Genomic DNA, 232,965 nt, shown 5'->3' with positions numbered 1-232,965 from the left:
AAAAAAATAGCATTCAAAAGACATTTGCTAGTAATAGCGCAATAAAGCCACTGACAGAGTGTAGAGCTGTGAACATCGACCAGAACCCCATGCCACCAGGCTCCAGGAAACACAGAACCTCTGCACTGCTGAACGTGACCAGTATGTTTACAGCCACAGTTCATAGTGGACCCATGTGAGCCCAAGTGTTCTCAGGCATAGAAATAATTTCCATTAATTTACACAGATCCCAAAATACATTTGAGAAGAGTTATCAATGACTTACCTGGTTCTAGAAAGAGACTACTCCTTTTGACAACAGTATAAACTGCAAATGCTCACACAAGCTGATCGTAACCAACAAAGTTGTGACACCAATGAAATTCCCATTCACCTAGTTGTTAAACTGGACCTGAGGTTAAGCATTAGCCATATCCTTATCACTGAATTTTTAGTAAGGATACCACTGCCACAGCAAGCACAAAGGCCAACACTGATAACCTACTTTCAGATGATTTCCCTGGATGGAGTATCAAGTCGCTTACATCTCTAGATAAAATCTGTGCTAAGCCTATACACAGAAGGAACATCTGCAGCAGGGCAAAGATAGGCGTACGTTGCAGTAGAAGAAAGTAATTGAAGAGACTGTATCCACCCTCACAAATGCTGTGCTGTTCGGAGGCTTGCTACAGCCTGCAGGTCATTTCTATGTAGCTGGTAAATCATTTATCTTCTGAGCCTCTTTTAATAAAAGAAATGGGATCTAAGGACGTTACTATTGTTTGCATTTCACTACTTACTTGAAGTCAACTGAATTGAAATTGCTGACAATGGTTCTGATTAGATTTTTAGTGGATAGATGACATTTAAGCAAAGCTTGACATCTGTTGCTCGGGCTATTTCTCTGATGGTGAGGCAGGACACATCAGGCCTTTTCATTTGTCTGCTGCCACAGTACACCAAACTAAAATGATCACTGCTGCCACACCGCACAGAGCAGGTGGTACCTGCCTGGTGTGTTAGGTTTGGCTGCATCTGTACGAATTTTGCAAGACCTTGCATCACACCAACCACGAAGATTAAAAGCCTACATGTTTTGACATTTCACAGTGTGGAAATACAAGAAGAAGTTTCCTTTGGGTAAGGCACAAACCCCAACAATAAGGGCCTTGGATCCAGAGGACCCATTGCTCAAATGACACCATAAAACCAGAAAAGGTAATTTGTTTCAGAAGTCCTAGAAATGGTAACCAGCCACAACTTCAAGGAACAGTGTGCAAGTCTGTTAAGAGTTAGACAGAATTCAGGTAGCCACTCCTAGTCTCTCCCTCCATCACGAAAATAGCTTATACAAGTGTGTCCCATCTATTGCATGTTATAAAGATTTAGAGCAACGTCCCTGACTTTGCTTCTTTTTGGATGAATTTTGTTCTTCTCTTCCCTGCCCCTGCCCCCGGGCCTCAATATTTGTATTCTTATTTTGCCAAGTCAATTCCATACATTCTAAAAATGTATATTAAGCAAAAGGCATTGGACTTCAATTTGCAGATTAAGACATGCTTCCTAAATCAGTCACGGTGGTGTTTTGTGGAGAAAACTATAGGTTTGAGGTATTGAATTGCACTAGCTTGCTCTCAGTATTTTTTAAATACTAAAATCCTGGGCTTTCTCCTCTGTCTAAGCAAGCACAAGACACCATTACCCATGTTTATCTGCACAATAAAATAAGCCAGCTTTCACTACTTCTGTTTAAGGATGTGTTGCACCTAGAAAAGATAAATTCTCACCTCCCTTTACAAAAGTTTAATTGTTGTGACAAACCCCCTTTGTACTACTCCCTGCAAAGCAACAGCTTCTGAACAGTTCAGGGTCACTAAAATGATGATGAGGAGAGCTCCAACAGTTGTACTAAGCAGCAGCCACAGCAGTCTGAGGAACACCAACGACCTGTCAGAAAGAAGCAGAGCACGTTCGTTAGCCAGAGACTTCAACAACAGTTGACAGTAGGTATGGGATTACCTCCTGGGGATGTGCCCTTCACATATTAGCTTATTCATTTAAGGGCAGCCACTGGCAGTGTGATAATGTGTTTTGCAACTTAATTAGAACACAATATTCTACACTGTATATAAGAGACTTGGGAATTTATTTCCTCTATTAGTTTCTGGGAGGGCAGGCATAGGGTATTCTCCTAGGGAATTTTGCATGAATGTACCTTTGTCCTGTTAATTTTACATACTACATCAAGAGTACACATTCACAACATAATATTTCACACAATTTTATTTATAAAATTGTAATTATCTAACAAATTGCATATAAAATGATTTACTTCAAGTAAATACAGAATACTGCACAACTATTAAAACTATTGTATTGTCCATAAGTGTATTAAAACATTCCTAAAAAATGCCTCTATTAAAAAAACAAAACCCAAGAACACAAGTAGCATGATCAAGACCACTTTCAATAGCTTAAAAAGAACTACCAGGAAGTTGCATTAACTTCCTAAGTAGACTCCAGTTACATCCATTGAGATCAGCATGTGATACAATACCACAGTCTAATGCTAAAGATGACAAGTAATACATTATGCACCTGATCTATGCTTTTCTCCTAGACTGAAGGTAACCAGTCCAAAACCAGAAAGCTAAAGCTCAAGTCAAACTCTATTGGGCATGCAGTTCTGTTATAGCAATACTTTCCATCAGTAAGTGTAGTTGGCTTTTACAATCAATTTTACATCTGATAAAAAAAAAAAGGAACACCAGAGAATACATTCGTATAAAAAAGGAATGATACACAAAGGGTAAATATTGACATCTTGCTGTACACCTCAGGATGAACCAGAGAGATTCAGTTGGAACTGATCTGGAATATACATGTCCGAGACAGGTCTGAGTCAAAAAACCCAAATCCCAATCTCCCTAGAGCTCAAGGTAGTATCAGGTCCATCTCTACTATGTACACAGCATGAACATGAACACACATATGGATGGAGCTTTTTATTAGCACATATATTGCCAAAACACAAAAGACAGCTAGCAGCGCTGCCTGGTGCACACTAGTAGTCACCACACTTATTTCTATGCTGCATGTTAAGTGAGACAGATCTTTTTTTTGTGGGGTGTGTCATGTCCCCCCCACCATGTGGTACATTTTGGTAGCAAATAGATCCAACAGGGCAGGTTTAGTCTGTTTGCTTTAGACAGTTTCATGACCAGTTGCAGATATCTGAAAAAAATCCAAAGAGAAAACAAAAATGGGAGGGAGGAACTGGAACCTTCAGCGGTGCCTGACACCTATTGAGAACTAATCTCCCTGCCAGGGATTTGCAGAACTGCCATTCCAATGCATCCAAAAGTCACACACAGCAAGGCAAACAGAATGAAAAATTCACGAGAGTTTCTCTTGTAACCAACGTTGTTAATCAGAATCAATTTTACCAAGGGCATCTCTAAAGTAGTAAAAACAGATTAACGTCCAGGACTGTTCTCATAGCACCATATTTAGTCCCGCCACAAGTGACGGCAACCTCTCGTAACTGCCAGGGGTGCTGACACCGACCCTCCGTCTGACTGGCTGGCACTGTTCTAAAGCCCAGTGGCAAGGGGGGAAGGCAAGGGATGCCCTACTCCTGGCCAGGGCCCGAATGGCCACTCAGGCCTCCCCCCGGGCCGCGGCTGGCCAGCACCACTCCCACTGGGGTGGCCTTGCAGGGCGGTAACAGACACTTCCAAGGTGAACAGCAGTCATGTGCAAGAATCATTTAATCTGCATGCTGCTATTTACATTGCAAACACTATTTACACACTAGAGCTACAATTAGCGTCTCAAAGGGGAGAGAAGGCGGCTTTCAGGACAGACACGGTACACACTTGAGCAAGCATCTCCACAGCTCCAGACTCTAAGGGGCACAATCAAAATTACGGATTTTGAAGCAAAGAGATCCTACTGCTGCTGAAGTAATCACACAGAGACAAAGCAAACGTTTGTCTATTAGGCTATTAAAAAAAAAAAAAAAAAAAGGAAGGATATCAGACAGCAGAAAGGCCTGTGAATATAGAGAGTGTTTAGAAAGCAGAGGAGCAAGGACTGCGCTGGCCTTTGGCAAGGGCTCAGTGGGGAATCTGGAAACTGCTCTAAACCCCAGGCGACTGCTGAAGTTACCAAAGTTATCGTTAGCAATGCCACCATCCCATAAGGGCAATAAGCCTGACAACAAATTTCTGAACACCTACTGCACATTAAAGATAATTATGAGCGACCTCTGAACTCACACCTAGGCTAGCTAGAAACTGCCAAGAAGTCAGACCACCTACCACATCTTATTGCTTTAGAAAATGAGCCCATGTAGCCGGCGGTTGTGCTTTAGTTGCGGCTCACCTGAAGTTTTCACAAAGTTTTCTGGAAGAAAGCTTGCTTGCCTTTGGCAGGCTCGGACAATAATAGATTGATTTCCAAGGCCTCCCACAAGCTTTCCAAACTGGATACCTAAGCTGCTGAGTAGCTGCTGATGGGGTATTTCTAGGACACCTTACCCAATCTGTAGACAAAATATATGGGATTTAAATGTGCAATATAGACAACTATCCTAAACATTCAGTATGCATCCATCAAACAACTGCAAAAATGAGCAAAATAAGAGCATCTCTTGGGAGCAGGGAAGCAGGGAGCATCCGCATCTGTAATAATAAAGACAAGCTCTAGAAAAATAAGTTATTTAGTGGTTTTTGTAAGAACAGTCAGTCATTCTGGGACTCAGCAGAAGTGTTGCACATTTGCGTGTACATGTGCTAGTGAGAACAAGAATTGCTCACCTCAGAGCATTTACCTTCCTATCACTCTGACACTGTCAACACCACATCCAGCAGACTGGAACTCAGACCACAGCATGACAAGACAGAAGGCAAATACAGTACAACTGCAGAAATTGAAGTAGAAGAATGAAGTTGTCTTCAGAAGCCCACAGCAGCAACAGCAGTATTCAAGATCAGTGGCAACATGGAATGCTTCTGTAATGTAGCCTTTTCTTTCTTTTTCTCCAAACCAAAGCACTGGGTCACAATCAAGGCCCTGGGGTGAAGTGTTTACTTGCTCAACCATGGTTTCCTGATTTCTCCCCACACCATTTTGTCTCAGTGCAGCAACACTGGTCCTGATGATCTGTCTGTCCTGTTGCTATCAGGCAAAACAGTGTGTCCTTTTGGGGGGAAACAAACACCAGTAGCTCCTCAAGTTAAGGAGTGGCTAAGAAAAACATAACACTGTGGTGAGGTGGAACCAACTTTATTAAGGACAGTGAATTATAATTGCTTTCAAAGGCTTTAAAAAAAATAAATTACTCTGAGTTGTGGCTGGCCTTTAACAGCAGATACCAAAGGATATGGAGGCTGCCTGATTCAGAGCCAGTCAGTGGGAGTTAACCAGAAGAGCATGAGGCAATGCTCAAAGACAGGAGGACAACAGGACTGAGGCAACTGCAGAGCACCAGTGTGTGCCTACCGCCAGCCTTCAGATGAGGGGAAAAAAAAACCCATAGCCAACTAAAGCACAGAAAGGCAAAATGTGCAAGGGTACATATACTCCACATGTTTAAGAGTCATAGGACTAGAAGGACCTTAGTAAGTCATCAGACCAGCCTTCTACCAATCCCCTGGAGCAGGGAAGCTTTGAAAGCAATGCATTCATCTCTCCTACTCCACATACTTCATTTTAGGAAATTCATCTCAGAAAGATGCTATGCTGCTACAAAGAGGTGCTACGCACCCTTTGCCACTGTCTGACCAAAGCAGGAGCCAAGACCTCACAGCTTTCAGGACTGGTACTGCAGATACTGAGAAGGGTCATAGAACAAGCTAAATTTACACAAAGTGCAATAAAATTACCCAAGCCACGGTCAGGTTTGTAAGTTCACTATTATTAGTGAAGAAGAATGAATCAAAAACTCTAAGTTGGATGGAGTCTGATCTAATTCTTCTTCCACTATTTGTGCTTTATTCCAAATTCTACTCTTTTGTACAATTCAAAAGAGTCTGTCTTGGCTGATTCTAATAAGCGCTTCTATTTTAAAACTTGTATTCCATTGCTTCAAGAAAGCTTTTTGTTGCATTTAGAGCAACAAAGAGAGACATATCTCCATAGCAAGGATTTGTTCACTGGAGGTAAGCATTTAATCTGGCAAAAGCTGTTCTCTCCAACTTCCAAGGGAATGGGATATGATCTTTCCATAATCACATGCATTTACCAATAAATAAGTTTGGATTAGACTGTATTAAAACATATGCACAGATTCGAAGCACTGGAGTGTCACAGATTCTTAACTCCACAGTTCATGCAAGTAAAAAGAAGAAAAAAAATAAAAAAAAAGACCGACCAAAGCCTCAGCTAGGAACAGACCAAGGAATTATCTTAAAAGAAGTTTTGCACAAGAATATCAAAGCACTAATATTAGTGAGATCCCTAAATACATTAGGTTACACCAAATTCCAGAGAAAAACGATTTAGCCGTATCACATATATATGTTTTGATTTTTAAGTTAATATATATTTCATTCTTTGAATAATATTATTCACTTGGACCCAACATCCACACTGCTTTCATACATTTATACAGTTATATCCCATCCTTGCCTTAAGAGACTGATGTTCTAAGGTATGGCAGCAACCAAATGCTCAATAACCCTTGTTTGTCAAATACAAAACTCCTTTCCCTTCATACAAGGGTGGAGAATGAAGAAAGATGTTGATAAAATTAGGCAGTTTTCCCTGTTGAGCTTGCTGATTCCAACCTCAAAGTACCACAGGGAGACAGTTGGAAGCTTGCGTAAAAAATATTTTCCCTTGTTTTAAAAACAATTTCTTTTACTGTACAATAGATGCATAGAAAGTTGCTTCCTGCTTGATGGGTTTAGGTCTGTAGCTATGTTTAGCTGTGAAAACAAGAAGATTGTTCCTTTAGGGAGTGGTGAGGAGAGAGACCATCTCAGGAATATTTGGCAGCTATCACAGAGCTCATGACACGAAGAATAAACAGCATATCCACAGACTACAATGATGCAACTCTGTCCCACTGAATACACCAATTTAAAAAAAGTGTCCACTTGTAACTCAGGATCAAGAATACAGTAGAGATTCACAGCTCAACAGCTTTCAAACTTGTGGTTTTAAAGAAAAAAAATGTCAGTGAGCAGCAGATTTTAAATAGCCCACTCTTCTCTCCCCCACCCCAAAGAAACACCAGTTCACTGCAATGTCAGGAACTTAGACTTGAGACTACTTGGGAGAGAAGGCTTCCCTGTCACCCATGTCCATACAGCTTGGTGTCGGAGTGACACACTGGAGGTTTCAGAGGGTTTCGGTTGTCCAGTGTCTTGCTGTGGTTACTTCAGCAGTTTTACCAGCTGGCTCTGACAGCCTCAATGTCACTAACCAAATTCTGGGCTAAGCATATCCCAAATATCTGGAAGAGACAACAGTTTATTCATTTGGAGCATCAGACAACTCTTTCCACACAGGCAAACTCCTTAGGTTATATAGAACTTTGATATGAAAACAAGCATCAGAAAGTTAGAAATCAAATTAACAGTAAGTGTTGGAAGAAGGAAGAATATCGAAAATCTCATGTAACCCCAGTATTTTTATAGTGCACTGGATTCTGGGAAATCGAGCAGTTCTAGACTTTCTTCACAAAAGCAACTGTAAAAGCTTTTTGCTGTCCATTTAAGTGCCATCAGAAACAGTAGGTCTGTACAGGCTTAAAAATCTCTACCTAATCTGTTTAACAGAGTGTTAATTCTGACCTGCAGATAGTTGAAAAGAAAAAATGCATCCCTCCAGATAGAAATTAAATACTCAACACAGAGAAAGCCTCATGCATTTAGCTCCCATCACTAAAACCTATGGGTGTTATACTTCTAAGTGCAGCTGACAGTGTATTTCAATTTCTCATATACAGTTCCCGCCCTTGTATTTATGGATTCTTCTGTATAACTCATTGCAGTGAACGTGATGTTTACCTGCAGTAATGCTATCCCAATGAATATACCGGCAACTATGGTAAGATTGTCCTGCAACCATTTCTCAAACTGAGGGACGCAGCCTTTAGTGTAGATAACAATCTGCTGATCAACTTCCTGCCAAGGAGAAGAGGGAAGAAAACAGACAATTATATTCAACTATCCCATCAGCAGAAGAACCTGCTCTTGCAAGAAGGATTCAGATCCTTAATATACCACATTAAAAAAAACAAAAAACACACGCTTACTGGTTTTTGCCTTGCATCGTAGCCACACTGAGTATTAATAACATCTTCCTAGGAGAGAGACAGAAGAGAGGCAATCAGTGCAATGTCTCCCAAACACCCTCTCTCAGCTCCACAGAGTTAGTCTGGAAAGTAGTAAGACAATCACCCTAACTTTGATTACCATATTGCTTTTTAAAAACCCCTTCCTCTTCCATTCAGTGCTATGAGTTACCTGCATCAAACTAAAGCACATCAAAAAATATTTCCTGCTCTCAGGTCAGTAAGCTGAGGAAACTGGCCCTCCACCTGGGTGAAGTCCATGTTTCAGATGAATCATAGAATCATTTAGGTTGGAAAAGACCTTTCAGATCAAGTCCGATCATTAACCAAGGACTGCCAAGTCCATTACTAAAGCATGTCCCTCAGCACATCTAAGTGTTTTTAAAGACTTCCAAGGACAGTGATTTCACCATCTCCCTGGGCAGCCTGTTCCAATGCTTGACCACCCAATGCGTGAAGTTTTTCCTAATATCCAATCTAAACCTCCTCTGGCACAACCTGAGGCTGTTTCCTCTTGTTCTGTTGCTTCTTATTTGGGAGAAGAGACCTACCCCCACCTTGCTACACCCTCCTTTCAGGCAGCTGTAAAGAGCAATAAGGTCCCCCCTGAGCCTCCTCCCTACAGACTAAACCACCCCAGTTCCCTCAGCTGCTCCTCGTAAGACTTGTGCTCCAGACCCTTCACCAGCTTCGTTGCCCTTCTCAAGCATTCAGAAATCAAAGTAAGGGGATTAAGGAACACCTATTTTAACTAAAAGAACCTTCTGCTAAAAAAGTTTTGCCCATACAGAAAAATATGCCAACACTACTCTTTTCAGGGTCAGTCTGTGCAGCATGAAGAAGTGAGAAGGGGCAGTTCTGTTGCCGAAGCAGCAAGTTCTTACTGAGGATGTCTGTAGAAATACAAACAGTACCTAGTCCCTTCCCAAGAACTAGGGAGGAAAAAAAGTAATGGGGTAACGAGTAGTTACTGCCTATTCTTTCTTACAGGAGCTTGATACCAATGGGAAAGGACATGGTTTTTCTTCCTCCTACTGCCTCTGTTTTAGTACTCCCAAAGCACAGCTAATAAAACGGTCTATGGCAGACTCTTCCCAGCGAACAAGTGCTCCCACTGGAAGCTGAAGCTACATTTACTCTGTATACAGAGTTATTGCAGGACAATAAAATGAAGCAACTACTTTTGGTGTCAGCCACACTGGCAGCAAAATACTAAGTTACTGGCTCATATAACATTGAGCAGAAGGAGGAACTACTCAAGGAAGTGAGAAAACCAGCCAATTTTAGCTAGGTGTACTGAATACCACAATTTAATCAAGTTATGGGAAGTGAGAAAGGCAGCCAGCAGAGAAATAAATTTTTAAAAGCAGCCATATGGAAAAAGGTATCTCCTATCAGCAGTTAAAGCTCCTCTAAGTGTTTCCTCACTTTGCAGGAAGTACATCAACAGGCTGCATCCTATCAGTTGCCCAAGTTGGATTCCCTCAATGGACCTTTAAGTTCTGAGCAATTTGTATTATTTAATGAGATTAATATTTCTGTTACAGGATCTAAAATATAAGTGCTACACACTTCCAAGGTTGTAAAAGCAGGTAAGATTCCAACAGAGGTATTTTTAGCTTTCTTCTTTGTACTGAATGCCTAATCAGTGTCTTCTGCCTTTAGCCTTGGAATTTGTTAACCTAAAGAAACTGTGAAGAATGAAATGGAAATAAATCAACTTTTGTAGGCCTTGCCTGTACAGGAACTTGGAACACTTCAACCTGCTAAACTACAGCAAGGTGAACCACAGAAGTCCAAATCCATTTTAAAGGAGACCTATTTTGGCCTATCTTAAACTTACCACTTCCTGATTCAAGCTAAACAAGAAGCCCTGTTCAATAAAGCAGACACATAACTTTTTGCATCCTAATTGCAAAAAATGCAGTCTAACACTGCATCCTAATTCCAAAAGGAATAAATTTGCTTTCCCACAGAATAAACTTGTTTATCACTGCAACTGAATCAGTCACAGCTTGGTTACAATTATATCCATGACTTCTAATATTTTTAGAAATACTATTTTTAATCTTTATTTTAAAGGCAATTAAGCATGTTGCTTACCTAAAATTAGTAAGAATGAGACTTATCTTTACATTTCTGGTTGCTGCATCACCCCCTAAGAAACTACATAACCATATACACACAAAGAGAGAGAGAGAACTTTAGCATGGATTATGTATTTATAGGATTACCTTGTACTGCTGTCACTAGTTTGGTTTTATAACAACTACATTTTTAAAACTGGGTTGTGATGACCTCTCTGTGTGGGTGGGTGGACAGATAAGCAAACAGTAGGGGGAATCCTAAGCATAATGTAATGCTTGAGCCTAACCTATATTTTGTTTTAATATTTCATTAAAATTTTTTCAGTGATGTTTGTGAGAAATTCAAACTACTGTGAATACACATTCATTGCAGAGGAACCAGAATGCAGCTTGTGCAAGTGGCAGTGCAGTGACTGAACACTGGGAGTAGCAACTGCATTGCATTAGCAAGGCAGGAAGCACCTGAGGTGCCTGTTGGCAACTTAGTTAACTTTAGTCAGTGCTACAGGCTCATACATTCAAGGAACTGTAAGTCACTCCAGATGCAGAAAAAAGCCACAGCTGAACTAATAGAAGCATTCACAGGCTACTTTTGACTTTCATGTAACTTAAATGTGTACAGTGTTAGCCACGTAACAGTTTCCATGCACACACCCATCCCTATTCCAAGTCTTTCACTGTGAGTGAACTGCTTCCCTACACTTCACCCTTCATTCTTTACCATGTCTGTGCTAGTAATGCATGGCTCCAGCATCTTCTGCTTGATGATCCAGGAACTACAACTATTTCAGAAGACATAAAAAATTTACCAAAATGCTGTTCCCTCAAACAATTTCTGACCTTGCAAGTCTGATCTTGGGCGACTGTAGAACAAGCAGAAATTTTAAAGGGGAGGAAAAGAAAGCATGTAAAGATGTCCATACCTGGCTCAAGATTCTAATGCAAACATATGTCAGTTCTTCAGGGCACAGACTGTCATTCATTACCATACCTAGCACAGACTGGGTCAAACTGGCTGCAGCCTCAGGACACTGAATTAAGTAATGAGTAATACCTGCTCTAGAGTGTCTAATCTTAGAGTTGCTGTTCTTTAAAGCAGTGAATGAAATACCCTGATGATAATCAATTGAAAGCTTACATCCTTCAACTCATTAAGGGCTTCTGCTTTCTATACTTGCTAACATTAATATGTACGTTCAGCTAAGTCCATGGTTCTCTAATTCTAATGAAAAGCAACAAACGGCATACAAGATTTAAGTTAGCTCAGGTTTTTTGCTGACTGCAGAGAACTTAGTAGTTAAAGTGAGCTGCAAGTACAAAAAAATACAGGTTGGTGGGAACGTAATGATCATTCATGACTTGCAGAAAAGAAAAAAATCTCAGAGTGATTTAAAATTGGAACAGCAGACCCATCCCACCCTCTCGGTTGTCACTTACAGCAGGGTCTTTAGTGCAGCAAGAGAATGGCACTCCACAGCGCTCCCGACTTGCATTGGAATCTGTGCAATTGAAGTAAATATTAAGGTTCCAGTCATCAGCTCCAAAAGCCCCACAGCACTGCCACTAGAACAAAGAAAGGAGAGCTTCTTGACTTTCAGAACAAAAATCTCAGCATTAGTTACATGCATCATCATTGCCAGTTTCCCCTCTGGCTTTCAAAACAAAATCCGAGATTCCCTCCAGTTTCATTGAAGCTGCCTTACCTTTTTTATTTTTTAAAAAAAGCTCATTCCAAACCTGTAAGTTTTAAATTATCATGTGATTAAAGTTATGTTCACACCCTGCAACTCTGCTCAGTGGACAGAAATCCATGGAGTGAGCTGATATGCCTACACAACACCACACTGCTGCACAGGCCTACAAGCTCAGGCCCCAGGGACAGTAGAGCCGAGAGTATGATGTTCTGTCCAGTCTAATGTTCCCTGGCTTCTCAATAAAACTAATCATCTCTGAGTGCTACACCAGTACAGCTACTCCTTTTGCCAGTTTTGGGGGAATCTTTGCCTGGCTGTCCATCAGACAGTATGAATGCTGTTTCCTGAGCATCACTCTACAAATAACTTCTTTACTGAATCACAGAATCACATAATGGTCAGGGCTGGAAGGGACCTGTGCAGGCCATGTCGTGCAACCCCCTGCTAAAGCCGGTTTGCCTCGAGCGGGTTGCACAGGGTCGTGTCCAGGTGGGGTTTGAGTATCTCCAGGGAAGGAGGCTGCACAGCCTCTCTGGGCAGCCTGTGCCAGGGCTCCGACAGCCTCCAAGTGAAGGCGTTTTCCCTCACACTCGGATGGAATTTCCTGTGTTTCAGTTGGCGCCCGTCGCCCCTTGTCCTGTCGCTGGGCACCACTGAAAAGAGCCTGGCCCCATCCTCTTGGCACTTGCCCTAAAGATATTTATACGCACTGAGGAGATCCCCCCTCAGTCTTCTCTTCTCCAGGCTACACAGGCCCAGCCCTCTCAGCCTGTCCTCATAAGGGAGATGCTCCAGTCCCCTGATCATCTTCATAGCCCTCTGCTGAGCCCTCTCCAGTAGCCATCCCCATCTCTCTTGAACTGGGGAGCCCAGAACTGGACCCAGCACTCCAGGTGCAGCCTCACCAGGGCATAGTAGAAGGGGAGGACAACCTCCCTCGGCCTGCTGGCCACACTCTTCCCAATGCACACCAGGATGGTACCATTAACCTTCTTGGCCACCAGGGCACACTGCTGGCTCATGGGTAACTTGCTGTTCACCAGAACTCCCAGGTCCTTCTCTGCAGAGCTGCCCTCCAGCAGGTCAACCCCCAGCCTGTACTGGTGCAGGAGGTTGTTCCTCCCCAGGTGCAGGACCCTACATTTCCCCTTATTGAACTTCATGAGGTTCCCCTCCACCCAGCTGTCTGGCCTGTCCAGGTCACACTGAGTGGCAGTGCAGCCCTCTGGTGTGTCAGCCACTGCTCCCAGTTTTGTATCGTCAGCAAACCTGCTGAGGGTGCACTCAGTCCCCTCATCCAGGTCATTGATGACCAAGTTGAACAAGACTGGACCCAGCACTGACCCCAGGGGCACACCGGTAGCTACAGGTCTCCAGCCAGACTCTGCACCGCTGATCACAACCTCTGAGCTCTGCCAGTCAGCCCGTTCTCAATCCACCTCACTGTCCGCTCCTCTAACCCACACTTCCTGAGCTTACCTATGAGGATGTTATGGCAGACAGTGCCAAAAGCCTTGCTGAGGTCAAGTTAGACAACATCCACTGCTCTCCCCTCATCTACCCAGCCAGTTGTTCCATCATAGAAGGCTATTAGATTGGTATGGGATGATTTCCCCTTGGGAATCCATGTTGACTGCTCCTGATGACCTTTTCCTCCACATGCTTTGAGATGACCTTCAGGATGAGTTGTTCCATCACCTTCCCAGGGACGGAGGTGAGGCTGACTGGCCTGTAGTTTCCTGGGGCCTCCTTCCCGCCCTTTTTGAACACTGGAGTGACACCGGCTTTCCTCCAGTCCTCAGGCTCCTCTCCTGTTCTCCACAACCTTTCAAAGATGAAGAGTGGCTTGGCAATAACATCTTCCAGCTCCCTCAGCACACGGGGGTGGATTCCATTGGGGCCCACAAATTTGTGGGTGGCAAATTTGCTTCAGGGATCTCTAACATGATCCTCCTCAACCAAGGGAAAGTCTTCCTTTCCCCAGACTTCCTCTCTTGCCTCCAGGGTCTGGGAAACCCGAGGGCTGGCCTTGGCAGTAAAAATTGAAGCAAAGGTGGCATTCACCACCCCCACCTTATCTGTATCCTTCATCATCTGGGCACCCACCTCGTTCAGCAGCAGGCCCACATGTTCCCTAGTCATCCTTTTCCTGCAGATGTACTTGAAGAAGCCCTTCTTGTTATCCTTGACCTCCCTCACGAGATTTAATTCCAAATAGACCTTTGCCTTCCTTGTCACCTTCCTGCACACTCTGACCACATCGCTATATTCCTCCCAACCAAAGGGCTGTCCCTTTTTCCACATCCTGTAAATGTCCTCCTTCTGTCTGAGGTTTACCAGAAGCTCCTTGCTCATCCGCGCAGGCCTCCTGCCACTTTTACTCCATTTCCTGCTCATGGGGATGCACCGACCTTGAGCACGGAGGAAGAGGTGCTGTAATATTAGCCAGCTCTCTTGGACTCCCCCTAGCTTCTAGAGCCCTAACCCATGGGATTCCTCCAAGTAAGTCCTTGAAGAGGCCAAAGTGAGATCTCTTGAAGTCCAGGGTTGCAATCCTACCTGTCACCCTGCTTCCTCCATGCAGGATCCTGAACTCCCACTATCTCACAGCCACTGCAGCCAAGTCTGCCCCCAGTCTTCACATCCCCAAACAGTCCTCCTTTGTTTATGAAGGTCCAGGAGCACACCTTGCCTTGTTGGCTCCTCCAGCACCTGCATCCATAAGTTATCATCAACGCTCTGCAGGAACCTCCTAGGCTGTGTGTGCCTCGCTGTGTTGTCTTTCCAGCAGATGTCAGGGTGGCTGAAGTCCCCCGTGAGAACCAGGGCCTGTGATCATGAGGCTCCCTCCAGCTGTCTGTACAAGGCCTCATCGACTTCCTCTTCCTGATCAGGTGGCCTGTAGCAAACACCCACAAAAGTGTCACCCATGTTGGCCTGCCCCTTAATCTCTACATTCCAGTTGCTCCTTCACACAAAGAGCAACTCCACCACCTCTCCTTGCTGGCCTGTCCTTCCTAAAAAGCACACAGCCATCCATGACAGCATTCCTGTTGTGCGAGATATCCCACTGTGTACCTGTAACTGCAATGAGGTCATGGCCCTGTGACTGCACACAGATCTCTAATTGTTCCTGTGTATTCCCCATGCTGCGTGCGTTGGTGGACAGGCATTTCAGAGCGGGAAACCTGCGTGCTCGATTACCAGGAGGCGTGCAAGAGGATCCACCATAGGCAGGCAGGCAAAAGGCAAGCAGAATCCTTCAAAAAGTAAATATGCCAAATGGCAGGCTTAGATTCTGGCAAAACATGCTGAACAAACAAATTGGTAAAACTTGTTGAACATACAAAGAATGGACTAGAAATCAGTGGAGCACTTACAGTTTACAGCATTTAAGGAGCTAGCCCAATGAACCCATCTATGTCAATTGAAAAAAATTAATTTGAAAAACCCTAAACAAACCACATTTTTAAGTGTTGGAATTGCAGTTCTCTTTCTAGATGCAGCAAAGCTCCCTCTGCAATACCTGAACACGCTGTGTTCAAGCATTATCTCTACTAGCTGAAGAAGTAGCTTGCTCTCCAGACTCATGCTGTCCCTGACTTACCTGCTAAGATTGCTAATCCAGTTAGGAGAGCAAGTTATATGTAGTGCCTGCAAAAGTGGACTATAGCCTTTTTGTTGCATACAAGTCGATCACTGTTTTCAGACTGTGGTGCCCTCTGACCTTCTCCCAAGTGGACAAGGTTCAAACCAGTCTGCAAGGATCTACATCCTGTTACTTACTCATTTTTTCCCCCAACACATATAAAAGCAAAACAAACACTGAATTAAGTTATTTTAATTGCAGAATGTACAAAAATTAGTAAACATGATTTCAACCAACACTCAACCATGTTAGCTACACAAAGCCAAATTTAAAGAGGAGTGTTGTGACCCAAAATGAGTCATTCAGGATGACCTACCTTTCCCTTGGGACCAATGACCAAGTTTATGATACCCTTGGACTGAATTGAGGTGAAACACCAACAACCAACCAGTTTTATGATTTATTAATACAAAATACAATATGTGGTTAGATAGAATAGCTCAACGGCAGTTACTTTAACTGGATAAGCAAGTCCTGTGCCAAACGTTATTACTTAGATCTGGCCACTATTCAATAAAATGAATGGCGAGGAGGAGAGAAAGAAGAAAAAACAGAGGTACCACTACTCATGGATACAGCGGCATCCTGTTGGTCCTCTTCACCCTGGGTGTCTTGGTGGTGGGGGTGCCACCCAAGATTTTGTCAATTCGGGTTTTATGCTCTCAAGAGGACACCTCCTCATTCACATACAAAGTCAAGGGGTGCGTGGTCAGTGTCTGAGCAAGATCAGCATCTGAGTGGTGGTTGCAGGGTGTCCTCATCAGTGGTTGTGAGGGGTTTAGGCAACCCCTGCTGTGCACATGAGCAGTTGCCTTATGTTACCACAGAAGTTTCTGCCAGGAAGTGCTAGCTAGACTTCGCCTTCACAAGATTCTAAAGCCATTCCATCCTGTACCACCTTGTGGCTACCAAGTCAGGCAACGCTGGCTCACTTTGCAGCTACAGCTCGTTTCAGTTCCTCTCCAATCTGAGTAGAAAAGCTTTGCACCAGCTTTGCTTGAATTTGTGCATTAAGCAATGTTTAAGGCAATTATCAATATATTGGTTCCTTACAAGGAGTTCGTCAACACAGGCCAGAATTGAGTACTGGGCAAGAAGATACTGGTAAAATACCTTGTATACAAAAGTAAGTGCAAGACTCCTTTACACACACTGATAAATTACAAGCTTAACCCGTAGTGTCTGGCTTCACCCTTCCCTCCCAAGGGAACGATGCTGTAGCGTCATTTGGGGATTTCATATGAGAACTGCGAGGTGCCCACTTCATTAGGCTAACCGCATTAAGTCTCCTTAAAGAAATAACATTGTAGTTTCACTGCTAAAACATCTCTGCCACTCTGCAGTGTGGTGTAGCACCTCTAATGTTGCTAAAACTACAGCAACATTCATCTCAGAACCAAATTAAGCTTAGAAAAGAATATTATCCTACGATAAAATATCTTGAACATCCCCCTCCTCCCAGGAATGCTAAAATATCTTCATACGCATATGGAATGTGCTCCAAAAAACTGAACACAAGACAGTGATGATTAACTTGTAGACTTGACACACTATCTCTTCTTCAAGAAGAGTTCAAGAGCAAGTCACCCCAACTCTCCACCTTGTTTTACTCACTTGTACTTCTCACAGGTGTTGTGTACTTGTAGAAATTCCATAAAAAATATTAAAAATATATAGGTATCTATTAAAAAATATTATATGCTAGAATACTTGTTGTTCCTTGAAGAAACCAAACAGATGGAAAGTAAGAAATAGAGCAGATATTTCTTTAAAGTAAGCTTTACCAAAAAAACAAACATAGTCCAACTTACATATTCTTGTGTGAAGTCTATGAGGTTTTGCAAATCAATGTCATCTCGGTATGCTCTGATGTTGTTGTTTATAAAGAAATACAGCTGGTCCTTTATCCAATCTTTGAAAACAAATGCTAGAACACCAGCAGTGAGCTCCAAGAAGAAAATAATTCCAAGAAACACAGAAAACTATGAAGGAAAAGAAAAAGGTTAAAATTAGCTTGCTTTATGGCCAGAAACTTATTTTTCAAGGCTCACAATGATGTCGTGTCAAGGCTTTATCTGTTTCAGTGCAAGTTCAAGCTATTCTAGCACACAGGAAATTTTAAATTAAAAATGCATCAGTTTTAATTAGGGCTATAGTACAAGAGTCTTAGTTTTATTCTAACAAATAATAAAAATGGCAACAAATGCAACCCTTGGACATTTCACTGGGATTTTCAAAGAGGTCCCAGAGAATACACTGTAAATTTCAACAGACATGGCTACTCAACACCTGTAGGGCCCTCTGAAAATTCATCTTGAATTTCTATGGAGGACTTACATTTGCAAATGCATAAACAACCAATAGTGCCAGTGAAATGTTTTTAAGTGACTTCTTCTTTAGACATCATCACTGGCAAAGCTTTGCTTAAGCAGACAAAGGAAAAATTGGTAACAGCAGAAATTAATTAATGACTAAGTCAGAGCAGAATGTCTATGGAATGACTCACATATACATTAAAACCAAATGAGGCTGCTATGATTAATGCAAATTCAATGGATGCCAAAGGCATTACTAATGATCTGCCACTTTCTCTAAGCATCTCCACTGAGTCTACACCATTTTAAAACACACAGGGGTCTTCGTATACTGGAAGTACATCCCTTTTGCAACTGTGCCTTTGAGTTTCATTTTAATATGCTCTCTGTGTTTTCTCTGATGCATTGTTAATTTCTCCTCCGGCTGCCGTATAGGAAGCTATTTCTGGTACAGCAGATGGGCTCATTTTAGGCATGCTAAGAGAAGCAAGGGAGAAAAAAGCATTACATTAGCTTCCCCCTCCCCATTTTTTTTTTTTTTTTTTTTTTTTTTTTGGCAAGACAAAAGCAAGCTAGAACTATCCCAAGCTGCTTTATAAATGCCTCAAACTGTAACCCTCAACTGCCTCCTCCCCTTATACAACCCGTCTGTGGGATCCAAATATGTCATCTGAAGGCAGTTATTTCACTGGAAGCCTTTTCATGTCTGTATTAACAGTTAATGGTTATGAAGACACAACTGCTACCCAGGCTATGCCCACCTCTGGAAGTCAAAGTGGTGGAGGAAAGAATCTTGGATTTTTATTATAAATCTGAGATTTATCTACAATGGAACATGATACTGCTTTCCTCATCTTCAAAGCTCACAGGAGGAAAGCTTTCAAAAAACAGAACCAGGCTACATAGTTAAAGGAGTTTTGAACACTGAGGTATGTTTGTGTATCAGCAGCTCCTTCCCCAACTAACAGTCCAGCCTAGAGACAGACAGTTTCCATTTTCTTTACCTATCCTGGGCACATTCTCCTCCCTTTCTCCCTCTCAGGCTCCAGCACTGCCAGTAAGCAATAAAGCCTTTTCAGATTAGCTGAACAGAACAGAACCGAGAACAGCAGCAAGCAATCCCTTATAACAGTCCTATCTACTCTGTACCATGAGGGGCACTTGCACAGCAGAAATCACACAGGTCGCATTCAGTGGTCTGTCTACATTCCTCATATTTCACAGGGTGCTAGTTATGGAGTCTTAAGTTCAAGATGCAGATTCTTAGCAGAAATTTCTCTCTTTTTGTGACAGGAAAGCAAAACGTTAGGCTATATCCATATGAGAAGCACTAGTTCCATGTTATGATTCTTACCATCAATAACTTCAAATCTTAAAAAACCAACAGTAAGCACCAGAGACTGAAGAGCTGTAAAGTGTTAACAGTTCGGCAAAAGCTATTCATGGAACAGCAGTCTCCCATTAGGTAACACCTTCCACTCCCAAAAAGACATTTTAAAATCTTCACACAGTTAAGCAGGAACAGAGAACATGACTTATGCTATGCAACTGATGAATGCCACAGTTGCAAAGGCTACTTACAAATTTGAGAAGAAAGGTATTTTCTCGCAAAGCTCCAATGCATCCTGCAAATCCCAAAATGAACATAACTCCTCCTACCACTAAGAAGAGCCAAACTGGATCAAAGCCTCCCAGGTCAGTGATGGAGGAGATATTGGACAGCACTCCCTGAGAAAGAAACAATGCCAAGGGATAACAGGTATGTTCAGCTTTCAGTTGTAAAATTCTGCTTGCATTTTTCTTTTTAAAAAGGTAGAAGACTACAGCAAATAAACAATCTGTAGTACATCAAGAAAACACAATTAAGAAAATCTTTGCATTACAAAAAAAAAAAAGAGATAAAAAGGGTGATTATGTACAGTATTTCTGAATCAACATGCGGAATGAACAACAAAATGTGCTTCTAGAGTCCTCTGCGAGAAACCCACACAGCATTTTGCTGCTTCTGTAGCTATAAGAATTACTCTTGCCAGAAAGTCAGAACAGATATTTGAACAAAACTTAACTCAATCTTATTACCCATACTGAGATGAATTTTAAATATCACATACATTATTTATGCAAGCACACTGTTACACATTATGACAGAAAAAAACACAGTCAATAGCAAGAACACCACATTGAATTTAGCATTTATACTCTGTATTTACAACAACTGACAGAAATGAGAAGCAAGCTCATAGGTTGCAGCATCTTGTGACAATGAATTTTACACCAAATTTTGACAAACTAGATACCTGGCCAATTCAACTTCAGGCATCTACGGTGCCAAAATCTCATTACATAAAGTACAGCTACTGACTAATCAGCAGGAAAAGACTGAAAATAATGTTAAATCTTTTAGTAGGACATAAGGCAGTTTAAGTACTTGCCTTGGGAGCTGCTTTGCACTAACTTAGGTTAGACCTATCATACAGTAAACCACATACACTGTGTTTTAGATATGACAGTCAGCACAGTCTCCTTGCAATGCCACTGCCCCCTTAGAAGCAGAGCTTGGAATGTGATGCCAGTAATCCTGAAGAACTTTTTTTTTTTTTTTTTTAAACACATTTTAACCTGAGTTTGGCTGATGTTTAACAGATGGGTCATACCAAGAAGTGAGTACAAAGTCTTCGTTATTATGGCGAGCTTTTGCACAGGAACAGTTACAGTTTCCTAAAGCCTTCTGGCAGCAAAAAAGCTAAAGTATCACTGCTTCTTTATTCACCTCCCCAGTGCTTAGGTCAACACAAAGCATGCTGCCGTAGCAGACATTTGTCCATGTGCTTCCTCAAAGAAGCCTGAACACAGGCTGAATGCTTTGGGCTACTGCTTTCCCTACTAACTCCTGAATAAAGCTGTGGCTTGAAAAGCAGCAATGTAGGCTTCAGCCTCTACGGTTCCTTATTTGCAGAATTAACAAGTTCTTCATCATTTTCCTTTTTCCCTGTTCATATCCCCTTTGCTTCTTTGAAATAGTCCCAAACTAGAAATAATTTTGCAGTTATAACCTCATTTCCAAGAGTTGTTAGTAACATTATTTACAGTCACAACTGTGACTTCAGACCTGTGGTGGTTTTGTGTTTGTTTTATTTAATGTACTCAGTCTGGACCACTCAGAACATATAAATATTCATGTAATCACTATCTTTAATTCAGTATTCCACATGGTTTGCAACCACTCCCATAGTTCCTAAGTAAAACTGATGCTGAGCAAGTAGTAAAGAGACACACAAAACTTTTTAATTCTGTAGACAATAATAGACTAGATAAAACATACACATTAATTTCTCCAATGCACGCAGCAAGGAGCCTTGGAAAAGGGCAGCATGCTAAAAGCAAAAGAAAAACTTGATTACAATCCAATCCTAAAGTACGAGCAATAAACCAACAGCATGAATGACATTCTCAAACCAGATTCCTCTCCCTCGTACTACAGGAGGCTACTGCCTGACAGAAACGAATAAAAAAAAAAAAACCAAAATAAAAATAAAAATCACATTCACCACTTTCCTCCTACATTATATATAGTACTAGTCATCTTATCATTCATTAAAAAGACAAAAATAGATGTAAGGCATGATGTAACACAGTGCTGCTCAGAGCCAGTTTTGCTATCAAAGCAGACCAGTTGGCACATCCCTTTTTCTAACTAACTAGTGATGAGAAGATATATGCCAGGCTGAAATGAACACTTAGCCATTATTAACACTTAAATCAACTCGTGTAGAAGTTTTCCACTACTTTTGTTTCATCACATTTATCATAGAAAAGAAATCAAAGACATAATTTTCTTGCTAAGAAAAACAAGCAAAAAATAAACAGTATAATCCAATAACACACAAACCTGAACAAGTCATGGCCATGGCTATACACAAGTCAGGAAACACGCCCAAGGGAAGGACTGCTAAGATGACTTCTTCACAAAGTTTTGAAGCCTTTCCTATGTTTCCCCTCTGTGCTTATGTAGTTACCTCAAGATAAAACCAATGCTACCTTAAAACAAACACTGTTACCCATTTCTTTTAACATTAGCTGATTTTGGAATTAATGGATGATAGCGTAGTAGAGTGAGAAAATAGTCACTGGAGAAAGGATGTTGCCTTTGTACTATAATTCTTTTACTAAAAAAAAAATAATAATCCAAGAAGGATGAACAGTCATTTAAGTCTCCCTTCATAAAAGACTTAATCTTTCTTTAAAAACAAACCAAAAAACCACCAACCCAAAAAAAGAAACAAGAAAGCCCAGAAAAAATTACTATGTTTAATGAAGTTCCTACCATATGGAAGTAGTAAAATTCAGATGAATGAAGAAATCCAAGTAAAATTCAGCTGACATTTGTGGACAGTGCTCTTAGAGAAGCAAGTCATAATATAAAGGTTAGTGAGAAAAAATATATCACTTTGCATTTTGTCACATCCCCATCGAAGCTGATGACAATAAAATTTAGTGAACCAGTTGTACGTTGCAGTTCCGATTGTGTCCTTTCACACCTTACTTGCTTTCCTAGCACTGCCAGGCTCTTAGCACACTGGTATGCCACTCAGTGGTCAGTCACGCAGCAAAAGTCACTCATCTAATCTCTGGTCTCCTCCAGGCTCAAACTCCTCAGAGTAGCTATGACTGACACGTACTGAAACAGAACACCACAAGCTTTATCTGCCATTGTTTGCTGTCCTTGAAAAGCACCTTTATGTGCTGCTTCTGCTAGTCCGCATATGGAAATCATAAGCCTAGCCTGGATAAGCCCCAAATAATGCATTATGACAGCGCAAAGCACATGCTGCCTAATTCTCATTTGCACTCTATATAGTCTCTGCATATGAATCCCAAGTTACCAGTATTCTGGAGAGACATCTCAGGATATACAATCAGGGAGACTTTGGCAATAAAAGAACAGCTAGCAGCAGGAATGACAGACAATGCTCTGTGGTTACAGCTAGAGATGCACAGAGGTAGTCTGATAGAAAATTGCTGCATACTGCTGAAATACGGTTTTGCAGCCTTTGTTTTTTTCTGGACACTTACAAATAAGCTCTCTGATGAGACAGTAGTGAAATACTTTAAAGAAAAGCATATTTTGCTTCAAGCAGCAGGGCAGTGACCGGGAGTATTACCTCACTTTATACTGTTAAGAAGAACTAAACATACAGGCCTACAGGCACATACTTCTATCCACCACAAGTTTTTATAAAGGCTACTACCAGTACTTGGTATTTTTTGGCTGTAATGGCTGCTTCTGGGAAAAGTTTGGCAGAGAGGTATAAATGCCTGGTAGTGACAAATTCTATCTCCATCCTGTCTTTAACCAAAAGCAGAAGGGAGTCGTTCCAGAGGTGCTCGAGCAGAGGATCAGAAATGTCATATTCTACCACCATACCCTTCAGTGACATGCTCTGAATCCTCAGGCTGACCAGTCAGTCACAGAATGTATAGCGACTGTTTGTCAACTGATCTCTTCTGTCAATGCAAGACCTAAATAAACCAGTTGTAAATCCTTTAATGTTAGGCTTTCTACAAATACAAAGTATTTTTCTCAGCAACACTACTACAGTAGTCCAACCTTTACTGCTGAAGAGTTGCAAGTACTACTGATGCTTTAGTATCTGTAAGGAGGAAATAATATTTTTTTTCCTAAACCCTAAATTTCCACAAAATTTTGTTTTGGAAGTATGGTTATTTTTCTGTGGTACAAGCACATCAGTTTCTTGGTAGTTTAAGCATGTCATCTTTATTTGGCAGTAAAGATTTTGTTTGTACAAAGCTACATACTCTTAATACTTTCAACCCAGGGCTCTGCTGTAGTCCCACAAGGACAGCCAGCAGGACATGTTCCCTGGATGATCTCAAGTTCATTTGTTTGCTCTGTTCCCCCACCCTCAATTGCCTGCTATACATTATAGCACCTGGGATGTTATTTAACCTTTTAAACAACCACAAGTCAAAATTTGTTTGAAGTAGTGAAGCGACAAAAGCATCACCCATAACTGAAAAATCAATAATGGCGAAGTTATGAAAACCGTTCCTTTATTTGTGAAATTTAAATCACTATGATACAATGATGTAGGCATGAAACAGTAAAGACTGACCTTATATTACCACCCCACCCCAAATTCAGGGGAGGAAGTCAAGCAAAACAGTAGGACCTGCTCTTTCATGCAAAAGGGTAGGGAGAAGAGGCATTGGTGGCACCTTAAGTCACACCAAAAAACATGAGATAACCAAGCCAGGCCTGCCAGAAGCTCCTGCAGAACTGGAGTCCTCTCCTTAAAGCATGTGAGCACAGGCAGAAAAGCAGTCTGTAAGAGATGCCCAAATCCAGTGACAGATCCTCTGTTGTCATGCCCTATTTCCCCCCCCCAAGGCTACAGCCCCCCACCCTGCAACCTGGATCTCATGCATAGCTCTCAAGGGAGAACAAGGCAAAAGAAAATGTTGGTCTTGAAGACAGTAGCTCAAGAAGGCCCCTCTGGATATTATAGCTGCCCAATTGTTTGCCTTTATCCCCATCAATAAAGATTAAGGAAGCAACAGTCTTAGAAAAGCAATAAGGGTGCACCCTTCACCCCTTCTCCACCTTATACTCCAAGATCATCAGGACAATTTGAACTACTTTTCAGAGACAGATCTCTGACTCCACCTTTGGTGCACATCTGTATTTGCATTTCAGGTCAGATCCTGAAATTTAAAGGGATTGCACACAAGCTATGCTTCAGTTCGCACTAGGGAAAAGTCTCAGAGCACACCAACTAGATTACTTAGAAATGAAGATGTGCTCCTGGAACATAACTCACAACCACTAGCAGGCATTCAGTCCCTAAAGTCACACTAGGACTAGGTTGAAAAAAACTCAAACCTTTTAAAACCTGTAGACTGTGCAAGTTGGGTCTTCAACACCATTTCCTCTCCTATTGGTCCACACTATTTGCATTTAACAGACGTAGCATTTGCATGCTGAACCCAGGAAGTTAATTTAGTTTCCCCAGAATATATGGATGCCAACATAGACATCTTGGTTGGTGCAGTGCCTCAGAGTTGGCACAACTATACAATCTGATTGTGTTTCTGATGAGGCCAAATAGAAGGGAGTCACAAGTGCATTAAACTAGCAAGTTTTCCAGACCATCTGTGGTTGTGGTTAGCGTAGAGAATCCACTGCCACGTTGAGGTCTCAGAAATGTCCCCAAGAGTTTGCTAGACTGTTGCTTCTCTCTGGAACAGTTGATTTCACAGGCAGGGTAGCATACTGCAGGGCAAAAGAGAACAGCTCTGAGTGAAAACATTTGAGGCAGCAGCACTTTTGAAAACCTGACCTAGTAATGAAAATTCAAGGCATCTTGAGTCAGAGACAACTTAGGAGAATCATCATCCTAGGGAACAAAGAGTTGATACGCTGTGAAACTACAAAGAATTTGGCCCACAGGAGTGCATGTTAAAGAACAGGACTCAACACAACAGTTATAACAAACATCATCCCACTAAAAGGCCACTAAAAGGAAAAAGAAGAAAGCAACACCAGTAGGATAGGAGAAATCTGCCTGCTTTTTTTTTTCTCCCCTCTCCAAGATGGGGAAAAAACCTTCTCTGCTGCAGAATCCCATTACTGGGGGGACAAAAAACATAGATGGTCAGAAAAAGATTCAGCAATACAAGATCTTCTGAAATATTTCTTCTTTGCAAACAGATTAGCCTTTCCACAGGCCCATCTGCAGGACTTTGAATCACTGGCAAACAGAAACACATGGGGGTGATGAGAAATACAAGTATTTCCAATGTATGATTTTAAAATGGAAAACTGTCTCCCTACTTTGTTAGTCATAAAATCCATGCAGTTTCTCCATGCTGTGCATCTGAATAAGCATGGGAAACAGAACAATAGTCATTGAAACATGCCAAATTAATTCCACTCCAGAATATTGTCTCTGCAAGCAAGAAACTAGGTGGGGGATGTTTACAGATCTTATTTACGTGGGTTTTGTTAGTTTTTCATTTCTCACAGCAAACAACAATAGCAGCAAAACTTTATTTTTCAGTTTCTAGTGAAGGAGAAGAATGAGTCTAGCTTTCTTGTCATGACAAAGCAGAGTTCAATAGGTAAATAACTGGTATGAATACACGCAAAATACATATTTTTGCATTTTTCAGGATTAATGGTTGCAAGGTCTTGGAGCGTTAATATAACGATTTAAGAACCTGTTTAGATAGTGCAACTTTATGTACTGAAATTTAAATTAAATGTAATAGCAAATATTAGTATCCCTCTCTTTCCTCCCGAGTCCTATAAAATACACACACAGTCCTGGCTTCCAAAGCACGATACATATGCTTTGGGTATCCTTCAGCCCATAAGAACCAGCAGGATATGTGTACGGGTTCCTTGTTGAGAATTGTTTTTACAAGAACTGTGGGATAGACATGTATGCACAACAATTATGAGTGACTAGTGTATCACTCACTCTTGATGTCTGCCACTCACTAGGACAGTAAAGGAAGTGAGAACTTTTTCCTGAAAACAACTGTAATTTTCATCTGTGGGCAAGCAGAGACAGACTTGTCTGACAAATTGTGACTGTTTCTATGTAGGGAGCTTAGCCTGTCCCACAACACCAAAGCAAGTCTAAATCACCTTGTACCAACGTGTAAAAGTCTAGCTTAAAATTTGAGATCCAGATTTAGAACTACTGCTTGCCAAGAATACTATGCTGGTACACAGAGGTATTATACTGCTACTCCAAACTGTGTACAACTTGACTTCTGAGCAGGAGCAGCTTCTACTTACGCTGATTTAACAAGAAGAGCCTAGAAACCAAACTTACGCACATGATCAACCTCTTCCACTTCTCCCTCTTCATTTCAGCCAACCTTATACAGGAGCTAAGTCTAACTGAGAAATCTGCAAGGATCTGCAGATTTCCTCCCCCCCACCTCCTTTCAGTAACTCTCTGCCTTTGCTACCTGCTACTTAAAGCATACCCTAAATCCACAGTGCTTTCCTTTTAAAAGCTCCCTTTCCATGGACAGTCTTAATAAGGTCTCAGAAGACATAACAGAAATTCATCAGAGTCTCACTACTCTTGAATATAAATCTCTTGCAGGCAATGAAAACCAGGAAGCTTATTTTCCCCCAAGTACTTACTGACATCACACCATGAACACTCCCAACCAGCCTTAAGACCACATTATCTAATACATACAACCAAGGAGGGAAACACACATTTTATACAAAACTAGTTTATTTTTAAAAAGCCAACAGAATGAATGACTTGAAGTGGTTAAAAAAGCCAGTGAAATATAAACATTTCTCCTCTGCTGCTGAGAAAAGGCAGTGAAAGTTGCTTGGGTTTAGTACAGACTCTGCACATTAACATTGTTCATGTCATTGCTGGGAGGGGTGAGGGGGTAGAATTCTGCTGCCATGGATGGACTTTTATGGTGCAAGCCCAAGCCCAGCATGCCTGAAAACAGTGCGAGATTGTAAGCTATATAGTGCATCCATGTATAGACAGCTTTATTCACCTCTGAGTTTATTGCCCCCACCCCACCCCCCAGCTCGCTTTCAGGTTCATGACTCAGAATGCTAATTGCCCAGTTTTTGTTTAGGGCTGGCTGACTGGCTGTCAAGCCAATTCTATTGCCTATTTGACAAATGAGCTCTTTCACCTCCCTGCAAAGGCTGTAAGGAAGGTCACGAGACTGTATAGTGTGCATTTTTTTCTTCTTTACAACAAAGTTTAAAGGGGAGAATTCAAGCCAACTCAGCAAAACAGAGAAACTAACCAAACCCAGAAATCTCCCCCAAACTCTTTTTAGCCCACAACAAACAGGACTCCTGTAAAATGTGGATTATTTCTTTACATCCTGCATTTTTAATGTGTCCTGGCACACTGTCTTTTTATCTGAAAACAATTCTGTGAAGCAGCAAAAGTATATACAAGTTGATGGCCAGGTTACAAAACAACACAGCTGGATATAAAGCCACACCATTCAAAAACAGAAGTAAATCAAAATCCTCCCCACCTCCAAGTCAGTTTACAGTAGAGGATTCCTTCTGAAGACCCCATCCTGTCAGGAAAAAAAAACACCCAAACAAAGAAACCCAAGCCCCTTACAAATCTATGTTTACATATCATACAACAGCAGCATCAATTTCAACTTTGATAAAAACTTAGTTCATTAGGACAGCAGCAGTCTTCGCAGAATGGTTGAAGTTGGAAGGAACGTCTGGAAGTCATCGGATCACCTAGACCTGGCTGCCTAGCACCACATCCAGACTGCTTTTGAGTGTCTCCAAAGAGAAAGACTCCACATCATCTCTGGGCAAACTGTGCCAATGCTCAGTCACCCTCACAGTAAAGGGAGAGAAAAAAAAAAGGTGTTTCCAGATGTTCAGTCAGAAGGTCCTGTGTTTCATTTTGTGCCCATTGCCTCTGTCACTGGGCACCACTGAAAACAGCCTAGCTCCATCCTCTTTGCACTCTCGCTTCAGGTATTTATACACATTAAGGTTCCCTTAATGTGAACAGTCCTAGCTCTCTCAGCCACTCCTTGTAGGAGAGATGCTCTGGTCCCTTAGTCATCTAGGCAGCCCATTGCTGGACTCTCCAGTACGTCAGCATCTCTCTTGTACTGGGGAGCCCAGAACTGGTCCAGATGTGGTCTCACTAGTGTTGAGTAGAGGGGAAGAATCCCCTCCCTCAACCTACTAACAACACTGGTAATACAGCCCAGGAGACAATTAGTCATCTTTGTCACAAGGGCACAGTGCTGGCTCACGTTCTATTTGGTGTACACCAGGACCCGCAGGTCCTTCTCTGCAAAGCTGCTTTTCTGTCTTACAGTATACCATTACAACAACCCATAATGCTCAAGGGATACCCAGGCTAGCCTTAGGTCTTAGAAGTCTAGCTAGAGAAAGGGTTTTCAGTTAAGTTACAAATCTCTCAAGTCTTAGACTTCACCTACTTGGCTTTTGCCTCCAACTCCACAGTTGCAGCAAGAACAGCTCTGTCTGGGATGTAACTGATCTGCCCTCCACTAAGTTGCACAGGCCCTATGAGTAGCTGGAACTTGAGCTTGCTGACCGCAGCTTCTGGCCATTCCGTGTCCTTTGGAGAGCCAAATGAAAGAAAGGTCTCAAACCAGCTTGACACAAGTCTATTTTTCCATAATTCTTGCTACAAAAATCAAGTCTGTCTGTGCTCCAGAGCTCTGCAGTTCAGCTACACCTATACTACACATTTTGGTTGACACAACCATGAAATGAAACAGTCCACACTAAGCACCACAGTACACAACAGTTAAGAGAAGCTGGGGAGAGATGTTCATTTTCAAGGAAAGGCCTGTGCTTTAAAAAGACAAGCATTATTTTATTTATTAATTTTTACAGAAAAACCCAGTACATATGGAGCCTGAGCTAGTGCATATTAAACTGTTCTAGGTGGTTTTATTTACTTGTCTGAAAAACAACGTAGCATTTTCTTCCAGTTTCAGGAACTGATTAAAAATGGTTTTAAGATGACTTGATAACAGATGTCCAAATCTCAAGTAAAATCATGAGCTTTGGCTTCTTGCTATTAACAATTATTAATTAAATACATTTTTCCTAGGAAGGGGTGGTGGTGCTTTCCATATAGAAAATATGTAAAACCTAACAAATCATTATTCTGCCAGAACACCCTCTAGCTGTACAATTGTCATATTTTAGACTTCAAACACTAGACTACAGCTGTTTTCCCTACTCATTCATTCTAAAGAGGAATCATTTGTGTTATCTACTGAATTTATACAAAAAAATATGTACAATCTCTTCTAGAAAGCCACTTCAAAACAAAATTCTTCTCTGGGACTTAGACATAGATATAAGCTCTGTGAGTATGCTCAGAATGTTAAATAAAACATGTTATTGCATCTTTGCTGAATGAAAAAAAAAATCACCTCTTTCCAACATGAGTATCATGTGGTATGTAAGTACAAGTATATATAGGAGTATACAGTACGAGTTAATTACTACCCATTACTATTTGTAAATATTTACATCCAAGGCACATACACAGAGTAATCAGAATCTAAGTTAACAACTCACTTCTGAACGAGCAAAATTTGTCCTAAATTTTTAAGTGGCAAAACTCCAGTGCTTCCAGCATGTTATTTGTTCTGCTGCAAATGCCAGCTATTATGCCTTAAGCGAACACCAATTTGTAACTTTGTCAGTGTTTTCCATTAAAAAAAAGAAAAAAAAACATTATGTAATTGAGTATCACAGCACCATTGTTACCAGCTAGGTTTTGTTATTTTCAGTCTTTTAAAGTAAAGGAAACTCTGGCTTTCATTCTAGCTGTTGCCTTTTAGCAAGCCAAACTCTTCATCCAGTAATCCAACACATACTGACTTGTTTTGTGTATTATGTCTTGATATTTCATCTTCTTTCCATCCTCTGCAGCAAGCAAATTAAGAATCAGGCTCTAGTTCACAAATGTTTTCTCCTTCCCCCGCCCCCTTTCTTCCCATTTCCAATCTTATTTTACAGTCTTGCAACACAGAGCATTCCAATGGACAGTTTTATTTGCACATCTGTCTCGCATTTGGCTTGGTTTTGGGGGTTAATTTTGTTTTGGGTTTTGTTAGGGATTTTTGTGTGTGAGTTGTGGTTTATTTGGTTGGTTGGTTTGTTTTGTTTTTTTAGTTTTGGGGGTTTTGCTAATCTGGGGTTTTTTTTTTGGTTTTGGGGGGGTTTGTTTGGTTTTTTTGTTGTTGTCATTTTGGTTTGTTTGTTTGTTTTTTTTTAAAGAGGAACAGAAATTAGCATACCATGTTAAGGCAAAGCCAAAGAGGCTTATTTTTCAGACAGTGCCCTGTGATCCATGTAGGCTTCCCTCTCCATTCCTGGGGACACATGCAGCAGAGACACAATGCCAATATCACCTGTAGCAGAGTGTTCTAGTACCTGAAATGCAGTTTGAGCATGCATGGATTCAAATGGTTATTTTATGTGCAAGTGTCTGCCATGATTCCTTGCTAAGGCATTCTTGAGAAAGATGAGCCAAGCGAAGGTTTTATCTGACAAAGAAGCTTGATTGCGTTTTGGTAGAAACTGTGTGTGGACACACAAAATGTGTGGCATGTTACTATTCAATATTTCATCAGAGTAAGAAAAAGAAAGAGGAAAAACACAAAGTTTGGTGCTAGATTCAACTTACCTTTTCATTCCATGCCCACAATCCAATCCCAAGAAATGCTATGCCAAGGAACTAAGGGGAAAAAAAAAAATAATGTCAGAGCAGGCACTATAAATTTATGGATTTTTTTAATATATATACATATTGACTCATCCTTTCTGTTGGATAATCAATTTTTTCAGGATGGGGGGTGGGGGGGGGTGGGGCTTACCAAGAGTTTTAAAATATGCACGTAGCTGTTTACTTTAAAACTTAACCATTGTAACTGGAAGAATTTAAAATTTGCACAACTCATTCAGGGACGTTCCACATAGGAACAGTAGGTGCAATAAGCGTCACTTTCTCAGCATCAATCAAGTAAGGTTCTTTTTGAGTTTGTCAGACTCAAAGCAAACTCCACAGTCAAGCAACACATTATTTTATTGTTATATTACCACCACCTGCACAAAACAACTGTTCTCACAGCTCTCTCCCAGTGAAAATGATTAGAAGTCCTAAATATTATCAGTTTTAGCAATGTTTTCCACAGACACACAGCTGTTTAAATACAATATAACCCATGATTTGGGCGGGGGTGGTGGGGTGGGTGGTGGGGTGGGGGGTGGGTGGGTGGGTGGTGGTGAGAGGAATATATATTACACACTGGTCTAAAAGAGTAAAAAAATTTTAAATCCCTGAAGCCAACATTTTATAACCTTTTTGATATTGAATGCTCCTGTATTTCAAAAAGGAAGTTACAGTCTTTTTCTCCTCCAACAGACTCAAAAGCACCAAGCTTGAAAGACAGCGTCTTTCCCCCATGATGGAAAAGGGAACAGCATCTATAATTTTCTTAAATCCCTCTATTCTGCACTCCACTGAATGCTTTGGAGTACATCGTTTCCCTCCACATACTACAGGGTTTCCATGAAAAGCCCACGCTAAGGATCAGTGAAACAAGCAGAACAGGCACAAGTAGCACCGTGTCTCCCAATACCACCACTGCCTGTTTGGCATGACACAGTACCAATCATGCAGAATTGTTTAAAAAACATTGTAGGTGTCCAAGCACATTTCTAAATGTCCATCTGTCCAACTTTCATCTCCAGTTTTTAAAACCCAAGCACTGTCTAAAACAGAAAACTAGATTCGCTTTAGCTTCAGGGCATGTAATGGAACGCTGCTCCAGCATCAAACTGGTTTTCTTTGTGGTTTCTCCACACTGCAGTGTACAGATATATTTTGGCACACAGTACACTTTATCTTGCGTAAACAGTTAAATATCCTAATGATTTTTCTTTTGCAAAACAGGACAAAAGTGTTTTTCTGCCAAGTAGTGGGAAGACACAGGGATACCAGCTTAAAAAGCTTTCCCAGAAGTGATTTCAACAGCTTCAAAGCAAGATTCCTTCTTCCTTATACGCACTTCTAAGTGGCAATTTTAGTTTTATACTACAAGACCACCTGTAAAGCATACCATATCAAGTGGAATATGCTCACTGCAAATATACTGAGGTTCCCTAGCACCCCTCGCATCTCTGTGACTTTCTCCTCCAAGTGTGCTCTGCCAGCTGACCGAAGGACCATGCACACTACACCCAACCAGCTCACCCAGAAGCCCATCTATACTAGCTGGGAATGAAACTCTCCTTTTTGGACTTGAGGAGTCATGACTGTAAATTTAAACAATACTACAAGCCAGTATTCTTCAAAAGGAGCTGTCACAGGCTTGGCTGTACTTTAATACAAGATAAATGGAAAATTTTCCTAGATGGAAAAACAGAACTGCTGGTCAAGAGAGTCTGTTATTTCAGCAGTCTTAATTGTCTAGTAAGTACAGGACATGGATTTGAGAATGTCAGTACAGCCTCCTGTAATACACCACATGAGCCAAAAAAGGTTAATCTTACCTGTACCAAGACTGCTCTTTTTCTGTAGTTGTAAAGCTTGCCACAACAGTGTGTGTTATCCTCCTGACTGCAGTGATTATTCAAAACTTGAAGTAAAGCTGTACAAGTTTCCAAATCACTTTCAGGCAGATGTAGGGGGGTTTAGGGGTTGGTTTTGGGTTTTTCTCCCAGTAACAAGCTTCTTTCCTTCTTTCTTACATAACCAAAAGGCATCAAGATTGAAGGAACAGGAGCGAGGGGGGCAAAAAAGCTACATTATTGTAAAAATCCATAAGATGCATTTGGACATGGCAAATTGTTATTTGTAGATATGTATAAAACATTATGTTTTGTTAAGAGCTTAATACAGTTTTGTACAGAATAAGCATGGAAAAATAGAATGAAAGAATTTGATCAGTGCATACAAATGTGTCTTAACAGTCATACACACTAGCTGCAAGTCTCAGTCAGATCCATTAGCTTTGTTAAATTTAATCCAGTTAAGTGTCCTGATCCTACACCAGAAGCTGAGACTTAAGGGTTAGATTATTTCATGGGTTGCAAAAGGTGACTTACAGCAGACTACACAGGTGTCAGGCCAGGCCAAGCTCATCTCAATTTAGGGACTGGGTAATGAGACTGTACTATACTAATCTGAAGCACCTAAACACCTGAGATTGTCAAGCTTCTGGCAAGCCTGTCAAGAAAAATCAAGCAACTGAGTTCTCAGCATTTTCAGGAGGCTCAAAAAATGACATGCTGCTGAGTCCCCTCCATATCCCAAACCAGAAATTTTTGCCCAGTTGGCTTTTGAACAGCTGATGGAACAGGAACAATGGCAGAGAGCCATTAGGAGAAAAAGGTTAAGGATGGAATCACGAACTCTTTATCACAGGATGCTGTGCAAATCAAAAGCTTAATGGCATTCAGAAAAAAAAAAGATTAGATACATTAACGGAGGATCCATAGATATTGAAAGGTTAATACAGCTTCTGGCTCACGATGTTTTTACACTGTTGCTCATTGGGAGATTATAATCAGGAAAAAAAAAATAATCACTGTATGCATGCTTTGTTGCTTAAACGCCTCTTGCCTTGGACAAACTCTACTTGCATTACTCGAGACAAGATACTGAGCTAGGCAAACCACTGACCTAAGCCCCTACAATCACGCCCTAGAAAAGCGCACCCTTGCACAAACACAGCCTGCTATCAGAATGAAGCACACCGGAATGCTCTCAGTAATCCCAACTGGCAGAAAACAGATGTTCACGAGGAGACTTACACCTCTCACCATGATTAACTTTGGATTTTCTTGACAACTATGAAAAACTTCTGCATGGTGTAAAAAAAAAAAAAAGTTGGAAGTGCTTAGCAAAATCCTTCTGGTTTTGCTGTTAGAATCAGAAGTAAAACAGGACACATATGCTGCTTATCTTGCAGGCCCTTCTGCAGATGTCTCCAAGATAGTCTTGTCCTGCTTGCTTGTAACCAGAAAAAAAATCATCTCTTCACATCTGAAGCACGTGGGAATGTGGCGAGATGGCACACACATCTCAGTTAATTCTGGAAAATTTCATTTACGTCCATTAAATTATTCCAATGAGTAATAAAAAAATGGAAGTTTGCCTCATTATCTACAAAACACTCTACTGAGAGAAATAATCTCAATTCTCCACATATATCTAGTAATACCATTTAGCCTGACTATAAATGGTCACCAGATCTGGGGCAAAGCTTGTAAAATCTTGATACTTTTCCATTTTTAAACAATAATTTGCAGAATATTACAACATTCCTCTGGAGCATTACAGACTCACAAAAAAACTTGCATAGTAGTACTTTCTCAGGCATAGGTTTTCTATTCACAAACATTAAATGCATTCAAATTTCTCTTCTATAAGGATTATATGTATTTAAGAGTGAAATGTGTAGCAGTACTCGTACTGTTGCCCTACCTCTAAAGTTCACAGGCAGTTTTCAGAAGTCAATTGATCAATAAGCATTTCAAGCTGCACATATCTGTTCCCAATCTATACTGCATGGAGGAAAATGATTTTTAGTTGCTAGGGATACAGCATCATATAGCACAGCACTTCATTTAAAGGGTGCTGGGGTAAATACTAACACAAATACTAGAAAATCTGAGAGAAAGCGACTTAATTGTAGAGTGATCAGATTTACTTCACGTACTGAATTTTTCATCTCACCTGAAATTCTTAAATAACTTGGCACCAGTTTTCAACTAAAAGGACAACAGCCACGGCCAAGCAGTAAAAGGTTGGTTAATGTGCCATGTGCATAAACCAGTATCCATGTGTGGTTTTAAAGACTTGTGTGAGATGGAACTATAGTGCAGCCACTTAAATTTCACCTCCACCAGAAAAATACATACACACACCTGAGAAGCGTGTCAAAATCAGAGTTCAGAACCAGAGCTTCCTCGCAAGAGTTTTGTGGGGGTTCTTTTGGTTTGGGTTTTGGAGTTTTCTTCAGCCCTCAATTTAGGCAGTTTGAAGACCTCCCACCTGCCCTTCTGCCCTTGCTTTGAGTTGCCACAAGAACTCTGTGCACTGTGCCAGCAAGGAGACTGTCAGGATTCCTATGGGCACTTTGGCGTTTCTTCCATGGCTATATACTGTCAGTTATTCAGAAAGTGAGATTTCCTTCTGCATGATACAAGTCAGCACAGCACAGGAGTGCAAGGGACTTATTTAGTGAGAAGCACAGCAGTGACTAGGACAACATGAAGTGTAACATTTCACATCCTGAAATACAATCAGGAAGACACAGGACTTCTGAGCTTTGTACATACACAAAACCAGCGCTGAGAAGTTCCCAACTGATTCTGAAACTCCAGATGAACAATTTTTTCCAAAGCACTTCCTCTGCAGGACTCTGTGCTCAAACTCACTCAGAGATATTCCAGTCAGAACACTCACTGCTTTCTTCAAATATTTTATGCCAAATCAGTCTTTTTGCTTTTTAAGCTAGGGCAAAAAGGAGTTTGATGCCTGTGTGAGAGCATAAAAGGGTTTTGTTGCATGTTTAAGTAGCCCTGACAGAGAAAGGGCACCAAAACAGAAATTAAAGTGAAGTTTCAGTTTTCTTCTTCCCTTCACACCACTGATGTGAACTCTGCTTTAAATATGCCAGTTAGCATTCTTTCAAACAAAACAAAGAGGACATCCTCTCAAGTCTCCAGCTTTCTCCTGGGCCAGTATCACAGGGAAGGAAGGTGCCAGAAGTCTGCCCTGTTCCTTCTTCTATTCACCCCAGTTCCAGTGACTTTCCCTTTCTCAACACAAACTGTTAAGAGCATTTCACTTTCATGTGGCTAGACATACATGGTGAAGAAAGGCAAACTGCTCAAAGTGTCCATACACATTTACGTATTTATGCCAATGTTTACAAAGAATGCATTCCCCTAAAGACCATTTCTTGTTTGCTTTAAGACATTACCACCAGGAAAACTCCATGTACTTATAGTCAGTGAATGAAGATGCAGCATAGGTGACTAATTACCATTTTAGTTCACAGCAACATTCAGATATAGACTAAAAGACATCAAATCTATTTCCATTTTACATGCAGCTTTTAAAAACCATTAAGCTATATTTCACACACAATCATCTCTGTAATACCTTTTCCCTCCCAATACAAAATGCACACATGTGGAAGAAAAAAGAACCATTTCCATACATTGCTCATCTGAATCAGAGACACAAATGATTTTATAGAATCCTTCAAAGTAGAAAAACAGGCCCAAGAACACAATGAGAAAAGCTGTCTGCTCCGTCTTGCAGGACTCTTAGTGTGATGCCTTCTAATGAAAAATTAAGCACATATGACCCAATTCCAAAGCAAAGTACTGTGGCTGGTAATGTATCTTTCATTTTCACCAGTATGGGGGTTTCCATTTTGTCTGACAAGTAAGCAAGGCATATATACTTCCCACCACCACCAATGCAGTCTGTTGCCATTATTTTCTTACTGCTTTCTCCAGTTCTTTGATTGCAAAAGCAAGACATCTGCTTTCTGTTACTGTTGCTCTATATATTTGTTTTATTGCTTTCTGGTGGTGCAATTTTAAGCACTGCCAATCAGCTTGGAGCAAGAGTCTCTAAAGGCTGAAGTCCCTCTCCTCTTGTCCACAGAAATTGATATACTAGAAAACAGAGGGAAAAGGATGAATTAGACCCTACTTCCCCTGGTCCAACTTTTGAACAACTACTCCCCTCAAGCCTAAATAAAATAAATTTAACTCTTTCCAAGTTCACAATGAGACTCTCTAAATTCGGGTCCTGCTGAGCAGATTTGGAGCAGATTTTTTTTTAAAGCACACAAAACTTACATATAGCGATCACTTGGTAAAATTCCTCCATAAAAAAGTTTTTGGGAATTTAAAGTTTTTCTTTCAGAGAGATCTAGCTGATTTCCTAAAACCAGTAGCTTTTTCTCCATACAAAAATAAGAGACCTTTAAGGTAAATACCCTACCACTATGCCACAGAAACATTTAAAAAGCCTACAGAGTTTAAGTAACAAGACATCTCCATTCACTGTCACTTTGATACATTCACCTCACATAGATCCTATCCCTTCTCTTCTACTCTTCTTTACACTCTATTGGTGTTTGTTTCACTGTCCTCTCTTTCTCTGCTCTCCCTGAGTGAGCCCAGAAGACAATGAGGGAAGACTGAGAAATTCTGCTGCGTGCATCTCTCTATGGGCCTCTTCCCTGCCTTCAGTTCTGAACTACATGAAGTGCTCCATGTCTGTGTTTCCTATCCAGGCTTGTTCTCTTCATCAGTACCGTTCTACCTCTGGCTCACTCCCCACCACTGCAGCTTCTCTGCCTGAAGTCTGTTTCTATTTTTAAAACTATCAAAAAATTATGTAAAGTGGTGCTGTAGCAGTGTATGAAAACAGCATGGGCTTAAAATACAGCTACAAGCAGCAACAAAGTGCAAAAAGAAAATAAGAGAACTGAGAAAACCCCTGAACCTGAATTCCACACCCTGTATCAGTACACCAATAATTTCTCTTAGCCAATTTGACAATGCAAAGATGTAAGTCTTCTCATTCTGGCTTGTAAGAAAGAAAAAGTATGAAGGCAAAAGAAAGCATGTACTGCTTCAAAAGCTGGGGTGAAGCAAAATGTCTGGAAGCAATATTGCAAATGGGTCAATTTTCCAGGTCTGTCTTGCTGCCTAGTGCTAGCAACTTCCTATCCCAGGGGACATGACTGTTCTCTTCCTGCTGCTGTGCACATCTCATTCATCCCAAACCACCCCACCTGAGCTTCAGGCTATTAGGTGCAGCCCTACCATATCTCTTCTTCATATTCCTTTTCTGAAGCTACTGTCCATTAAAAGCAGAAGTTAAAAAAAAAAAACCACAATAAAACAACAACAAACACACACAACACACAGAAACGCCACCATAAAACAAGGCATACATGAAATTCTCATTATGAAACTGCTACTCAAATGCTTACTTTTTACAGTCACAAGCAGTGAAGTTGTAACATCTAATTCAGGCATTTGATACACCAAACAGAAAGGACCTGAGCTAGTCTTTCACCTTAGTAACAAATGGGAAATTACATTGCCTACACAATTGATTTAAGTAGCTGAGAATGAAAAGTGCAGAGCCAGGAAACACAAACAGGTAGGCTTGTCAACATCGCACTGTACTATGAATGCTCAGCATTTCCTTTGGGGAAAGCAGTCTCAGCCTCTAGCTGTGCTCGTAGCTTACAGACAGGGAGTCCCAAAATATCCTATGCTAGCTAGCTACATAAGCTGCCACATCCCAGGCTGTTTCAACAGACTATACTCAAAGACCCATTCTCTTTGCTTCACAGAGAAGCAAACCCACATGCAGGATGAGGGAGGTACAAAAAGAGTGAACCAGTCTGGATATAGGCACACTATGTGAACACCCACCAGCTTTACAGAGAAACTTGGGCCAAACAGTTCAATCTGGCTCTCCTAGTTAAAAAAAAAAACAAAACAAAAACACACCACACACAAACAAAATAAAAAAAAAAATCCACAATGAACAAAACAACAAAACCAGCAACCAGCACAAGAAGAAGAAAAAAAAAAAGAAAAAGTGAACAACAAGGAAGTGGTGAACACAAACCCAACCTGCAAGTGTACATAGAACTTTTCCCAGCAAATTCTACAATAGCTTTAATGCCTCTTACCTTGTTCATTCCTGGTTCTTTTTTGAGAGGTCCCCCGCAGTAAGATTAATATAAATAATATAATTAATAATAAAGAAATTTTAGCTTAAGAAGGTAGGAAATTATTCACTGCAATTTAATAACGTGTCAGAAACCAGCCTTGGGTATCCAAAATCCTGACACTGATGTGATTGTATAGCCTATCACACCTCTCCCCAGACCAAATCTTGCTCAGAACTATAAACTCTGTAACAGCAAATACATATATGTGTATGGCCTATGTTAATATATAAAACATATCAACTTCTAATAGTCACAGCACCGAGTGTGTGTGGGGTGGAGGTCAGAAGGGGACACAAGGGGGGTAATTCTTCACTTTACAAAGATGCAGAGATCAATACTACCTCATCAACAGCAACAAACATGTAATCTCAAAAGTCATACCAGCTGTGTGTATGTATGCCTGTGCGTACCTCAGTTTTTCAGAGGGACATGGGAAAAGAAATAAAGGCAAACCACTAATTGAACAGGTATCAAAATCAGTTTCCAATGTCCACGCAAATTTACTATCAGCAATCCAGATGCACAAAGCCAAGTTACAAAACACACATTCTGTAAATACTGAACAAAATTCTTTATTATTTTGCACCTTGCAAACATTGCAATAGAGGGAAACATCTCTAAAGAATAGTGTTTTTAGCCACTGTCAATGCTCAACACTTCCTGTGTACTACTCTAACTGCCCAGAACTAAAATTTCTTATTATGTATTCAAAATGGTTTCTGTGTACCTCACAGTACAGCTTCCAGAGGCAGCAGCAGGCCTGTCAACCAGAGCTTTGAAAAATTCTGTTCCAGACAATACTGTCATTCAGCCCTGCATTTTGTCTTGCAGTGCATTGTTACTTACTAACTCTAGAAGTTACCATATATGTGCCTGATGTAGACTACACAAGATTATTCACAAAATTAAGCCATTTTTTTTTTACTTATATTAACACTAACCAATGCTTTATTAGCTATTTTTATACTACAAGATATCTTTCTAATTTCTGAAAGTAGTAAAATTTGCAGGATTTGACATCAGCAAAGTGTAGGTATTAAAGGAAAACGTGTGCAGCATTGAACTGCTAAACTGGGTTCAACACTTCCCTGCCTGCACTGCAATTTGAATCCAAGCTACCAGAGAAAATAGGTATTTTGCAGCTCGAAAGTGCAAGCATAACACTACATAGAAAAAACAACTGATCTGAGAAAACATTCCTGAAGGTTTTCCCTTAACTGAAAAACATTGCTTAAGTTTTACCTCAAGGCAAGTGTCAGTTTCACTTTCCAGCCACTAACCATAACAAACACACAGGCAACAGGAGAGAAGACAACTTCAGAGGCAGTGGCATACTTTCCCAGAGAAGGATTTGGAAAGGAAACCATTCAACATAGCTTCTCCAGCTTTCAGCCCCATTTTTTATTTAAAAGCAGGTACATTTGGAAGCCACTTCCAAATTTTCTAGAAGTAAATGCAAACAAAACCACAAAAAAAAAACAAACCAAAACTGAGCAAGGAAAAGCAATATCAAACATCTTTTTCCTGTTTCTCAATAATTTCATCTACTGACCTCTTTTTGAAACAACTGAAGATATTTGCATCTTGACTAACATGCCCAAGAAAATCCAGAATGCTCTGCTTGCCTTCTTTTCCATTTCAAAACAATTCAGTCTGGGAAATTTCCCCATTAATGTGTGCTGTAGTTCATCCACTACCAGAACATAAGAAATCTTTCAGAGCGTGAATTATTTGTCTTCAATTGTAGTTGCATCATTTTAGGTATTTCTTCATTTGAGCTGCAGCATCAGGACACAGGAAGAGACCTTTAAATCTGATCCTCTCCTGATGCACAAACATTGCAATTAATGCTGCACTGGGCTACCCAGAGGAAGAGTGAGAGAAAAGGTCCTCAGCAGCAGACAGCTGTACAAACTGTCACCATGACTGTGGAGCTATCGGCAAAGATTCTTTGCTAATACCTTGTGTTCCTTCCTTCACATAGTGAAGAAAGGTGACCACAAACAAGCGGGAACAGCAGGAGGGCTGAACATACAGGACATACAGATGGAATGGAATTTAACAATCCAAACACAGCATCATATATTTAAGGACCAAGAAAGTATCTGCTATAAGCTGAAAATTTATTCACTGGAAACACAACAGAAGACAGCCTTGGAATTGCATGCATCAGTCTGCAAGCTAGTGAGTTGATGGAATATGTAGAAAGGCAAAATAAGATTTTGTGACATTTAGTAAAACGTCATCAGAAAGAAAATAATTGCTTTCTATGAGTTTCCCTCAACTCCATTATCTTTACAAAGGTCTAAACCAGCCAGCACGGCTAGTATGGCTGTAGCCACCTAAATGATTGCAGGCTGTTCTTTCAAATGTCACATCAACACTGGCAGTGTCATTACAACTCCTCTATGAGACCGTGCTGTGCCCCATCAATACCCAGCAATGAAACTGGGTTCTCGGGATTTTCGTACATGGACCCAAAAGCATAAAACTGCAGGCTCATTAACTAGACTGCAAGGTCATTAACTATACTTCAGTCCAAATAGTGCTAGGGAGATAAAGCATCCCGTGAATATACACTTAAATGTCAACACAAACAGAACCACGTAAAATGACACCCCTAACTCTTCAGGGTGTCCTGTTTTTTTATTAGGGAACATGTCTTCAGCAGCTCCTTAGGTTTCCCTGTTAGATCACTCAACTTGCGTCATACAAAAAGCAGGTACAGGGTTTTTCTAGGATCAGGCCCGTAACTGCTTTGCCCCAAAGTCACTCTCACCAATACTCTTTCATCCAAAACTTTGTTCAACCATCTGTAGGTCAGCCCTTCCCACCTGCCCTGAAAGGCTTTCCAGCTTCAGGTGGAGTTCCTCACTGTGTGCCATTTAGATACATCTCCATAAAAATCACAAATTAATTCCATGAGATTTGGTACGGCGCTGACCCCTATTCACACAGAAGGCATGAAAGGAGCCCAGTGTAATGTGACCACATTCCCAGCACTGTCGTGCTCCTCTGGCTGCACTCACATGACCTCTGCTTGGTTCCTGTCACTGCCAAACGGGCAGGGAACAAACAAGTGCAGGGCGGCACATCAGATCCTCTCTCTGATGCACCAAATCAAGTAATTATACTCTACAGCAGCCACCCTCAGGGCATTAGAGAGGGAGAGAGGGGGAGAGAGAGAGAGAAAGGGGAACAGTATGCATGAAGACTGAGAGACATCACCGATCACTTTTCGTCTCTCCTTCAGTTCATACAGTAATTAGCACTACCAGCTCTCGCCTCAGGCAGAGCAGAAGGAAAAAACATATGTTGAAGTGATACACCCCAAATTAAGGAAAGGGGTTGCTTCCCTGCCCTGCCATAACAGTCAATATATATGATGTTTATGTAACAATGCAGGACAACAAATCTATCCCATAACTTTCTACATTGTCAGTATAGTCTATCACCGACTTGTTCAGTGCTCCTACTCTTGCTTCTCCTACACAACTCCTGACAAGACGCAGATGTCTGAGGATGTGCTACAGGAACTTACAAGCCCAATTTTGTAAAATGAGCCCCTGCACTCTCAATCAACGTAATCACATATATGCACAAACAAAGAGCTTCTGATCAGCTGTGAGGCCGTGTGGAGGCTGGAGTTGTGAAAGAAGCAGCAGAAGGAGAAAGCCCACACTCCACAATGTTTCCAGTGACTAAGAGAGATTGGTTTTGGCTGCTGGCTGAGCCGACTGACTGTCCCCATAAAACGCTGCATCTATTATCAATATAAAGGTATAAAATAGAACTGAAATAATGTTCAAAAAATATTTTTTTTAATGTTGGAAAAAATTAGGAATCATTAGTTCTCCAGGCAAAGGATGCACAGCAATCTAAATAGACATACTAAACTGTGGCGCAATTCTTTCAGATTTCCCTTATGACTTTAACAGTAGCTGAAACTACTCAAAGCTTTTGGAGGTTCTCCCCAAAATTATTGCTAACGTCCATAGTACCCGACTTAAAAGAACTAATTAATTACCATATATGTAGTTAAACTGAGAAGTGGAAAAAAAAAACCCACAAACATAATGGTAAATGGTTAAGTGTTCCTTAATTCAGATGCCATCCATTAGGATCACAGAATCAGTAGGCTAAAAATAGTACAAATGTATTTGAAGCCACCTGCTGCATCTCCTCTTCAAAAATAGTTATTATTTTAGAAAGGCAAATTTTAATGAGAATATCTACCAGCCCTACCTACCCTTCTCTGCTTTGTCACCTTAAAACATAAGCAATCTGTTTTGCAGCTGAAATTGTTTCACCTCTCCATCTGAGAATACCTACCTGTATTTTTGTATTTTCTCATGGAGTTAATCAGTCCAGTTTACTACTTTAAAATGGTTATCCCCCTTGCAAAATTAAGGCATCAGATCACAATTTTCCTGGAGAAAAAAGGATGTATCATGTACACAGATTCCCTTTTTTTCATAGTTCAAGGATTCCCTCAGTTCTTGGCTCCCAGTAAATATGCAATAATTTGATCCAATTTGATTCAAAAGAAAATACTTACATATGCTTATTAAATACATCGATTTCTTTCTCAACAGCTTCACTGATCAATGTAACACGTGCTTAGACACCCTGCTGCTCTTCCTACTTCTGCCATACGAATCAGCAATAACTGTAGGGGCAAAACCAAAGACCCTAAGCTCCCCGACAGCATATCCTATACACTGGAGCAAACAAAGAGAAAGGGTCTTTTTTGCTACTTCACTGTATTGCTATGCAGCCTTTCCATAAGACAGGGTTGAAAACACTGGCAGTTTGCACCAAAGTAAGAGGACAACTACTCTGTGGGTCCATCTCAACTGACAGAAGCAATACAATTAAGAGCTCAGCTTAAGCCCTGACATATACTTTCTACTTCATTCACTCTTCCAAATCCTGTCACCAAGGGCTTTCCGAGTAATCCAGACATCCCATTACTCCAGATATATACAAGAAAGGCAATAATACAGAGGATAAAATCATTACACCTATATATATGTATACTGACCACATGCATGCACTTAGAATTTGTACAAAATTTCTCTTCCCTGATACACAGCCTTCTAAGTTAATGAAAGATATTAGTAAATGTAAAATCAGAACTTTGGTATGTTTTTTTTTAGGAATAAGAATTTTCATATTGATCAGATTATTTCTCTGGCTCTAAAATTTAAAATATAATCAGACACTAATAAAAAAAATACTTCCTGGACCTCAGACTCTTCTACCTCTCCTTTTTTCCTTGCTTTTTTTTAGAGTGCTTCCTAAATATTTACATTGTAGTTGAATTCAAATTGGGGCTTTCTTCGTGTGCTCAGTGACCTTGAAAATTGCCCATCAGAAGTTGTCCCCTTGGAATTACACTAAACTACTGCTATTTTTAGCACATACAACACGTGGCACGGTAAGCTGCCATGGTAAGCACCCAGGTAAGTTCTCGTTAGCAAGACTCCTCATTTCGTAATGAAAGTTAATGTACCAGCCTATCATAACTTGTAAAATCACCAATGTTTTTATGCAAGTTAACCCCAATCTACTTTTCAGTGACTACTCTTTGAATAAGGTATGTGTCACGCAGCAGATAAACTCATTTCCATTGACACATCTAAGCAAGTGCTCAATTCCATTCCACAAAAGGAAGACTGCAACTTGGACAATAATTAATAAGAATCAAAAAGTATTTTTTCAATTAGCAAGGGGAATTCTTCACTGAATTATTACTGAGTGAGTAGAGCACATCCTTACATCAAATTACAAAAAACAGGACACACTTCAGTGAAATTGTGTAGTCTGATTTTTTTCATCCTATAGATTCTCCACAAAGAGGGATTAGGAGCAACAGATTGGTGCCAGGGGAGCAGGGCAGGGCACACAGTGATCAGATCTTTTACTGTATTTTACAAGTCACAGAAAAACACCTAACAAGCATATTTCTCCTGAACAGTTACAGTGTAATGCCTAACACTTAATATATTATGTCATTACATATCATTGCTTTATTCTATCACTGAAATTAATAACTGACAAGTCCTCTTATAAGTTACAGCTAAGGTTCTTGTAAAACTGATGTGAAAAACAAAACCACTATAAGACAACGAATAAAGTATCTAATCAATTTATGTTTGGCTGAATGAAGAACAGAACTAAAAATAAGCCTATTTTGTATTCCCATATTCCATTTAACATTTAGAATGCTTTATGCAATATTCTACAGCATTATCTATTGGTATTCATTTGCAGTCCTCTCCATTATTAAAAATTTATCTACCAAATACAGCTGAGGACTAGGCCAATAAATTGTAAACATATTTCACTTCAAAATAAGAGTAGTACAGGTAACTCAGCAATTGCAACAAGTTTAAACAACATGAGAAAAAAGAAACTTCCAGCTATTACTGATTTCTTCTTCTGTAAATCCTAAGTAAGGAATTTATTTGACAAAAAAAAGCATTATCAGTTCTGTTGGGTTTGTTTTATCTTCGTGGTCAGCTACAGACATCTAGGACCAAGGCTGTAGCTTCTTTTTGGGAGTTGTTGTTTCCAAACATTCATTTTAATTTTCACTGTAGTATGAAACACAGAAAACTGCAACCATGTAAGGACAAGAGATGCTGCTGAAATTCCAGGGAAGCTATAGTATAGCAACGATACTACACTTCACAAACAATCCAGGAGCTCCTTCCAGTTCTGGGTTCTGAATCATGACATACCTTGGTCACAAAGCACTGAGCTTGCAGAGGAATGGCTGTTTTTAGAGAAGGGCTCTGAAGTTTCTCCAATTTAGATGCTGTCACACCTTTAATTGGGAGAGGGGCCAATGAGCAAAATGCATTTTGTTTTGGTGTATAGATAAGGATTCTCTATTTTTTTAGGACTACTCAGTTTTACATGTGCAAAGATGCATGCAGGTGAACTGCAATTTCTGTACCACGCTTATGCTATACATGAAGTGTAAGAGTTCACTACCATTAAACAAACAAATGCTTAAAACTACACTCATACTGTTTAAATCCTCATTATGTCAGAGGAACTTGAAACAACTTTGGAAGATGAAAGCAACAAAAAGAGGATTACAACATATGGAAACTGTTGCATACTTAGCAAAATTGAATTAGTGGCAGCAGTGCAATGCTACAGTTGCTGACAAAAAGCCTTGGGCCTGAATTACAAGGTTCTGTTTTCTTCACCTTTCACTGACCTTACAATAAAAACAACTGCAAAAACATATATAAACTTTTTTCTTTTTTAGCAGTAGTAACCTGAATCAGGAACTTTTATTAGCATTTTCTAAGGCCATGACCTTTTATTTACATAGTAGAATTTTTGCCCCAGTGTCAATAATCTGCTGATTAAATGTCTCTCAAGTCCCACAGACACAACAGACCATGACAGCTTAATGACCTGCTTATTATAATCCTGTGTAAAATACTTCTACACATTAATGTTTCCTCATTCCAGATTAGCCTTGAAATTTATGAAGTTCAGAAACAAGACCAAAAGACCTGAAACTATATATTAGATGATGAACTGAAAGTATAGAGATGACAGCGTCGCCACCACGAAGTTGACAAGCAGCACTGACCTTCAGTACACACGTCACAAGTCGATTATGAAAGAGTGCCTGGGAAGTAGCAGCCCAAGTGCTGTCTGATCCGGCAATGAGACAACAGCTATGACACCGGAGTTCTCACCATGGCTTTGTCACTGACCTGCAACAAGACCCCACCCAGGTCACATCCCTTCTGCGCCTCAGGTTTTCCTACCATCTTTTGTCTTGCCTAAATACACCGAATTCTGCAGGACAAGGCCTGATGGTCGAAGACAATACAATCTGTATTGTATAGGCAAAGAAAAGAATAGTTTCTCAGGCTCAGCAAGGCTAAAAGTGTTGATGAAACACTGGTTTCTTATTGTTTAATTAAACAAGACTGCATTTGGGGTTTTATGACAGACTATTGCTGGTCCACTTCCACTTTAACATACTCCACATATAAGAAAACAGCTTATGAAAAAGCATTTAGCAAAGGTTTCATTTGACCAATACCGCTAACACTCATTCGGTTTTAGCCATACACTATTACAATGGGTTATTAAAATCTACCATTTGGTAGATTTTAATAAGTTTAAGAGATAATACTGAAGGAGGGAGAAGGGATATAAATGCAGTTGTAATGGAGTGACACTGTGGCCATGTGATAGAAAATACCTATAGGAGATGCAAGAGAAATGCAGAGGCCCACCGTTTCTAGTAGCCTGTCTTACATGTCACTAGAAAATAAACCTAACAGCAGCTTTATCAACCATTCACAGATGACAAACTTTCATCAGCATCAGGACATTAAAGGCTGTTTTGATACATTTAGTCACAGCAAGACAGCTGTACTTTAAAAGATGCAATTACCTTGTCTGACAAAGCCAGACATGGGTTTTTTTTCTTAATAAAAGCCTGAGAGTCAAAGGATGGAGAAAAGAAAAATAAGGCAAAGAACATAAAAAGCAGAACAGAGGGGATTCATGTGACTCATACCATCTAGTTCCTTTTCTCCTTGTCTGTCCTAATTAAAGTGCATTTGGGATCAACACAATTAAGTCTAATAATGCCACAGAGGATCCTAAGAAAGCAAGGACACTAAGCTTGTTTGCTTAAAACTGCATGTCCCTGCCCTTGCTCGAGTAATCTGAAGTGCTGACTAGACCAGCCACTACCCCTTGTGATATTTCTGCCACCCTCAGACCTCACAAATAAAAATTGGGGAACTCCAGGCTGGTACGAGCTGAGATTACAGATGGAATCCAGACAAGTCAATGAAAAGATACTAGCAGCAACGTGAAAACAAGAACCACCCCAAAACTGTGCAGAAGCTCCTGTTAACATTTCTCTCTGTGGCAGTATTAGCTACCCATTACCCTCCCTGTTCCAGACTTCCTCACCTGTTTTGCATGTCCACCCAGTTCTCAGAAGAGGAGAAATTCCAATATGAACTGAGGCTTGGAACAAAATCCCTGTCCTGGGACAGCAGTTTTATTCCATTTATTCTCCACTGCAGATTTTTTTTTTTTAATGATCTGATGCCATGAATACAAATAAACAGAAACTGCAACAAACAAGAACAGAAACTTGTTCCAATGTGTCTTTACACAGCAACTAGCTTTAATTGGCTCCTCCAGAGAAACAAACCAAGAATGGTTTAATGACCATTCCATGCTCTGCAACATGATATCCTACCAATTTACTGTTCAGTGACAAATGTTCATTCTTTAATGTTCTCTGACAATGTTATTAGCAATGAAGACTGCAAAACAGATCTAGAGTTTTCCATATGAATTATCAACATTAAGCAGCTACTACCAATTTCATATAATTTTAACTGAATATTTGCTGTGCAGTCCCAATGGTTACTGTTTTTAACTAGTTACCGTTTTTAAAGGATAATTTCACAAATTAGTATGTTCTAGGTCTCTTTATGTGGAGTGCTGTGGGTTTTTTTGTTTGGGTAGGGTTTTTGTCTTATTTATTAAGAAAAAATATAAGTTACACTTACAAACAGAAGGATTTTTTTAAGTTTCACTTTTTCTTCTAAAACACTGACTCTGCTCATTCCAACACTTCTAATGCTTCCCATGGGTTGTCAGCAATCACAAGACATCACAGTAAATTTTACATCAAAACTGTCAGGGTAGTTGAAGCATATCAGATACATGAAATGACAATTGATTTTGAAAAACTTAAACTTCAAAAGGTAGTGTCTCTGTAAATATTCTTAGGTTTTTTCTTTACAGTCCTTTAAAGCATTTTTGGTAATCAGTAGGAAAAAAAGAAAGGGATTTGAAGTTGCTGCTGCTGTTTTTCTGCTTACAGAGTAGATCAGAATTAAAACATAGGCTCCTGATGCCCAAGCTCTATCATGTTTGCCATGTACCAAGGCAAACCTCTGTCAAGTCTTGCTTTACTTAATGGTTACTCTGTTGCTTTTTCAACTGAGATTATTTATTATATTTCTAAAATCAATAATGGCTCTGAAGCAAATAATGAGTAGCTTCTTTCCCTCCTTTCAGAGATCAAAAAATGTAACTAGAAAAAAAAAAGTAAATCTGACAGCTGTCTTTGTATTCTTTATGAAATAAACCCTGGAAGATGTTAGGAAGATTCTTCTTATTTTTTCATACCCCAAGACTGCACTTCATTGTGCACTTTAGGTGTTCCTAGAAGACACCCACTGCATTTTTATCAAAAAAAGTTTCCCTGAGGACACAGACACTGCAGCTTGGAATGTGCAGTTGAAACTACTTTGATTAATGTCAACATACAAGGTAAAAATCCTATTCTTACAGCAATATCCTCCCATAAATTCTCTTGTACCTGTTTTGGACCCCATTACCTCCAACAAGACTAACTAACATTTCGCAGGAATTGGAATTGAGACACTTATAATCACGTTTGGAGAAAGCAGTTTTAGTCAATCTACTAGGACAACAGTGGGAATGAAGAGAAAAAGCTAATATAGCAAGTAATTACCAGTACCTCACTGCCAAAAAGAACAGACATGACAAGTTTCCAGGTGCTTTTCCTATGTCTATTATTGTTCAATATTTTTATTTACAACCAGGATAAATGAAAACAGCACATTTATCAAATTTTCCCATAGTAATTAGAATGAGACTTTCAGTTTATTTTTACAGAGATCTGGACAGAATGAAATCATCCATTCATCAAAGACAACGTACAAGGAGCTGCTTGGAGCTGACAGTCAAATGCGTAAGTGCAGTGCAGAGAACAACTGAGCATGTAGCAACTCCTCACAGAAAAGGATCTAATAGAGGATTACTCAAATGGCCAACACTTGTTAAGACTCTTAATACAAGTAAACTCTGCCCAGACTTCAAGGTCCCAGATATACACACATAGAACACTTAAACATTTCTCAGGAGGATCCCCTACTTCCCCATAGTTTTCCTCACTCCAGGACAGCAACAGCGAAGCACTGCTGCAATTCCAGCCACGGTAACACAAATCCAGAGTCACACACTACTTCCTTACTGAGCAGGCATAATTAAAAAAATTAAAGATTAAAAATAGTAAGTATTTTAAAGACCTGTGGTAAATTCTAAGTTGAATGAGTCAACAATAAAAAGCTACTACACAAAAACCACAAGCATCATACAGGAGCTTTAAAATTAAACAATATAGCCTGCAAAATACAGAGAGTAATCCTTTCACTGTATTTAATCCCTGTAAGGCTCAGCTGGTTGTTAAATCTAGTTTTAGGCATTTAACTTCTACAAAGACATGTATCGTTTAGAGTATCTAAGAAAGCAAAGAAATGATTGCTGGCCTAAAAAGAATGAACAGTCTTTGGATCTCTATTTACAAACACAAAGGGCAGCAAACTGGTAATAGCCTTTAACCATTGCATAAAGAAAAAGGAATAACCTCTAGTCTGTGTTCACAATGCAAACAGCAATAGGTTCATATTTCATCAAGGAGGACTCAGACATGTTATCAAGTAAAGCTTTCTAATAAGAGCACAGTAAAGCACTTCAGCTTCTCTGATGAGTCCTATTGCTTTCCTGAGGCCGAAACCATAGACAGTACTTGAGCCTTCCCTGTATAATTCATTACTAACTTGCCTCCCTATTCAACAACACACCCATGTTTCCCCTGAACTTTTTTTACTACTGGCATACTTGTAAAGGCCCTTCTTGTTAACCTTTATGTCCCTAGCTAGTCTTACACTAGACTCTGACCTTCTTGATATCACCCAAGTGCCCAAAGGATGCTTCTATGCATCTTCTGTCTTGCCTGTCCTTGCTTCTATTTCTTCTATGTTCCTTTTTTACATTTGAGTTCATTAAAACTCCTTGCTTAGCTAAACTCCCTTCGCCTGAAAATCAGTCCTCCTGCACAGTGTGATTTGTTCCTGACCTCTCAATACCTTTCTTTAAAGACCTCAGTCAAATCAAACTACTAGCAGTTTTATCAAGTATCAACAAAAGAGCAAGAGAAGTTGATATAGCTTCAAAATCATTTTTGCATCTTTCTGAGATCCAAATGACAAGTTACATGAGAGAGTTAAAAATTCTAGAAAGGTAAACACTGCAAAAAACCCTTGTAAAAATAATTTTTAACTGAAGCTACTATAGACGAACTTCAAGCTGTCGTGATTATTTTGCCATTTCTCACCCCATCTCCCACACCTTCAATGAATATGCATTCTTTGCTTTTGAGCTGAAAGGTTTTTTTATTGTGGCAAGAAAAACTTGAATTTATGAAAAAGGTTTTGTGAGCAAGAAAAAACAGTGCAAACTGAAGAGACTCAAGTAAGAGCCCAAATTTAGCAGTATACACTAAGGATAATAATCCTTTACACATCAACACTCTCAGTATTATTGTTGAAGGTTGCATATTTTTTCCTCACTATAAAAGACTTAATTTTTACCATGCTGCAAATGATCTCTGCAAGAAATGTGACAATCCTACTTTTGTCCCCAGATCGGAAAGGGAGCTAATTCACTCCTCCAAACTAGCAAACAAGTCAAGAAGTGTTTATTTATGTAGTCTCACAAATATAAACTAGGTGCCTTATATACAAACAGTACTTAAGCAAGAATGGGCAACTGATAAAATAGAGAACAAAATACATCTTATTCCTAAATAGGTTTCATGTAAAATGCACACCAAAAAAAAGGACTATGAGATTTTAATGCAAGATTTGTGTACTCATTTGTCCAAGTATCAGCCAGATATCCATATAAAAGAAGGACAGGACTGAGAACACTGGAGTCATTTTAACAGGCTGAAATGAAGTAGGACATGGAAAAACAATCAGGAGCAGCCCTCCATTATAAAGGGAATGTAGCTATGTATACCATTGGTCTAGAAATATTGATTTTTATCATTTTGGAATATCACTGAACAGATGTTCAATAAAAACCCATCAGTCCTAACAACAAATTGGAGAAGAAGAAAAAAAAAAACCAACCAGAAAACCTGGAAGAAATGGCATACAAAAATAATTTAGGCCCAAGACTGAGATCTCACAGCCTTTCCACAGAATAGTTTTTAATTCTTGAATATGTATATTAAACCCGCTACCGGTCACATTGTTTTTAGCAGACACAAATAAAGACAAACAAGACAACAAACCACATTGAGTACTGGGGGCGAGGAAAGTCAGGGAGTTGATCAACAGAGAAGCTGAGACCCTCACCAGAAACTGCAATTTTATGGCCAGGAGCTCTGAAACGTAAAAGGAACTCCATGCCAACTAGCATTTGGATGGCTTCAAGGGTAATCCACTGGTCAACTGCATTGAAAGCAGCTATACCGTCTTATACAGGTGAGCAAAGACAGCACCCTGCTACTGTCTTATGAGTAGCTGACATTGCTGATTCAAAATGATTCTACACTTAACACTCAGGTTATATACATTGTCAGAGAAAGGCTGTTTGAAAATAAGTCAAAAATTCAAATGGATAACATGAAAGAGCATTTTAAAGTTTTAAAACAAAAAACACACTAGACATGGAAAATAAGACATTTTACTATCCTGCAAGGACCCTAGCAACTTACCAAAAGATTTCCCATCCAGATCAAGAGATCACCAGATTTCTTTGGTGAATAATCATGAACGTTATCATCACAAAATAATCAAGAGTCTATTTGCTTGGAAACTTGCTTAAAATGCTAGAGATCCCATTCTGTTTAAGTTCTCAATTTGTCTGAGCCAGGGGCTGAATCCGATTTGAATCTCTTCAGCAGACAGAACAAGGAAATTAACCACATTATCAGCCAACCAAACACTTCCATATTGGAACAACAAGGAATACAGGGAAATGTTTTCCCCTAAAAAATAAATAAAAAAGTAAGAATCGGGCACTTGCCTGGTAAGCATTAACAAACTGGCATTTCTTAATAGATTCTCAGTAAGCTGGTTGACCTTAGAAAGGGAAATTTTCCTTTATCTATTATCATTGAAATGGTTTAATTTGGTAACCTACAAAGGTTACAAAAGAGCCTCTTCCCCCTACTCCCTCCAAATCCCGGAATAATTTCCCCATCTATGCTTTCACAGATGGATGCACAGTTTCTAGGATCTTTGCCTGGACAGATACAACGCCAGCAAGCAGAAGCCTTTGATCAACTGCCAGCTGACTGCTGGAGAGGATTTGTTTAGGGCTCAGGCTGTTGTAAAACAACATGAAAGAAAGTTACTCTGCACATGGGTCACATGAGAGATATGCATTTTCCAAAAGTAATGACGTGGGCTAACAAAAGCTCCCCGTACTACTTTACAGTCCAGAGCTGCTCTTGCTATGAGGAACTTCCTTGCTATTTACTCAAGTAAAATTGTCAAGGGCTAGACTGACTCATCTACCACTGAGAATAAAGTGTGGTGTCCCAAAGGAACTCAATATTAGTACTTCTCCAGCTAAGAAACTGTAGTGGCATTTACTGAAGTACTTTTGCTGCTCTATTTCCTATAATTACTTCTTCAAACTCTAATCTGTTTTGATTGGTATAGGTCCATGACTAGCAAGGAAGCTATCAATGGTTCCTTTGGGGAAAGCAGGGATACAGCTTTACACAGAGAAACCTTTAAATAAGCAACACACTTTGCAGGCCAGTTGGCCAGTGCTCAATATATGCTTCTATTTTTGGTTAGCATCACTTAAAATATTGTGTTCGCAGAATTCTGTCCCTCCTCACTTAAACATCTCCTTTATCTTGGCCAGCCTACTTAACCTCACCTCCATCTGAATCCCTGCCCTGCATATTACCTTCACTAGAAAAAGCAGAAATCAGCATGAACACTATACAAGTAACAAGCTGGAAAAAAAAGCATCTTTCTGTTCCTTCCCCCTGAAATGATGCCAGTCAAGGAGTAACCTGTGGCTTGTATGTGGCAAACTGCCTTTTGGACACAGAAAGCAGATGGGTTATGAGCTACTGGATAGTTAAAGTCTTAGAGAGAGAGAAGAAAGGACATTGTTTGTTAAATCCATCCCTGAAAATCCTCAACAAAAGGCAACTGTCCTTGCTAGCAGGCAGTTCATCTTGATGCCAGCTCAATCGAGGCCACTGGCAGTTCAAAGGCTGCTACACTGATGCCTTGTAAGTAGTTGTCCAGCACATTCCCAGTCCTAAAAACTCTCTTCCAGCAATCCTCAGAACTTCCCAGTCCACTCAAGAGTCATGCAAAAAACAGCCAAGATGACAGTTGTAGAAATGTGGATAAAATATTGGATGAAAGCCAGCAGTTCCCAGAAAACATATCTTAATTCTGTACTGCATTCCCCCAAGGCAGACTACAGGGAGATGTGCAGTAACTAATTTCTTAGGGGAATGTTAATCCCTTTGGACAGAGATTGGGAGGAGTAAAACACAGGGAGTCCATGGAAGCTAGGAAAATAACCCTGAAAGAGGCAGATGTAAGATAAAGGTGACATTTTCAGCTTTATTTCACTTGATTGGACAGAAGTGCCCATCAGTTGGGCCTTTTGACAAGAACTATGGAAGACTAGAGATGACAAGGCAAGTGAAAAAGAATAACCTAGACTAAAGAACAAATTCACTCAAAAGTTTATGTAAGGTTAAACTAGATCCCTGTCTATTTATGAAACAGAAAGAGACTTAAATGACTGTCTACTTATGAGTAATTATCACAGCTATTATAAAAAGATTTGTTAAGAGAATTTTGGTGTTATATAATTATCCGATGGGTCACCATCTGTCTTTAAGTCTTCATAAAATTAAACATATGTTGTTTTCACCAACTGCTGTAGTAGACTCACATTCTCATCCTGCTTACGTGCTGCAACATAAGAAGTCTATTCATATCATTGGGAATATGTCAGAGCCAAATATCAAGTAGTGCTCTGCTTGCGGTTTCTTTTGAAAGCCAGGCCACTTCCTCCCATGTTCAAGTAATACCTCAAGGACATAGACTCATTACACATAGCTCTGCCTGCTGCTTTGCTGCAGCTTTCATTTGGCAACAGAGTTATGGTCTGAAGTATTAAGGATGTTTCAGTTATTCTTAGCTTTTTTTTCTCTTTTCCCCCCTCTTTCTCTCAAGTTCTGGAAGAGGACGACTCAATACTTTAACTGCTCAAAGAGTTCCTGTCTATAAACCAAGATCCTCTGTGGAAGGTTCCTACTCCATCCCTTTGGGCAAAGTGTTACTAGTGAGAACTCCCAACAGTGCTCCTAGTCAAAGATACATATTCTTCTTCCTCCCAATAAAAATTGCAGATGTGGGCCAAAGGGTTTCCAGGATTATTAGAGGAAGGAGGAGGGGATAACATTTAGGACCTTACTTACTCTATATTCTTGCCAGCAAGTCAGCAAAAGTTTGAAGACTGCTGTTTGAGTGGTGGTACAAGAACTATCACACAGAAATGCCATCATTCAGCCCACTGGTGGGGGAAGGCACAGGACCAAGATTTAGTACAATATATGCCTCCTCTTTCCAAAGAAAACCTAGGTTTTAGTAGTCACAAATTGTGCTGGATGTTTATACATGCCTTGCTATTTTGGGATACCAGTGTTAAAAAACAACAACCACCCAACAAAAAAAAAAAAAAAAAGCCAAAACAAAATCAGGAGTTGAACTGAGGAACTGCATGGAAGAGCTGGCTGAACTTTCTAAAAGTAAGATCACATACAATATAAAATATTAAATAGAATCCTTTACCCATACCTGCATGTGGATTTAAACTCAAGAGCCCCCAGAGACAGACTATGCATCAAAACACTGAGCTAAGAGTGCTGCTGACAAGTAGAAGTTCAAACCATTTTTATCAAATAAAGCCAGATGTTTGCATCAAGTCTACATTTATATTTCATTTCCCCCCCCCCCCCCCCCCCATAAGTGCAGGAGAGTTAATACAATTTGTCACAGTCACTAGGACAGTTACAATCAGCTGAAGTGGGTTGTCCCTCTTCCCAAGTGTTTACAGAAGGAACAATAACCTCAGAAGTTGTACAACCAAAGTAATCAGATTTAATTTTTAAAAAATTGCAGAATGACCATTTTTTAACGTGATGACTAGTAATTAAAAAAAACCTGCCAGGTATAAAGTAACTTTAAATAAAAATTGAATAAACTGTTGATTAGGCACTATAGATTGACTACAAGCCTTTAAACAAAAATGTGCAATGCAATGCACTACAATTATGTAAGTGAGAAGAAACAACAGTAACTTGATTCCAACACCAGACCTTTCAGGCAAAGGGTTACAAAATGCATCTTATACAGACATGCTAACCAGCACTGTGGAAAATTATCTTCATGAGCCACCAGCTTCAGGTCCGAGAATTACACAGTGCTTACTTTGTGTAGCCACAAACATCATTAAGTATTAACAGTAGCATTCCACTCAATCAAGAGGAAAGGAGACAGTATGCGTGGCAAGAGCACTCAGCCTGGTTTTGTTCTGCAGGAACAAAAGGAAATTACAAGTGCATAACCCAAAGATGGTGCAGGAGCTGTCTGGGCACTGATCCTGCAGCAGGTGGGTGAGCAAGGCACGCTCAGGCTACCTGCATTGCTTTCCGTCCAACACTGACCAACTCAAACCACTATAGCTTCTGTTACTGGCCCAGGTGGCATAAGATCACCCAGTGCTCACCTCACTTTTCCTACTGCAGTTCAGCAAGTTTTGCTGTGCCAAACGCAGAGGTGGTGGCAAAGATAAAAGTGGCTCATTTATCCTCTTCCCAACCACCTCCAAGTTGTGGAGGTGTGTTTCTTTCATGGCAAGCCCGAGGCATCAGCCTAGCTAAATCAGTCTGGGATCAGCATTAGGACACCTGGACCCAAGAAACCCTTTATTTTATGGCACTGGGCAGCATGGAAGGGACCAACTAACAGATCAATCTGCTATTAGGAAGTCTATCTATTAAGAGATAACCTCTGGCAAATCTCCATCAATTGTTTCTTTCTTCCCGGATCCAAACAAGCTTGTAATTCTTTTGCGTTTCACCACTCCAACAGTGAGTAAAGAGGAAGGCAGGAGGTGTGGAAGAAGTTTTACAAACTCTCCAACCTCCAGCATCCCCTGGTTAGCGCTCTCCAATATCTAACAGCAGAGTAACCAGGTAGGGTTTCATCATCCAAACTGACTGTATGTAAAATGTTTATGGTACTATCAATAGCGTTGTGGCTTGGGGGGGGGCAGTGGGAATAGCTGTACATCCAGTGCACCCAAACTGTTTCAGTGTTACATCTTAAGAACTCAGATACAAAATAGACACTTACAGTGCTTTACAGTACTGCAACCTAAAGGGCTAAAATAATTCCACTTGCCAGTGAGTTGCCTACTTACAAGGTAAAAAGAAAAAAGTTCACACTCAAAACCCTAGAGACAAAATCATCTGCAAACTGACACTTTTTTCAAAAACCTTTGCTATTAATGCTAAGTTTCTACACATTAATGCCTTTCTGAAAATGCATCATTTCTAAGATATTTTAAGTTAACCTCCCTGTTGTGAAATTGCTTGGACGGGGGTTACTTGCTGAGTTAAGAAACACAGTAGTAGAGACACCACCCAGAGCAACAGCCATCTCTACTTAGGATATAACGTGCAGCATAAAACCATTTGAAAAAGTTTTTCAATTACTGATCATCATAAACTTGCCAAACTTGTTTCTAAAACCACATTGCTTGTAGTTTGCATTCTGAGTTACAATCACAATAAATTCCCATAAAGCAAAGCCTCTGGAACAGAAACTGTTGTGTGAGGAGGCGAATTCAGGAGAGCCTATTCATTCCCCTGCCTGCTGCTGCTGCCTCTCCCCAGCCAGAGACACGAAGGTATAGCAAAGCAGCAGCAGATCAGTCCAGGGACTGCCAGCTCCCCTCACAGCGATAAGGAAACGGATGCTACATGGCCTTTGTATTAAATATATTTTTAATATATGTTCTTATATATAATTATTATATTAATATTTAATTGTATATATAATTTAAAAATAAGTATAAAAATAAATGTTGAATCTTCAGTGCTGATACATACACTCCAACTTGCAATACTGACAGCACTGGAGCACAGCAATATTTCCCGTGTATGTATAAAGTAATCTCATGTAAATGAATACCAGGGTACAGTACTTGGATTCAGCAACAAATCCATTGTTAGAAAAAGATTATTTCTTTATCACTAGCTGCTATAAATGTATTTTGATTGGCAACTGTTTGTCAATCCTCAAATTTCTTTGCTTCCCTACAGAATATTCAAAGGTGGAAAACAATTTGAAACACAACGCAAGAAAAATTACAGCACTAGCACTGAATCTCAGCTCTTGTAAAAGGTTTTAAAAGCATTCACCTGAATTTATTGTTATGCTGTCATGTAAAATAGGCTTTCAATAGCCTCAATGCCAGTACGTCTTCCACAATAAAGCAACTTCTAGCACACTCAAAAGTACAGCTTCTTGGAGAAAATATTAAGATAAGGTCTCAACTCCAGCTGATTAGTACAACCCATTCATGATAAAAGCAAGAGTACTAGGTTTTTCACATGCAGGTAGCTCTGATGCTCTTGTATATGAAAAACAAGTTCCAGCACATCACTATTTCCAGCAGAGCTGCTTCTTTCCCTGAGGTCTGCCGAAAGCATAAGCAGCTAATAGTGGTTAGTGAGGATGGGAAAGTTTTGCAGGTAAAGAGAATGACACCTAACCATATGTGAAGTAGAACTCAAGATCACGGACGACCTAGCAACAAAAGAGAGAACCTTTGCAACAAGAACTTTTCCAACTGCTGCTTAAAGAGCATGGATTTGTATTTCATTCAAAGTCCTTGCAGGAAGAGCATGTCCCAAAGAACAGGGCAGGAATACAGTGTTTGAAGTTAATCAAGAAAGTGCTGGAAGGGAATGACTCATGAGTGAGCACAAACATCAACTACCCTATGCTCAAAGTACAGGCAGAACACAGATCCTCATCAGTAGCCTTGGGTGCCCCTGTCCTATTCAAAAACCTAACAGAAGTGAAGGGACTGTGCACCAGCTGTATGAAGTTTCTCTTGGCAATGTTCATGCACTTAATTCATGCACTACATACTTTATTGGAACAGGTAATGAGGTAAACATTGGTACTGCCTAAGAACCAGCATTAACATTCCAAGTTACTAGCAGACTACCACATTGGCACACTTCGCTGTCAAAAACTATGCCAGCTAAACACCATATGGGTGCATCTAGATCTTCCAAGCCCATCTCCTATTTGCTTCTGTCAGGACGTGTGATCCCACATTTTGCATGAGAATGCAGGACAAGTTATTCTTGACTACTACATCAATCTCTTTCTTACTATTACAAAGCTATCATTCATCATTAAGGGTAGTGAGACACTGGAAAAGGTTGCCCAGAGAAGCTGTGGATGCCCCATCATCAGAAGATGTCCCTGCTCATGGCAGGGGGTTGGACTAGATGATCTTTAAAAGTTTCTTCCAACCCAAACCATTCTATCATTCTATGATCATGACTACATCAACAACATCAGCTACACTGCAGTAAATCCAAAACACCAGTTCTCTCTTCCCTGCAATGTTGCCAAGGATAATCCAGTATAGAGGTAGGAGGACCTTCCTGCCCTATCCCATTCAGTAAACATGCAATAGTCACTTTTCAAGCAAAAGAAAAATCAAGCAGTAATGCAATCCTCAAAAAAATTCCCCAGAAATTTCAGGTCTGGTTTGGGTAATTTTGACATGTGACTCTGCACGTCTATCACAACTATTTCTTACGTATAAAGTAAAAATGCAGATCACATTTGAAAAAAGCTCAAAGCAGGTTGCAAAACAATGCTGAAATACAGATGTTTACATGGTATGGAGAACTGCTGACCTACTGAAATGAAGCAATAAAATGAAAGCTCGTTGTATAATTATACTAATATACAGCAATTTAATTGAGAAAACAAAGGATTATGTAGTCCTGCAGCAAGTAATTTGAATTAAAAAGAGAGGAAAAAAAAAACATCTGAGGACAAGCAGGAATTACAGGTAGCTAAAAAGCAAGTAAAGCTTAACAGATTTGGTACTCCCATTTAAAAACATAATCTTCAATAAACTTGTCAAACACACCAGTTATCACATCTGCATGGAAAATAAGCCTTTTTAAGCTTCTACCATTTCAAATTCAATGCACCATTGCATTGAGCTAGCAAGCACAAAACTATGACAACACCACAGAGCAGCTCCACTACATTCTCTTGCAGTTGATCCTGATTTTGCTTTTAAAGACCGTATGTGTGCACATACTGACATCGATGTCCTCTCTGGGCAGGAGTCTGAGGTTACACAAATAATTTGTCATCATCAAAAGATGTTAGGCTTCATATCTTCCCTCCATTGCTCATTTCTGTTCCACCCTGGGACAGAGGCTGCTTCTTCCTCAAAGCACCAGTACTAGCCTTTCTTTAGCTGTTCTCTAAACTGGAACTATGAACTATGTAGTTTTTAGAGGAAACAAGACATTAAAACAAAAAAGCTTTCCATATCCTTGCAACCTATATCATTTCACCATTTCAGTTTAGAGAGCTGTCAAACCAACATTTATGCCAGTACAATTAACAGTGTCACCTACCAGCAGATGGAGAATCTGCTGCCAAGACAGTCAGTCACTTCATATTACACCTAGCTGAAACTCACCGAAATATGAAAGGACACTCTTCAAAACAAAGCATCATTAAAGGGGACAGGATTTTGTGTTTTGCTCTGCAAGGAGTTACTGAATGTAACTGGAAGCACCGGGAAGGGGGCGAAGTATTACTATAGGAAGATTTGCAACTTAAGAATTCTAATGACCAAGTACTTCAAATTAAAGCAGCAGACATGTCATTCACACCTCAATGCCGTCTCACGGATCTATTCTGCAGGGACTAGAACATACTTGACAATGATCGAGATGTAACACTTCAGCATTTATTTTGCACACACAGCACGTAGCACAACTGAAGTTTTGATCAACAGACCAGCATCATCAGTGCTGAAGAAAACAAACTGAACCAGCACACTTGAGAAGGAGTCCTTACTTTCTGCTTCTTATACACCACCATGTCTCATATCCCTTCAAAACCCTGGTGGGAACCCCAGTGAGGAAAGTAATCTTCTCCAGTACACACTGCCACATGCAACTGACTCCATGCCATGGAACCCCGCTAACACTACAGTTACTGTAAGAATACATTCCCTCATCATCAGTGCCAGTTTACATCAACCTAGGACATCAGCAGCCACTGTTTGACTGCTCTTTTAGCTGGCCACCAGTTTCATTCCCTCAGAGCAGCTGGTTTCCAAAACCTTAGAGAAAAGCTAATTTTAGCAGTGGTGAGAAATCTTAACAGGTTTCAGAAATTCCCTGTGATTATGCTACAATACCATTTTCTGCAATTTTTAAGTGTCCAGTTGGCTTCTCCATAGTCCCTATGGACATAGGCTAGGAATACAACTCATGGAAATAGCCTGCAGAAGTCAGTTTTGGTTCCCTTTATCAAGCTACAGTAGACAACAAACAGAAGGGAAAGCAAAGAGAAATCATCTTGCAATATAGCCAAGGTAGAATGACATTTGGTGTGACTGTTTCTTTATGCACACATCCAGCACTTCCCAATCAGAGATGGAACCCAGATCTTCAAAGCTGAACTTCTTTACAAAATGAAAAAAAAAAAAAAAAAAAAAAAAAGGATAAAATTTCCTATGCTTATGTCATTAAATATTTAGAATAGAATCACAGGATCATTTTGGTTAGAAAAGACCTTTGAGATCATCGAGTCCAACCATTACTCCAGGACTGCCAAGTCCAGCACTAAAGCAAATCCCCAAGCACCACATCTACATGTTTTTTAAACACTTCCACTGATGGTGAATCTACCACCTCCCTGGGCAGCCTCTTCCAATACTCGACCACCCTTCCAGTGAAGATTTTTTTCCTAACATCTAATCTAAACCTCCCTGGTGTAATTTGAGGCTGGTTCCTCTTGTCCTGTCACTTGTTACTTGGGAGAAGAGACCTACCCCCACCTGCCTACATCCTCCTTTCAGGTACTTGTAGAGACCTATTGTAGAGAGTTGTAAAGATATCCCCTGGGCCATCTCCTCTCCAGACTAAACAACCTCAGTTCCCCCCACTGCTCCTCATATGACTTGTGCTCTGGACTCTTCACCAGCTTTATTGCCCTTCTCTGGACACGCTCCAGCATCTCTATGTCCCTCTTGCAGTAAGGGGACAAAAACTGAACACAGGATTCAAGGTGCAGCCTCACCAGTGCTGAGTACAGGGAGATAATCACTTCCCTTGTCCTGCTGGCCACACTGTTTCTGATCCAAGTCAGGATGCTATCAGACTCCTTGGCCACCTGGGCACACTGCTGGCTCACATTCAGCTGGCCAGCACCCCCAGGTCCTTTTCAGCCAGGCAGCTTTCCAGCCACTCTCCCCAAGCTTGTAGCATTGTGTGGGGTTGTTGTGACCCAAGTGCAGGACCTGGCACCATTTCTTGAACCTCATACAATTGGCCTCGCTGCATCGGTCCAGCCTGTCCAGATGCCTGTGCGGAGCCTTCTTACCCTCAAGCAGATCAACACACACACCCAACTTGGTGTCATCTGCAAGCTTACTGAGGGTGCACTCAGTCTCCTTGTCCAGATTGTCAATAAAGACATCAAACAGGACTGGCCCCAATACTGAGCCCTGGGCCCAGTATTGTGACCAGCCCCCAACCAGATGTAACTCCATTTACTACTACTCTTTGGGCTCAGCTATCCAGACAGCTTTTAATCCAGTGTACAGTACACCCATCCAGGCCATGAGCAGCCAGTTTCTCCAGGAGAATGCTATGGGAGACTGTGTCAAAGGCTTTCCTAAGGTCCAGGTAGACAACATCCACAGCCTTTCCCTCATCCACTAGGCAGGTCATCCTGTCACAGAAGGAGATCAGGTTCATCAAGCAGAACCTGCCTTTCACAAACCCATGCTGGCTGGGCCTGATCCCCAAGTTGTCCCGCACGTGCCACATGATGGCACTCAGGATGATCTGCTCCACAACCTTCCCCAGCACCGAGATCAGGCTGACAGGCCTGTAGTTTCCTGGATCCTCCTTCCTGCTCTTCTTGTAGATGGGCATCACACTGGCTAACCTCCAGTCTTTTGGGACCTCTCCAGTTTGCCAGGACTGTTAATAAACAATGGAGAGTGGATTAGCAAGCTCTTCTGCCAGCTCCCTCAGTACCCTCAGGTGGATTCCATCCAGCCCCATAGACTTGTGCATTTAAGTGGAGCAGCAGGTCACTGACCATTTCCTCCTGGACTGTGGGGATTTCATTCTGCTCCTCCACATCCTGGCCTTCCAGCTCAGGGGCTGAGTGAATAATAACCAGATGCTCTAGTTATGTAATGAACTCTTAAAATGTTTCCACGTCTATTTTCTACAACAGCTGAGATCTTGCCCTAAGTGACATATTTGGTTGTTCCACAGCAGAGAGCGCCTTTACTTTGCATTCATGTGCACATTCAAATATTGCTTTACACAAGCACCTCAAACACACTACAAAATTTTTATACTTGCATATAAATGCTCCAAGAGCACTAATGGATGTGCGTGGCACATACTATTAAGAAAAGCCATACTAAAGTGAAAACAAAAGAAAAAAAATATCAAAGATCCAACAGATTGATATGCTTAATGCAGAGACAGAAGTTACAGCCCCAATTGCAACTGTCACTTTGCTCATCACAACCTCCTTCTACCTTCTCTCAAAAAATAACCAGGAGAAAGGCAACAGAGGCAAGCACTGGGTTTTGGAAGGGGAGGGTGTTGAGCATTTTAAAAGAAAGCAGCTTGTGACAGTGTTAACTAATGTACCTATGGAACAGGGACCCATTGTTGGCATGGCATGCTGCAAAATTTGCCACAGTCACTGCTCACAGGCTTTAACTTAATCTCAGCTGGAATAGCAAGAATGATCCTCCCTGCCAGATGCTTGGCCCCTCTGGTTTTGCAGTTTTACTTGATGCATCCATGGGTCTTAAAAACTGAACACTCAAAGCACAGATTCTCCCCAGTACTCTTCCATGGTCAGTGGGGGAACGGCAAGCTATGACAGAGATCTACTTTTTCTCTCCCTCTCTCCAGTCCTTAGAGCTGAAAAACTACTTTTGATGTCCTAACTGTGTGAGAACTGGAGGGTTTTTTTATGTATTGTGTTGAAACCTTAGGTTTTTGCCTGCTATTGAGTCTAGCCGTTAAGAAGGCCTTCATTTGATGTGCACAAAGTCAGCCAACAAGATCAACAGTTCTACTGGCACACAGCTCTTGCAAGAGCTCAAGATCACTTCACATACAGCTGCTTTTACAAGAACTTGAATCAGTTGCTTGGAGGGATTCTAAAAATAATGCTGGCATCTTCCAATTTGGTTTCAATTTGACCACACTGATTGGTAACCAGTGAAAAGGTACAGTGGTATAATGTACTCTCAATTTGGAAAAGTTGGCGTGGGAAGAGCTCAAAGACTTGTAAAATCTTTCATTATTAGGATTCAGCCATCTTTTTGACCAAGTACAAGTAGGTACAAGTACTCATGAACAGCAGTTGATGGTGGTATTGAAAATCCAGAACAATGTCAGTTACCTATTTTCTTTCCACTAGATAAAACCACTTCATAAGTCACATGACCACCTGGGGAGACCACCATCCGATTCATTTGCAGAACTCACCACACAGAATCTGATACACATACACCTTAGCCCCAAAACCAGAGTTTTCTTAAGAAAAATCAAAATTTTCTTTCCTTCACAAAATATGCTCTGTCTTTGGAATCCACCAGAAAGAATACTATAGATGTGGCACCTAGGAACATGGTTTAGTGGTGGACTTGGCAGCTTATGGTTATACTGTATGATCTTAAAGGTCTTTTCCAACCTAACTGATTCTATGATAACCCTGGATACCTTGGCTTTGTAAGGCAGGATGAAGATTATTATACTGCCACTTCCCCAACACTAATAAGGCAACATTTGGGAATAAAACTCAGGAATGTGTAGAGGTATCCCAAATGACATATAGTAGCTGTCTGAACTTCACCAGGTCACACATGAACATTGATACATGTCACATGTCTTTGCCAACAGTGAACTTCCACAGAGCTATGACTGTACTTGCTCAGAGCTAGACCAAAAGCTCTGTGGTTCACCATCTTCATGCTCTGCACAACTGTAATAACAAGTAATAGCTGAGACAGCAGCCACAAAAGAGCAACTCCCTCTCTTGGCAGAGCTCAAAAGAGCTCTCTCCAGCCTCCAGCAGCAGCCCAGCATCACAGATTCATGGCTGTATGATCTAGACGCCCTTTCCACTGCCAGATGGATGCCTTCTGGACTGTTGGATATGTGCTTGGTTTGGTCTTCGCTCTGCTTCACTCTCCCTTTACCCCCAGCTCTTACACTGAAAGCACAGTCTTACTTTCAAAACTTCACATTTAAAAAAAAGAAAAAAAAAGAGCAAACAACACCCCACACCTGAGCAAGAGCCTTCACTGCGGTTTATTATCAAAAGGCATTTAGCCCTTTGAAAGTTATAACCCTTAGGGAAGAGAGTAAGCATGCATTATATCCATATTACTGGCAAATATGGACAAAGATTAGCTCTGCTGGATTCCAAACTCAAAAGCAGTAACAAACCAACCAAGCTCCATTCCCTAGCATATACTCTTATTTTGCCCACCTTTCTAGGAAACTCATGATCATACACTGGCTACTGTTAGCTACCTGTCCTTCCCTCAGGAAGGGGCTGAATATAGTCATGCAAAATAAAGCTCTGGCAGGGAATCATGCAGCTACATGGATTTATCTCATCCTGCCCACTATTCTCTTCTCAATGCACTGTGGACTAAAAGAAAACAAAATGATCGGAACAGCTATCACGACTTGAAACAGCAAGAAAGAAACGAACTATCAAACTGAAGATGCAGACAAGCTATTCCTTTCCTTTAAGCACCTGCATGCAGAAGGGGGCAGAATCACCCACCCACAGCAAGCCACAGGCCCACACAGCCTGCAGCACATAGCTCAGGCATCAGTGATATATATACTCAAGAGAGCAACACCACATGCTATATGCTCAGTTCAAGCAGTTAGAAACAACAGAATAAGTCACAAATTACAAGAGAAAAAACAACCCCAAAACATAAAAAACTAGCAGCATGACAATGTTTAAATTTTAAAAAGGTTTTCCAGCCTCTTGACTTACTTCATTAACAAATACCATTTCCTGAAGTTCGCTCTGTTCCTAAAAATCTGCATTATTGTTTCCATCCCAGATAATTCAAAATGAAACAATTTTAGAAAATGCATCTGCACGGTGCTCAGCAAGGATGACAGAAACAACCATTTATTAGTTAGTTACTCAGTTTCTTTTAGTGTGCCTTGAATAGGAACATATACAGTAGTTTTACTAGATAAGCCATTACAACATAGATATTCCTATTGAGGAAAATATAAATACATTGAGAAGTTACACAGCAGTGTGAAACATACCCTTGTGCTATTTTGGTTAATAAAATTGTTTTCAAAAGCAGCCCTTTCCCCTTAAAAATCTTCCACCTACAAAAGAATAATGCTTCAGACAGGCAGCAGTGTCCATGCAATAGGTGTTTTCTACTATACCAGGGCATTTGTTTCCTAAAGAACTAGAAAAAAAAAAAAGACAAGAAGTATCCAGTACATTAAATACATAAATAAACTAGGTCACACCAGTCATATTTCACTGAATGGAGCTAAAAATCCACAGCTCGTTATATTTTGGAGTACAGGATTAGTTTTTCAGTTACTGCTTAAAACTAAATGATATCTATTTTTCCACAGGCACCTCTGAAGTACACTACTTTTTGGGAACAAATGCAAGGTCAGCAAGGAAGGACTGTACTTACAGCATGAAAATACATGCTGTTTTCATGTCAAAAAGAATTCTTAATGCAAGTGTATTCTAACTAGCCAGCTATCTGCTTAGCCTACATTCTGAGCAAAGCATTGCCTACAGCAAGTGACACTAAAGCCTATTATTCCAGTCCAAAACTTTACCAAATTCTAGGCAAGTTTCCACTGTGCTTGTCTATAGCTAATAAGAGACCTCCAGTCTTAAAGAGTAGTTGGCTTCTTAACACACAGACCAGGCCAAGCCTCAATGCAGCAGGAAGCAGAGGAAACAGAATAGAGCAAACTACCCTATTGAACAATACCTTTTCAATGTCCTGAAGGTAATATAACAGCAGTTGTTTCTCAAGCTCCCATGAAAAAATGGAGAGTGTCCAGGGAAGGGTGAGCAGGTCAGTTTCCAAAAAGAACCCAAACCAATCACAACCGAAAAACCACCCAAACAAAACAAAAAAACCACACCACACCATCCAATACCCTAAAAAAAACCCACCAAACAAACAAAAAACCCAGCAGTTGCACAACCCCTTCTTTCTTAAAAAGTCCCCCAGTTCCCACTGGCTTCCAGGGAATTCTTAATTTGGAGAAGAAAACCAAGCTGCACAAGCACAACAGAACATTGTTAGTAACTTGCTCTTTGTTATTACGCTTGGAATAATACTTCAAGAATATGCTTGGTCAGAAGGAGAAGCACAATTATTTATATTATTACAGCACCTCCTCTAGTATCCACAGGAAGCATACGCTAGTGCAGTCAACTCAAACTAAGCATCACAAAGCTCAAAATCTCATCATTAGCATGTTTGAAAGCATGGCAATTACCTAGCAGAATTTTAATTGAACAAAGCAACTTATGTTGTGAAAGGGCCACACCAGTAAGCTGAAAAACTGTCAGCTTCTACACTATAGTTATGCAATGCCTCTCTGACACTGAGCCACCGTTCAAAGAACCTCTTCAGCTCATACTAGACAAGGAGCTGTAACAAAAGCACGCTGGTCATAACTGAGGGTGAAAAAAGTATTGCCCGAAATAAAACAAAACAAAACACCATTGCTATTTATAGTGCTTCTACAGTCTTTACAAATCACAGGGTGACAGTAGGCAATTACAGTCTAACTACTTCACTCAGGTACTGTTCCTGTTTGCTTATCTTCCAGCCTGCAGAAGAGACCAGCATAAATAAACATCAAAGGTGCTCTCATGAACTCTTGACATGTTTTCTTAGTTATGGTATTAAATAGGAAAAGGATGCAGATCTACTGGTCAGTCCCTCTCACCTTTAAAGGACAACACAAACAAAGGCATGCCAAAAGTTCAGGGAAATGTTATTTATTTAATCAGTCAGGGAAGGGCAGGGTGGAGCTTTACACAAAAGCCCATCTTGTGAACCCACAAGAAAGTCAACAAACAGCAGTTCACAAAAACACTTTCAAGCGTGATACAGTTTCAGAACCAAGAGGAGTGAGCACCACCAGCTGAAATGAATGGCACAGCTGCAATTAACTTCACAAGACCTCAGCAACCTTTTTGTGGATCTCACCACACCTTGGACTCTTTCTATCAAAATATTCTTGGACTGATCAGAATTAAGCAGGAATTTATATTCCTTCAACATCACCACAAACAGCAAATCAATGCACAGAATACTTCTTGCACTAATTGGCAAGTTCACATCACAGACCTGCTATGGTTTGTATCAGTCGGGATGGGATTACCAGGAAAGAGCTACCAATGGCTACAGAAGTACCCTGCCACCACTCCTCAGCAAGGATGCTGCACGGAAACTTGTATGCGACACAGAAATACAGGATGTCAGCTTACAGGACTATTCATCTGTCACCTGTTAATAGCAGTAAATTTACTGAAGAAAACCATACACATTTTTCACCATGTGTGCATTTGTTTGCTTTCATGTAATAGTTTACTTGCACAACATTACCATCTTGCCCCACCACCAAGGTAGCTTTCAGTTGCCTAATCAACATGATAAAAGGAGCAGCAGGAGCAAGTCCTGCTACTTCCCTATCTCCAAATCTATAAAGTCAATCATATAAATCAAGACATTTTAATGTAACACAACTGTGGATAAAAAGGTTCTAAGCTTAGGTATATTTTGGTTTTAGGTTTTCACAAGGCAGGACATTAAGTATGCCAAAATAGGATAGTCTATGTATTCATTCAGGAGAGTTATGTGAATTACCACTGGCATTTGTTCATTACTTCCAGATTTGGGGAATTAGACAAAGAAACACAGTTAACAGCTTGATCCTGAACACCATCCCTTTCACAGAATCATCCTGCTCTCCCTGTGAGCAAGGAGTAGCCAGTCCCATTATAGTCCTCCTCACCTAACCTAACAGGAGGATAATTCTATTCTGATCAACGGTTATTGATTACCAGTTTTGATTACCAGTTTCAATTACCATAATGATTGAAATTAACTTAACAAATGAATTACAGTGTAAGGCTAAAGAAAGTACTGCAAAAGAACACTTCCCCCCACCCACCACCCACCCCCAGGGTGGGCTTTTTTTAAATTAGTAAAAGAGTTCACCCAAGGTGTTAGGGGGGGAAAGGAACATTTTCCCCATTGGTCTTGGAAGAACATTCACCCGAGTGTCAAGTTTAAAAGGAGGACATTTTGATCCTGCCTGTCTGTCATTATAAGCACCACACATGAAAACTGATTGATTAAGGATACAGGGACATTCATCCTGCTCCTCTTGCATCTCAATACTGCGTGCATCTGCTTTAGGCATTACTGAAGATGTTCCAGATATCCAATATATAGGCAGGAGAAAAAGAAGCCCCAAGAAGCAGCTACCCCATTATCAGGCAGTCTGGCAAGGCCACTGTTTCATTAAGCAGCAGGGAGGCAGCTAAAGCTCTCAGTAGTTGATTCCAGAGGTATTTCATTCAAAGACATTAAAATAGATCTAATTATGAAAGTAGTAATAGCATTTCGTTCTTGTTAAGTCCAACTGGTAGACAAAACAGCAATTCCATGGTTGGTCCCATGATTATTTCTAAACATTACTATATGCTTATACAATTTCCATAATTACTCTGAATACTTTTCAGGAAAAATTTAAAGACAGGGCAAGTTTTCAAAGAGCCCTTACATGATTTAGAAACTTCTGATTAACATTCAACATGGACCTCAGGGCGCTGTATTAGCAATGGGAAATTCTTACCAGCCTCCATCAGTCTGAAGCCACTTTTGATAACAGCCAGTTTACACTACTTTATAAAGTTTTACTGAATTCTTTTTCCTTAAACTAAGCCTTTGCAAATTAGGACCCTTTTTCACATACATAAAGGCAGTGCCGCTGATTTCAGGTAAGACTAAGTGCTTGAAGCCTACCCTTGTCCAGCTAAGGCCTAAATAACTCTTTACAAAAAAACAATTTGATGGCCACACTTAGCTTCATTAAAGAGCTCTAGAAAAATATTGTCAAGACACTTCGTCCAGAACCCACTCAGAAGATTCAAGTTAATCAGACCAATACTTTAAATACCCTAACACTGTAGTCAGAACTTCAAGCTCACAATTACGTGCCGGAAGAGGGCTGAGGGGAAAATAGTCCACTGAACTTGAAAATACTTCAGTTTTGAACAAAGAAAACGAAATGGCTGGAAAAGCCTTCATGGCTTAACCTGGTCTCCTGAAAATTAAAAGAGGATGTGAAATTCACATACAGATGTATCAATATATTCACACTCCAATTAAGATTTTTAAACTATTTTCCAAGAGGCAGTCTGATTAACTCAGAAAGATGGGTGCATTTCTGCAGAGGCTTGCATTTAAAGCCAAAACATATCTACATTAGAGCATAGATTTAGATTAGATATTAGGAAGAAATTCTTTACTATGAGGGTGGTGAGATAGTTGAACAGATGGCCCAGAGCAGCTGTGGCTGCCCCATTCCTGGCAGTGTTCAGGGCCAGGTTGGATGGGGCTTTGAGCAACCTGGTCTAGTGGAAGGTGTCCCTGTCTATGGCAAGGGGGTTGAAACTCAATGATCTTTAAGGTCCTGTCCAACCCCAACCATCCTTTAATTAAAGTGAAACCATTGAGTCATTACATCAATCATGGAGAACCACCATATCCATCATCTAGAAAACAGTGGATCAGATTAGTAGAGGATGCGACTAACCCTGCATTGAGGACTAGCTGACAAGTACTAAAATGGAATACAAAGGAACAGTTTCTCATGTCTTACATGGTTTTCAGGGACTAAAGATGAACTGTTCACTGAAATGCTTTTCCTTAGGCTTGCCTTCCAATTTTGACAATGCCCTGAAGAGAAATTTATCAGGACAGAGCTACAACAAAAGGGGATACAAGTTTAACAAAGATTTTTCCATTCCATGGAGGGAAAAAAGAAGAAAAGAACCCAAACAAGACATTTAAAGGACTGTTTAAAAAAAAAAAAAAAACAAACCCACCAAAAACCCAAAACCACTCAAATAAAATACTAGTCAGGGTTTTTTTCCCCCCCCCCCATAAAGTTGTTGAAATTCAGGCTCTGGCTGAAATAGATAAGACTGGTAACAGGACTAGCAAAAATGAGAGCAGTCGCCCTTACAGAAGATCATCCAACACCACTGGCATGAGCCAAATGCTGGTGCCCAATATAAGCCACATCAGCCTGTGGGGCCTAGAGCAGGAAAAAGCAGAGGAGAGTGGCATAATTATTTTATTTAAAAATTAATAATAATCATCACCACCACACATCACCTACAAGGAAGCGGCCTCACATATAAGCACACTGAGCCAAATAATATTTGCTATGTCAGACACACACAGGGTAAAACCAAAACAAATCCCCACAGAAAACACATACACAGTTGGGCCAGGAAAACTACACAGCCAATTTTGTGGCGTTCCATCTCACCAGCAAGTAGCTGCCCCTCCACCCTCTGGGAGTTAAAACCCCCCCATATGAACATTGTAAGATACCAGGCTTCAAGAAAAGAAAAACTCATCAGAGAAAACACTCCACTGCTGTGCCCTCAGTCTCACACGCACACACAATGGGAACACAATGGTTCTGCTGTAACACTCTACCAGCCTGCACAAGGAGACGAGAACAGGAATTAGCCCTGCGTCCTCAGCAGCCGTAAAAAGCACAAAATAGTCCCTCTTCTCCAGGCAGCATAAAAAGGAAAAAGACTTGAGCTTCTGATGAAACCAACACTGCTAATTCTTTTCTCAGCAAACTGCTCCAGTCACTCAAGTACATAAAACATTTGGAGTGACTGATTGCTGCTCCTATTCAGCCCAGCAGTAAAAGACTGTGACTGACACAAATGCAGGGGAAATTCTTGAGAAAAAGAAGAAAGTCAAGTGAAGATGATGTAGGAAGGTCTGATCTGCCATTGCACTGTCAGCCAAGAGTGGCCACAGGAGACCTTTGTATTTTAATTTATGCTCTCTCAGTCAGGCTGAGGAGCAGCAGCTGCTGCAGTAAGAGCTGAGAATGCATGGCTGTCAGCAAAGCAGACAGAAGGGCAGTCCTTGTGCCTGCTACCCTGTAGAGAGAAGAAAGATAGCAGGAAAAGATTTCCCCAGCAGGGACCCCTCACTGCAAAAACAGATTCTGGCTGGGAAGAGCAAAAGCTGTCCTCTTCAACGAGCCTCAGCAGTATTGGTATGGAGCAGAAATGGAAAAACAGAGCCGGGAAGGGGGTGGGAAGGGAAACACATACACACACACAAACATACCTGTATATATATATATAGAAATAAACATCGTAATGTACACTTTTCACACTGGATTTTATTAATGCTAGTAGGATCCACATATTCAAGCAATTATGCCTTTAAGATTATAGCTAGCCTAAAGCATTAAATCCAGTTTGCAGGATGGGGTTTTTTCTCATTAAGACAACTTATCATATTGAAGACCAGGGCATGATGCAGAACACAGTTACACAGCAAACACCAAGGGGAGAGGCAGAGGGAACAACTCTGCTGCTGCCAAGAAAACATGAATCCAATTATTTCAATTATAAAAATAAAACAACAAAAAAACCACAACAAAACCCACAAAACCAAACATCCCAAACCTTAAGAAAACTAAAGCTATCAACCAAACAAAATAACTCGCCTTTAAATGCTAAGCCTTGAAGTATTTTGTTCCATTGTCCAAGTTTTCATTGAAGTACTTCTAAAATAGACCTCCATGCAGCAAATAAAATAGATTTCAGGATGAACACCTACCAAACTGTTTTCTCGTGCCTTTTTTTTTTTTTTTGTTAAGATTTCCTATCGCAACAGGAATTTGGACTAAGAAGTTGTTTACCTGGGAATCCAGTTCCCAATGGGATCAGACCATGAACCTGGGCACTGCAACAAGGACTTCAAGGCATTCAGAAGCACTCGTTTATTATTTTTGAGTAAAACAAGAAGTCTTAGATCTCTCAGCTTCCCCACCCCCCAAGCCCTGTAAACCAGCTTAAAGATGAAGTCAGCCTCTGCACAGTCAGCTAGCTTTAAAGGGTCTTGTACTTTTTGGCCAGAATCATAACATCAGATTATGTTGCTATCTTGCCTATCTCTTGTCGTCTCTTTGTCAGCCGGTAAGTACTAGTAGTCACCCATGCCACTTATGTTCTTCTTCCCTTCACATGACTATTATGCAAGTAATCAAGAAAAATCTCACATTTTATCAGATGTCAAACACTGTGGTATAATGCAAGATGATTTCTATAAATTTGCCTTGATTAAAGAATTTGCTTGGGCTACAATACAACCTTAGGGACTTGGGAACATCATGATGATACCAATGACTCCACTGTACTGTCTGGCCACCACTTTACCTCATGCAACCCCTCAAGATCATACTCTTAACACAACACTTAGCACTGTCTGCTTCAGAGACAGCCTAGGCAAGAGGAAGCACTCCCCAAAAGCCACAGCTTTGTGTATGGTGCTTCTCAGGGTCCAGACCAGCAAGGAACTTTTCACCTTTCCTTCCAAAATAATGGTTAAGTGCCACATTTCAGCTTTTATGTTAAAGCCAACTCCTACTCTTCCAAAACAGAAATCAAAGGAAGGAGTAGTCTGGTGTCTGCCTGAAAACACCCTTCAGATTCATCTGCCCATCACAGAATTCTCATCCCTCATATACTGTTTAATTACTGGATAACCATCCATGGTAACTAATAGCAGAATTAAATAAGAATTTTGGGAGTGCAGGCTTGCTTTTTTCTTCCTTAGGGGAAGCAAGGGGGAGAGGATGAAAAAGGACAGAACTGAAGGCAAGTGCAATCCTATGTAAAAACTGCCAACTACATACCTTGCTGTTAAACATGGCCTGAGTTGAAAATGCTTAATTCATTATATTTGGAGGAGAAGTATAAAGATCCAACTAGGTCACCATCTGGAAACTTACAGCTCTGCTTCCCAACAGCAAGCTTTTTCACCTGTGACATCCAGCTGTAGATAACTTGGACTGGTACACATACTTGACTTGACACACCTGCAACATTTTAATTCAACCATCTGAACTACTGAAAAGGAAGGTATCCAGAATTTGTTTCTTAATGGTATTATGTGGAAAAGGCAGGGGCAGAGTACATCAGGGAGCAGATAAAAGGTATTTCAAACTGCATTCTTCAGATGCAGGATTTTCATTGTGGTTTCACAGTAACTAAGTAGATGAACATGAAAGTTAATTGACTCCAAGCTGCAGAAAGCTTTATTACATGCCTGTTGGAACTCCACCTCTCCCAAAAGTAAGCCAAAACTAAAAGGGAAAAGGTACAGCTAACAATGGATGTCATGTACTTCAGAAAGTTAGATTCAAGGCCCAAGCAGACAAATTCACAAAGAAAAATCCATCTAGGGATACCAAGTACAAAGATCCTAATTCTGCCTCTGTTAAGTCTGAGAATTGAGAGGATTTTCCCTAAGAATTATCACTGTCTACCTGCCTTGTTCTTACACTTCTCACCATCTGCATCCCATTGCCCACCATTCTAAGGATGCTTACCTTAAACGGACCTTTTGTCTGGTCCAGTATGATCACTGGTATGTTCTCTTTGTTGGATTTCTAGAAAGGTTCCTTGAGGACTGCCTTGACAGTGACACCTTATTTTAGTTCCCTTCTGTACTGGGAAATGCTTTAATCCAAATGTAATGTTAGATGTCAGGGAGAGAAGAAGGGGAGCTTGACTAGAACACCTAAGAGCACATCACCCATAAAAGACTTCAATCAACTTTCTGTCCAGCCCTGTGCAAGTTTTCATTCTTGTGTTGTATCCAAACCCACGAATGTTCCCTTTCATTTTAAATGCAAAATGCCCCTTAAAGGAAAACAAATGTTTTAATTCTTCTATACACTTAATAAATAACAATTTTTTGTAAATTTCAGTGCCACTTCCAATAAAGCTCACAAAATTACTTCCAATACTCACTTTGAAACTTAGAGTATTACCCCTTTTGCTCATTTTTTTTACTGATGATTATAGTTTGTTATGAACATTTCACAGTGATTTCATAACCTCACCCTATTCTCATTCTGAACGCTAAGAACTCATTTTGAAATTTCAGAACAGTTTCCAGAGACCATGAAGTCCAAACTGCTGGCATTATCTCAGGTTAGGTCAGAAAGAAGAATTTTCATTAGACACACATTCACCCCAAAGCTCAAGGGAGAAAGAAAAGAGCATACCTTTACCACCCTTCAGTAAAGTACAGTAGAAATATAATTCCAGGCTAACTCATACTGGTCATACCACACATCTTTATCTGTATTAATGGTTTAGTTTCTATAACTTCTGTACTAATTGTAGCTCTGCAGATTTCAACATACCTTTTACTGTTTAGGCATTCCTAACTCAGCCTGGGGATCACCAAAGGTATTAGACCTTGAAAACAACAGGGAAATGACAACACATCTTCAGACTTAAGAGCTAATTAACATGAAATATTTCCAAGGGACATTGTTCAGTCTGCAGGGTTTTTTTGCAGATTTGGTCTGTCCATAGAAATGGCTAATTATGCCAAATACTAACTGCAGGGTTGATGTTAGACATGGACAGCACTCACAGAAAAGCCACACAGCTTTAAATCAAGGCAGTTAAACGAGTTAGGTGTTTCAGTAGCAAGAAGGTCCACTGAGTTCCCCAGTCACATCCTCAGCTGAGTGGAGTCGTTTTCCTCCCATGTCCCTCTTCACCAGCCCCTCAGTTGGTTTATGAAGCCGTATCTTACACCACACACTGGCACACAAACTGTTTTAAGCTAGTTTTGCTTGAAATCGTCTTGAAATGTCCTCTTAGACAAGATCATTAAACCTCAAAACTACCTTTAAATCACACAGGACCCCAGCCAGAAATTAAGAAATATTCAAAACCATGCCTTTTTATCACATCTCTCATACCATACAAAACACAGCCCATTAATATATTAAGAAAGTGTTGTAGGCATTTAAAAGTTGTCAACATGCACAAAGGTAACAGAAATCGAGACTACATAATCTTCAAAGAAACATTTTTTTCAGTGCCTTACATTAAAACTTATTTTCAACTTGTTTAATAGAGTGGTAGGTACATTGATACAGTGTTTCTTCACAGACCAGAGAAAAAAAGAGAGCAGGATTCTTTGCCTTAGGGAACTGCCTTGAACTGAATCTAGTCCAAAGGCAAGGCTCAGCCCCTCTCCTCCAAAACCTTGGAACAATTTGTAGCTCTGTAGGTTAATGTTTCATTTGAAGGGACATGACAATCTAGCAGATTAAGGATTCAGTGCAATAGCTCAAAGTTCTTCATCTCCCTCGGTGGTATGATGAGTCTAAAAGCAGGGAATGTTAATCTTGCTTTTTTTTATTTTTTTAAAAGCCATCAATAAGAATCAGTTTTACATTTCTTTAAAGCTTTCCTTAAAGGCAAAGGGAAAGGTGGGTTTCACTGTTTACTTTTCATAGTATTGAAACCATTGGTATTAGGCATATACCTACCTAGACTGTAACTACCCATATTGCATTACAACAAACTGCTGAAACAACCTAACAGTAGAAAATAAATCCAATATTCATCAAGTTTGCATTTAGACAGACTGTTTTTACCTTTTCTCTATCAATCATGAAAGCATAAACAAAACTAGTCCAAGATGTTAAGTTTCCATTCAACTATAAACTGATTTTCAGGCTTGATGTATATACATAGCTTCTTTTATGCTTTGTTTACAGAAATTCATTTATCTGCCACACTAGCTTATTTGGTAAAACATCATTAGCAGTAATGGAACATATTTCACACAAAAGCCATTATCTTTAGCCTAAGCTGCTGTTAAAGTTCAGAAGCCATTAATAAAATGTGGTGATTTCTTATGTGACTAATGGTAGACCACATAAGTAGCGGTACTTAAAAGATAAGTATTAGTAGCTCCATTGGACATAGATTTATCATTAAGCTGCTGCTATTATGTACATGCCTGGCAAAAGCAGGACTCGGTATTCAACACAGTATTAGTTATAAAAAACATTAGTGGTGACCAGCTTGCTGCCCAGACCACTGGCAAGGTACAGAGCCTGCAAAAACCACCGTTAAGTGATATTACAGCACATGTAGAGTCATCTCATATAAGCACACCACTACTCTACAGCTAGAGACAGCACAGTCACAACTGTCTGCTGTGGATGAACGGCTGAGCTCTCTCAATGCTACAAGTATTAGTCATATACAGCTCCTATTATTGAGGGGAAGATCTCATTTAAATGGTCAGACAGAGACACAAAGTATCAGGAACACTGCCTGATAGGCTCCAGTGTTCTCTGCCAGAATTTTTTTGGTTAGACTAGTGTCATCACCCTTTTCATCAGTTCTGAGCTACTTAGGCAACTGAAGTAATTCCTCTAGCTCTTTTGAAAGTCTTGTCAGTGTTTTGTTTAGGGGACCTCTTTGGGCTTTCCTTCCCCCCTCCCCCCCACCTCCACCCCATCCCCTTTTTTCTTGGGGAAAAAAAAAAAGACATTGCTTGAAAACCAATTATGCAGCTGCCACCAAATGATACCCATTGAAGTCAGCAGGAGCTGCTCTTATGCAGAGGCCTTTAACAAGGGCCCAAGCATTTACAGTGCTGAAAGCCTTTGTGCTCTATACCCTAAGTGGATGAAGGCAAGCTATGCAGGGTGCTCATTCAAAATTAATACTACATCAGGAAGTGGATGAGGGAGAGGGAAAGCACTTAATAATTGATCCATGGTTTGTTTTCTGTGAATTCTGAAACATCTTTATGTGTATGTTTGTTTTGGTTTGCCTTTTTGTGTTTGATTTTTCAAGCTAGAGAGTTTTTAAAGAAAAGTTCTGTTAATAGAACAGAGTGAAACAATTACAAGAGAGCTCCCAAAGCAGCACTTTGATAACAGTAACTGCAGAAAAATACTTACCCAGAAGCAACACAGAGATGGAAGAGAAAACAAGGCAGGTTTTATCCAGACAAAATATGACTACCTTCTCACTTTTAGAAGATGACATTCTCAAAGGTATATACCTTCTGCTTTTTGAAAAAGTGGTGTATTCCACGCCTGTGAAAAGTTACAGGTTTCTCTTCTCACCACCATTTATACAGAAGTCCAATCCCACCCCACAATGCAGTCAAAACCCATCCTTCCAACTTCAAACTCCTCAAGCTAGGACTGTAATCCTGCTTCCATGCACAATTCTGACAGCACAGCTACACCAAAATTGTTCTACCTTGTTCTGTAAATATCACCTGCAGTCATTTTAAAGACATATTACAATGGCAGATTGCAACAAGGTAACATTTTAGAATAAACAAAAATCCAACCCTAGTATGCTAAGGAGATTTAAACAAATAGCAGTACTCACTTAAGTTCTGATAGGTCTCAAAGATACAAAAAAAAAAAAAAAAAAGTCCCACAAACTCTCAGCTTAAAATACTTAGGACTTTACAGTATGCTTCTAACTAGTACAGCAGCAGCAACCACCAGCCTCTTTAAATTTAATTTCAGTCCTATTCTCCAGCCTCAAGCAACATCACTGAGACCTTATGCTTCAAGAGCAACAAACCTTCCACGCCTTCCACATGGTTCAAACAGGAGACAGAACATGCCTCAAATCTTTGCCAACCATGCCAGTCTCCACTATAACCCCATCCATTCCACCTCACCTAATTCTACATAGCTCAGTCCTGTAGCAATTGTTTATGAAGCTAAAATGTGAAATTCTGTGTACCAGAGCTAGAGTTGCGTATTCAGTTTTGATATTCACCCGCCTTACAGCTTGACATATCAACTAAAAAGGGATTATGTCTGCAGGTGTTACTTGGTAGCTCTTGCACCAACACCAAGGCTTGCTGTTTCAACAGGAGATGCTTGTGCACTACACTGAAAAAAGGCACACATCTATGGAAAAAAAAATTGTTTGGCAAGTAGGAAAAAGTGCCTTTTATAATGGAACAAATAATAATTTTATAATGGAACAAAAAAGCCAGTGCTGATTTTCATACTTCCTTCCCACTCTCCTATGGACTGGTGGCTGGACTCCAGTAACAAAGCCAGCCAACTGCCCCTGTATAAAGCCCTCTCAGAGCATGGTAGTGATCATGCAGGGGCTCCTTTGGGCTAGCAGCACAGAACCCAGCTGAGCTTTCAATTCCAGGTGACAGGAGTAAGAATAGGCATAGACATATAGCGAGACAAAAAAAGGGCTACCTTGGGGAATGGAGCAGAGAGAACCACCTCTACAAGCTGGAGCACAGCACAAACTGAAAGGAGGGCAAATTCAACAAGAATCAGGTATTTACAAGAGGCATGGTCATTTCAGGCAGTACTCCGCTGCTATTGACAAGAAAACCACAACTAACAGTGGAGTCAAGTATATCAACACTGTCATTTATTAGGCATTACATTTAAAATACATGAAATACTGGATGATAATGGGTTCACTGGAAATCCCACCCATGCACAAAGTTCTGGGATGAGGAAAGCTGAACGCAAAAGCTACTGTTACCCACAGCTGTCCTTTTGCCTCCTCTGCGAGAGGGTAGCACCTCTGCAGAGCAGCTAACAGAGCCATGAATCTATGGGGCATAGCAGTACCTCCAACAGAAAACAAGAACAGCCAGATGGAAGTCACAACTCATTCACCTGCTACATCAGAATCCTTCAGTATCAGCCTCATCAGGATTGGTATTTATGGGTTTCTTTAATATGCAAAGCTATTAGCTGCATCTGTTCAGGAGCTACTTCCTTTCCCACATGTATGAGAGTGCTTTAGGAAAAAATAAAGGAGAGCAGAGGCCAGCAAGGATGTAAACCATGTAAAAACATAACTGGCTTGTGTTCCTGACAAACACACCAGTTACTCGCACAGAAAAGATCCTGTAGAATAAAACATTGATTCAGATGTCACCACAAACCTTTTGACTACCCAGGTAGTGGGTTTACCTACCTTCAAAATAACAGGACACTTTGTAAGAGGAAGGAGATTGATTACATACAGAAGAAAGCAACATTTTTAAACCACACACAGCCCCATATGGCTGAAGTGGTAACACTACTGGTGACCATGCCAGTGCTCCCAGCAGCAGAAGAATAGTAAAATACAGCCAGAGGAAGATCAGTGCAAAAAGTCCTTCTGTGCATGCAACAGCAGTAAGATGGGTTTCCAGTCCCTTCAACTCCTGCTTTTAGGCACATAAGTCAAGGAACTTCTGCTCTAGCAAGTCAGGAATTAACTATTTTTAAATACAGTGATATTCATATGCATATAAATACACATGAATATATATGAAATAGTGTTAAGCATGCATGTGTTATTTATATAAATGTATTCCCAATATTAAATGCATACTAACCTTTTGTTTGCAACAAAGCCATCAAAAAAGGTACTACTTAGGAATGGATGATCATGATAGACTCTCTTCAGAGAGGTCATTTGCTAACCCTTCCAGCAGGCAGCTCCAGTGAAGTACCTTATTACAGGGAGTGGCATGGTGTTAAGAGTTATGGGAAGGAAAAGAAATCTGAGAGATAGACGGAGCTGTCAACCTAAGCTCAAATTAAGTGCACCTTACAATAAACTTTGTAGACTATCACCATTCTTTCTTTCTCCAACATCACTGAGCAATTAAGAGAAAACAGATAATAACCACAAGTCTTACTAAAATAGAGAAGATCCAAGTGCACTGGAGGCACATCCCAAGTAGCACATATGCCTACATAATCAGACTGAGCTAATTACCAACACACATCATGTCTGGTACCTCTGTGTACTCTGCAGTCTGAAACCACCTTACCTGGAGTTGAAACAGGCTCTGCTTGCCCAAACACTTCAAGTTGATCTATACAGGCGAAGGAGGAGACTGTCCTACCATCTTCCCACAAGCCATTCTTGCAGCCAAACAGTTAAGTCAGTAGACACTGACCCAGATGAGAGTTCTCAGTCAGCTCTGGTAACTGACTGCTGGCAGTCCACTGAAGCTGTACTAACACATTTAGTTCTGCAGCCTTGTGCCAGCCTCAGCCGTTTGCAGCCCCCCCGCTGTCATTCTGACAGCAGAACTGGCGAGGCAGCACACCAAAACCAGCCATGAAATCACTGCCATAACCAGGGCAGAAGTGGCCCTGCTACAGAAACAGGTCCTCCCAGCTGTGCAAAGAAAAAAAATAGAATTACACTATTATGAAATCAGTGAGACTTCACATGCCCCTGGATGCCCACAGAAAGGGAAGGAAACAAGAGGAAACAAGCAATATTGATTAAAAACTAGGCCTTATTTATTTTTAAACTGCGGTCATACATATTTTATATTCACATATACATGTTTTTACAGCCTTCACATAAATCAGATGGCTTAACTTTCATCTAGAAATGGATTATGTAACTCCTTGGAAAACAGGGCTTCTAATTTTAAAAGTTTTCCTCTTTTTTATATTATATATTTAATTATTTAATTGTTGTTGGGGACTGACTGAATTCACACTTATTCCTTTAGACACACACCCACGTAAACTGACAGTCAGGAAGACAACTTTTCCAAAATGCTATCTTTTACCCACAAGGAAAAAGGAACCCTTCTGTTTTCGTATTTCAGTGGCAAAAATTAAAATTAAAAATCTGAAACCCTTGCTTTGCATACGGTAGAATACCCCAGCATACGCCCAGTTTTCTAGCCTGAAACACTCATACCACACTGAATTGCAAAGACAGACTTGACAGTTCTTCCACAAGGTGACACGGCTAATTGCAGCATGGCATGAAACAATAAAACCTTTGCCATACATTATCTGTGAATTTTTTTCCTCAGTGTTTCTGCCTTCATATATAAACCCCTTACAGCACATAGAGGGAACCCCCTTCTAGTTCTTTTTAATCACACCTGGTGGGAAAACAGAATGCAGCAGGAGAGATGCAATTCAGGGAGAGAGAAGCACTGAGAACCTAGCCTCACAAAGGCAAATATATACTCAGTGCATGGGTACATAAAGCAAAGGTGTCTAACAAGGAGAACCTGTGATACAAGCTCTGACAAAATGACAGATACCAGGCGGGTCTGCCAGGGGTGACACCCCACAGACAGTGCTGCTGCGTCTTTGCTTGGGGCACCAGAGGTCAGTTGAGAGAGTCTTCTCTCTTGACACACAGAAAGTCCTGACATAAAATAATGTTCTGCATCATGGAAGATCTGCCCCTAGATCAAAGTAAATTAAGCTGGACTCTCATTAAATATAAGCTACGGACACTAGGAAACACCCAGTAGGCTGATTTATTGCAAGCATCCTTGCAGTCTCATTTATATCATATCCATCACCCAATAACAGTAGCTTACTGGAGCTAGGACAGCAGGCATACTCAGGTTTTGACTCATTAACACTATACTCGGGAAAACAAAACAGAAGCCTCTATGAACCTGAAATATATCTAAAAGCCTCTAGTCTCCTATTAACTCTTTCTTTGAATAAAATACTACAAAGAAGTATCAAACACTTTTAGAAATAATTTTACTTGCCTATTAAGGAGAAAGAGTACGTATTTAAGCACAGGTTCTGACAGTTCTTTGATTTTTCCATAAAAGGTTTTGCTGTTGAGAAAACCAGATGGCAATAGGTATGGAATAGGTATTCAAACTGTTTCCATAGCATGCATTTGTCTCGTTGCAAAAAGAAAAGAAAAAAAAAATCTCCCATCACCACAGATCAGGAACTCTGCTTGAAATGATTTTCAGTATTATTTGATGTAATGGAGCCTTCACTAGGAGCAGAGGGATTTTCAAGGCCTGGAAGACGCATATTGATTTTTCCAAGTTCTGTGGGAAATTGACAGTCCATTCATAAGATCCTTTGTGTGTGCTGAAATACTTATTCTAAATGCTGTCCAGAGGAAAGTGACTGGAAAACTGAAATATTAGCCAAAGAATGTGATGTAGAGATTGATATGTATTAAAATACATACAGCCACTGCCATTTGCCTCATTTATTTTATACAGCTAAAGGAGTAGGACCTGACTGGTTTTAGCATCTCTGCAAGTCAGGCCATCTGGAGGTTATAGGAGATCACACTGAGTCACAGTTTGATACCAAATCAAGAGCCCCTGACTGCAAGTCTCAGTGTGTTGGTGACATTTTTAAATGCCAGCATAAGGGGAAGCCTGGACTGCTCTAGATCTCTGTGCATGTAACAGAAGCAGCTACAAAGAACAGTGCCAGTAGTGACATCCATCCATACCAACCCTTATATCTGTAGAAAGTCCTGCTGAAATCAGTGGAAATCTATATCCACAGTGATCCACAACAGGGGACATTTTTTGGCAGAATCAGCAGCACACTCACAAAAAATGGGATGTTTTCCAAACTCGCACAATAGTACCATAGAAAAGAAACAAATCAGGCCTCAAATCAGTAAATAATAATCTATGTTTTCCTGGATTTTGCACTGTACAACTGTAGTGCAAGGCAATTCAGTACATTGGTAAAAATGAATAAATTTTTTTGGTTTAATTCATTCTTTATTGCATTGTGACAATATTTGCTGATTGTTAATGAGAAAAGAAGATGGAAACTGGTACAAGAGTAAAAAGTCACTATTAAATGCTAGATAATGAAAAAGTCAGATATGTAGAAGAGTTTAAAAAAATTACTGTACTGGAAAGCACTTTAATGGTTAATGCTGACAGTGACTTCTGGGTCATCTCTAACAGAGCTGGGTTACTTTATGAGCTGTTCAGATCCTTGCTCCTGCCTACATCAATAAAACAATTACAGTCCTGTTGACAGGCTACCAGCCATACATTTGAGAAATATGCTACATGTTTTGGGCAAAGCAAACTATGAAGGCTGATTCCATCCTACTGCACTACAGTTTAAACCGAGAATTCCCTAACCAGCAGAATTAAGTCAGGAGATATCTTTGGGTCAACAATATTCTCTCACCTCCAGTTTTAATTGGAAGACATTATATTCTAAATGCTTATAGCAAATCTTCACAGGTTACTGCCCTTGGTTAATGGAGTATAAACTGTTCAAGTACATAGACTGAGCATTTAACAACACATCAGCTTCTTGCTCCAAGTTTTTAACTTCTAGTAGCTGTGGTGCCAAAAATAATTTATAATGCTTTTTCAACAACAGTCTATTTGCAGGAATAGGGCTCAAAAGAAAAGGAAGTGTTGTTTCACTAACAGTAAGCCCAAGTTTCTTATGCTCTACTAATCATTAACTATCGCATCTTACAGTGTAAGGAATAAATTAAAGTTTGCTAAGAAGTACTTCAGGATTATCATAATCTATGGAACTAGGTCTTAGACAGCGTTCTTTAAGAACAGATTATATACATTCAAAATCCTGTCCACTTCAAAGGACAAAGTTCCTTATATTTTTCTTCTTTCTACTCCCCACACACAGAAAAAAAGAGCCACCCAAACCCCACAGCAAACCACCTTCTCCACCACATTTTCTATTTGAAAATTACCCTACATCTATTGTACTGTCTGAGAAAAATTGGGTGGGTTGGTTGGTTTTTTTCCCCAAAAATTTATTTTCTGGGTTCCCATTTGGAAAAAAAAGCCTTACTTCCCCAGTACAGCTCATGCTTGCTTTCCCTGTGTACCTATTATATCATACACTATATAGTTGAAGATGTACATACAATAAATTTATTACCAAATAGATAAATTTACCTAAAAGTTTGTCATGAAAACACTATCTTAACTGAATAAAGGTAGCATGTGCACCTTTAAATTGAACGTTACAGAACATGGATCTGTTGCTTTTATTAAGAAAGCATTATCAATATGCAATAAGGGGGACGGAACTAAGACCAACGATAACTTGTTTTGCACATACAAATATTCATTAAATGCTTCACTTGCAGAAGTATTATGTTGGGGCTGCCTGTACTCTGGGTGCCATTCACATGCATCAGCTTTTCTCTGACTGGGACACTAAAGATCCAAAATTAACTCTTCATACTTTGAGATAGACGTGCCACCATGTAAAACTTGCTATGTCAATTCAATCAAGGTGGGAGACCGGTTAATGTATTTACCAAATTCATCTTAACACAGAAGAAAAGCACGTAAGCTGCATTTGATAGTTCCAGTAATATTCGCTTGAAGTATGCTGACCTCAAACATGAGAAGTTGCACAATTAATTACAATTTGTTTTTTCTAGCTCTTGTGCCCTTATACTTCTTCAATCTTTTATCAACTAGAAACATCAAACAGCTTAAAACAATAACATATCTACAAACATCTATTTTTGGCAAAACACACACTTTGGAAAAAGGAAACTGCTTCACCCATGCTCCTCATCTATTGCTTTTTGTATAATCAGTGTTACAGCCTGCTACAAAATTACAAAGGAAAGCAGGGCAAGGAAAATTTTTATTCCAAGAATGACCTCTACAAATCTGAAGCAAGTCCTCTGGAGCCAGCAGAATTACTGTATTTTTATATGTATTTAAAAGACTGGGGCTACATCTGCCAACAGAGACACTGAGGAATTCAGGAAACCCAAGCTCACAACAACGATCTATTACAAAATAGTCATGTATTTTCCCCAAGACAAGCATTGTTCTGTTTCTGGCAAGATCACTTGTGAAATGCTCTCAAAGTCATCCATGCTAGTAAGAAATAAAAAAAAAACCAAACACTAAACAAATAAATAAAATCACTTGATCATAACAGGGGAGGGAGAGTGAACAGAGTGCTTCCACTTCCACTGCAAGGGCATCTTCCCAATGCAATTGTTTATAGATCAAATGCTACAGAATGCATCTGAAAATGGCATGGACAAGCTTCACATTGATTTCCCCCCCCCCCCCCCCTTTTTTTTTTAAACCGCTGTGGCAAAGGAAAAATTACATAACCAAAACTTCCTTGTGAATATCTGAAAACCAGCTAACATCAGAAAATGATCTTCTGCCCCTTTGAAAACAAGCAATCAACAATGCACAAATGTAATAAACAATCTGTTTGTTGTTCCTTAAAGGTCAGTGCACTTTTCCAACACTTTTCCCATAACACACATATAACCTTATTTGGTTTTCTCTCCACTATCTTCCTGTAATTCAGAAGACTATTTAGACTCTCATATGGTTGCCATCAAAACCAGCAGATGCCAAGCAAATTAAAACACAAATTATGACTTGTAATATGCTGATATATCATAATTGCAGCATATCTCACAACTTACAGTGAATCAGATAAAGCAAAGGTTTCTGAGGTGTCAAGTACTTTTTATACATCTTTCTGATTAGTCTAGGGTCAGTGGAATCAAGTACAGATTGAAATTCAGAGTTAAACAACAGTATATATCCACAGGTTTGCATCCCATATCATACAGCACAGAGAGCAATTGAAAACAGTTCTTGGAACTAAAAGTAGCTTAAAACTGTCTTGTAGAAGTAGAAGGGGAAAGAAGGGAAAATGATTCTTGCCTTTTGGGAAGCAGGGCGGCCTAATTCTACTTCTTGCATTGTACCTTTGACATCATTCTAAATGGAAGTCTAAGGGGCAAGGGGGGAGGAAGCATTGTTTGCTTTCTTTAACTACAGAAAAATGTTTTCTGTTACCATATACTACAGCTGGTTTACCTAGACAAAGACATAAAGGCTCATAAAAAAGCACTATTTCAGCAGCCTAGAGAGGTAGCAAATATGATAAGGTGCTTTCACACAGGCATTATGCTACTCAAGTTAAAGCACAGGTGTGTGCCCTAATGAACAACCAGCAGAAGAATGGCAGCTGTGCAATGGAAAGGGAGGAACAATACTGAGTTCTAACTTTTTATTTAGATGTATTTGTGCCTACTTGGTCTCAGTTCCTAAATCATACTTTGGCAACTGCAAAAAAAGCTTTCCTTTTCCACAAGAGCATAGTAATCTCATAAAATAAGGTTTTCCAAACAAACACTTCCATAATACTTTAATACTGAATTTCCAAAAAATTAACCTTGCAAATATACCCAGAACATTAATTACGCATCACCTCCACAGATAATACTGTCTTCTATAATAGTATGAAACACAATTAGACAAGAATACATTACCTGGGGTGGTGCAAGACTGAGAACTATCTCACAAAGAGCATACTGTCACCTCCAGTTACAACTACGTATAGAGCATTAGACTGCAACTTTCCCATATTCATTACTCTAATAATTCAGCTGTGTTTTTTAAGTAAAGAAACAGCAGATTTGCACAAAACCAAAAAACTGGCAAAAAGGTTTGATAAATTATTTTGCCCGTATTCTGTGGCATACAAAGCCTCCAAGTTTTTGTAATATCTTCAGTTAAAGCAGCATGTACAATCATTCCACACATAATTTGAGCAGATCCATAATATTCCTCTGTTCAAGGCACTGACAATTTTCTTGTCAAAACCATTACTCTTCCAACTCAGTTCTCTGTATTTTTAGTCCATTGTTTTACGATGTAGAATAGAGGTAGCTTCCTGTTTGCTTACAAAAAAAATTTACAAGGTTGTGTTAAAACCACTATATAATAACGCTCAGGTAGGAGTTTTAACAAAGGTGTTCAGGAATCTTGCAAACATGGAAATATGCAGGAGAGTTTCATGGGGTTAATACAACGACCTCTTCACCATTTCAATCTGTTTACAATGACTACGTTAGTGGCTATTTTTGATTTGAACCGAATTTACAGTTTTCATCTACAGCTTTTCTGGCCCATTTTCATGACAGGCTATTGAATGGTTTGCTATTAATTCAGTGAAAACAACATTAAGATGTATTCTGCAAGAGTAACTGGCTACGTTTTCACTCCAAATCATGCGAGACATGGTAATAAACGCAGGCTTCCTCATAAAGAGATTACAATATTCTGAAGAAATTACTAAACTCAAATTGCTTTGTCTCTGTGGATTTCAAGAAGTTTAGCCAAATACACAAATGACATAATTAGCATTCTGCAAAAGCGAAATCTGTAAGCAAGGGCCACACATCAACCAAATGGCAGAGTGGGTGATATACTCAGGTCTTCAGATAGCATTCCAGCAGTATAAAGCCAGGTGGCCTGGTGAGATATCCTTTAACCCTTTCAGTTACAAAAGGAACATCTGCCCTCATGCAAAAGCTATGCCGCATCAGCCTCAACAGCACAGGAATAAGAAAATGACTAGCCACAAAACACCTAAAACATACTGCTTCCTCACTTGCATCATCCACACGTTAACCTTCAGAAAATAACATGAAGGAAATTACAGTGTATATAGCTTCTTATAGACTGACGGCGCCTGAAGGATCAAGACAACATGTTTATGTATATTCCACCATAATCTCCCTTTTTTAGTCCAAGGACACAGCATGCAAATGTTCCTCACGCTATTCTGTTCCCTGCTGAAAAACATCTGTGTTCACAGCCCATGGGAATCAAAATGAAAAAAAAAAACGACAAGTGAAAAGAACCATGGCAAACTCAGCCACTAAAAATGGAGTAAACAGTACAATAAAAACAGCTATTACAGGGTCAGAATACTACAAAGCTTGCAACCACTCATCTCCACAGGTTGGTCTTGGGCCAAGTAAACATTGACACAAAACCTCAATCAACTTCACTTACTTAAGTAAGCAGCTTACTCTCTTCATCAAGAAAAGGTATTTCAGTACCAAAGTGCAATTAATCAAAACTCCCATCTTCCAAAACATCCTTTTCAGGCATCTTTACTTTCCAGAAATAGTGACATGAAGTTAGCCATGAGTACCTGCTAGCCATATAACCACTCTCCTCTGTTCTCCCCAAGGTGACAATCACAAGCTCAGTACTGGTTAGATGGTTTCTCTCCGCTAGGCTTCCCTACCTTCATCTGTAAAACTTCAAAGGTGGGGGGTTTTTTTGTTTGTTTTTTCCAGTTCACCTTTCTGGTCCAAAGAAGCCACTGTATCAGATATGTACTCAACTTGCCCTCAAAGACCTTCAAAAACACATTCACCATACTTGAGTTTCTGTATGTTTCTCATAGCTAAATGGAGTATCTCATGAAAAGGAGGACTGTACATCTAAGAGCTTTCACCCAACTTTCACATTCTGTGCAGTGATAAAACCTCAACATTTATGTTTGTGTGCGATAATGCTCACCCCCTCCCTCTGCGATTACCAAATTTGGCATACACATCCAACACCAGCTGCCTCTCTTTCAAATCCAACATTGAGAAGATGCTAGAAATACTATTACAAGCAGGTTACATTTCACTGTACAGTTCTGCCTACTCTACAGCCAGTGCTAGAATGGTGCAACAAGATACTGTGCCGTCAGGGTATCGAGCACCACAGCCAGGAACCCCAGCAAATGCCCTGCCAAGACTCCCACGGGCTTGCACTTTAGGGACGGGTGGGAATACTGTTTCCTCCATCCTATTATTGCTGCTACTACTACTATGTGTTAATAGCTAATGGTAATAAGCCCGTGCCGTACACAACCTCGTCATTGTGCAATCATTGCCTTACACAGCGCTGTTCGGAGAACTCGAGCTGCAATCTTTTTTTAAATTTTTCATATTTAACAGGGATATCAGCACGAAAACATGCAGATCAATTCGTTCTCTAGGCCTGGGTGTCTAGCTGCTCCCGCCCCCACCACAAGGCAGACGAGGGGGAAGGAAGGAGGGAGGATGAAAAAAGGAAAAGGGGGGGGAAAAGAAGGCAAGAAATCCTCTTCGCACCTACAACAAAAGCAGTTGGGGGGGCCGGAAGGGAAGCGGGATCAGAGCCTCCGCAGGTGCAGGAATGCAGCTCTCCAACTTGCCCGGCTGAGGCGGCGGCGCTCCCGGGCTCGCGCCCCCGGCCGCCCCGCTCAGACCCACCGGCGGGGCGCGCGCCCAGCTGTCACGCACGACTCCGTCCCTCCCTGCGCGCTTCTGGCCGTACCCGGCCCGGAGCGGCGGCGGGGGAGGAGGAGGAGGCGGCAGAGGAAGACACGAAGCGCCGTGCAACCGGCCCACTTACCCAGAAAATGACATTGAAGCCGAAGATGAAATATTTGATGCAACAACTGACTTCAGGCCCCTTGTAGTGCTTCCCGGACATCCTCTGCGCTCATGAAGACACTTTGCTCGCAGCCAGGGTGAGAATCGGAGAGTGGGGGGTGGGGAAAAAAAAAAAGGTGGGGGGACGGGGACGACACAGACTAGAAGGAGGGGGGCTGGTGGCGGCGCGGCGGGCAGGGTTCAGCGCCGGCAGCGCGCCGTGGGGAGATGCGGCAAGAGCGGAGCGGCGACGGGGCGACTCCGACTTGCCGGGCGCCGGGGATGGCCGGCGAGCAGCTCCCACCTCCTCTTCTCCCGCATGGAGGAGGCCTCGGCTGCTCGCAGCGGGCGGAGGGGAAGAGAGAAGGAGAAGGGCGGCCGCCGGGGAAGGAGCCGCCGGGAGGCGCCCGGGCAGAGGCGCGGGGCTGGCGGCCGCCACAGCCCAGCACTGCCCTGCCCTGCCGGAGCCGCGAGGCGCCCCGCACAACGCTCCCGCCCGCCCCCGCAGCACGGCAGCCACCGCGCACGCCCCGCGGAGGGGGCGGGGAAAGGCGCGCCACCGAGCGCCCGGCGGCGTGATTGGCGTCCGCCACGCCAATCCAACTGCGCCGCCGCCGGCCCGCGCCGCTGTGGGGGCGGGGAGGGGGCGGCTCTGCAGCACCCCCACCTCTCCCTCCCCCGCCGGCCTCATCCTCAGTGGCGTGCAGGGAGCGCGGTGCGGGTCGGGGGCTGCCGGAGGGGGCGCCCGTGAGGTGGCTCCCGGGGGGCTGGTGGTAGGGGGAGCGGTGGCCGCCGGCCTTTGTCTGCGGCGGTGAGGCGGGGGGCGGCCCGGCTGCTGCCGCCGCCTCGGTTATGTAACGGGGCCGGCGGGCACCGAGGCGGCCGTTGGCGCGGCCCCGGGGGACGGCCCGCGGAGCGCGTGCGGGGGGCCGCGCCTGTAAGCGCTGAGGTAAACCAGCGCGTTGGGTGTTAGGAGACCGTGAGGAATAACGGGCTCGAGGAGGCCGTTCTTCGTTACGGGTTTGTGAGTCAGAGTCGAGGTTTCTTCCACCCTGTGACACCTTCCTCGGCCGGGCCCCCGGCGGGCTGCCTGAGCCGGGGCGTTGCAGAAACGCGGAGGCGCCGGGCCGAGGGGCTCCGTCCTCCCGACAGCTGGGGCACGGCGCGGGCCGGCCGGTGCCGCGCAGCCGGGCTGCCGTGAGAGATCGGGGCCGCGCAGCGCGGGCAGCAAGCCAGGAGAGCGGCACGGCTCCGGGCGGGCTGCGGGCACGGGGAACAGCAAGACCGTAATTGTACTGGGGAGGTTGCTCTGAATGGGTGCCTTCAGATCACCTCCCACGTGAACTCGTGTGCATACACGTGTGGGAAGACAGGAAGAACTGTTTTACAATGTTTTAAAGAGTTTGTATTTTTACATACTCTGAATTTATATTGAAGCTGCTGGCTGTAAAGTTAGGTGGCTTAGTTGTATTCCTATGTTCTTGGGGATTCAGAGCCCGCCTGGTCCAGCATTAACAATATAATTAATAACATTTCTTTGCTGAAGAATATTATCATTTCAGTGTTTCAAGTCTAGCTGGACCAGGAAATTCTGAAGTGCAATACTCTGAATTCAAAAGATTGAATTCTTCGTAATAAATTACATTTCCCATCTCTACAAGGTAGCAAGATAGCACACTTTAAAAGTATGATAGTGTTAGAACTACAAAAGAAAGTCTTTGGTTCAAATAACTTCATATTGGTTATATGCCTTTTTGAGAGAGAAGGGAAATACTTATCTGTCAGGTGTGGTAGATATTGAGAAGACGATCCATGAAAATAAGCAATGTTACTGGTAAATGAGAAATTAATGCAACATGCCTATACAATTTAACTGTGACTATATAGCTTATTACATGAATGTTATCCCTGTGTCTATTGTTACCACTTTCTTTGCAAGACCATCCATGAAAAGGGTGAATGATTAGTAATACGTAGGTTCTGTACCAGTGAGTAAAAGCACATCACCATTTACAGTAGGGTATGGTAATAATATATTATATTAAGGTGCTGTTTTTACAAGTGGCTTCAAATATTGGTGACAACCTGTACAAACATTTATAATATTCCTGTCATAACACCCTACCAACACCACGTGTTGGCACCCTTTAGCATTTTAATGCTTCACAGGCAAGAGGAAAATACTGTAGAGTAATATTTATTACAATAAATTCGGTAACAATCTCAGATGGTTTGCCCGTTAATCCACTCATTCCCCATCAAAAACTTTAAAAAGATATGCAACCTACATCAATTACAGCATCATATCACATGACTTCACTTGCTTTCTCAATCAGAATAGTAGTATTATTGCCAAGCATCATTTTAAGGCATTTCATGTTGTTCCATTGTCTGATCAGCTTAAGGACAACTTAGGACGTCTGGTGTAAGCAGTTAGACTGCTCACTTGAAGATGGTGTAGAACACAGAACCCTGTTATTTTAAATTCACTTTGGGTGTACGGTTTCTGTGCAGCCTCAGAAATGAGCAACCAGACAGCAAAGGCAGCAGAACAGCTTTGATGTAGGTAATTGATCTCCAGAATGCCAGCTGGAACAGAGTCTTCTGCACCTGCAGCAGCCTCTCTGGTTTACAAACACATTTTGTCTCCTGTCCTAAACAAACAGGGATTTAAAAAAAATAATAATTGGCTTTGTGTCATCTCTTGTGGATTGCTTCTTACATTCTTTGGCCACCTAGGTCTGGAAGCTGAGCGAGATGACTGTGACAGCACTTAAAATTCATTGTTAGTTACCAGTCAATGCTGAGTTCCAGTGTGATGTTTTGGTACAAAAGCCTGAGGCAATACTAAGCAGGAATGATAACTATCTTTCCTTGCAGTATGGCACGACAGTTATTCAAATTCTGTTAGTTTATAGTTCATCTGACTAGTCACAGAGTACTAATGAACAGTATTTCAATGACAAAGCAAGGTGTCTAGTAACAGAGTGCTTTATAACACTAGGCAATGCTTTGATTTACTACTGACATTGGAGAAAAAGTCCCATCCAAATGATTAAATCTACTTCCTACCTCTAAGATGTAGATATCAACAGACTTCTGACCAAAAACTGGCCAAGTCTAATGCTAGTAAGTGCAGGAAGTTTGAGAAGTTCATCTCTTAAAAAGGGTATAGTGCAGACTCTGAAAATCTTCCCACCAAGTAAAGAGCTCTCATCCCAATTCCTCAATTCAATAATTTCTTAGATCCAGCACCTTTGTCTTTGTGTCAGCTCCTGCTGTTTGATCTATGAATAATTTGACATTTTCCAAGGAAAAAGAAATGCAAATCTGAGTGACTTGAGAAAAAGCTAAGCAGCACATTGAAGACAGGATGTGCCACATTTAGTGAGATAAAGAATTGTGGTCTAAAAAAGTTTGGTATCTGTGTCCCTAAGTCTCTGGTTATTTCCTAGAGAGTTCATTTTAGTTGAAATTCATAGGATAGCAATATTTTTCCATGAGGAAGCCATATAGCTTTCTGACATACAACAAGATTTGTAGTCAGAGGTAATATCTACCTCAGAATATTTTTCAATGTATCTATCATAATGGCTTGTAATGCCATTTGTGTTCATTTGATAGTTTTTCAACCACGAAAACACTTGTTTTCTGCTTAGCAAATGAATGACCGCTGATGAGGGGGCATTTTTTAGGTTTAAAAAGAATTCTGAGATAAGAATTTCATAGGACCAAATGCAAGTGGTGATACCGTTTGGATTAGCCTTGGTAGAATTACATGCCATGTCCCATCTGGCAACATGACTTTACCTTCCCACAAGAACAGCACAAAAATCTCTTCAATTAATTCATAAGTGCAAGTACTGAGTAATTGCTGTTGTGGCTAACACTGGTTAGTGGCTTTCTGGTGAGTATTAAGCTGCTTTTTCATATGAAACTTAGCTCTCAATACTGGATAATAATATCCTCTTGCAGGACCAACCCAACATCATTGTAATCTGATAACAGCAACGTTAGGATGACTCACAAAGCATTAAGCGTGTCTATACATCTACAGTTAGAGGCTGAAATCTGAAGCTAAGGCATACCAAATAATAACCAATAACTAACTGCATTGTGTGATTTTACTTTCTCACAGGAATGTGTATCTGAGCCTTAATTTTCTTTTCCTAAATGCTGTACTTCTGGTGTAAGTATCCGTAATTCATGTGTTCTTAAAGTACGGATAACTATATAAAGACACTGCAAGTGGCATTCACTTTAGTTCCTACCAGCCTTGGGCAGGTTTTGGAACACGGGTGATGCGAGCTACTAATTGGGATGCAAATTTCTTGGAGAGAACTACCAGGTATTAGCAATAATGGTCACAAAGTCTACTCAGCCAAACTCTACTGCTTGCAGTCTGCAAGCTGGTTTGTTCAAGATGAGCCCAGACAAGTCTTGCAGCAGTCTAAGCAGATAGACATGAAGACACAGCCTCAGAAGTCCCTTTGGAGCAAACATATGCAAAATGAGATATGCAGACCGTTAGTGCCAGAAACGCTACTTTGAAACGGTAGGGAAGAAATGCACCCTGCTGTTTCTTTCCTGTGAGAGAAATAAGAGGTTATTTATTGTGCCCGGCACCTCGAGCCAGGAGCTGCTGCCTCTGCTTCTTGTGAGAGGAAGGGGTGGGAGTGGTGGCATGCTTCCTCCCTCATGCTGTGCGGTCAAAGGCAAACGAGCAGCTGGGGCTGCAGCTGCACCATGGTGCTGCTTGGGGCAAACATCCAGAAACACAGCTCTGTTTCTGAAGTGCAGTGCCTCAGGAAGCCCCTGTTCTGGAGCTTTTTACAGAGCTTTCTTATTAATTCCCCAACAAGTCTATACAACAATGAAGCAAGAAGAGTATGAAGTACCTGGTCCGTAGCTCACTGTCACACAGTGACTGCAGGTGTGGTTCCAAATGCTCTTGCATCCAAAATGGCTCCAAAGTGCATTAACTATAAGCTACTTACAACCATTTTATACACAGGACAGTGATGGGGCTTAATGAGATAAAGCATATGCATTATTCTACAGAAGACACACAGATTTACTGTCCTGAATTAAGGGTGGCTACAATCAGAATATGGGCAGTCGCTTCCCCTTTCATTACTGGTGCTACAGGACCGTGGTCATTAACACGGTATGGCACTGGACAAACTGCAAATTTTGGAACTATTCGCTCCCCAGACACAGTTTGTTGCTTGTGTATACCTGAACGTTCTTGTGTAATTCTTGACAATTCTCTGTCCAAAAGGGCAACCGATGTTTATCCTGTGGCGGAGCACTATATGATTTTCATAAGTTAAGGTCCATTAGGTTTCTCAAGGCACTCTGAGTTGCTCTCAACTATTCTTCATCAAATAACACAGGACACCCTTGCTTCGCAGCTGGGAGGTTTAACATATGGTGTTTACTGTGTAATAGCACTCAGGAGAGTGAGGATTTCCTACGAGTGTGTTTTTAATGGTGACAAGATTTTCTGCAAATCCACCGTTTTAAGTAACCTTTGAGTATATTTCCCTTCAAGGGTTTTCTTTACTGAGCCTGAAGTCACCTGAGCTTCCCCTATCCCTCCTCCTGTGCAGATTTTTTTTTCCTGGGAGCTTGGATCAGAGTTGTCCACATAAACAATCCCTCAGGAATCAGCCTGGCATCTCTTTCCAGGCAGGACTGTAAATCTGTCAGAAGGTCAAGGAGCAGAAGCAAGAGGCAGGATGAGAGCGCACAAGACTGCGAATCTGGTTGTTGTAGACTTTAAACACAAGTTGCAGTCACAGTGGTGGGAGGGGCAGCTAGTGCACCAATTAATCTCAGAGCTCAGCTTTTAGAAAAGCTTTCAGCCATGTCCTGGCCAAGAGTTGAGCTAAAAGCTGTTGCAGTAGGTGTTTGGGCAGCCTGGTCAAGAGTTCAGCCCCTAGACCTCTGTGCAGGCAGGGCCTTAAATCCTTTTGCTGAGAACAGAGTGGCAAAAGCTGACTGTGCAGCAAGCTCCACTTTTAAATCTAAGCAATGTTTTTTCCATTGGTTTTTAATTCAAATGGCTGTAGGGATGCTGTGATTTGAAGGAACTCTGTATCATTGCATTCACAGCAGAGAGCTGATCCAAAACCCTCTGAGGAGAGGGATGAGGTGCTCAAGGGAGCCAGCACCTGCTGGAGGAGGCCCCAGATCTGCAGTGCAGTTGGGCTGCAGGCAGCCACCTCCTAACCTCTGGCGGGTACATGCATGCTCATCTGAGCTATGGTAATAGCAGTGGCAAAAGGGCTGCCATCTTTGCTGTGACAATTAATGTCTCCTCTCTGTCAGACCAGATGACAGAGTGTATCCAGGGCCTCTAACAGTTTTTAGGACTATAACAGGAGCTCTGCAAGTGAGCCTTCCCAAAGGAAGGGGTCTGATAATGTTTAACCTGACTTCCTCACAATTTTGTGTCTGGTTCTTCATACACACCTTCTCTACTCACATCTGACAACAGTTACCACATAGCAGGATCAAAAATACCAGTTTCTTTTACCTTTGGTATTGACACTTGATTTCTCGGACAGCTGCCACAGCAAACATAACACTTTTAATAGCACCAGTGAACAGGTATTTTACAGCAATATTCTGTGTAGTTTATATTGATGGACCTGCTTAGGACAAGGTAAACAAAAGGTAAACACATTTTTTTAGACATTCCCAAAAGCCATAAAATAGCAGTACTAGAGTCATTACAAAACCATGCTGTGTTGTTAGAACATTTTACTTCCCGTAGTGTCATGGGAGGAATACACGATGCCTGTTGTAAGGCTACATCTTTAGCAGATAGTCCTCTGTGCTCAGTGATAGCATGCCATTTGTGACAGGATCAAGTAGCAGAAGATAAGACTCAAGCTAGCCACACGATTTCTCTACTTACTTGGGAATTCCTGTATTTTGAAGAGTTCAAAGAGGAGGTAAACTGGGTCCAGACTTTGTTTCTGGACTACTTCCAAGTGCAAGGTTACACTTCATAAATAACCTGTACATATTACCTTTCAATCACCTTTAAAATAAAGGCACTTCAGAAAAACATAGCATTTACTTGTTTGCAAGTCCAGGACTTAAAAGTTTCCAAGCCCTTCTTCTCTTTGTTATGTTAACAAAACCAGACATCCTCCTGCAGATGAGAATGGGGCAGCCACTGGTATTCTTGTTGGGTTGAACAATTACTTTCGAAATCTTCTTTTTCAGAGGCTTGTCATTGCTCTATGCTTCACTACTGATGTTTCTCTGTGAGTTTGGATGGGTGGAGTTCATTTTGATTTCTTGCTTTTCCTCTACCACCCTAATTATACCATCAGCTTTTTTTGCTGTCATAGTGCTTTAAGAAAAGTGTGAGTGACTGATACCTGAGACAATATTTGGAAAAGAAATCCCACCCCAGGCTGATTTCTATATTCATCTCCATCTTACCGTTTCATGTACCACCATCTTTAGGAACATCTTCAGCATATCTTCAGCCTCTCACAAAGCTGTTTAAGTGCCCTGATATTTCCAGGTTTGATATTTTAGATTATACTACCTTGGAGGCAGGGACTATGTCTTCCCCTTGTTCCTGCAAGTGGCAAGCACAAAAAGCTAGTGTTGCAACAGCAAAACAACTACAGTAATTTTAATTTAAAAATGTATCTCTGTTGTTTTGAACTCAAGGATACAAATGCATCTATTAACATGCAGTGTGGACCCAGTAAATATAAATAATGTATCTGAAAATGTGAAGAAGAGACTGATAAGGGAAAAAAGTGATATCTTCAAGAAACAGATGCATACTTTGTCTACTCCTCTTGTCTGCTTTTGAAGTAAGCCACCTTGCTCTGTATAATGTGTCGGTCTGCAGTCATCAGGAAAGTTGACATTTTTCACTCTGTGAGCAAAATAATTTTACTTAAAGGAAAGCTAATTTTGCTCAGGACAGACATTTCTGCCCCCAATCACAGTGACATAAATGTCAGTGTGTAAGAGTTTTACAAATTTTATGTCACCAAATTCACCAGACCAAAATATGTGGCTGCTGTGTCATGACATCTCAGGACTTCATTATACTATATCCCAGTCTGAGTGATGAACTGTTAAATGTGTCACACTTATGCACATACCTATGAAATAGAAGACTCAACGAAAGTTGTATTACGTGTGTAACGTAATGGAGAAAAGAACAGGATGGGGAATTGTTTTCTTTTTGTCTTGCAAAACATCTCATTTTCTTAGATATTTGCACAGCTCTTTCAGTGTGTTTGAAAAGTTTGAACTATTCATCATAAAGGTAAATCTGCGAAAAGCATCAGTTATTTAAAAATATTAAGCTATAAAGGGGGTGGGCAGAGAGCTTACAACGAGTCCATTGTTCTGTTCTAAACACCGTCACTCCGGACTGGGAACAAAACTGAAAGCTGGACAAAAAGGAGGCCCAGCCATCTAGTGGTAAATAACGCTGACGTGCAGCCGCTGATGTCTGCCTTCCATGGGGATGCTCACAGGGCCCCCATGTGCTCCACAGAGAGAGAGAGCAAGGGACATGGCTCCGGTTTTGATAGGTGCAGGACTCAGCAGCAGTCGGACACCTAGGGAGCAAGCTAAAGTGCATAGGACCCTGCAGCCAAATTGGGAGAAAGGCTGGCAGGAGAAGTAACCATATCAAACACAAGGTTAGCTTTTGCTAGGATGACAAGGAAGAGCTGCAGTCAGTGTTCTACACTATAGAAGTACACCTATTTACAGTTGCTTGCTTACAATGTTTATTCAGACAGTCTTTTTTACAAAATGTATCTGTGTCCTTGCAAGCTTTTACTTGCCACCCTGCCTGCATCTGTACAGCAGTATTCAGGGGAAATTTTGGGCAGTTTTCCATAATTCCATAGCAGCATGTCCAGAAGATACACACAACAGAATGGCACAATGTGCTCAGGTCCCACAACACACAAGGAAAAGTTGTAAGCCAGACTGTCACAATTGAAACAAGAATGGTGCAATCAAACAGCTACACAAAGCCATATGTTTAGTCCGAGCTAGGGTAAAACACTTACCTACCAAATTTATTGAGACTGAACTGTTTTGTATTGTTACAAACTAATAGTTTAACCTTGGCAAGGCCTGAAGAGACACCAAAATAGTAAACCATTAAATACTTCAAAGAAAGAATAAAAAACATACAATGCATATGCCTGAATACCTCTTGGTATTCAGCCCAGTATGCTAGAGCTCCCATTCCAAAAGTGATGTCAGTGCTTAGAATCTCATATCTCCTTGAAAACCAGTCCGATGCAAGTCCTGCATGGCCTAGTGTGCAATTTATTTAGGCATAGAGAAGAGGTATCCAGTGGAATAGCCTAAGCAGCCTGGACATTAAATGACCATTAGTTTAAATGTGAGTTGAACCTCAGTAAAAACATAAAGCCAGTTATCTGTTTACCCAGCTATAGATGTAAGTGCTTCACTTAACCAAGTTTAAAGATACCACCTCTCTTACATTGTGATAAGCAATTGATTTCAGTCTGCATTTGTTAACCTATGGAGTAGCAGCATGATATTGAATTCCCTGTTGCTACATTTTGCTCCAAGCTATTTTGACTGCTATTGAACTCTTTTGAAATATCAAATTTTGTCCAAAGCACATCTCATTCTTGCCTTACACACTCATGAAACCGCATTGCAGGTTGTACTCAGCTTCAAAACACTAGGCTCAGTACAGTCATGGTTTTACCAGGTAAATATGGAATAATTCTGCAAAACTCCAAATAGTTACTTCATGCTGTTAGTGAGAATTTTTGTAACTGAAAACAAAGTTTTGTTCCAAGTAGTTGCTGCAGCATGAACTGATTTTAGCAGACATGGTTGTTCTTATCAGAAAACACAGTACTGGAGGGAGTACAGAGAATAATATTTCCCTTGAGGCAGGGGATATCCGAAGTCAGCTCAGTCACTCTTACTTGCTGACAGCCACTAGCATAGAAAAGAAACATACAGCTGTTTCCTACTAGAATGGTATCAGCTACTATATCTCAAACTCTCACTTCTATTTATATAATGTTTCGATTACCTACAGTGGCTAGCTAAAAATACAGCGTCAGGAAGTGGGGGGGTGGACATCTGGTTGCTGCTGTGAGGTGGTATTTGCCACTGATTCTCCTAGCAAAAACTGGAAAGTAGCTAGGGATACAAATTCATCATGAATGTTTTGTCTGGCTTCTGTTCTAAGGAGCATTGGGCCATGGAGTTGTTGAATCTCCCAACGAGCATTTATGCTCATTTTCCATCTGGTCTTTACCAAACATGGTCTCTCACCTGGCTAACAGGAGGAACTAACTGCCCAGTGCCTGCAACACTGTGTTCCCTGGCAGGATGTCTGCCTCACACCATCTGGCTTAGCCCCTCTGCTTTCACTGATAGATCACACCTGATATTTACTGTGAATCCTACATTCCCAAACTTTGAGAGCTGTCTGAAACCACAGACATTAGAAGGAAAATGAGCAGAAAAGCTGTGCTTTTTACTTCTCTGTTTTACCCACTGGGAAGCTGAGGCAACGCATAAGCTGTATTGGACTTTCTTACAGCCATCTCTGTAAATCAGTGCCCAGGTTTGCTGCCTGTTCCTGTACTCAGAAGTCAGTAAGAGGCTAGGACAGAGAGCTAGACATGAGCAGTCTGCTTCAAAATCTCTCAGTCTGCTTTTCCTTTTTTCCAGGTGAAAAGGAACAGTGTCCAAATCTGCATTCCTCTGCCATACGTTTTGGATATTCATTAGAACAGGGTTACTTTTTAACTACTTGAAACTGGAATTTAAAAGCTGCTGACTTAAGAAAAAGGAGTCAGGAAGGAGCACAACAGAGAAGGGATCAATGTTCTTGGGCAGAAAAAAATGGAAACAGCACCTCCTTCAATTTGTAAAACACTCACTGGGGTCAGGGTGGGGTGGTTTGGCAATGAGTACAAATGTACACAATCCTGTAGCCATTTGCAGCTGTCTGTATTCAGAGCACCACTGCTGTCTTACTTTCTACGACTCTGCAGGTTGCCTGCTGCGCTCTGCAAACACACTCCTCTCCTGTGGTTATTTTTGAAGCAGCTCCTTAGAACAGATGAACAGATGTCCTCATATATGTCTCTTCCCTACTACATAAATAACAGTTTACCTCATGCTCCCACCATCCTTTTGAACTAAATAAATAAAAAAAAAAAAAAAAGAGGAAGAGGAAAGACAGTATCCCTTCCCACTGGTGATTTCTGTTGTAGCTTTCATGGCAGTGTCACTCCACAACATGTGTTGCCCTCATGCCCTTCTTAGGGTGAACTACTGTCCTGATTTCAGATGGGATGGAGTTAATTTTCTTCTTAGTAGCTAGTGTGCAGTGCTGTGTTTTGGCTCTGATGTGAGAACAAGGTGGATCACACACTGATGTTTTTAGTTGCTGCTGGGTAATGTTCATACTAAGTCAAAGGATTTTCAGTTTCTGAGGCCTTTCCAGCCAGAGAAGCCTGGAGGGGCGCAGGAAATTGGGAGGGGACACAGCCAGGACAGCTGACCTGAACTGGCCAAAGAGGTATTCCATACCACATGACATCATGCTTGGTATATAAACTGGGGGAAGAAGAAGGAAGAGGGGGACATGCAGCATTATGGTGTTTGGTTTTGAGTTACACGTGACGGAGCCCTGCCTTCCTGGGGATGGCTGGACACCTCACCTGCCTGCCCATAGAAAGTAGTGAATGAATTCCTTGTTTTGCTTCACTTGAGTGTACAGCTTTTGCTTTGCCTGTTAAATTGTTCTTATCTCAACCCTCAAGTTTTGCATTCCTTTCTAATTCTCCTCGCCATCCCTCTGGGGAGGAGCTGGAGGGAGCAGGTGGGCGGCTGCATGGTGCTTGGTTGCCAGCTGGGGTTAAACCACTCCGCTGGGGACTGGCTGGGCATCAGTCAGTGGGTGGTGAGCAATTACATTGTCTATCATGTGTTCTCTTTCTTCCTTTCCCTTTGGATTTTATTCTTTCCCTCAATCTTTCCATTATAACTGTTATTGTCATTATTGTTCTTTCATTTTCATTCAGTTTCAGTTATTAAGTTGTGCTTATCTCAACCCTTAAGTTTTACATTCCTTTCCAATTCTCCTTCCCACGCCTCTGGGTAAGGGGGGAGTAAGTGAGTGGCTGTGTGGTACTTAATTACCAGCGAGGGTTAAACCATGACAACTACAAAGGTTTCTTTCTGGCCTTCTTCCTTGCCCTTCCCAGGACTCTTCCCTCTTTAGTACCTTTCCAACTCTTTCCCTCTTCTCCTTCTCTAACCTCCTGGAAGCACTGCAAACACCACAAGTCTCACAGAAACTTCTTCTTGAGTAATTCTACCAAGGAAAGATCCACATAGACCAGATACAATTTGTCCTCCTTGCATAGTCTTCCTGCAGTCAGCAGTACCATTGCTTGCCACCCAGGCACACCTGGTTTGGGCATCCGAGGCTCTTCTCGGGGAAGGAATGGTTCTTAACTATTTTGTCCTTCAATTCTCTTGGCAATACTAACATTGGTACATTCCTGAAGAAGTGAATTGAATGTGTGCAAAATGGGCTAGCTTGAGATGTATGGATGCTGACGTTTCCCTGTGAACCTGACAGAACCAAACCAGTAACACTAATAAGAACCAGTCCATCACATCACTGGAAAAAGCTGAATCAAACCACCATGCTTTCTCTTGGTCTCTCTTTAGAAACCAAGCCTGGCATGTTATTGCCAGCTCTCAGAGGATCTGCTCTGCTGTCCCACAAAGCAGCAAGCCCCAGCTTGTACTTCTGGCTTCCAAAGAATGTGCAGAGAACAGCCTTAACTCCAAGATTATGTAACTTGTAAACATTTAGTTTTAGGTGTTGAATCTAGGGGAATCAGCCAAGCAATCCTTCAGCCTGTCCATTCCAATGATTAAAGTATGTGCTGAGTCATGGAAAAACATACAGAGTAAAATATCTTTTATAAAGTATTTGACCTGAATATTATTATCTGGTACCTTTTATGCAAACAGGGGCTGATTCTGCTAGCCTTGCTCAGAGTAGCCAGGAAGTATCCTTATGGGTTTAACCAGAACAGATCAATAAGGTACTTTTCATGAGCAGGCAAAGCAAGCACAAGCCTGCAGAGGCAGAGGCAGAGCAATTACACAGGCCTACAACCTTTGAGCCCTTTGAGATGTGAAATCCCAGCTCAGAGCAAATCAATAGGAGTTTAGCGATTTTGGCTGGGGGTGGAGAGCTTTAACCACACAGCTTATTGGGCAATGTTCCTACCAAAGTACAACACAAGACCAATCTGCAAAGCCAAGAGCTTGGAACAAGAGAATTTCCCCCTGTAGCCAAGGCCCTATGTATGATCACCAATGAACGCCACTGGACGCTAAAACAAGATATACTCTATAAAATGCAACATCTCAGAGACAGTCCTGGTGGCGTAATAGCATTCCCAAATGGCTGTTTTAGCACTGTTGCCAACAAGACCTCTGGAATGCCAAACAAGGGTTCAGTAATTGCTAATGCTGCTGGGTTATATTTGCTCCTTTCCAGGTGACTGAAAAATTATCAGACTGTCCATTTCTACTCCTCTTCTTTGCCTGATGTCTCTGAGACCAAGATCCTACAATCTGGGGTGTCTGCAGCAGCTTTGTTACTGGTGGCATAGGGGTTATAGACATGCCATAATGTAGGGGCAGATTTAAATTGGACTCACAAGGTTTGGAACTTCTTTTTCTGTTTGTATTTTATTTATTTTATTCTTTCTTTTTTTTTTTTTTACCATGCAGTCTCTTAACAGCTGTGCTCCCCCTAATGCTGGAAAAGGAAAATAGGTCTTCTACTAGTCGGTACTAAGAGTAGATTCAAAGATGCTTCACACACAGACAGGCCTTTGACACCCTGCGGAGGTTTTTAGCCTTATATTACATCTCCCAGCATGATTTGGCCAACAGAAGAAACAGAGAATGTGTGTTGCCCGCTAGGCACAACTCTGTGCTACACTGTAAACTATTACACAGTTGTGTTTTAACATGGAAAATGGATCTCAGTTGTGATTTCAGGAAGAAGTCGTTGGCTCAACTGCTCAACAGTGGGAAAGGGAAAGCTTTAGCTGCTGCTCTGCCAAACAAAATGAAAACCAAATCCAGTGTGACATGAGTGTGGAGATGCACACTGAAGTTACACTACAAGGTTCTAGATAGTAGATGTGCTAAAAAAAGCCCCCACACCCAAATGCAAAACTAAAATAAAAGAAATTAATTAGAGGAGACAAAGTAAGATCAAACATCCTCACCCCAAGAGCAGCTATGGTGGGGCACACACAGGCTTCAGCACCCTTTCGCTGGCACATGGAGCCCATGGGTAGCGGTACGAACATGGTTACACAGAGCTAAAAGGATGCACTGACCAAGGGTCAGGTCATGGAACAAGAACATGTTTCCTTTTCATGGGCTGCAGGGTGGGGGTGGGCTCACCGTGGAAGCCACCAGAAGGCCTGAGAAACACTCAGTCCAGCTGTGGTACAGCATCCTCCATCAGAAACACTGAGGCTCTTAGCACGTTGGTGGGGCAGTGAAGGAGACCAAAGCAGTGCAGACCTCTCTGTGTCCTTACCCGCTGCAGCAGGCAGGGGCTTAAAATCCCCCACATGCCTGTTTCCATTTCAACTGAAAATAAATAGCTCACTGTCAGCGCAGTACAGGAGAGGGGAAGGAGAGCACCAACAGGACATTCTCTTTAGGGAAATAGGCTGAAGATGGTGGACAGCAGCACATGACACTTGCTGTTGCTGGTCCTCCACCAGCTCTAGGACATGCTTCCCCATCTCCACCAGGATGACACTTCCTCCCTCCCACCACAGCCCAGACATCACCACTCCCATACAGCTATCCTGGCAGCTGGGAGGTTGGGCCAAGAAAACTCATCCAGGGTGGACATGACACCGTGCTTCTGGCAATGGAAAGAGCTTGCTGCAGGTCATGTATGCTTTCACCCTGCCACAAAAGCCCAGGCGACCTCCTCCAGACACATTCTGTGCCCTACAGCCAGCAGCTGAGAAAAACACCCCACCAAAACAACCTACTGCTGTTTTAGTTAATTTTAAACCAGTGAAAGCTGATTATTGCTTAGCAAGCCTAATCCATGCCTGCTCTCTAAATACAGAGAGAAAAGTGTGTACGTTTTCCCTTATATAGCAAAGAACACTAGGACAAGAATCTCTTTAGGAATTATGACTCAGAGGACTTGATGAAAGCTGTCCAGTTTGATCCTTTTTCTTTCAAACTACCACTGGAGCCAGAACTTGAAATTCTGCTGCTCTAAAGATCTCAGCAGCATGGTCAGCTGTGTGCTATCAGCACTCCAATACTGCAGGCTCACACACATTGAAAAAAATATTCCCACATATCAGCAGCAGTAAATTTCAGAAGCAACAGCAGCAGCCAACAAAAAATAATGGAAACCTAGGTGCCCACGACAGCAAGAACAAAGGTTTAGCAATACATGTCATGCTGACTGCATCAAACCATGGGCAACAGATGTGCTTTGACACGAAATCCTCTTTCTTCACATTTAGGTGTATTAACTGTTTGAGTGAGGGCTTCCTCCCACATACTTATTTTCTATCTCCCTTAATGCGTGGCATTCTGCCACCAGAGAGCAAATTACGTTCACCTTCTTCTTCGGGTCACAAAACAACTCCAGCCATGCTTGAAGCTAAGCAGTCTCTACACTGCCACCACCTGAGTCTTACATCAGTTGAAGCTTATTTAAAGGCAGCAGACATCAAAGCCTTGTCAAGGAAAACATTCCTCCTGCAAAAATTGCATAGTGAAAGGCAAGGGCAGGCAGTTACAGTCCACAGATCTTCTAAAAGAATTTGGAGTGAGGAGCAGAATTGTGCTGAAATGAAAGCAATGCAAGGATGCTGCTAGGTTGCCCACATCCTCTGGAGACAGGGTAAGGTAGTAGCTTCATCTTCAACCACCACTTGTCTTGGCCCTCTGGCAATAAAGCCAAGAGCAAGGAGCAATACCTACACTCTGATTCCCCTTCTCTTTCTGCAGATGGCAAATACGCCAATTTTCAGATTGCTTTTATGCCTCCCCATGCTTCATCACAGCAAATACTTGCAGAACATGCAGTGCTTCTCTGTTCAACCTGTTCTGAGCTGCCTCCTTCTTAGACCCAGATCATTCCTTCAGCCTACTCTGCATTGTAGCCTTTGCTTTTCTATTTGCATGGCTTGCTGCGGGGGGTGTGGGCGTGTGGGGTGTTGCTCTCCTTACCTCCCTACAGTGGTGAAACCTGACAGGTTTAACCTAAAGCCATAGCTTCTCTTACTGCTGTCACTGTAATGAGAAACAGATCTCTACTCAGAGTTTTCATCATAGATGCATACCAGATAAACTTGGCCCATCTGTATAAGGTTGAATGACAGTCATAAAATACTTGAGTCCCTTCAAATTTGACCTACAATACAATTTTTAAATAGTATGAGTACTAGTAAAATTGCACCAGCATGACCTCATAGGTCTGTATAATCACTAGATGAAAAAGCATATATTAATATTGCAAGGCTTAAAAACTGTTTCTGATACAGATTGAACGGAGTTAATGGACACAGCAGCTCCATGGATCCAGTTGCACTCAGTCCTGATGCCTTTTGTGGAGGGATGGGCATCTTTTCTAGTACAGGCGAGATCTATAAGAATAACCCTTTGATAAGCATCACCCAGACTGGTCTGTAAGGAGCTTTGTATCATTCAAGTTTGTTATTTCCTTGCAAACCAAAGCAGTGATTCCGATGAGAATGAAATAATGAGCATCTGGGGCTTCATGACATACAGTGATGGTGAAAAAAAATGCAGATGGGTGCCACCATCAGTAACAAGATGTTGTAAGTGTTTGTTCATAAGTGTGTAAGTGCTTTCCTTTAAGGGCAGTCATACACCAGAGCAGTGCTAATCTGCCACTGAGAGCTTTGCTCCCCTACAGACATCAGCATCTTCTTATCATCTTCAGTGCAGTTGCTTTATCATTATCAGCAGGGCCCACACCAAATTATTTGCAGAGGGGCAGGCTGGTCAGGTTATCTGGCAGCTTTAAAGCTGTCTTTCTGACAAATACCACATGTTCTGCTCTAGCAAGGAGCTAACCCTTACTTGGAACAGTAAAGCAAACCTAGTGGTAAATAAAACTAAAGTCAGATCCAATTAATATATCTGAAGGTAAGCCTGGTAACATCAAGCAGCCAGGTGAGTTTGACACTTGTATTTCCACAAAATACTGACAGTGGCTGCAGATCACATCTGTTATCTGCTGTATGGCCCTGCACCCACAGGAGCCATGTGCACTGTAAAAGCGGGCCTTGTCTGTGGTTGTGAAAAAAGGTGTGATCATAGTTGATATTGTCTAAGGCAAGATAACTAATGCAAGGTAGGTGAAAGAGCAAGTCAGCTGTATTTTTAACAAGAGCTGACAGGATGAAACAGCTGATCAGCAACATGCAGTGCTCAGTCCAGTGTGACCCATACCAAAACTACAAACAGCTCTATCCTTGATAGGATACGAACTATCACACACTAACACCACCTTTTTTCCCCAAGCAAATATGTGTCCACAAAGTCAGAGAGCAGGAAGCATGTCCTTCCCCCCTTGGGTAAACCCACCTAAAGACATGGAAAATCTGTCACTATAACTTTTTTGTGAAGCCATTTCGTATGGCAGATGTACATTTGCAGAAGGCCATCCTGTGACAGATACCACAAATAATTGCTTGGGGGACAAAACACACTAGTCTTGTGATTTCATGTCCCTTTTCCATTGCCTTTCCATGGGCACGACAGAGTTTTAACCTGACCAGCTGCAAGAAGAAAATAAGCTCATCCAGAGTACGCTCACATTTAAGTAGTGTATTATATCTGTATCCGTAGTCCCTTAGCAGCAGTGGCAGCCTCCAGCGCAAGAACGCCTAACCACATTTAGGGAAAATTATAGAGCAACAACAGGCCATGCACTTTGTGCACAATCCCTGAAGTCAGCGAAAATTTGTGTACACTCTCAGTGACACCTGGCAGCAAAGGAACTGTTCAGATTGTTTTAATAAGATGTTATGCACAGAGTCAAAAAGCCAAAGTCCTACACTTACAGTACCAGAAACCTGAGAATCAGAAGCCAAATTCTTTCCCTTATTGTCAGCCCAAAGGCTGACACAGCAGATTCAGCGACAAGCACTGCTGAGCACCAGCAGTGCCTACAGGACTTCTTCAGTCTTACCACCTTGCTCAAAAAGATGCCATTCTACTTTGAACCTTCATTAAAGAACCAGGCTGAGCTGTCAGCATGACTCAGCAGCAGTCACATCCAGTTTTCACATTTAGCTTTTGAATCTTGTGCACAGAGTTTATCACTGCATTACAGGTCTCAGGAAACTAAGATAGTAAACGCAGCCTATGCATTACATCTAGGTCCATAACACAGAGTTACTTCAATTAAACCTGACGACCGGAATAAAATGCAAACTGGATTTATCTAAAAATCTTACAGTCTTCCTCCTATTACTATTTTTTTTTCAAAGGAAATTAGATACCTGCCTGGAATTTTCTGTTATTTAAGCTTGTCTTCTATCACTTCTTGAAAGATTTGTATCCCTTTACAATTTGAATGTAAAAAAAGTATGTTAAAGAAGCTATTATGTGGAATGGCTGGTATTTTTGTAAGCTTAAGAAAAGTTTTAATAATAGATTACAGTAGAGAGGTGTGGAAGTGTATTTTATGGAGGCAAGGTGAGGAATATTCATTAAAATTCCCTTATTGGTAGAACTTGTACACAAATAAAGCATGATTGGTTTTGGAAATATTTCTATCTTCAACTAGATTTGTCTAGGAAGGATTTCAGGAGGCAACATGATACAAAGTCTGATAAGGCATTTCTTTGGCAGAGAAGAATTAACAGTTCTGCATAGGAGAGTTGTAACAATTACACCAGGGTCAGGCTTTTACTCCTTTGCAGACACAGAGTCTCTCAAACATGGAAACTATGCACCTGAGATTCAGGCTCTAGTAACAGGGCAGATTCCCTAAAAAGTAAAATGACTATCTATGAGAAAGTGAAGGGTTTGTACATATGAGTATTTATCAGCAACAGTAGTTCTTTCCTTTTTACAAGCTTCACCATGAATTCATTTATTGTAGAACAATCAAAGCAAAAAAAACCCCCACAAACATACCACCAAAAAAACCAAACAAAAACCCCTTCCCCTCAAGTGCAGTTCTTGGTCTGCAGAGCCCAGAGGGAGAAGGGAACATATGAAACTCACTCACAGTGACAAAGATGAGTTTACATGATGAATCATATCTCTTACTACTTCTGTTTGACAACAGAGTTGAACCAGCTAAGCCTGACTTCCCATGGCAAAATGCCTGATGTGAAAAATTAAGCTGGCTTTGTTTATGGCCATTTTATTTATTAGGTCACAAGTTTCCTTAGTAATCAAGAACCCATGGTGCTGTTTGCAAATAGCTAACACAACAGGCACAAGCACAGGAGAGAAGGTTCCTTTGCAAGTGTACACCATTTGAATTTGCTTATTTTTAACTGAAAGAGGACATGCAGCAGCAAAGTGAAAAGCACCGAGGAACGATGGACAGCTCTGCCAAGTGAAATCCAGTCTTAATGATCCGACTACTACCAGGGTCAAAAAATAAAGCTTGTACCTGAAACAAACCTGGTCCTCTTTATGAGGTGAGGTGGACTTGGAGAGTGGCAGCTGGTACTGTTTTGGAAAAGTGCTGCTAATTATCAGAAAGAGTTGCTTCTTTGAATTCAAAATCAGATTTTGTGCTTCTGTAATTCCGTTCTTCTTAAGGCACAGTCTGCTAAATTGCAAGACTGCTATTTACATACAGTAACTGTATGGTTTGCATTGCCCTAGGTCAAAGGAGTTGTTAACCAGATTTCCAGCACTCAGCAACTGAACAACCCAACAGAAGGGAAGACACAAACTAAGCTGTAAACAGGATGGGTAGAGAGCACAGTTTTAAAAAAAAAAAAAAAAAATCCAACGCAAGGATCAGTATCTCCACCTTCTTTTGTTAAGTGGTAGTGCTGGCATGTCTGCCACCAAACTGAATTGGAAAGGGAGGCTCAAAGACAAGCGACTACAGGGGATGATGCAGATGGAACTGCCTCCTCGCAAGGCATTGCTATGCTGGAAATCCAATTGCTGTGAGAACATCTAAGGCCAATTCTATGAATTTGTTCAGAAAGGGACTCACCAAATTAACAGAGACACATCAGTCAGTAGCTATTAAACGTGATAGTCTAGGTGCAGGGTTTTTTGCCAGAAGTTGACAAGGTGTCCCAGAAGAAAGATCACACTATACATCTTTCATTTCTTAAGCTGTTTTCTAATCATCTGTCATTAGTCACTCTTGGAAACAGGACATAAACTTAGGTCAATATTTTAACCAAGTCAGTATATAGGAGGATACCTTTTCCTGTCAGCCCCAAGTTTAAAATAACCATGGTCAAGAATACAGTATGTGCCAGAGGAAGGCAAACAGCAGCACTCCTGGCTCCCAAGCAAGCCAGAAAAGCAACTGTCTGCATGAAATGCTCCAAGCAATAAAGCATCTGTTTTGTAGCTCTACTAGCAGAAATGAAACCCCTGTGTTTGGAGGAATTTTTTGTTTTTTAAACTGTCTCCAAAGAATAAACAGGCTCTGGATTTCATCACATGAAGAAAAGTAAAGCATATTCCCTTTTTTAGTGACGGTCTATGGAACATTAGTTTAATAAGAGAAAACTCCTGTCAGCTCAGTCTACTGTTGTAGTTACACGTAGTTCATTTTTCCTACTTATACCACAACCTATAGTCATAGATAACAATTAACCATATGAATAAAAATATCATAGTTTTGTCCTCCTGAACTGAAGGGAAATAGTCTCATCAAATAATGCTGAAAACTGCTATCAACGCTTTCAAAGGCATCTACCATGGGTTGAGTTACCTTTCTAACCAGGACAGCCACAGAGAACTGCTGCAACTATGGCATTTTGTGACTTGGACTGTGACATGGCACAGGAGCCTTTTCTGTAACACTTAATTTTCCTCTTGCACATCTCATGTTGCTAGATAAAAGAAACAAGCTCTCTGAAGGGCTCAGTGCAAAAGCCACCTGCAGGGGGATGTGGCATGAGCTGAAGTCTGTTGATTTTTCCAGGTTTTTTTTTTTTTTTTAAGTCCTTGCTGGGGCAGATATGAACAGCTGTATAGGTAATCACAGTGAAGGTTTTACATGATCCTAAATGATAAACACAAAACCAACTGTTGGGAAAAGGGCAGGCATTATTGATTTCTACCTTGCTTCACCTGTGCTTTTTTAGTGGAGTTCCATTTGGGACATGCTGCCTTCTGCCATAGTGCAAAATGTTTACCTCTACATGTTTACCACTTGAGATTTTCCATGTTACTATTTTATTACTGCTTGAGGGCACATGATAGCTGGAGGCCAGCACCTGGAGAATGTGCTCTTGCAAGTACTTGAATTACCATCCCATCATTTCAGGCAGGAAGGAGATGGGAACAGGCCCGGCTGGTAAGCCTTTCCAAAGCCTTTCACACACCTGGTGAAGCTCTCAAGCACTCCCTTGTGTGATCCACAGCCTGCTGCAGGGAAATACATGGCCATGTTCCCTCAGCAGCTCAGCTCTGCTTCGTGCATGGAAGGGAGGATGCCCAAAAGCCAGGGGTGGCACTGGAGTCAGAAAGCGAGTTTGTAGTCCAGCTGGACTGGAGCTGTTCTAACCTACGCCCTTGGCATACCATCTCCCTCCTGCTAGATCTTCCTAATACCTGCCAGTTCTGTGTGACTGAGGAGTTCCTTTATCCAGGGCAAAATTCTTAAGCCACACATTCCTATCCCTGCCCCTTTTTATAGTCTTTGCAGCAAAATCTTGACCACAACAAATGGTCCCTGTGTTGTTTGATGACAAAGCACAAAAGAAACTTTGCTGAAGGGGGTAAAAAAAACCCCAAAGGCTACGTTTAAGCTGTTACCCATGCAGAAAAGTTGTTGACAATGTACTCAGAACAGAACAGACCAAATAAACTTGAAGCTACAAGGCTGAAATCACTGGAAAACAAGAACTCAGTTGTCAGTGTTCACTGATTATTTTTTTTTTTAAATAATAAAAATCACTAGGTCTCACTATTGAAACAAAAGTTTTAAGTAGCAGCTTAGCTGAATTGTTTCCCCTTCTACAAGATCTCAAACTCAACTGAATGTTCCTGCTGTAAAGTATCACAAGGACAGAGGCAGAAGACAGATAGGGAAACCCATGGGACTGCATTTTCTACCCCAGTACTCCTCACACAGACACAAAGACCTGGGTGGACTTACGCAGACTATCAGGAAGTCCCATAAACTTACTTTTCTCTGCCTTTCCTACATTCAGGTCACCCCAGAGCTAACATCTGAGAAGCACATTAGACTAATGCTAGGGCAAGCTCTGTCCTGAGAGCAGAAGCCTTTTATTTTCTGGCTGAGTACTGATGTTTACACAAGGACTTTGCCTCACAGAACTGCAAGCTTCTTTCCCCCTCCATTTAATTTTCCACAGTTAAAATGCCTTTACAGTCAATTGTTTCAAGCTCAAGGCATAGCTCAGACTACAACCTGGAGAACAAATTGCCCTGTTCAACAAAACCATTTCACAAACTCCAATTCTTCTCTGCTTTATTAAGGGATCACCATGGGAAAATCAGAAAAACTTGAAACACTGCATTAAGGTAAGCAACTGGTAGAATTGTTACATACCTCACAGAGCAGGGTTTGACACCAAGGATGAGTTGTAAAAATTATTCAATCTCCATCATGTCAGATACCAGGTTCAGCATCTGCCTAGGGCCCAGGTAAATGCTTTGGCTCAGCTGCCTTCTATTTGTCTTTATTACCATCATTAATAATCCTTTTCTCACTGGAATTAAAGTTGGGATGCTACTTGCTTGCTGTACACACTGGCATAAAAACTGCAACATGAGTCATCCATCCCCTGATGCCATGAAAAGGTATGCAGTGTTCGCACATGCTACGCCTCTGAGCTGTTTTGAAACTTCAAGTCCAGTAAAGGAGTTTTTATTGTTTATAGCCCAGCAGCTGCATTTTAACTAGGCAAAAGGCTACCTGAAGAGAAAGTGCACAGCAAAAGCAGCTGGGAGAAGCCCACTGCCTGAGGCACTCTGGCTGGCACAAAAATGCTGCACACGCAGCTCCCCTCCTGCCAGCAGACGCTGTGCTGCTGCCCGTGTCACACAGACAGCTCTCCTGCTGCTTGAGCAAAATTTTGCCAATTGTAAAAGTGCAGCTTCTCTGAAACATGCAGAGTGAGGTATGAAATGTTTTGTTCAGAGCCATTTAGGCTCAGACCTATAGAAAGGAGGAACTGTAACATTTAGGACAAAGTCTATAGATTTTAATAGTATATTGGGTTGGCCTTTTAGATTCAGCAGGAGCTGCTCCACAGCTGTTTCACAGCTCAGTCACTGCTGAGCAATAGGTTCAGTGTCCTTTGGCACACTCCTGTGAGCCTTCTCCTCTATCTGCTACTGGACATCCCCCCAAAGATGATATTCACGGGCACAACTGAAAGGTTATCCTGTTATCCTAACTACGCGCATTCTCCATTTTTATGTCACAGCTCAGTTTTGGGGGAAAAGAGAAAAAACCCCCAACTTAAATAGATGTACCAGGCAGCTAAGAATCTCTTCTCTCCTCCAGGTGAGCCAAGCCAGCTGCAGCCAGCCCAGCCTGCATGTAGGTGCCTTAAATCAACATGCTGTTCAAGAACTGTTTGAATATTTTAGTGCTCTGCCAATACAATTATCATTGAGCACAGCTCAACAATGCTTTGGAAATCCTCTGAAACCGTTATAAAATAGGCAAAAATAAAGCCTCTCAAAACGGACACAACACAGGGCAGAAACCGTGCTTTTCCAGCCAGAAGTACTCTCACACATAGCTAAGTGTCCATACAAACCTTGCTAACTCTGTCCCCAGCACTGCAAGGGACAGCCAGCAAGTGATCTCACTGCAAACAGCTCATGCTGCCAAAGCGTTTTACTCCCATCCTGACACACACCAATTCTGCTGCACATTCCAGCAACTGCTTCCTTGAGGGGCAGGAAGACAGAGCTAGGCTAGGGCTGAAACGTGTTATAATGAAAGTATACACAGGGCAGTGTTTCAGAAAAGCTAAGTCTGTTACTCAAACCTAGAAAAACTTGAAAACATGTGTAAGACTGAGTTGCCTCAATATGGTTTTACTAGAGATGACCCTAAACACCATACTCTTCAGTGCAATTAAGATGTAGCCTCAAGAGCATAAATGAGAAAAGGTTGTTAGAGCTGCATTCAATTCAGAGTTAACCGTGTTCCGGCAGAACACCTAGAATTCCACAGGAATACTCATCTTAGACTGTATCACAATATTAAAAGCCACCAGGCAACAGTTAGTGCAGTAACATCAGGTGCACCAGATCCGGGAGCACATTTCTACACTGCAATATAAATATAGCTGGTGAAGATTACCTCAGAGGGTAGAAGTGAAAACCTCATCTCTCAGTCCTGGAGCTTACTGAAGATAGCACATAAAACTATAGCAAGAACTTACAAACCACAACCAGCTTCCAGCTGCTCAGAGCTGTGTCTTGGGGCACCCCCTCAGCGATAACCACCGTGCACACTGCAGGGACAGACCTGCTGCACACACATGACTGCAGAGGGCAATGTCTGAACAGCACCCCAGCTAAAAGCAAACAGTAGCCAAGGAAAAGCATCCAAACTGTTAATTCTTCCTTCATCATTTTTACATTTCACACAAATGTAAAAGAACCATTTCCTGCTTAAGAAATCATCTATATCCAAACAGGATTTTGGGGGGGGGGTTTGCAGTACATTCTTGTAACAGTTCACTGCTGTTGCAGCTTATGACTAGTCTGCTATTACAAACCCTCAAAACACTGGTAAACCCCGAGTTTAATGAAGGTCAAGCGAGACAAATCCACATGGCCCAAAGTCACATTCACAAACTTAAGAAAACATTACATTGAGGATTTGTGTCTACTTTTGCAATAAAGGAACAGCAGTTCCTTGCAAAGGGAATTGACCCTAAAATTGCATTGCTTTTCAGCTAAACCTGTTGGTCCTTGCATCTACCTTCAGTTTTTTCTCCCCAGAATACCTCTGAACAATCCAATCTCAGTTCTGCCCTTTATGCCCACCTCACCCCCACCCCACAGTTTGTGCATACAGGGAAGAAACCTTGCTAGTGAATTAAGACTTAAGCCTTTTAAGCTTTTAATTTTTACCCAAACCAACCTGGAATGCATCTGTCCCTAGATGGCAGCCTACAGGTATTTCTCACTTGTCGTTAAAGGATGAACTCGAGGACAAATTTTCCAGGGTCAGGGAAACTTTGAAGCAGCACCTCCACCGCTGAAGTCAGTAGTCACCACTTCCTCACGACTCAGGAACACTCCCATTTCAAATGTGAAAGATGAACTGAGGCCATGCAGTGACATCAGTTTACAGCAAACATCTACTCTCGTATCCAAAAATTCTCCAGTATTAAGTGTATAGCTGTGCAATGATACACCTACAGAGATTGTTTCTGTCTGGCCTTAAAAGCCCCATAATGGATAGCACAAACTGCTCCTGCAAGTTCACAATACTGTCTCCAGCTGTTCAACATCAATAGGGTGGCACAACTGGATCACAGGAGCTCCTATTAGGAGATCACCTGCAATTTGCTGCTAGCTAGTACCACTGTACAAACGTATTCAACTACTACCTATCTATGAAACTATGGCAGACAAGGGAAGAGCAGTCAGCAGTATTTTTGCAATCATGTTACACAGGTTTTGTTTAGAACAAGGCTGACCTGTGGGTGAGCTGCAGAAGCCCTAACTGCAAACGCCAAACTGAGGGGTGAACACGTATTTCAGAGTAGTACCTTATTAATTTATCTTTGATTTGCATTTCTATACATCCCATACAGAGTCAAGAAGCTGAGACATTCAGTTCCTCAGAAGCTTTATTTTCATTCAAGCTACACAAATAAAGTAGTACCTTCCAATTTCCCATTATACTTTCTGCGTATTTGTACGGCTCAGCAGGGTGAGATGCACTAGGATAACTACCCTGTACGTATGGAGGAAGACTCAAAACTAGCTTTACTTCAAAGAATGCCAAACCTTACCTACAAGGTTGGCTCCGATTCCTTGGTAACATAATAGGCACAACATAAGGGAAAAAAAAGATTGATCTAAACTACTTATTGTAAGCAAAATCCAATAATTCATTACAGAAAGTCATCCAAAGTAACCTTTTAGAAATAATGGAAGTTTTCTACTTTGAAAAAAATAGAAAAAATAAACATGTTATTTTTGCTTTATATATGATTCACACACATACTTTCAAGTATCATTTTCACCATTATCACACTTACATGGGTAGAGATAAAAAAGTTAAAATCCCATAAGCAGACTATTATGCCAAAGTAGTCACACACCGTCTTTATCTGGGTTTAGCAACACCTGGAATTCTCCATGGGATCACAGCAACCAAAAAAAGCAGTGACTATACTCAGTGTAATTTTTCCTTTTATTAAACTTCTTTTAATAAGGCTTGAAAAGTATCAGGATTTAGAAAAACGGGTATGGGAAAAGCAGAGGCAGTCAAATCCCACAAATTCACAGCTAAGCTTGTCACACACTCAGTACTAGCAAGGAATAAAAAAAATAGATCTGAGTTATGCTGGTATCAGTTTGCCTGCTAACCAAACAGACTGACTTCAGCTAGGTTGTTTTTACATTTAAGGCATCACACAAAAGAAGTTAATGCTAGGAAGCACAACAATCATTATGTGCTCAGCCACAATTCACATTTAGCTCTGGACAACAGAACCTGCTTTATTTCCAAATAGGAAGGCTAGAAGGGCATCCCATAGTCTTTTGAGGAAGCCCAGGCAGCAGAAGTGATCACGGTTTTAATCACAGGGGAAGGAATTTAAGTGCTTATTACAGGCTTTGCTGCAGAGGTGGATGCCTGAAAACAAGTTCTGGTGGAATACAAAAATTTAAGAGCTAAAAAGCAGAAAGTCTGTTCAAGCAGCTACAGTGATGTGTGTCCTGCAAAGAGATAAAAATGGAAAGTTTTCAAGATTTAACAACTTCTGGAGCTTTGAAATGGAGAGATCCAGCAGATGCATTCCACAGCTAGGACTAGTTCTACACTGCTTGCTAATATGCTCTGCACTCCTGCTCTCCAAGTTTCATTTGGATAGACAAGCATGAAAGGACTCAAAATGAAATAGGTATAAACTGTTTCATTACTGGTGATATAATTTTCATTTATCTGTTTCTCATCCAATATGAAAAGGCACAAATTCCACATTAAAAAAATTTAAGACCTAACTTAAACCTACTCTCAAAAAAATTTGCAGAAACCATTAAATATTCTTAAGAGGGCAAAGTCATCTAAAAGTGCTAGGCAGTCTGAAAGCTCTGTCGGTTTAACTAATAAGCTCAACTATTTGGTTTAGCACTTCAGTGCAGGATGTTCGTAAAAATCTAGTTTTAAAGCCATCAGGCCCAGAGTCACAAGTAAAGCTGATTGCAAACAAGGGAGGTCATATACACCTAAAGGGAACCATGTCACTTTATAAGGCTGAAATGCAGTGTTTTTCTGCTTTTAGTAAGGGTCCTATGGAATCCAGAATATTTTTTTCCAACCACTCCTGTAGGAAAAGATTCCATTAGGTAGGATGGAGCTTTTGAGCTCAGTCCAAGCTTTGCTAAGAGCTACTACTCCAAATTCCCAGGACTGGATAGCATTAAAAAAATAAGTTTCCTGAGCTAGAGACAGCCTGAAACACAAGACAGTGACAGCGCAGCAGGACAAAAAGTGACAATGAAAAGCATTGCACAAGGCCTGACTTACAGTACACCCAAAAACTGCTAATTCACAAATACTCCTCATCTGTTACCCCTTCTTCCTAGGCTGTATTTTGGCACATTCTTACAACTCTTTGAACACTGCAAGTTTCTGCTTTCCTTCCTCTCTCTGCTGGTTTTGTACCATATAAAACTGAATAGATGCTTCAGACGTTTATTCCTTAGTCTTCTCAGGCTTGCTGAAACTACACACTGACCATGGCTACCCATTTAACTGGAATTTTCAAGACACTGAATATTTTGTACCAAAACTAGATACTCAAATTTAAACATTTACTGCTTTTTCCTCTTACGAGCCTGTGGCTGTTTTATTAATATGCAGAATGGAGAGCTCTCTGCTTTCTCCCATAGTACAAGAATACAAACACCACCATTATAATCAGGAGAACATTAGTATGCAGCACAAAGCTATTTGCAAGTAGAAGAAAACTAGGTTCACGGTCACTTGTTTCTTCTAGCAATGAATTAAAGGCATAGGTATATATTTGATAAAGCAAGCATGCGATTTAATTTTTACTCAAGTCTTCTAGAAACATTGCAATTGTTATTTAAAGCAGTGAAGAGCCTCAAGTGAACCTACTTGCAGTTTTCATATTACAGTGCAAGTCAGTTGGCTGCTTAATAGGCTCATGCTCAAATGCTTGAGACCATACCAAAAAGCTATCACTTTCTAGATGAGCAGAACACTACTACCCTGAACCATATTCCAGTCAGTCTTGTAGTGAAATTAAAAACAACACTATGTACTTCTCACAACAGCACTCAAGTTAATCTCAACACTCTGAGCCTTGCCCCAGTGCTCCCAAGTAACATACAGATAGGCAATCTAATCTTACCACTCAGGAAACTGATTCACCTTTACCTTCCCATGCATGCCATCATTACTGGTTTATTCAGAAATATCAAAGCCTTTATAAATACTACTCAGCTTGAGGCTGATGATATGGAACAGAAATAGTTGAGAGAAATTTAGTCCAAAAAGCTTACTTTAATTGCAAAGATGATTAAATAAAGCATTAAGCTGGAAAACACACAAGGCCTGCTATATTTTACTAGGAATGGTCCTATTAAACAAACCTGACTTGCTTTGCATGCCTGCAGAATCAGAGCAGGCAACCAGTTACACCAGAATCCACAGAAACCAGCACACAAACAGCCTAATAGCTCCCTCGACACCCAACATCTATCCTAGTTAATGACCAATACTGAAGGCATCATATAATTAGATATAGATGCCTACTACAAGTGTTTCTATTAAACAGATGTAATAGTGATCCAGAAGTTAATGTAATACCTTTTTGGTATAGTCTGATATGCTATTTACAACACATCTGATAAAATGTGCAAGAAATTGTTCCAAGTCTATCTGGGCACAGAGAAACACTTCAGTGCCTTAAGCAGATTTAAAAGCCTGGTTCAACTGAAGCTTCAATACCACACTGACTAAACTTGGTTTAAGGAGTTATCACAAAGATCAAAACCTGAATAAGCATCTGCTTTTAACTGAAGAAAGGCTACACAGCCCCAGTAAGGCCTTAAAATACATCACACTGAAAAAACAAAGGAAATTAGCAATAAAGCATTATTTTTGCTGCATGCTTTTAGAATGAAAACAAAAAGCCTCTCACACTGTGCTCAAAACAAGAGGTTAACTCTATGGCCTTCAAAATTTTTCCTCAGTCCTGCGAGTCAAGCAAACTACAGCTTCCACAGCAACCTTCAAGCAAGTGTAAGTTTCATTTCAATGTAAGACATACGTAATAGCAGACTCTAGATCTCATATACTTTTATTTTGTAGCCATGTCTCCAGTGCACCTTTTCATATAGGGATTATATACTTACAAGTAGAATCACTCACTTCAGCGCTTCTAGTGTAGTTCCTACCTGAAACTAAATGGCTTTCTACATACCCTTCAATTTCTTGGTTACCATAAATGTTAAGTAAAGAGAAACAATGCAAACCATGATCAGTTAGACCAACCACCAAGAAAAAAACCACTAGCCACATAAATATAATTTCACTTTGATTTTGGGTGCTATCTAATAGATTTATTAGAAGTTCCAACAGACTATAACTCCAGACTATCTTTCCTGGAAGACACTACAATAGAAGCCACAGTAGAGACTGCCTTGTCACAAGAGGTACAAATACTTGCTGTATAGATGGAGAAATAAAAGGACAAATCTAGTTGTCTAAAAGACAATTCACTGTACACATTTTATTTACAGTTTTGTACACTGTCTTAATATGAATGGGACCGCTTTTCTACTTGAGCCATTTTAACCAAAGCAAAATAACCTAAGTAATACAAAGTGTTAAAATACAGCGTAAGATACAAAAACAGACATACTATTTCTAGTAAGGAATGTAAATTATGGTGTTACATTAAAAAATCCACAATTATGTTTAGGAAATCACACAGATCACCGATTTGACTGAAATGCATAAATTTGTAGCAAAGTTTTGATGTTACAAAAAACCAAAAATTACCAAAGAATGCACAAAATTAATGTTTATTCCACCTTTGTCATATTCCCATATTCTTCACCAAATGTTACATGAGCAAAAACAACTGAAATCAAAATATCACTAATGTTATCAAATAGGGAAAACAAATAAATTAATCTAGCAGCCACCAGCATAGGTTACAGCAAAGAGGATGCTGTATAAAAAAATTGCTAGAAAACTGTATGCACCATACTCTTTTTCAAACCAGCAAAATGTTACTGCATACAATGCAAATGTAAAACAGAGTAATTTCCTGCAGGTACAGAAATGCAACTTCTTTTCTGAATACTGTGGATAAACAATTTTTTCTTTTGTAATAGTAATGTTTCTACCAAGCTATTACAGAGTGGGCCAGGAAAACATTTATGGATTCGGGGGGTGAAGTGTACTCAAATTCTGATTTGTAATGGTTACTTCAGCCAAATAGAAAAAACTGAACACAGAAGTACAAGACAAAGGCAAATGAGACTTCCCACAAATCTTAGCAACACTTAGATGGAAATCAAATTTAAATGTAGTCCACTCTGCTTTTGAAGAGGCTTTGGTTCAGCTCCCAAATCTCGATTGCTTGACGCAGTCTCCTATGAAAGAATACTCAGAAGGTGTCTTCTTAAACAACAAACCTATTTTTAGTGGTGGAGCCGCTCTTAGTAGCTGTGTCTGCATGGGACTGATAACCAATCACTATCTTTGGAGGAAGTCCTAATCTTTCCTTGTATACTCTCCTGGAGAAAAGAAATAGAACAACAGTTTAAGCAAAGCCCTTAGGAAGGAATTAGGAACAGGACACCTGCTTTTAAGAACTGCTGACACCTTCATGAAACAGTTACTTAGAAACAATTTCTCAGGTATGAATAAAGGACTCTAAACAAGATTTTTCTAGCTTATTGCATCTAAAATCAGCTTATAGTTTTGTATGAATAACTTACCATATAAAATAGGACAAGCTCTTGCCAAAAACATAACCAACAGGCCTACATTAATGTAGAACACAGGGATTCTACTATCAGCACCTGATAGCACCTGAACCAAATGAAACAGCAATTGCTTGGAACAGTTATTATCACCACACATCTCAGCTGCACAGACTTGCTCTCTTGTCTTTAACTACTTATAGACAGCACACCCCCATGGTACTACTGGTGACCATCAGCTACCCAAACAAGAGCTTTAAGAAAAATCAGCTTGGATCTTATGCTTTAAGCAGCAATACCCATGTTACACACGCTCTAAGCTGTGGAACGCAGTGTAAGATGTAAGTCACTAATGATACTAGGCTGCAAGCTCTGGCTAAACCACAGAACAAGCCTGTTCAACTGCAGATTGTTAACAAAGACGACATAAATTTGGTTTTTTAACTTACCCTAATCATCATGGAGAGTTCACAGTGCCATAGCTTACCCCAGTTTTAACTGTTATATAAAAGCTGATGTATTGTCTTTGGAGTTATGGCAATGTAACAGCAGGTAGTCAACATAACTTACCTTAAGTCATTGTGTCAGTTTACAAAATCTTACACTTTTTACAGTTCTCTAATGGAGTCACCTTAGGTCCTTAGTTAATGGTTAATACATTCTAAAAAAGGTTCTGATGCCTACTAGGTTTGATAAGGTTATTCTCTACTAGCAGAAGATGTGTACCACAGTTGTTTGCTTAGTGTTACACTTACCTTCTAAGTCTGAGCATGACTGCATAATTAAATTGTTAGTATAAAGCAGAGCCCACCAGATTCTTAAAGGCCCAAATGAGGAGTGTGTCAAGTGCCACACAGTAAGTTAAAAACTCAGCAAGCTACTATGCCTGACAGTTTAAGGTCTGGCCTAAGGCATGTTAAAGTGTCCTAAGCTGGGAAGATAAATAACCTATGCAAAACAACAGAATTAAGTGGCCTACAACAACTGAATTTAACAGCAAGTAATTATGAAGTATCAATACTATAGCATCAGGAATTCACTAACTTTAGCAGTACTTGCTAAACAGAGCACAAGCACTTTCCGTAGTACAGATTCATCATAATCAGAGATGACTACTGTTGTAGTCTTCATTCCAGTAAGCAACATGCTATTACACATGTCAAGTAATCCATGAAACTCAGCTTTATTGTTTGATGTGTACTTGAAAAGAGAAGAGGAGGAGGAAATATATCTGCAGAGTTTCACAGCATGTCACTGTCCAGACTTTTTCAAATATAAGGACATCCTTGTGACCTCAAGATTTACGCTTCCTTCCTATTACTTGTAAGCATCTCTTTCCTGAGAAAAATCTTACCAATGCTCTACCGTTACGGCCTACCCATCTTTACAAACTGGCATACTGCAACAGAATCTACATTATCTACAGGTGTTAATTACAATGCGTCATTGTGAAGTGTAAAAATTCTGCCAAGATTTGCGTTCAAATCCTCATTATTTCTAAACTATAGCAAAGTTAGTAACTTCTTTGTACTGCTGCACTAACTAAGCCCTTACAAAAAACTATACTATAACACAAAATTTGGTACTGAATTACTTAATTTGGCATACAGCTCTGCACAGGCTACATCTGCCTGAAGTGCATTCTCTATCAAGTTAGCTGGCTTTAAGTGCCTTGTTACACTTCACATTCAAGACAATCACATTACTTACCCTATATGTGTAACAGCATCCCTGTTTTCACATTCAGTTGTCCATATTGCTATTTTATCACCCTTAGTTCTAACATTAACAACAGCACCACATACATCATCACTGTAGTCATCAAACGACTCCCCAATAAGGCACAGCAGCTACAAAACAAAGATTAACCATTAAAAGTGGCAGTTCAAAGTCAGAATCTTGTTCCACAGGCAAACACAAAAGTATACACAAAGGACTGAGGAATACATACTACATTTTACTGCTTATAGTTTGACATAAAACAATCACTTTGTTTACTGCAGTATCTTCTTGAAGTTCCAAACGTTACAAGTGAATGTAAACTCAGCTGTAGTAGGGTGTCTTCCTCTTATTTCAAGTTCCCCATCTCTCCTCCTGTCCCAGCAGCTGCAAGTTGATAGTTTTGATAGTGTTGCCTCCCACTCCATCCTCCCAATCCAAAATTATGTAAGGATTAAAGGAATTTATTCTTTTTTCTGAAGTACATTTAACACAGGTAAACAAATCTGAAATTTTAAGTGTTTGCATTTACTATCTAGGAACAACCCATGAAGTACTATTTGGGCAGTGTGTCAGCCACGTAAGGTCCAACTTCAGTTCTGAAGAATATCAAATTCAGAGGCAAATCAGACTGCAACTCAGATTAGAACTGCCATCTAATGAAGTACTGCATCCTATCAACATGCACGGGAAGCTTCAGAGCTCCCACAGACTCTGAAGTGGGAATCAGTCATCCTGAACAGTGTGTATGCAACTGCAACAATACAAGCATATGAGTAACACAAGATTCTTCCCCCACAGATTTCTAGTGGTCAAGCTTGGAATCGGCAGAGGTGGTATACTTCAGGAACACCACAGTGAATTAGGTCACATCGTTGTGTAACATGCCAGCCGTGAAAGCAGTATTTGAAAATCTTCAACTTGCAACTTGTTTCACCAGATTTTCAGATATTCAAAACAGAGTTTGTAGTTAAGATGGATTCATCTAGTCCATGCTGAATTAAAAATCCTTCTGCACACTGAAGTCTCCAAATGTATGCCTGTTTGACTTTTACAGTACATTAAACACTGCCACTATATTAATTTTCCAGAATCTCTTGTAACATTTGGAAATTCAACACACTCACAACTTTTTGAACAAAGCAGATCTTTTAGTACCCATGAGAGCTGCAAGGGCTGACTTCATCAAGGAAATACAAAGATGACAGTGTGCTACTGAATAAATCAGGTATAACTACACACACTTAAAATGTTATGCCCAGCTGCAGGCTGCACACGAGTAATGAAAGCTGTAAATTTTTAAAGTTTAAACCACACACAAACATTTGAAATACTGATCAGCAGCCTTAGGATATATACAAGCCAGTATGGCTACCATGGTCAATAAACACTAGTCAAATACATTTTGTCTTCTGAAATTAAGTTTACTTTACACCTAAGAACATTAAAGATCATTAGATTAAAATAAAATTTTGTTCCAAAGAGGAGTAATAAACAGGCTTTAATTTTTATTGGAGAAAGTTGGCTACTGAAATTAGAAGTCACAGGGTTGTTTCAGAGCACATATCCCACTCACCTGGGTATTTGGGCTCTGTGCCATTGCTTGCTGCTAAACAAAAGCCAGAACTCTCTAGCTTTAAGTCTAAATACATATGGATTGGAAACACGTATATAGTCTAATGGTTACTAAGAATCTGAAGGACTCATATAGGCATTTAATTGGAGAGACCAAATGCACACAGCAAGACATTTATTTACTCATGTGCAGTCATATTGGCTAGTAGCGTAGTGCTTGCAATCCTTTCTTCAAATCACTACTACAGTGAACTGGAAAGATCATAATAGCGCTGGTACTTTGGATATCTCTGCTTTGATCCAGAAGGCAATTTCTCCCTTTCAGAGGGGTGCAATACTTAATGCCTCTCACAGAAGGGAAACACAGATCAGAGATTTGATAAAAATTGGTTTGCATTGTACCATCTGCAATCCATTCCCATAAACTCCAGATGACAGTGGACTGTTTTAGCCTATTCCGAGTTAGTTCCTGGACAGCACAGTTGTACCCTTTTCTACAACACATTTACTGCAACCCACAAAACCACTGGAAGTTTATTCACCATTCAAAAAATCTATTCCAAAGAGGTAAGAGCAATGGAAAGAAGTTTTTTTATAGTGTACTTACAGGAAGATTGTACTATTACTTGCCTATCCTAGTGTTAGGCTAAGCACAGGAGGAATATAAATAACCTGAAAATCCCTGGTTTCAGCAAGGCCAAAACATCAAAACTATTCATTTGTAACAGTATTTGTAAAAGAAATTCTTACATTTAAGCAGTTAAATTACATTCAAGAGACGTTATTTTCCCAGTAGCTTGACAGCTATTCTGTACATTCCACAGGAAAAGGTTAATATGTCCTGCAGAATTATCTCTATTACTGCCCACTGTAAGAAAGTATTCAACAGAATACAACTACATTAATCATCATTATTGAAAAATGTTTCAAATACAGACTGTCAATAAAAACTTACAGGACTGTGCTGCCAGGAAGTTAAGACATCTAGTGTGGCACACAAAGAACAAACAAGTTAAAATATCAAATACAAATGCAAGATTCTTCACTTGCAACTTTGTAAGGCCATAGTGCTTACTGTCTCTAGCCAGAAGCGATCAAGGTCACTTCGTCTCTGCTGTTTGTTTAGTGTAATTAGCCATCGCCCTCCTCGCTTGTTTTTTTCATCTTCCCACATTGGTTCAATACCATCCTGCAAAGAAAAGCCAGAAGTTAAATTAGACCTGAACTATATTTTTCCTAAAGAATAACCACAAGGCCAGTGATAACTGAAATAGCAACTTAAGTGGTACAGTTTAAGATACACACCTGTCCAGAAAGACTGCGTCATACCAATAACAAAATTTCAAAACAGCTTAACAAGTACACTGTCTCTAATGAGTTTTTATTTCTACAGAAGAATCACAGCCCAAGCAAGTCTTGGCTACACCACTTAGATAAAATCCCCTATGGGAACAGGCGAAGTCAACCATCCACTTTAGCCCGTAAGAAACCAGATAAAATTAGCAGCTACATTCTGAAGTCCTTATTTTAAGTCTTGGACTCAGTGCAACATTGGCCAAGTGCTTCGTTTATGCACAAAGATTACTTAACTGAAACAGACACCCTTGACAGTTTATCTCAGTAACTTCCTGAACACAAGTTGAGAATAAGATAATTTCAATCGTCAGGGCCACAAAAATCAACTCACCATTTAGAAGCAAGTTGCATTCCAATTCATGCTTTACCAATGGCCCTGCACTGAATTAAGTGACTCTGGATGCACCACTGCAGAAAAGCAGCCAGCTGCCACTCCCAAATTACCAGCTATGCTGCACTTCAGAAAAGTCAGTCATTAAAAAAAAATCAGGTAATTGTCTAGACAGAGAAACTCTGTTAAGAACTGTCTTAATAGACAGTTGCGCTACAAAACTTTGGCTGAAAAGGATGGAGTGGTGTCAGCTCAGTTTAAATTTAACACCCTCACTGGCAGCTGCAGAGCTCACACTTCACCTTTAAGAGGCACTCCTACCAGGTCAGAATTGAAGGACTACAGCTAGAGATTGCTCAGAAGCCTGCAACAGTTACCAATTCTGTACCTGTTTCATGTATTTAATTAAATTATTGCTGAAGCAAACACAGGATACAAAAAATTAAAATTCATGCAAAAAATACAAGCATGATCCATAGATACCCTTACCTCTGAAGGGCCTACAGCTTCTAAAAATTTTACTAGTAAGTTTTCTCAGTCACCTAAGATAGTTACCTTCCCAAACCAAAGTATTGCCATCTCTTTAGTACCCAAAGCTGCTGGGGTTTACAAACTATGTAAAGTTTACCGAGAACTCCCAGCCAGCAGCTCTGTTTTGTAAGCAGAGGAAGAACCAGGCACCAGCACTCAGGGGATTATTTAGGTATCTGAATCCAGAAAGGAAGCTGTATGTTATAAGCACTTTGGAAAGGCTACGATTTAATTTAGAGCTCTGGTTCAGATCTCCACTCCAGCTGAGGCAGGATTTCACGTACACTTTCTCATCGGCATTTCTTATTTGCTAGTCTGAACACTTCCTCAGCATGCTTTAAGTGTCAGTGTTATGTATGAAACAGAAAATTGCACCCAAGTAATACAGCATTTAACTGGTGGTGTAAAAATTAATTATAAGAGCTGCTGCATCTGGCTAGCAGTGTTCAAAGAATACTGGCAAACATTGCAGTCTCCCACAGAACTTGGACATTTTCTCATTTCACATGACACCAAATGACACAGCTGGAAAATCTCTCATTATAAACATTATTAACAGTTAATTATTAGCACAAACATCTCGAACAGAATGAAGACAAACAGTAACAGATGAAAACATACTGTCTGTGAAGTGTGTAAAGCAAGGACTTGCATTTTCAGAACTAGTGACAGCCTGATTTTTAGAAGGCATGTGTTTGGGACTTTCTAAAATATTAACATCTTTAAGATATTCCCAACCATATTACTAAACATCCAAAGTGAAATTTTTGGACAGTGTCTTGCTTAGTCAGGAAACCATCCATCAACATTCACAACTGAAGAAAAAAGGTTAGCAAGCATACCTTAAAGAGCGAGTAGTCACAACCAGGCATTAAATTACTAGAGAGCTGGATATGGTTGTATAAACTATTGAAGGGAAAAAAGCAGGATTAAAAACTAAGCATTATTTTAAGGCACACAATTCTTAAAGAATTTAAGATGTATGACCGAACAGAATACAAAAATTTTTTTAAAAAACTAACATTACTTTAGAAGCAACCCTATTTCTTACCTTTTTTTCAGCAGTATAAAAGCATTAGCTTTAAGATATTTGGGGCTTAAAGAAATAGAATGGAAACTGGTTTATGAACGCTTGCTGGGTTCCTATACCAGTGCTGCTTTTAAACGTAGTTCTAAAAGTTATTAGAAATGTAACTCACTTTAACTTTCATGTGTGTTCATGTTGCGTGCATGTGTATTCTGTACATATACATGGAATATGGTTAATTGTTTATATTTTTAAGGCTACTCTCTCTGCAGAGAGAGGTTTTAGGAGGAATACTTGACTTTGCTATTTAACACAATATTCTAGGGGCTAAGACTGTAGGCCTGGTAATTGAAATGAACTCAAAAGGCAAGAACAAACAACTTAAAGTATAAAATACATGCTCTGAATTAAATCCACAACTACGCAGTTTAGAGAAAAAAACCCAAACAACTAAAGGAGTCTCCTTCTCTAGCAAGAGGACAGATTTCCTCCCCACCCTGCATTGTGAAGGTCAGACTTCAGAAAAAGGCCTGCACATACCACAGTAACCTGCCGGCCAAGACCAACCAACATTCAGGCATGGTCCACCACCAAAAAGGAAATGAATTACTGCAGCGTTCTAACAATTACAAGTCAGGCATAGGAATTTACAAAGCCAGTTACAGATTTACCAGTTTCCCTCCTTTTGAGTTTACCTTAAAATTTTCTCCCCAGAACACCACACCTGCTTCCCACTCCAACCACAATGGAGGCTTAACTTCTCAATTGCTTGATTTTACCTTCACTGCAGACATCTAGATTAAGTGCTTCTTTTAATTACCCAGACTATCTTGGTTATAGGAGCTCAAAAAACTTACCCTTAATGAAGTTCAGCAGTGAGCATCAAACAATTTAGCTGCCCATCGCATACTCCAAGACTGCAAACTACTGCTCACTCAACCGTCACCCCCATAGTAGAATGGGAAAGCTGGTTACAAGCACAGAATCCTATTCCCCTCTCTCTGATGACTGCACTGATAAATTACTTGTTCAACATTTTCAGCACCTTTATTTCTTCTCTGTTGCTAGTGTGTCACTGATGGGTCTCATTATTCTGCTAAGACACCATCTCTCCCTTACCAATCACATCCAGAAGAAGGTATGCAACAAAAACCTTAAGAACGCTACCACTCAATGTAGCATGAAATACTAAGATGAAATATATAATGCATTTTTTTCACCCTCAATTTCAGGCCACTTTCATTTTCTCCATATTCCATCATTATGGCAGGCAAAAAAAAAAATCTTTCAAGTAAGCCACTTGCATTTGACTGAATCAAGTGTTTGGGAAGCGCAGGCCTACCTTCAAATGCTTTGTTATTGCTCTTTGAGCCTAGCTGCTTTTGGATACCTTCAATTTAGAATGAAGTTAGTTCTTATGTAACCTCTAATGAACTTCTTTCAAGAATGTCATTAATCTGCATCAATCTCCCAAGTACTATGCTCCAAATTCAGGCATTCTTGAACATCTGAAGTAAGCCAGCTGTCTGAGAATTTAGTCAACCAGCAAAATTTGGGACTGAGGAATGACAATTAGTTGGCTACAAGAATTTACAAATTTGCATTACCAAGAGATAGCTACTGCACAAATAGTTTTCTACATGTATGTCATGTACATATAACTATAAGCAGCATTGGAGTGTTAACGGCAAGACAGTGTGCATTTAAAGTGTGAAGAACTCCTCCAATCAACTTTTCTTCAAAGGTTACATTCTACCACATTCTGAAGAATGGGGTAGACATCACCTTCAATTTTGCAAACATTTCATACTATACCCAAAAAGTTACAGTTAATGAAGTATGTTTACTTTGGCATAAGCTTTGCCAACATATGCCAGGATTATTACCCAGATTGAAAAACCTTTACTTACGCCCAAAAATCTTCAACAGTATCAAACTTCGAGATAAGACGAAGATTTGCTTGCCAAGTTTTGCTCTTGTCATTTTTAAAAAACCACAGTGCCCATCTAAAAAGGAAAACAAAATTGAGTAATAGCATCTAGAAATTAAACTTATATTAAAAATGTAATACATTATTTATATTGTTATATCTAAACTAATTTTAAACCTTAATAATGTAGCATGGAAGTCAATTTTCATCAATAAGCTACAAGAAAAACTCAGTTCTCAAACTCTCTGCAGATGAACAATATTTGTGTTTCCATTAAAGGAATCGTGGCAGATTTGATCAACCCATTTAAGTAAATATTTTAAATAGCTTTGGAACATTTCTAAGACTCTAAACCTCTAAGCCTCAATGTTCCTTCCTGCTGCCACTGCTGAACTGCCATCTCCTACCTCAAATAACTGATTATCGTCTAAAACAACATCAACTATTCAAACTAGGAGCACAGCTCTCTTTCCAGTAATTTCCTTATGAAGATTACAAAAGCTAATTACAATAAGCTATGTATGACATGAAAGTCTCCCAAGCACTCACTAGGACGGCATAAATTTTAAAAAGGAAACTTTTAAATTAAGCTTATTAATGGCAACGATCTTAAATACCACCAACTTTAACTATTTGAAGTTTTTAGACCTGCATGTATAGAGAGACAAGACTAACTGAAAAATGTCCTATCCAATTTTCTTCATCATCTCTGCTGAGTCCAAATCTCAAGACATATAAACTGAACTTTTCCACACAAAGATGCTCTTTCTGGATCTAAAAATCATCGTTTAAAATGCTGGAACAGGATACCTGATGATGCATTTAACCAAAAAGGCTTATTTTTCATTTCATAGTTTCAGTAGTGTTGAACTCACTAGGTTAGCACTAGGGTAGATTTATCTTCTCGCAGTAGAGTACCTTAAGTCACCAGGTATCAATCTGTTGTTCTGAGACCTTTCCTGACATTTCAAACCTTGTTTTGAAAGTTTACGATTTTCCAGAAATAGTCCCACTACCACTTGTAAAAGAGTGTTAGCATCCATTTAATCAAACTGATTACATGAAAAAGAGGAAGGAAGTTGAAAGACAACAAAAGGTTCACTTTAAGGCAGCACCTACTTAGCAACATTAAGTATGGAGCACTCCACCTCAGCTGAAGAAAATTACTTCCTAGCAGCTCTTTTCAAAGTATATGTATGCTGCTGGGGTAACTTTTGTGCACATTTAAAGGAATTCAGCTGTAAGCTTATAATATCTTTAGTGCGGGAAAGTACTTTAAGTTCAGGTTTTCAAGCACAAAGCTTCTTGTTAAGTACCCATTATCTCCACAGCTCAGTAAAAAGCTTTTAAGACATACTTGTTTTCACACACCGAACAGTTAAGAGGGCTTTGATTTTTCGATAACTTGTCTTAACTATACTTTTGACTACTGCTCCATGTTTTTCTTCTTAAACAAGAAAATGCCAGTGTCCTACAAGTTTTCCTTAGTGACACGCTGGTACAAATGTGTGCATGTGCACTTTACAGCATTTCTTCTGCTGTGCTTCCTACAGATAATGAAAACAGTATTACCCGAGACACCAGCCACTCACATGATCAAGTCTAATGAGCTCTTTGGCTGATGAACACAGCTTCTACTACTTTCAGTTCCAAATAGGAGAGGAAAAAAAACAAAGGTAAGATATGAAGGAGTAAGACTGTGGTAAGAAATAAGAATAAGAAGTTTTTACCACTGGCACTCAATTGCCCAAAGGACAAGGCAGAGTTCCAGTTCTGCTTGGCAGCAACATCTCACATCAGTCTCTTAAAACACACCAGACAAACGCAGTAAAAGCTCTGCTTGCCTCCAATCAAACGCAAAGCCATGCTCTTTCCAATTACCTGGCTGCATTATGAAAATTTGCGCAAATATTTTCATCTTTTATAACACCACTCAACACTCCATAAAAAAAGCCTCTAAATTAGAACAGGATCAGATTCTACTTCCTCTGCAACCTCACTACAAAAATCTTCAAAACATCTGAGAACTCTCAAAATGCTGCTAGAAAACTTAAGGTAAACAAGAGCTTTTGTAAAGCCACAGGCATTTTTATCTTTGCAAAATTATAATCTTGCTTCAGTACTATTTACCTGTTTTGTAGTGGATGCTTAATATACTGTTCAGGGCTGGCAACCTCCTGACTAGGTGCTGGCTCAGTTTTCTCCTCTTCTGAAGGCTGAGGGTTGGGAGTGGTTTCCTGTTTGAAGAAAGGAGTTATTAATACATTCCTTTTCCATTTTTATTGAAGTGATTTAGCTCTCTGAAGTAACTTAAAGACTGAAGCTAAGAGTTCCTCTAATTCATCCTGGATTAGGGGCCCAATGACATCACAGAGGCACAAACTGCATCCCTTTATTCTTCAACATCTGAACAGGTCCTACAATAAATAGTAACTGCAGGAACTCGTATTCTGCTCTTCAGTGATTTGCTTCCTGTGTCGTATTTCCAGAATGGTTTACTTAACATACTTGTCTTACTCCGAAACAGTTCTGAGTTATTTCAGAAATACACAATATGCTATGTTATCCAGAATATGCACATCTACAAATTAGTTTCCAAAATCAGTTAGAAAAGTGAAATTATTTTTTAACACTTTCTAACAAAGCATGATTGGAAACAGATGTACAGGCCCTGGGTTTTTTTTGTTTGTGTTGTTTTTTTTTAATCTGTTATTACAAGTAGAAGACATGCCTACAGCTCTCAGGTCTGAAATCAGCTGTCACAAGCAGCTAGAAACTAAAGCAGTAACTAGTATCTTTGCATCCGCAACATGACTACTACCAAAGCTTTAGGCATCAAACAGCAGAATTTTAACACATATCAGTTCTCAAATTTCAAACTGCAATAAACGTAGTTACACATTTACCACAGATTAGAGATTTGAAAAAAATACTTGGAATCGGTCTGGAGACAGTGCTAGAGATGTCAAATATACTTAAACACAATGAAGTGGCATAATATATTCCCTTTGCATACAAACCCCCTCGGTCTTGTCATTCAGTTCAAAATGACCCTGTGTCAGGTTTGAAATCCTAATGCCATTCCTTCAAACCAGGGAGCACAAAGCTCGATTGTGAGGTCAAGTGTCCCCACCAGTTACCACCACCACTCTCTAATCTGCAATCCATGCTAGAATATTAGAGACAGGGAACGAGGACTTTAGCTTATTCCCTACAACCAACACAAAAAATGCCTGTACAGCTGACCCAGTGAAAGAAAAAGTACTATAGTGATATAAACAAATACTAACTACAGCAGACCCAAAGACTCTATAGGCATTCCTAAATGGGGCAATACAGAAGTAGTACTTAAAAACTAAATTTTGTTGTCTGAGGAGAACAAAGCAGTGTTAAGGGTGGATTAAGTAATGGTAAATCAGCTAATTAATGGAACAGTTGACTCCAGACTTCCATGTTGCGCAGTTTATCCTCACCAAAGCTGCTACCACTTCAAATCCATTCCACTTTATAACATAAACACTGTTTAACCTTCACAGTCCCAGCTGTCAAACTCCTGATAACACCTACAGATCTGTCTTAATAGGGATTTTAATTTTCATTATCAATACATTTAGCATTATTAAGCACATTATGTTTTACTTCAAAGAAGCTACACCTTTATGCTTCAAAATAATTAAGTATGCCTTAATTTAACAACTCACCTAGATAAAATCTCCATTCAAAAGCTCATTTACATCACATTCAAGGAATGCTTTCATACATTCCCAGGTTCACAGTTAAAAAGACTGAAATGTGAAGGCCTAATGGCCAGCAACAACTAGGCTAGTACTTTGATTTATACAGTACAGGGGGCAGGTAGCACAATTTCCTGCCTCTTAATAAAACTAAATGGTTTCTGAAGATTTCTTAATGGGGAACAACACTGACAAAACCACAGAAGCACAGGTGAACAATCTGATGAATCTCCTTCAGTGAAACACTAAAAAGCTAAACAGATACTCAGTGCTTCAGAAGTGCTTCAAATTCTATCTAGACTAAAATTTCTAGTGTTAGCCCTGGGGTTTTTTTTGACAGTATCAAATATACATCTTCCCCTTTAATCACATACAAGAACTCCAGAGAACAAATTAAAAGGGTCAATGCACAAAGGGCTCAAGAAGCATTTCAGTACTACTTCCCAGTTATCATTTGTATTATACTACAGAAAGCCAAGTACAGACAACTACAGTTTAAGCATTTCCCCTTCAGGGGTTTCTAACTAGAAGAGTTAGAAATATTACATATGCAAATACAACAAGCATACAAGAAAAGCCTTCATATTTTGGAAATAAATTAAGTGCTAGGTTTTGTGATAAAGTTTGCTTTCATTCACAATACTCCACAGTTGTGACACCTAGTATTTACAATGATGTACAAATACTATTACCCTAAAGATTTTTACATCAAAGACTCACTCTTAATGAATGCAGAGTATCTTCCAAAAATAATTTCAGTTGAGAATCTCATTCATGTTTGCTCAGCAAATAATTTTTAATATATAAAGAGGTCTCCCTGGTCAGTCTTCCAGAAGTATCACAACTATATAAACTGGAAGAATCAATACAAAACTATTCAGCACATGCAGGACAATGCCATTTCATAACTTCTAATACAAGACAACATCAGAAAGGATTAAGGTAGCACCTTCAGATAACTGAAAGAAAAAACACAGTGAGCCTCAACACCTGCCCAGTAAACCAACAGTCACCCTTCACACAACTACATGAAAGCCGGTATCTGGACAAATGGGAGACAACTGACTCGGCACAAACATTTTAGTTAAGTCACCACAACAACAAAGCCCTTAAGATATTTTGGAAGCTACCTAGCATTAATGAAACTCAGACTAACCATTATTTCAAGCTCCTGTCCAAAACAGGACATGACAACTCACCTCCAAGGCCCAGCTAATGATGATCTTGACCCAGGATTACGCCACTGCCCTCAAAAACTAACCCAGCCAGAAGAGTTTTTTTTCAGCACAAGGCTGCCCATCAAGGACAGGTACAGCTGTACACACCAGAACAAATCTGGAAAAAGTTGTTAAGTTGGAAGAACAGTTTTCTGGCTGGTCTCAGACAGAAGCCTAAAGCATCTTGTTTTCACCACCTTTTATTTCCCACTGCTGTCAAGGAAAACAGAAAAAGGACAGTTTTCATTTTTGGCTGGTTAATCATATCAGCTCCCATTTCCTTCCACATTATCCCACTAGTCTGACCACTAACCTAAAGTATTTGTATACCAAAGCACTCTTCATTATTAGTCAAATGCAAAGTATGTAAGTTCACTAATTGGTATTCAAACTCCATTTCTCATATCCAACCTCTTCGAAGTTACTCAAATCCTACCCCAAACACAAGCATGCAGGTTTTAAGATTCTATAAATGCAACATGAATTAAAGTTTATTGTCCATATTTTACCAATTCATACCTTGAAACCTTGCAATTTCAACACTATTACTTGCTAAAGTCAGACTGTCTCCACCAACAGTTTCTAGACTACTAAATTTAAAATCCTTCATAATACTTTACTATTGCTCGTAACTAATGCATTCTTAAACCTAAAATTGACTTTGCATCTACTATTAAACTAAGTCACTGCTGGGCTTGTTGCTTTTAAAATGGATGTAATAAAATAGAGTAGTATTACCAGATAAACTGGAACGCTTCGTATGACCAATCCTACTCCTCATACACAAAGACAGCACATAATTAAAGTGACATTTATTCACTACCCACATGGTTTTTGATGTAGGAATCAGCTTGCTGAAGTCCATGAAACATTTGCCTACTCAGCACTTAATGACTGTGCATATCTGCACGTTACTTGGATTCTGACACTTGCAGATTTAATTGGTGTTATTTATTCTTTCTCCACAGCACATAACAACCAACATATCAAAGGAAGGTGTGTGAGTGTATCACCAGGACAGGAAACAAATAGCACTTAGAGTAAAAACTGCTTAATCTGGTTTGTCTATTGAAGAGAACAACTAGCTTGACCAGGTTTCTCTGAGTGTTTTCAGGTGCTGCCCAGACCACATTGCCTACTGAAGTTGTTTAGGAAGTCCAGTCCACAGCACACAACATTTATGTCCCAAAAGGACGCAACTTAACACCATTATGCATTCTTGGTGAAAGTTAATAGGATTAATTAGTGGAAGAGGCTTCCAAAGTTTTCTTGTGTTAAACCAAAGTAAGCTACATTTGAGAGTGTCCACCTTCTTGTTTGGTGTTTCCAAAAGAATGAGAAAACTGCATATCCCAGTAATCAGATGTCTAGGGAAAAAGCATGCCAACTATCTGCTGATCCTTATGCTTCTTGCAGGTAGTTGCTGCTACACTACAGTTAGGGTAACAGTTCACAAGGCACAAAATCAAGAGCTATGTGCTGGACAATAAAAATAAGGACTTAAGCCCACCCAATGAGCTAACATTGTGCACTGTAAGAAAACCAAGTGATGATCTGATATGCAGCTCTGAGGTGTTAGGACTAAGAAATGAGTGACTGCTTTAAGTCTCTACATTAAAAATAGTCTTGAAACTTATGTGTAACCTTGACTGTAGAATATTTCAAAAGCAAAAAATAAATTTGTATTTATTTTGTATTTTATTTATTTGTATTACGATGAAGAGTCACATTAATTCACTTTAGAAAAGTATCTGTATTTCTTTCACAATGCAGGCTCTCTACCAACATCCCTCATTTGATTTCTCCCCTCTATCCCCTCAAAATTCATGCTTATCTTTACCAAGCTGCCAAAAGGGTTACATTTTCTCATCAAAATTTCCCATGCAGCTCCACACCTGCAGGCAGTATCAGTAAATGAAACAATTCAGTCTCATATGCTATTTTTATGCATTACCTTGGGAGAAGCTTGAAATTTTATATGCTATGTGAAATGTAAACTTTGAGGAAAACATTTTTCTGAAAGCAATGTTAAAAATTACGAGTTGTCCAACATCTTCCTCTTCTTAGAGAAAACTTTGTATTCAGTCAGAAACTTAATTTACAATTTGCAAGTTTATGACAGACATTCTCAATTATCAAACAGCATGCGTGATACATTTATCCTGTATCATTTCAGAAATATGCAATGAGCAAGCAACTGTGTTCACAATACTACAGCTTAATACTATACCGATTTCAACCATAGCAGGTCACTTATTACCACAGAAACACCTAGCAATAAGAGTAAGTCTAAAGTTGTACAGGGCCTGTGCTTAATATACATGCTGTCTGTAAATAATACAAAAGAAATACCTTTCCAGAGGCATTTTTAACTTTCCAGAATTTCACTACAGTTGTAACCCCTTGAGATAACACCACTGTTTCATTTAAAGTTTTGAGTTCTACCTACTGATGATTAGATGTTTAAACAAGCATTTTTCAAGCCATACGTAACTGAAGTTTCACCCATGCATCTTAAAATGGAGTTAATTTCACAAAAATTGCATTTGCTCAAGTGTAACAACTTTCATGAAGCAACCCCCCCCCCCCCCCCCCCCCAAAAAAAAACCCCAAACTATGATGCCTATTTCCAATTTGAATGATGGAGGGATCAGATGCTCACATATAAAGTTACTTCCACATGATTAACAGGCACCTAGGAGTTACAGACTTTGTGTAGCCACATTTTAAAGTCATCTTTGGTAAACTAATGTTTACTAAAGCATTAATGTTGGTTTTGTTGTTGACTTTGGGGATTTTTGCATAGTGTTATCTGACCACATTTAACCCTCATAGGGTGTAATATGAGCATACTAACAGGTCACACTTCTGTATACTCAACAAATTAATCTAGAATAGTCTTAACACAATCTGGGTAGCACAAGAAAAACTGAGAATTTTAACCTGTCAGTATTGCAGACTAAGTTTTCCCTGCAGTGGGGAAGTAAACCACTGCACAACAGGTCTGTATTTACTTAGAATAGTCTTGCTTTTCTCAGCAACTTCCATGGGACTCTTCACAGTACTCTAAACTCAAGTTTCAAAATTCTTGAAGAGTTTCAAAAGTGATTTTTTCACCCTCTTAACAAGACTTAAAATGCACATTATGTTTGAGAGCATGGAAGTACTCTGATTTCAGTATGAGCCCACATTTGAAAAAAAACAAAAAAACCCAAACAAAACATATTCAGTCACATTTTGCATTTCCTGACACACATTTTCACACTTGGGAAGCATCACAGATCACAACCTAGATCCAGATTTTGAAGGTCAGCAACAGAAAGACTTCTCTAAGATCAAGAGGTACTCCAATCCCTAACCACACATACAATTTAATTGTTCCGTTGAAAATCATGTAGTATTTCTGCAACATTAAATGTCTATGCCTTTAGTCACTACACAAGTGTAACTAAGCTTAGGTAGGAGAAGTGCGAGTCACCTAATAAAATTTTTGTTTATTGTCCTTTTATGCAATTAAATCTGAAAATAAGCAAGCATAGCTGACACTTGTTTCCTGAAGTCAAACATACTTCATCTATGGTAGAACATTCAACAGCATTACTTAAAACTGTTGTGAGTGTTGCCCTATCACCACGTTTACTGGCTCAGCACAACTGTTTGTCACTGCATGGGTGAACTGAATGTGCAAAACCAATATCGCTGGGAAACAGCATGGCAAAATCAATTATTTATTTTTGGCTAAACTAGGCCCACAGCTAGCTTAACACACAGCCAGAACAATGGAGAGAATAGTGCAGAAACAGGCTCATGCCAGCACCATAGCTAAGAAAGCCACAAACCCATACCTTTAGAGTAATTTCAATTGCCAATGGCCATCAGTATTACAAATTATACTGTTAAGCTCCACAGTCATTACAAAGCACTGAGCTGACAGGAAACTCATCTTCAGCTATGCTGGCTACAGCTCAGAAAGATCAGCTTCTGGATGGGAAAGCAAGCATTAACACTGTGGCACAAGAACACTGGAAGGGTGCTGCTGGTGATCCAGCTTACTGTCTTAACAACTGACATTCCTCATGTTTAGAATTGCTAGTCAAGCAATTTATAAATGCTGACATCTTTCTATCCCTTCCTTTTAATAAAGGTGGTGGTGGTAAATTGTTCATGGAAGAAAATGCTAACAGGATGATTGTGTCCCTTACACAAAACAGTAAAATTAATCTTTATTTAAAAACAGCAAGGTGATTTTCCAACTTAAACACTTTCTGCCTAAATGTTACAAAGCCCCTGCAAAGTATGCATTGGCTATTTATTCACAGTAATTTAGCAGCAGCAAGAAGCTAGCCTTCCTTAAGCTTCTCATTTTCCTGAAACCCTAATAGACGGTCTTCTGCTGTCCACTCCTCAAGATACACAAGCGCACAGGATCAGTATAAGAATTACACTCAGACCACTTCCAGCTGCTTCATTTATTTTATGGAAGCGCAGGCTGGGATGGTGTTTATAAAATAGAAGATAATATCCTGAACATAACTTAATAACGGGGAAAAAAGTAGTTCATTATAATGAAAACTATAAAAAAGCCTTAATAAAAAAATACCATTGTGATCCAGAAAGATGACACAACCGATAAACACCAACTTCGTTCGCAACGCGCCGCGCGTCTTACCAGTCACAGTGTTCTCTTCTTTCGGCTGCCGAAGCCCCGAGCGGCGCACCCGGCAGCGCACAGCTCCTCAACGCGGGTCAGCGGCCCCGCGCCGCCTGCCCCGCCGCGGGCTCCCGGGCGCCGCGTCCGCCCGGCGCTACGCGTCCGCCGCTCCCCGCCTACCAGGAGGGCGCTCGCCGGCCGGCGAGGAAGAGCCGCCCCTTCGGTGACCGGCAAGTCAAACCCACCGGCCCCCCCAAGCGGAAAGCAACATGGCCACCCCCACCGCACCACATGCGCCAAGCGCGGCGAAGAGCCTCCCGCCGGGCAGCCGGGCCGGGCCGCCGCCGCTCGGGGCTGCTCCTCCTCGCCGCACCTTCCGGCCCCGCCGTCCCCCCGCCCGCCGCAGCGCCGCGGGGGCGGCCAGGTCGGGCCGAGCAACGGGGCCGCGGGCGGGGCGCGACACAATGGGCGCCGCGCGGCAGCCAGCGCCGCCGGCCCGCAGGCCTCGCTCCCTCCCGCCCGCCCGGGTCCGCCGCCGGCCCGGCCCAGGGCCCCCCACGGCGACGCCAGCCCGGCCCTCAGGCGGCCGCCCGCCCCTCCCCCCCGCTCCGGCCGGCGCCTCCTGCTCCCCCTCCCCCCGCTCCGTCCCCCTGCGTGCGTGCGCTCCTCGCCGGCCTCATCTCGCCTCGCTGCCCGCGCCCCAGCACCCATCCGCCCCCCGTCCGGCCAGGCGCCCACCGCCACCAGGAGGGCCACAGCCCGAGGAGGAGGAGGCGGCAGCGGCGACAGGGTGAGGAAAGAGCAAGAAAGGCGGGCGGGAGAAGGGAATGAAACACTCACCGGTTCCACCGTCGCCATCTTAGATCGATCTGATCGCAGAAGCGCTGCGGGAGGGAAGAGGGCGGGTAACAAACCCAGGTTCAAACCCGGTTGGCCGCCCGGCGGTCACGTGAGCCCGGCGGCCGTTTGGGAAGGGGGAGGGGAGGCGCCGGCCACCGGGTCCCAGGCGGGGCGCGGAGGCTGCCGGGAGCTGTAGTCGCCGAGCGCCGGTGACGCCTCGAAGAGGAGGTGCTGCCGGCGCCGTCACGTGACCAGGAAGAGGCGGGCCGGAGGGGGCGGGGCTCGGCGCCGCGCGGGGCACATGTGAGCGTGCGCCTGGAGCCCGCCGCCTCGTGTTGCCGTTGTTGACCCGTCTTGCTCTGTGCGCTTGCCCGGCTCGGTCGGTTTGCTCGCAGCGGAGGCGGCTCTGGCTGCCCGCCGTGTCCCTGGGGGGAGCCGTAACGGCACCGCTGCCGCTCGCTGCGGGTGGGTCTCGTGATTTCAGCCACGCGCTTTGTTTCATCTCACTCGGATCTTGTGCCGGTTCCGCGTCTGACTGCGCGGGGCCGCCGCGCTAGTACACGGCCGGTGGCGGCGGCTCCCCGGGCACAAACGGGCGGCGGGACCCGAGGCTCCCCGAAGCCGAGACCCGGCGGGTGGCTGCGGCTGGGCATGGCCGGGCTCCCCGTGGGGGGTGCGGGACAGCAGTGGGTGAAGCTGGGAGCTGGGAACGCCTTCCCTGCGCGGGGAAATGGGAGCGCACAGGGTATGGGGAAAAGGAGCTGCACTTCCCATCTCTTCCCCTCGCTTCCTCAGCCTTGCAGGAAGGCTGCTGTCAACAGAGGCTGACCCAGCCCATCTAGCACCTTTTCCTCGTTAAAGGATGCAGATGTGGAAACCCGTGCTACTCTCAGCCACCGTGTCCCACTTCCCAGGCCTGGCAGTAGAGCCGTCAGAGGTGTGTGGGAGAGGGGAAGGAAGAAGCACTCCCCAGCCAAGGAAGGATTACACAGGTTTGACGTTAAGGGTGCTGAAGCTTTGAACGAGGAAACTGCCAAGCCCTGGACACCTGGTTCGATCACCTACATCAGGGGCTGGGTCGAAGTGTGTTGCAGATGCCTCTTGGCTCATGCCCCAGCTTCCCTCTTGTCCCACAGGGAGCCAGAAAAGGTACCGTTCACACAGGCCCCTTCCAGACACAGAAGCACAACCCGGCCAGGCACAGGCGTACAGCACTACCACCCCAGTGCTTGCTTTGGTTGTTGGCAAATGAGGCACAGAAATCCTCAGCTGTCAGGCACATCTCATCTGGTGCACAACAGACTCCCCAAACAGATACTCGTTTGGAGTGTGAAGAATTGTACTTGGCTCTAAGGACCCTTGTGTACAAGGTCCGCATGGGCACCACATCTCCTAGGGACAGCTCCAGATGCTGTCAGCTCCCTCCTCAGCACATGGGACACAGTATTCTTAAGCCCATCTGGTACTTTCAGGCACTGTGAGGCTCACCTGGGCACACTGTCTTCTAGCCAAATGTCCACCACTTGGTGGGCCAGGGCCCATTGTGGGCTTTTTCTGCTGTCATGTCTGCACATGAACTGCCATGTGGATGTCTCTTCTTCGTTTGGTCAGGATGTGTCTGAAAGTAGAGGCAGGCTTACATTCAGCATTTGCGTGTCAGTACACAACTCTAGTTTACTAAAAAGCTGTGACTCTCGGAGAGCAATCATGCCTGTTCCTGTTTGTTGGGAACGTAACATCTCAAAATACAGAATCCTGAAAGGTAGAGCCCTCTCAAAGAGAGGAAAAGACAGACTGCTTTTTTTAAAAAAAGGGCTGCTATTTGAAAACCAAGAGGCCTTAACATTGCTGATGTTTTTCTCCAGTTTTGGCGCTCTCGCTCTTTCCACCACCAGTTAGAATTCTATTTCTGACCATAATAACTACAGGGTTTGCAGCAGCTACGTTTTCCCCAGACACTGGCCCCCAAATAAATGAATTATAAGTTCTGAGAAATTTATTCCAGCCACTATGGAAGAAAACTATTGCTTTGCTGTGTGCAAATAGCAGGGTAAAGCACAAAATGAGACCTACCACAGCTGAAATTTTTGATGGTTCCACAGAAGACTGGAAGGCTGTAAAGGATATCTGAATTGCCACAGCACTCCTAATTTACAAAAAGGGTCTGAAAGTTAAATGGAGCTATTTTAAGAAATGGTATCTTTAAGCAGTGCAGCAGAGCTGATACTTTAGACTGCTATTCATGAGCAAAAATGACACCTGATCAGATGAACCGCAGAAATACAGCAGTACAAGAGGGATAACAGTAAGTTTGAGCTCTAAGTTGGTTCCATGAGAAAAGGCTGTAGCGGCGCTGAATTCCTGTGAGCCTCCAGAAACAGGCATTTCATTTTCCTTTGAAATGTTCCTGTCACAGAAAGTCTGGTAGGGTCTCTGCAAGCATCCGTTCTGCTTTACCTGCTAAAGAGTTTGCTAGCAAGCAGGATGTTTTCAGGCTGTGAGACCAGGTTCATTCCTGCATGTCCATGCAGTATCCCCTCTTCAGGGTGACCTAGAAATGGAGATGCAGCATGAGGAACAGAGGGTTTGTAATTATAGTGGTTAAAATGCTTTCAACTCCTAAAAATCTACTCTTTAAAACTCTCTTATTTGAAATCACTTTGCAGGGTCAGGACAGTATTGCTCATCTCATGACAGAAAGGAAGTAAGAAGTTACGTTCCTGAGAACAGAGGAAGTTAAAAGGAGGTAATGGAGGGATTGAGATGAACCTTATTCAGCACTAAGTTTTAAGGGAACCAGGAAGGTAAGGAAGCTGTTGGGAAGAGGTGAGAGAAACAGCTGTTTAGGGGAGAAAGAAACATGTCACTGGAGATAAATATTCCAAATGCTTCAGGCAGGTATGCATTCCCTTATCTGCCCGAAGCCGATGAGTTACTCCTTGGAAATGCAACACAGACTGTATAAGCCACTTTTTCTCCACATGTAGGTTGACTCTTCAGAGAATTCAGTACATTCATAAGGCAGAATCTCCCTCTACAAGTCATGCTGACTCTTCCAAGTAGGTCATATTTGTCCAGATGTCCACTAGTTGTATTGCCCATCATAGTTTCTACTGATTTGCAAGGGAAAGCAAGCAGACTTCCCTTTCTTCCATGGAACTTTTTAAAGACTGACATCCCATTTTCTATCCTGCAGACACCAGGTATTGGCACATTTTAAAAACTGTAGTTACACACATACCTGTTAGCAATTTCCATCTGGTCCAAGTGGTTTCTTACTGTTCATTTTTATCAATTTCATCCATTCTCTCTTCAAAATCCCTTCCACTTCCAGGATATCCACTGGTGAACACTGACTCAAATAGTTCATTAACTTCTCTGCAACGGCCTTGTTTTCTTTGAGAACTCCTGTTAATACCATGGTTATCAATTAGTCCAGCAGACTTCTGGAAGGCTTCCTGTTCCTAAGGATGGAAGAAAGATTTATTATTAGCTTTGATTCCTTGCAAGGGGACCCAATCTAACAGTTTTCTTACTTTTAATCTACAGAGATATGTGTTTTGTTTCTATTTTTTTCATTTCAGTATTACTTCATCTTTTTTTAAAGAAAGTTTCTTGTTTCGAATAGCCTCCTTTAGCCTGTGGTTCACCTGTGCTGTCTCCCTTTTTCCCATTCTCAAGCCTTTCTTAATAATCCAAGTTCATACAGACATTAAGTTTCTAAAATGTGCGTCTTTAAAATAGCTTCCTTTCTGCCTCTAGGAATTTAATTCAGCTGCACTTTTGAAGTTACTTTTTTTAACAAACTCTCGTATAGTTCCTCTTTTTGAAACTGAGGACAAATCTGCTGAATGTTTTGGCTGCTGCTGCTCCTGTAATGATACTGCATTACAGTATGTTAAGGCAGTTGTCACAGAATGGCTTTTCAAATACGAGATTTCAAATCAGATCCTGAATGCTACTCAGGGTGAAGCCAAAAGCTGTCTTCTTGTGGGCTTTCTAACAAGCTGTTCCATGGAAAAGATGCCGAAAATGTCTAAAAAGTCAGTCTCTGCATTACACCTAGGTGTAACGTTTGCACAACCCATATGGAAGTAACGAAGTCTCCTGTTCCTGCTGTATTTTCTGCCCTTGCTGATGAACTTGATCCTCCTTAGCATTTCACTATTAGTAAACCAGACCCAATATTAGGTTGGTTAGTTATAGAACAAGTCAGTTATCATTTGTACTCCTCTAAAATCTCCCTCTAGGCTTGACATGTTAGCCTATACAGATATTATCTGATCTCTAATAACTTTGTTAACTGGATTTGATTTCAAGAACAGCTTTTCCAAAACCTAAATGGTTTTAAGGGGAGGTGAACTTCTTGTGACTCTGAAATCTGGCCAACACTGACTAAAATGTTGCCTGGCTCAGTTAACTCCTACGGGGGGCCTGTGGTACTGTGAGAATGTTACTGGAAGAATGTTTATAGAGATGCAAGCAAATCCACATCCACAGACAGACTATGCCAGCAGAAAAAGTACTGGGAAGGGCTTGTGCTACTCGGGCTAATGGCTTCATCTCAGGATTTCAGGATTTTTATAGGATTCCAGACAGGCCACGGTCTCCAAGCCAACAGGGTGGTGCAGGGCACGGTATTTGTTGTTTCTTTACTACTAGGAGAAGGAATAAAGCAGCCTTCTACTGTATTTGGTTGTAGATTGCTGAATGGCCATTGTTTATAATGAAAATGTATTGGAACAGTATATTTTCTGCAGTATTTTTTCTGCCATGGAATTCATGTTGGTGTTATGATTTGATTTCTGTTTAACAAAGGCAGAGGGTTCAATTAAGTAATGTTTTTATCTGCCACCTGATGTCTCTAAAGGAAAACACAACAGAAATATATTTAAGTTCTTAACCTTTTACAATACTGTTTTATAAAATAAATACTGTAAAAGTTTTCAAAATAAAATAATTGGGACATATCCTCACTGATAAAACAAAAATTAAGAAAGAAAATATTTCTCCCTATGTTGCATAATGTTAAGCCATGTTACGGTGGCAAAATAAGAACATAATCTATTTGTACATTCATGAAGTGCATCAATACATGCACAGCATTATTTTTTTGTCCAGTGATGTACTCTTCATTTGATCTGTTTTATAGAACTTGTTTCCTAGTGGTTCTTCACATACTTTTTAATGCAAATGTAGGAATTAATAAGCCTTCCTATTTATTTGCCTAATATGCTGCCAGATGGATCAGATATTCCATTCTACTTGTTTGGCAACCACGCACATTCTTTGCCTGTTTTAATCCTGCCTTTAAGTCTCTTAACATAAATATAGATAATCCATCCAGAATCCTCTTCCTCTCTGATCATTTTATCTTCAGCTTCTTCTGCATTTAACTTTGTACTTTTATTCTCAGCACACCAAGTGTACAGACCTACATTTTATAGCTTTGAATGTCATTTTACTGAGAAGAACTGTAAATGAGTGTTAACCACCAAATTATACTGGACGTCATAGAGCATTTGGCTGTTTATTTTTTCTTATGCATAAAGTCCCCTATAAGACAGGTACGCTTACTAACAGTGTTGAATAAGATAGATGAAAATAATACAGAACATGGCCTACCTTATTACCATGCAAATAGGAAGTAAGCATGTGTTATGATTTTGTACATGTTTTTCTTTGATTTGTTGAGTTACAGGGGCAGAAAGCCTCTAAAGATGACATCAGAAGTTACCCAACAATTTATAATAGCAATGAGAGGATTATGAGCTACTGTAGTTTTTTCTTTGAGTCACTGACATGCAGAAACAAGATCCTCAGAAGTGGTATGGCTGCCTTGCAAGTGATATATCTTCAAACCAAAAGTAAAATTAAGACAGAGGGCAAAGAGGTATCATAGATACATCCAGAAATTTCACATCTTTTGAAGTTATAGCAAAAAAAACCATAAGGGTCTGAAGTAAAGATGAGTTGAATATCTCATCTTCAGTAATCATCACACACTTTAGGGCTCTATCAGTTTTCAGTGTGAATTCAAGTAGTTGTTAGGAACATCTGTTTCACTGTGCGAAGTGTGATATCAAAGTCAGGGGTGTGCAAGTACAAGCGCTAATTGATCTGCACACCTGTATCTCATTGATGGGAGTGGAAATGCAGCAGATCATTCACACCAGTGATATAACAGATTTGGAACCACTGTGTTTCATGTGATTAAAAATCTGATCATCTTTGTTTGATTTTGAAACCTGAACTTTAATGTCTCAGTGTTGTCTGTGATATCTAAAGTGGAAACAAAATACTGTATTTTACTTTAAGCCTCCTTCTTTTATGGCCTTGATTTGATGACAAAAATTGGGTGAAATCCCTGTTGATATCAGTAACATTCCCATTGAATTAATCATGCCAGAACTTCACTCCATTACTTTCATTGTGTTTCCATAATAAAGAAAAAATATTTTTATCACCTCAAGACACATTCATGGATTCTTTCACATATTACAAGCAGTGGATTCTCTCTTGAAAGCTTACAACTTATTAAATAGGAACACTTTCTAAAAAATACTGTTTTGCTTAAAAAGATGCAGCTTGTTTCCCGTTGTTCTTGGCCCATGATAAACAACCAGTTTCACATGCATATGCTGGAAAATTTTAAGATTCTTGATACCAGAAGAGTGTTATTGAATCCAGAGAGAACCACTCCTAAATCATAGCAGAAATTTTGATCTACTCTATTAATACGTATGCTGCAAGCGGCAGTGCAGCTTGAACAAAAGCAAAACAAAGCAAAAGATTATGCATGATCTTCCTTTTCACCACAATACAGAAAGCACGCTTGGAATCAGTTTTAAGTAAGGCTGCTCCACCCTGAACTGTGGCTGTAGTGGGCCTTTCAGTAGTTTGGTTTGTACCTCCACCAACAGAAGGAATAAGTGATGCAGGGACTTGAAATACATTGCAACTTCTTTTGACTTACAGAACATGACTGACTTTAAAATCCCACGTCATATTTTTTAAAGAGGAAAAATGGAGACACGTATTTCTTTAAGGCAACTCTGTTCATTTACAAAGGATGTTTATAAAGTCTTTTTCTCTGTCCATAGTAAGACTAGTTTGCTTTGACCGCAGGTTTGTCTTTTCTTGTGGGTACTGTTTCCTACAAGGGCTCTCTTTCACTCTTATTTTTTATGATCATGCTACCTATTTTTCTGTGGCCGTCTTTGAGACATTTGTCTTCGTGTGCATTTGTGATGGTTTTGCAATTTCTTTTTTATGTGCACATACAGACACATGCAACCTACATTAACCATTGCATTTGGTACAAGAAACTCAGTAAGTGCCTGCACCATCTGGCCAAGCCATAATAGTGCACATTTCCTTGTGCTCTAGCTCCTGGGTGGTATTTTTGCATTATGTCAGCTATCACTAAACAAAGAAGCATTTAATTGTGTCTTCAATGAGCCTGAACAGAAGACAGCTACCATACCCAAGAGCTTCACTGGGAAAGTGTGATTGCCCAACCCCCACTAGTGCAATGTACAGAAGCCAAGTGAGGAGGGGGAACATGAGCTAAGGCACTCTCTTAATTAAGTAATGTTAAATTCAGTGGCCATTCTCTTCCTAACCAGCAGCTGTCTTAGCTGCCAGCTGCTCTAGCCTTTTTGCAACAGCTGCCTGACCCATAGCACATTGCTGACCTCTCCTTCTGCCCTTGTTTGCTAATCTCACGCGCTCCCAGCCTTGCATCACTTCAGAGGGAGGACAGCAGGAATACAGCACCAACATAAATCAAGGATCATGAATGGGTTGTAAAATTTCTGACTCATGCATCTCTGTGTGTGTTTGTCTGTGACACAGGGGGACAGGCAGCTGGAAAGTGACATGAAAAGCCTGACAGAAAAAAAAAGAGCTTTACTCAGGGAAGGTCACAGCAAAGGTTGATGAACTTCCCTGGTGAGAATGAGTGTGCCACCAGATAATGGGAAATGGCAGTAGATGGACCTCCAGGAGGCGTGAATTGGTTCACTTTTCAAATCAGAAAATCAAGGCCAAACTGGAAAACAAAAGCATTGAAATACCACAGAACTCACATAATTTTTACTATGCGGATGGTAATACAGGGCTGTTTAAAAGTAAACACTATCATAACAACAACAACAAAATTCTAGGTTATTCTAGGTTGACCCAAAAATGCAGCCTGTGTCCTTTCCACACTGAGGAGGACAAGTAAGCAAGTTTGTTAATTCCTCAATTAGGGGACTCACTGCTCTTTAAATTACATATATTTTTAAATTGTTTAATTGATATATGCATCCATGGCTTCTCCAAGCAAGCAGGGAAACAGCATGTTTTTATTTTGCGCTTTAGAAAGGCAGCAAAGAAATGGAGTAACAGAAGGAACTTTGTCTGCTAGTTGGGAGTCCTCTTTTTTCCTAACCTGCATCACTGTCAACTACTACAAAATGAGCACATATACTGACATTGTTCCAGTAAGGACACTGAAAGAAATAAATAGGAATAAATTGTAAAGTTATACCCAGACATGAAATTAAATGTGTATTAAATACTCATAAAGTTTAGTAAATTATCCTAAATTGTTAATGGTGATTATACTAAAATCTCATCAAGCAGCAGATGACATTTGAGCAGAAGACACTGGACTAGACCAAACACTATGCTTCAGGTTTTTCACACCATGACAGTGACACCAAGTACTTGTAAACCCTACTTAACGAGGTGAATGATGTCTACAACTCCTTAGGGTTCTTTAAATAGCACAAAGTGACAACTAACATGTACAAAGGTACCTGTCCCACATTGCTTGGCAGCTTAATTTCTTGGATACTTGGAAAAGGAGCACTGATTTTTCATGGGCTGTACACCTATTAGCAACATGGATCACTTAAGAGTGAATCTGCCCGTTCAGTAAAATTTTACTTTAGGAAGGTTAAAACAAACCTTAAATAATGACTTGGATTTAGAATATGTAAAATCACAGTCTCTGAATGTGTCTTTGAAGATATTTCATTATGCTGCTTGGCAATTGGTTGCCTGTCTTCAGAATCTGGACCTAGATGCTGTCACAGCACAAGCTGCATAAATCAATACAATACATAGCTATTTTCACTCATTCAAGAAAATAACGGTTGTAATCTTTGTATCTTACAAGCACCTTAGATATGTTTCCTAATTCACTCTCACAGTATTCTCTTTCTACAAACAATAGGCACATACAAGTATTATCTGATCTAGAGAAATGAAGGTGAGAACTGTCAGAAAGACAGTGTCCATCAGCAATTAAATTTCAGTAATAGCATGGCATCAAATTCTTTAATTTGTTTGAGCATGCAAATGAAAGTATTTTGTCACACAACAAACTAGGATCAGATGCACTATTACCTGTTGCTTCGGTCCCATGATCAGCTGAGCTACTTAGCCACTCTTTACCAATTACACTGTCATAAGATAGCAAGTATTTTTATATGAATACACTCATTTTGATAAAAGAATGCTTTTCTGTTTTGGAGATAGTAATCGGAAATTCACTTGACCTTTAAACCTAGGAGATATATACTTTTTTTTTTTTTTTAAGATGGGACCAGAAGACTACCGTGAATATAACACAGTTGCAGAAAATACTGAGGTTATAGTTTGGATTTGGAATCCCACTTTATGGGGATTTGAGGATCTTTATGCCAGAAAATGAGGAGTCTATTTTGTGTAACAAGATCAGAATAAGGATTGACTTCATTCCATTGAAGTAAATGACACTAAAGCAGGAAAAGGGGATCTGATCCTGCAAAGTTTTGACTGAAATAATAGGCTGTGCCAGCTAGCTAGTGGAAAACAATTGAGATTTAAACACGGAGCGAGATCCCAGCACTAATGGCTGGATCTAACAAATACATGCTCCGAAGCCTTTTGCAGCTATTCTCCTACTCGACAGGCGTCTCTCCACGGTCTTTGTAAAAGCAACTTCTTTGACATACAAACCAGTAAAAAGTGTTTTGTAGTGACATTAGGTTAGAGATTTTTTAATACATGTTGAAAATAGCTTTGACATCAATACTCAAGAGAACATAAGCCCGGTTCGCTTTGTAGGCACAGGTAGTATCTTCTTCAAGATCAACCCATGTAAATAGGAGAAATAAAATTTATGTATTAATCACAGTTATGTTTATGGCAGACCATTGGTATCTGATCTTTCTCTTTCCAGGAAGAAAATCAGCATCCTTCCTGTGGTAACGCCACCGCGACTCTGCAGCCTCTGCAGCCTGTTGGTCTAATTTCAGTTACTGCCTTACTGAATATTGAATTTACGAGGGGTCCACCACCCCCACCCCCAACCAAGTGCCAAAACCTGAGCAAAAGCATTCTGATAAACTACACAGGCGGCCCTACACACCAACACTCCACCCTGAAATAAAGATATGTCTTGAAAAAACTGACACACAGCCTCGCTGGTGAAATACAGGAGGGGACAACAGAGGCGCCCCCCCCCGCGGGGGCCGCCTGCCGCCCCCCCCAGCCGCGTTTCAAAGCGAACACCGCTGCACCTCCGGCGCACCGCGGGCGCTCGGCAGGATCTCGCCGAGGAACAGCAACGCGAAGCAAAAAGCAGGTCTTGACACCTCCTGTACAAATCAGTTATTAACAGCGCGCCACGCGGCTCGGAGCCAGGAGGCGGGGGATTAGAAGCCTGGCTTCTCTCTCCCCGTACCTCTGCCACCTGGCCCCGGCCCCCCTCCCCGGCTCTCCTCCCCGGGAATTACCGCTCCTGAAGGGCACCTGCGCCTCCCGCCGCCGCTCCCCCGCCTCGCCCCGCGCCTGCACGGAGGGCGGGCGGAGCGGGCCGGGGCGGCGCGGCGCTCAGGGCCTCCCCCCTCCCCGCCCGCCTCAGCCGGCGGCACCTCCGGGCGGCGGCTCCTCCCCCGCCGCTCGCCGCGCCGCGCCTGTGGCAGCCCGGCAGCATGGCGGCGGTGGAGACCCGCGTCTGCGAGACGGCCGGCTGCAGCAGCGAGGCCAAGCTGCAGTGCCCGACCTGCCTCAAGCTGGGCATCCAGGGCTCTTACTTCTGCTCTCAGGTGAGGCCCCCGCGCTGCCGGCGGCTCGGCTGGGCTGGGCTGCGCTCCCCTTCCCTCCTCTCCCCTCCCCTCCCCTCCCCGCTCGCCTGCCCGTCCCCACGCTGCGGGCCGGGTTTTCCTCTGGCGGGCGGCTCGCCGCGCTGCCGGGCTCCGTGGAACGCTCTCCTTTCGCGGGGAGGAAATACGGGAGCGGTGGGGAGGACGGTAATGAGATTTCCAGTCAGCAAATGGGGCCGGCGTGCGAGCGCGGGGCCGGGCTCCGGGCGTGCGGCGAGGCGGAGGAGCCGGCTCCTCTCGCCTGCCCCCGCCCGCCCGGGCCCGGCCCTCGGCGTCCGGGCTCTCCGGCCAGCCCGCGGGGTCCCCTTGGGCTCTGGGGAGGGGGCGCCGCCGCTTGGCCCCGCAGAAAGTTCCTCCGCACGGGGCGGAGGGGTGGTGGAGCCTGGGGGTGCTGGGCACGGGTGGGGCGGGAGCCCTCTGCGCTTCCTGGCGGGGGGGGGGGGGGGAAACGGGACCCCGCTTCTAGAGAGCAGCTGTGGCGTTCGTGAGGGGGTGCACGTTTTTTTCTCTGCCTGGAAGTGTGGAGGGTGTCCCGTGGCCGTCCCGTGTCTTCACCCCCCCCAAAAAAAATATAAAAAAATAAGGGCTTAGTGGGACAAAATGAGACGTGCTCATCAAATCCTAGCGTGTGCATTTCTGTGTCTGCATCGGCTCTGGCTCTGGAATTGCTTGGCTTTGATAAACACCGGGAGACTTGTTGCTCTGAAAACAGATCTTCTGTTTCGTTTAAATACGAGCTTTTGGGGAAATGATTTGGTGCTTTTCCTTTTTTTTTTTTTTTTTTTTAAATGCCCTTGGATATCTCACTTTGAGTGTACCAAGCAGAGAGATTCAGGTCAGGCCAGTTGTACAACTGTCAACTCCTGTTAAACATATTCTGTAGGCCTCTGCTATCTTCACTTGCTGCCACAGTGGTAATATAGTTTCGTCCTTAACTTAAATAGAAGGGACTGTCTGACGGCTGTTGAATGGGGGGTTTTGTTCATTTTTTTAGTAACTTTAAAATGCACAGTGAAATACATGACCTAGTCCTTCTGAACTTTTTGTATATGTCATTTCAGTCAACATCACTGAGGAAGTCTGTGTTTAATTCAAAGAGTAACCACAAACTTCATTGTCAGAATTATAATTCGGGGTAAAATAATTGAAGTTTTGTAGGTGAACTTAGCAAAATTATTCAGTCACATCAAGCAGATTAATTTACTAATTGGAGAATTGTTTTTTCTGAGTCAGGCTGTAAACTGGTAGTTATGGTTTGCATAGGACTAGGGGAAGGCTGCCCACGTGCGTGTAACACACCCACTGCACGGCTTCTGGTACTTTCCCCTGAGATCTGTGGTGCCAAATGCTGGGAGTTGATGCTAAATTGGATATACTGCAACTCGAAATTGTTCTGACAATTCTGTGTCTCTGTTTCCTATGTGGTGCTTATAGCTGGTTTGTAGGATTTGCTCTGCATTTCACTACCCGTTTTGGCATGTCTGATGTAAAACTCACGGTAAATTAATCTTCAGTGTATACAAATATTAGTTGACAAAGCCATTTGTTAACAGACCAAACAAGTCTATGTGAGGAGTTCTAGTAACATCTTCGCTCCCCTCTGTCCCCTCCCCAACTCAGCTAACTTCATACAGGATGCCGAGATTCTTGTTATCTATATGTTAGGTTTAATTCTTTTGAAATACCTGCTACTGTTGTAAGGTAAAAGGGGAATTACCCAACCTATTTATTAGGTTAACACAGGCTGCTGGATAACTGGCTACATGCCTGTAAAACTGTGCTGCCTAGAAAATAAAACACTGAACTGGGAATTCCAGTTGTAGTCCTGAGTGATCTTGGGTGTTTTGTTCCTCCTCACTGTCCTTGCTGTCCTGATCAGTAAAGTAGGTAAGCAAAATGATTCCCCATATGAAAAGTGCTTTGAGGGTTTTGGGGTTACATGTTACAGGAGAGAGAAGGAAATTGATGGCAGCCTGTTTTCAAGATGCACAAAAAAATGTCATCGCTGAGAGAAAAGAGTCCCTGTGTTCAGCCTGCAGTAAGGACTTTCAGACCCCCTTAGTACCTTCTGTGGGGTCCAGCATGGGGCTGCCCTGAGCTTCCAGCTCTCCCCATCATCTGCTGTGTGCAGTGGAGGAGACTCACGGTAGTGCTCCACGGGTGTCTTGCAAGCCAAGGTCGGGAGGGTAGGTGAGGTGCCGCTGACAACCTGGCTGGCTGTTCAGATGAAGCATATGACAGGCAAAGGAGTCTTAAAAGCCAGTATGTTTTCTCTGACTTCCAGCAAGTTTCAGCTGACAATACCGGACTGGTTGGCATTCGTGAAGCTTTTCTGAAGTTCTCTTTGGTGTTTTTTTTTCCATTGTGGTATTACACATGTAAATAACTGTTAAGTAAGCTAGTGAGTGTACCTAGGATGTTATTCCACCTTACAGCACAGCCTGCATTATATCTGGCGTGGTCTTGTTAATGACGCACATTTCTACCCCTTCCATTAAGCTGGCCCTGATTTCTTGGTGAGCCACTTCTGCAGTTTGTAGGGTTTTCTTTTAATGGAGGAAAAGCAGTTGCATTACCTTTTTTTGCTGGTTTAGCTCCCTGAAGCTGTGCACTACAAGATCATAAAACACCAGTGCTTCAGGAGCATGCTGCTGTTGTGGCCCAGTTTTGGCATAGCCGTAAAGTCAGTCTGGCCTTACTGAATGCAGTGGTGTTAGCTATGGGTGTGCAGGTGCTTACTCTGGGCTGAGGGCAGGATGCGAGGTGACAAGTTACCTGGCATTGCTTCAAGGGGTAAGTGCATCCGTATGGGCATGGATGCTAGGTGGATTAGTATGCTTGGAAGCTTACAATGACTTGTTCATACAGCCGAAACTCCAATCAGCACCAAACCCAAATTTGTCCGTTTTTCTCCAGTGCCAAGAATAAACAATAGGAAATTGTGAACTATTGTAGAAAGGTAGTATGAAGCAATGTGTTTGGATTATAAATAGTAGCGTATAGTTTGCTAAGAGAACATAATGCAGGAGGTACAAGACTGAGAATCTCAGTGTAGTGAGGCAAGTGATTAAGCATAGTTTTTTTGTCGCTGTACATACAGAATTAAAGTGAACTTTGCAAGTAGATTGTATGAAGACAGTGATTTCCCCAGTGTCATTTGTGTTTTCCCTTTCCTCTTCCCCAGCTACATTCTTTCACTGTCTTGCTTTCTCTTTTTTTATAGAGACTCACTACAGTGTTCCATGTGTTTTATTATCTTAGATTGAATGACTGTATCTCACTGTGTCTTCTGAATGTGGAAGTAACACAGATGCCAAGCATCTCAAGTGTGTTGTTCCTCTTACTAAGATGAATGTGCTGTTGTGAAATCTGCATTTATAGATACACATCACTTGTGTGAGAATTATGTAGTATACATAAACAGTTTGTGTTTAAAAATCACAATTCACGTTTCTTCTATGAGCCTTCTACAAGCTGCTGAATGATAAACAGAGGGAAATCAGTAACTGTTCTTGAGATCTCCAGTTACCACATTCATATGAACTTTCTAATTGTAAATTGGTATCTTATTAATAATTTTGTGTTGCTTTCATGAAAACTTCCTCTCATACTATTTATATCTCTGTAAGTGTCTCAGATGAAACAGAGTAGTCTCAATTTTTCTGTGGTGTGGACTGGATGTTGGTGTGGGGGCATTGCTGCAGCCAAATTCAGAAATACTTATTTCTAGCCACACAGAGGAAACATTCTCTTAGTGTAAAGCCAGTGGCCTGTGCAGCATTTTTTTTTCCTTCAAGAGGTGGAGGCCACAGATTGTTAGCAGAATAGTAGTCCTAAATTATTCAAGGAGAATGGTTGTCCTTCCCTGCTTTGTGTGCCCATGTGTTGTCAGTCCCAAAGAGGCCCAGGTGTACCAAGTAATCTGGTTATAGAGTCAAAAGTGAGGACCATGACATGGTGAAGTCTGCTGCATGTGAGCAGTGGTTGGACTTATGTTTTAGGTGTTTGAAGGGAAGCGATTTCTCTGAAGGGTACAGCAGGCAGCAGCAATCTCTTTCACAGTACTGGATACCTACTGGCAGGGCTCTTTCCATCTGAGGTGGGGTATGACTTCTGAAATACTAGTGACAAGGATGAAATGCTGCTCTGGCTTCCCAGTGGGTTTGTATGCTGATTTATTCCTTTCTGGGAGGCACAGTTTCACTGATACACAGACCTGGGCCCTTGATAGCTTTGAATGCTCAAGGTCACAGCAATTTGTGAAAAATCATGGTCCTGAAGAGTGATGGTGTCCTGTCCCCTGCATTGCTATTTCCTTTCACCTTCAGTATGTTGGAGGTGGGGAGCAGGAATCAATGGACCTGGATGAAACTATTTTTTGTCCTCTCCTATGTCAGACCATAAGACGTAAGTGCCGTGTCTCATTCTTGGTTCAGTGTTCTTTGGTGTGCCTAAAATAGGCTAAAACCTGCTGCTTGGATCCAACTGCAACACGTATGGGTTTTATGGTCCTCTGCAGATACAGTCTTCTAGAAGATCTTTTGACAGATTTCCTTTGCCAGGAAACTGACATTTTTAATTGCCTGTAAATGACCATAAATACCTGTGTCTGTGGCAAATGCCTGATTACTGTTGAGGCACAAATATGGAGCCCTGAGAAGCTTCTGAAATTAAAACTTCAGACTCCTACAGGCAGGCTTTCTGAGCTAGTTTTCAATATACAAAAAGGATGGTCCAGTTTTAATTTCTCTGTTCCATTGTTCCTTCATTACTCTCAAAAATCACTTGTATAACTCTGTAAATCTGAAAAGTTGCAAAATGCAGTTGATTTCTCAAAGGAAGGGTTCTGTCATGTGGGATCCAGGAGTCTCTGGGTGAGATCAGGCTTTAGATGAAGGAGAAAGCCAAAGCTGCTAATATCAAGGTGCTGCATGTAAGTTCTTCCCTTGGATTTGAATCTGAAAGCACGTATTCAGCTCTTCTGAAAAACTCACTAGTAGTGTATGCTGCTTAGGTTAGTTTGGGAATTTTGCACTGAGTTTTTTCAGGCCAGAGGCTGTCTCTGTGGGCTTGTACTGCACCTAAACGAATAGGGTTCAGCATGCTAAAAGGAGGCAACTTCTATTCTAACATCAAATGTATTAACAATTGCATTCCTCAACATACTTGCGTTTATGGATAAAATGGGCAGTTAATCTATATTGCATTAAATATATAGATCACTGGTAACTTGATATTTTTCTTAAGCTAAATGGCATACTTAAGCTTTTTGTCTTCTGTTTTGCATACCTTCAAGGTAGTTTGGTTAAAAATGAGTTCTCATTAAGCAAAACTACATGATTTCAAATTAAGCCCAAGACAATTTTACATTCCAAAGGACATTGTAACATTCTGTTTAAAAACACCTGCTCAGAATATTTTAAAATGCAGCATACTGCTTGGCACTGTTTTCTAGATGTTTGCCTATTACAATTCAGGGTATAATGACCTGCAAAGAGACAGCCAGTCTGTCCCCACAGTCTAGATTCTAGCTGCCTTTCTTTTTGTTTTGTTGGGTTTTTTTCCCTGTAGAATAGGTATTTTCAGAAGTTCATCACAGTGGCTCTAAATGATGAGCACAGTGGATGGATAGGGGTAATTTTGTTGAAGTTGGACATGAGTTGGAGTTCTCAGTAACTGTACAGTGGGGTAGTTTTTGCATACCTGCTGATGGGTGTATTTACAGCATCAAATGCCAGGTTGTATAAAGCAGAAGTACTTGAAGGTGAAGGGAGCCTGAAGAAGAGTGTCAGCCTTAAGGCTGGAAATTGCTGACAGTGTTGGCAGAGCTAGCTTTAAATGAACTGCTGCCTTGCAGAGGCAGTTCAGAAACACAGTGTGCCTTCAATTCTGTGTTGTGGTGCCTGCATAGTAGCTTCCTGTACTTGGGTAGCTTATTTAAAGCTAGTTTGGTTATGTCTGTGCTATACAGAGTTTTGCAGTGTAGTTATATCCTAATCTTGGTTGATTTAGCACCCTTTTCTCCTCTGGAATCTGCAGTTGGCTGTGTTTTTCTACCTCTTAATCAGGTTGCGTGGATACATGAACCAAAGAATAAGAAGCTCCCCATTATTACTATAAAAATGACAATAAACATAGGAAAAAATTCCTTGCTGAGTAGCTCAATAACTGTTTTAAAGGGTTTTGTTCTGTTCTTTCAACAGCTGATTAAAAAAACCCACCTAATATATTTGGTAATGATCATTGTGTTCATAGCAAAAGTGCACCCTACTGTAAAAGAAATTCTGCTGTGCTCCATGATTCTGTCAATATTTCAACCGGTAAATAGATGCTGGGCTGAGTCCTTAAGGTAAAAATGATTTACAGAAATAACATGGCTTCCACAAGGTGATCCAAGAGGAATTGTTCTAGATCGTAATGCTGATTGTGCCTTTGGTTACCTTCTGGTAAATGCACAGGTTCTGGTGAACACTGGGTCGAGCTTGTCTCTGAACAGAGAATCGGTGGCATTGGCTGAAGAATGACTTGAAGCCAGAAATGTTGTTAAAGGTTTAAATGTGTTGACAGCCTCTGTGTAAAACTAGCAATTGCATTATAATGTTTTCAAATATAGCCATGTGAGGTCATGTGTTTCTTTTAATTGTAACACAAAAAAATCTTTAATTTCTTTTTGTTAGTATTAAAAATCACCATGGATTTTTTTTCCTGGAGTTTGTTTATTTAATCATTGAAAATTTTCTATCCTGATCTGTATATGGCATAGGAACATGGAAGAATCATTAGAGACAGGAATGATAATAGGAAGATTGAAGTAAATGTCTCAGCAGAAGGCTGAGAGGAGAAGGCTTAGTGGAAAGCAGAATTTTCTCCAGAAAGTGGCTCAGATGGAGAGAAAGGGTAGCTTTCTTCACACGGCTTGTCAGGAAGTCTGCTGTATAGAAGGTGAGAGTGTTTGCAATATGCAGTGGTTCACTGGTAGTGCTTTGTCGCCAGAGCTGTGATTCTCCAACCTGTGAGATGACAGCTGCCATATTTTTATCTGGAATTACCGAGACAGAGCTCTGCAGGCATGTGCAATGTAGTGGTTGTGCAGTAAGTTGTTGAATATAAATAGTTTGTGTGTACCCGATAAGTCCAGTGCTTACAGGAAGCATATGACTGATCCTACACAAAATACATGGATTGTAGGTGGATGTGCAGCATATCATTTGAGTGCCTTCCAAAAGTGTCAGACCAAGACATATTAATTGATTGTACACTGCATGTGTAATAGCCTGTGCTTATAAAAATGCTTTGGACTTGCTGTGTGTAGTTGCAGTTGATTGATGTGCATATGTCTGGGATGTCCTGGTATACAGAGGCTTGTTTGGAGCTATGCTGTAGTAGTTCTGACAGAGCTGCTGTTCCTCTGGAAGTAGAGGGCAAAGTACAATCTGGGAAGCATGTTTGGGAAAACTCAGACATATGGGAGCCTTATGCAGGATCCTTTTAGGTTGCTTACAGCCGCAGGAAATAAAAAGCCAAAATGGAGCCTGTCGGGTCATGCCAGCGGTGTGCTGTTTGCCTGATGCTGTCTGGTTATGGGGCTGGCAAAGGAAAGACTGTTGGAGTTGGGGAAAGGAATGGCATTGCAGAATACACCCCAGAATTTCATGGGGAAGGAGAGAATGAAACACAACCAGTAAGTGCCACAGCTGATGTATGTCTTCACTCCCCAAATGCTCCTTTGTATCCCAAAAAGTGCATTCTAGATTTGCAGACTTGGTAGCTGCTCTAAGTCCTTAGTTGTGTAATCCTTCTTGTTCTCCTTCAGAACAGAGGCTTGTTGTTTAAAAGGGGATTAAAACCATACCAGCGCTTCAAGTGTCCTTGAAATAGATTTTTTTAGCTTTTTAAATTTTTTCTTAAAATAGGCCCCAGTTAAAACTGCTCCTTTTCTCCCAGCTCTCCAACAGAACACAGATAATAGTGCAGTGCAAAAGTCTGTGTATGCAGTGGGTTATACAAATGTGACAGTAAAGCCTTCTGCTGTTTGTTCAAAAAGACTTTTTCTCTGGTGATCGAAATTGTTGCTTTCAAAGCTTCTTGTTGTGCAGACCATTATGTAGCACCATGGCCTGTCAAGTGCCAGTCCACAGAACATGGTGGCTTCAAGTCTGTGGTGTAGAAGAGACCAAACAACTGGTTTTGCTAATGAGGGAAATGGCACACAACAGAGTCCCTTTGAACACAGGCATACTTGTGCACTACTTTACTGTGGCTTTGTGGATACAATTTGATAACTACTGGTTGCAAGACTAGTGAGAAAATGGGGAAAAGATGGCTCTACAGGAGTAGACAACTAAGAATGCTCAATAGCAACCATGAAGCAGGTAGAATGTTAATATGCTAGGCTTAGTTTACAGATCTGTTATCTTGGACTGGTTGTGTGTTGTATATATTAGGTTGAACTGGTGAACTGGTTGTTGGCTCTGGATGGTAGTTTACAATGATGATTCAGCATTAGTATTGTCTTCCTTATAAAGGAAAACAGTCTGCTTCCTGCCTCTTTCTTAAGAAATTCAGCTGTTATTGTAAATGATTGGGATTAGTTGTTTCCTAATGGTTTTGAGTGTATGTAATCATTGAATTAGACTTTCTGTTACAAACCCAAGTAATTTCCTAATTAACACCTTACAGGACCACCTTTAATGCTGCCTTCTAACCTTTTCTACTTAGATCTCTCCTTTTTTCATGTCTTTCCTTCATCTTAGTCTGTCATTATTCATCTCCAGCTGCCAGCCATTTCCATCTGCCCCTTTGCTGATTCATTGTTCATCACATGAACTGCTCTGTTTGTGCTTGGGAAGAAGAAAAACAAACTACTTCTTCACAGTCACTCTTTTCTTGAATTCCATTTCAACTGTGTCTATTTTTTTCATTTCCTATTTCCATTCAGTAGCTCTCACTTCCCCCCTTTAATCTATTTCATTTGTTCCCCTGTGATCATTCTGATTGGCCTCTGTTGCTGTCATATGCTGAGGAAGGAGGCAGAAAGGATGCAGTTAGCAGGAGGAGATGGTTTCTTGTAGGAGCCTAGGAGCCAAGGGAGGACCATCCTACACACTGCAATGCTGTAAGATCTGGTATGGAGATAGAATGCTGTGCTTCGGCCAACCCAGAGCAACCATGGCATTTAGTTAATCATTAAAATGATAAGGGGACAATATTTAGTAGATAGGATTAGATCAGCGTGTTTCACTGTGATAGGTGCACCTGTTTGGCTATGCTTTCTGTCTATTCTAGCTCATAAGCTGTTGGACGTAGTATTTTCTATTGTTAAGACTAGCAGTTACAGTAGCCTTTACAGCATGTTGCTATAAGGATTAATGAAATCAGTCTTCTAGTTTTCTTTCAAAATACAGTTGCTTCTTTATTTTGTGAGGATGGCATGTTTGTCCAGGATAATGCTACTTAAAACACATATATTTTGTTTGCAATTCTAGGAATGCTTTAAGGGAAGCTGGGCCACTCACAAATTATTACACAAGAAAGCAAGTAAGTAAATTTTTTAAAATCCATTTTAATATTGTTTTGAATTTGTTTTGTCCTCTGCAGCTGGCTCTAGATGGCCCTGCTTGAGCAGGGGGTTGGGCCAGATGACCTTCAGAGGTCCCTTCCAGCCTCAAGTATCCTGTGATTCTGTGTTTAAGAATGGTATTGATTTTTCCAAGATACCTGGCACTGGATTCTGCATATCTGAAATTTTGTCCAGTTCCTAGTAATCTAAAGTTCTATGTAAAATTTCAGAGGCTGTTGTACAGAAATCTGTTTCTGTTGTGTGAAGTATTCCTTGAGCTACATTGCAAGGTATATGAACAGAGACAGGGGGATGCTGAAATAAATGACAAGAATAATAAACCTTATTATAAGGCATTGCAAGGCTTGTTCCATCATAACATTTTGATGTCTAATGTAGTAAAAGGCAAGAAAGTGGGAAAGGTTCTTTCGAAGTCTTTGTGATTAGACACACTTGCTGGAATGCAGGCAAGCCAGTCAGAGTGCAGATGTTCTGTACGTTTGGGGTGCACCCCTTTGGGAAAAAAATAAAATACTTTTGTGCACTGACACAGCCATTGATAGGGGGATGTATCATAGATAGGATTTTCTTGAGTTCAGTTGAAGGTAATAAGTGTCTGTATGCCTTAGTTACAGCTGGTAGCTCTGGCATAGAAATACTAGCAGACTGGTAGATTCTTCCTTGTCTGAGTGGTAAAAATAATCCATAGAGTTTGAAACCAACCAAACAAAAAGAGAGAGCAGACCCCAGTTCTGCCCCCTTGCCGCCTCCCCCCTGCTCCTATCCCTCTGCCCATCTTCATCAAGCCCTGCTTAGGGAGGTGGGATTCAAAAGTAAGTGACATGGCAGAAATTTAAATCCCCAAATAATTAATCTCCTCCTTTTCTAAAACCCAGTAAAACTCCTTTTTCCATAATAAATGCTGCATGGTGAATAGGTTGGAGTAGCACAGATAATTACAATTTTTTTTTCCTTCTTTCTGCCTTCCCAGTGTAGAGTTCACACTTGCATTCTGTGTCCTATTTGTACCTGCATGGATGTGAAACTGTCTTTGTAAGTAGTTCTAGTAATACTCTGGTGTGGTCTTCTAATACTGCTGTTTATCTGACAGCAAATTTTTTTTTATGATTCCACTAAATCCATAATCTTGTTGGCTTCCTGGATAATTGCTCAGCCCATAGTGAGCTGGCTTGGTTTTGATAGCCCTCAAGACATCAATGCAGCAAATGACTGAAGCATCTCAAGGGAATCCGAAATATTCCTTATTTTAAACTTTGGATTTTTTAAATTATTAATTCTCAGTGGTTCATCTAAACTGAATGTCATGTGAGCAGATGGCTGAGATGTCAGCTACAGAGATTCTGAGGAACATGTTAGGGCTTGCAATGGCAGACCTTTTGCCATCTCTTCATTCTTGTGAGATATAAAAAGAGAAAGCAAGTTATCAGATTATGAGTTAAAGATTGATGCTCTTCTGGTATTTCTTAACCCTTACCTCCTCTTTCAGAGTAAATATTTTTCCTTTTGGTGATGCTCATGGTCTACTTGCTGCAATCCTTTATGTAAACACCTTAAATCTGCCCTATTAAAACCATGTTATTTGTGAATGAAGTCAGTCACTGGACCACATTAGACATGAATTTCACAGGTTTGAGAGACCTGGGTTGGGACCATCTTGTAAGGTGTACACACTGCCTGTCCTGAAATGCAGAACTGGAAGCATCTGCACTCTCTCCGTTAGATCTGGTGGGGTGTCAGGCTCCATATATTGGAATGAACAGATGGATACCCTCCTTCCCAGCCCAGGTAATTTCTGTCACTGAATTCTAAGAGAAATCACAGAAAAGGAGCATTCACCTGCAATGCAGGACTGTTAATTGAAGGGATAATGAATGTTTCTGTAGAAATATGAAATCCTGTGACTGGGGTGTTGGAATAGAAGGATATAGGCTCTTTAGGAAGGATAAGGCAGGGGAGGTAAGGAGAAGGTATCGCTCTCTGTGTCTGTGACCAGCTGGATTGCATGGACCTTTGCCTAGGGATGTATGAGGAGTTGACCAAGAGCTTATGGGTCATGATTAAAGGGAGAGCAGGGACAGGTGACATAATAGTGGGTGTTTGCTACAGGCCATCCGACCAAGAAGACTGAGCAGATGAGGCTGTCAGTAAACAGATAGGAGCAGCCTCACGTTCACAAGCCCTGCACCTCTTGGGGGACTTCAGCTCCCCCAATATCTGTTGGAGAGATGACACAGCAGGGCATAAGCAATCTAGGGGGTTCCTGGAATGCATTGATAAAAACTTCCCTCTACAAGTGCTAGAGGAGCCAATGAGGAGAGGTGCTACGCTGGACCATGTTCCCACCACCAAGGAGGGGCTGGTGGGGAATGTGAAGCTCAAGGTCAGCCTTGGCTGCAGTGACCATGAAATGGTGAAGTTCAAGACCTTAGCGCAGTGAGGAGGGCGCACAGCAAGCTTGCTATGCCGGCGTGCAGGAGAGCGGACTTCAGCCTCTTCAGGGTTCTGCTTGGTAGAGTAGTGTGGGATAAAGCCCTGGAGGGAAGAGGGGCCTGAGAAAGCCGGTTAATATTGAAGGATCACCTCCTCCAAGCTCAGGAGCAGTGTGTCCCAACAAAGAGGAAGTCAGGCAGAAGTGCCAGCAAGCTTGTGTGGATGAACATGGAGCTCCTGGAGAAACTCCAACACAAAAAGGAAGCCTACAGAAGGTAGAAGCAGTAATAGGTAGCCTGGAGGGAATACAGAGAAATTGTCCAAGCAGCCAGGGATCAGGTGAGGAAAGCTAAAGCCCTGGTAGAATGAAATCTGGCCAGGGACGTCAAGGGCAACAAGGAAAGCTTCTATAAGGTACATCAGTGATAAAAGGAAGACTAGGGAAAATGAGGGCCCTCTCTGGAAGGAAGTAGGAGACCTGGTTACCTGGGACATGGGGAAGGCTGAGGTACTCGACTACTTTATTGCCTTGGTTTTAACTGGCAAGTGCTCCAGCCACACCACCCCCATAGCAGAAGGCAAAGGCAGGGACTGGGAGAATGAAAGACCAACCACTGTAGGAGAAGGTCAGGTTGAAGACCATCTAAAGAAGCTGAAAGTGCACAAGTCCATGGGACCCGATGAGATGCATCCACGGGTCCAGAGGGAACTGGCGGGTGAAGTTGCTAAGCCCCTATCCATTGTATTTGGCAAGTTGTGGCAGTCAGGTGAAGTTCCCACTGACTGGAAAAGGGGAAATGTATCCCCCGCTTTTTAAAAAGGGAAAAAGGAAGACCCAGGCAACTACAGGCCAGTCAGTATCACCTCAGTGCCTGGCAAGATCTTGGGGCAGATCCTGGAAACCATGGTAATGCACATGGAAAATAAGGAGGTGGTTGGTGACAGCTGGCAAATTGGCTAGGGGCAAATTGTGCCTGACAAATCCAGTGGCCTTCTACAATGGGGTTCCAGTGCTGGTGGATGAGGGAAGAGCAACTGACATCATCTGCCTGGACTTGTGCAAAGCTTTTGACACTGTCCCACATGACATCCTTGTCTCTAAACTGGAGAGATGTTAATCTGATTGATGGACCACTTGGTGGGTAAGGAACTGGCTGGATGGTCACACTGGAAACAGTTACAGCCAACTGCTCGATGTCCATGTGGAGACCAGTGACAAGTGGCATTCCTCAGGGGTCATTATTGGCACCAATGCTGTTTAATGGCTTTGTGGTGATGTGGACACTGGGATTGAGTGCACCCGCAGCAGATTTGCCAATGACACCAAACTGTGTGGTGTGGTTGACATGCTGTAGAGAAGGGATGTCATCCAGAGGGACCTCGACAGGCTTGAAAGCTGGGCCCGTGTGAACCCCATCAAGTTCAACAAGGCCAAGTGCATGGTCCTGCACATGGGTCAGGGCCATCTCAAGTACAAATGTAGGCTGTGTGGGGAATGGATTGAGAGCAGCCCCGAGGAGAAAGACTTGGGGGTGGTGGTTGACCCGGCAGTGTGCGCCTGCATCCCAGAAAGTCAAACGTATGTTGGGCCACATCAAAAGAAGCATGGCCAGCAGGTCAAGGGAGGTGGTTCTCCCCCTCTACTCTGCTTTCATGAGACCCTACTTGGGAGACTGCCTTCAGCTCTGGGACTCCCAACATAAGGAGGGCATGGAGCTGCTGGAGCGGGTCCAGAGGAGGGCCACAAAGATGATGAGAGGGCTGGAGCACCTCTCCTGTGAAGACGGGCTGAGAGAGTTGGGGTTGTTCAGCCTGGAGAAGAGAAGGCTCTGGGGAGACCTTATTGCAGCCTTCCAGTACTTAAAGGGGGCTTACAGGGAAGCTGGAGAGGGACTCTACAAGGGCCTGTAGTGCCAGGGCAAGGGGGAATGGCTTTCATCTTAAAGAGGGTAGATTTAGATTAGATATTAGGAAGAAATTCTTTACTGTGAGGGTGGTGAGGCACTGGAACAGGTGGCCCAGAGCAGCTGAGGATCCCTCATCTTTGAGGGGCACGCTTTGAGGACCCTGGTCTAGTGGAAGGTGTCCCTGCCCATGGCAGGAGGGTTGGAACTTGATGATTTTTAAGGTCCCTTCCAACCTAAACCATTCTATGATTTCTTTTGGCCTTGAAATACTCTTTCCCAAGAATGAAAATAAGCATGCAACTATGTTTTAAACTAGAAATTAAAGACAACTTAAATAATTGCTACGCTTTGTGCTTTCAGCATGGTTTGAATAGAGTTGGCAAGATGTGAGTTTTCAATGTGAAAACTTAAGTGCAACACAAAATAACTGCTGCCAGCACTTTCACATATCGGTGTCTAAAATGCCAGAAAGAAACAAATCTAGGACCCCACATTTCTTATCCTTAGTAGGACTGAGTGTGTTGCTGCAATTTTTTTTTTTTTTTTTTGTCTTTTCAGAAGATGAAAAAGCTAAGCGTGAAGTTTCCTCTTGGACTCTGGAAGGTGATGTTAACACAAATCCCTGGTCTGGTTATCGATATACTGGTAAACTCAGGCCACACTATCCACTGGTAAGCAATAGGTGCCACTCTGTAGTCCAGCACTGCCACATTCTACATCTGTAACAACTAATGGACCAGTCATGACCTGATTACCTTCCATATTTTAGCTGAGAGAGGAAAGCTTCTTAAGCAGTCTGAACCTGATGGCAAGGGCATGTATGACTATCCTTATTCTGGTTCTTGATGATTTAATTTGACCTATCTCTTGGTATATTGAAAATTAAGGAAGTGCCTGAGAGGTAACATGTATCAGTGACAGGCTTAATCTCATACCTTTTGGCTGTATGTTTTGACGCTTACTCTACATCTAAAGTCCTGTTCATGTGATGGCTTCTCCTAGCAATTTGCTGTTCTCGTAGTAATGGGGCAGTCTGTTTCAGAAAAACTCAGGTGAGTTGATTTAGAATTTAAAGAAATGGGTTTATATCATTTCATGTTAATGGTTTGAAATAACCTGGTGAGTAAGCTGGTGAATAGCTCTGCTGAAGGAACAGAGGTTATAGTAATCTCCAGCACTGGAATGGTGAAGAATAACTGAAGTCAATTAACATCTTCATCTGTGAAAGGTGGATTTAGAAGATGACCTCAGTTATAGCTGTATTTTTAAATTGCTACAAGTGTGTAGATGGAGTAAGTAAAAGGTCTTCATAGGAATAGTGGCATTCTATTTACATGTGTCTTCTAATAGGCCTGTGCAAGAAATGCTGCCCCTCTGGCATCCTCTCTGTAGTCTTCTCCATGTGTAACAGGCCCATCAGGACAGATTAACAGAGCCTGAGCCCATGTGATTATCAGTGTCATTGGTGAAAGTGTGTTTTGGATATGTCCCAGCCAAGTAATTTAGTAATATTATCATTGAACGTTTGCTTTTTTGTCTTCTGACTGCTGTAGGATTGATGCAAAGGAAAATACAATAAAAAGTGCTAATGACTAGGATGATAAGAAGTAACAATCTTGCTAACAGACACTAATAACCAGAGAAAGGAGGGATGTATTTGGAATGAGTGCATTTGCAGTATGGAAAGCAGAATAAACACTACAGTGTAACAGAGATAATATGTTATTAAAAAAAGATAATTATTTACTGGACACATGAAAGTTTTTGATTTTTACAAAGCTGTGAAGTTGGCTGTTAGAGGTTGTATAATATGAAAGTGATAAAGAGTAACAGGAGAATCTTTGAGAATTTAAAATTAGAACTGTTTTGGAGCGTTTGCATACTTTTTCTAAGTGGAATTAGCCATATTTCACTGTATTTAATTTTGCTGCATGAGCCTTTTGTTTTTGTGGAAATCCTAAGTATTCTTGCAACCTAACCAGCTTTGACTATGATTTATTTAGACGCCAACAAGACCTGTGCCAAGCTATATTCAGAGACCGGATTATGCTGATCACCCACTAGGTAACTTGAAACAAATAACAGTTATGGAGTGTTGTTGCTTTGTGTTTTTCATGCTTTAAAGGCTTCTTCAATTAAAAGAAAGATACTGGAGAAGGGAACATTTTCTTTTCTCTGTTCTTCTTACTCTGCCTCTTCTTTCCCTGCATTAATTGGTTACAATAATAAATATTACTGGTTACAAGTATTTTTTGGAAGTCAAAAGTTTGTAATATGTTATTTTTCAAAGGTGTTCAGGGAAGAAAAAAAAAAACCCACAAAAAAACCCCCAAGGCCTAGTCCTGTGGTTCACTTCACAACAAACAGCAGTAAATTGGCTGTCACAGGTGAATTCTGCTAAGCCATTTTCAGTGACATCAGTGTTTCTGTTGGAAATGTGTTATAAAATAACAAAACCAAACAAAATTGCACTAAACAGCCTGCAAAAGAAAGCTGATGCATGAGTTCCAGCTGGTTTTGAACACAGAGGGAATACATTGAAAATTGCTCTTTTATTGGTTTGATTTGGTATTTTGCCCTTTTTATATCAATAGTAGTGCTTTGCATTTTCCAAAAAAAGCTGAAAAGCTGCTATAAAGTCTGTTAGAATTATTCTTAAATCTTCAGCCATTCTTTAGTTGTTTTTTACAGAATGGAAATATTTAAACAAATCAACGTACTGTCTTTTAGGGGGGTTGCTCAACTAAAAAGCCGAGCTTGTGCAGAATTTGGTAGGAAGAATTTACATACTTGCATCAGCTGATTATTGCAATAGTATAACTAGAGATATTCACAGGCTTATAATACTGTATGGCTCTTCTAGAATATTATTTATTACTAATTATTATCTCCAAAGCAGCTAAAAGAAAAATAAAAAAACTTTTCTATGAATAATAGAATTTCTTTGTAAATCTAATTTTTTAAGCTTGTGTTTTGACTAACTGGGCATGGTGGGTTTATGTAGTAAATGAACGAGCATCCTCTGCACGTGTGGGCATTATGGTATTGTGGAAAGCTTATAAATTGAAATTAGTCTGGATAATTATTATAGTGCTATGACTTGGTGGGTTCATTATTTTAGTCTGTAGTGAGAAAGTATGTACTTTTATTGCCATTGGTAAGCTCAGTTAGTTTCTTGATTGGACCTGTGTCAATCACTCTGCTAAATAACATGGATTTTTTCTTTCTTTTTTTTTCCCCCTTCCTCCTCCTTTTCTTTTCAGGAATGTCTGAATCAGAACAGGCTTTAAAAGGAACTTCTCAAATAAAAATACTCTCATCTGAGGATATAGAAGGGATGCGAGTAGTGTGTAGGGTAAGGGGGTTTTGGTTTTCATTACAAAGTGCCTTTTATTCTTTAAAAAGCCTAGTGATTTTACTAGTTTGTGACAGCACATTTGAAGTACAAACTTTCAAACTACTTCTGAGCACTGAAAAATAGATTGAGAAATTGAGTATTTTCTTGCTTTTTCTCTCCTTTCAACTCCCAATTCACAGTAAACTATTTTGCAAGTGGAAAGATGACTTTTATCTGTGTTTTGGCTTTGTTGTTACTAGTGAGATAATCTCTGGCTGAAACGTTGTTACTGTTAGGAATATATATTTTATAATGCATAGATGAGAACAGAACTTTTTCCTTTTCTATAGTACTAAGTAAAAACTAAAAATCAAAACAGAGCCCCATCCCTAACAGTTTTTGAAAAAAAGCTGTTCAACTGTAATCACTTCCTCGTACACAAGTCAAACTTTGAAATCTATTTGGGTAGTCTGGTTTAAGATTATGGTATTCAAGGAAATTGTGGTCCAAATCTTAATTGGAGTGTTCTCAAATCTCACGGAGCTGGCTTGGTAATATATCCTGTAGACATCTCAAAGTCTTTATAGAGTTTAAATCTATCCAGCTTTCCTAGCAATCTTGGTCTAGCTCAGGAAAATGGGTTGCTCATGTTCTAGGGAGTAGTCCTCGTCTTATTTTACATCAGTACTCTTGTTTTGTTTGCAGCTTGCTAGAGAAGTATTGGATGTTGCTGCCATGATGGTGAAAGCAGGTGTAACTACTGAAGAAATTGATCATGCTGTCCATTTAGTAAGGTTATTTTCTTGTTCTTCTGGTGTTTGTAAGTGCTTTCTTCCATCTTCTTATTTGTGAATGATTGTTGTGTGGTTTTCTTTGCTGTATGAATTTCTTATTTTGAACTGTTTCCCAATTTGAAGCTAGTGGGTAGTGCAGATGTTAGAAATACGTTACAGCACAATGGTAGATTCAAAATGAATTAGGAACTCCTGGGTGCCTCTCTCTGTCAGCTCCTTCCACGATTTCCAGCTTCAGATTCCCTCTAAGTTTTTTTTCACCTGTTTTCTCAGTTAACATCATACCATTTTCTTTCTTCTAAACCCTTTTTGCTCCACAGATACCGTTATATAAAGAACATCATACGTAGGCCATGGACTTTTTGTGCTCTGTGGTATTGGTTAAGATGTACAGAGGAGAAGACTTAATTATTTATGGTTGGGAATCAGAACTTAAGAACCTCAGAGAGAATTGAAATGACGTTTGATACAGTCAGGCAAATTAAAGCCACAGTCTAGTGAAGTATTTGATATACATGTTGAAGTATTTTCCTGGCTTAACTATTCATAGATACTTGAATTGTGTTATTTTTATTTTTCTTTGCTGTCTTCTCTATAAGGCATGTAAACTGATAATTGAGGATACTGGTGTGCACTGTGAGGAAGGCAACAATTTTGGTATAGTTAAGGCTCTTAGAGCGCTTTCTGGTTGGTGTTTGTTTTATCTGCGTTTGCAACTGTTGAGCCAAGATCGCAAAGAACCTACTCTGGTTTGATTAGGCCAGAGTTTTCTGTTGAACTGCATCGAACAGTATACTAGTAGCTTATGCATGATGTCTTTAATGTGAACAACTAGTAGTTAAAATGGTGTTACCCCTCTTCAGCAGTTCTCGGAAACTTTTGCATGGCAGATTGTTGATACTGACTGATAACCCTGATTGGTACTTTGCAGTTTTAAAAAGTATGATTTATTATTTTTTTTCTTAATAAAAAGTTTAACACAGTATTTGCTTGGTATGTCACATAGTGTGTGTATGTATGTATATGTAAGTATATATAAAATATATGTGTCAGTTTTGCAAAAATCCCGAACAGGTTATTAGAACAAGTGCAAAGGAAGCAGCTTAAGGTTGTAAAGCTAGGGGTGAAAGAGTGGTGCTAAAGGTTAGTTTGTCTGACCTTTGTGTTTTGCAAAAATACTTGAAGTCTTAGACTGGGTGCTTAAAAACAGTAATTGAAAATAGCAATGTTTTTAACTGAATAAATATTGCTGTGCATTGTTTTAAACATGAATGCTTCAAGCATTCATAGTTGAATAACATAACGATGAGTAGAAACAAAATTAAAGTAGCTTTACTTTCATCCTGGTAAGAAATGCAAAGCGTAACAAAATACCATAATGCCAAAAAATACTCGAAGAATCTTATTTTCAAGAGTCACTGCTTTTCAGCCTATTGTGGTTACAGTAAAGCTGTTGTGCATATGCTTGTTCGTTGTACAAAACTTACTAATGTAGAGTGTAAATTGTATTTTCTAAATTAGGCTTGTATTGCAAGGAATTGCTATCCTTCCCCTCTGAATTATTATAATTTCCCTAAGTCGTGTTGCACATCAGTGAATGAAGTGATCTGTCATGGAATTCCTGACAGGAGGCCATTGCAGGAGGGAGATATTGTTAATGGTAAGTGCTATGAAATTAACCTTCAACACTTCTACCTTCTATCCAGTTAAACCATGTCGTAAGGTGAGGTTTCACTAGCAGGCAACACGATTGGAATAGCTTCTTAAGAAAGGCTTGTGTTCTCATTTCCCAGTTAACCTCTTCCCTTTACAAATTTAAATTAATGATTTAATAAAATATTTAATAAAAAAATTCAAAAGTTTGGTCCACTTTAAAAGCTTTATGATTCTTCTGCACTGGTCTGTGCATTAGTATAGTATAGTGCCTGAGTGTTCTACTTGTGCACTAGTTTGCATTTGTTCCAGACTGTATAAATAGTGAATAAAATGTATATTGAATTATTCAGCTGGATTAGTTCTGTGTGAATTCTTAATTAGATGGCTGTAGATCCTGAAGATTTTGCTACAGACATCACAATTATGATGACTGTAAAGGTGAGGCATTGTATGGGTGCATATTAAAATCTGTACCTTTACTTTGAGCATCTTACAGCCTAACTCTATCAGCTGCTTTTTGTTCATGGTACTCAATATACGTATCCTTCTTGGGTGTTGAGGGATACTTGACTGTTTTTTGTTTTCTTAATTCACTTCTTGGTTTGGCAGTAGAAATTAATTACATTTGTTTTGTAGAAACATTTGCACTTTTATTGCATTGGTTTGCTTCTCTCTTATCTGTAAAAAAATACCCAGTATATCTTAAGGTTTGGCCTACCTCTGGAAGCAGGTTGGAATCCCTTTAGATTGCCAGGTATTTGAGATAGATATTAAATGTTTTTATATATATATTATATATATATATATAATACTTACTAAGACTACAGCTCAGTACTGTAGGTACCAGCCTTTTCAGAACAAACCTCATGATGGCTGCCCACTTCTAGATCAGGTTTGGTCTGGCTGATTGCTGTAGCATACATATAACCATTTGGGCAAAGTTCCTTAATTTTTTGTTAGTTTCAAAGATGATGCCTTTGCACAGCTCTCTTGTTGCTATCTTTTTTGGCATTGCTGGAGTCTAAACCAAGAAGCCCAGTTAAGCTTACTAGGTTGGCTTCATCTACACAGTGCCTTACCATTCTGCTGTTTGCATGCCAAGGCTGCACCTCAGTGCTAGAAAACACCTTTTGTAAGAGAGTTTAGCTTTGTTCATATCCCTGCCCTGATTGCACTTGCCCAAGCTTTGAGCCTTCTGCTTTGTTTTGGTGAGGAAGAACTAGTTCACTCTTTTGTAGTTGAGTAGGTCTTGTTACGAAATGGTTCACATCTTGTGGATTGAACATGCATTCCCCATGGGCTCAAAAGGCTTCCAAGTCTTGTAGGATTCTGTTTGATAAGGTAGTGGCTCAAAAGCCTCTTCTAAAGAAAGAACAAAACAGGGTACAAAGGAGGAGACAGAAAAAGTACGGTGCCAATCTACTTAAAACTTTTTAGCCTGCTGGAAGCAAAAGGTGGCCATGTCAGAGTCCAAAACAGGTTTTTAGAATCACAGGAAAACATCATTCAGAACGGTACTGGCAAGTGATGTCTAGGTCAACCCCCTGCTCCGAGCAGGGCATCATAACATTTTGTTATCGTACAGTTCCCTGGGAGCAGATGTGATCTCTTTGTAAAGTGTAGTGTAACCCTGCACATGCATGCATTCACAACAGGCAATATTGTTTTCGCGTGGTGTTAATTTCATTCTTAAATATTTGCCAGCAGTACAGATTTACTGTTGACACCAAGAATTTTTTTACCCGTGCTTTCATGTCACGGTTGTATTGGTGTCTCCAAGCAGCTCATATACCATATTCCTGAAGTATTACTGCTTAGTACAGTTTCCTTCATGGTTGTTTACTTGTGAGGGGGTCTGCATGTGAATTTCTTAATGAATAGCAGTTCAGTAACTATTCCAGTGGTTTTGGTATTCCAGCAGCTATTAGACGTACCAGACTACAGACAAAGTCTGTCAAGCGCAAAACTACCCATTCTACCACAGGAAGTCAATTTAATAGGCAAATCTAGAATATTTTGCATGTGTTTACTATTTATAATGACTAAATGATGGCAGGTTTTAATTATTCACTTGTCTGCTATGAGACAGGATACTGAAGTAGATGATAGCTATGACTAAACTGGTAGTCCTGTTCCCATGTTTTGTGAAAGGCCTATTTGCAACAAGCATCTTGTATGGATATTCTTAATCCAGATTTTTTTTAATGAGTTAAACTAAAAAAGATTTTTTCCCATTAAAACTACTTATGCTGATATTTTTCAAGAATGGGTTACATCAGTTGGTTTACAACCACCTTTACATGCAAAGCAAATTAAGAGTTTTGCTGTAACATAATTCAAAACTCTTACTCTATGTTCTTCTAAACCTGTTGTTTAAGCATGCCCTTCTCATTCTTGCTGTTTACCTGATACTGAATGTTTAAATTCTTTCATTTGAAAGAAAAAATAAATTTTTCTTTGGTGTATTTTTCTTAGTTGGGAATGCTATTGGAAAGTTGCTGTGTATTTAATGTTCAAGGTATTTTACCTTTTTGGCTGGAAGCAACAGGTTTTGGCATTACCATTTTTGCAGAGGTGTGATATTATTCTAAACATCCTTAGAAACTACTTAAGTTAAAATGTGGGTTAAAACATGATTACATACCTTCTTAAAATTCAATTTACCCCTATTAGTGCTGGTATTAATTCTAAAACTCTTAATTTTAACCAGGTAAATCACCATGGAGCAAAGAGCTTCTCTTTCTTGTTTTTATGTTTACCTAGAAAACCAATCATAATCTTTCTATGTCTGTGTTGCATTGGTGTAACACTATCTTAGTAGTTAATTCTATAGAATGTAGAGGATAAGCATGAGATAATTGATACTGCTGGAAGAGTTTACATTTGACATTTTTCCAAAGTAATCTTACAATTTCACGATTAAAATCCTAGATTTTTACATGTGTGCACTTGTCCTTTCACAAAACAAGAATGAGAAATACAGTGCTAATACTACAATATGTCTATTTGCAGTGGATATTACTGTCTATCGTAATGGCTACCATGGAGATCTGAATGAGACGTTTTACGTTGGAGAAGTTGATGAGGGTGCAAGGAGGCTTGTCCAAACAACTTACGAGTGCCTAATGCAAGCCATTGATGCAGGTAAACCCTTTGGCTAGAACCTGAAGCCTTATGGTTTTGGTTCTCAAACATGGGTGCTCGTATTTGCTACTGCCTGGGAGTGACTTCTGTTGTAGAATGCAGAAGTGCTGCTGTGTGTCACAAGCAGATGATGTATATTGTATAAAACAGTGATCCTTGAAATGGCATAGTTCTGTGGCTTGTGGTTGCAACTTTTACTTGGAATGTGGGTTAACAAGGAAAATGTAATTGATGTTGAGCTGATCCACGTATGATAATATTTATATGGAAACAGCCTTTTCAGACTATTAGTTAGATGGATGAGGCATCCTTGCTCTGAGTAGTTTAGCGAAGGTGAAGAACAAAGTGTGTTTTGGAAAACCAAAGTATTGCTTCCTACTACTGTAGTTTGTATGGTGTTGCACAATGGACCAATAAGATAAAACACTGTTTGGACACATAAAACATATCTCTTTACCCCTGCCAGACCTGACGGTTATTTCATAAAGCTAATTTTGAGCTCTTGATTTTCAACTGTGGGAATATGCCAGAGAAGACTGATCCATGTCTTTAATTATGTTGCTTAGCTATAACTCAGGACAGCTTCATTGAGACATGCAATGAGATAGAAAGGTAGCTAGAGAATGTCATGTTCAACTTCATTCATAAAGGAGTATACTAAGTTCTCCTAGACAAACAGAAAATAAAACAAAAATCTCTCAAGTCCTAGAAATTTGTACTGTCTGTGTCTTTTATACCATTCAGCTTCTTTAAATCCACAGCGCAATTTACTTCATGGCCTCTAAAACCTGAAATTTAAGGTGCTATATCTGAAGGCTTTAAACTTGCATTTAATTGAAAGTCAATGAAAAAAAAATTATGATGTACTTACTTTGGTTAATAATTTGGACATAGCTAGCCAAGCTGAAAGGACAAAAATCCATATAAATGACATCTTGTGTATCCATTGTGTGATGAAGAAAATTGAATTTCAATTTTCAAAATTCAAAAATTTAAAAAACAGAATTGAGCGATGAAGAATATAATTACCTGTTTATGTGGGATAACTGTTCTGAAATGACTACTTTGTTTTTAAGAGCTAAGTCAGAATGTTTGCTTTGCTCCTGTACTTTATTTCTATAGTAATTGTTATATATGTTGTCTCTTATTTTTCATATCATGACTTTGGTGTATGAACTATGACAGAAATTCACTTTGTGTTCATTATAATGAGATTTAAATTCTCAGTGTAACTTTTTCTTTACCAACTTTTTAGATGCTGTAACAGGTTTTAAAGGATTTTAGACATTCCTTGCTAGTAGGAATTCTGGCAGCAAGTTGTCTCTGCTGTTAAAAAGAATAACCTCTCCTCTGTTTAAATCATCTTCATTTCTTGGTGTTGGATCAGCAGAGCTCTAAGAGAGTTGCATGAGAGAGAGCAGCAGAGGGCTTCTGGCTGCATTGAGAGGAGTTGCTTGGTATTGTCAGGCTTGAAGGAGATGGTACTTCACAACCACTTAGCACAAAACAAACAGATTAACTTTTCCTTCTCTTCCCCCCCCCTCCATGTCGTTCCCCCCCATTTTGGGAAAAGCAGGCACATTCCAGTATTCAGCTTACTGATTTAAGTTGTAGTTGTTTACATTATCAGGTAATTGAACTAAATGGCTTGATTCCTTAAAGTTTTAGCTTTGTATGTGAACTCTGCTGAAGATGGCTTCACATAACCACACAGCATCTGGCTCCTGAAGGAACAGCATATATTCAGGGAGTTGTGAATGATCTTGAAATGGCATTTACATTCTCTCTCTTTTAAGTTGCTCAAGGTTGCTTTTGGTATGCACCTTCATCAGCTGATGGATGAGGCATTGTTGCTTTTACAGTATTGTTGCTAACTTGTCCAAGTGCTGAAAGTGAATTTTTCACACCATTTTCATCTGTTTCAAACTCTTTGAGGCTTCCTAAAAGCATTGTAAAACAAGTTAGTCCCGCATGTGAACATTATTTGCTGTAGTTCTAAAAATCTTGTCTAAAAGATACCCATTTTCTCTTGCCACCTCCTCACCCCCTTTTTAGTCCTTCATATATAATCATTTTTCCTTTTTATTTGTGTGCACTTTTCACACAGTAGTAGACAAGTGTATATTTAAAATACAGTGCATATGTTCATTGAAAGAAGCACTGCAACTCTGGGTATGAGAATTTACCAAACAGTTTGAAAGTATTTTGTTGTCTTTAATTTCAAACTTCGACATCCTTTTAATATATGAGCACTTACATCCACAAAAGGAAGAATGTATTGTTTTCTGAGGCAGTTTTGTTTCTCATTTTCTATTTTCTATAAGACTGTTTCCTCCCTCTCTCATGTTATTGCACTCACATACTTGATAGATTAAATGATCATAGGAAGTTGCATACGAAAATGCATGGCCATACAAGCCATGAGTGCTACAGGGGTATTAGCCTGCATGGTGTTTAATGGTTAGTTGTGTTGAAAGAAAGCTCTCTAAGTTCTGATCTGCATTGCTTTAATTTTGCAGTAAAACCTGGCGTTCGGTACAGAGAACTGGGAAACATTATTCAGAAACATGCTCAAGCAAATGGATTTTCCGTCGTTCGGAGCTACTGTGGTCATGGAATCCACAAACTCTTCCATACAGCCCCTAATGTCCCACATTATGCCAGTGAGTATTCATTCCCTTTGGTTTGTGCAGTAGACAAGGAGTGGCTTGCAATGAATGCACCGAATTTACTTCTTGCTTATATTCTAATGAAGTAGCAAGTTGTCTGACAGCCATCAAGTTACAATTTTTGCACTTGCGAAATATTTTTTTTTCTAAGCCTTAGACCACAGCATGCTTTATGAACCTAAATAAGGTGAATACAGTATATACTGAGAACGGTCTGTGCCTGCACTAATGGTTAGTGTTAGCTCTCATCTGTACTGGGTAATGGCTCAGTGTTTTTTGCCAGAATCCCCAACTAATCTTTTAGACATCCTTGTCTGACATGAATGGGCAAATGTTTCTGTCTTTAGAAGGTGTAAGCAAAAACTTACTGCCATTTCCAGATGTAAATAAAAGGCTAATTGAATGGTATAGAGGGGTGTTGGACCTGAATCTGGATCCTGTTATGTTTCACTTTTCTTCATTTGAGTGTTGTGATCTGATGTTCCTGGAAACTTTTGTAGTGTGTGGCAGAGGAGGAATGACCTTTTCTACAGCAGGTTCTCAGCTTTAGTTTTTGGAAATGGTGATGTCCCCGTGACAATTTTTGCCAGGACTAAGCTTACAGCATCCACAGACGCAAAAAAGAGAAGCTGAAATGCCAGTGGAGAGCTAAGGATAGAATAAATATGGTGAAGCAGTGATAAACAGTTCATGCCTACTTCAGCTGTAAAGCTCCCCTAATAGGACATTTCCTCAGACCCGACAGATGCCTTCATCTTCCCATCTCCTAACAAGCCTTAAAATAGATTGTAGTTCTAGACCAGGGGTCCTCAAACTACGGCCCGCGGGCTGGATATGGCCCCCCAGGGTCCTCAATCCGGCCCCCCGTATTTAAAGAACCCCCCCGCCCCCCCCTGCTGGGGTTTGGGGGGGGAAACCAAGCAGCCGCAGATGACTGCCTGCCACTGCATCCGTGCTGGCCTCCTGTTTAAAAAGTTTTAGGACCTCTGTTCTAGATTATAATCTAGCAATCACTGATTTTTCATGTAATTTCCCTGATTTATTTTTTCAGAGAACAGAGAAAACCTGCTTTACCTAATCACAGGCTAGAAGGGTATCAAATCCTGGTATTTACTTTTTGTCATGTAAAATGAAGAAAATCTGGATTCTTTGGAGTTGGAGGGCATTTTATATATATCTATATATATAAAATATATATAAATAATATATATTTACTATATATATATTAAAATGCAATCTGAGAAAAAGGAAACTTCTATCTTTCCTGGCTGTTGGGAATTTTGAAAATTCTTTTTCATTGAGCTAGAATGTCCCTTCCCAGTAAGGACGATGCTGGGTTTTTTTAAATACAGATTCATAGTAAAGCAAGTGGAAAGACCTAAGGGAGTTAAAGCTTCTTGAAGCGGAGGAAAAAAAAAAAAAAAAGCTGCTGCTTATTTCTGGCTTACTATGAAAAGACTTTTAAAAGCAAAAAGCTCATTTTATAAGCTTTTAGATTATTTAACAAAATCATGAGAACTGCAGGGGATAAAAGACAAAATTTCTTCAGATGCAGAAGACTATAAACTTCCATTTAACTGAGAGCAAGAAATGTCAGCAGATGATGGAGATAGAAGCAAGACTCTTTTAAGTAAAAGAAAAATGATCTGGTTGCTGTTTTATAAACTTGATGTCAGCGATTTTAAAAATCATCTAGGTGATTTAGACAATCTAATAAACTTACACAATTAGAGTAGACTGGGGGATGGGGAATCTGTATGTAAGAATTGATGCACATTGTCTACAGCAGCAAAGTAACTTGGAGGTAACAGTGCCTGTGTGGTACTGGAGTTTGTTCCAGCTCTGACATGCTAGGCTGAGTCAGATCAAAGCCACACTGCCGTTCCGGGTGAAACAGGGCAGAGAAAAAGGGCTGAAGCCTTTCTTCAGTCAAACTACACTCCTAGAGATGTGCTGTGCATCAGTTCGTGTGTCTCCACATAAACATTTTCGGTGTATATAACATCAAGAAGTTCAATATTATTGTCTAGTATGTCTTGAAATTCTCTGCCTTTTTATGTTGGCTAAAAAAATACAGCATTATCACCCTGATACTACTACGACCCCATTACCCAGAGTAATGAGGGGGCCAATGTGTCTTTCATAAATGGAATCATGGGATTGCTTAACAGCTATCATGTTTTGACAGTTTATTGGAACTAATGGTTCAGTGGAAACAAATTAAGAGGTTTCAAGCCTTCTCCGAATAACTTTAAATACTACTTTTGACTGATTTTTTTTTTTTTTTTTAAATGGTATTTTTCATCTTAGAAGTCTCTGGAAATCCCTGTATTAGATTTGTTCAGGGTTTTTACAGAACTGGAGTTGAACTCCCATTGAGGAAAGACAGCAATTAATTTTAAGCTACTTGAGTAAATATTGCAGTGTTGGAGGAGGGGGGGAAGGAAAGAACTAAAAGAAAAACCTTAATGTAGAATTAAAAATGGAGTGAATAGGTAATCTGTGAAGGGCTTCTCTGACTGTACAGTATTCTGGCTATATTATTCTGGGACAGGGATTTATTAATTTACTAAGATGGGTTCACATTTTCTAACTTGAGTGTTCCTTTTATTGCAGAAAATAAGGCAGTTGGAGTCATGAAGCCAGGTCATGTATTTACAATTGAACCAATGATCTGTGAAGGTGAGCAATTTAGCAATAGAGTAAAATGATTGCTCTTGTTTACTATTAATAAGTGATGGAATAGGCTGGTTCTGTTCTGTATAGCTGATAGATTTTCATTTCTCTTTGGGGAATGGGGAACTGTTATCTGTTACTTAAAAACAGTCAAGTCATCATTTATGTTTTTAGGTGGTTGGCAAGATGAAACATGGCCTGATGGTTGGACTGCTGTAACAAGAGATGGAAAGCGATCTGCCCAGTTTGAACATACACTTCTGGTCACTGATACAGGCTGTGAGATCTTAACCCGGCGGCTGGATAGTATTTGTCCCCATTTCATGTCTCAGTGATAGTTTAAGACTATGCAGGTGGATCTGAACAATACCTTTTTTTTTTTTTTTTTTGTCTCTGTACTATGCATTTTTTAAAGAGTACAGAATAGAGAGATTTCATCATTTACTTTGTTCTCAGTGATTGTAGATAAGAGGACTACCTTGAAGAACCTGACCCAGTGTCTGGAAAAGCAGAGAAGAATTTAAAGATTTTCCTGCTTTCCTCCTACCTACAATGCTTACGCTATAATTTTCTTTTCTCTCCTATTCTCTTTAGCACCTTTCTTTCAATTAGACCCACAATTGCTTCTGTTGCTGCCGTGATATTAGCTAGAAAAATGTGGGTAACCTTTCCCACTGGGACTTGATATTTTGGGATCCAGGTTTTTTTCACCACTTCAGCGTGTCCTGTCGCACTTGGTATGTCAGTGGCACCTGAGATTTTAAGCATTTCTAGTTCCAAAGACTTGCTCCTGCTTCTGCAGATACTGTTCTAATGGGCTGGGCCTTTTTTGTTTATCTGTTGAGAAGGGGGAAGAAGTGAGAAAGGCATGCATGTTTGCAAGAATAGGCTACCCTTTAATTCTGTCCCTGTCTCTCTGCTGATGGCCTCAGTGGTGATTGCAGCTGTAGGTGACACGCTTAATGGCAGGACTTGTTTCCTTTGCTGGAGATTTGATGGTATGGGCTTCCTACAGGGAAAATTAATAAATTCTCTTACGTGCAGCTCCCTGGAATAAGCTGCTTCTTGGCAAACCAGTATTTGCAGGCAGTGTCCCGCTCCAAAAGCTTGGTGAAGCCGATGTGTTCAGACTTGCCTAGATAAAGGAATGCAACAAGAACCAAAAAGATCTCATGTTCATGGGATCCCTGTGTATGTTAACTGTGGGGCATTTTTTAAAGGTACATCCACGGTAGCTGTAGGGGATTAGATTTGCAAGACTTTACAGTGAAATGAGTATGTATCTCAAAACAAGTCTGAGTGTGAGAAAATGAAACACTTTCAATTCCGTATTCATTTTCTTTTGGCAATTTTAAACAGGTCATTTTTTCCCCCTCAGTTAAGACTTTCTAAAAGCATGAAACTTACTTAAGGGGGCCACCTGATCTTTTTTTCCTCAGACTGGGTATAGAGTGGGCAATGTTAGTACATTTACCACTTTATTTCCTGTTAATGGGTTGTAATGAGCTGGAAACTGTTATGTTAAGGAGTGTGGATTGATTAAGCCTCTCTTCTCTCTACCTTTCTTCTCCCATGCCCACTTCCTTTCCATCATCTTTGGTGTCTCTGCTGAGGGAATTTATTTTTTCTTCTGGACTGTAATGAAAATTTTTTCAGACCCCATTGCAGACTGTCTTACACCACTGTAATGCAAGAAATAGTTAAACCAATGCAGACATTAAATCAAAATAATACAATCATGGGCACAAAACACACCTTTACAAGGTGTCCAGTGAATTTGTTGCCACATCAGACCTAAACATATGAGGTACGGCCTAACCTTGGCTCCCCTTGGCACTGCAGAATTTAGGTGGGGGGAAAGGAGTTAGTGCTTCATAATACTGGACTTGTGTCCTACCAAATACCAAATTTGCCAGAAAATGTCTTCTCTACCCTGAGTGCCTCAGACCTGTGTTGCTGTAAGAGTATCATTGTGATGTTTTCATTACCTGTATTATTTTTAATTATGCAGTAAAGTGACCTGAAATAATGCATATAGAATGCGTGTGTGTGTGTGTGTGCGCGTATAGATTTTAACAAAACAGACTGTAGTATTTGAGTGGAATTACCTGTGTTGAATGAGATGTAATGTATTGAGATGACTGTCCTGGAGGTTTGCCCACCATATCATGCACTTGAATGGTTACAATGGTCTTGCCTTTTCTACATGTGTGTGTATGATGGGGGGGGGGGAGGGGGCTTCACTTTTGGTCTACAAAATAAAAGTTGCAGCTGCTTTTAACAAAACTTTTGTGTGATTCAAAACCAGACATAGCATTCTCAATTATGTTCAGGTTTGCTTGTACCTGGCTGCATGCATCTATCAGTAGTGCTTGCACTGTTAAGTCACCCTTAAACTGCACATGTGCCACTTGAATACCTCTTTGTTGTGGCACCAATACAATCAGATTTAATACTGCATGTTTTGAATATAGGTAATCTGTGGTGATACGCATTTCTGCCTATAAATTGAAATCACAGCATGAATATACTGAGTTCACACTGCTGCAGTATTTTTAAACAAGTGGAAAGCTTAGTCAGCATCTATACCAGTTCTTTCAACATGAGAGAGCACATCAGCCTGGAGAACAACTCATTTAATAAAAATACTCTGAAAGGCTATTTTTTCACCTATGTAGCTGGAACTTTGCTCAAACATCACATATGTTAGATGTGTGCTGACTGGATTTGGGAAAGTATCTATTTTTGATTCTTACAGAAGTCGCTATCCACTTAAAAATACTAACTAAGCAAGCAAAAAAACCCAAACAAGAATACCCCACCCCAACTTAACCTACTTTAGAATGAAGTCTTTAGATATTGCATACACTTTTACTAAAAACACAATCCTGCAATTAGTTCTGAAACAATCCCTTAAAGTATTTTCCCTTTTACTATTCATGTAAGAGAGCCTGGAACCTCTTCATGCTGTTTCTGCAAATTGACGTGAATACTTAAGGAGATAATATTTGATAGCTGATATTGAATGAAAGTTAACAGTGAAAGGAGATGGGACAAGCTGCGTCTTTTACATGACATTCAGCAGAGTACATACACTTTTTAGGTACAATCATTTGGTGGAAACTTTTTGTCTGTTGAAATTCTTAGAGTTGTCAAGATGGTACAGTTCAATACAGAGCTTCATCACCAGGAACAGGGTACAAGCTCTTGTGTTTGTGGGTCCCTTTGTTAACTGAGCAACTTCAAAAAGACTATTTCAAACATGCTCCGTTCAATCAGCTGCTTTGCAGGATAAGGGTAGTCTGAAAACTCTGCTATGTAATGGCTAGGACATTAATACTTCAGGCTGGAAGAGGCTGTAAGTATTTGAGCCGAGTGCTCTGGTATCACTACACATCTTTGTTGACATATTACAAGACTAGCTTTCCACACTCCAAGATGCAGATTCTCTAAAGAAATACTGTAACGCAGACAACATGACTGTATGGTCTTGGTTTTGTCTGTGCAGCCTAGAAGAACAACTGTTACAGTAGAAACATTTTATATCTGTTAAATCCAGTTGGGGGGGTAGTTTTGCTAAGAAGTTGAGCTAATATTCTATCGATAGTATCTTGTAGTTAGAGAGTACTCTTGCCAGAAAGGCTTGACAGCAACTTTTCTACTGAATTCTTTATCCAGAGCTACAAAGGAGTAAGAATTACTTCATTGCCGCATTGGAAGGCTCACTTCCACTTTTTATGATTTTTTAATTTATTTTTTATTAATTCTTATGACACTCACAGGAGTTAACTTTGGTGTTTACTCTGTTTGAAATGAAGCCAGAAATGCAGCTACCTCAACTATTTTTGGAATGCTCCAGGGCTATCTTTCCACTGACAAATGGAAAAGATACAACTGTCCCAGCTGTATAGCAGTGTCTTGGGGTAAGGTTATTGTTAGTAGCAAAACAGAATTTCTAGTAAGATCACTGTTGGCATTCAGTGTTCAAAAACAGTTGTTTTGACCAGACCCCCTTAAAACATGAAACTTCTCTCTTCATCAGTGTCCTTGGTTCACTGAAAAGCACTGACTTTTTATGTGTATAACTTTTCTTTAACTGGGTAGCCTTCCTGCCTCTGCTTTGCAGTCTGTTTTCTGCAGTTCCTCTGTTTTTCTGCATGTGTGGCACTGCTTCCAGGTTTCAATTCAAAGAAATTTTATCCAGTCAGATCACTTCAACTACAGTTAAGAAAAGACACCTGCAACTCCAAAATTAAGACTTAACCACTCCCAACAAACAAAAAATCCCCACAAAACCCTGAAACCTTCATCACACAATGCTCTTTACTGTTGTTCCCTTGCACCCCTCAAGAGCAAGTGGGCTGTTGCACTAATAGTAATGTTACCTGCTTCAAATGGCATGACCCTATTTCTGACTAAATAGAGGTAACAGTCCCACGCTGTTTGTTTTTGCTGCGTTGGCTGCCAAGGCTGCTTCAATTGCCAGTAAGTTTAAGAAAATAGCAAAACTGCTACTGAAGTCTTGGAGGACACCACTAGGGCAAGTGACTGTTGTCGTCTATGCTATTATCCTTACAATAATGAGCCAAACAGGAAACAAGGCAGAATTTGAACTTCCTAAGTGAACGCAGGTACACCTGGATGTTTAGGTCATATATCCAACTACACTCTGCTCTACAGTTAACTAGCTTTAAGGGACAGCTAGATGGTACATCCTTTGTAGTCCTACAATAGCCTCAGAAGCTTGGCAGGTGGAGTTGGAGTTCTTGCCACTCTCAGTACAGTTCAGCCCATCAATGCTGCTTCTCAACCCAGCTGTACTTTGTGTAGCTGCCTAGAGTAATGAATCCCACATAATTTCCTATTGACTGAAGAATATTCCTCTGTCATGTACGCACATACCCCAAAATCACTAGAGGAAAACAGTAAGATACAGCAGTCACAGTCTTAATGCTCAATAATTCCAACACCGTGTTTAGAAATAAGCATTTATTAAGTAGATTAACTGAATTAGGCACTGTAAGTTCCACAACCCATGCTAATTATGTAGCTCTATTCAGTGGTTACCAATTTTTTTGTTATTCAGAATGCTCACCCTAAAATACATCATCTTCCTAGTTCCGGTGAGTTTCCATTTGCTTCATTCTACTTTCTATCAGAAATTCCATTATAAAAGGACAGTTACCATGCTGCTGGCCAATTGGAAGGTCCACATTTGACTCTAAAGCTTTAGGACAGTTCGAATGCTTAAAACAGAAAAGAAAGAGAAAAAGAAAAAAGTTACCAGTAAGTCCATTTTCCCCCCTTCTGTCCCCTCTCTTTCATTGCCAAGACATGATTCAACTTAACTTCTGTCTTTTGTAAGAATGAAGTTATGCTTATGCCTCTTAATATTTATTAAAAATACTGGTTTAAAATGGATTAGTAATGCTTGTTATCTTTGGGATTTTTTAGTCTCTCCTCCAATAAGATATACTCAAAATGGAAGCTTTTTCAAACTACCTGCCGGTTTTGAGTAGCTAGCCAAGAATGTGGATCAGTAACATTAACATTTACAGGCATTCCCTCTTTTGGCTACTTGGAGAATTCTAAGTAACTTACATTGTTAACTTAATTGTTAGTAAGTAAGTAACATTGTTTCATAGGGTATGCTTATCTAGGAATAAAGTACTGAAATGATACAGAAGTTTGTAACTGGGAAATGGGATCAACCGCTGGATGAAATTTACATAGATGAAGTGTTTCCAATTGTAAAAAGTACAAAATGCAGTTACTGATAACAGGCTTACCCAAAACAGGACTATATATGAGATAAAGCAGGTAAAGTTATTACTTTTGAGAAAGTTAGAAACACCATGCTGGTTTCTTGAGATAATGCTGCTGTTTATCCACCTGCAGATGAACCTAACTATGGATAAACAGTTGCCTGCATTAGTGCAAACATGCAGGAAAAGATTTCCACTAGAACAACCCTCCAGTTTTTCCTCTTGTACACCTGTTGATTCTTCCTTCATTTAAAACATTCTTAGAAAGTATGTGACCTAATCTTGTAAATAAGCTGGGTTTCTGCTCTTAGAGACACTGGTAGCTATCTCATTAAGAGTCTCTGAATTTCCAACAAATTACAGAGCATCTCATTAAAATACTCATTTAAAAGAGGCCTGCTCTTGAAAAGACACAGTAGGACAAGTTTTAACACATCTCAGGCTAAAAGTGTCTAGTCTTTTCCCCTTGTGTGCATTAGATTTTAAGCTGCAGACAGAAGTTCTGCCACAGTATCCCCATTTTCCCTAAAGCACATCCATGCCTGTATCTGTACAGGGCTCTACAAGGATCACCCAATATATCCTCTGTAACAATATCCTACTTTGCAAAAGCATTGCAGGTTGATCACTACTTGCAAACTATACTGCTATAAGGGCATCAAGGCTCATCACACATCCAGCAGCTTGGTTTCTTTTTTTACCAGCAAATAAGAGTCACTTCAATATGCAGTGGAGTTGGGCCTTGCTGGGAAGTTTAATACAGCGTAGCCCAAGTCTGCAGCATGTAACAGTCCAAACTTACATTTATCTTAATAAAGCCAGAAACTGCTGTACGTTTAGTACAAACCCACCATATGAATGTTCTACCGCAGTTCAAACTAGAAAAAAATATTTAAAATATAGCGTATTAGTAGATCATTCCAAGTGATTGTGCTGGTAATCTATCCTAAATAGTTAGAAAATATACTGAAATCTACTATTTAATTAAAATAGACTAATAGCTTAATGACTTGTAAAAATGTATTAATGTGAACTCTCCTTCAGTCTCTGCATTTCTTTTTCTGAGGAAGAATGTTTCAGCAATGTTGGAAGTCTATGACTGGCTTGTCCCCTTTATGAGCTTTACATACTTGTGTATTTCCTTTACACATTATTGCTTGCTTTTTACTCTGCCTGTGTTTTGGCATATGCCTAGAACCACAGAGAAAATGTATTTGCTTATCTCAGAATGAATGTGCATGGTGTATGTCAGCCTTTATGCTCCCTGTTTAAAACGTGACAGTGAGCAGGGAACCTGTATTTTGACAGTGTCTCATCTTCTACACCATTCAGTATTATGATGGATTACCTCTTTCCTGTATGCATCAGCTCAAAAGCCTCATTAATTTTGTCAAAAGGCAGAGTGTGAGTCACAAATTCATCAACCTTGATCTTTTTGGACATGTAGTCAGTCACCAGTTTCGGTACATTGTCTACGCTCTTCCAGCCTGAAAAATAGAAAGCATGCATTTGGAAAACAGAAAGAAAAAAATACAGCCCTTAGACGGGCACTTGGGTGATAAATATGAAAATGAACTGAGACCTGTTTGTCACTCCTGCTCTAGGCAGGCACTGAGCAAGGAATGCAAGAGGCCTGCTAGGTTTGGAAGAGTACACATTATCCAAACACGTAAGTCCACTAACCTTTCACTAGGTATTGCGGCATTCAACACAACAGCAGCCCTCACCCAGGAAAAGCACATATGAGGCATCTGTATCAACCCCTCTATGTGTCTTTATGACCCAACTAAGTTCTGTATTCCTTGGAGAAAGGGCAGTGTAATAACAACATCACGTCTGGACACTTTACGAACTTCAGCAATTAGTGAATCCCCAAGTTGTCAGTAGCTGTACAAGTCTCAATATGGTTTTGGTTTGACAGCAAAAGAATTAGTATCAAGCACTTGTTGCTTTTTATTTTAAAGCTCTTTATAGCACATTCCTATGTTAGACCCATGATTTACTTAGTGATTAAGCAACACAAACATGTTTATGCGAGTTCCCATCTCCCCAAAGACTGGGTCCTTTCACTGGACCAAACTGAACCAAGGCTTTATTTTGTGATAAAGCAGTCCCTCTGTACCATTCTTTTAGTACTATATAGCATAGTTATATTCTCTCTTCAAAGTATGTGAGATACCATACCTATGTGTTTTTTTATAGCCTGTCTATAGGAATCAGATTTTAAGTCTTTATCTTAAAACTCAACACAGCAATTACTAATAGCCTGTCAGTAGTATATTCCTTGCACAAGCAAAACCAAGGCAGTGTGTTTTTCCTAGCTTTAACCCACAGTAAGTTATTTTTATACCCATACCAAAAAAAAGTTACCTCCAAACGCAGTCCCTTTCCAAGTCCGCCCAGTTACTAGCTGGAATGGCCGTGTGGAGATCTCCTGACCAGCAGCAGCTACTCCAACTATCACACTGACACCCCAGCCTTTGTGGCAGGCTTCCAAGGCAGCCCTCTTCACAGATGGATAGGACAAAGCAGAACATTTATTGTTAACATTTATGCTGCATATACTGGTACAGGTTGCACTTCCTTTTCCCAGTATTTAATGAATCACCACATTAGTATGTAAGGTACAATAAATACACTGAAAATTATGTTAAATTTTCCACTGGTTCAGACTTTCTTACACTGTTAAAGATTCACTTTTCTCTTTTTATATCCTGTCTGGCTTTCAGAGAAGTCACTCTGAATTCCCACTGGGAGTTGGGATAAACTGTAATAAGAGACCATGTTACTGACAGTTAGGAATACTGTTGTGATTCCTGAAAACCTAGCCTTTCATTCAGTAATACTTCTGCATTTCCAAAGGTTAAATTCAGTATTTGAGGAATTGGGGAAATACTGAGCACTCCTTGAGATTTTCCTATTTGTTGTACAATATATTTTATGTGGGTTTTGTTAATTTTTAAACCATCAACATATGGGAACTCTGGATTTCAAAGAACTCCTGGTAAGGATAAGTCTGAAAATTACAAGTGTCATTTTCAACCTAAGAAGTAGCATCTGCTTTCATTACATGAGGACTGGGATGTAAACTGGTCTTTTTACTATTTAAACTATAAATAAATTAGTATGGCATGTTTTCTGTAACAAGAAAGCAGCTCATTGTGCTATTCAGCTTAGTTGTTTTAAATGACAGCTAGCTATCCCCTCCCTCTACATACTACTGTCAACACAAACACTCACCATGACTCCAACATTACCAATGCACTCAAATGAATAGTCTACACCACCACTGGTCATCTCAACCAGCACCTCCTGTATGGGCTTCTTGAAGTCTTGAGGGCTAATGCACTCAGTAGCTCCAAACTCTTTGGCTTTGGCATACTTATCCTTGTTAAGATCGATGCCAATGATACGGGATGCTCCTGCTATTTTGCAGCCCATAATAACTGCCAGCCCAACTCCTCCTAAACCAAAGACAGCACATGTAGAGCCAGGTTCCACCTAGGAATAAGAAAGAAGCCATAAGCAACACAGAAAATTCATCCTTCCACATGAGTCAGAAACACAAGTTAAGAAGTCTGTAATGAAGGAAACATGAAGGTAAATATATATGGCTACGAGACTTTATCACTTAGATAAGGGAAACTATACAGAACTTTCATCCAAAACCTCCTTAGGTAATAAGCTTTTATTTTTGCCCAAAGACTCAACTCCTCTAACCTGCCCTAGACTCATACACACTCACCTAGCAGCTCTGTCTCACCCTGAGCTTCAAACTATCGGAATAACTTGCAGCAAGATTAAGATGAATTGGAAAAGTAATTTCTACATAGCTGATATCAAAAGGGATGCAGAACCTTCTTCCTGGACTTCCTCTAAAGGGCATCAGGCCTTTACAATGAAGTCAGAAATTCTTTGCTAAACTTCATCAGTTGAAGAGGAAGAAGAAACAGAAATTTTGTACATCATGTTTACAGTCCCAACCTAGTCCCTAAGCTACATGTATACTTTGGTGCAGATGTAGTTGCAGATAAAAGCCAGAGGCAACCACAACCTTTACCTTAGCAGTGTTAACAGCAGCCCCATAGCCAGTAGAGATGCCACAACCCAGCAGGCACACTTTATCGAGAGGTGCTGCAGCATCTATCTTGGCTACTGAGATGTCAGCCACGACAGTATACTCTGAGAAGGTGCTAGTCCCCATGAAGTGGTAAAGCTGCTTTCCTTTGCAGGTGAACCTGCTGGTACCATCAGGCATGAGTCCTCTCCCTTGAGTAATTCTTAAGGCAAAAAGGAAAGTACAGTCAGTCAGTCTTAAACATAAAATACTCTCACCAGACAGTATCCATTAAGTAGCACAGAGATGCAGTTGCACACTTGCACCATTATTTTTTATTCATTCCAATAAACCCAGGAGTTCCAAGAAATCAAATGCTAAACTCCTAAAACTTTATGCTGTTAATTCCTTCATAGAAGCACTGAAAGAAATGGGAGTTTATCAACACATTGACCTTGTTGGCTACCAGTGCCAGCTGCCTGTGCCACTACAACCCCATCTTCGCCTCCTTCAGTACAATTCCCTTTAATAGTGCCTGCCAATTATGTCACCAGGGGTTTTTTTAGGTTTAGGAGATTTTTTTTCAGAATGGGAGTTGGAAATTTAGCTGGAAGCAGGTGTTGAGGAAAAAAGAGCTTTTGGCATAACTCTGTGTCACTTGACAGCTTCGGTACTGACTCCCAAAAGCTAAATTCCCTGAAGTGCTGCCCTTAAGTATGGATTAAATATGGAGTCAGAGCATTTATGTTTTCAAAGCTGTGGACACAAGCTAGCAGTTCACACCTTCACACACATGAAAACTGAGAAACAGATTTATTTACGGGGAAAAAGAAAAGAAACTTTAAGGAATAAGGGAAAGTAACATGTAACTGACTCCCTAAAAAATGTACTTTCCAAGTCATTAAATGATGCATCAAGAGATTTATTCTTCAAAGACAGCTCCTGTCAATTACTTTTGATAACCAGAACAGGTATACACTGAACAAATACTATACTGTGTGTCAAAATAAAAAGCATACGGACCTTATCTTCTGGCATAGATTTGTTTTAGGATTCTTACAGAACTTGCACTCTCCACACTGGGGGATGTATAGAGGGATAACGGTGTCCCCTAAGAAAAAAAATAATCTGTGGCTCATTATCAAGTCAAGTAAGGCATTAAGTTACTCAATTTTCATGGCTTTTATGTGAGCCTGTGTTCACTTAAAACCTTTGTGTATTAAAACATGTTTAAGGTATAGAGTAGCATTGTTTATAGAGTGCTAGATAAAACACTTTCTTCATGTCTGAGCAGACAGCCAATCAGAAATTCATCATTCCAGAACAAATAGGAATGTTACTGTAAAACAAAACCACCCCAAATCAACAGTGAACAACATCATTAAACATTTTAAAGCCCTTTAATTATAGCAACAAGTAACAACTATCAGTTGAAAAAAAAGCCACCACCAAAACAAAGCCATTCTAATTATACTGATCTAATTTCAAGTAATAAATCAGCATGCTAGGCTCCTTCAAGCATTAAACCAAGAGCACATTGATTAGATTAGTGTTGTATCTCACAGACAAATCTATACAGTATTACACCCCAGAATAAGACATTACATTGACTCCTGCAATATAGCATCTCAGTGGCCCAATCTAGCAGTTGACCTTGTAGTAAAATAACACTTTTAATGAAGGCAGAAAACTTGTAAGATAATTTTCTTACCCGGCTTTACTTTTGTTACTCCTTCCCCAACACTGTCTACAATTCCTGCTCCTTCATGACCCAAGATCACAGGGAAACATCCTTCAGGATCAGCACCACTCAGAGTATAGGCATCAGTGTGACAGACAGCAGTGGCAATTATCTGTGAAGAAATATATAATCTGAGGCATCTTGAAGAACAGAACAGAAGCACAGATCTAAATGTTTCCCTTTGGTCAGAAATTCAGAGCAATTGCTGGGACAAATCTGCCAGCCCGGCAGCATTTGTGATATGGCCAACGTCCTTTCACTCCTGGCAAGGCACAGGGGTGCCAAGGCAAGGCACTTCTTCTTACTTTGAAAAAGTAAAGTCGTGATAGTACGTCTTTTCTCACTTCCATCAACTAAATTCTGATGCTGAAATGGGTAAAATATGACCTCTGGTTTCCTAAAGCTTGAAATCAGTACTTCAAGTTGTCTCAAAGTAGGTTGGCATCTCAGATTTGATGTAAGTTAGTTTCTCAATGGTAAAATGACCAGAGACAGTGCACACAACTCTCAGTGCCGCATAAATCCAGTTTAAGTATTAAAACACCATGCAGAGACCCTTTCCACAGAGACAAATTTCACCTTCATGTGTATTTTTGGCAGATACAGGCTACTGGAAAGTCCTAATCAAATCAGAAACCTGGGTATGTGGAATCCAAGAGACCAATCATGGCTCAGCAGCTAGTAACTTACAGCCTGACTGAAGTAAAATCCAGCATGTTACACAGCTGCAACAGCTCACAAGCTGCTACCCTTCAAGTAAGATCAAAGGTGTTCCTACTTCAGATATTGTGTGGGGGCTTAGTCTGTAACAACTGGAATTGATCCCCAAGACTAGCCATGATCTTTACACCAGACTGTGAAGTGAGACCATTAAAAATTGAGTGTTTTTCATAAACAGAAGATCTAAATACCATAATTTTCTTCTTTGTAAAGCCAGCTAAGATACTAATGAACTAATGCTATCCATTCAACATTTCTGCTGTTGGTAAACAAACTGTCCAGCTTTGGTACTTTGCCTCCCAAAATACAATGCACACAGCTAATGATTGATTTAATTACCTTGATACGAACTTCATGAGCTTTTGGTGGAGCAACCTCCACCTCCTCCAGAGAGAGAGGTTTACCTGCCTCCCAGGCAACAGCAGCCTTGCATTTAATAACCTAAACGACAACAAAAAAAGAGGACATCTGTTGTGTGGTTCATTTCAAGTAATTCTTGTTCAGCCAAGTGAGAAAATGACAGAAACACTACTGGCTTTTGGAAAGAATCCCAGATCTGAAATTTATAATTTCAACACAAAGGCTTAATTGCCCTACATTTGCTTTCAGGAAGCTAAACAATAATGAGTAAACCAAGATCTGAAATTTGGATGCAATTCTCTTACTGAGCAAAAAACATAATAAACCCAGGACTGCTTAGGATACTCAAATACTGCAGTGAAATAAGCAATAGGAATGGAAAATTGCATAATAAATATGGTGGTTTAAAATAACGGACTGGCATTTATTTGAGATGTGTTCCTTGAGCAGAACATTCAAAGTTAAAAAAAAAAAATCAGCAAACTGGAGGTCACATAAGGGTCTGAAAGCCACATCAAGAGTGAATTCCTTGTTCCTTAGGATGGCTTCCAAGTATGATTTTGGCAAGGAGAAACATGTACATGAAGCTGAAAGGCAAACCCCTCCAGTGATGCACAGGGACCAGACAGACTTTGCTATATGGTTACTGTCAACAAGTTATTGTGCACTAACACTTTGGCAGAGATTCTGTGGATTACTGTTAGCAAGTCTTCATTCACTGCCCTCAGCACCCTGACAAACCCTGCTCCGCAGCTACTACATCTATATATCCCAAGAAGCTTTTCAAGCCAAACAGTGCAGAACCTGGATGACAGGGCAGGATCTGTCGGTCTGTAAATCTAATCTTGTCAACAGGTACATACGCGCAAGTGACTAAGGAAATCAGCAGGCATTATAGCCATACAATCCAGAGCAGCTTCAGGTGCTGCAAGGGTGCAAGCATCTGGAGTACAATTAGATGTCAGTATCTGAGTCTGTCCTTCAGGATAGCTGGGTATCAGATAATCTGGATTTTGCTTTCTGACAGGTACATATTTCAACAAATGTGGTACTCAATAGCTTCCTGCAGGAGACACATATGAGTTGTGAAATCAATTTCCAGAGCTTAAAACCTGAGGAAAGGTGTGACAGACGAGACTGCTTCAGAACAGATCCCTTCACAACCTACTCCAGAACAGCATCCATGTATTTTGGAGTTCAGTTATACCAGAAGACATGCACTGATTCTCTTCCATATAAACAAGGTCTAAGCCAGCGGTCCTCTAACTTTTTAAACAGGGGACCAGCGCATGGATGAAGTGGCAGGCAGCCACCTGTGGCTGCTTGGTTTCCCCCCCCAACCCCCGGCGGGGGAGTTCTGTAAATACCGGGGGCCTGACTGAGGACCCTGGGGGGTTGTATCTGGCCCGTGGGCCATGGTTTGAGGACCCCTGGTCTAAGCCCTTCCTATGACTATTGGAAATATGAAGCATTTAATAGCATACACTACAAACTGATACAAGAAAATGACATTTTGTGCATTCAAACTAGCTGTTGTGTTGCTGTAGAATCATTGAAAGGCAGACATACAGTCATCCAGTCTTCTTGAAATTTCACCGCCTGCAAGAGGTAACAGCACCAAGATCACATGTTCACCTTGCCTGGTATGATTTCTCTCTTGTATGTATAGAAGGAAATAATGGGTAGTTTAGGACCTTCTGTAGTATTTTTGTTGTACAGTAAATTGTATTGGACTTTGCCAGAGCCAGCCAACACCCTCGCTGTACCTGTAATAGCAAAACTGCGGGCGTTTACCTTGGCTTAAACTTGCTAAAATAAATGCTGCCAACCTAAACAGAAAACAGGTACCCAATCCTACAGCTGGCAGGAGCATATATTGGATAGAAATACCCTTAGCCTAAAATGGTGAATTCCCCTTGCCCTGCATTTTATTACAAGGATAAATAATATAAAAATGCACTGAATGTGGTCATAATCTCTAAATGCACCAAAAATTTTGCCAGAAAATCTAAATTCAAGGCATAAAATGCAAGAGGGGCCATCATTCAGTAAATAGTTTACTGGTTCGTAAACCATACCTCACCCTTCTCTGACGCAATCACTTGTTCTTGCACAGGAGACTGCGCATTCCTAAAATCTGAATTTCTACAAGCTTAGCTAAGCACAGGATTAAAGGGGGGAGAAAAGTCTCCATATGGGGTAAGTTCTGATCTTCCCAAAACTAGCATCTGGAAGCATATTTTGAGATAGTATCTCCCGATTCAGAAACTGTTAAACAAGCTGGCTTTTGAAGGTGCAGTTAGGCCACACAGCCCTGAGGGTCCCTGGGCCACTCAGCAAGGGCATCAGGTCAGCCCCCAATTCGGGCTCTCCAGCAGTCAAACTTGCTGCTGTCCCGCTGCTGGAAACCCTAAAACCAACAACTGGAAAAAAAACCCACCTCAACCTTCACCCATTCTTCGTTTTCTCTGTTATTACATTAGCACAGGATCGCGACTGCGGAGTCGCCTGTCGGTCCGCACGCTCTCGCTGTCCCCCTCCACAGGCGGTGGCGTTCGGCAGTGACAGGGGCTGCCCAGCCGGCCCGCGCAGCTCCCACCGCCTGGGCGGACGCGGCCGCCCGGCCGGCCCCGGGCCGCATCAGCAGCTGCGCGGTAACTGCGGCGGCACGGAGGAGGTGCGGGTCCTCGCCCCGCTCCCGCAGCAGCGCGGCAAGCTGCCGGGCCACGGCCTACAGGGCAAGCGGGCCCAGCTGTGCCAGAAACGGAGCGGCGCGGCTGCGGGCTGCGGCCCCGCGGATCGCCCGCGCTGCGCGGCGGCTCCTTCCCAGCCGCGTCCGCTGCTGCTCCCGCTCAGCGAGCAGCGGGAGAGCACGCGGGGCTGGCTGCAGCGTGCGCTTTCGCTCCTAGCGCGGCAAGTACAGCACCGGCCCCCCACGCGCCACCAGCGACGCCCACGCGTGCCGCGCGCCTGGTCCGCGCCGCGCGGGGACCCGGAGGCGCCAGGCCGGACCGGGCCGGGCCGCCCCCGCGCACAGGCGCGCGCACGGCGGCGTTCGGACGGGAGCGACCACCCCGCGCGGACCCGCAGCCCCGGCCCGGGAAAGCCGCCCCCGCCTGCTGACCGGCGCGCGACCCGGGCCCACCCGCCTCAGCCTCCCACGCGCGGGGGCTGCAGGCGCCGCGCGGGCCCCTCCGCGCGCCCCGGGCGGCAGCACCCCGCCGCGCGCGTCCCCACGGAGCCCACACGCGTTCGCGCGCGCGCGCGCCGCCTCACCCCGCTCGCCATGGCGCGCGGCCACCGCTACCCGGCAGAAGGGGAAAGCGGCGGGAGCGGGATCAGCTGCGCGAACGGCAGCCGCTGCGCCTCAGCTGCCGCCGCCTCCTGCGCCGCGCATGCGCGCTGCGCCGCGGGATCGAGCGGGGCGGGGCGGGTAGGCGCTGTGAGGCGGCGCGCGAGCCCCCTGCCGCAGTTCTCTCCTTGCGGACCCCGGTACGGGGGGTGTGGCTATTTGTGAGGGAACTCGCGTCAGTGTGTTGGTGGTGTTGGTGTGGTGGTGGTGTTGGTGTGGTGGTGGTGTTGGGGTGTTGGTGTGGTGGTGTTGGTGCGGTGGTGGTGTGGTGTGTGTGGTGTGGGAGGGAGGGAGGGTGTGTGGGTGGTGTGGGGGGTGTGTGGGGTGTGTCATGTCGTGTGGTGGCTTCTGGGGGCGGCATTAACCTGTTAGAACATGACCCTGTCGGTCTGGCAGGCAGATGTACACACTTCTGCTGGTGAGGGAGCAGACACGATGGCCTGGCACATGGGTCTAGGCCACTGATCACTGGGCTATCCAGTGTCCTTCCTGAGGAAAAGGATGGAATTGAACCCTTTGGTGGAGCGTTGTATGTTGCCTCTGCGGGTAGAGCCTGTCTTGTGGCCAGCCAGAGGTACTTGGTGCCTTCTGTCTCACCTGGACACTGATGGGGGCTGGCCTCATGTCTCCAGTGTGGGTGCTTCACACCTGAATCTATACTTGGCTGGCTAAACTGTAGTGGTGGTGGCTTTACTGGGCAGCAGCGTGCTTCAAACTGTGTGAAGGCAGACCTGTTCCAGTGTAGGGTAAGGGACCTGCAGTGAAACGAAGTTTTGGCTGGGCCCTTGAGATCCCATCCTGCGGCCTTTGAAGCAAAGGGTCTGTTGCTACCAGTTGGGATCATTAACCTGTTCACGCTGTTGTTTCATTTTTCTGAAGAATCTCACTCCAGGCAGGGTAGGAAGGGCTTCTTGTGAGGTCTGCAGACATGGTTGTGTAAGACCAGGTCTTAGAACAGAACAGTTATGCCATGGGCTGTTGGGATTTTACGTGAGATGCTGGTGCTTGGGGAATGGTTGGGTGTAACTAAGTCCCCCTCAGTAAGAAATGGAATTTTTATTTTCCAGTGACAAGCTTAACAAGCTAAGTGAGTACCACAGTTAGACAACAGCACCAGCTTGGGGAAAAACAAACTTTAATAACACAACATAAACAACTATAGCATTTAATAAATAATATAAAAGTAGCATAACGTTTAATAACATAACTAAAATAAAAAAATAAATCTGTAGGCTCAGGAAAGCTGAAACCTTCCTAAAAGGTAATTTGGACAGTAAGAGTGCTGTATAGTTTTCACATATGGTGAAAGGCATTGAGAAGGAACGAAAGGATGTGTCTCCCCATGGCTTTCTTGAGCCTTTCCACTAGTTACCTCAGTTTGTGTTCACTGGCCACCACTAAAACTTTGTTGTTGAAATCAAAGCAGGTCTTGTCCATTTCCGTAGTTAAACTCAGCTCTGCCAGCCCCTTGTGTGGATTTCATGATCTTGGTCATGTCTGGTTTGTCAGTGCTTCCAAAAAGCCTCCAAACATTTTTCTGCTTAGCTGAAGTCTGCAGGTGCTCTGCTTTTGTTAGTATCTTTGGTATTCTGGAAACTGTTGGTACTGACTCTAGTAGGCAAAAGCACAGACACATAAATCATAACTCCTTAATGCTCATTGTCCAATTTCAATTTGTCCAATTTGTCCAAAGCAAATTGTCCAATTATCTTTTTTTAATTTTTCCTTCCCTTGCAGTTTTCTGATGCTGCCTCCAATGTTGCTGTGTACTATTGGAAGCCCCTGGATATGGTAAGTGGTTTTGCAATTTTCTTCCTATTCTCATTACTATGCGAGTAAATCAACTTACTGCACTGTGCTCTTGACTGAAGTATCTATGCTTTGTCATGCGTGTTTCAGGTTTATATATATAAGTTCTATAGGTGAGGGCTCCTAGTGCTACTGTGGTTTTTACATTGGGTTCGTTTTGCTGCTGTTCTAGCAGATGTTAATGTGCTAATCAGGAGCATCAGTTTGGATTGAGAAAAGAGGAGAGCATGGAAGCATTGTGAGCCATGTGGGAGTGAGGCCTTACAATCATGTTTTGGCTTGGAGGATGTTCTCTGTTCTGTGTGGCAAGTGGGGATAAAGCCCAAAAAACCTGTTTCGGATCTGTATTACTTTTGGTTTTTAAAAAACTTCTTTTTATTTTAAATTGTATTATTGTGTCCATCCTGGAGGCATTAATTTTTAGTGAGGGGTTTCTGTACCTTAATTTGATTTTGAAGTACAAGAAGATGTAGGGCAAGTAGTCACTTTCAAGCTTGGCAGCAATTATATTATAGAATCATAGAATGGTTTGGGTTGGAAGGGACCTTAAAGACCGAGCCAGGGGCATCTTCTAGTAGACCAGGTTGCTCAAAGCTGCATCCAACCTGGCCCTGAACACTTCCAGGGATGAGGCATCCACAGCTGCTCCTGGGCAGCCTCTTCCGGTGCCTTACCACCCTCACAGTAAAGAATTTCTTCCTAATATCTAACCTAAACCTATCCTCTTTCAGCTTATATGTATATGCTGAAAGTATATGCAAGTGATCTGCCAGGATGTTCATCCCAGGGCAGTCTGAGTACCAATTGCAGAAGCTGGCCATATGCCGCCATCAAAACTAGGAGGTGGTGGCTTGGTGCTGTAACTGCTGGCTGCAACCACACACACTGGTGAACAGATTGATGAGGCACAGGGAGGCTGCAGAGGACTGATATGCCTACCCACAGGCAAAACTGAAATGTGTTCACACAGACATTTATTTTCCCCAAACAGAAATGATGCTAGATTGACCCAAAGGTAATTTTTCCTCCGTTAATACAATTTCCTGAATAAAACCAGTGTAATTTAAGTGGGTTTGATAGATATATTTCCCTAGAAGAATCCCACTAAGCCTGGGATAACCTGTGCACAGATTTCAGCTGTGATGCTTAAGTGTAGCACTTTTTGTGGGGTGCTGCTCTCAAAACCATCCTTTTGAATTATGGTTTGTTTCCTATGAAGTACTGGAGGATAATAATTGAGTAGCAGTTAAAATACTAGAAATCCTTGTCTGTCTTCAAATTGGCATAAATTTATTTTTTAAAGTACAAATATAGCTAGTTGAAAAATGGAAATATTTTAAAACTCAATTTATTTCATTTAAATTGTTCAAAGCTGGTTGATATTTCTTTGGATAGTTCTTAGTTAATTAAAATATTCTAATTTTGTAAATACAAATATATTTAAAATATTCTTCAGTATTTCAAGAAACGGTTGGTTCCAAAGGAAAAATCTGAGCAACAACTTCACTAATTAACCCTAATATTCACTAATTAATCCTTGCATAATTCTAAAGTATATGAAAATAAAATAACTTTTCAAAACAAAGGCTTATGTTAATTAGTTGTATTTAAAATAAGTATGAAAGTGTCCATGACAGTTTTGCAATAGAGACACATGAGGCTGGGATAGTGAAAGCTTTTTAGTATTTTAGATATGGAAATAAGTAATTTGGGGAGATTTGTGGTTAAATATGCTCACTTATTTGCTTTCATTGAAAATTGAATAAAACACAAAAAGCTGATGTTTTATGTGCTGATTCTAATAAATTAATAGTAAATGAACAAAGCTAGGAAATTTTAAAGATACAAGTGGTGGAAGGGTTATGCTGGCACCTCCTTGCTTGGCACTTGACAGCATGTTCTTCTGGTATGTATAAATGTCTTTGCTCATCTTTCAAACATAGTTATTTGGTCAGCAGTGAAACCAGTGATGTTTTGGGAATCGAGCAGAATTTGATGAGCTCTCCAATTATCTGCTGAAATTTGAAGTCCTGCCCAGTTAGTGATTGCTATCAAAGGGGCAAGAGAATCTCCAAGTTACTGGAAAGTTAGCAGTAACACATTCACTGGCTCAAGGAAAGGGCAGCTGAACAGCTCTCCACTGGTGCTTGGCAGGTTGCAGCTGGTCAAAGAACTTAGCAGTGAGGATGGCAGAACGTTCTGTGGACAACCTCACAGGGCAAACCTCGGCCACAGGTGTCTGCTGCAGGCAGCTGCTGGAGCTGTGCAGAAATTCAACTCCCGCAGCATGTTCAGAAGCTGATGGGCAGTATGCATAGGAAGTAGTGGACAGGTAACCACTGGGTGGCACTGCTACAATGACAGAACTCGTCACTACTCAGAAGTGCTTCCACGCATTTTTACGTAGCAACAGTTCAAAATAATCGGTAAAGTGCAAGCTGCAATTGACTTAAGGCAGAGTTATTTTATAGCAATCGAATTTTGCTTCGTGTAGGTTTAGATTTTTTTAAAAAAAGCAATTGGGTTTTTTTTGTCCCAAACCTGCAGAAATCTATATATGTGTTTATATTTATTACAGAGTTGCTAGGCTAATTCATTACTTTTTTTGAGACTTGTCACTGCTACAAAATTAAGGCTGTGCAGATGTACATGTGGTGTTAGGGAAACGTGTATTGGGAGGAACTTCTTGTAGTGTTTTCTTGGTAGGGAAGTGCGAGAACTCAATTAAAACATTTAATGAGTTATTTTGGAGTTATCACCTTCAGTTTTATTTGTTTATGCTTTAAAAGTATTTAAGAGAATTATGGGTAACCTTTATAGCAGGGCAAAAAGTTCTGTGTGCAGAAGTTACAGCAAATTGGCAGACATGATGGTATTTGCTAATCTTTGATAACTAATTTGTGCATTCATGACGTGCTGTGTAATTGCTGATGGTGCTGAGGGGTTTCCAGAAGTTCAAAGGGCTGTGGATTGGAATAAGTTACTCAAAAGAGGGCAAAAGGCATTACAGTCTTATGGGTTCAATGTTCAGCACTCAAAGAAGGGTCTGTTGAGCAGAATAACCTGTTCACAGTGGTAATCCTGTTCGCTGGGGAAGGTTTTGCACAGTTGCGCTGTAATATTCTGTGGGACTTGGTGCTGGAAATACATTAAAAGCACGACAGCATTTGCAAAATGTGTGTATAAACATTACAGGATAACAACAAAGCTTTCTACTGCTTTGTACAATATGATTCAAATAATATACTGCTAATTACCATCCCTTATTACATTTCAGTGCTAACCATTCCATATTTGTGTGAGCTGCACTTTCTTAAAAACATATTAAGTTTTAATACATATTATTAAATATTAGATATTAAATCAATTTGTTAAATAATGAGACCAGCCAAAAATATAGCTTAAATTCAATTGAGAGTCTTCAAAAATTTAAGATCAATCCTTAGAAAATGAGGACAGTTTGATTGCTGCAACAAAGAAAATCAACCATGTAAAAGTTTGGTTTAAACTTCAGAAAAAAGCCCAACCCACAAACACAAAAAATTGATATATGGAGCTTGGATATGTATAGTATTCACTTACTGTCTTTAGACATTCCTGTTTCATTAGAGCTTTGGGCAACCTCATTGCTGTGGCTTGTTCATCAATTTAGTAGTATTTCTGGCCTTTGCCAGGCTGTGAAAGTGATAGTTTGATCGGTTGGCTCAGTAGCTTTTTTGTATCCCCATAAAAACTGTCCTCATGCTGAGGAGAAATTTGTCAAAGTTTTCTTCCCTTGCTCTTTGCTAAATTGTCCTTGACACAGATAGTCGCACTAAAGAAGAGTATGACAAAAATATTTGTGAAGACAAAGTACTTTCAAACATCCTTCAATAGAGATCTTTGTAACCTGTTAAATGATTCTCCCACCCCATGCTTCTTGGGTCTGCTCCAATCCTATGCAGTTCCTATTACATAAGCTGAAAATTTTATTGCTCTGTCCTGTCAGTTTATGATGGTTATATAATTAAGTAATGAAACTTTTGCAGCAAGGTAGAAATTTGCTCAAAGTTCCTGCAGTCAGGTGGAGTGCAGATGTACAAAGCCCTAGGTTCTGTAGGCTAACTCATCTTGAAACTCGCTTACTGTTGCCTAAAAGCCCAGACACATACTTCAGTTTGAAAGTGGAACACAGACTTCATTGCGCGTACACTTTCTTCATAAAGGCTCAGCACTGGGTACCTAAAGCTGTGGAAATAGCCTCATTGACTGCATGTTAATTTTCAGTTTTACATATGAATTAGCAGCAGGAATGAGGTTTTCTTGGAGCATTTGAAGATGTGTCTTTTTTTTTTCATTTTCTTTTTAAATGCATGACTCATAAGGCAGGGCAATATTCAGCTTCTATGATTAAATTAACAGTATTATTCTTTATATATTATAATTTATATATAATAAAATATATTAAATGAGCCTCATGAACAGTATAAGGAAGATTTGATTTTTTGGTAACTTAACCCTTTCCTGAAACCATAAGATTAAAAAACCATGATTGATTTTTGTCAAATAGCAATGTATATGACACCAGGACATGCAAATAAAATTTCTTTGCCATATAGTCAGATAACAGCTTTGGTACACTCTCCATGGTCTTCCAACCCGAAATGAAATCCATAAAACCAAGTTCTGTTAACAGTGAACAAACTGAATTGAATTAATAAATCAGGTTACAAGAAAAAACTATTTGATCCAAGATTAGACACCTGCCTGATTTTCTGCTTGATTCCCTACTTTAGTTTTCAAGCCAGTGGTCACACTTTCTTTTCTGATGCTTTTTTGTATTACCAGACACATACACATTTCACAAAAACTGTTACATCCAATTGATGGATGTTTCATGAGTACAGGAAATTAATTTAATATAAAACATCTCTCAAGTACCTAATTGATGCTGAGTATTCTGTATCTTTCCAGGTTAAATATACCCACCACGCTAAGCACTAATATACTGATACAGTAATAGTAATAAGCTGAATACTCTGGATACTGCATGAAATGTGCCTCAACAATCCTTTGGTTTTGAGGGACACCTGCTGAACAGAAGAAAAACACCATACCTATTACTAGTTAAACGCCAGATCTGTGCTGGTGGTTATTTTTCGGTTGTCTTTGCTATGAGTTTTGATTAAAAGTCAGTGTTTCGTCAGGATACCTTCATTGCTGTATTAGCAGTCAAGTGTTACTCCACAAATAGCTGATTTGTAAGGAGTCAAAATTATAAAGCTTTTTGTATTTGTTGATTTTAGGTATCACATAGTTTAGTTTTTGCTTGATGACACCCAAACAGCTTCAGTAATATCCTGGAGACAGGATATTTAATACATTAAATGCTGTTACACATCCAGTTACACTCTGAAAATAAAAAATTCCTTTGTTGTTGTATTCAGGTATGTGACTCCTAATAAACTGTGACTCTGAATGCTTTATTGCATCTTTTTTATTCAGTGTTTTGAGAAACTGAGAGACAAACAGGAGAGCCTTATATCACTATCAGAAATTGCAAGCCTCTACTAGGTATACTAACTGCTGAAACAGTGTCATGAAGGAATCTATGTTTTAAAAAGAATACATACCCTTTTTTGCTTCTGCTTTTCCTTTTGTATCTTTCCCAATTTCTGTGTTTCTCTTTCCTGGATACCAAAGATTATTTAGAATTAGATTTAGATTCTTGAAGCATGCATCATTTTTTTACTCTTATTTTCTATTAGAAGATTTGCAGATTTTCTGAGTTGTAAGTTTAATTTCTGAGGTTCCTAGAAGAATAAGGGATAAATCACTTTTGTAACGTTCAGTATATACACTGGGTGTAGTTGGCCAGGAGCCACCTATCACTACTCAGGAACTGTCTGGGAATTGGCCAGTGGGTGGATTGTATTGTGTCTCACTTGTTTTCCCTTGGGTTTTATTTCTCCCTTTCCCTCTCATCTTCATTACAATTTACAATTATTATTGTTGTTGTTGTTATTATTATTACTACTTTTTTTAAAAAACTTTAATTACTGAATTGTTCTTGTCTCAGCCCATGAGTTTTACCTTTATCTGATTCTCCTTCCCATCCCACAGGGCCGGGTATGTGTGTGGGTAAGAGTGAGTGAGCGTGGTACTTAGTTTCTGGCTGGGCTTAAACCATGACAGTATCTCAGCCCTGTTTCATGTGGTGGGGGAGGAGGTCAGCAGCACTTGCTGTTGGCAGGCTGAACGCCCAGCTCCCAAATCCCCGAGCCCATCTTTAGCTTCACTGATGCAGACTGGCAGCAGTGCTATGCCCCAGCAGCTGTCTGAGCTCTTGTCTGGGACACGGTGGCCCTGTGGTGTGTCAGTGCTTCCAGCCATGTGGAAGTGCTGCTGGGCAGCCTGTACCCCAGCCCTGCTGCTGCTGGTCAAGTCCAGCTTCTATATGATCATGGCCATGCTGCTGTGCTCCTGTAATAGAGGTGAACACCTGGCACTAGAGTGGCCATGCACTTCTGGATCATTGTGATCTGTATTTCAGGTGCCCAGGGATGTTAAACAGTTTTTCCCAGGAAAGTTTTCCTTTTTAATAGCTTTTTTGAGCACCTTTGGTACCCTCCATCGGACTGCAAGCACTGGTGATGTGTAATGTCCCAGGAATAAGGATTTTTAGAAGAAAGTTTTTAAAGTTTTCAGTATTCAGCCTGGTCTGCCTGCTGCATTTAAAAAAACAAGAAATCTATCATGACATGTGGTATGATTTATGTGTCTTGCAAGCAAAACACTTTTTTCATGTGTCCTGAGCACCTGAAGATATCTGACAGGCCTTCAACAAAACATTGGGCTGTCTCCCAATTATCTGTGTAGCACAGTGGGTTTTGTCACTGGGGTCCGTGCTCTCCATTTGATAACCTAGAAGCAGTAGAGGGGATTATGCTGTGTGGGAACAACCACTTGCCTGTGATGCATGGTCAGGGAGGGTGATCTTACAAGCATGTAAAAATAGAGCTGCCAGAGCCATGTCTCTGCATGCTGGAGCACATGATGCTGGAGCTATACAACTCACCTGTGCTGTTTCCTGGTGGACTTGCTGGGTGGTGGGATGTGGCAGGAGAGCAGAAACACGGGAGTGTTGAGGTATATGTGAAGCCAAGTGATGTTCAATAAACACTGACCTAGTTTAAGGTCTGAGGAAACACTTGTGCTTTGTCAGACAAGTTTGTCTCTTGGGAAATTATTTACTTTTTCATCACTTCTGCGGCTTTTTCATAGTGTCGTCATGTGCTAAGGGGCAGATCATGCTCTGATGGGAAGTGGTGGACCCTGCTTGTTCACAGGAAAGCTCCTAAATGGAGGCTCGCATGGCACTGCTGTGGGTGGCCCTGAACCCACCTGGATTACCTCAGAGTCAGGGAGCCAGTGGGAAGGTCTGTCAGAAACATGCTGTCCAGAGCTGCGCAATCATACAAACAAATTAATCTTCAGCTGAGTGTGGATGGAGATCTGCAGGGAGAAATACTGTAGGATAGTATGAACTATTTTTCATTCTCCAATTCCTTCATGTGAAGACACCACTAGATGGCTGCATTAAATCATTCTTATTAGAGACATTTTATAACAGGTTTATTGTTTTGGACCCCAGCAACTATCCTAATAAAGATACTAACAGCAGGTGTTTACTATGCTTTGCAGATTACAACAACAAAAATGGGCTTTGCGTGATCCTGAAGAGGACAGAAGTGAGGAGGTTTGTTGTACTTTATTCCCTAGCTCTATGGGTTTTTTTTTTTCTTCTACTTTGAATACTGTTGTTATATTGTCTACCATTCATGAAGTAAGGAATGCCTTGGAAAAAACATGTATCTGGCATATGGAGGATACTTTACCTCTCCATACTCCTTTCTGTCCTCAAGCTAGGTTTAAACAGGCCTTCTTTGGCTTCTGTTTAAGTCATGAGTTAAACGTACCTTAGCTGGTACAATAAACTAGCTTGGCCTCCACAGAAAACATTTTGTTAGAATACTCTGAGAATTGAGATATTATTACGCTCTTGTTTCTGCTGAATCCATGTTACTACAGATGAGATCAATTAAGTGGAATTAAATCCCCTCTCATTCTATTTTGAATAGTGATCCGGTTCACACTGTTGGTTCACACACAACCTGCCTTGGGAAGAGATCAGGACTCTCCAACTGAATTGCACCTGAAAAAAGTTTTTATGTTGCTGAAAAAATCTTCAGATCTGACTGCACAGGTAACCCCATAGGAACAAATACTGAAATCTGGATATTAAACACGTGTATGTATAATAAATTCAGCAATTAAGGATCTTCTGTTAAAGTCTAATCTCTTGGTAAACTTAGCATCAAATCATTAACCTAGCTGTGCAACTCCATGACTCTTTCTGCTGACATAAACAAGTCAGTCATCATTAGCACACAAGTCCTCTTACATCATGGGCTCTTCTACCGAGCTACCATGCACGTGAGTGCCTGCAAGCTCTGATTTGTACTTTCAAGAGATAATTCAATGTTGAATTATCACAAAGCAGAACACCACCACAGCAATTTTATATGGAATTCTTGAAAGTGTTTGAAAGTGTTAGTTTGGTAAAATATCCAGTGCCGAGACATTCTCCAGTGCCCAAGTCTATGATTTACTTAAATATAATTTACTGAAATTATTAATTCAAACATATGCTCACCGTAAGTTCTAATCTCTGCAGTAATTTCCTTGCCTGTCAGATAATGGAATACTAAAATTATTCAGGATGAATACATAGTTCTTACCTAGAGTTTTACTGTGCTGAGCTGCATGCAAAAATCTGTTAAGCTTGCAGTGTTATGAAGGCCCAAAGAAACAGTTTTCTTCAGTTTTCTTTTATTAAAATATTCCATATTGAAAGACATCTTTAAAAATCCAAACCTTTTATAACACCTGTGACAGCACCAAGTCCTGACTATTAAAAGAAAATTGCAGCACAGTACAGAGGATTTAAAGCAAGAATCAGGAGGAAGAGGTAGGAGGAAAAAGATTATTTCATTTATAAATGCTGTGCTTGAAGTCTAGGGTTTGAGCTTGATGGTGGTAGACCTTTCAGAAATGTCTTTGTTTTTCATACCAGTTGTATCAGAGGATAATGAATTTTGTACTGGTGCTGAGCCATCTGCTGCTTATCAGTTGAGAGTCCTAAAACACCAGGACACTGCGAATACTGCAAGATTAAATGACAAGTTAGTGACTGTAGAAAAGCCCCTGGGCTGACATCAGCCAAAGACTGCTTTTTCTCTGAAAATCTATGCTATTGCTGTCAACTAGGGTACTCCCTCCCGGCTCCCCCCAGCTCCAGCTTGCAGCAGAATGACAACAGATGTGCAAACTTTGCTGCAGATGCAGAGAACAAAATGCATGCCAGATTGCAAAGCCTTCACTCATGAAGTGCACGGCTTCTAGCAGTTAGTCACCACATATAGCCAGGGAAGTCCTTGGAGGGAGGCTTTGACACATCTTTGGAGTTACAAATGGCTGTAAGGGCAACCTCTGAACCCTACAGCTTAGTCTGCACTGAAACATTGAAGTGTCTCACTTGGTAAAAACTGTCAGCTGCAACATGCCTCTGTCTTCAGATTAACTGTCAGTATTTTAGCAAAGCTGATGGCACCTCTGCCCTCACCACTTTCCCCTGTGTGTTACACTAAAATCCAAAACTAATATTTACAGCCCATCTAAAATAAGGACAGTCAAAGAATGAAGTGTGTGCTGCCACAGTTAGAACCTGAGAACAAACCTCTGGGGCTAAATTCTTCTGTTATATGATTTTTATATTTAGAGTAAGTAACACCTAAAATAATTTGTATTTCCTGCTTCTACCAAGGAGAGTTTTCAATTATTCCTGTGGTGAATCTTGTCAATTTCAACTAACTTCCTATTTCAACACCCTATGAAAAGAGTCTGAGCTGAACTCTCACAATATTACAGGAATGCATGAGAGCTAAATTCTGAGTTTCCAATGTATATATACACCAAGTACTTTCCCTTTTGAAAAAGTATGAAATTTAAGGTAAACTACCCAGTGACTGTAGGACTAATTGCACTGGGGCTCTGTTCTGTAACTCACAGGAGGAATGGTGAGTTGCTGTTCCAGTAAACATAGTCTATTTCTGTGGTCCTGCTCCTCATCTTAAAACATTCCTTGGAATGTGATGTAGCTAAGCCCTGGCACCCTACAGCTTGGCATTCCCAGGCTCCCTTGCTTGTGTGCTCTTTTCCAATGGGTAATGGGAAGGGACTTCCTCATTTGTGTGGTCTTTTCTCCCTTTGTGACCCAGAGTCTTTGCTCAAACTAGAGTCTGAAAGTTCCTCTGCAAGGAAAGATGGGGCCCACTGCATTTCAAAAGCTAAAGCTTTACTTGTTTTGTTACTGTACTGCAACCCATGGACACAGACTGGACCAGATTAAGGAGCGTAGTGGGTTGCCTTCCCCATTTTCTGCCATGCAGTCATACTCTGTGTTACTGTACAGTTCCTTTAGATAATTTTGTAGAACCTTTACAATGAAACAATGTTTACCTCTTCCCTGTCCTTAACAGATCAAATCCTTCATTGATTTTAGTGAAAGGAAGTGTGTGTGTTATTAATGGATCCAAAACAATTTTTTTCTTCATGTAGTCAGCAACCAGTTTAGGGACTGAATCTTTACTCTTCCAGCCTGAAAAAAGACCACACAGACAACGGATAATGAAACATTAAATGCATGTGATAATAGATAAAACCCATGGCAGCTTAAATTTTTAAGTAAACTTTCTAGAGCAATATAGCATGATGAAATGTTGCAGCATGTAACCTTTGTAACAGAGTGCCAGCAGAAGAAACACAGATGAAATGCAGCTATTCTACACATGACAAACCCAGTCTTTTACTGACCAGTAAAAATTTGAATCTTTAAAGAAGCCAGACTGCCACCACATTAAATGCTAAATTAAATTAAAATATTAAATTAAAATTAAACTAATGTTTAATTAAAATATTAAATTTAAATTAAAACATTTATTTGATTTAATATTTAACTTGTCTATTGATACATTGTCCAGTAAATCACACATCATACAAAAGCCAGAGTGCTGACTTCAGTGTTGGTAACTGGAAACTTGATTGCCTGGTCAAAACTGAGGGAAAGTGGGTGGATGTGTCTTTCTTTTCTTACAAGCAGTATTAGATAAAGCTGTCTCACATAGTAGGAAACCCTTCCAGAGGAACTTAGTTTGTCTCTGCTATTTTATTCAGTGTCTATTGAATAGATCAAAGGAACTGGTTGTGAGGAAACCTGTTGTTGGAAACAAGTTTTCTGTGGCCTTCAGCATTGTGTTGAGTGAACTACAGCTTGCTGAGCATGGGACCCTGCTGGGATAGCTCAGGAAGGAGAAAGAACTGGAAGGGACTTATGGCAGCTGGCAAGGGGCTGAGCTTGGGGTCTGACCTATGCAGAAATCATCAGACCCCAATGTCCTTTAGGGTCCTGACTCTCCATCTCTCCCACTCCCTTTTTCTTTCCCTCTCTTTCTGTCTTTCTATCACTCTCATTCTCCTTTTTGCTCTTGCTCTTTTTCTCCCCTCCTCCTTTTCTTTTCCTCATTTTCTCTTGTTTCTCCCTTTGTTATTTTCTCTTATCTTCCTCCTTATTTATCTCTTTTTTCTTTTATTTTTATTTCTTCTTCTTCCTCTCCCCCTCCTTTTTTCTGTCTTCTTCTACCTTTCCCTCTTTTTCTCTCTCTTTTTTCATTTTTTCATCTTTTCTCCCATATTTTTCCCTTTTTCTATTTTTTTGTCTTTTTATCTCTTTCTCTGCCTCTTCTCTCCTTCTTCTCCTCTCCCTCCTTCTCTTGCCATTAACTAACAGTTCCCATAATTTATTCCCTTTGTGCTGCTTTGTCAGCAAAACAGGCATCAATATTACTTCCAACAGGACAACCTAAGCAATGAATTTATGTATATCCTATTTCATTCAAGAGGAGTTTCAAGTTTCCCAAGCCAGTTAAATCGTATCTTTCCAAGTCCTTACCTCCAAAGATGGACCCTTTCCAGGTGCGACCAGTGAAGAGGAGCATGGGGTCAAAAGTGATCTTTTGTGCTGCAGGTGGCACTCCCACAATCACACAGACACCGTAATTGTGCTGGCAACAGGCCAAGGCTGCAGTCTGCATTTGAAACAGAGGGACACCCTGGAGTCATGCAAGATTTGCTGCTGGGGCAAACAGGTTTGAAGTTAGCTTGATACTTTGCCAATAACTTTAGGCTCCTCACCCCTGGTGCTTAGTGTGTTAGTGAAGAGAGAGCTGACAAGCTAACACCTCATTTGACGGCAGTTTTGGGTTGCATACCATGGTTTCAGTACAACCGATGACCTCAAAGGAGTAGTCTACGCCATGGCCGGTCATTTCAATCAACACTTCGTGAATAGGCTTCTCAAAATCTTTAGGGTTGACACAATCTGTGGCTCCCAGCTCTTTGGCCGTGGCAAACTTGTTGCTGTTGATATCAATAGCAATGATGCGTGAAGCTCCAGCTGCCTTGCAGCCCATGACAACAGAGAGGCCAACTCCTCCAAGGCCAAAGATGGCACAGGTGGAGCCTGGTTCCACCTATAATAATGACAGAAACATGGCATGCTGTTACAGTATAGGTAAATTACACTGTGGGTTTTTTTTTTTGTGGTTTGTTTTTTTTTTTTTTTAAACAGTGCAACATGTTTTTTTCACTTAAGCTACTTCTTGTAATTCAGAGATTACCTGCTGATAAGGAATTGGCACATGCATACCTACTATTGCAGTATAGTCCTACATGTGACTAAGATAAATTGTTCGTAAAAATACATATCTGAGACCAGGTTTTCATTACATGTCTCAGCTTCAGGTTTAGATACACATTTTTTTATGATGCTTTATATTCCAGTGCTGTAGTGCCACAGCGACAGCTGTAAAAGTCACAGTCATATATTGCTACAGATTTTAAGTGTTGCATATATAGGCTTCCATGTATTCCCAGAATTAAAATGAAACAAATCACCTCTGTTGTAACATTTTTTCTAGGGATGATATTAATAAATGATAAGGAGTATTTTTATGGATTTTGAATTAAGACTTCAGAGTACCTTAGAGACAGATAAACTGAAGTAGGCAAAGAACTACCATCTTCCAGGTTCTTCTGGAAACTATGCTAAGGCACATGGAAAATAAAGAGGCAATTTGTGACAGCCAGCATGGCTTCACTAAGGGCAAATCATGCCTGACAAATCCAGTGGCCTTCTAACAACAGGGTTCCAGTGCTGATGGATGAGGGAAGAGCAACTGACATCATCTGCCTGGACTTGTGCAAAGCTTTTGACGCTGTCCCGCATGACATCCTTGTCTCTAAACTGAGATTGGAGAGACATGGATTTGATGGATGGACTGCTTAGTGGATAAGGAACAGGCTGGATGGTCACAGTCAAAGGTCAATGGCTTGACGTTCAGGTGGAGACCAGTGACAAGCGGCATTCCTCAATGGTCAGTATTGGGACCAGCACTGTTTAACATCTTTTTCAGCAACATGGACACTGGGCTTGAGTGCACTCCCAGCAAGTCTCAACAAGGCCAAGTGCATGGTCCCCTGCACATGGGTCAGGGCAATCTCAAGCACAAATAAAGTCTGGGTGGAAAAGAACCCAACAGAAGCTCAACATGACCAGGCAGTGTGCACCTGCAGCCCAGAAAGCCAGATGTACATTGAGCCACATCAAAAGAAGCATGGCCAGCAGGTCAAGGGAGGTGATTCTCCCCCTCTACTCTGCTCTCATGAGACCCCACCTGGTACACTGCCTTCAGCTCTGGGGCCCCCAACATAAGGACATGGAGCTGCTGGAGCGGGTCCAGAGGAGGGCCACAAAGATGATGAGAGGGCTGGAGCACCTCTCCTGTGAAGACAGGCGGAGAGAGTTGGGGTTGTTCAGCCTGGAGAAGAGAAGGCTCTGGGGAGACACTATTGCAGCCTTCCAATACCTAATGGGGGCTTACAAGAAAGCTGGTAAAGAACATTTTACGAGGACCTGTAGTGGCAGGGCAAGAAGAAATGGCTTTCAACTGAAAGAAGTAGATTTAGATTAGATATTAGGAAGAAATTCTTTACTGTGAGGGTGGTGAGGCACTGGAACAGGTGGCCCAGAGCAGCTGTGGATGCCTCATCCCTGGCAGTGTTCAGGGCCAGGCTGGATGGGTGGTCTGGTGGAAGGTATTCCTGCCCATGGCAGGGGGGTTGGAACTTTATGATCTTTAAGGTCCCTTCCAACCCAAACCATTCTATGGTTCTGCAATTCTTTCCATCCTGGACTCAGTGGAGTCTATTCTGCCTGGCTGCCATGCTGACAACCTGCTTGAAGGCCACACAATCTTGAACAGACTCCATGAGATACCAGAAACATCTGCCATGATACTTACCTTGGCAGTTTGCAGAGCAGCCCCATAACCAGTTGAAAATCCACAGCCCATTAGACAAACTTTTTCCAGAGGGGCAGCAGAATCAATTTTGGCTACAGCAGTTTCATGCACTACTGTGTATTCAGTGAAGGTACTTGTACCAAAAAAATGGTGAATTGCTTTTCCTTTACAGGTGAATCTAGTGGTGCCATCAGGCATTAATCCAACATTTGAACCAGTGCTGTTTGAAAGATGACCAGAAATAATGGCAAGTGAAATATCAGTTTTGTATAAATAAAAATCAAATAAGGGTTGTTGATAAACAGGAAAACTCACTCATTTTTACTGCACAGATTACTTTTGGTGCTTAAGCAGGTGTTGCACTCCCCACACTGTGGAAGAAAGAGTGGAATAACTTTGTCTCCTACAAATGAAACAGTAATGACAGAACGTTAGCAAAGGCAAATGAAGCATGCAGGTAAAAACATGAAGAAAGTGTACTTAATCCCTAGGCAAATGTGCACTAGGAGTGCAGTGCTGATTTTATTTCCTTCTGCTGCCCTTGGAAGATAAACCATCTCTCTCTCATAAAGGACATCATTATGGCAAAGTTATGACAACTAATTTCTATATGCAAAATTCCTGCTGTCTTTCATAGACCTGAGTCTGAGCTATGTCATAAACCTCTGTTGGCTACTAGCATCCATAAAGTACTCATTCAACAGTTTATTGCATCTTCTACTTAAAAGGAAAACAAACAGGTAAAGAAACAGAGATAAAAATTGACAACCACTAGGACAGAAAATTGGAGTGCCAAGATAACAGGGCTGTAAATTGTGCATACAAAGAATGGGAAATTAATCATTAATTTGCCAGCCCTTGAGTCTTTCTTATTTGCAGTCTGGTTACTGTTGCATTGGAGTAAAGGCAGATGAAATATTTGTCAGCAAAGCAGTGGCACACACAAGCTAAGACAACATCTCTAATTCTCTGTAGTGGGTTTGCATGGCAAGGTTTGGTAGCAGGGGGCTACAGGGGTGATTTCTGTAAGAAAATGCCAGAAGCTTCCCCCATGTCCAACAGAGCCAATGCCAACCAGCTCCAAGATGGACCCACCGCTGACCAAGGCCACACTAATCAGCAACAGTGGTAGCACCTCTGTGATAACATATTGAAGAAGGGGGAAAAAAATTCTGCGCAAAAACCCCACAACAACCCAGCAGCAGAAGAGAGGAGTGAGAATATGCGAGAGCAACAACTCTGCAAACACTGAGCTCAGTGGAGAAGCAGGGGGAGGAGGTGCTCCAAGCACTGGAGCAGAGATTCCCCTGCAGCCTGCGGTGAAGACCATGGTGAGGCAGGCTGTGCCCCTGCAGCCTATGGAGGTTAATGGTGGAGCAGATATCCACCTGCAGCCTGTGGAGTATCACACGCCAGAGCAGGTGGATGCCTGGAGGAGACTGTGACCCTGTGGGAAGCCGGCGCTGGAGCAGGTTTGCTGGCAGGACTTGTGACCCAGTGGGGACCCACACTGGAGCAGTCTGTTCCTGAAGGATTGCACCCCATGGCAGGGACCCACACTGGAGCAGGAGAAGAGTGTGAGAAGGAAGTAGCAGCAGAAACAACATCCGATGAACTGATCACAGCCCCATTCCCTGTTCCCCTGCGCCGCTCAGGGGGAGGAGGCAGAAAACTCAGGCAATCAAGGTGTTTTTTTCTGATTTGAATGGTAATGAATTAAACTAATTTTCCCCAAGTTGAGTCTGTTTTGTTCATGACAGTAATTGCTGAATAATCTCCCTGTCCTTACCTCAACCCACAAGCCTTTTGTTGTATTTTCTTTCCCCTGTCTGGTTGAGAAGGGGAGTGGTGGGCACTTGGTAATCAGCCAGGGTCAAGCCACCACATTCTCTATCACAAGTATATGATGAACAAAGTAGCACATAGCTTCCCATGCAATCTTTTACTGCTATACATCCTTGCTGTGGAAAATGCATGGTGAAACACTAAGTCTCTGAACAGGTAATCCCTAATACAGGTCAGTTTGATTTGGCAGTTCTACAATGTGGCTAACCCTCGGCACATTGAAAGTTAGGGGAAGTCTTTGATTTCTATTTAAAAATGGAAAAAGCCTACAGAACATGAAATGCCCCCACTACCCTGACCCTCAGTTAACTTAGAACTGCGACATGGGCTTAGTAATCATTCTGCTAAAGAAACTTTACAAATCTTGGAGCCTTTTTTAGAACTTCAAGTCATAAATCAAGCAACATCGAAGAAACATGATTTTTTGTTCAGGGCTGCTGTTTCAGCTCACCTGGTAACACATGGCAGCTAGAATTAGACAACAGAGTGCTTTATGAACCCAAACATAAGAGAAAAAGCAGTTAGAGCTATCACTGAAGCTTGAATTATACATATTTGGAGTGAAAGCAGTAATCTTATAAAACTTTTTCTTCTCACACATACCAACCTGCTTTGGACAGACTTCATACTTGTTGCCAGTATGAACAAAGACACTGGAAGCACAGAGGTGTTAAAAGTGAACTACTTAGGTACTGTAACAAACTATCTGGGTAAAATTGAGCATTTCTATGCAGATTTTGTTCACTGCCTATTTTGTATTAATAATCTAGCCCTTAGAATTTGTTCGGTCCTGTAAAAGTGTATATATCTCCCATCTCATCTTGTAGCAGTCGGAGGAAAATCAGCATCTTTCACCGATTTTATCTACCCACTGTGGTTCAAAGAGAGTGTAGCAAGAAGAAGAGCTGGTCCAGATAAGTGTCCTCAGAGTGACCTAGCTCACAGCAAGCAGTGCTGACTCACCTGTATTGGTGCTGCACACAAGCAAAGCCTGCAGCAGGGTGGGCACCCTCATCATGCCCTGATATTTTAAAGTGAAGTACTCAAACACACAGACCTAAGTTCTGGTCTACTGAAGTTAATGGATTATTTAGCTGTTAGGAGAATTAAAAGAAGGTGTTCTGACATGTTGTCTAGTGCTTTGCCTTATTCTTGAGACAGATTAGTTGTGTAAACAGTGTTTAAAGAACCTGCAGCTAATACCTGATTTCCTATGACCAAAGGCAAAGAATCTATCTGCTTAAGCCCACGACAGAAAAAGTGCTATGTAAGGGGAAAGCAAGGTGCAGATCTTTTTGCCAAAACCAAAATAAATTGAATAGAACAATCTGAAAATTATCAAGATTGGGAACACAGAAAGATATAAATAGCATGTAGTATCCTTCAGAGAATCCTTGAAAAATCTCAAGAGTTGGAGCATTTTCCTCTGCAATATGAGTACTCACACATGTAATCATCTTTGACTTAAAACAGTTTGGAAACTCAGCACAATTTCATACCTGGTTTGATTGAAGTTACTCCCTGCCCAACACTCTCCACAACACCAGCTGCTTCATGCCCAAGAATTATTGGAAAAGGCATAACCAGTCCACCAGTTATCACATGGTCATCAGAGCGACAGATCCCTGTGGCCACAATCTGATTTAGAGGAAAGACAAGATTGTTTTAGCATTTAACTATGTCATGTTACATGCTGAAGTGAAATGATATCATGTACTTGGAGGAGTCACTTGCTTCCCTCCAAAATCACTTGTGCACACAAAAAATCTACAAGTAAAATTTTGATTGTGTGATTCATGATTTGCATGGTTTGTATTAGTCTTTGATCTACAAAGCAAGGCATTTTGTTAATGTTTGCTATGCACTACTGAGCTCTATAGGGAGCCTGATTATCTGGCAGAACCTATGTTCTAGCAATACAATCATATATGAAGAACAGAATAAAATTATTTCTAATATCTATATATAAATACATGAATAGAAAAAGCTATTAATACAGAAGTATTTCAAAATTATGTAAATATAGATTAACTAGCACGTTATTTCTAAACAGAAATAATACATATTTTATGTTCCTTATTTTTAGATTATATTGGAATATATCATATAATGTTATATAAAATATGGTATCACGGTATAATACATATATATAATAATGTTGTTATATATAATAATCTATTTTAAGTATACATTATGTTATATATGCAAAAAGTTAGGCTAGCTACACATAGATCACATTTTGCCTTTTCTTGCAGGTAATACAACGGTATTTCTTTTGAAACATTCAGGTATGTCGTTAAAACTTTTATTCTGACAAATGGAGTTATCAACCCCATGAGAGGGTTCTCCTCACTTGTGTAACACTTGAAATTGCTCTAAAATGAAAAGAGCCGCTGTATTCCACTGTAAAAGTTCCTGAAATGTAACAGATGCTCAATACTCATTTAAAAAAGAAAGCTCCCAGCCCTACTGAGTAGCACAGATTCAAACAAACTAAAAGAGAATGTCTTGCTCCATGCTACAAGAGATTCAGATTTTTGCCTTGTCCTGTAGTTTATTCAGCCCATTAGAAGCACAGGTGTCTTAGTAAACAAAACCCCAACCCTAATTTTTTTTTTTTTTTTTTTTTTTTTTTTTTTTTTTTTTTTACAAGAACCTCATGATCAAATTTAGGACTTGAAGCACATTCTGTAAGAGTTCACTGAATAGTAACTACTCACCTGTACGTTTTCTGACTGGATCCTAAAAGTTTATAGAAATAATTCTAACAAACAGCAAGATAGAATGCAGGTCATAATAGTTGTTTTAAATTTTAATTTTAGTACCTTTATGCGAACTTCATGTGCTTTTGGTGGGGCAACTTCCACTTCCTCAATAGAAAAGGGTTTATTGGCTTCCCACATTACTGCTGCTTTGCATTTAATAACCTGCAAACAGAGAAAAGAAAAAGGGAATAGCACTTGCATTTACAAGTCACCACAGAGATAGATACTTACATTTCTGCCTGTGAAATTCCTGCTCATATTGGGGGTGGGTGGGGAAATTACAGGAAAAAAACAAACAAACCCCCCCAAGTGCAAAACACAAAAAAAAGCCAACACCAAAGCACAGTGTAAGCCCATTTATTCCCCCCCCCCCCCAAGATCATGTCTGACTTTGTTCATATTTCTGTCATATGAAGTTTTCAGCAACATGTATAATAGTCTCCTAAGATAACTGTATACCTTATCCATCTTCATTGCTCCTCTGTTTCTAACTTCCGTGGATAATTATTTTTGCTGTGTTGGATTACTGGTGTCTTCTTTGAGATGGCACACTAAATGATGCCGTATACTGGGCTGTGATAAAGTCTGTATTGCCTAGAACTGCCCGTGTTGGGAACTGACAAAATTGTTCAAAATGGAATTCAGAGCCTAATACTGTTTATAAATATTTTATTACAGCCCAAATTCACCCATGAGGTGATGGCTGAGGGGACACCAATGTAAAATGACATAGCACTATACAGAGGTAATCTAACAACAGTCCCTTTAGTGCAAGATTATCTGTGCTAAGGTACCTTGCTTCTCAAAAGGAATATTTAACTCAAGCGGGGTTACTCCCAACACCCAATACAGCATTTTTTCTGTTAGGCTGTAGTTTGTCCATTAGCTCCGCAGGCTTTGTCCAGGTGCTGACGAGCCTCAGGGCTCCTCTGATAGTCTGCCACAGAGAAAAACGCACTCAGAAAAGAGAGGAGAATTGTCCACTCCTCATCCCAGGCTCTGAGGCAGGTTTCCACCCTGTAAGCTCACTCCTAGTGTATTCAAAGGTAGCAGGGCTTCTCTGTCCCCATATTCATTCCTGCTCTTCCTTGGTGGTCTCTGCCCATCCCAGGACTTTAAAGGACTCCAGGCCCTGAAATATGATTTTCTATTTCACCATTATGGTGGCACTCTTAAGTCTTCAGTCACTCCGTTAAGTCCTACTGACTGCAGACATTCAGGTGGCATTATCTTGAGAGGGAAATGGAGGCAAATTGAGTCCATGATGCAAGATTAGCACATGCGTAAGTATCTTGCATGACTGGGACAACTTAACACCAGTGTGCTGCAGAGTTCTCAGGTCAAGAAAACCAAATAAAACAACTTTTTAGTTTTAAAGCTTTTGAAATAGAAGTAGAAATAATGTCTAATTATCAACAAATTATCAACTGGTTACAAAGCAAATAATTACTAGGAACAAACACAGGAAATAGTGCATTTTCAGCAGCCAAACCTGAAGTGGGAAAGAGCACACTTTGAAAAAGACAGACTCTAGAGAGGTTTGCATTACATTTAACATTTCATGTGTCAAATGCAAGCATGATTAGTAAAAAATTCACCAGTGAGGCCAAAGATCACGTTTTAAAGGGTCACATTTTCTAGGGAGCTTACTAAAAAAAAAACAAACCAACAAAATACTTCTGTATTTATACTGTATCCCACACAGCACAATAATGATTTCACAGCCTGCACGTGCAAAACACAGTGTTTATAAGAACAAAGGTAACCAAGAACTGTGGATTTCTGAGAACAATTAGACACTGGTTAACTATGTGTTCTTCTGATGGCTGACTCCCTGTGAGCTTTTACTGACTGTAACAGGATCCCACAGATGCACCAACAGCACACTATCACCCATTTCATCTATTAAGGCAAGCACTAGCTGGAGTAACAGGGTGTTTTTCAGCTCTTACATTCTACCAGCCTTACAAGTTACTGCAGCAGGGGAGGATAAGTCAGAAACACACCCTTTTACAGAGCATAAAGATTATGCTGCTTGATCACATAAACTGCACAATAACTCACCTATTACTCCAAGATAAACACAGTGAAAACAAGGCAGTTTAGCTATATCACCACACTTCATTTACTGTCCTCAGTCCAAGGCTGGGCAGAGGACTGAACTCAGTGAATTTACCTACAAGTGAACTGCAATTTGTTTTACATTTGAGGTATCGCAGAATTAAAGAGAGCAAAATTTTCCCCCCTCTTATTTTGTTTGGTTTTAGAATACTGAAGACAGCTGGCAGTAAACAGCAAATGATCCTGACGCTTTCTTAAGGCACATTCCGGCAAGGTACATGCCTTCACTCATTTTCCATATCTGGGTTCCTGTCCATCAACCTCTCTTGCATGTCTCTGTGTGTATGTTGGTATCTCTCAGGTAGTGCAAGAAGCAAAACATACTGTTTTCAGCAGTGGTATTAACCTACATCTCTCTTGTCACTTACTTGCTAGCAAAGATGTAAATACTAATTTCAGTCCCAGCTCAGTACTGCATTACATGTGATACTTACTTTTCCTCATTAGCTAAAATTCCAGACTTTTTATACACATATTCAAATTTCATGATTGTTTTAACATCAGCACAGTTACACCCTGAAATTTAACACAATATTAACTGTCGGGTTTCTTTTAGAACACAAACTGATATGAATTATAAAGAAGCTAAAAATAGTTTAAATCACTGTGGGATCTTAGAATGGAAAATGATAGAGCTGATAAATACATTGATCTCAATACTTAATACATTGTATCATATTAAAAACTGTCCAATGAAAGATTAAAATTAGTTTGCTAACCCTGGGGAAAGGAAGATTATTCTTATTCTGGTGCTGTCACCTTAAGTTGGCCCAGTGTTTAATAAAATAAATTGTTGCCTTGAAAAGTGTAACAACCATTTCCTAGGAGAGTACAGCAGCCTACAAGTAAAGGCAGCTCTGCTGTACTAGCTTCCTCCAAAACTATCTGTGCTATACTACCAGGACTTACGGTGTTCCTGGAAAGAAACGGCATTTCAAACTGCTTTCACAGTTGCAGTGAAGAACCTTCTCAAATATACACTTTTGCTTACTTTGCCTGCCATGCTCATGTTGACCAGCGTGTCTGTCTTGCCACCACTGACTTCGCGCACCAAGGAGACGCTCAGCTGCAAAGCAGTCAGGTTGCCGATACCCCAAGCCCTCCCAGCACACTGGGAGCCAGTCTTGTGATGTGCTCCTGCAGGTGCACTGCTCTGGCCTTTTAGCCAAGCCTCTCAGCTCAGAGTCCCGCCCTTAATCAGCCAAAGCGCTAGAATGAAAACAAACCACCCACCTGCAGAAACCTGGCTCTTTGCAGGGCTTCTGCCTCCCCGATTCCCTTGTCACACTCTTCCCCACCCTTGTCACCTCCCACCCACGGCGGAGCCCTGGCTGGAAGCTCTCCCCTCTTCCCACCTCCCTGGGAGCCTGCCCTCCAAACCCACTGCTCCCAGTGGCACTGCAGCTGCAAAGAGAACAGGGGACAGTGGCTCTTGAAGTCTCAGCGGCAGGGACACAGTGAGAATCTGAAGGCTTTGCTGAATCCCTTTGCTGACGCTCACAAGAGCCCAGCGGAGATAGTAAAATATCAGTTGGGAAAGATTGGATGGCCAACCTCACAAAGCAAAAATGATTCATACCTCTTGCAGCTAGAGGAAAATCTGGTCCCTGACTCCGTGCATGCCCCAGATACCCAGGCTTGTCTGACCTGAGCGTGGAGTGATGGCTAAAGACCTCAGAGCAGAAGGCTGGGCTTCTCTGGGAAAGTGTATGCAATACCACTATCACAGAGGATGCTTTGTCATGTCAAGTTGAAAATTTGTGAGGTGTGGTGCAATTAAAAGATTGGTAGTATAACACAAAATGTCAACAATATGTATATAAAAACCCCTCTAAATTCTCAAAAGTAAGGACTTCAAGGTGGAAGACATAATCTGTGCCCTCTGTGTCAAAATATATCCAAAACAACGTGACTTACCTTCCTGTAATGTGCTGACAGTTTTACAAAGCCTCAGGAGGTAAGACCTAGTGACTTGTACTTCCTAGAAAAACTTGCTTGTATCAGAAGGAAGATTTCTAGTCCAGTCTATTCCTTGACAGTTATCTTTCTCCTTTCCTCACTTCTATATTTCCCATCCCTCTTCCTTATTGGTCTCTTCTTTGATCCCTTTATGTTTCCTTTGACCTCGAAACTCTCCTCATCTCTTTAGCTATATGCACATCATTCCACAAAATGATTTTTTCAGGGAATGGAGCTGAGACCATCCGGAACCTATCTTCTTTGGCCAGAGTGGGTATCTCCAACTGGGAACACTGGGCAGTAGATGATGCCTGCAGCCTGTGCAGGGGTAGGTGGCATGGTCTTTAGGAAGAAGGTTGCCAGAAAAAGGACTGCATATCGTGCCAGTGAAGTACAAGCCGACTTGCATAAATATGTTGCAGAAGCTGCTTTATTTGCATTGCTGTGCCAGATTACTCAAGATCTGGAGCATGGGGCCATGGCCCGAGGTGTAAAGTGGCCTTGGCATGCAGGGAAGCTATAGTACTGCCTCTTTTACTACTTGCTTACACAAGCCCTCAGGTTCAACACTTTGTCCCAATACTTGCAAGAAAATGCTTAACTGATACTTGGCCCCATCCTATCCCCTTTTAGGGTGGTTCACTATGAAGAGAGTTTTTCCTTATGTTTATCTATGCATTGTATTCCTTCTTACACAATTAAGATATGGTACATAATTCCCTTATCAGCTTTTTATCTCACTTTGTCCAACTGAACATGTGGCAATAATATTCTGTCTCCAGTGATTTATTAACCTCAGCAGATCCCAGTGAAATGTAGTGACAGAGGCAGAAGAGAAGGAACACATTGTAGTTGTTGATGGCTGGTGAGCTTGCGCACAAAAGAAGTTAGGAGCAGTGAACAAAGGCCCGTTCATGCAACTCCAGGTCATCTTTACTTGGGGGCTGTAACTTGGGCAAAGGACATGAAATGTTGACCATGCTCAGCAGCCTGTAGCCATCGCTACAGTTTCTGACTACAGGCACTTGTAGTGGAAGGTGGTTCTTCTTCACTTTCATTTCACAGGCACTACAGCCTGCTTCCCATTTCTCACTCCTGTCAGAGTTGAGCAGCCTTGCATCGCTTGCTTTCCTCAATCAATGCATGAAATTGACTCCAGGTAAAAAGAGCTAGTGGTTTCTGAAATGGCTTTATTTTAATGTAAACAAAACTAATTCTTCTGCACTGAACTTGACCCAATTTAACAGGAGAATATTAAAATCACAGCTCAACTGACTTAACTGACCAAAGGGATATTCCATACCATATGATATCTGATCAGATACAAAAGCTAAGAGAAAGGAGGAGGAAGAGGGGGCATTCATTATTTAATTTTGTCATCCAGAGCAACCACTATGTGTATTGAAGCCCTGCTTCCCAGGAAGTGGCTGGAAATCGCCTGCTGATGGGAAGTAGAGAATAACATCTTTTGTTTTCCCTTGCTTCCACATGCATGACCTTTGCTATTGCTTTGTTAAATTTCCTTTATCTTGACTCACAAGTTTTTTTCCATATTTTTTTCTCCCTTCCCTGTGGAGGAGTGATAGAGCTGTTTGGTGGGCACCTGGTGCCAGCCAAGGTCAACCCACCACAACATTTTACACTATTTGAGGTAAAAATGGAGTAAAAGGGAATGAGCATGAATCAACAATTTTATTATTTACTGGCTTTAGGAGTGTCAGTAGTAGATGCTGTTGTTCCAGCTAACGCAGCCACCTTCTTGGAAGGGAGGCAATTAAGCTATACATTTCAAAAATGGGCCAAAGTTTAGTCAGCTGTAGATTTAGAAGTCATACTGAAGTCCAGCTCTACCTTTCAGAGTAATTAATCACAAGAAGAATGTGTGCTTACTCAAAGCTTATTTTAAAATCCCCATGCGGAGTAAATGGATACTGTCCAATAACATGAACCAACAGAAATAACAGTGTGGTGAACCTATGATCTTCAGTGTCATTACCTAATGAGCTGCGTGCTGGATCTACCACATATCCCGAGCAATAAAGAGTTCTGTTTAAACAAAGAAATGCTGCAACTCTTGAAACTTCTCCAACCTTATCCTCCAGCTCTAAGGATTTAGGAATGCCACCTTCAGGATCTATTTTACAAATAGGTAAATGCATTATTAATTCACACAAGTCACCTAAATCTGCCCAGCACACAGCAGAATCTTCCCCTAGAAATTCTGTGACAGCACTTGCACTGAGGTACCACCTTACTGATTCAAATCAGATTAACCTCCAAATGTGTTGTTACAGCCACCTACATCATTGCAAAGTAGGCATCAGCAGCATGACAATACCCATAAAACAATAGATGTTTACATCATCATCCATCTATTGATTTTCAGCTGACTATGCATTTGAATAGTTGACACCTGATCTTTCTCAAAGCTTCCAACAGGAAGGTCCAAGTTATTAAGCAGTTTCAGAAAAGGGACTGATGTCAGTAGGTAACAATATTTCAAAGGCAAGCCCAATAGTCCCAGGCTGTGCTTCAGGGTATTTTCTTCTTCAGTTCCTTGGCTCTGGGGTGAAAAAAGTGGGCACAGCCAGTCTCCCAGCTGGCAGTCAGACTGCTGCAAGAGTGCCCTGAGCTGAGGTGCTAACAGGGGTTTTTGGAATAACCAGTCAGTGTAGATCCCCTCAGCCAGCTACACCTCTGTGCAGCATGCCAACTTGTACTGCAAAAAACACTATTGGTGGCCAGCGTCTTGACAGAAGCCCCTAAGATAGGGGTATTCAGGGAAGTTCTTTGCCACTCAAATCATTTAGATGCCCTCCTGCAGAGCAAGTCTAGAATCAAACACAGTTGCTCCATAAGCAAACATAGAATCAATGAGGATATATGACATGTGACTGGAGTCTATGTGGAAACCAAATAAAAGATAAATTTACCCGAATCCAGTAAAAGGACAAGCCGGCGGGGCGGGGGGGGGGGGTGGTGGGGGTGGCATGCAGTACACTAACCTGCAGTAATATAGTGTTTTGGAAATTGCCACAACACAGATCCAGATGAACGCTGCTGGGGTCCCTGACTTCAGAAATCTGGCAGATTTTTTACATCCCACCCATAACCAGGGGTGCTGAGTAACAGCGGGAAGGGAACAAGACAACAGGCTTACTTACAGCACTTTGCTGTGACCTCCTCACTGCATGCTGCTAAAAGAAAGTTTGCCCATTTCAGCCAGAAGGTTTGATTTACTGCCATATCCTCTTAATGCTTCCTGCTTCTGAGACTTTCTTTTCAGATTCATTGAGCCATACCTTCTCTATTGCTTTTCTAATGTTTTCTTAGACAGGTGTAAAGATCTCTGGATGTATTCTGCTGCTCAGCAGCTGCTCAGGATTGCCGAGTACTCTGGAAGTACCTGAAACTTTACAAAGCTCATCGATGAAAATCAGAGCTTTCCTAAGCAGAGCAATAATGCCTGATGGTAAAACACACTGATAATATCCTAGAGCTTCTGTGCAGCTCTTCTTTTTAATGTTCTTTCCTCCATCTCCATGGTGGCCAGGAAAAAAACTGACTTAAACAGGGAAGATTCAAATTACACTTCAGAAAAAAAACTTTCTCTGGGCATGGATAGCAAAAAAGGTTGCTTGGAGATCATCCATCATTTTGAAGGTCTTTAGGAACTGGTTAAACAAACATGCCAGAACCGATCTCCTCTGGGGAAAGCAGGGTGAAGCAGAGAACTTCCCTGCCTGTTTTTCTACAGTGATTTTAACTCTGTACAGCTGAAGCTGGAGGTTCGAAGAAGGATCTTTCTTTGAGATATCCCTGAGAGCACTGCATGTAAATAATTATTTTTGTTATCACAAGTGAATGCGTTGCCTTTTCCCATTATAAAAGAGTACAGTGATTCATCTCTGCTTACAGAGCAATACCTGAAATATGCTAGTGTGTCCATCTTGCAAAACTCAATAATACAGCCAAGACTGTAGGTTGCAAACAAAGAATAAACATGCTTTCTTAAATAACATGCCACAAGCTAGAACACCAGAGTGCCAACCAGCGCTATAAATTGCGTACAATATGTAAAAGCAAGTTTGGCCTCAGCCCATCGGCGGAAGAGCCAGCCTGCCCTGAACAAAGACGCTGCACACGAGGGCCAGCAAGTTCACACAACAAAGACCGATTCTGAGTCAACGTGTGAACCTCACTTGAGCCACAACATGGGGAAGAGCAACCGGCGTGACTCGCAGCTTAGCTGCTCAGGCGAAACCTACTACCATCACTCCAGGAACATCCCCCATCCTCGGATGGTCCGCCACATACCAGGTAAGACTTGCTGAGAGACCACACAGAGAGCCAGGACAACTGCCCTGGCACGCTCAGAGAGAAATGTGAGCGTAACCACCATTTTGTTCCAAAATACCCACTGCTGCCGTTTCCCATTTCTAAGAGGAGCATTTCCGCAGAGAAAGCTGCTGCCTTCATTTCAATCGACTGAGCAGCCTTACCTGTCCTCAGCAAGCAATAACCTCAGCTTAGCCGCGCTAAACTCTTTACAAGGTGCAACTACTACTCTTGCACCAAGACAAGAAGTAACTGTTTCGGCTGTCACTACTTTCGGCTTAGTATGTGAACAGAATCAAGGTGCTGAAAATCCTCCACCAGCTACTTCGCAGCACTGCTGCTTTGCCATGTGAAACCCAGTTGGACTGGTATTCCACCAGGAAAACAGCGGCTCGTTAAGAAATCCCTTTGAGCCTGGCTAAGAAAGGAGGGTTCCAATCCTTCATTAAATGCCGCGGCTCTCATTGAAAACCACAAGCCTCTTCTGAAGACACACGGACAAACGACACTTTTCTCCTGATTGGCACCGCTCAGGGAGTGGGCTTCACCCCGCCTGCCCACTCTCCAGGTCGTACCTGGAGCACCATTACTCTTGAGGTAGCGGCTGGTCACACCGTCCTCCCTAACAGGCTGCTTACGGCCCTCTGCCACCTACCCAAGTATGCCAGGTTTACCCAGGGTTTACACACCGTTCCATCAGCCCTGTATCAGGGCCTACAAACTTCAGGTCCGATACCTCCCTTTTCCATCCTTCCAGCACAGACTCTCCTTGGAGATCACCTGCCAAGTTAACTGCACGAGTTTATTGTAGGAAAGACTGTATCCTTTGGTTTCTTGCAGAGGATTAAACAACACTCTGGTCTGTGCTGTAAGCAGCAGCCTGCAAAGAAGACACCCAGAAGGACGTGCCGATGTTCCCGAAAGGCTTGGAAGGAACTCTACTGTGCCTGAAAAGGTAATGGGGAAAAAAAAAAAAAAAAAAAAAAAAAAAAAAAGACATGGCTCTTTGTTGCGGCACACTCTCCCTCACTTCTCAACACTGTAACCTGAATTGATGGTCTCTGATTGCTAAGGAGGACAGCGCAAAACCAAAAAGAGGGATGTGAGCATCCCACATGCAGAACATGAGAGCTTGGAAGGGAAATGGTGTCAAGCAGTACGACAGCTAAACCATAACCGTATCGTGTTCAGCGCTGTAACGCCACTCTGCTTTGGTAGTGCCGGGGAGAAAACATCACGCTATACAACAAGCAAGCCCAGGAGAAAGCCTCCTCCCCTCACACACAAAGCTTCTTTAGATTACTTACTGCCAGCAGTTCTACTTGGGCTGACATCGTTCTCTAGAAGCAGCACACTGAGGTTCAGATCCAACTTTGCAGCTGTGCTCATAAATTCCAGTAAAGGATTCCTGCTGCCATAACTCTTTAGCCTCAAGCTGCAGCCTTAATGGCTTCCTCACCTGACTTCCACCAGTAGTTACCCGGCATCACTCTCATTCTCCTCCAGCGTTACGCATTTGCCGTAGATATGTACTGCAATCTCGGCAATGTGTAGTAGAAGCTGTAACAATTAACCTAATGCAGTTAACCTACAGGTGTTCCTGTCCAAGCGGGCGACAGTTTCAGATGTGTTTTCTGCTGCACTCCCTTGCTGGGGACTAGTGTTAGCCCTACGTTTCACACTGCCTTTAAGCGCTGCAGAAATGGGGTCAAGCCACTCCTTTACACGTTGCTTTCTCTTTTGGAAAAGCTTCTGCAGAAACGATTCCAAGCCTCTGCACAACCTGCACACGGAGTGGGACTCCAGGACACGCCGCTCACCCAGCGTTCCTCCCCATCCGTCAGCTCGCGCGACCGTGCTCTCGTCCAGGGGAGTTCTGACCTCTGCGATGTGGATCGGGAAATTAAGGTAAATCAGGAGTGCTACACGAGATGGCTTCTTTTTTGAGTTTCAACCCCAACTAACTCTTGGCAAATGCTTTTCATAAGGCAACAAAATACACCTCCAAAAGAGCTACTCCTTTTAAAAGTGACAAAACACCTTAATATTTTTATAGCACTCTAGTGAGAAAACCAGGGATCAGCTGTGGGGAAAGGAAAGCGTGTCAAGGCAAAATGCCAGAAGTACTGGCAGATTCGGATGCCTTAAGAATACTTCATCCTTTCACCTTCCACTGAAGTCAACAGGCTGAGCTGAACAGCTGAGATCCACCACTCCGCTGGGAATGTGCTTGCACCGAAGCCAGGTGCCTCGGCGAGTAGTTGATGAGCTTGAGCCTGGATCATCACAGAAGAGATCAGATTAGCTCATCCCCCGTCTGACATTTGCCAGGTGCCTTCAACAAACCAACTGTCTTGGGATGTTCCCAGTCTTAGACGTTACAGTACCGAGTGTGCCAGGCAAGTGCCAGAGGCAAAGACGACTGGGAACATTAGGGACTGCTACTACCGGAAAGGGAAAAAAAACCCCACAGGATAACGGTAATAACAGCTACTAGTCTGTTATTCAACCTCTCAACCCAAACTCTACGACAGATAGCAACTAGAAAGAGACAGGGGGCTGCCTCCCTGCGCGCACAACCCTTAGGAAAGGCAGAAACCAAGAAGGCCTGGACGTCTCCTTTGCTGTTCTCACTTGTTCTCCACTTCACCCCCAGCGTTTGGCCTCAGCCCATCGGCGGAAGAGCCAGCCTGCCCTGAACAAAGACGCTGCACACGAGGGCCAGCAAGTTCACACAACAAAGACCGATTCTGAGTCAACGTGTGAACCTCACTTGAGCCACGACATGGGGAAGAACAACTGGCGTGACTCGCAGCTTAGCTGCTCAGGCGAAAACTACTACCATCACTCCAGGAACATCCCCCATCCTCGGATGGTCCGCCACATACCAGGTAAGACTTCCCGAGAGACCACACAGAGAGCCAGGACAACTGCCCTGGCACGCTCAGAGAGAAATGTGAGCGTAACCACCATTTTGTTCCAAAATACCCACTGCTGCCGTTTCCCATTTCTAAGAGGAGCATTTCCACAGAGAAAGCTGCTGCCTTCATTTCAATTGACTGAGCAGCCTTACCTGTCCTCAGCAAGCAATAACCTCAGCTTTGCCGCACTAAACTCTTTACAAGGTGCAACTACTACTCTTGCACCAAGACAAGAAGTAACTGTTTCGGCTGTCACTACTTTCGGCTTAGTATGTGAACAGAATCAAGGTGCTGAAAATCCTCCACCAGCTACTTCGCAGCACTGCTGCTTTGCCATGTGAAACCCAGTTGGACTGGTATTCCACCAGAAAAACAGCGGCTCGTTAAGAAATCCCTTTGAGCCTGGCTAAGAAAGGAGGGTTCCAATCCTTCATTAAATGCCGCGGCTCTCATTGAAAACCACAAGCCTCTTCTGAAGACACACGGACAAACGACACTTTTCTCCTGATTGGCACCGCTCAGGGAGTGGGCTTCACCCCACCTGCCCACTCTCCAGGTCGTACCTGGAGCACCATTACTCTTGAGGTAGCGGCTGGTCACACCGTCCTCCCTAACAGGCTGCTTTACGGCCCTCTGCCACCTACCCAAGTATGCCAGGTTTACCCAGGGTTTACACACCGTTCCATCAGCCCTGTATCAGGGCCTACAAACTTCAGGTCCGATACCTCCCTTTTCCATCCTTCCAGCACAGACTCTCCTTGGAGATCACCTGCCAAGTTAACTGCACGTGTTTATTGTAGGAAAGACTGTATCCTTTGGTTTCTTGCACAGGATTAAACAACACTCTGGTCTGTGCTGTAAGCAGCAGCCTGCCAAGAGGACACCCAGAAGGACGTGCCGATGTTCCCGAAAGGCTTGGGAAGAACTCTACTGTGCCTGGAAAGGTAATGGGAAGGAAAAGACTTGGCTCTTTATTGCAGCACACTCTCCCTCACTTCTCAACACTGTAACCTGAATTGATGGTCTCCGATTGCTAAGGAGGACAGCGCAAAACCAAAAAGAGGGATGTCAGCATCCCACGTGTAGAACATGAGAGCTTGGAAGGGAAATGGTGTCACGCAGTACGACAGCTAAACCATAACTGTATCGTGTTCAGATATTTAACGCTACTCTGCTTTGGTAGTGCCGGGGAGAAAACATCATGCTATACAACAAGCAAGCCCAGGAGAAAGCCTCCTCCCCTCACACACAAAGCTTCTTTAGATTACTTACTGCCAGCAGTTCTACTTGGGCTGACACCGTTCTCTAGAAGCAACACACTGAGGTTCAGATCCAACTTTGCAGCTGTGCTCATAAATTCCAGTAAAGGATTCCTGCTGCCATAACTCTTTAGCCCCAAGCTGCAGGCTTAATGGCTTCCTCACCTGACTTCCACCAGTAGTTACCCGGCATCACTCTCATTCTCCTCCAGCGTTACGCATTTGCCGTAGATATGTACTGCAATCTCGGCAATGTGTAGTAGAAGCTGTAACAGTTAACCTAATGCAGTTAACCTACAGGTGTTCCTGTCCAAGCGAGCGACAGTTTCAGATGTGTTTTCTGCTGCACTCCCTTGCTGGGGACTAGTGTTAGCCCTACGTTTCACACTGCCTTTAAGCGCTGCAGAAATGGAGTCAAGCCACTCCTTTACACGTTGCTTTCTCTTTTGGAAAGCTTCTGCAGAAACGATTCCAAGCCTCTGCACAACCTGCACACGGAGTGGGACTCCAGGACACGCCTCTCACCCAGCATTCCTCCCCATCCGTCAGCTCGCGCGACCGTGCTCGCGTCCAGGGGAGTTCTGACCTCGGTGACACAGATCAGGAAAAAAAGGTAAAGACACGAGGGCTACCGTACATGGATTCCTATCACGGTATGCGTTCCTAGTTCTCTTGAGGATGGTGTGGGACTTCAATGGCCAGATTTCCCACCGCCACCACCCCCGTGGGGAGACTACTGGCTTTCATATTTAGCATTTACTCCTTAGTTGCTCTCCCCTACCTGGAAGTTGCTATGGGCAATCACTGGTGGAACGACACAGCTGAAACTTGTTCTCTAAAAAGCAGCCTGTCAATCTGGCATGACACATGCAAGGGGCTTTCCACGTAGTAAACACTCTTAGCGTTTCCTTGCGGTGTCTCTGAAGTGCCGCGTACACGGCGCTCATGCAACATCACCTTTTGCAGGCTGGCGTCCTTTGCTCACACTGTGGCAAACCTGATGGGACACCTTGGGCTAGGCCATAAAGCCCACACTCACACAGCTAGGGCTAAATGGAAACACATGCAAAAACTGTCACGAATCAGCTTCTCTTCTTTCATGGTCACTATCCCGTACGTCTTCTAGGTGCTGGATAAAATCAGCCAACTTTTGGAGACAGACTCCCTTACCAAGATCCAAGAATGGTTTGCAAGGGCAAGTAAACAAGGTAACAAAGATACACACCTGCATCCCTTTCTGAGAAGCACGCGCTCTTGTACATTCACATCAAACCCTGAAATTCTCATCGACCTGAGCTGAGTGGCATTGCCGAGGTGGAAGGAATTGGGACCAGCAAAGTGCGCTGGGCCCAGCTGTGGCTGCGCTGAGCAGTCAGGTGACAGCAGACAGAAAGCAGTCACTCACACCTCAGCGCTCTCCGGTTTGGTGCGGGGCGGAAAAACGCGCTCTCCCACTGGGGCTCTGGGCGGCTGGGGGCGGGCAGAAAGCAAACAAAATGTCTCTCTCGTGTCTTTAAGCCCTTTGAAAACGTGGTAAGGGAACTCCTGAATTCACCCCCAAACATCCAGATCAGCAGCAAGTGGGAATTTGAACAAAATTTCTGCTACCTTCACGTTTCAGAGAAAGACTTTGTGTTCAGCCTGGTGGATTGAGAACTGACTGAGAAAGACGTGCTGAAATCTGAGGAAGGTGCAGCAGAGAACATCAACAGCCCGACTCTGCTGAAGCCTCTCCCTCCACATCGGAGAAGCCTAGACGGGGAAATGACACCGGCCACGTAAAACCTGCAGGGAGGTTGCCACAATGAGGGATAAGCTAAACCCCACAACCAGAAATTTTTGGGTTCTCCTCCTGTGAAAAAGGTAACTTTGTGATTGCAGTTGATCATGGCCAGCCTTCGACAAAAATGCTCCTAAGTACAAGCCACGCCAGGCAATTTGATACAAGTGTAGTTACACGTGTATCACATTTGATACAAGTTTGATACAAGTACCAAGTTTTAGCAGCACTGGAAACCCCTTGGAGAGCAACCTCCTTTTACATTGCGGTGCACGGTTTATACCTACAAAGACCATCAGGGCACTGGACTATCTCCCTTACGAGGACAGGCTGACAGAGCTGGGCCTGTGTAGCCTGGGGAAGAGTGAGAGGGCATCTCCTCAGTGCACATAAATATCTTTAGGGCAAGTGTCAAGAGGATGGGGCCAGGCTCTTTTCAGTGGTGCCCAGCGTCAGGACAAGGGGCGACGGGCGCCAACTGAAACACAGGAAATTCCATCCGAGTGTGAGGGAAAACACCTTCACTTGGAGGCTGTCGGAGCCCTGGCACAGGCTGCCCAGAGAGGCTGTGCAGCCTCCTTCCCTGGAGATACTCAAACCCCACCTGGACGCGACCCTGTGCAACCCGCTCGAGGCAAACCGGCTTTAGCAGGGGGTTGCACGACATGGCCTGCACAGGTCCCTTCCAACCCCAGCCGTTCCGTGAGCCTGTGACATTCTGAGGTCTGCTCCTGTAAGTCACACGCAAGCTGAAACTCCCTCTGCCAACAAACTCTGGCATCCGCCCTCATCTAACATCTCGCCCTCACTCTCTGCAGGCTACGTCAGGCCTCCTCAGACCTTTCCAGCTACCAAAGCCCACTCTTGCACCCTCTACCCAGTCAGGGCAAGCCAAACATACTGGCGCTGCCAAGGAACGCCACCGTCACCTCTTTGTGCCCCTTCTGAAGCACACGGAGGCAACACAAGCCAGTCCCAGCGTACGTGATCACTTTAACAAAGCCACTCATGCCAGCTCTGACGCTGCCAGCATTTACTATTGCTTGGAACTCAGCTGGAGGAGAGGGTGAAGAGGAATCTTACCTAAGAACTAGAAGGAGGAAGAGGAAACCTCCAAAGCAAGCACCTCTGCTTTTCGACAGCGGTGCCCAGTGAGGCTTCTTTGCCAAAGAGCAGATGTGCTTCTATACT

The 232,965-nt window shown here is 41.2% G+C and overlaps 5 protein-coding genes and 5 long non-coding RNA genes across 12 annotated transcripts; 5 read left to right on the top strand and 5 right to left on the bottom strand.

Annotated features, from left to right (window-relative positions):
• Nucleotides 1-5,252: 5,252 nt before the first annotated feature.
• Nucleotides 5,253-90,918, bottom strand: TSPAN5 (tetraspanin 5). 2 transcript variants are annotated; one of them, XM_005443830.4, is made up of 8 exons: nucleotides 90,780-90,918; nucleotides 31,271-31,321; nucleotides 19,611-19,757; nucleotides 17,526-17,696; nucleotides 11,809-11,934; nucleotides 8,246-8,293; nucleotides 7,998-8,114; nucleotides 5,253-7,441 (listed from the first exon to the last, which is right to left on the bottom strand). In XM_005443830.4, the coding sequence occupies exons 1-8, from the start codon at nucleotides 90,858-90,860 to the stop codon at nucleotides 7,376-7,378; spliced, it is 807 nt and encodes a 268-aa protein (XP_005443887.1). In that variant the 5' UTR covers nucleotides 90,861-90,918; the 3' UTR covers nucleotides 5,253-7,375. The 2 variants fall into 2 exon arrangements, with proteins under 2 accessions (XP_005443887.1, XP_014139263.1); XM_014283788.3 differs by lacking the exons at nucleotides 19,611-19,757; nucleotides 31,271-31,321; nucleotides 90,780-90,918 and adding exons at nucleotides 14,753-14,964; nucleotides 15,144-15,325 and having other exon boundaries at nucleotides 17,526-17,657.
• LOC114017156 (uncharacterized) lies at nucleotides 90,772-120,437 on the top strand. The gene is made up of 3 exons (XR_003562041.2): nucleotides 90,772-90,897; nucleotides 107,440-113,632; nucleotides 114,621-120,437. It is a non-coding gene; the product is annotated as an uncharacterized LOC114017156 (long non-coding RNA).
• A 613-nt stretch (nucleotides 120,438-121,050) lies between these two features.
• On the bottom strand, nucleotides 121,051-141,328 carry EIF4E (eukaryotic translation initiation factor 4E). The gene is made up of 7 exons (XM_005443829.4): nucleotides 141,190-141,328; nucleotides 132,878-132,984; nucleotides 130,728-130,823; nucleotides 128,633-128,696; nucleotides 126,648-126,761; nucleotides 123,989-124,128; nucleotides 121,051-122,089 (listed from the first exon to the last, which is right to left on the bottom strand). The coding sequence occupies exons 1-7, from the start codon at nucleotides 141,205-141,207 to the stop codon at nucleotides 121,975-121,977; spliced, it is 654 nt and encodes a 217-aa protein (XP_005443886.1). The 5' UTR covers nucleotides 141,208-141,328; the 3' UTR covers nucleotides 121,051-121,974.
• LOC114017155 (uncharacterized) lies at nucleotides 141,004-151,637 on the top strand. Its single transcript, XR_008730717.1, has 3 exons — nucleotides 141,004-141,139; nucleotides 143,856-143,935; nucleotides 151,406-151,637. It is a non-coding gene; the product is annotated as an uncharacterized LOC114017155 (long non-coding RNA).
• Nucleotides 151,638-152,113: 476 nt separating this feature from the next.
• On the top strand, nucleotides 152,114-182,556 carry METAP1 (methionyl aminopeptidase 1). Its single transcript, XM_055701053.1, has 11 exons — nucleotides 152,114-152,273; nucleotides 161,816-161,867; nucleotides 166,806-166,918; nucleotides 168,251-168,311; nucleotides 169,511-169,602; nucleotides 170,290-170,373; nucleotides 171,900-172,038; nucleotides 175,047-175,178; nucleotides 177,698-177,841; nucleotides 180,464-180,529; nucleotides 180,698-182,556. Exons 1-11 carry the CDS (start codon nucleotides 152,160-152,162, stop codon nucleotides 180,856-180,858), a joined length of 1,158 nt encoding a protein of 385 aa, XP_055557028.1. The 5' UTR covers nucleotides 152,114-152,159; the 3' UTR covers nucleotides 180,859-182,556.
• Nucleotides 182,557-185,497: 2,941 nt separating this feature from the next.
• Nucleotides 185,498-196,595, bottom strand: LOC102055955 (alcohol dehydrogenase class-3). Its single transcript, XM_055701054.1, has 9 exons — nucleotides 196,443-196,595; nucleotides 193,146-193,247; nucleotides 192,057-192,198; nucleotides 191,369-191,456; nucleotides 190,349-190,568; nucleotides 189,529-189,789; nucleotides 188,659-188,794; nucleotides 187,637-187,775; nucleotides 185,498-185,769 (listed from the first exon to the last, which is right to left on the bottom strand). Exons 1-9 carry the CDS (start codon nucleotides 196,452-196,454, stop codon nucleotides 185,745-185,747), a joined length of 1,125 nt encoding a protein of 374 aa, XP_055557029.1. The 5' UTR covers nucleotides 196,455-196,595; the 3' UTR covers nucleotides 185,498-185,744.
• A 3,113-nt stretch (nucleotides 196,596-199,708) lies between these two features.
• LOC129735293 (uncharacterized) lies at nucleotides 199,709-204,012 on the bottom strand. Its single transcript, XR_008730715.1, has 3 exons — nucleotides 203,940-204,012; nucleotides 201,910-202,992; nucleotides 199,709-201,465 (listed from the first exon to the last, which is right to left on the bottom strand). It is a non-coding gene; the product is annotated as an uncharacterized LOC129735293 (long non-coding RNA).
• A 188-nt stretch (nucleotides 204,013-204,200) lies between these two features.
• On the top strand, nucleotides 204,201-206,646 carry LOC129735294 (uncharacterized). The gene is made up of 2 exons (XR_008730716.1): nucleotides 204,201-204,317; nucleotides 204,819-206,646. It is a non-coding gene; the product is annotated as an uncharacterized LOC129735294 (long non-coding RNA).
• A 535-nt stretch (nucleotides 206,647-207,181) lies between these two features.
• LOC102053771 (alcohol dehydrogenase 1) lies at nucleotides 207,182-221,697 on the bottom strand. 2 transcript variants are annotated; one of them, XM_027812045.2, is made up of 9 exons: nucleotides 221,435-221,697; nucleotides 217,457-217,558; nucleotides 216,131-216,269; nucleotides 213,102-213,189; nucleotides 212,787-213,006; nucleotides 210,696-210,956; nucleotides 210,377-210,512; nucleotides 208,888-209,026; nucleotides 207,182-207,532 (listed from the first exon to the last, which is right to left on the bottom strand). In XM_027812045.2, the coding sequence occupies exons 2-9, from the start codon at nucleotides 217,532-217,534 to the stop codon at nucleotides 207,508-207,510; spliced, it is 1,086 nt and encodes a 361-aa protein (XP_027667846.1). In that variant the 5' UTR covers nucleotides 217,535-217,558; nucleotides 221,435-221,697; the 3' UTR covers nucleotides 207,182-207,507. The 2 variants fall into 2 exon arrangements, with proteins under 2 accessions (XP_027667846.1, XP_005443885.1); XM_005443828.3 differs by lacking the exon at nucleotides 221,435-221,697 and adding an exon at nucleotides 220,509-220,784.
• An 8,763-nt stretch (nucleotides 221,698-230,460) lies between these two features.
• Nucleotides 230,461-232,174, top strand: LOC129735275 (uncharacterized). Its single transcript, XR_008730697.1, has 3 exons — nucleotides 230,461-230,607; nucleotides 231,121-231,202; nucleotides 231,616-232,174. It is a non-coding gene; the product is annotated as an uncharacterized LOC129735275 (long non-coding RNA).
• The last annotated feature ends 791 nt before the right edge of the window (nucleotides 232,175-232,965 follow it).

Source organism: Falco cherrug, chromosome 1, assembly GCF_023634085.1.
Source record: "Falco cherrug isolate bFalChe1 chromosome 1, bFalChe1.pri, whole genome shotgun sequence".
Taxonomy (NCBI): Eukaryota; Metazoa; Chordata; class Aves; order Falconiformes; family Falconidae; genus Falco; species Falco cherrug.
Note: the sequence above shows the minus strand (reverse complement) of the source record. Positions and strands in the feature narration are given on the sequence as shown.

Excerpts from the sequence above, each read along its gene's own strand:
- TSPAN5 (XM_005443830.4), bottom strand. The coding sequence starts at position 90,860 with ATGTCCGGGAAGCACTACAAGGGGCCTGAAGTCAGTTGTTGCATCAAA. Across the intron at positions 8,115-8,245 it reads ACGATGCAAGGCAAAAACCA|GAAGTTGATCAGCAGATTGT; the intron begins GTAAGCGTGTGT and ends TCTCCTTGGCAG. Across the intron at positions 7,442-7,997 it reads TTGGGATAGCATTACTGCAG|ATATTTGGGATATGCTTAGC; the intron begins GTAAACATCACG and ends TGTCTCTTCCAG.
- EIF4E (XM_005443829.4), bottom strand. Across the intron at positions 126,762-128,632 it reads GTGACTACTCGCTCTTTAAG|GATGGTATTGAACCAATGTG; the intron begins GTATGCTTGCTA and ends TTTTCTTTGCAG. Across the intron at positions 124,129-126,647 it reads ATCGCTTCTGGCTAGAGACA|CTGCTGTGCCTTATTGGGGA; the intron begins GTAAGCACTATG and ends TTTGTTTTGTAG.
- METAP1 (XM_055701053.1), top strand. The coding sequence starts at position 152,160 with ATGGCGGCGGTGGAGACCCGCGTCTGCGAGACGGCCGGCTGCAGCAGC. Across the intron at positions 169,603-170,289 it reads GGATGCGAGTAGTGTGTAGG|CTTGCTAGAGAAGTATTGGA; the intron begins GTAAGGGGGTTT and ends TTTTGTTTGCAG. Across the intron at positions 170,374-171,899 it reads TTGATCATGCTGTCCATTTA|GCTTGTATTGCAAGGAATTG; the intron begins GTAAGGTTATTT and ends TTTCTAAATTAG.
- LOC102055955 (XM_055701054.1), bottom strand. Across the intron at positions 189,790-190,348 it reads CTGCTGTTAACACTGCTAAG|GTGGAACCTGGCTCTACATG; the intron begins GTAAAGGTTGTG and ends TCTTATTCCTAG. Across the intron at positions 185,770-187,636 it reads CTGATGCATACAGGAAAGAG|CATTCGAACTGTCCTAAAGC; the intron begins GTAATCCATCAT and ends TTCTGTTTTAAG.
- LOC102053771 (XM_005443828.3), bottom strand. Across the intron at positions 213,007-213,101 it reads AATCTGTGCAGTAAAAATGA|CACTGGTTCAAATGTTGGAT; the intron begins GTGAGTTTTCCT and ends TCTTTCAAACAG. Across the intron at positions 209,027-210,376 it reads GAAAGGGTCCATCTTTGGAG|GCTGGAAGAGTAAAGATTCA; the intron begins GTAAGGACTTGG and ends GTCTTTTTTCAG.